This window comes from Schistocerca cancellata, chromosome 9 (genome assembly GCF_023864275.1).
Source record: "Schistocerca cancellata isolate TAMUIC-IGC-003103 chromosome 9, iqSchCanc2.1, whole genome shotgun sequence".
NCBI classification, from domain to species: Eukaryota; Metazoa; Arthropoda; class Insecta; order Orthoptera; family Acrididae; genus Schistocerca; species Schistocerca cancellata.
The window spans coordinates 80,010,065-80,298,422 of record NC_064634.1 but is presented as its reverse complement, the minus strand read 5'-3'; the positions used below and the strand labels follow the sequence as shown (position 1 = coordinate 80,298,422).

Genomic DNA, 288,358 nt, shown 5'->3' with positions numbered 1-288,358 from the left:
AACCCACTCCCTATTAGTTTGACCGTCCGTACGTTTTGTACGAAAGAAGGTATACCTTTTTGCAACGACATTGACTGATTCTTTGAAATAGGCATCTAAAGCAGACAAAATTTCTTCATAGGACAGAGTTGCTACGTCGCGTCAGGGAAACAATTTCACTATCACCCGGTAGGTGGACACACCTACACACGAAAGCAAAAACGGCTGCTGCTCATTACCTTGAATTCTGTAGGCGGCGAGATGAAATCCAAATTGGCGTGACCACTCTGTCCAGCTTTACAGTGCCGCATCGAACGGACGAAAAGGTGGTGCAACTGCGTGTTGTGGCTGCGGTAGCGGTGGAGCTGCGGCTGCCGCATCGTTTTGCAGTGCACGTTGACCCTGGACGAGCTGTCCAAGGGCATCCAATAAGGCCTGCGTTTGCTGATTCTGCAAGCGATAAAATTCGGACAGTACATATGGAGACTGTGGCGAAGCCATGACACAAGTCAATTAAGCAAGTATAAAGAAGACCGTTTGTAGACTCGTCGCCATGTGATGTGTTGGCAGAAGGGCCAACACTGTGTTGCTAGAGGAGGCCGAAATGCACGCGTTTAAGCTCACGCAGACTGGCGTGAGGTCTGGAACAGTTAAAGGAGTTGAGTCTAATAAATAAAGTACGAAGCTCTTGGAATACTTAACTTTAATCCATAATTGGAGAACATCGGTCTTGATGATACATAAGTGCAATCTCAATATACTGGTAATGGCGCCTTGCTAGGTCGTAGCAAAGGACGTAGCTGAAGGCTATGCTAACTATCGTCTCGGCAAATGAGAGCGTATTTGTCAGTGTAGCTTCGCTAGCAAAGTCGGCTGTACAACTGGGGCGAGTGCTAGGAAGTCTCTAGACCTGCCGTGTGGCGGCGCTCGGTCTGCAATCACTGACAGTGGCGACACGCGGGTCCGTCGTATACTAGCGGACCGCAGCCGATTTACAAGCTACCACATAGCAAGTGTGGTGTCTGGCGGTGACACCACAAAAACAGCTTTTCAGACTGCCTGTTCCATGGCTCATCCATTTCCTCTGCGAATACTTACTACTTGTTAAACAAAGAAAAAGGCTGCTGGATAGTTACATAAAAGAAGTCAGCTAGGATGTCAGTGGCTCGATTCTCGCAATCATATTCGTAACAAACGGATTTCTCTAAATTAGCTTAATCATCAAACTGATTTCCATAAGCTGGAGCAGCAAAGTTGAACTTGGAATGTTTCAGTCCAACCATAGTCAGACACTTTTCAGATTGCCTGCTTTTAGGCGTAAGTCATGATCTTTGTTGGGTCAAAAATACAATGTATGTTGCTGTAAACTGATAACGACGTTACCAATTCATTGTTCACAGGTTTTACCGTCCTTACAAAAGGAGGGGTCATCCATGGGGGACCTGACGCTGTTCAGTTTTTCAACAGCTCAGGGAAAGGGTACGGACAAACGGACGGACAGACGGACCACGTCAGAGAGCACTGCTACGTACCTTGTAAGCACACTACATGCACTACAATTGTATAGACGACTCTAACACTGTAAGTACCGTGAACCTGTCGTGAAGTATTTGAGACATTTTTCTTGTGATAACATTCCTATGGACGCTCTCAGCTAACTATCAGCTTCACCTAAATGACAGAACTAATGGGATACAGATATGCACATACACAGATGGCGGTAATATTAAGAACACAAGGCATAAAAGTGCAGTATGTTGGTAGACGTGTCATATGTATTAAGGTGATTCATGTGGAAAAGTTTCCGACGTGATTATGACCCTAAACGGGAATTAACGGCTGTTGAACACGGAATGGTAATTGGAGCTAGACGCATGGGACATTCGATTTCGGAAATCGTAAGGAAATTGAATACTCCGATGTCTACAGTGTCAAGAGAGTGCTGAGAATACCAAATTTCAGGCATTACCTCTCCCCACGGACAACGCAGTGGCAGACGGCCCCCACTCAATGGCCCAGAAGAGGCACATGTGTTGACAATCTGGCAGAGGATAGTACGAGAGCTCTACTTGACGTCGTTTGTACCGCTATTGCCGATTCTGCCACTCTGCTCTTAAATTCTAGGACATTTCTCGATTTTTTTTTTACGACAGGTTTCGACGTCAACATTAACAAACACTATATAATTGTAATTGTCTTCTCAAGATCTATCGAACGTAGTTATAAAACTTATACGATACTTCGTTTAATATCTGTGTTGATACCAGTTGAAGTAACAAACAAAAAATACGTGACACTCGACGCTCTAATATTTGGCGAAAACCGGGTTTCACTATGTGTAACCGTTCGCGAAAGAAAAGAGGGGATATAGTTTACTAAAAGACTATGTAAAAAATTGAAGTAAATCAGTAAATAAGTTTTTAGGACTTTTGGCAACAACTTTTCTCGGTTATTTATTTATGTATGTACTTATATATTATGTACTGTATATTGAAAAATAGGTAGCCTATGTCTGTCCGAATGTTCGTTAGACTATAGTCTAAAAGTGAAACAACACGAAATACCCTTCCTCCTTACCCTCATATCCAATTACAGCACTAGTACATACGTAATTAATCTAGTGGCCATTGAGCAGTTAACAACACACACTGAGGAAGGCGTCTTGCAATAGTTTCCGAATCGTCGGAACTTTATGCTTGTCAGTGCGTTCACAAACCCCGGAGAATTTTATTGACCAGTATTACATATATGTTTTTGTACTACATGTATTAAAAACTGTAGCCTGTATCTGTCCAAATGTTCTTAGAATATTGCGTAAAAATATATAGTAAATTAGTGACGTACATTTCGAGATTTTTTGGTAACAACGTTTCCCCTTTTTTACATTTTATATATATATATATATATATATATATATATACACTCCTGGAAATTGAAATAAGAACACCGTGAATTCATTGTCCCAGGAAGGGGAAACTTTATTGACACATTCCTGGGGTCAGATACATCACATGATCACACTGACAGAACCACAGGCACATAGCCACAGGCAACAGAGCATGCACAATGTCGGCACTAGTACAGTGTATATCCACCTTTCGCAGCAATGCAGGCTGCTATTCTCCCATGGAGACGATCGTAGAGATGCTGGATGTAGTCCTGTGGAACGGCTTGCCATGCCATTTCCACCTGGCGCCTCAGTTGGACCAGCGGTCGTGCTGGACGTGCAGACCGCGTGAGACGACGCTTCATCCAGTCCCAAACATGCTCAATGGGGGACAGATCCGGAGATCTTGCTGGCCAGGGTAGTTGACTTACACCTTCTAGAGCACGTTGGGTGGCACGGGATACATGCGGACGTGCATTGTCCTGTTGGAACAACAAGTTCCCTTGCCGGTCTAGGAATGGTAGAACAATAGGTTCGATGACGGTTTGGATGTACCGTGCACTATTCAGTGTCCCCTCGACGATCACCAGTAGTGTACGGCCAGTGTAGGAGATCGCTCCCCACACCATGATGCCGGGTGTTGGCCCTGTGTGCCTCGGTCATATGAAGTCCTGATTGTGGCGCTCACCTGCACGGCGCCAAACACGCATACGACCATCATTGGCACCAAGGCAGAAGCGACTCTCATCGCTAAAGACGACACGTCTCCATTCATCCCTCCATTCACGCCTGTCGCGACACCACTGGAGGCGGGCTGCAAGATGTTGGGGCGTGAGCGGAAGACGGCCTAACGGTGTGCGGGACCGTAGCCCAGCTTCATGGAGACGGTTGCGAATGGTCCTCGCCGATACCCCAGGAGCAACAGTGTCCCTAATTTGCTGGGAAGTGGCGGTGCGGTCCCCTACGGCACTGCGTAGGATCCTACGGTCTTGGCGTGCATCCGTGCGTCGCTGCGGTCCGGTCCCAGGTCGACGGGCACGTGCACCTTCCGCCGACCACTGGCGACAACATCGATGTACTGTGGAGACCTCACGCCCCACGTGTTGAGCAATTCGGCGGTACGTCCACCCGGCCTCCCGCATGCCCACTATACGCCCTTGCTCAAAGTCCGTCAACTGCACATACGGTTCACGTCCACGCTGTCGTGGCATGCTACCAGTGTTAAAGACTGCGATGGAGCTCCGTATGCCACGGCAAACTGGCTGACACTGACGGCGGCGGTGCACAAATGCTGCGCAGCTAGCGCCATTCGACGGCCAACACCGCGGTTCCTGGTGTGTCCGCTGTGCCGTGCGTGTGATCATTGCTTGTACAGCCCTCTCGCAGTGTCCGGAGCAAGTATGGTGGGTCAGACACACCGATGTCAATGTGTTCTTTTTTCCATTTCCAGGAGTGTATATATATCATTAGGCTGGACGTACACTGTATAATTTTTAATATAAATATACTCATATATATATATATATATATATATATATATATAAAATTAAACAGGATATGTACGGTACTGTACAGTACATCCGAATATTGATTATGGCATTGTGTAAAAGTCTGATGTATATGTGTCAAAGACTATCTGAGATATTCGATATCAAAGTACCCAATTTATATATTACATATATAATAATATTATATACTATATTATATAATTATATTATATGTTACATAAATAATTGTGTATCATGCTTATTACAAAATTTACATCCAAGTCTGTCCATGTGTTTATTAGAGATTTATCTGAAGTAAATTGGTCAACAACTTTTCACGATTTTGGCTAATTATTTTTCCTCTCTTACATTACATATATAATTATATAGGACACATACAATTATATATATATATATATATATATATATATATATATATATATATATATATATATATATATATATATATAGGGTGTTACATAAAAGGTACGGCCAAACTTTCAGGAAACATTCCTCAGACACAAAGAAAGAAAATATGTTACATGTGTCCGGAAACGTTTACTTTCCATGTTAGAGCTCATTTTATTAATCATGGAATGGAAACAGCAACAGAACGTACCAGCGTGACTTCAAACACTTTGTTACAGGAAATGTTCAAAATGTCCTCCGTTAGCGAGGATACATGCATCCACCCTCCGCCGCATGGAATCTCTGATGCACTGATGCAGCCCTGGAGAATGGCGTATTGTATCACAGCCGTCCACAATACGACCACGAAGAGTCTCTACATTTGGTACCGGGGTTGCGTGGACAAGAGCTTTCAAATGTCCCCATAAATGAAATCCAAGAGGGTTGAGGTCAGGAGAACGTGGAGGCCATGGAATTGGTCCGCCTCTACCAGTCCATCGGTCACCGAATCTGTTGTTGAGAAGCGTACGAACACTTCGGCTGAAATGTACAGGAGCTCCATCGTGCATGAACCACACGTTGTGTCGTACTTGTAAATGCACATGTTGTAGGAGCACAGGTAGAGTATCCCGTATGAAATCATGATAACGTGCTCCATTGAGCGTAGGTGGAAGAACATGGGGCCCAATCAAGACACCACCAACAATGCCTGCACAAACGTTCACAGAAAATCTGTGTTGATAACGCGATTGCACAATTGCGTGCGAATTCTCGTCAGCCCACACATGTTGATTGTGAAAATTTACAATTTGATCACGTTGGAATGAAGCCTCATCCGTAAAACGAAAATTTGCACTGAACTGAGGATTGACACATTGTTGGATGAACCATTCGCAGAAGAGTACCCGTCGAGGCCAATCAGCTGCTGATAGTGCCTGCACACGCTGTACATGATACGGAAACAACTGGTTCTCCCGTAGCACTCTCCATACAGTGACGTGGTCAACGTAACCTTGTACAGCAGCAACTTCTCTGACGCTGGCATTAGGGTTATCGTCAACTGCACGAAGAATTGCCTCGTCCATTGCAGGTGTCCTCGTCGTTCTAGGTCTTCCCCAGTCGCGAGTCATAGGCTGGAATGTTCCGTTCTCCCTAAGACGCCGATCAATTGCTTCGAACGTCTTACTGTAGGGACACCTTCGTTCTGGAAATCTGTCTCGATACAAACGTACCGCGCCACGGCTATTGCCCCGTGCTAATCCATACATCAAATGGGCATCTGCCAACCTCCGCATTTGTAAACATTGCACTGACTATAAAACCACGTTCATGATGAACACTAACCTGTTGATGCTACGTACTGATGTGCTTGATGCTAGTACTGTAGAGCAATGAGTCGCATGTCAAAACAAGCACCGAAGTCAACATTATCTTCCTTCAATTCGGCCAACTGGCGGTGAATCGAGGAAGTTCAGTACATACTGACGAAACTAAAATGAGCTCTAACACGGAAATTAAGCGGTTCCGGACATATGTCCACCTAACATATTTTCTTTATTTGTGTGTGAGGAATGTTTCCTGAAAGTTTGGCCGTACCTTTTTGTAACACCCTATATATATATATATATATATATATATATATATATATATATATATATATATATATACTGTCTCCATTCTAATGTTCTTTAGATTATCGTGTAAAAATTTGATATAAGTTGGTCAAGTACCTTCTGAGATTTTTAGTAACAATTTTGTACAACAATTTTTCTCTATATAGTAGTAGAGAAGTAGAGATAAATGCTACAACACACATTTTAAAAGTGTAAGCCCATGTCTATCCGAAAGTTTACTAAAGTATGGTCTAAAAATTTTGTAGTGAATTGGCCACGAACTTTTTGGGAATTTTGCTAACAACATTGAGTTTATTTTAATTATGCAGCCTGAGTCTCTCCAAAAATTTATTAGCTACCAAAAATTTATGGTAGTGTTGCGTAAAAAGTGGAAGTAAATCGGATGAGGACTTTCTGAGAGATCTGGAACAACGTTAAACGTTCTTATAACACTATAGAATTTAAATATATAGACATATACCACGCATATAAAAAAATATGTTCCCTATGTTTGTCAGAACGTTAATTAAAGTATCATCTAAAGATCTGAAGTTAATCACTCAAGAACACATCGAGATTTTTGATAATAACATTCCCTCTTTATAGAGTATGCGTGTACTTATAAACCATATGTATTAATAATATATAGCCTTTGTTCATCCGAATGTTTATTACAATCATCATCACCATCATTTAAGACTGATTATGCCTTTCAGCGTTCAGTCTGGAGCATAGTCCCCCTTATAAAATCCTCCATGATCCTCTATTCAGTGCTAACATTGGTGCCTCTTCTGATGTTAAGCCTATTACTTCACAATCATTCTTAACCGAATCCAGGTACCTTCTCCTTGGTCTGCCCCGACTCCTCCTACCCTCTACTGCTGAACCCATGAGTCCCTTGGGTAACCTTGCTTCTCCCATGTGTGTAACATTACCCCACCATCTAAGCCTGTTCGCCCTGACTGCTACATCTATAGAGTTCATTCCCAGTTTTTCTTTGATTTCCTCATTGTGGACACCCTCCTGCCATTGTTCCCATCTACTAGTACCTGCAATCATCCTAGCTACTTTCATATCCGTAACCTCAACCTTGTTGATAAGGTAACCTGAATCCACCCAGCTTTCGCTCCCATACAACAAAGTTGGTCGAAAGATTGAACAGTGCACGGATAACTTAGTCTTTGTACTGACTTCCTTCTTGCAGAAGAGAGTAGATCGTAGCTGAGCGCTCACTGCATTATCTTTGCTACACCCCTCTTCCAGTTCTTTCACTATGTTGTCATTCTGTGAGAATATGCATCTTAAGTACTTGACACCGTCCACCTGTTCTAACTTTGTTCCTCCTATTTGGCACTCAATCCGTTTATATCTCTTTCCCACTGACATTACTTTGGTTTTGGAGATGCTAATTCATACCATAGTCCTTACATTTCTGATCTAGCTCTGAAATATTACTTTGCAAACTTTCAATGGAATCTGCCATCACAACTAAGTCATCCGCATATGCAAGACTGCTTATTTTGTGTTCACATATCTTAATCTCGCCCAGCCAGTCTATTGTTTTCAACATATGATCCATAAATAATATGAACAACAGTGGAGACAGGTTGCAGCCTTGTCTTACCCCTGAAACTACTCTGAACCATGAACTCAATTTACCGTCAACTCTAACTTCTGCCTGACTATCTATGTAAAGACCTTTAATTGCTTGCAAAAGTTTGCCTCCTATTCCATAATCTAGTAGAACAGACAATAACTTCCTCCTAGGAACCCGGTCATATGCCTTTTCTAGATCTATAAATCATAGATACAATTCCCTGTTCCACTCATAACACTTCTCCATTATTTGCCGTAAGCTAAATATCTGGTCCTGACAACCTCTAAGAGGCCTAAACCCACACTGATTTTCATCCAATTGGTCCTCAACTAATACTCGCACTTTCCTTTCAACAATACCTGAGAAGATTTTACCCACAACGCTGATTAAAGAGATACCTCTGTAGTTGATACAATCTTTTCTGTTTCCATGTTTAAAGATTGGTGTGATTACTGCTTTTGTCCAGTATGATGGAACCTGTCCCGACTCCCAGGCCATTTCAATTATCCTGCGTAGCCATTTAAGACCTGACATTCCACTGTATTTGATGAGTTCCGACTTAATTTCATCCACCCCAGCTGCTTTACTGCACTGCAATCTATTGACCATTTTCTCCACTTCCTCAAATGTGATTCTATTTCCATCATCATTCCTATACCATTGTACCTCAAAATCTGAAACATTACTGATCGTATTTTCCCCTACATTGAGCAACTCTTCAAAATATTCCCTCCATCTGCCCAAGGCATCCACAGGATTCACCAGCAGTTTTCCTGACCTGTCCAAAATACTTGTCATTTCCTTCTTACCTCCCTTTCGAAGACTGCTAATTACACTCCTGAATGGTTTTCCAGCAGCTTGACCCAAAGTCTCCAACCTGTTTCCAAAGTCTTCCCAAGATTTCTTCTTGGATGCTGCAATTATCTGTTTGGCTTTGTTTCTTTCTTCAACATAACCTTCTCTGTCTACCTGAGTTCTAGTATGTAGCCATTTTTGATACGCCTCCTTTTTCCTTTTACAGGCTGCCTTGACTGTGTCATTCCATCAAGCTGTTTGCTTCATCCTACCTTTACACACTACTGTTCCAAGACATTCTTTAGCCACTTCTAGTACTGTGTCCCTGTACCTTGTCCATTCCTTTTCCAATGTAATTGACTACATTCAACTAACTGGTACCTTTCTGAGATCGCTGTTATGTACTTGTGCCTGATTTCCTTATCCTGAAGTTTCTCCACTCTTATCCTCCTACATATGGACCTGACCTCCTGCACTTTCGGCCTCACAATTCCAATTTCACTGCAGATTAAATAATGATCAGTGTCATCAAAGAATCCCCTGAATACACGTGTGTCCCTCACAGCCTTCCAGAATTCCTGATCGGTTATTATATAGTCAATGACAGATCTGGTTCCCCTGCCTTCCCAAGTATACCGGTGAATGTTCTTATGTTTAAAAAAGGAGTTTGTGATTACTAAGCCCATACTGGCATAGAAATCCAAGCGTTGTTTCCCGTTCCTGTTGGCCTCCATATCCTCTCCAAATTTACCCATAACCTTGTCATACCCTTCTGTTCGATTTCCAATCCTGGCGTTAAAATCACCCATGAGCAGAACACCGTTCTTGCCCTTTACTCTAACAACTACATCACTGAGTGCCTCATAAAAACTATCCATCTTATCTTGATCTGTCCCTTCACAATGCGAATATACTGACACAATCCTAATTTTCTTGCTAGACACTGTCAAATCTATCCACATCAGTCGTTCGTTTACATACCGTATTGCAACTACGCTGGGTTCCATTTCTTTCCTGGTGTAAAGCCCTACACCCCATTGTGCTATTCCTGCTTTGACTCCTGACAGGTAGACCTTGTATTCTCCCACTTCCTCTTCTTTCTCACCCCTTACCCGAATGTCACTAACACCTAAAACGTCCAGCCCCATCTTACTTGCAGCCTCTGCCAGCTCTACCTTCTTCCCAGAGTAGCCCCCATTGATATTAATAGCTCCCCATCTCATTACCATTTGTTTGCCAAGTCGTATCTTAGGAGTCCCTGGTTTGTCAGTTAGAGGTGGGACTCCGTCACCTCCAAAGGTCCGAGGCATTTTGCTCTGATTGTTGCCAACATCATATTTAAAGTAGCAGGAAGCAGGTTGCTAGCCTTACTTGCCCCGAGTCCCGTTGAGTTTTACCCCTAACGGTTGAGGGACTAACCGGTGGATTTGGTGGTCTTTGCCGTATGAGCACAAAGGTGACCACGACTCAGAATATGTCCGAGATGCCCAGCCTTATTCCAAAGTAACTGGTATCCCGACTGTCGGGACCACTTACTTGGCCACTCATACGTTGCCCGTGGTTCATGAACTAGGACATGACTACAGGAACCCACACCATGAACCACAAATATTAGAATATCATGAAAAAATCTGAAGTAATACGGCCAACTATTTTTATGAGATACTTTGTAACAACATTAATAAACGACTTGTCTCTATGTAGTTGCTGTCTGTTCTTAATGGGGCTTGTCAGGATGGCTGATTTCGGAATATGGCAGTCGAATGTCCTATGTCTGCCCAATACTTTCTTTATTCGGATATTTCTATGTAGCTTTCTACACTCCTGGAAATGGAAAAAAGAACACATTGAGACCGGTGTGTCAGACCCACCATACTTGCTCCGGACACTGCGAGAGGGCTGTACAAGCAATGATCACACGCACGGCACAGCGGACACACCAGGAAACGCGGTGTTGGCCGTCGAATGGCGCTAGCTGCACAGCATTTGTGCACCGCCGCCGTCAGTGTCAGCCAGTTTGCCGTGGCATACGGAGCTCCACCGCAGTCTTTAACACTGGTAGCATGCCACGACAGCGTGGACGTGAACCGTATGTGCAGTTGACGGACTTTGAGCGAGGGCGTATAGTGGGCATGCGGGGGGCCGGGTGGACGTACCGCCGAATTGCTCAACACGTGGGGCGTGAGGTCTCCACAGTACATCGATGTTGTCGCCAGTGGTCGGCGGAAGGTGCACGTGCCCGTCGACCTGGGACCGGACCGCAGCGACGCACGGATGCACGCCAAGACCGTAGGATCCTACGCAGTGCCGCAGGGGACCGCACTGCCACTTCCCAGCAAATTAGGGACACTGTTGCTCCTGGGGTATCGGCGAGGACCATTCGCAACCGTCTCCATGAAGCTGGGCTACGGTGCCGCACACCGTTAGGCCGTCTTCCGCTCACGCCCCAACATCGTGCAGCCCGCCTCCAGTGGTGTCGCGACAGGCGTGAATGGAGGGATGAATGGAGACGTGTCGTCTTCAGCGATGAGAGTCGCTTCTGCCTTGGTGCCAATGATGGTCGTATGCGTGTTTGGCGCCGTGCAGGTGAGCGCCACAATCAGGACTTCATACGACCGAGGCACACAGGGCCAACACCCGGCATCATGGTGTGGGGAGCGATTTCCTACACTGGCCGTACACCACTGGTGATCACCGAGGGGACACTGAATAGTGCACGGTACATCCAAACCGTCATCGAACCCATCGTTCTACCATTCCTAGACCGGCAAGTGAACTTGCTGTTCCAACAGGACAATGCACGTCCGCATGTATCCCGTGCCACCCAACGTGCTCTAGAAGGTGTAAGTCAACTACCCTGGCCAGCAAGATCTCCGGATCTGTCCCCCATTGAGCATGTTTGGGACTGGATGAAGCGTCGTCTAACGCGGTCTGCACGTCCAGCACGAACGCTGGTCCAACTGAGGCGCCAGGTGGAAATGGCATGGCAAGCCGTTCCACAGGACTACATCCAGCATCTCTACGATCGTCTCCATGGGAGAATAGCAGCCTGCATTGCTGCGAAAGGTGGATATACACTGTACTAGTGCCGACATTGTGCATGCTCTGTTGCCTGTGTCTATGTGCCTGTGGTTCTGTCAGTGTGATCATGTGATGTATCTGACCCCAGGAATGTGTCAATAAAGTTTCCCCTTCCTGGGACAATGAATTCACGGTGTTCTTATTTCAATTTCCAGGAGTGTATATATTACAATCTTGCATTTATGTTACGTATGTATTAAGTTCCATATGTTTGTATTATGTGTTACATTGTGTTAGTGTGCTTCAACTTCAGTTTCTGTATTACTATATGATGTTCCATTTTCTGTATTATTAATGCTGTTCTCTAACGTCATAGTTATGTGTAATCTGTGTACGAGCACCTCTCTTGCTTATTCCTCTTGTAACATTCTTGAAATAGTGTCCACTGCTCTTTCTAAATTTGCCCACTGACGAGGATTCCTAATGGCTTTGTATATGTTATCGTGTGGCGTCCTTTGTCGAGTGGCCTGTGTATGAGAGGTGAAGTATCACATGTCTGGGGAGACCACTGCACAACACGTGCAGGGTGACAATCGTTATAACCTCTCAATTGTTTGCGTTAAGACGTTAAAACTGCACAGTTAGCCGCAGGGCATGACGGGAAATAGTACGCGCATGTGCACGCAGCTTGTTGTTGGTGGCTATTTGCACGGTACAGCGTGCCTGAGCCTATAGCACTTGTGAAGGCCTACTGGGCGAACAATAACAGCATAACTGCAGCTCAAAGGAGGTTTGCGACTGAGTTCAAGCTGAAGACAACTGATCCAAATGTGCTATCATTCAAGAATTTGATTATCAAGCCAGAGAGGACGGGTAGTGTTCCTAATAACGCTGTTGACAATTTCGGTCTTCCAAAATGGATGAAAACGCCTGAGAACATAGACGACACACGCTCTGTGATTCAAACCAGACCCAGGAAATCGATCAAACGTGCTGCACAACAGATGGGAATCAATCGGGAGACACTGTGACAAACTGTTGTTGAAGACCTGCATCTCTTCCCATACAAAATATAACACATCAGCCATTAAGCCCCAGGGTCATGGAACAGCGGTTGTGTTTCGCCAACACTATTGTCGCAGAATTGACGAACAGGACTTTGATGTGAATACGGTTTGATTTAACGATGAATCCCATTTTCATTTGGATGGGTTCGTCAATAAGCAAATTGGAGCATTTGGGGGACTGAGAATCCCTCAGCGGGTGCCTGTGTGGTAAGCAATGTCTAATCACAGAATAATCTATGCGATATTCCTCTATGGCACGGTGACTAGCGAACAGTTCGTGAAGGTTTTGGAAGATGATTTCATCCCCGTTATGCAAAGTGACTCTGATTTCGACAAGATGTCGTTCATTGAATACGGAGCTCGACCCCACCAAAGCAGAAGAGTAGGTTATGTCCTGGAAGAGCACTTTGGAGACTGCGTTCTGGCTCTGGAGTACCCAGAGGCCACTGACATGGCACTCAATTGGCCGCCATATTCTCCGGATCTGGACACATCCGAGTGCTTTTTGTGGGACTACAATAAAGACAAGGTGTACAGCAATAACCCCAAAACCATTGCTGAGTTGGAAACAGCCATTCAGGAGGTCATCGACAGCATCGATGTTCCGACACTTCAGCAGGTCACGCAGAATTTCGCTATTCGTCTGTGCTACTTCATTGCCAATGACAGCAGGCATACCCAACATGTCGTAACCTAAAACCGAATATCTGCGGTGACATTTACATATTGAATAAAGTATGTGCAAGCCGCAGTTTGCATCTAATTTACGTTTTTTCATATAGTTCAATAATTGTCACCCAGTACATTCTCAGCTTTGCCTGAAGTTCATCCGATCTAAGTGTGTTAAATAAAGACCATCTCCGGTTTGGAATTGTATCATTCGCAGGCCTGGGGTAGCATATTTTGTTACTAATATATACCTTAAGTTCGGCGTGTTTTCTTCTTAATCTTTGCCGTATGTTCGGGAAGAAACCACACATGCTCGGCCCTTATAGCATAAAATGTGCCACACCCTTTTTCCATGCATCCAACCGCGTTTTGAGGCGGCATTTGTGGGTGGCGTCTTCTACTGTGATTGCTCCTATTTTATAGCTGAAGCCAATCTTTGTAATATAAAGGAAGCAAATTAATTACCTTTAAAATTCTGTTGCAGCAACAAGACCCTATGCAACATCTGCCGCTGCAACGCCCTTGGGACGAGTGTCTCCTGTTCATCTGTGAAGGTTAGGATTAGCGAGGTGTGTGCGGCTACCTTTGTGAAACTAACAGCAGCCATGCCTTCTGATTTATGCAGATGGTAAAAAGAAAAACCGTCAATCAAAGTATTCATTACAAACTTTCGTTAATATGATAAATTTGGTAACATTGTGCCTATAGGAATCAAGAAAATTGACCATTTATGAGATCCGACTGTAGTTTGATATGCATACGTACAAATCCGATTGCTTCAACTTTAAAAATACACTAATAACCAAGTTTTTATACAGCAAAACATATTATTTTCACTTGTTTTAGGCTGTAGATATTGGCGCTGACTTAAAACTGCAAAAAATCACATATCAAACATATTAAAATTTTGTAGGGTTTTCACTGTAAGAAGAATTTAAAACTATGATTGATATAAATCGGTAATTCATCATAAGTAGCGTACTTTAATTTCTTGACAACTTCAGCACAAATGCTATTCGCGAACTACTCACATAGGTCAGAAGAAAAGTAATGTCATTAATGCTACGTGTGAATGTCACAGACGCACTTAAACAGTTCACAATATGAACATCAGCCTCCTTGGTGAAATTTGTAGTCAATAACACGTTTAACTTTGGGCGCAATACGAATTTTCACACATAACATGGAAATGTCATTAGCGTAACTTCGTAAGCAATTTAAGTTTTTCTGGTAAAGACATAAGCTCCACAAGTATCCAAATAAATAGAATTCCTAACAGGCAGTACTAGTAGTAGGAGAACCAGTGTAAACAGCATAAATTCTTCTGTTACATGTATTGACGGAGGGCGGAGGAACAGACAGGGTGAGAAACTACCCCTAAAGGCGGAATAATCAGCAACGGTCAACGGCATGAGGATGCAGACGGAATGGAAACAATTGCATTTAAGACACATAACGTGTATCGACAGGATATGTGGCCTGTAACTAAAAAAGTGTCATGATGATATCCGTTAAGACGTTTCGGAATGATTTCCATTGTTCTTGAGGGAGCTGTAGAGGTCAAAAACTGTAAGGGAAGAATGAGATCGGAGTACGTCCAGAAAATAATTGAGGAGGTAGGTTGCAAGTTCTACTCTGCGATGAAGACATTGGCACAGGATAGGAATTCTTTGCGGGTCACATCAAACCAGTCAGAAGACGGAAGACTCAAAAAAAAATTATATTGCCGAACAAAAAAACTGAAGAACCCAGAAGGAGAAAAGGAAACACAATGAAACTTCATGGGTTGAGAGGGTATGTGATATTATTCCAGTGATTCCAATATCGAGTAAAATTTACGAAGAATTTGGCAATATGAGTCCAGTACGACGATGCACCCCTTCTGACCTGGATATGTGCACTGATTCGAGTGTGTCCTACAGCCGGCCGTAGAGGCCGAGCGGTTCTAGGCGCTACAGTCTGGAACCGCGCGTCCGCTGCGGTCACAGATTCGAATCCTGCCGTGGGCATGGATGTGTGTGATGTCCTTATGTTAGGTGTAACTAGTTCTAAGTTCTAGGGGACTGTTGACCTCAGAAGTTAAGTCACATAGTGCTCAGAGCCAATTGAACCATTTGAAAGGTGTCCTACAGGGGTTGAATCATCACTTGCGACAACCTCGCCCACAATGGTTGAAACTGGTCCTCGGTGTCATGAATACTGCTACTGGGACGGAGCTGACATTAGAGATGGTGTCACAAGTGTTCTGTCGGGGACAGGCATGGGAATCTTGCTAGTCTATCAAGCAGACAGTTGACAGAGACACTTGCTGTGTGTAAACGAGCAATGTCCTGTTGAAAAGTAGCACAACGATATTGTCGCATAGGAGGTAACACATGTGGATTCAGGATACCCGTGATGTACGGCTATGGTGTGCGAAGTCCCTCAGTCGATGCCAGCCGTGACTACAAGTTATACCCAACGGCTGCCCGCAACATAAAGCTGTGTCTCTCCAGAACACTGTAAGAATGGGACCTCTTCCCACGTTGCAGCCATACTCGATGACAATATGCATCTGGGGTTATGCAGAACCGCGATTCATCTGTGAAGACAGTGTGACGCCGCTCATCAGCAGTCCATGTTTCCCATTCAAGGCACCACTCCAGATGCAGTCGTTTGTGTTGTGGTGTCGACGGCCGTCTACGAATGATATGGTAATGCCATAGTGCGGCTGATGCTGGGCTCCGATCAGTGGTGTAGGATGACACAGAATATCACCGTCACTCCATTACTTGGTGTCGGACGGCAAGCCCAGATGCGAAAGGGTAACGATGCGCTTGGTGTACAATACGGTATTCCGCCCTTGTGGTGGTCAGACATGGTCGACCGGAACCTTGTAACGAATATGCCTACCAGCATGTTCCCGTGCAGCCCACCATGGGTTGTCGTGACATCTAAAAGTTCCGCAAATCTGGATAACGCACAATCCTACCAGACAACCAGATGGAGATCCACAATTACGCCCAATTTGAACTCAGTCACATACTGATTACGAAGACTCGCGCGATTACGTGGCTTCTGACGTTTTTGGTGTTGCTTATCCATCCTAACATACTTGGTGACAAAGCTGAAAACGAATGACACTAATTCATTCTCTTGGCCCTTCTACCAGTCGCTAATAGTGGCAACTCCAATCATTTACATATCCAGATGGTGTGTATACTTAATGCCAAGCGCCTCTCCTTTGTAAAAGAGGCAATTGTTGTAGAAGTCTGTAACACCACAGCTCTTATGCTGTATGGATTTAATTTTTTTTTTTTTTGCTTTTGCTTTATTTAATGTCACTTTGTTGATCTTCTGTAAATGTGTTTGAATCGATAACATAAAATTGTGTACTCTTTTCTTTGTCAAACCTTTGATGTCGTGATTTGATTCTATGCAAAGTAGTGTATCTGCAATTTATATTCTTTGTCCCATTTGGAGGGAACAAAACTTACTGTATATGATTGTAATTTTGTGTGAATAATTTTTTGTAGAGATGTCAATATGTGTAAATGTTCTGTTTTATTTAATGTATTTGGTTGCTGTTATGTAAATTGCTGATCCTCACTTAGGGCTCTTAGTTATTCTGTATGTAAAAGGTGTAGTGGTTCCCCTCGGGAACGGAACTGTGTAGCGCGCGCAAATTGTGGTTGGCCTAGGTTGAAAAGGTGGAACTGATAGTCAGTCGGGGACGAGCCAGCAGTCGGGGACGAGCTACGAGTCCGTGCACTGCCATGTAACAGACGCATATTGCGCTGGTTCCGAGAGAGGCTTTTCCTGCTACTTTCCAATGCCTCGGATGGATGGATAAATAGCTGGAACTATCCTGGAGTTTGTATCTATCATCGCCACCAAGAAATGACAGAGTCCAGCAATTCTGCCTACAATTCCACCTACCGACATGCAGTTGCCACCACATTGCGCAATCGTTGCAACATAATACTATAATGATGTACAGTAAAGGATCAGCTTAATGGACGTGCTAATGTGCTGAAATATAAGGTAATTTGTATCTGAATTTGTGTACCTACCTTGACTTTTTCTCCTCATCATAACACCTCTCAGGTTCCTTTCCGTTTGAACTGAAGTGATATCCGAGTGTCCTTCCTAAAAGAAATTATAGCCTAGAGTTTTGCTAATTAATGCCTCTTGAACTTATTAAAAAGAAAGTTAAAGTTAATGTGGCAATAGAGTGAGTTAAAGTCAATGATGCTTGCTGAAAATAATTTTCCTAGTAAAACTGCTTATTAAAGTGCTGTTGCTAACTTCAAAATTAAAAGTTCTTAAGACTGGGGCTTATAAAGTAAATGGACACATTGTTGCCTGTAGTAAATTCTAAAAGGTGAGTCAGTTTCTTGCAATTTTGTCAACATTGTTTTTCGCTGTAGTAAAAGTGAGAAAGCTGCAGTTGTCAAACGTTACATTCTCGTGCTTGCTAAGTGTTTGTCTCTCTTGCGTATTAGAAGTGCATGTTAATAGTAATGTTACAAAGACCATTCACTTTATGTAAGCCTGAAAGTAATAGGGTGTTTCGGTATCTCTTATAATTTTGCAAATAATTTGTGCTGCTCCAGTTGTTAGCTTCAATCTTAAAACATATGTGTGTCAGAGTTCATTGCACTCGCGTGTGGCTAAGTCTATGTTGTGTTTGTCCATTATAGTTACTTATACCTACTTTCATAAACGAGAACGTTAATCTTTCTCTTGCCTAATTAGGCTGGCGACCGTTTCCCTTATTCTATAAACAGTATAGCTAGGCAAAATTTTGTTTGTCACTATTCCAATATTAACGAAATTCTGACTTTCATTTCCGATAAGCCACCTCCGTTAGGAACAACACGGTCAACTTAACAAAATTCCTCTCAGAGGGTAACACTGCTCTGTTGCTTTGTGCCATAGTTGCTTTTACAAAATAGTTTTATGCCACAACCTGTTTCTAGCATTGAGGTTATGGTACAGTAGTAGCAGTTAGGGAGTGTTATAAGTCGAACCAACGACCCTCCTAATCTTCAGTTACATGAAGTGTTAGCTAAAAACGAAAAGTTTTATTTCCAGGCTGTCTTCCACATAGTGGCTGATGGGCTGTTCGTTCTCTTTGAAGCTACATTTGTGCCTGATGTTACATAATATGTGTTCAGCTGCAATTTTTTTCTTGATAATAATCCATCATCAGAGTCTCCCGCTATTGAAATTCATAAAAGCTGACGGTTTGAGGACTCTGCCTTTTCCTTTCTCTCCCTGAATCCCATCTCCCTTCAATACCTACGGAAGCAAATATTCAAAGTTTTTTAGTTATGCTCTGCCCTGTGATATGTTACAGCAAATTTGAGTCGACTACCGGTGCCAGATATGGAGCACTCTAGAAAATTACCTGTCCATCTCACTGGTCTGGAGAGCGGAAATTGGCTGCGCATTACGACGTTTCATTCAATTAATCAGATGTGAAACAGCTGGTTTTTGTTTTTCAATAAAAGGAATACATTTATTGAATGAAACTATGATCATTGTGAATACTCTGTGAATAAAAGCTCTTAAATCTCGCAACCTATTTCTTTATTTATAATGTCGCCCACCGCCTCCATTATACACTCCTGGAAATGGAAAAAAGAACACATTGACACCGGTGTGTCAGACCCACCATACTTGCTCCGGACACTGCGAGAGGGCTGTACAAGCAATGATCACACGCACGGCACAGCGGACACACCAGGAACCGCGGTGTTGGCCGTCGAATGGCGCTAGCTGCGCAGCATTTGTGCACCGCCGCCGTCAGTGTCAGCCAGTTTGCCGTGGCATACGGAGCTCCACCGCAGTCTTTAACACTGGTAGCATGCCGCGACAGCGTGGACGTGAACCGTATGTGCAGTTGACGGACTTTGAGCGAGGGCGTATAGTGGGCATGCGGGAGGCCGGGTGGACGTACCGCCGAATTGCTCAACACGTGGGGCGTGAGGTCTCCACAGTACATCGATGTTGTCGCCAGTGGTCGGCGGAAGGTGCACGTGTCCGTCGACCTGGGATCGGACCGCAGCGACGCACGGATGCACGCCAAGACCGTAGGATCCTACGCAGTGCCGTAGGGGACCGCACCGCCACTTCCCAGCAAATTAGGGACACTGTTGCTCCTGGGGTATCGGCGAGGACCATTCGCAACCGTCTCCATGAAGCTGGGCTACGGTCCCGCACACCGTTAGGCCGTCTTCCGCTCACGCCCCAACATCGTGCAGCCCGCCTCCAGTGGTGTCGCGACAGGCGTGAATGGAGGGACGAATGGAGACGTGTCGTCTTCAGCGATGAGAGTCGCTTCTGCCTTGGTGCCAATGATGGTCGTATGCGTGTTTGGCGCCGTGCAGGTGAGCACCACAATCAGGACTGCATACGACCGAGGCACACAGGGCCAACACCCGGCATCATGGTGTGGGGAGCGATCTCCTACACTGGCCGTACACCACTGGTGATCACCGAGGGGACACTGAATAGTGCACGGTACATCCAAACCGTCATCGAACCCATCGTTCTACCATTCCTAGACCGGCAAGGGAACTTGCTGTTCCAACAGGACAATGCACGTCCGCATGTATCCCGTGCCACCCAACGTGCTCTAGAAGGTGTAAGTCAACTACCCTGGCCAGCAAGATCTCCGGATCTGTCCCCCATTGAGCATGTCTGGGACTGGATGAAGCGTCGTCTCACGCGGTCTGCACGTCCAGCACGAACGCTGGTCCAACTGAGGCGCCAGGTGGAAATGGCATGGCAAGCCGTTCCACAGGACTACATCCAGCATCTCTACGATCGTCTCCATGGGAGAATAGCAGCCTCCATTGCTGCGAAAGGTGGATATACACTGTACTAGTGCCGACATTGTGCATGCTCTGTTGCCTGTGTCTATGTGCCTGTGGTTCTGTCAGTGTGATCATGTGATGTATCTGACCCCAGGAATGTGTCAATAAAGTTTCCCCTTCCTGGGACAATGAATTCACGGTGTTCTTATTTCAGTTTCCAAGAGTGTATATAAACTGAGAAAGTGTAAAACATCGTTCACTGTACTATGGCTAAGCAACAGGTTTTATCGAAACTGACGGTGAACAGACAAAACATATTCCACACTGGACTCGCATTCTGGAGGATGACTGTTCAAATCCGCGTCCGGCAACGCAGATTTACGTTTTCCATCATTTGCTGAAACACTTCCGAGGCAAATGCTTTCCCTTGAAAGAGCACCGCTGATTTTCTTTCCAATCCTTGAAACATTCCGATCTTGTGCTCCGTCTCTAACTTGACCTCGACGTCGTTAAACCCTCACCTTCCTTCTCTATCGCTGAGGAAAATCATTCGTACTGAAAGGTCATTATTTAGAAGAGAACTAGCACGATCTACCTCCTCCATAGCTACATCGCTGTCGTGTCTCACTGCTTTGAGGAGGACAACGGCCAAGAGAGAGCGGTGTGCTGCTCCTGAATCCCTCCATACCGCTTCCGAATGTGGCCACTGCGAGAGGACGACGCGGTTGCTGGTCGGTTCTGAAGGGCGAGTACCGGATCTTTAGCGTTTAACTAACATGATCATCTCATTCCATAGTTGCCACTTGATTTTCTGCGGTAATTATTTAAATTTTATAGCTGCCTCCGTCTGACATTCCTTCTGGAACCCAAACTACAACTTGTTGAAACTATCACTTTACTGAAGTGTAAGTTTACGATTAATTTCCCCACACAACTTTCGTAGTGTTTCCAGTAAAATAACGGACGGTAAGGCCTTTTTATGCTAATGATTAAGTTGTAGCTAAAGGCCTGTAAATTATCCTGTGAGTATCTCCATATGCATATCATAAGCCGAGGTAGAGGGTATACAGGGGACCTATATCATTCCTCTCTCCCTGCCACCTACCCCCCTCCACAACCCCCACATTACCTTAGCTTTGCTAACCTATCCAAAAAGTATACATGGAACGGAAAAATTTCTGAGGCCCCACCATTATCTTCTGGTAAACCATCCGGGATGTAAGGTCGTGGTCCATGAAACTCTTCAGCTCCTAACGTTTCGTCCAGAGCTGCGCTGGACATCTTCATAGGGGTGTTTCTCCTCCGGTGAGTCTTGCCGACTGACGGGTCGGACGTCTGAGAGCGACTTATATATCGTAGAAAGTGGGCGTGGCCAGAGTTACACGTGATATGCAGAGATAATCTTTGTCAGAGATAAAACTTAACTATCGATCATAATCTCGTCACGGAAGAGTTTCATGGACCACGACCTTACATCCCGGAAGGTTTACCAGAAGATATGTCATCCGGTCGTGAAAGCCTTCATGCCCCACCATAAACCTCAATTTCTCCAATTCTATCATTGTGGTCATTACGTCTTGGAGATTATAGTTTCTGCAGTCTTTTATTAGTACAAGAAGGCTCATAGACTGACGAACAATACTCAATAATTTGCCCAGCAAGGGTTTTGTATGAGTAATCTTTTGTGCGTGTATTACACTTTTTCGAAAAAAATCTGAATCTGTGTGATTACTCCAGATACACGTTTCAAACCCTGGACAATTGTCACTGATTCTAGTAGGTGATGACTGATCGCTTGATCAAACGAGACCTGATCATTTGTGTTTTTATGCCAGTCATATTGTACTTATTTTTGCCGAAGTTCTACTTTCGGCATTTACTAGGCGCTTCATTCTATCTGTAAAATGATATCATTTTAAATAAGGTTACCTCAAGAAGTTTTGCGTTTCGTGTAATGCCTATGCACTTCCACAAGCTGTTCTCGCAGTTTCTCATCTGTCTTAAAAATAATGGTAACCAGAGCTCTCCCATAAGATTGATCACTTCAGTGAAGGACTTTCTTTTCATGTACCATCTGTTTTCGAATTGCCTCACAAATCAGTGTCGTTGGATCGGTACCACAGCTCACCACCAGTTTAAGCTCGGTTAGAAGCAGCATGTGCTTAGAATGAGATTTTCACTCTGCAGCGGAGTGTCTGCTGATATGAAACTTCCTGGAAGATTAAAATTGTGTGCCGTACCGAGAGTCGAACTCGGGACCTTACCCTGTTTTTACCAATTTTTTTAAGTTTGAATGTGGGTTTGATATCCCAGCAGCCCTTTTTCCTTCTTTTTTTCTTTAAGGTCGCGGGGTGGCGTAGGCAGGGTGGGCAGGGGTCGCAACCCGAGGCCTGGCCACAATGTCTCCTCCCTGCCATTCCTGGGGATGTGTTACAAGGGATGCAACGGTTTTATTGTTTTGAATGTTTATTTCCATTTACTTTTATGTGGTTAGTTGTTTTTTTGTTATTTTATTTATTTAATTATTTTTCTTTTTAAGCAGTAAGTAACTAAAACTAGTAAGTACAATCATTGCATCGAATTGGGGACGCACATAACTGAAAATATTCGGATAGTTGCAGCAAAGGGCAAAAAGAAAGACAGCGAAGTGTGAGGCTAAGGAAGCAATTAAATGAAACCTAAGGGTGGAATCCGTACCGCCATTAACCGGTACTACATGTTGCACCGGATGGGAAACAAGAACAGCTGCGAAGAACCTTCTTTCGCCCTGGGGACAAAAAGAGGAAAGGGGCCAAAGGCTGCTACACTGGGCGAGGAGTCGCGACGAATCTCTCCATCTGCTTTATCGTCCAGTTACAATTTCTCCCAGTGACCAAGGTAGAACCCACGTTGTATTGTCTTATGTTCTATCATCGTCTTGTAATTTTAGCATCTCTTACCCGTGATGATCCAGCTGCGTGGAGGGTCGTAGAACGCACTCCACAAATAATTGGAAAAATATAGTCGATACTTTTGGTTACGGAGGATCTTGCAATGTCCTTCCTGCAAATAGTTCCAAAAGTCTAATGTGTCCTTAGTGCCTTCTTGAAACAAATAATGTACTGCTCATCCACGAAGCCAAGTCACGGCATTAGTTTTCGTGGGTGAGCAATACGTCTCAACCGGGAATAATAAAGTCTTGGGTTCGACGTGATTCGGCGTCACTCGAAGGAAGTAGGCTGACATTTTCATCACTAAGTGCCACACTGCCACAGACTTGCCACAGCTAAGACGGTGTTCATCTTTGGCTTGAACGCCACTTCTCGTGCACATGGGTGAGTCCACCATATGGATAGCATATAGCCTTGATCTGATCACCTTCTTACCGTCGACAGTGATATACCACGTCGCCGTGTCGGCAGTGTCCAGTGCTATGTGGTGAATTGCCTCCACGCTGCTCGCCAGTTGACGTTCGGGTGCTTCCTCTCCACGATGTTAGCGGGTCGTCCACGCTGCACGACACGATAAACCGCCCGTGCCGTCGCCAGTCGAGTCGCTGGTAAGTTAAGTCGAACGTACTGACTTCGATTTAAAAGACACTGATGTACAATAGAGACGTGGAGACGTGATGTATTGGCTCTGGTGGCGAGAGGGAGGGCGGCGCTAGTTCTTCTAATAACGACCTCGTCAGACCATCCGGACGGCGGTGCCATAGTTTGACTAACGTGCTCACAAATACTTAGCAATCATATACAACCGCTCGCTCCCGATAGCTCTGTAGCTACAGATTGGAAAATTGCGCAGGTCGCACCAGTGTTTAAGAAGGGTAGTAGGAGTAATCCATCGAACTACAGACCTATATCATTGACGTCGGTTTGCAGTAGGGTTTTGGAGCATATACTGTATTCAAACATTATGAATCACCTCGAAGGGAACGATCTATTGATACGTAATCAGCATGGTTTCAGAAACCATCGTTCTTGTGCAACGCAGCTAGCTCTTTATTCGCACCAAGTAATGGCCGCTATCGACAGGGGATCTCCAATTGATTCCGTATTTCTAGATTTCCGGAAAGCTTTTGACACCGTTCCTCACAAGCGACTTCTAATCGAGCTGAGGGCCTAAGGGGTATCGTCTCATTTATGCGACTGGATTCGTGATTTCCTGTCAGGAAGGTAGCAGTTCGTAGTAATAGACGGCGAATCATCGAGTAAAACTGAATTGATATCAGGTGTTCCCCAGGGAAGCATCCTGGGACCTCTGCTGTTCCTGATCTATATAAATGACATGGGTGACAATCTGAATAGTTCTCTTAGGTTGATCGCAGATGATGCTGTAATTTACCATCTAGTAAGGTCATCCGAAGACCAGTATCAGTTGCAAAGCTATTTAGAAAAGATTACTGTATGGTGTGGCAGGTGGCAGTTGACGCTAAATAACGAAAACTGTGAGGTGATCCACATGAGTTCCAAAATAAATCCGTTGGAATTCGATTACTCGATAAATAGTACAATTCTCAAGGCTGTCAATTCAACTAAGTAACTAGGTGTCAAATTACGAACAACTTCAGTTGGGAGGACCACATAGATAATATTGTGGGGAAGGCGAGCCAAAGGTTGCGTTTCATTGGCAGGACACTTAGAAGATGCAACAAGTCCACTAAAGAAACAGCTTACATTACACTCGTTCGTCCTCTGTTAGAATATTGCTGCGCGGTGTGGGATCCTTACCAGGTGGGATTGACGGAGGACATCGAAAGGGTGCAAAAAAGGGCAGCTCGTTTTGTATTATCACGTAATAGGGGAGAGAGTTTGGCGGATATGATATGCGAGTTGGGATGGAAGTCATTAAAGCAAAGACATTTTTCGTCGCGGCGAGATCTATTTACGAAATTTCAGTCACCAACTTTCTCTTCCGAATACGAAAATATTTTGTTGAGCCCAACCTACATAGGTAGGAATGAACATCAAAATAAAATAAGAGAAATCAGAGCTCGAACAGAAAGGTTTAGGTGTTCGTTTTTCCCGCGCGCTGTTCGGGAGTGGAATGGTAGAGAGATAGTATGATTGTGGTTCGATGAACCCTCTGCCAAGCACTTAAATTTGAATTGCAGAGTAATCATGTAGATGTAGATGTAGATGTAGGGCTCTCTCACGAACGTGATGAAGGCCAAGCCCTCCCGATCCAGGGGAAGGGTGAGAGTCTCATATTCGATCTTGAAAAGCATTCCTGAACTAACGAAGGACCCAAAAGCCGCCAGTATATGGCGAGCTAACGTCACCGGTATACGTAATAACTGGTCGATATGCGGAATGCATGACGCTAAATTTGTGTTCAGATACGGGGTCCGTTGGATGATGTCCAGTGCTCGTAGGCGGTTATTGGCATCCCAGTCCGAACATTTCGTAAAAGTCGTCGAAAGTTGTGAGCAACAACGATTCGTCGTATATCGTCTGTGAAATCAATGCCGAGGCATTTGACAGTATCTCTGAGATGTAAGGGGGTGACGCTGTCCTCAGGCAGTACGATCCCGATGTTCATCGCCACTGATTTCGCGATGTTGATACGACTAACAGTGTCCATTCTATATGTAGCTATCCAATTAGGTGCACTGGCGGTGTCGTCGCCGTTGCGGATGACAATCACCAGCATTTGAATTACATCGGAAAGTGTGGCCTTGTAACGTCATACCCGTTAGAAGTTGGCGCAGGCAGCATAGGAGTGGTTCCATGGCCACAGTGCAAAGTAAAGTGGACAGAGGGCAGCCTTAACGAATCTATCGAGAAATGGTGAGGGGCTGCGTAGGTCGGCCGTTGACGATCACCTTGGATGTCACTCCACGGAGTAGTCGCAGGACGACAGTGACAAATGGCTGTGGGTATCGCATATGTTGGAGGGTATCTTCAAAATAATCCTGGTCCACGAGATCGAAAGCTTGACAGCAATCGACTGCCGCCAGCGCACCCTTCAAACGACATGCCCTCGCCAGAGAGATCAAATCACGATATTCATTGAGGGGTGCTTGAATGTTGCTGTCACCTCCTAATGACATTTGATCGGGTGAGATGACGTGTTGTAAGGTATCGTGTATCCTCGCCGCCAACAGTCGAGAAAAGATCTTAAAGTCGCGATTCAATAGTGCGGGCTTTCAAATAGTAAATGATGAATGGATGGTGGTGGTGGCGGCCCTCGACTACATACCCGCAGACTCAAAGTTGAAATATTAAAAGATTTGGCTGGTTTCGTCGTCTAGGAGCTCGGATACGTAGTTGCCGCATTACAAGCCAAATACTGCTGAGTCTACAGTATACAATATTAATATACACATAGATCGAATGTTCAAAGGTTCCTATCACTCGGCAATTGCGAGTGTAAGGCAGAAATTTATAAATGAAAGATTGCAATTAAATAAAATATGCAAGTACTATCTTAACGACTTTAAATGATGAGTACGATAGTAGACGTACTTTTGATAATGTGGTATATTTCTGCAAAACACTTATTGGTATCTACGGTCCAGCAATTAAATTAAATATAAGTTGAACAACAGGGAAACAATAGATTCCTACTGCACGTAATTAGTTATGAACAACGACATAGCTCGCGAGATATTCAGTTCTAAACGCACACTACGTCTTCACTGTAGAAGCCACGGAAATCTCTCAAGTGCACAAGTCAGCACTACGAAATATTTCTATCTGCCGCGACCACGCGCAGACCGCTCCACACCCTCCAAGTCTCTCCCATGACTCTGCGTCCGTCGCGCCGCCACGTCCAGCACTCTCCACGTCCTGTGCCGTTCTCTCCAGAACTCCCCCGTGTCCTCTCCGGAAACGATGCTCCTCCCCAACCTCCATACTTCTCTCTTAGTAACAAGCGTTGTGATTGACTAGAGACGTCCCTCCATGTCTCCAAGAAAACGTGCACTCACAAACGTATTGAAACACATACGAAATACTGGATTTACATTTAAATAACTTCAAATTAAATAAATACTCCTACGGCTGGACCATAAACACACTCCAACACGCATTATTAAATATATAAAAAAATTATAAACACATATCAAAGCAATAGCAACAAAAGGTACGCCAGTAGTCTAATGTCTCTGTTCTTTCTAAAACACAGTAATCATTTAACCAATTTCTTCATGAATAGTATATATCGGATATAAACAAAGACATAGATGATTAAATATATTTATAAGCATGCTGCAACCATTTTTTGTGTAACTGTGGAGTACTTATGGCCTGACTAGATCGATAGTAATCCGCCACTTTGACCTCCAATAACTCACGTACTATTTAAGTTACATGCCTGTGATTCATACCAATTTAGGTTTACACTAATAGACACCATCAGAATGGTCGTCCAAATAATGGTAATGTACATGTTTCTTTTTCAGGTATCATGATTCATCTGGCTACTATTACACTACTGGGCATTAAAATTGCTACACCACGAAGATGACGTGCTACAGACGCGAAATGTAACTGACAGGAAGAAGATGCTGTGATATGCAAATGATTAGCTTTTCAGAGCATTCACACAAGGTTGGCGCCGGTGGCGACGCCTACAACGTGGTGACATGAGGAAAGTTTCCAACCGATTTCTCATACACAAACAGCAGTTGAGCGGCGTTGCCTGGTGAAACGTTGTTGTGATGTCTCGTGTAAGGAGGAGAAATACGTAGCATCACGTTTCCGACTTTGATAAAGGTCGGATTGTAGCCTATCACGATTGCGGTTTATCGTATCGCGACATTGCTGCTCTCGTTGATCGAGATCCAATGACTGTTAGCAGAATGTGGAATCGGTGGGTTCAGGAGGGTAATACGGAACGCCGTGCTGGATCCCAACGGCATCGCATCACTAGCAGTCGCGATGACAGGCATCTTATCCGCACGGCTGTAACGGATCGTGCTGCCACGTCTCGACCCCTGGACATGGAGACGTTTGCAAGACAACAACCACCTGCGCGAACAGTTCGACGACGGTTGCAGCAGCATGGACTATCAGCTCGGAGACCATGCCTGCGGTTACCGTTGACGCTGCATCACAGACAGAAGCGCCTGCGATGGTGTACTCAACGACGAACCTGGGTGCACGAATGGCAAAACGTCATTTTTTCGGATGAATCCAGGTTCTGTTTACAGCATCATGATGGTTGCATCCGTGTTTGGCGACATCGCGGTGAACGCACATTGGAAGCGTGTATTCGTCATCGCCATACTGGCGTATCACCCGGCGTGATGGTATGGAGTGCCGTTGGTTACACGTCTCAGTCACCTCTTGTTCGCATTGACGGCACTTTGAACAGTGGACGTTACATTTCAGATGTGTTACGACCCGTGGCTCTACCCTTCATTCGATCCCTGTGAAACCCTACATTTCAGCAGGATAATGCACGACTGCATGTTGCAGGTCCTGTACGGGCCTTTCTGGATACAAAAAATGTTAGACTGCCGCCCTGGCCAGCATATTCTCCAGACCTCTCACCAATTGGAAACGTCTGGTTAATAGTGGCCGAGCAACTGGCTCGTCACAATACTCCAGTCACTACTCTTGATGAACTGTGGTATAGTGTTGAAGCTGCATGGACAGCTGTAGCTGTACTCGCCACCCAAGCTCTGTTTGACTCAACTCCCAGGCGTATCAAGGCCGTTATTATGGCCAGAGGTGGTTGTTCTGGGTACTGATTTCTCAGGATCTATGCACCCAAATTGCGTGAAAATGTAATAACATGTCCGTTCTAGTATAATATATTTGTCCAATGAATACCCGTTTATCATCCGCATTTCTTCTTGGCGTAGTAATTTTCATGGCCAGTAGTGTAACTCCTCTACGAATTGTGAAATGTCTGCCATTAAGGTGTCACAAAGTCCGCCATCTTTAGCACTCCCAACGTGTCTCTATCGACACAGCGTCACAATGGAATTCCCAGCCACGTGGCTGGACCATATGCTGGGGCTACCCGTATTATCCGGCTAAGGTTCTGCACCACATGTTTGTTGCCGGGCCCTGGCTGGCCGAGCTGCCCATGCGGCCACGACAACTCCGAACTTAGAATATTTTCCGGGCGCCACAATTTTCCTGGTACCTCAACAATAGCGTCAGTGGGCGGTAGCCCTGCATCCTTGAGCCACCGGACGGTTTGTGAATAGGAATAATCATCTCCTCTACAAGGGCCGCAGGGTGTGGCAGAACTGGGGATAGCAATTCGCGATAGTTGTCCGTCCATCGGGTGGCCAATAAATATTGAAAAGTCCGGTAAAATTCCAAGGGGAAGCCATCAGGACCCGGAGACTTGTTTACAGTTCCTTTTCTAATTGCGTCAATCACTTCTTCTTCCGTAATTTCTTCCATCAAGGCCGCTTCCATTGGCGGGGTGACGGTGTCGTAAATCTTCTGAGAGACATTCTTCAGTGCTGTTGGATCAGTGGTCTGCGTTGAATAGAGCTGGGAATAATGATCGTAGAACGCTGTGCTTGTGTCTTGTTGCGCGTTGAGGCGACAACCGTCCTCTGTGTCGATGGAGCGTATCAGCGCTCTTTGACGTTGTTCGAGTTCACGAAGTACGTGGAACATAGACAGGTGTTCGCTCGCTATCCTATCCTGCGTCGTCGAGAGGATGACCACCCCCTCCACCCCCTCTAGGTGACGTCGCATATTAGCGATGACCTGAGCCTTAGCACGGTGGATCGCCGTTTGTCGTTCCGGAGACGTCGCCATAGCATCTCAATCTGAAGTAAAAATCGAGTGTCTGTCTACGCCAAGCAGCGTGGTCCCGACCGTAGGTTATCAATGTTCGCCTCAGTGCCGCTTTAGAGCAATCCAACCACAAGTGGATCGTTTTGGGATACGCGCAGAGGCTATTTTCACACGAATGCCAGGTATCCTCAACGGCTTGGCGGCAATCCGGGTACGACAGGTGATTCAAATGGTTCAAATGGCTCTGAGCACTATGGGACTCAACTGCTGAGGTCATTAGTCCAATTGAACTTAGAACTAGTTAAACCTAACTAACCTAAGGACATCACAAACATCCATGCCCGAGGCAGGATTCGAACCTGCGACCGTAGCGGTCTTGCGGTTCCAGACTGCAGCGCCTTTAACCGCACGGCCACTTCGGCCGGCTACGACAGGTGAGCGACGTTTAATTTCCATGGGATGCGGCTTCTCCATACTTGTTGTCACAGCAGGGCGATGGCACAGATATGAACTGACTGGTCCGAGAAAGCTGCAGGTCACAGTTCCGCATCCTGCGTCCCAGTGGAAAAAGAGAGCGTGAGACATAAACCCGGTCGATGCGACTGGAAGAGTGACTCGTGAAATGTGTGAATCTCGGTCGGTGGCCGTGAAGAAGTTCCCAAGTGTCCACCGCCTTCATGTCTCGGATTAGGGTCTCGAGTTCCAGGCACGGATTATGTCATGGGAGTAGGTCTCTGAGTGACAGTACGCAGTTGCAGTCATCTCCAAACACCAGATGGTCGTGACGTCTTTCGCAAAGAATAGTGAAAGTTGGCGACGTTTATCTGTCCCGGAGGGTGCGTAGTTATAGATACGGTGCGCACCCAATACTGTGATTGCCATTCCTCTTGCCCCAGGCAGAAAGATTATATCGTCCGCCACTATCCCTTCCCGAAGAATTACAGCGACGCCGCTGCCTATGGGGGTAGCTGGAGAGACGCATGCGTCATAACCGTACATGGCTGGGAAGTCGTCGACGTACACCTTCTTGAGAAGGGCTATATCGATGGAAGCAGAATTCAACATATCCTGAAGCAAGGATAACTTCATATAGTGTTAATGTTTAAAGTCGCAACACGGTAAGTTTGAGGTCTATCCATAGCACGCGTGTTGGCCATCAACACGCCCTTGTAAGGGGTGTGTGCACGTGACGTCAGACTGTCACATCGCTGTCACTGATGGTGGAAAAGGATCAACACTGGTGTGGTGAATTCCCCCGCCTGTCGTCCGACACGATGGGCAAGGAGTTTTCCTCACCGTCGTCCGCCCAGTCTCCACGATATAACATCGGATGTCGGTGGCTGGTGCGGCACTCGGCGCAGACTCCTTCGCCGCTACTGATTGGTAATTGACAGCGGCTGTCTGCATGTGATCCTGCTGTTCTGTGGGGTCGGAGGGACTGAAGCTGTCACCATGACGATCTGTTGGATGAGATGTTACTGCGGTCTCTGTACCGCCGGTTCCGTTGTCGGATTGTACACAGTCCATGTCAGACGTTCGCTGCAAGTATTCGTCCGATGGAGCACGCCGCCGTCTCTTGCGTTCCCGGGGAAACGCTGTTTACAGACGTGTGTTTCAGTATCCGAATGTGAGTGGATCTCTTCAGCTGTTCCGGTGTCTGGAAGAAAAGCCGCTGTCGGCACAACACGTGGGTCAATATCCATCCTGTCATCCGCGCTTTCTTGCAAGTTTGGTCGGTGATGGTCCTCAGAAGGGGGCGCCGTTGTAGTGGCTGGATCCGGTATTGCAGAATCCATCATGGCCTCGTTACTGGGGCCTCTGTCGGACGAATGTGGTCAGTATCGGAAAGGGTGGCCGTACGTGCAAGCCCGATATAATTGAGAGGTCGTCACCGTAGTAGAAGGAGTCATAGATTCACCTGTAGGGATTTGAGCAAGCCGTCATCGGAGACAATCAGACCTGACAGTCCTTCTTGGCCACAACCTGAGCACGTACGTGCCTGTCCGTCATATATAATAATCGCCCAACATCCACCGATGGCAAGATAGGATGGTACATGATTTTCAGTTCAATTTGGTCTATCGTACCCCGTTAAGAACTGGGCCATGCAGCTCGCCACTCTGCCGTAAGGCTGGAAAGCCGCTGTGACTACGTCCGGTGGTACTTCGAACGGGAGTTCGCAGAGTTGTATCGAACGGAGGCAGAGCCCCGCGAGATCGATGGGCACTGCCCCAATATGGCCTTCAGAATGTTTCAATTCGTTCGCTTCTGCGCGCAAGATTCTGTTGCACACCTCGGCGCTTACTAACTTGACGTCGACAACATTGCTCGTGATAGAGAGATGGATACCAATTATAGCCTGCGGATTAATGTTAACGTCTTCGCGTAGAAAACGTTCCACTTCAAAAGCTCGCGGCCGCGCATGATCGGACTGGAAACTGATCTTGATGGCGGTTTGCCTGTATGAATGTCCCATATTATGTCGGTAGTGATGGACACTAAACTAGCGGCCGGCCGAAGTGGCCGTGCGGTAAAAGGCGCTGCAGCCTGGAACCGCAAGACCGCTACGGTCGCAGGTTCGAATCCTGCCTCGGGCATGGATGTTTGTGATGTCCTTAGGTTAGTCAGGTTTAACTAGTTCTAAGTTCTAGGGGACTAATGACCTCAGCAGTTGAGTCCCATAGTGCTCAGAGCCATTTGAACCATCTAAACTAGAGATGGGCAAAACTGTTCTTTTCAGAGATTGGATCAGAACTGTTCACTCCCTGAAAAGAATTAGCTCTTTTACATGACTCACCACTCATTTACAATAGAAAATAAATGGAAGGCACATTTCCCTTTAAACTTGGTTTATTCCAGTACTGTACCTGTATTTTGATCTTATTTGATCTTATTTTGAAGTAACACAGATAATGAGTAAGAATTTTGTATTGTTTATTGAAATTTCCACGATATGACAAAGTTTTTGATTATTGATTTATTTTGCACTATCGTGGTTTTATGGGTGATCGGAAAATGTTGTAACTTGAGATTTACATTAACAATATATTTGGCTATAATGTATTAAAATTTCATTAACCTCATACAAATACATCGCAAGCCATATATTTTTAAAGTGAACGTTTCCTTCCGAAGACGCCTAAAATCGCAAAATCCGTACCAGAATAAGAAAAGAAAATATAAATCTGACTGTAAAACGAAAGTGCTGCATATAGCCTTACGCAGAATAAAACAAGGAAAATATTGGTGTATCACATTTTGCAATACGTTTATCGGTTCGCTCGTAATTAAAGCGTAAATTCGAGTGTCCATAATAAAAATCCTATAGTAAGAGGAGTCATCAGGAACCTAATCTAATCAGTTTAAACAAATAAAAATAAAATAGAAACAATTGATGTATACATAACATAATAATGTAATATACATAGCGGTATTACTACGAAGAACAATATCCAGTGGGGACGAACTCCGATGCAGAGGCACTGAGTCGAGCAGGTCGAGCCGCAAGCTGTATTACTGCGTGAGCTGAGACCGCAGAGACCAGAGTGACACCTGAGTCGCTTTGCTCAACGCTCTGGCTAGAGTCGAGACGGTGGGGCGAGCGTTGAGCGGGCGAGTTCCGAGGGTGGGGGGAGCGGTGAACTCACCCGCTCCGAGACAAATCGTCCGTTCCCTTGCGAGCAGGTTGTTGCAAGTAGTTCCTATGTTATCCGCTAGGTGGCTCTCTGTCCTGTTGCTCGCATCAACTGCCCAGAGGGCAGGACGTGCGACTGAAACGATCGCCGACAGAGTGCGATGCGAAGTTAAGCTGCGCCAGACACTGCAGGCGGCAGAAGACGCACAGAGACGGCACGGCATATGTGAAACACAAAATCCAATGGGGCACTGCACAATGCAAGCAGCCAAGGTAGAAGCAGGGCAGAGGCCGGCGCTGGCTGTGTTGTGTGGCGTGCACTGTGCTCTGACCAGCAGAGGCGCTACTGATATGCTCCGTCTCTCTCTCTCTCTCTCTCTCTCTCTCTGTCTGCCGTGGGAAACGTTTGGAGCTACCGTTCTTTTTTTCTGAATCACTGATTGTTCACTCCTTTGAAAGATTCAACTCTATGAATTAGTTCAAGAGCGGATCCCCAATCTCTAATCAAAACTAGCGGCGATGAAGTAGTAAACAACTACGGACACTCGCGATCACATGGAAGGGACGTAAACAGGAAGAGCTCAGAAGAGCTTCTGTGAAGTTTTCAAGCTAGGAGATGAGGTACTGCAGAACTGAAGCTGTGAGGATGGCTCATGAGTCGTGCTTGGGTAGCTCAGATACTTGTCGGAACGGTAGCTCAGCGTGTTCGGTCAGAGTGTTAGCTACGCTCTATAATAAAATAAAACTGAGTTAATGGATCAACGGTGAACTAGAACAAGCGTCACGGGACGTCTGCTCCCGCCGTGCGGGGTGGGCGCGTGGTCGTGGGCGTCTTGTCACGGTCGGAGGTTCGAGTCTTCCCTCGGACATGGGTCTGAGTGTTGTCCATAGTATAAGTTAGTTTAAGTTAGATTAAGTAGTGGGTAAGCTTAAGGACCGATGACCTAAGCAGTTTCGTCCCTTAAAACCTTACCACAAATTTACGTCCGCTCGGAACAAAAAGAACAGACATTAACGAACAAAATGAAATCAACAAAAAAAGATGTTAGAGCACTTGCCCGCGAAAGGCAATGAGGACCCGAGTTCGAGTCTCGGTCCGGCACACAGTTTTAATCTGCCAGGTAGTTTCAGCATGTTTTTATCAGAAATATCTTCTTCCTGAGAAACGAGTTAATTGCGATAACGAGCCCTCAGTCATTTGTTATATAGTGGAGAGACAGCGGTGCACAGTCGACTTTACGCTGACAGCTTACGATAAACTGTGGTAGACTCTTTGACTGTTGAATGATTGGAAGTCCTCCGAAAGCTTCCGCTACCGTACGGATGCCATATCATTTTGAGCTTTAAACGACATCGTTGCAGGAAAGGGAGTTACACACTGCTACAGATGATGCTGATACATAAGTGTAGGATTTTTTGTCAGATTAATGTACAATGATGTAACAGAGATACAGGACCCCAACATTTAGCCATAAACCTAAAGGAACTATCGTTACATGCCTCTGTTCACAAATCTCATAGTGTAGTACCAAAGAATTTCAGACCTGTTTCATTTAAACGTTTCCCTATCTTACCTCGCTACCTCAAGGCATTTTTCCAGGGAGACTGAAATCTGTCGTTGTCAAACACCTCTTCAAGGACGGTGATAGGAGACATATCAATTAGTAGCGACCTGTCTACTTCTGACATTTTTTCCGTAATATTTGACAAGGTGATGTACACTAGAATAGTATTCCACATGAGCAACAATGATATCCTCATCAAATCACAGACTGGATTTTTGTTGAGCTGCTCTACTGAGAATGCCATTCACGTGTTCACTCACTGAATATTACAAGCATTAAATAATAAAATAGCGCCGTTTGCGTAAGGGCCACTCAAAAAAGAAACGAGCCGGAGGCGTAATTACAGAAAACAGTACCTGTATTGACCCTGGATGTTGAGACACTTGTCCCACTGTGACCTAAGTTAGTGAATGGCTGTCTCACAAAATTCCCGGGGCTGCTATGTTAACCAGTTCCGCATGTACAGCTGGACATCGTCGTCAGAGGTGAATCGTTAGCACCTCAGAGCCTTTTTAAGGGGTCCAAAAATGGCCTCCTCCTGATGCAGTTCCTGCAGCATGGGACAACAGTGAATGCCCAGCGTTATTCGCAAACCTTGACCAGCCTTCGCCAAGCGATCAAATCAAACCGACCAGGTAATCATCTCACCCGTGGGGTCATTCTACTCCACGACAATGCAAAGCCTCACACGGCTAACACGGTCGCGGCACTCCTGCACAAATTCAAATGGGTGGTTCTTTGCCACCAGACGCCATTTTTGGTCCCCTTCAAAAGGCTCTGAGGGGCAAAGTATTCTACTCGGACGACGACGTCCAGCTGTACGTGTGGAACTGGTTAACATCGCAGCACTGGGAATCTTATGAGACAGCCATTCACCGCCTTATGTCACAGTGGGACAAGTGTCTCAACAGCCAGGGCCAATACTTCTAACATACAGGTACTGGTTTCTGTAATTATGTCTCCGGCTCGTTTCCTTTTGAACGCCCTTTACACCTGACTGTGTGAATCACCGTATTGTCCTAGATAAAGTGAAGTTTCATGGGTTTTATGGCATAGCCAACCAATGGATAATGTCATACTTTATAATGAATAATGTCGTACTTTGTAATTTGTGCTTTGTAGTCTGGGGACATCATCCTGACTAGGGGAAACGGTGTATGGGATCCCCCAAGGTTCAATCTTAGATCCATTATTGTACATCATGCATGAAAGTGATCATCCGTCTAATATACAACAAGCAGAATTAGTTCTTTTTGCAGATGATACTAGTATTTTAATCAGTCCAGGCATACACACAAAGTATATCATCGACTGGTTTCTGAGAATGGTCTCCTAGTTTTAAAAAGACACAATACATTCAGTTCTCCACTTCTAGCAGTACTGCTCTGATTATAAGTGTAACACATGTTGAGGAAATAATAAATAAGGGGTACACTTCAAAATTCATAGGCCCCCATATGATGAGAGTATAAACTGGAAAAAAGCACTTTTACGACTCCTTAAACAACTTAGTTGAACCATATTCGAACTTGGAAGCACTGCAAATCTTGGGGAGGGGCAAATTACTAAGTTGAAATATTTTGAATACTTTCATTCAGTAATGTCATATAGAATAATATTCTGCAGTAGCGCATCCTTAAAAAGTCTTCATTAATAAAAAATGTACTCTAAGGATAATTTGTCAACCACGATCATCTTTTACATATCTGTTTAAGGAGTTGGGTCTCCTGACTACTGCTCCTCATCAAGTGTGTTGTAAATAATCCACTGCAGTTTAAAAGAGACAATAATGTACATAATAAGGAAAAATGACATTAAGGCTTAAAACTTCCTGGCAGATTAAAAATGTGTGCCGGACCGAGACTCGAATTCGGGACCTTTGCCTAACGCGGGCAAGTGCTCTATCAACTGAGCTACCCAAGCACGACTCACGCCCCGTCCTCACAGCTTTACTTCTGCCAGTACCTCGTCTCCTACCTTCCAAACTTAACAGAAGCTCTCCTGCGAACTTTTCAGAACTATCACTCCTGAAAGAAAGGTTATTGCGGAGACATGGCTTAGCCACAGCGTGGAGGATCTTTCCAGAATGAGATTTTCACTCTTCAGTGGAGTGTGCGCTGATATGAAACTTCCTGGCAGATTAAAACTGTGTGCCGGACCAAGACTCGAACTCGGGACCTTTGCCTTTCACGGGCAATCTCATTCTGGAAACATCCCCCAGACTATAGCTAAGCCATGTCTCCGCAATATCCTTTCTTTCAGGAGTGCTAGTTCTGCAAGGTTCGCAGGAGAGCTTCTGTTCAGTTTGGAAGGTAGGAGACGAGGTACTGGCAGAAGTAAAGCTGTGAGGACGGGGCTTGAGTCGTGCTTGGGTAGCTCAGTTGGTAGAGCATTTGCCCGCGAAAGACAAAGGTCTCGAGTTCGAGTCTTGGTCCGGCATACAGTTTTAATCTGCCAGGAAGTTTCTTATCAGCGCACTCCGCTGCAGAGTGAAAATCTCATTCTGGAAACATCCCCCACGCTGTGGCTAAGCCATGTCTCCGCAATATCCTTTCTTTCAGGAGTGCTAGTTCTGCAAAGTTCGCAGGAGAGCTTCTGTTAAGTTTGGAAGGTAGGAGACGAGGTACTGGCAGAAGTAAAGCTGTGAGGACGGGGCGTGAGTCGTGCTTGGGTAGGTCTGTTGGTAGAGCACTTGCCCGCAAAAGGCAAAGGTCCCGAGTTCGAGTCTCGGTCCGGCCGACAGTTTTAATCTGCCAGGAAGTTTCATATCAGCGCACAATCCGCTGCAGAGTGAAAATCTCATTCTGGAAACATCCACCACGCTGTGGCTAAGCCATGTCTCCGCAATATCCTTTCTTTCAGGAGTGCTAGTTCCGCAAGGTTTGCAGGAGAGCTTCTGTTAAGTTTGGAAGGAAGGAGACGAGGTACTGGCGGAAGTAAAGCTGTGAGGACGGGGCGTGAGTCGTGCTTGGGTAGATCAGTTGGTAGAGCACTTGCCCGCGAAAGGCAAAGGTCCCGAGTTCGAGTCTCGGTCCGGCACACAGTTTTAATCTGCCAGGAAGTTTCATATCAGCGCACACTCCGCTGCAGAGTGAAAATTTCATTCTGGAGACATTAAGGCTGTCTTTAGCACAAAAAGAGGTGCAAAATGCTGTGGCTAAAATTTTTGACAACTCTCCCAGTGATATAAACTGTTTGAGAGACAGGAGAGTAAAATTCGAAAACAAACTGGAAACGTTTCTATTAGACAACACCTTCGATTCCATAAAAGAATTTCTATTACTGTGCTGCACAGAAGATGCTGGATTGGAATGCTAACTCACATCTGTATATTTTTTAAAAATAAAAAAATAAAATAAAAACGTTACAAGTGTCGAGCATGTAGCCATATTTACAAATTAATTTGTGATGTGATTCCACATCATTAAAGTTTATTGTGCAAATGATCCATCGACTATGAAACTAAGTATGTGGTCCAATACTTCACATTTTTATCTTGAATTATTCTTTCAAATTCGAATTTCCATATATGTGTTGTATATATCGTAATGAAACAATTACGATGCAAACTTCTACTTGACACAGTAAGGTATGGAATTTGATCATTTGAGTTGGACCCATGTGATTTTTAATTAAAATCTTAAAGAATGTTTCATGTGATCGAGTTTGTACCTAACTTTCCTCTACTTAGTACCAACTTATTCTCCTCACTTTAACTGCACAATTTAAGGCACCATACATAGCTGTTTTTACATCATTTTTAGCTCTTATTGAAAATGAAAGTTACTTAGCCTGCCTGAAGAGCTTTGCTGTCCCCTTTTGTCGACAAGGCAGCTGCCTGCGTTAAAGATTGGAGAGCCCTTTCAGGATACTGTTTAAACAGCATCTACCTTCGCATCTTAAATATGTTTGCGCAGTTCGTTCAGTCGTAAATAAATTGGAAAAACTGTTCCGTCATTATGTTGAGAAATCCAATCTAGTCTTCTTCACTTCATGTTTTGCCTTAAGCCTCTTTTTATTTTCCTTGGGACGAGACAACTCGTGAGTTTTTCTGAAAGCAACAAACAAAAGAAGAGACCATGATGGAAAAAAAGCATTAAGTTTCAAGACTTTGATTTGATAGGCTGGATATCTGACAAATTCTTTTAGAAGCCTATCTTCAAATGTTCCTTTTCAAAGGACAATCGAGGAATGTTGTCTTCACTTAGTACCCGCTCTAGTGCTTCACTTACAATGCCATTATCTACCTTTAAGCGACTATCGTGACAAAAGAGGCTACTGTACCGGTTATGAACACTGAAAAGACATCACACATGGAGAGCTACATGTAACATGTCAGCTTAGTTACATAATTGAAACTCTTTACTTTCTGTCACAGTTTCATGTGCAGATATGCGCTTGTGTGCGCGTTTCCGTGCGCACTTGTTCGTGTATCGAAAGGAAGAGGAAGAAAACACCTGACTCTAAATTTGTAAAAATTATAAGATACTACATAAATTGGAAGTTTATGTACGTTTTTATAACGAATGACACTCACTGGGAGATAAGAAGTACATGTGGTAAAATAACAAAAGAGCCGATACAAAAATTAAATGCATTTGTTTTTGTTTATACTACGGCGAAAACAAATACTTATGTACAACATTTGTGGACAAATGTGCACAGTCCAGGCTCGTAAGATCTTAAATCTCCAGATCTGATCCAGGCGATCTTTTCATCTGATGCGTGGTAATGTCCCGTTCCTTTGTATCCTCGTTGAAGACAGCAACGATATGGAGGATTGACTGTAGGAGGGCACTGTAGTCATATTTTGTAGAACTAGTCCATCCTCCTCCAGTATAGAAGAAAGTTATCCAGAAATCTAAACACCTGCATTATGAGAAGAAGATAAATACATTCAGCAATAAAATAAAAACCATATGGGATATAGTTAAGTCAGAGACAGGTAGGACCAGAAACGAGGAGGAACAAATAGCTCTAAAAATAAATGAAACCCTGGTAGCAAACGTATGTTGTTTTGCAACATATTTAAAGAAGTATTTTGTCTCTGTTAGTGATAGCATTGGGTTGTCAGGTTCAGTAAATAAAGCAATGGGAAAATCTGAGACCAATGCAGACAAGCAATCTCAGTAAAATGGAATTGACACTTACTTCACCCAAAGAAATAGAATCCTTCATTAGGTCCTTGATATCAAAGCATTCTAGTGATTATGGTAACATATCAACAAAGTTAATAAAAGAGTGTTCATATGAGCTTGTCATATCTTAAGTTATTTGTGTAATCAATCACTTATCATAGGAACATTACCAGACTGGCTTAAATATGCTCCACAAGAAAGGGGACAAAGAAATGCCATCAAATTACTGACCAATCTCACTTTTGCCAGCTTTTTCAAAAATCTTTGAAAAGGTTATGTTCAAGTGTCTACCTAAGCACCTTAGTGAAAATAATATACTGTCAAAGTCACAGTTTGGGTATCTTAAGGGTTCTGATATTGAGAAGGTTATTTACACTTACAGTAAAATGTCCTTAATTCTTTAGACTACAAATTAGAGGCAACTGGCATATTCTGTGACCTGTAAAAGGCTTTTGACTGCGTGAATCACAGCATTCTTTTAAGTAAATTAAGATATTATGGGATCACTGGTAGTGCTGCAAAGTGGTTTGAGGCCTGTCTTGCTAATAGGAAACAAAGGGTGTCATTACATAACACTTCAGCAGTAGGCAATCAGACCTCATCGGACTGCGAAGAAATTACATGTGGTGTTCCCCAAGGTTCCATACTAGGTCCACTAATTTTTCTTGTGTATATTAATGACCTGTCATCTGTTACATTACCAGATGCCAATTTTGTCTTATTTGCAGATGATACAAACATTGCAATAAACAGTAAATCAAATATAAATTTAGAAAGGGCAGCTAATCAGACTTTTACTGACATTAATAAGTGGTTCATTGCCAATTCACTGTCATTAAACTTTGAAAAGACCCATAGTATGCAGCTCAGAACTACCAAGAGATTTCCTTCTAGTGTGTGTATAAAATATTATGGCATGGAAATAGGAGAAGATGAGAGTGAAAAATTCTTCGGATTATTACTTGACAATAAATTCCGTTTGGAGCGACATGCTAACGAACTGCAAAAGTGCCTAAACAAGTCTGTGTTTGCAATGAGAATGATGTCAGACATAGGAGATATAAATATAAAAAAACTGGCATATTTTGCTAATTTTTCACTCCATTATGTCATATGGTATCATATTTTGTCGTAACTCCACAAACCAAGAAAAAGTTTTTAGAGTAATGTGTAGTGTAAATCCAAGACAACGATGTCGAAACCTATTCAAAGAATTGGCGTACTAACCACAGCTTCTCAGTATATTTATTCCTTAATGAAGTTTGTTGTAAATATTACATCTCTTTCTCCAACTAACTGCTTAGTACACAGTATCAATACTAGGAATAAGAAAAATACACATACAGATTTAAAATCACTTACTCTTGCCCAGAAAGGAGTCCAGTACCCAGCAATGCATATTTTCAATACGTTACCAGCAACCACTGAGAGTTTAGTTTCACACAAGGCACAATTTAAATATAATTTAAAAGAATTTTTGGTGGCCAACTCCTATTCCATCCAACAAGTGCAGTAGACCATTGTAATGAAAATTTATTATACTTTAATTTTTGACAATACTTGGTTGTGACAGCCACTGTGTGAATGATGGATGTATGGAAAGCAGATGTAAGTCTTAAGTCTGTAAATAGTTTAATTTTAATTCATGTACATAATTTTACTGTTCATTGACTGAGGATCATTAAAATTAATGAAACTGAAGTTTTTCTAATTACATTTTTGTAATGTGTTTATCTGACATGTTCCACATCCAGGAGGATCCTCTCTCTTGTAGGTCTATGGAATGAATAATTAATCTAATCTAATCTAATCACGTGTGCCTTAGATAACCAAGCCTTCCATGTCCGTTTAAATTCATGATCCTCTGCTGACGTCTGGGAGATCGAATATTTGTGTCCGCATGGAATGGTTCTCAAGTATAAGTGACTACTCCCACAGAATTTTCTATGAATCGTTTGACACTGAAAGAGGTCTCAACACGACCGAGCATCACGCATCTTCTTTGGTTTCAAGCATTGGTGTTCTACTCCTGTAATATCTCGATGAATGGGTAGCCAATGATTCTTCTGAATGTTGCATCAGATCTTCAGAGAGCTACTGATCTTAGAGATGGAGGTTGGATATTTCTGAGAACAGGAAGCTTTAGGGCGTTTGTACTCCGAATCCATAGCGTAATTATTCACATTGATTGATGCAGTTGGACGTCTTTCTTCACACCCTTAACACTGTTGATCAAGGTCGAGCAGGTATGACAGGTCTAAGGCTGTGGACCTTAACACAGGCGCCTTAGTTCCCCAGGAGGTCCCAGTAAGCTTTCGAAGAATGCTGTTCCTGATTTTGGCTTTACCAGCTACGTTCGAAAATGCTATATCCGTAGGTATAACCTAAAATTACCCTACAAGTGTTTCGCTAGTAGTGCTAAGAAAGATAAAGATGAGACCTAACTGTCTCAAAAGACCTCTCAGCCTAAGAAGACGGAAGGTCTTTTTTCAGAACCCACAAGTTCGTAAAATTTTAATTAAATTGCCAATTCCGATAAAATGAAATAAGTATAAGATATGAGTATTGTCGAATACCTTGTATATGTATTACATATAGATGATAATGTCGATACACAGTAAAAGATTTCACTGATAATTTTAAGTAATTGGAAATACAAAAGCTAAACTACTGATATACAGTTTATCAGTATGTATTTCCATACGAAGTATCGTCACTCCTTACAGAGACTTAGGCTTACCTGCCGTTATATTTGTAACAGTTTTGCCTCGGTTTTATCTTCCATCGTTTGTAGAGTGTACGTCAATAATGTCTGATTGTGTTTAATTAATTATATTAATGATTATTATACACACATCAACGAGTTTCATGGTACAACATATTGGGCTGCCTGAGAAAATTAAGAGCTGTAGGAAATAAACCTGTCCAACCGAGTCAGCCTTTGGATTTGAAAATGACATCATTTAAGTGGTATGCATGTTTCGTTTGCGCTCTTGAAGTTCCGCGCTCAAGCTGTCAAATATAGATTTGATAGCACACACATTTTCTGGCGATGGCCCCTATTTTTTCGGCCAATGTACTTGCTCCGTTTACCTACCCTATATACACAGGATGAATCACCTAAATCTTTCACCGTAAATATTGCGGAAATGGAAGATGCTATTGATGTTTGGTTTTCACAGAATGGGGCTCGTCGAGTTGTTAAGTGGAACAATGCCTATACATCGACAAGTAATACGTCGTTGCATATCATCGAGTGTAGTTGGCAGACAGCGGCTTTCAGCTTTCCCCAGTGAAAAATTCTACATCCGTCAAATCCGAGAAACGGGCAGGCCAAAGTACAGATCCTCTGGGTCCAGTCCAACGATTTGGAAACAATTCGTGAAGACATACTGTAGTACTTCGTGCACTGTGGGCTGCACAGCCATCGTGTTGGTACCACAGGTACATTCTAGTCTGCAGAAGAACGTCTTCCAGCATGCGTGGTAGATGTTCTGTTAGCAGGCTACGATACTTGTTCGCGTTCAGTGTTCCGTCAATGAAAAACGGGACTATGAGCTCATGGTTCACAATACCACACCACACGGTTACACCCCACGGACAATGACGTTCCATCTGACGAAAACAACTAGGAATGTCAACATACCAATAGTGCATATTTTGGCGGTTTATCTGGCCATGATTGGTAAATATGGCTTCATCGCTAAATAAGGTACATGATACATCTGTAGTATCCTGTCTTAATGCCAGAGTACAGAAGTTAACAAGATTCTCATAATCTCCATCCAGCCCTTGCAGGAGAGATGTGAGATAGGGATGGAACCTACGTCGGTGGAGAGTGCGTAGTATTCTTGCCTCACTCATGTCACTTCCTCGTGCGATTGCGTGGGAGCTAACGTGCGGATAACTGTAACAGCAGCAAGAACATTACTTGCTCCTTCTTCTGTCGTCATTTGTTTACTGTCCACCCCTGGTAGCTGAGTGGTCAGCAACAGAATGTCAATCTTAAGGGCCCGGGTTCGATCCACGACTGGATCGGAGATTTTCCCCGCTCAGGGAGTGGGTGTTGTGTTGTCCTAATCAACATCATTTCATCCACATCGACGCGCAAGTCTCCGAAGTGGCGTCATATGGAAAGACTTGCACCAGGCGAGCGGTCTAGCCGACGGGAGGCCCTAGTCACACGACATTTACATTTATTTTCCCTTGTTTCCTTCTGTTACGTTGTCTAGGTGTTACACTAACAGTTTCGCATAACGGGCTGAAGAAGTTGATAAACAATTGCCGAGATGATGGAAGTCTATTGGGATATCTTGCCGCACACGCCGTACAAGAACGAACTGCATTTTTCCATCACTCTAAACGCACCATGAGCATGTCGGCTTTTTGTGCTCTGGTAAATCCCATCCTCCACTGGCGACCTACTGCTTGGACAGTCACACAATCACTAGCTGTGGTAGCGTTCTCGCTTCCCGCGCCCGGGTTTCCGGGTTCGATTCCCGGCGGGGTCAGGGATTTTCTCTGCCTCGTGATGACTGGGTGTTGTGTGATGTCCTTAGGTTAGTTAGGTTTAAGTAGTTCTAAGTTCTAGGGGACTGATGACCATAGATGTTAAGTCCCATAGTGCTCAGAGCCATTTGAATTTGAACTAACTAGCTAGCAAGTCGTAATGCACTCAAGGAACACACAAGCACACTGTAGGCAAAAATACAACAACATCATACGTAACAGCTACGCACGCTGAATCGCACAAACAAGTGTCGAAGTGGAGACTTTTCAAATATGCGAAAACGACCCGCACTAGAACAACAAACGCCACTGACATTCTAAATAGGCATTATTCTATTTAAAAAATGTGTGTTTGCACAGGAAATACGCTCTCTAAGTATTATTACAATCTGTTTATTGGCTAACAATACGAGCCCTTGACTACCAGTCCATCCTGTAAAAACCGCACATCAATGGCACTTTCCGTTTCCGCAATATTTGCGGTGCAGGTTTTAATGATTTAACCTGTCTATATACGGAGCAAAGTGCACGCTAGTCGTTGTCACCATTACGAACAGGTAATTTAAAACTCAAAGAATTCATCATAATGTTAGCTGTGTAAGCATTTACCAGTGTTACTGGATCCACATTCGGTAATGATGGGGGGCATCTTCTTCTTAGCTCGGGTGCCAGGAAATTTTCAAGCACGAACAGGAAACGTTCAGGAGTGATGGCAGCTGTTAAGCCGTCAGTTCTCACAGACGAGTACGGTCCAGTTCTACATACCTCTTCATAAATTCACGCCACACTGTTACTTTGACATAGAGGTGGGGATGTTGGTGAAAGTCTTTATGGTTTTTATGTGGCCAAGTTCTGACTGTTAACATAATCAGGTAAATGGAAATTAGCTTCGTCGCTTACCATTAGACAGAGGTCTTCAATCATTGTGTAAGCTTGCGCAATTTATAACACGGTATCTGCTTTAGGCTGCCGTCAGACTGGTGTATAGTAGATGCGCTTGAGGAGCTATAAGTCGATCTCGCTCGATGGTTCCAAGTGTTCTGACGATGATCGGCTTGTTGACTTTCGTTTTCAATCTGAGCCTGTGTCTCTCAAGATATGGGTCCACAAATAATTGTGTAACTGGATGGAATATCTTCTCCCGGGCCTACGTTGAAGCACTGGCGGAGATCACGCTGAGTTGCAACGTAAGAATCACGACTTTTAAACAAACATTTCGACGATGTAGTACGCCGCTTGATCGACCACTAGTAAATGCTTACCGAAATTGCTTCGCACACGCAACTATGAAAATGTAATGTAACCAGTAAGATATTATCAATTAAGTTTGGATGTACACTTTTGCAACATCATTTACAATCTGTTTCAGAAGGAACAGTAAATATTTTAGGAGTTCGCAGTACAGACTAAGTCGAATAAGACTTTCCGTATAACTTGTGACCAATTTTGATCGATTAAATAGATACTGCTGTTATAATGTAAGCCAAACAGATACTAACAGAAAGTGTTCAGCAATGGCAATTGATGAACTTCAGAGCTGAAGTTCCTAAATCCTGACTTCAATGTACTTTCGAATTCTCTTGACGACGCCAAATCTATTTTTTCTGAGGTGGACCTGGCGGTCTTTTACGAAGGACCACTCTCATAATCCGAACGATCGTCTTTAGTGTTTATTTTTTCTTTGTAGACTTCGACTTTAATCATCCTCACAGGAAAAAAAATCTGAAAGGATAAGATAGGAGGTCTTTGGTGGTAAGACAACATGACAATTTACGGCTAAAGTGCACAGGGGCCCCATCACGCTTCAGGAACACACCGGTCCTTGAAGCCAAAGGAACTTCTTTCAATAATGCTGGGAGATCAAGAAAATCTAGACAACGGAGTCTTGCATGGCAATACAATAACGCAAGCGGCCCAGTCAGCTGATCGTAATACCAAGCCATAAATTTACAGAAGAGTTCCTCAAAATGTTTCTCAACAAAGGGATGTGGGTTTCCATTGGAACACCAATCCACCGATGTGATTTACTAGTTTTATTGATACCGTCATGAGTGAAAAATACTTCGTCACTAAACATCATTAACTGGATTACTCTGCAGTTAGCAAGTAGCCAATAACAAAATTCCAGTCATCTATCAGCATCTTCTGAGGATCCTATATCATCACATGTCGAGCTATTTGTTTCTATTTGTAACACTTGAAAATCAGTTTATCGAACTGCTTGATCGCAGTAACCGTGTTGCAGCTACCTCCCTGTGTTGCAGTTCCTGCCCACTGACAGCGTGAAAAAACTCATGAGGTACCTCCTAATATCTTCTCGGATCTCCATTTTGCTGGGGTAGTACAGCAAACTGACGTGACTTGGACTCCACACGTCCCCTACAGAAATGTTGAGCCGTGCTTCCTCTATAGCCGCTCATAATTGCGAAAGGGTTGACGGTACAGGATTTTGTGCACGAGCTGGCCTCTCCATTACGTCCCATAAATGTTCGAAGGGATTGATATCTGCGATCTGGGTGGCCAAATCATTCACTCGAACTGTCCAGAACGTTCTTTAAACCGATCGCGAACAGCTGTGGCTCGGTGTCGGGGCACGTTGTCATCCAAAAAAGTTCCATATTTCTTTGGGAACATGAAGTTCATGAACGGCTGAAAATGATCTCCAAGTTGCAGAACATCACCATTCCCAGTCGTAGGACGTCCATTCCATGTCAAGACAGCCCACACCATTATGGAGCCACCAGCTTGGACAGTATCCTGTTGGCAGCTTGGGACCATGGCTTCTTGGAGTCTGTTCCACACTCTAGCTCTCACCTGCTAAAATCGGTACGCATTTGACACGGCCAAGGTTTTCCAGTCGTCGGTGGTCCAAACGATGTGGTTACGAGCCCAGGAGAGGCTGCAAGCGACGTCATCCTCTTGGCAAAGGTACTCGCGTCGGTCGTCTGTTGCCATAGCTCATTAATGCCACATTTCGCCGAAGTGTCCTAATGGATACGTTCTTACTGTTGTGGGTTGGCAGGAGAGCCAACACCGGTATGAGAGGAAGCCGAAAGGCACGCGTTTTAGCTCACGCAGGCTGGCATGAGGTCTGGAACAGGACAAGGAAATTAGACTGTAGAAAAAACTGACGTAGCTGGTTGAATACTTCACTTTAATCCATAAATGGTGAACATCGCTCTTGAGGTTACATTATTCATAATCTCAATAGTAACTGGTAATGGCGCCTTGCTAGGTCGTAGCAAATGACGTAGCTGAAGGCTATGCTAACTATCGTCTCGGCAAATGAGATCGTATTTTGTCAGTGAACCATCGCTATCAAAGTCGGTTGTACCACTGGGGCGAGTGCTAGGAAGTCTCTCTAGACCTGCCGTGTGGCGGCGCTCGGTCTGCAATCACTGATAGTGGCGACACGCGGGTCCGACGTATACTAACGGACCGCGGCCGATTTAAAGGCTACCACATAGTAAGTGTGGTGTCTGGCGGTGACACAACACTTACTACGTCCCACATTGATTTCTGAGGTTACTTCATGCAGTTGTCTGTTAGCGCTGTCAGCTCTACGCAAAAGCCGCTGCTCTCGGTCGTTAAGTGAAGGCAGTCGACCACTGCCTAGTCTTTGGTGAGAGGTGATGCCTGAAATTGGTATTCTTGGCACACTCTTGACACTGTGTATCTCGAAATACTTAATTCCTAACGATTTCTCGAATGGGATGTCTCATGCGTCTAGACGCAACTGCCATTCCGTGTTCAAGTCTGTTAATTCTCGTCGTGCGGCCACAATCGCGTCGGAAATCTTTTCACGCGAATCACCTGAGTACAAAAGACTGCTCCGCCAGTGCACTGGCCTGTTGTACTTGTGCAGGTGATACTACCGCCACCTGCATGTGTGTGTGTGTGTGTTGCTAACACATGGCTTTTGTCACCTCAGTGTAAAGTCTGATTGTTGCTTAGTAACTGTTAGCAGTCGGTAGGCAGGGCTGTGTCGCGGGAACCACATAGTCGAGATAAGAATATGAGCCGGCCAACACTATTTGGATGAAATTGCTAATCTGTTTCTTTTTTTTTTTTTTAAAGATTATTCGAGCAACATTAATTCATTTGGAAGTTTCAGTGGGAACATTAATTAATTGTGCATATTTCACAGGGCTTGCTATGAGTCGTGCTTTAGACAGAAAAAGGTTCTGTTCTTGACCTGATAAACGTTACTGTTCTTCATAATACCCGTCACCATTCACTTCCTGAGATTATCAATCATTGGATTACAGCTGTGTCTTAACTACTGGAGTTGAGAGAGGCAGCAGAATGACTGTAATATAGCACGCACCAGACGCTCGTGTTATAATCTCCTTCTCGAAGGTGTCCGGATCTAATTCGCCGCAAATGGTAACAACAGAGGCCGAGCGTACGTATTGTGAGGTAACGGGCGAGTTGTGGCGCCTTGAAAATATTTTTAAGTTCAGAGTTGGCGGCCATTGCTCGGGCCGCTCGGCAAGCCGCGGTTTGTTAGCAACCGCATGATGCCGCACAACAGCCGGACCACGTGGTCTAGCTGACCGCATGGCTGGGAATTCCATGGTGACGCTGTGTCGATGAAGGAGACATGCAGGGAGGGCCAAAGATTTCGGACTTTGTGAAAACTTAATGGCAGACACTTCACAGTTCACATAGAAATTAATAGTAGCCAGAGGAATCATGTTATCTCAAAAATAAACATGTACATTACCATTACTTGCACGACAATTTTGATTGTGTAAACAGATTTTCAATATCTTTATTAGTTTAAATTGTAGTATCTGACTGTAAATTGTACGAGTAACATCCAGTAACGAATTTCCGAAATCTAAACGATTCATCCGATTTTGCCGATCGACATGTCTTTAGAAAGCTATTAGTGTAAACCTAAAGTGGTATAAATTACAGGCATGTAACTTGAATAGTACATGAGTTATTGGAGGTCAAAGTGGCCGATTACTATCGATCGCGTCAGGCCATGAGTACTCCACAGTTACACCAAAAAACGGTAGCAACATGCTTTTAAACATATTTATTCATCTATGTCTTTGTTTATATCAGATATATACTATTGATGAAGAAATTGGTCAATTATTTACTGTGTTTTAGAAAGCACAGAGACATTAAGCTACTGGCTTACTTCTGTTCCATTCCTTTGATATATGTTTATTTCATTTGTTTACGTATTTAATAATGTGTGTTACAGCGTGCTTATGGTATAGCCGTAGGAATATTTATTTAATTTCAAGTTATTTAAATGTAAATCCAGTATTTCATATCTGTTTCAATACGTTTGTGAGTGTGATTTGGCTTGAAGACATGGGGGAAGCCAATCACAGCGATCATTCCAAAAAGGACATATGTAGTGGCTGCATGGAAGTGAGGGAGGAGCATCGATTTGAGGATACGGCACACGACAGGAGAGTGCTGGACGGGAAGGCGCGACGGACAGTCGCGGGGTCGGCCAGAGTGGCCGAGAGGTTCTAGGAGCTTTAGTCTGGAACCGCGCGACCGCTACGGTCGCAGGTTCGAATACTGCCTCGGGCATGGATGTGTGTGATGTCCTTATGTTTTACATCTACATTTATACTCCGCGAGCCACTCAACGGTGTGTGGCGGAGGGCACTTTACGTGCCACTTTCATTACCTCCCTCTCCTGTACCAGTCGCGTATGGTTCGCGGGAAGAACGACTGCCGGAAAGCCTTCGTGCGCGCTCGAATCTCTCTAATTTTGCATTCGTGATCTCCTCGGGAGGTATAAGTAGGGGGAAACAATATATTCGATACCTCATCCAGAAACGCACCCTCTCGAAACCTGGAGAGCAAGCTACACCGCGATGCAGAGCGCCTCTCTTACAGAGTCTGCCACTTGAGTTTGCTAAACATCTCTGTAACGCTATCACGTTTACCAAATAACCCTGTGACGAAATGCGCCGCTCTTCTTTGGATCTTCTCTATCTCCTCCGTCAACCCGATTTGGTACGGATCCCACACTGATGAGCAATACTCAAGTATAGGTCGAACGAGTGTTTCGTAAGCCACCTCCTTTGTTGATGGACTACATTTCCTAAGGACTCTCCCAATGAATCTCAACCTGGCACCCGCCTTACCAACAATTAATTTTATATGATCATTCCACTTCAAATCGTTCCGCACGCATACTCCCAAATATTTTACAGAAGTAACTGCTACCAGTGTTTGTTCCACTATCATATAATCATACAATAAAGGATTCTTCTTTCTATGTATTCGCAATACATTACATTTGTCTATGTTAATGGTCAGTTGCCACTCCCTGCACCAAATGCCTATCCGCTGCAGATCTTCCTGCATTTAGCTGCAATTTTCTAATGCTGCAACTTCTCTGTATACTACAGCATCACCCGCGAAAAGCCGCATGGAACTTCCGACACTATCTACTAGGTCATTTATATATATTGTGAAAAGCAATGGTCCCATAACACTCCCCTGTGGCACGCCAGAGGTTACTTTAACGTCTGTAGACGTCTCTCCATTGATAACAACATGCTGTGTTCTGTTTGCTAAAAACTCTTCAATCCAGCCACACATCTGGTCTGATATTCCGTAGGCTCTTACTTTGTTTAACAGGCGACAGTGCGGAACTGCATCGAACGACTTCCGGAAGTCAAGGAAAATGGCAGCTACCTGGGAGCCTGTATCTAATATTTTCTGGGTCTCATGAACAAATAAAGCGAGTTGGGTCTCACACGATCGCTGTTTCCGGAATCCATGTTGATTCCTACAGAGTCTACATGAGACGCGAGCAAAAAACATGTTCTAAAATTCTACAACAGATCGATGTCAGAGATATAGGTCTATAGTTTTTCGCATCTGCTCGACGACCCTTCTTGAAGACTGGGACTACCTGTGCTCTTTTTCCAATCATTTGGAACCTTCCGTTCCTCTAGAGACTTGCGGTACACGGTTGTTAGAAGGGGGGGGGACAAGTTCTTTCGCGTACTCTGTGTAGAATCGAATTGGTATCCCGTCAGGTCCAGTGGACTTTCCTCTGTTGAGTGATTTCAGTTGCTTTTCTATTCCTTGGACACTTATTTCGATGTCAGCCATTTTTTCGTTTGTGCGAGGATTTAGAGAAGGAACTGCAGTGCGGTCTTACTCTGTGAAACAGCTTTGGAAAAAGGTGTTTAGTATTTCAGCTTTAAGCGTGTCATCCTTTGTTTCAATGCCATCATCATCCCAGAGTGTCTGGATATGCTGTTTCGAGCCACTTACTGATTTAACGTTAAGACCAGAACTTCCTAGGATTTTCTGTCAAGTCGGTTTGTTAGGTTTAATTAGTCCTAAGTTCTAGGGGACTGATGACCTCAGCTGTTCAGTCCCATAGTGCTCAGAGTCATTTTTTTTAACAGTCGCGGGAAAGACTTTGGAGCAGTTTGCGTGTGGTCGTGAGAGATAGATATATTTCGTAGTGCCGACTTATGCACTTCTGAGATTTCTGTGGCTTCTGCAGTGAAGACGCAGTATGCGTTTAGAAATGAATATCTCGCAAGCTATGTTGTTGATCATAACTAATTACATGCAGTAGGAATCTATTGTTTCCCTGTTATTCAACTTATATTTTATTTAATTGCTAGGCCATTGACACCAATAAGTGTTTTACAGTAATAAAGGGCATTCTTAAAGGTACTTCTGCTATCGTACTCATCATTTAAAGTCGTTAAAATAGTACCTGCAGAATGTATTTAATTGCAGTCTTTCATTTTTAAATGTCTATGTTACGTTCAAAATTCGCAATTGCCGAGTGATAGGAACCTTCGTTCATTTGGTTCATGTGTATATTCATCATGTATACTGTAAACTCAGCAGTATTTGGCTTGTAATGCGGCAACTACGTATCCCAGTCACTAGACAACTAATCCAGCCAAAACTTTTAATATTTCAATTCTGAGTCTAAGGTTACGTAGTTGAGGGCCATCTCATCACATCACATTTTCGATTGGAAAGCCCGCTGTATGAGTCCATATTCTTGTACGATACGTGTAGAAATCCTGTGTGTACTTCTTAATTGGATTACGTTCTATGAATTGAAAAATGTCTTATACATCATCCACCAACTGCTGATTTTTTGCACAGATCAGATACGACTGTTAGGCACTGCACCAGCCTCACGCAGTTTAACGAATACAAGTAAATATTCTGGAATCCGATACTCTCCTGCTAGTAGCCGGCCGGTGTGGCCGTGCGGTTCTAGGCGCTTCAGTCTGGAACCGCGTGACCGCTACGGTCGCAGGTTCGAATCCTGCCTCGGGCATGGATGTGTGTGATGTCCTTAGGTTAGTTAGGTTTAAGTAGTTCTAAGTTCTAGGGGACTGATGACCACAGCAGTTAAGTCCTATAGTGCTCAGAGCCATTTAATCCCATTTTCTCCTGCTAGTAAACAATCTACCGCACTCTCTACAAACACCATCAGCGTTTCAGTTACAAAAACACGTACACAAACACCATACTAACATTCTCAGTGTTTTTAAATAAGTGCAGCATGCTTCAACGCTACAGTGGTAGTGGCCAGCAAGTGCAGTCAGTTGAAAAATTCAATTATTATTTAAACTTAAGGGCAACTTCAAAACATGAACTTCGAGACGAAATGACAATAGACAAATAAACCCATATCAACTGAAGCATCAACATTCTAAATGAAACTTGTATCTGTTATCAGCTTTCTTCTGTAACTAATAAAAGCTGGGTGCATGTCCTTCCCTCTCCACCTTGGCCCACATGGTCGTGCGGGTTTGGTTTTCTACTTGCCGCAGCTTAACGACATCAGTTTTCTGCCCCACTCTGGACTGCAAGGATTAACCGAGTTTCTGGCTTCCGTTTGGAAACTGTTTTGTTTCATTTTGTGACCAGCGGAGCGCAACAGATCATTCAAACTTTAACGAGAAGACACAGGCATACGTCTGCAAGGTAAATATATTTTCCTAGATTTCTTTAGCTCAGGACAATTCCTATATAATTTTAGACTGGGAATGTTTCCTTTAACATACATAAGGTGCCTAAAAAAATGCATGAAATGCAGATTGTTTGTTATACATGTTTCTATTTTGAGTAGCACGATCATGCTACAGACTTTCTGAACAATCTGTCACAATGAGAAAGTTTTCTTATTTTTACCTCAGTCTACAGGTCATAAAGTATAAAAATCTGTACATTTCAGATAAAGGTATACAAAACTTTCTCTCAGGATTGAACAGGATGTGGAAATTTTATCCAAATTCGTCTATTTTACCACTTTCTGAAATATTTGCTATTGCACCAGAAACAACCAGTTTCGTCAATCAAAGAGAGGTTAGCAGCTTTATATTCTTGAACGGCAATACATGGAAGATTGTCAGGAACGACAAAGTATTAACCCGGGGAATTTTTAATATGTTGTTCCTCCACCATACAGCGTAATTTGTATTGCGCATCACATGCAGTTTCGGTAACGGAATAGTGAGGCATTTGTGCTCCTATTCCCTACAGAACTAGTGCACACGTGTTTTCTACTCATTAGGGGTGCGCGCCTACTCACCATCACCGATTTCGTCCAAATTTAAGGTATATCGAGGTATTGGCCAGAAATGAGAGTGGAAGAAATGGAAGCTACAGATGGCCAAGCGTTTAGAAAAAAATAGCAGTTTTAGCGCAGATAGGGTGAGGCATAAGCCGTTTATGTTAGGACAGTTTCCAGGCAGTAACTGGCGTAGTGGAACGAGTACTAAACGGTAATCCGACGCTTGTGGAACAGAGTACTTATGCGGATTTTTTTTTTCACTTTTCCCGTTACTTTAACTGTAAATAAACCCAATTATGCTCAGTATGTTGCATTTATTAATATTTTCGTAAACGGCATGAAAATGAAAGGCAAAGCAAAATTTGCGATTCCAAATAAATTTCGGGTAAGGATTACGACACGTGCACAAGAACTTGGCGTACAAAGTTAGACACTTTTATTATCATTCAGATGGTGATTTACACGTGCTGGGGTAATATTCAACGTAAAAACGTCTTGCCCACGTTATGGACGCCGCATTTTTTACATTTAGACAGTTGTTTTCAAGTCTCTCATCAAAAATAAACTTGATTTATATTCATGTAAGATTCTCTGTCGTCGTCCACGCAACGCATTATTTCGCCAAATATTGGTGAGATCGCTTGTGATATACAGTGAAATACATTTTGATGGTGTCTTCTCAGGCTATGATTTCTTTTTCTCCCTCGACGAGATAAGAGCAGTTTTGAAGCTTTCTGATGAAATCCTTTAGCTGACGATAAATGTAGACATCGCAGGGTTACACTGACGGTATGTATCTGGGAGTCGTTCTTCATCTTTACAACTCTCGTCGTATTGCTGTGGATTTGTTTCTCGTCCCTGCGACTCAATTAAAACAACAAATTTGTCCCCCTGCACATAGGGTTCAATCACATCAAATGCAATATACTTAAAATTCTTATGTTTATTTGTAATGTAAGTAACGCAAAAATTTTAGACAAAGAAAGGTTTCCCTTTAGGGATTCGATCCAAGGACCTTTCCCGCTGCCCAAGCAGCTCCTTGGAAACGACGCTATTCTCTCGACCCCCGCCAAAATGATATTTCTTCCAAACACTTTTCCGTCTGGAGCTTTTACTTCTGTCACTTTCATTCCTAGACAAGACCAGTATATACTATAAATTTGGATGAAATCGGCGATGACAAGTAGACGTGGTGCCCTTGTCAGAAACCATACCAGTATCGGCGATTTCTTTGAAGCGTCTCTACTCACCTAACGAAATAATTCAGTAAGCATTTTGGAGTTCTCGCGTACAACAGATATTCTACTCAAAGACGGGCTATACCTACTGCTCGCCGAAGAGTACATTTTAGCCCCACTCGCAGCCTATGACAACCCGCCCTCTTAGATCCAACAGCTTCGATTCAAAAACATATTTTTATATGGGCAACATGTAAATATTCTAAACAAATACAACGATTATGCCGTCCAATAACAAAATTTTGAGCGAAAAGTTTTCTGCGAACAGTACCGAAACCATTAATTGAGAAGAAAGTGATGCAGCGTTGTAGCCAATCCGGAATGTTATTCAGTGTGTACATTAAGGAGAAATTTGAAAATGGAATTAAAGTTTGGGAGTGAGAGGTTGGAAGTTTGGTGATGACGTTGCACTTCTGTCAGAGATAGCGAAGTACTTGGAAGATCAGGTTGGAATGTGATACCCTAGAAGTAGTAAATAAATTTTCCTACTTGGACAACGAGGTAGGAAAATAACTAATGATGACCGAAGCTGAGAGAATATAACTGCAGATATGCAATGGCCAGAAAAGCGTTTCTAAAAGAGATACTTTTCTAAAAATTATAAATTGAAAGTGCTAGGAAGTCTATTGTGATGGTATTTGGTGGTGTACAGCCTTGCACGGAAGTGAAACTTGGATGATAAGGTGCTTAGATAAGAAGAAAATAGAGACGTTTAAAATGTCGTGTTACAGAAGAATGCTAAAAATTAGATGGGTAGACTGGATAACTGAAGAAGAGGTGCTGAACTGAACTGAACTAGGAAGTAAAGAAATGAAAGGCACAACTTGAGTGAAAGAAGGAATCGGTTGATAGGACGCAGTCTGAGGCATCAAGGTTGAGCCGTGCCGGCTCGCATCGTTAATCGATCGGGGACACGATCTTTGGTGGTTCTCGCCTCCAGGACCGGCTTGAGCGGCACGAGAGTGACAGATGGAATTGGCCGGCCTAACTGGAAGAAGCACTTGTAGGGTGCGAGGCCGGTTTAACTTGGCTGTCTGGAGGCGACAGTAATAGGCTTCTGGGGACACAGACCTCATCCCGCGCAGTTATTGTTTCGGGTTGGCTGTGGTTGCGATGGGACTCTGGAAATTTGACTGTGCCCAGCGTGTGGAGATTTTGGGTGACACTTAGCCACCGATTGATCAGATATTTTTGGTGAGACTTTCTGTGGCTTCAACGCCTTGTTTTGTTAAGGTCCTAGTGCTGCGACTAGTTTCTCTTTCCCAAAAGGTCTGCTGTGTTTCCTGTTTATGGGGGCTCACTCCGAAAAGAACAGAAGTTTACCTTAGTGGAAGCGAGTCCGTTTCATCACAAATGTTAGTCGCAACTGTATGTGAAATGTGTGAAAGTTGCGTGGTCTGTGTTACAGAGCTAGTGTAGTTACGTTAATCAAAATTGCCTGTTTAAATTGGTCATATTTCGAGTGGCTTACCGTGGACCACGTTGAGGTGTGTACTGTGTGTTGTTCTTCCTTTTAAAAACAGTGCAATCTAATTAAATCAGAGTGCCTTTTCACTGAAATCATTTTAGTTAAGCATTTGCAAAACATTTAGCAGATAAATCAAGTCTGACATCTGAGAGTCTGTTGTTTAGCTATTTGAAATAGTGGTGTTTACGTTAGCAAGAGCTCCCCGATTCGTTCCTGTCCTACTGCAAAACATGTTAGAAACCAGAGACTTCTAATTCTCTTCCATTTCAAAATAGTGTTTAGTGACTGCTCCTGCTGCATAATTAGTACAAGTAACAGCCTGCAAATTAATTTTGTTGGCTCGTAAGTCGTATTGGTTTTCTCATTCCTTTAATCAGAATGCTACCAGTTCTTACGTGCTTTGTTGTTTATTCCCATATTCACTGATTGGCCAGATGTTTTTTATTCCTTTATGTTTGGCTCTTAAAAGGTAATAGAATGAAATATATGCCATCCTTTGTAAAGCTGTGCGCTGCTACTAGTTTTCTAAGGTTAGTTCTTAGTCTGTCGTAGTTCACGTTGTACGGACATGTCCTGTACACCGGCACAACAGCGGGTGAAGAATCAACTCTCCCCATCTTGTCCGTCGGGTTGTCCCACCTGTCGCGGGACTGAATATTACCTGCATAACTTTTTTTTGTTCTGAACTTACGTCACCAACGGACGTGATGCACTGCTTGTGATGCTACTGTTTACTGTATCAAATTTGCTGGAATCATCTAAGGCATTATATTCAAAAGCCAACTGAAAAATTTTGTAAGTGTCAGATTTTGATTACTAACAAGCAGACTGGCTGACTTCTGATACCTGTTGATATTTGGCAAATTGCTTAATTTCTTAATCGCTTAAAAGATCTTTTGCAAACATCAATTGCTAATCCCATTTTCTCATTAGTATTCGACAAGTTGTTTAAATACTTACTTGTGTCCCTTTTAAGCTATTTTACTGAAGACATAAGGTTATTGGCTTTTATTTAAATAAAAGATTATGTATGAATGTGAAAGCTACTCCCTTGCCCTCTGGCTCAGCCCTACCGGTGAACTGGGTGTTAAGCTGCTTTAGGGTAACAAACACCCAGTTAAAAAGTATCGTGAATTTGGTAATGTCAAGCAAGTGTGAGGGGTAAAAATTGTAGATGGGAGGCCTTGGTTAGGGTATAGTAAGCAGGTTGAAATGGATGTGGGCTGTAGCAGTTACAAAGAGGAGAACAGGCTCACATAGGTTAGACTTGCGAGAAGGGCAGCGTCGAATCAGTTTTTAAAATGAATACCACAAGAATAATGTAACGACAAACACACCTCGGACAAAAACAATCAAGTAGTGGGCATAGATCCAGACTGGTTGACGAGTCTGTCCTTGAGGCTGATAGAAAGTGAAGAAAATCAGTTTACAGGTTTCACACGCCGCTAAGCATATTTACTGGTGACTTATCTGCACAGTGGCAAAGAAGACAAACGCCTGTACCTTCGAGGGCAGTATCTGCCGCAACGTTCTGATGCTACAGCGCACTAGTTTCAGTGGAAGTTGCCAGAAGATAACACAGGATGTCTGCAACAGGCACAGCTGCGCCTTGTGTGGCAGAGGGCACAGCACAAGGTATCAGCGTTGGTCATCTGTGCCATCGGCAACGGCGGCGGAAATTGCTGCCAGTTGCAGGGGTGACCTCCAGCCATGAAGGCGGTATTATCTGCGGTGGCCGCGCTCTTGTTCATCGCCTTGGCGACCGGTAGCGCTGTAGGAGCCGACGAAGGTGAGTCCACGACAATATACTCTCCACTCACAGAACAATAGGCAGGTCTGTTCCAAATCATTTCGTCGTATTTTACTCTGTGAGACTAAGGATCGTGCAAACAATACAGTTCTGAGTTTGAAAACAAGCGATACGTTATATAATTAGTTGTACTGAGTGTGCTAAAAGCAAAAGAATATGTTTGTGTTAGTGGTGGTCGTGTTGGTGGTTGTCGTGGTGGTTACGGTGGGGGCAGAATGGTGGATTGTAGGAGGAGGGGGGAGAAAAGTGCGTTAATACATTCTGTTTGTAGCAGTTTGCGGTTATCCATACTGAAATATCCGTTATTTTCGAAACGCTCATGGTCCCATGATAGTGTTAAACACATAACATACAGTCAAGTTACAAAAGCCGTAGGACAACGATATGCACATATGCAGATAGCGATAGTACAGAAGGTACATATAAAAGGGCAGTGCATTGATATTTCGAAAATCGTTGGGGAATTCAGTATTCCTATATCCACAGCGTCGGGAGTGTGCCGAGAATACTACATTGCAGGCATTAACTCTCACCACAGACAAAGCAGTGGCCGACTGCCTTCACTTAACGACCGAGAGCAGCGGCGTTTACGTAGAGTTGTCAGTGCTAACAGACAAGTAACACTGCGTGAAATAACCGCAGAAATCAATGCGGGACGTGAGACGAATGTATCAGTTAAGACAGGCTGGCGAAATTTGATATTTGTGGGCTATGGCTGCAGACGACCGAGTCGAGGGACTCTGCTAACAACACAACATCGCCTGCAGCCAGTGCCTCTCCTGGGCTCCTGACCGTATCGGTTGGACGTCAGACGACTTCAAGACCATGACCTGGTCAGACGAGTCCCGATTTCAATTGGTAAGAGCTGATGGTAGTGTTCACGTGTGGCGCAGACTCCACGAAGCCATGGGCACACGTTGCTAATAAGGTAATATGCAAACTGTTGATGGATCCATACTGGTGTGGGCTGTGTTTACATGGAATGGACTGGGCCCTCTGGTTCAAAAGAACCTATCATCGACTGTAAATGGTTATGCTCGGCTATTTTCCCGTACATGTCACTGGGCCTCAGTTCTTCGTTATTAGTTTCAAGGACAATTCGAGCGAATGATTTGGCCACCCACATCGCCCGACATGAATCCCATCGACCATTTATGGCACATAATCAAGAGGTCAATTCGTGCAAAATATCCTTCTCCGTAAACACTTTCGCAGTAATGGACTACTGTAGAGGCAACATTGCTAAGTGTTTATGCGGGGGCTTCTGCACGTCACACAAAAGGAGGCGACAAGGAATTCAGAAGTAATCCATGACTTCTGTCACTTCAATGGAGATACGTATAGTACTCCATAAGTGATTCTATGTATTCCAATCGGCGTTTCGGCAACGCTGTGAGTTAAAAGAGAGATAATTTAGCTGTTTCATACTTACAGCAAATAAATTAACTACCTTTATTCATGGAACAATCTAATTTTAAAAAGCTGAAAGGACAGCAATATAATTATTGATGGTAAACTCTTGTGACTCATTAAGCCGCGCTTAAATCCTCTTCATCCTCCTTCATTGATCACCCCTACGATTGCTATGGCAGAATCTTCTTCACGATTACACTGATGTCCCTGGATAGTTGAACATGCCCGAAAGACCGTGTCACGTTCACTTATAAAGGGCTAGTTTTCACGCGCTTTGTGAAAGAAGTGGAGTTACTGGATAAAAGCACGCTGCCACTGGTTGACCGACATCAGTGGGCGAATACTCGATGCAGGCATTGTAAGAAAGGGGATCCAAAATATTGTAGCTTCTGTGCCGCCTCTGTTTCCTAGCCATAGCCGACCACGATATTACTGCACTCGGCCTCCCGTGGTCCTTAGGGGAAACACGCGGTGACTTTACAGTAAACAAGTACAATGGTGGCTAAGAAAAGAACATCACACAGTGAATGATATTAAGACAGTTGTGGCTATACTTTGAAGTGCTTCAGCGTGCTGTCAGATATCACGATGAAAACTCCCGATAAGCCGACCGAAGCTTTCTGACTCCCAGGTGAATAATATTGTGGCCGTCAAGTACTTGTTTACGTTCCTCGTTAGCCGTCGCTGGGTGTTTACTTCCTTGATAGTGGGTGCCCACCAAAACGAAAGCCTGTAGCCGTCATCTATATTCAAGCTCCACTCACTCTTTAACACAGCGTGACAATTATTGTACTCCATGAAAAAAATACCTTACATTAGTTACAGACTACGGCATGCAACACACTCTACTGAACATGTAACCCTCACTAAAGATATTCGGATGTAGGTTATATAATTTTCGATATCCCTCCTCTCGTTGGCGATGAATTGGTACAGCCGAGTAGCGAAATTCTGCATGAGCGATGAAGTGTCGGAACATCGATGCTGTCAATGACCTTCTTAATGGCTGTTTTCAGCTGAAAAACGGTTTTGTAGTTATTGCTGTACACCTTGTCTTTAATATAGCCCCACAAAAATAAGTTGCAAATGATCAGATGCAGAGAATATGGTGGCCAATCGAGGCCCATACCTGTGACCTCTGGGTACCCCAGAGTCAGAATGTAGGCCCCAAAATGTTCTTCCAGGACATCAAACACTCTCCTCCTTCGATGCGGTCGAGCTCCGTCTTGCATGAACAAGCAAATCTTGTCGAAATTATGGTTAATTTGCATAATGGAGATGAAATCATCTTCCAAAACCTTCACGCACCGGCCGGAAGTCACTGTGCCGTCCCGGAATATCGCACCGATTACTCTGTGATTTGACATTGCTCACCACACAGTCACCCGTTGAGGGTGAACATACTTCTAGATCGTGAAATGCGGATTCTCAGTCCCCCAAAAGCTCCAATTTCGCTTACTGACGAACCTATCCTAATGAAAGTGGGCTTCATCGTTAAATCAAACCATATTCACATCAAAGTCCTGTTCGTCAATTCTGTGGACAACAGTGTTGGCGAAACACAACCGCTGTTCCATGACCCTGCGACTTAATGACTGATGGGTTTGGAATTTTGTACGGGAAGAGATAAAGTTCTTCAACAACAATTTGTCGCAGTGTCTCCCGATCGATTCCCACCTGTTGAGCAGTTCGTCTGACCGATTGCCTGAGGATGGATTGAAACACAGAGCGTGTCTTCTCGATGTTTTCAGGCGTTTGCATCCTTTTTGGACGACTGACATTGCCAACACCGTCATTACGAACACTACCCGTTCTCTCAAACTTGAGAATAGAATTCTTGATTGTTAGCAGACATGCACCGGTTCTCTTCTGCTTGAACTCTGTCGCAAACTTGCTTTGAGACGCACTTGGATTGTTATTCTAGGCCTCCACAAGAGCTATATGCTCAGACTCGCTGTACTGTGACATTTTCACTTGGAAATTGCCAGCAACAACAAGGCGCGTGCGCTTAGCTTGCTAATTCCCGTCATGCCCCGCGGCCAACCGTGCAGTTTAAACGTCCTAAGGCAAACCGTTCAGAAGCCATGAGGATTGTGTTTGATACAGTTCAATAAGTGTCACCCTGTATTTCAAAAGCTTCACCGGCTTTCCTTCTGGAATTTTTACTTTCCCTTGCTAGTAAGCACATGTCCTTAAAAGCCATAACCTGATCTGGGTCGACAGAAGCGTCCGATCCCACGCGTCTGCTTTGACCCGTGACGTAAGAGTGTTGTCGTGTGTGACGTCATGACGGCGCGGAGTTTGGTTTGAGTGTGGCTGTCTCCAGTTCTATTTTACCTTATTTTGTTCACTTTTCTGATCTGTTCGTTCTATCTCGTGAGATGTTTTTTAAATTTAAAAACGCTTATTACTTATTTTAATTATCTGTTTCCTCCAATTTCTGTTTTAGTTTATTATATTTATCTTTCTGATCTGTTCGTTCTATCCCGTGAGATTTTTTTAAAAAAAGACAAAAAACACCACTCAGCTACTGAAGCAGCTTTATCTTCTATGGGTTGCAGGGGTTACGACCCCTGGGGAGGTGGGTGGGTATTCATGCATGGCTGTCTTCACTTACACGTTGTAGCTACGCAAGGCGTCTAAATTTGTTTATATTTAGTTTGCCCCCCACCCAAAACACCCCATTTCCCGCGCTTGTCCCGTTAGTGTCATTAGGCTTCTTGTGGAAAGTGTGTGTGTTTGTTTTTGTTTCCGCCATATTTGTGACGTCATGGGTCAAAGCAGACGGGCGGGATCGGACGCTTCCGTATTTCCCCTGATCTCATTCTTCTTTGTGTTCCATTGCCGCTGATTTTACATTTTGTCATAACTGCGTGGTAACGCTCTTTAATGCGTTCTTTTTATTTACCTTCCAGTTTCGCCTATGTATATCATTTACCATAGATTCCTGCAGTGTGGAAACGGTTGCGCACATCTATTCTACGTCGGAAGGAGTATTTTATCTCGTGTTAACTGAAAAAACGTAGTCCGTATACCATGCCTCCCAGGCATTCTGCTTATGCAGTCGGTTACTATAACGACAAACGGCGATCTTACAAAATGAGCTGGAAGTTCCTCGCCTTTCTCGCATGCACGCAAGGGTCATCATAGCCGGTGACCATAGGTGTTTTCCTAAGGATATCCATCTCTGATCCCAAGCTTAATTTGCAGTCAGCGAATAACTATGAATAATCTACACATATTTATTAAGCTGTCAGTACTGTTGAGAATCCTATGAGAAATGTTTATGGGGTTCCCACGTGCTATGTCCCCATTACTGATACGCAACACTATTGCTTTAAACTAAACAATAAGGAATGCGGAGTTGTCTGGATATAACACTGTATTTCCAGCGTTTACTGTATCGATTAGAAACTATGTGAGCTCCGTGCGTTTTCATGTTTTCGCGACGCAATCACTGCTCCACCAAATTTAATTTCCTTTTCTGATATTTCGGCTGTGAATCGTTCAGCCATCTTCAGAGTGAGCCGAAAGACTGACATTCGAGCACTCTCTCCGTCCTTTTCAAGACGCGGCATGCGCCGCTAAGCACCCGATCACAGGTACACAAGGTGCCAGAGACGTTCATCGGCGGCAAGGAGGTATAACATATGCATTAATAAGATCTGTGGCTGCGCGGTCGATCCACGCTGGTCTACCGATATATCACTGGTAGCTGTATTGTGCCTATATCTTTGTACGTTTATTACAGAATGTGCCGGATTCCATGATTCATTCAAGCTGAAGCCGCTATCTCCATAAATTAACTTCGCCGCCAACCGAATTTCAATTGCTTCTTTCACTGGTGACTTCCAGAAAGATGAAGTCGAGGCTAAAATTTGGACGTTTTCGTTCACTGGGTTCTATATAGTGAACAAAAACGTCGAAATTTTAGCCTCGACATCATCTTTGAGGGACTCAGAGTGAAAGAGGCAAGTGAAATTCTGTTGCTGACAAATTTAATAAATAGAGATAGCGACTTCAGCTTGAATAAAGCATGGAATCCGGCACTTTCGGTAGTAAGCTTACAAAGATGTCGCCTCAGTACAGCTCACAGCTACACATCGATATCCTAGCGTAAATCGACCGCGCAGCCACATATCTAATTAATGCATATGTAGTACCTCTTTGCTACCGATGAACGTCTCTGGTGCCTTGTGAATCTGTGGCCGCATGCACAGTGACGCGGTCCGGGACTTGAAAAAGACGGAGCGAGTGCTGGAATGTCAGTCTTTCAGCTCACTCTGAAGACGGCTGAACGATACTCAGTTGAAATATCAAAAGAAAAGGTGGAATTTATGTATTTGCACGCCAGAAATTGAGTCTAGTAAAGCAGGGGATACAATCCGTCGGATTTGACCAGTGACGTCAGAATTGGCCAGAGATAGTTTATTACACAGATGTGATAAGACTGTTCAGAAACAAAGGAATACGAGAGACGAAAAATATAGTTGACATATATCAAGGCATGTAGTATTTTCACGTTAAGGATATCGCGTGTTTGTATCGTATTATTTCTGTGGAAAATGAAGGGGAAAAAAATGGATGGAAATATTGGTAGCACAGAATACCTCACGTCACATATATATGGGTTGTATCTCGAACCTCATTCGAAATGTATTGGTTAACTACAGTACGGGATACAAGGTTAGCATACGTCGATTTCTTCGTTTTCGTTAGCATTAATATCCTGTTATTCAGTTGAATTATATAGGTCAACTGAAGCACGGGATACAAATTTTACATGTTTTGTTTCTTTCGCCTCCGCTACCACTAATAGTTCTTACGTAGAAAGTAGTACTACCGATGGCAGAAGGAGCTACGTACATAATATTTGTATCCCATACTTCGTTGACCTATATATATGTACACTGCTAACGAAAACGTGGAAATGAACGTATGTTACATTTGCAACCTGTACCTCAGTTGAACTACGCGAAGAGGCATTACGACGACACATATATAGTTTGTATCTCGTACATCACTATGAGGTACATATTTTTTTTCGCCTGCGATGCTAATAGTATCGACTGAAAGTTATAGTTTTGATCACAGCAGTGTCAATAATATCCCATTCTTTAGTTGAGCTATATAGCTATGCACAACATTTGTATCCTGCTCTCCAGTTGACATATATAGGTAAATCTAATAAATGTTACATATGTCGTTCTTTTCGAATAGGTAGTGTCAGTGTAAAGGTCAACTGAAGGACGGAATACAAATTTTAGTTGCGTCGGACGTTTCGCCGGTAACATTGCTAGTACAGATTCGAAAAAATCGTACTGATACTAGTGCTGGGAAACGAAAGAAGAACGACAGCTGCGAAATTTCTATTACGTATTGGAGCGCTCAAAAACATACGTAATGGTGTAACACAACAATGAAATACGTCAAAATAGTCAAATTAAGTAAAAGAAAAAAATGGAAAACTGAACTTACCACACAGGAACTTCTTAAAAGAACCGAAACTCGCCTAGAAAGACATCAACAAAAATCACATACCCACATACACAACAAACAAAACATTACGAAAACACCCACAGACACACACAGACACACACACACACACACACACACACACACACACACACACACAAACGGAGACACACACATACACACTGACACAGACACACATACACGCACAGACACACACATCATTCACTCCCCCCCCCCCCCGCTCCCCCTCCTAATGTGAAATTAGCTAACATATTTCGGACGGTACATTTGCCCAACACGTTTAACAAAACATTTAAACGGGCAATATGTTTGGGGAATACGACGCCTCCAAGAATATTCGTGTAAGTGACTTTGAAGTGTGGAAATCCGGCGTTTACCCTTCGCTAAAAGAGATTTCACAGCTGACCAATAAACCTCTACGCTATTTGTGCAAGCCCCTTAGGATAATGATCTGAACTCAATATTGTGATTAATTACGAGATGCTGGTAACCCCTTTCTCCTAAATCCCTATATGAAGAAAAACCATCTGAAATTACAATGGAACCCTCTGAAACGTGATCTTCAATGCAGCTGACCAAAGCTTCCTTCATAACACCCACTCCCCCTCCCCCCCAACGGCTCCCTATATTTCATGTATTCCCCGCAAATTTCCCTACAAAAAGAGTACCAATCCACAACTGTACGCTTACTCACACGACATTCATGGACACACAGCCACACAGGATACCTCAAACACCAACAGTACGTGATTTTCATAATGTCTCTCAAGGCGAGCTTAGATTTTTCGAACCACGTCCCTCGTCTAATGGACCGCCACAACCGACCTTTGCTGCAGCGCCATACGAATAAGTCGTGCGTACGGCGACGAGATACACTTGTGAGGCGCATATGTTCGGCGCACTCATAACATCGAACATACTCGGCAACGAGACCACACATTTGTAAAAAACAAATCGTGGCCAACATGTCTTCGCCCATAGCCTCTCTCAAATCATCCAGGTTCATCAGAACAGATAAATCCATACCTACAAACGGAAATGAGATACTAAAAATTGTCCTAAAGTAAGGAAGTAATAGTCCAAGTTAACTCAGCATCACTAAGAATGAAATTAAGTACCGAATTAATTGCAAACAACCAATTATTTAAATAAATTCACACCAAGAATATTTTGAGCAATATATAGGGATCTCTTTTAAAAATCAAATTCAATTATTTTAATGAACAATGATAGCGCTTATCCGGAACACAGATCTGTTTTATTATCTATGGCTGAAAGTGAAGACATTATTATCTATGAGTAATGTATTACGTCGTTGGTCAAAGCCGACGGGTTGTATCCCCTGCTTCACTAGACCCCAGAAATTTAATGGAGTATGTGACTGCACATTGTCATCGAAACAACAGACTTAAAAATTCCTCTTTCAACGAGACGTGTATCAGCTGATCTCAGGTCACGGACAGTTGTGTTATTGGTCCAATGATCTCGACACGAATGTGGCGATTGAACTGACAATACAACTGAAATACATGCTACACCCGTGCCTACACTGATCATAGACAATCCTCATTGGGAGAAAAATGTTCTTTCGCATAAACTGGTTTTCTGAATACTAGAAGTGGACACGATTAGAGAAAACAGAACAGAGTTGCGTGTAATGTTTATAAAATCGAGTAGAATCATAACGTAACGTAAAAGACATAAAGAGAAAATTGCACGAAAAACTCGAATTTTATTTTTTTAAATGTAGGTCACTTGTCTGTGGGTGCGTAAAAGAGTGCAAGATCGTCCAGAAATAAACTCGTAGATAAATTATGTTCCTGTTTCTCATTTGTAGTTGACTAATCTATCCTGCAATAAAATTCTTTTTTCAAGTACGTGTCCGCAGCTTTAGGTCAAATTTCGAATGAAGCGTTAAAACTATAGTGAGAGAACACTTTCTCGAACCAATGATAGTAACAAACAATCCTGTCGGAGGAACAATCGCAGCTGAGCATTATACCAGATGTTGAAAACACCGCTGCAGTTGTAAGGTTCTTCTATTTAACACACAACCAGTTTCGGGCTCTTATATGCCCATCTTCAGGTGTCGTAACTTGGTGCTGCAACCCCGAGCACCGCGGTGGACGTATACAAGACGCGGTGTGCCCTGCGCTCGTTGTAAGCACACCGCGTCTTGCGCACGTCCACCGCGGCGGTCGGGGTCACAGCATCAACTTACGACACCTGAAGATGGGAGTACAAGAGCCCGAAACTGGTCCTTTGTTACATAAAAGAACCTTAGAACTGTAGCGGTATTTTCAACCGCTGGTGCGATGATAGTAAATGGAAAGCCTAGCAAAAGAATTAATTTTCATCACTTTCAGGAATAAATGTATTCTAGTCTGATGGATAACTTATGGACTCATAGTTTAAATGAACTCAGTAATGGCTGTGTTATTTTTGAAGAAATTACACGCAATGAGCAACTAACGTGTTTTTCCCACTTTTGGAATATATTCCGCAATTTGAGATTGCAGTGTAAAAAAAAAAAAAGCTAATTTGTGTAATCTACAGAAAATTTTCACTCCATGATGAAGAGTAATGGTGTTAAGAATGTGGCCAAGTGGCTTAAATTTCGTTAGCTTCATGTCAGATAAAGTGATTTACGAATTTGTCAAACGTTGTAAAAATAAACGGAACACTTTTTACAACAAGAACTTGTTTCGTAATAGAATACGATAGAACTGAACGGCCCGATTCGAAGCTTCTAGAAGTATACATAAATCTCATAAGGAAAGACTGTTCGGGGAAAGTTTTGAATGGAGGTGGGTACTTTTTGCCTTATGAGATGTCGGACGATCCTGAAGCACTCTGTAACTTGGATCAACCTATTATGTGCAGGTGCGAAGAAGGTGCTCCGGATAAAACGTGAGGATCAATTCTGCGTCCCCAACTCGACCTTCCTGCTGGACTGCAACGAGTGTATCTGCGAAATCGACGGTTTGTCGGCGTCCTGTACAGCCATGGAGTGTCCCGACCGTCGCCGCAGGGGTACGTCAGCTACAAATAATACAGTGTATACATGGTGGCAATGTAGTCTCCTAGTGAGAGAAACTGAACACTTTTCAAGGAATGTGTAATACTCTTCACCATGCCGTATTATTCAATTGTTCGATAGCGTAGTCACTATTGTTACTATATGTTTTATTTTTTCGTCTTCAGTCCCTTTATGCACCATGAGTGGTAGCAACCGATCCCTTCCTTTAGTGAAGTTGTGACGCACATCTGTTTTCCCCCCGTTTCAGTTCCTTACTTCATAAGTCATCCGATGCACGCCTACTCTTCTAATCTTCAGCTGCACTCACAAATATCTTCATAAAACACTTCCTAATACTTAAGTTTATGCCGACCTCTGTGGCCGAGCGGTTCTAGGCGCTTCAGTCCAGAACCACACAACTGCTACGGTCGCAGGTTTGAATCCTGCCTCAGGCATGGATGCGTGTGGCGTCCTTAGGTTAGTTAGGTTTAAGTAGTTCTGAGTTCTAGGCGACTGATGACCTCAGATGTTAAGTCCCATAGTGCTCAGGGCAATTTGAACCATTTTTTGAACTTAAGTTCGTATTCGATGACAACCATTTTGTCTTTTTGTAAGGCTGTTCTTTCTATTGACGGTCTGTTTTTTGTATCCTCTTTGCTACGGCTATCGTCATTTGTTTTGCTGCGGAACTACGAGCCGCTACCTACGAGCTACTACTTTCAGTGTCTCATTTCTAGTATATTTCCCTAGTATCACCAGACTTAATTCAACTACTTTCCGTTACCTTTTTGTATTACTTTTGTTGATATTCATAGTATAACCTCTTTTCAAAACACTATTGGTTCAATTGCTCTTCGAATTCTTTATCGTCGCTGGCGGAATTGCGACGTCGGTAAAACGAAAAGTTGATTTTCTTCTCCCTGAACTTTAATTTTATTTTCCGATTTGTCCCCGGTTTCCTTCTCAGCTTGCTTAATGTACAGACAGAATAACATCCGGGAAGGTTAGAAGCCTTTTTCAATCCCTTTTCTGTCCGCGAAACTCTTACCTTTATTCAGATGAAACATTAAAATTCTTTTTATTTACTGCCAAGTAAAACCGCGTTCTCCTGATTTCAAAAGTCTCGTCAAAATTTATGGCGTAATGCTGTTATCGATACGATGAAGGGCGGAAATAATACAGTCTAAAACGACCTACATAAAATGTTCACATAAATCATGACAGCCGGCCGGGGTGACCGAGCGGTTCTAGGTGCTTCAGTTCGGAACCGCGCTGCTGCTACGGTCGCAGGTTCGAATCCTGCCTCAGGCATGGATATGTGTGATGTCCTTAGGTTAGTTAGGTTTAAGTAGTTCTAAGTTCTAGGGGACTGATGACCTCAGCAGTTAAGTCCCATAGTGCTCAGAGCCATTTGAACCATAAATCATGACAGGTAAACAAATGGACGCCACTCCAATTTGGACACACGATAGTGGCAGTCTGTTGGTTGTCTAGTGCTGCGTGGGTAATAAAAAACTGAAATACGAACCTATTAACTCTAAACAGAAATAACTGTGGATAAGTTCTAACGGACTATTTTGAAGTGACACTGTGAGTAGCGTAATGAATGCATTCTTTTAGCCAAGAAAGACAGGTATCCTATCTTCATCACAATAATACAAGTATTTATGCCAGCTCTGTACGCAGAAGATGTATAGTTTGAAAGAATGTATGATGAGATCTTGCCCTTTTTCTTCTTTCTGCATGTATTATGTATCTGCCTCATTGGTTGACTGTACTGATCTTTCCACCTTTTCCTCCATCTTCCTAAAAATCTTCTGCCCACTGTGTATTAATTCATCATTGATTTTAGTATTTCGTCGTCTTCTGTTTTGTTGACACGATCATTCTAGGTGTTTCTGTATTCCTTAATCTGTTTATTTAAGCTTTTCACTCCCACTTCCTACCTGATTCTGTATTTCTCCTACTGTCATATAGTGTGCACCCAACTACTGTTCTTAGAAACCACATCTCCACTGCTTATATTCTTTGTTCGTTTTTTTTTTTTTTGGGGGGGGGGGGGGGCACAACAGTCGACTCACTTCCATGAGTCATGGTTAACTGATAAAAAGAGTCATCTGTCATTAAATATGTTAGGGTGGGTGCGAGGAGACGTGAAACGCAGTCTTCCATAATGCGAGTCCAGTACCTTCTCAAATCATCTTCATTAATGTAGTTCCTATGCAGGAAAATGATTGAAATAACATGGAAGTTATGACGCGCGTTGTCTGGTCTGTGCTAACATCTTTGAATGCTCTATGAAACTTAAGACAGTATTGGATCTCTTAGTTTTTCGACAGTTATCTCTGTCTCCTCTTCTATTAAGTTGCTAGACGTCGTTTTCTACTAATCCAAGTTTACAGTGGATTCTCTCCACCTATCTTCTGGCTGTTAATGCTCTTTTTTCAGATGTTTCGTGTAAGCCGGGAACAACATTCAAACAAAACTGTAACACGTGCTTCTGCGGTGAGGATGGGAAGTCTGTGATCTGTGCCTCCATTGGTTGCTCTGAAGGGAACAGCTAGTATGGTGAGTAGAAGTAGCACAAGATTCACAATGACTATTGTAAGTGGAACTGAATGCTAACTTTAAACTATCAGAAGAAGTATAGGGAAACTAGTACAGGGAAACTACTTTAAACATTTTTACGTCTTCTCATAGAAGCAAATCGTTTTCCTACAAAAGTTTGCCTTTATGTCACACACTTTTCCATTTGAGCTTACGTCGCTGATTTCGACTGCTTGCTTGCTGCATGACCTTACTCCATAAGAGAAAGCACCCTGATAGAACATCCGTATTCCATTCTGCATTGCCGAAAATACTATTTGACCTATCTGTTCCCGGAGACTCCCGAATGCTTCTTGAAGGTTTTGGAAGATCCGTAAGTTAACCGGTGTCGAACAAATGCCACTACAAGTGGTGCTCTGAACTGTAAGGAGTGCACTCAAAAATATTTTGTCACTGTCCGTCATCCAGAAAATGAATACTTCCCTTAAGGAAATGTAGTTTTTTGTGTCACTTTAGCACACTTGTGTTTCTCATCGCTTGCACTGCACATTTCCAGTAGGCTGTTTTACAGCAGCTTTCCTCGCTATCCGCATGTCAGGCAATTCTTCATTTAGTACGAGCATATGCTCTGCAACACGGGAAGAGTAAGTGGATAGCCGCCTCTTGTACCACATACAGTGCTGCTTATTGATATCTACGTCTACATACGTACTCCACAAACCAGGGTGGTTCTTTAAACTTTACAAGTAGTCTTTCACGTGACAGTTCGCGTCTGTCTTCAAGCGTGTGCCTGTCCGCTTTGTTCAGCATGGCGCTCTCACAAGCGCCAAACAAACATGTGACAATTCGTAATGTCCTGTTAGTCGCATCTAGTAGACAACTCATATGCTGGATCCATATTCTGGGGTGGGTCGCACCAATGTTTTGTGATGTTTCGTTTATAGACGGACTGCAGCTGGTTTACCTACAACTGAGCTTATGTGATCGTTCCATTTCATATCCCTACAAATTATTGCACCCAGTATTTGTATGAGATGACCGGTTCCAGTTGTGACTCGTTGATACTGTAGTGAAAGGACACGACGCTTTTACGTTTTATGAAGTGTACAATTTTACATTTATGAATATTTAAAGCACTAATTTGAACCTTTTTAAGATGAGACTGAACATTTGTGTAGCTTTTTTCAGACAGTACTTCGTTGTGGGTGAATGTATAATCTGCAAAAAACTGAGGCTACTATTAATATTGTCTGCAACATCATTAATACACAACATGAACAGCAACGGGATCAACATACGTCTCTTGGACACATCTGCATTTTTTCAACACCTGTCGATCATTAATCACCCGCGATAACATCCTGCCTCCTCTCTACCAAGATACCTTCATTTCAGCCTTAATCTTCGCTTGATACACCATATTATCGTACTTTTGGAAGTAAGCATCCCATAGTATCACTTCTGTCCGCAGCTTACGATCTCGCGGTAGCGTTCTCGCTTCACGAGCACGGGGCCCCGGGTTCGATTCCGGGTGGGGTCAGGGATTTTCACCTGCCCGGAGATGACTGGGTGTTGTTGTGTCATCTTCATCACGATCATTCATCTTCATTACGGACGGAGGAAGGCAGTGGCAAACCACCTAAGCTAGGACCGTGCCTAGTACAGCGGTGCGGGTCTCCCGCATCGTCCCCTACGCTCTGTTGAAGAGTATGGGACTTCATCATCAGTACCACATCTAGAACAACTGACAGAATTTTTCTAAGAAAGTGTGCATACGTATTTTTATTCAACACGGCAGGAAATAAATAAGGTCTCTTAATGGAATTTCCTACGAAGCTGAACCTTACCCACTACGGTGGTTCCGACCGGTTCTAGGCGCTTCAGTTCGGAACCGCGCTGCTGCTACGGTCGCAGGTTCGAATCCTGCCTCGTGGATGGATGTGTGTGATGTCCTTAGGTTAGTTAGGTTTAAGTAGTTCTAAGCCTAGGGGACTGATGACCTCAGATGTTAAGTCCCATAGTGCTTAGAGCCATTTGAACCATTTGAACGGTCGTTCCTGTTGCATCTGAGGAAGTCACAAGGGCTGTCTCGTGACCATCAGCGCTGGGTGTGTTGCGTAAATTCATGATGCTGTGGTTAGTAAACGCTACACTGATCAAGAACAAGCATTTCTGTGTGGGGTTACAGATAAAAGTGTAGCGTGGCATTGTATTGGGGCCATGATCCAATTCCTTCCATTCCATTTCAATGGTTAGTAAGTCCAGTACTTCAGAAAATTATGTGTTGTTTTAAAGCTTGTCCATTGCTTATTTGCCATTTATTGTTTTCACGAGCAACTTATGCAAGAAAGCGTGCACGAGATGCCATAGTATGTAAAGGACATATGGCCGCTATTTCACCGTCTCTTGCTGGAGAGATGAACAAGGAGTGATCGCTGATTTACGCAATAGGCACTGGCGTGTAACCTTTGCTGTCCGTGGCGCTGGATGTAGTTTGGGTCTCTAAAATTCTAGAACACTGGTGCACTGATTCATCCGCTAAACTGTTGTGTTTCTGCGCAGTTTGTACACAAGGACATCCCCCTGGGTACGAGAATGGGAATGTACATTTTGCCGAATAGTGACAGTCACTAAATAGCACATCAGTTATAAGACCTTTCGAGTATGCTGTTCAGAGGCTGATAATGCTTGCACCAGTTTTAGAGATTTCTTTAATTTAAAAGCCATTGGCAGTAGCGTCTCAAGATGACGCACAGGAGGGCATAAACAGGGGTGCCAGTCATATTTCGAGACAGAAGACGTAGTGACAGTGCGTGTGTGTGAATGAAATGAATTTCTTGAACTCATGAAACTAACAGCATCAGAGAAGTTCTGTTATTGGTGTAAAAGTTATCTTGAGGTGAGAACAGTAAGTCATCATCTGGCACGCTGGTTTACTTCGAATGCTGCCTGAGCACAGTCGCATAGTTCAAGACAGTTCTGCCACTGACGTAATCGCTGTTCACGGACGTTAAAGACAGCTGCGTAAATAAGCGAATTTCTTCATCTTTCTAGTAAGTCTTCAGCGCGGCAAGTCATGTTGTCTATTTCGCCTCGAAGAAGGGTTCCTCTTCGTTAATAACCGAACGTCCACTATACACTAGACTGTGTAAAAAATTGGGACTTCGTACGGGAGCTGATGACCGCGCAGATGAGCGCCCCACAAACCAAACATCATCGTCATCATCCACTATGCAGATAAATTCTCGGCTTCCTAGTTTGGTTTTCCATGTCGTAATTTACAATGGTTTTTTGGACAGATGTGGAAAGTTGTTTTTTGTGCAGTTGATTTGTAAGTTCTCGTTTATATCGTCGCTCATTTTGTACGAGCGAGGATTTTACACCGCCGCAGTAAACTTGATAGAAGCACGTTCAACGAACCGCCTCTTTGGAATTATTTCCGTTGGTTTCGTTCACTCTGCTTTGTTGCTAGAAAAACCACATTTCGGGGAATTTTTTAATGTCTTTCTTCACGAAGCCACCATGTCTCTGTTTAAATTCACATCCATTTTAAATGGTAGTTCATTTCTTATTTGCATACCTTAAGAAATCCATAGCGGATTGAAAAACAGTTCGTATTACCGGTTCCTATGTGTAATGGGGAGTTTTTTTAAATCCTTGTGAATCTGTATTTATACCAGCCTGTTACCATTTTAGCAGCACGTGTCAATTCAGTCAACGTTATTAGTCAAGTCCAGTTGATAAAGCCCCCAAATACAGGAGCGGTGCTCTTTTTAATAAAGATAAAATCGTATCTATTGTAGACAAGTACATATGAGGCACCTGGGGAACACATTTCATGTTTTCTCTTTGTGGGAGGTGGCGAGAGGAAGGGTATCCGGGCGTTCTATACCACTAACATTCCAGAATCCAGATTATGATGCCGGTGGGTTGATAATCTGGATTTTCCAGCATAAGGCTAAGAAAGAGAGCAAGGCGCTATTCTCAACGGAGAATTGGGAGAAATGTTAAATGCAAAAGTAGCTTTGGGTGTATCCCCAGGAAGTGTTTTAGTAGGATTATTACCAAGAGAGAATAAGACTGCAACACCAACAACGAAGCGCTCGGTTTAAAAAATGGGTTATGCAGTGACGCAATCTTTCGACCCTCGCTGTTCAATCTACACATCGAAGAAACAATGTTAGAAATAAAGAAAGAAAGAGAGCAAGGCGCTATTCTCAACGGAGAATTGGGAGAAATGTTAAATGCAAAAGTAGCTTTGGGTGTATCCCCAGGAAGTGTTTTAGTAGGATTATTACCAAGAGAGAATAAGACTGCAACACCAACAACGAAGCGCTCGGTTTAAAAAATGGGCTATGCAGTGACGCAATCTTTCGACCCTCGCTGTTCAATCTACACATCGAAGAAACAATGTTAGAAATAAAGAAAAGATCCAGCAGTGGTGAAAGGATATCAATGATAAGATACCCTGATCAATCATAAGATACCCTGATGACGTTGCTATCCTCAGTGAAAGGGAAAAATTGCAAGGTCTGTTGAATGAACAATATAATCAGTAGTAAATATGGATAGAGAGTAAACCAAAGAAAGACGAAAGTAATGTGAAGTAGTAGAAATGAGAACAGAGAGAAATTAACATCATAATTGCTGATCAGAAAGTGGATGAAGTTAAGGAATTCTGCAAACTTGGAAGCAAAATAATCCATGACGGGAGAAGCAAGGAACACATAAAAAGCAGGCTAGCGCAGGCAAAGAAAAGATTACTGTCCAAAAGAAGTCTACTGGTATCAAACATGGACCTTAACTTTGGGAAGCACAGCATTATGTGATAATGGTGTGGAACAGAAGAGAATTGAAGCGTTTGAGATGCGGCGCTACAGAAGAAACTTGAAAAATAGGTGGACTGATTGGATAATGAATGAGAAGTTTCTCCTCAGAATCGTCGAAGGTCTGGAGAATACTGACAAGAAGAAGGAACCGGATGACAGTACATGCGTTAAGAGATCAGGGAATAGCTTCCAAGGTGTTAGCGAGAGCTGTAAAGGATAAAAACTGTAGAGGATGACAGAGATTGGAATACATCAAACAAACAATTGAGGACGTAGGCTACAAGTGCTACTCTGAGATGAAGAGGTTGGAACAGGAGATAAATTCGTGGCGGGTCGTATCAAACCATTCAGAAAACTGATGATTCTAAATAGAACCCTTCACTATATAAATGAGCCAGTGGATAACATCGGATGATATACGCGACAATTCGTGCATGACGCAGTACATGAAGAAGGTGCAGCACTATAAAACAGCAAAATGCAGGAACACCTACAAAGAATCGACGCTAGGTGCAGGATTGGCAGCTGACATGCATACACTAATGTAATCAATCATCGATGAAGCCTTAGGCTTCCGACTGCCCGACTGCTGCCTACAAGGCAGCAATATGAGCAATCTATTATCGTAAGACGTTTGATTAGCATGTCATCACTCCCTCCCACAGCCATTGCCAGTAGAGCATCCTGATGGTTCCGGTGCTTCTGCACCTCCTAATCTGGTCTCTCAAGGGCTGATTGGATCCCGTACCAGATTTCCCCGCCTCAAGAAACATCTGAGGACGTACCGAGAATCTAACCTGTGTCCTTCCGTAATAATTCGGCTACGGAGGCAGTCATTTCAAGCGGAACGACAACATAACATCAATCGTAGGAAATACCGATGCCATATACTTATTAGAAGAATCCTCAAAAAGTATAACCCATACACGAAGGCGATAGCTTGCGAACTCCCCTTACTGCAGACAATTGAGTGTGGCTGCTCAGTCTCGCACCCTCATCAGAGAGGACTGATTGGAAAAATGCAGATGCTCCACAGTAGATCACCGCAGAACGTCCCATGTTCATTTAGAAAGTGTCACAGACATGCTCCTCCAACTCCAGTGACGGACAGTAAGAGAGATCTGTTTACTGTAAGGGGCGATCGAAAATGTTCCCTTCGAAGGCCTTACAGTCCAGAATCGGTTGCGAATCAGGCAAAAAAGCCTAAGTATTGAGGTAATCGTCGTACCTACGTACCAGATCGAACACACCCGTTTCGTAAGGCACCGCTTCCTGCAGCTTGGAGAAGTCCTTAACTGCCTGCGGCACATCCTTGTCCGACAGGAACCGTCGACCTTTCAAGGCCTTTCTTAAGGAACCGAAGGCGTGATAATCGCATGGGGAGAGGTCAGGATTACAGGGCGGGTGCAAAAGTATTTCTCACTGGAGTTGACGTCGCTTCCGTGTTACAACATTTGCGATATAGGGATGTGCCTCATCATGAAACAGAATGCTCCCTTGACGTACTTGGCAGTTTTCATCAGACGTGTCGCCCCGTACAAATTCTTCGCCTTCCCATGAATGTCTACCAGTGTTTGTGCTTCGGCCTCCGAGAATAACAGCACGTTGGTCTTGTTTGGCCGCATCTGGTAATAACGTCGCCATAGTTCACGTTTCGGCATTTACTGCACACATTTCGGAAAGACATGAATGTCACACTACATTGCCTACATGTCGGTGTTTATATATCCAAATCGAAGTCTTCATCTATATTTCTGCAAATCACCATATGCACTACGTTGCATATACGCTGTAGCAACGCCCTCAAACAGAAACTTTTTGATCACCCCTTATATGTGAATTCCGGGAGCCCACGTTCTTGGAACAGTCAGGCAACGTATTTCTTTCGTCTGTGGAGACTTAGGAAGAGTCACTATACCCGCACATAATTCACGAACTGAACATCAAATATGAAAAGTGACAGTGGTACACAAGGCTACGTAGAGTAATGATTTCTCTCTGTGATAAATCATCAACAAGTGAAATCTAAATATTTCTTTCTTCATTGAGTTTCAAAATAGCTATCAGCAAGACGGTGGTTAATCTTTTGTGGTAGCTGCTTATTCAAGTACACGAAAATCACTGCTTTATTTGCTTCACATTCGTGGCTGCAATTCATCCCTAGAGAAAAGATGTATTCGTTTAAATAGGGATAATTGTGCTTGTATGTTGTTCAAATGTGTGTGAAATCTTATGGGACTGAACTGCTAAGATCATCAGTCCCTAAGCGTACACACTACTTAACCTAAATTATCCTAAGGATAAACACACACACACACACACACACACACACACACACCGAGGGAGGACTCGAACCTCCGCCGGGATCATCCGCACAGTCCATGACTGCTGTGCCCCAGACCTCTCGGCTAATCCCGCGCGGCAGTTGTGCTTGTAAGAAAGCTATGTTTTATGTCACTATTAACACCTGCATTCATGAGTATTTCTGTTATTTTTTACATGTAATGTACACTGACGAAATACAGTGACTCATAGAGATAATAAGACCAGAGAACAGTTTTAATAACAAAATACTGTATTCTTCGTTTGTGTGACCATATTGTCCTTAGTTGCTTTACCATTCCAAGGGGATTTTCGTTCCGTCGTTCTTGTAGTTGTAACGACAGAATCAAAATGCCCCAGGAAGATAAAATATTGTATTCACTCTAGAAAATAATGTCACTGTTTTCTTTTCTTTCAGGAACCTACGCTGTCTGACGCGCAACTTATTAAATGTTGTTTGTAGATATTTCTCAACGGACGCATAGAGGACATTACACACGTCCAGATGCAACAAGTATTCCCCAATCTGTGGCTTTCATTGTATATAACAGCTATTTTTATTGTAAATAGAAGAAATACATTAATCAAGAACATAACATGGAGTTACTTTACTTGCTTCGGCAGACATTTCCACTTACCGGCAGCTGTCTGCCACAAACTTAGATCCTGCCACTCCTCTTGCAACAGGTCTCTACTTTCTGTGGATATGGCTACAGCAGATTCCCGTTGGTTTGCCCTCGGCCTCCCTTGGCTCCTTCTACCTGGTGGAGATGAGTGGAGGAAAGACTGCGGCCATCGTTGTTTCTCCATCCTTCCGAGATGTCCACACCATCTCACAGCTCGAGCATCAGTCCCCACGCTACCCAGACGCACCACTCTCCACAAGACAGCCTGCCTCAGAAGTACGACTGGCTGCAAAATGAGGAGCTGAGGAGCTGCACGAGGAGCAACAGCGCCGCTTATTCACAACCTTGTAAACCAGACCAAACAAGTCATATTCATAACTTGTCACAAAATTACATTAAAATGACCATAATAGAAAATTCCTTGTTTCTTAACGATTAATATTTTGAAACAAGCGGAAAAATATTCCTATCTGACAACAAAAATGCAAATGTTTACCTATTTATTTAAAAGGCTCTGACTGAAATGTGGCGTACTAGCTGTCTCATTCTACCTTACCTTTAAAAATGCTCCCAAAAATTTTGGAAGAGCGAACATATTCGCTCTTTTTTAAACACCCAAATTACTTCAAACTCCCATGAGCTCCCCCTCACTGTAACTCTCTCACATCGTGGATGTGCATCTCTGCAAAGTCTCTCGTACCCATCAACTCCCAGTTGCCCTTTCTGACTCACTCAATCAGTCCAACTCACTGTCATTAACTCTATGTGCCTGCCTTCTCCTGTGCCACAGCCACCGTCCCTTTCGTCCTGTCCTACTACTACAGTCTCCTCTCACTGTCAGTTTCTCCCTCTTGCTTTCTCTTAGTGCTAATACCTCATTACTTCTCCCTACTGCTGCTGTCTCTCTCTATTCCCCACTGCCATTGTCGTATACTGAGTGTCTCATTATCACCGGCTCTCGCGCTCTTCCACTTTCTCCTTCTCTTTATTCCTCTCCCTTTGGTACTGTCTCTTTCACTCTTTTCCTAACACTGTTCAGTCACCGTCAACTATGTTCCAGTAGCACTGTGTCCGTCTCTTTCTCTCACAATGCAGTTGTCTCCTCCGCTCTTTCTATAATACAAGCACTGTCTACTATCTTAAAGTATTTATTACTTTTCCATCTCTTTGCCATTGCCACTGTCTTCTTCTCTTTCAACATAAAAAAGGGCGAATATGTTCGCATGCCGAAATTTTTGGGAAGATTTTTAAAGTTGCCGCGGAAGGTAAACTTAAACAGTTGTTACCCCACTTTTCAGTCAGTGCCTTTTAAATATACAGGAACGTATTCGCATTTTTTTTGCTCCGTAACTCATATGAAAAGAAGTGTATTGTTCCGTAAAATTTTGATTACTTACGCAAAAATCAACTAAAACAAAACTAATCTTACACCTCAGATCTGATGTTACGTGCAAAAAAATGTGCGTATGCTTCAGCACTACAACATGAAGTACTCATATGATAACGGATACACTTAACAGCATATTTCTCCGTGCTGTGCCACTTAATAAACTACGTTTTAGCTTCACACCAGATTTCACAGTCGTATTTTAAGTTTGCATGTACGGTAAATTTGAATCTTTGTATCTCGGAAACGGATAAAGGTATGATCAAAATTTTCGAGGCTGTTGGAGATTGGGATCTTAGGAACGCATCGTAAAAATTACAGCCGTATCCTGTGCACAGCCGTTTCGGAATCGGGGTAGGGTTGTAGTACTAATTTTTGTGGTGTTTCTTGATAACGGATACATATTTTTGAAAAACGAAGAGATGGCTCATCTAGCTAAATGTCCTTAAAATTTGAGGAATTTGATGCTCTTAGATATCATTTAGATTTCGCCTCATACCGGATTTTACGTATAGAAATAGGGTAACTCCGAACCACTGTATCTTGGAAATGAATAAAGACAACAAGAAGATTTTCAAAGTTGACGATTAGGATTATATCGTAAAATTTCAGCCATTTTCTGTACATAGTTGTAGGAAAAGGAAGAGAAGGAAACGTAGTAGGTGAATATGGAATGAGGGTAAGGAATGAAAGAGGAAGCCGCCTGGTAGAACTTTGCACAGAGCATAACTTAATCAAACGTAACACTTGGTTCAAGAATAATAAAAGAAGGTTGTTTACATGGAAGAAGCCTGGAGATACTGACAGGTTTCAGATAGATTATACAATGGCATGACAGAGATTTAGGAACCAGGTTTTAAATTGTAAGACATTTCCACGGGCAGATGTGGACTCTGACCAAAACTATAGGTTATGAACTGTAGATTAAAACTGCAAAAAGGTGGGAATTTAAGGAGATGGGACCTGGATAAACTGAAAGAACCAGAGGTTGTAGAGAGTTTCATGGAGAACTTTAGTGAAGGATTGACAAGAATGGAGGAAAGAAATACAGTAGAAGAAGAATGGGTAGCTTTGAGAGATGAAATAGTGACGGCAGCAGAGGATCAAGTAGGTAAAAAGACGAGGGCTAATAGAAATCCTGGGGTAACACGAGAGATACTGAATTTAATTGATGAAAGGAGAAAATACAGCCGGCAGATGTGGCGGAGCGGTTCTAGGCACTTCAGTCTGGAACCGCGCGACCGTTACGGTGGCAGGTTCGAATCCTGCCTCGGGCATGGATGTGTGTGTTGTCCTTACGTTAGTTAGGTTTAAGGAGTTCTAAGTTCTAGGGCACTGATGACCTCAGATGTTAAATCCCATAGTGCTCAGAGCCATTTGAACCATATGAGAAAATACAAAAATGCAGTAAATGAAGCAGGCAAAAAGGAGTACAAACGTCTCAAAAATGAGATCGACAGGCACTGCAAAAAGGCTAAGCAGGGATGGCTAGAGGACAAATGTACGGATGTAGACGCGTATATCACTAGGGGTAAGATAGATACTGCCTACAGGAAAATTAAAGAGACCTTTGGAGAACAAAGAACCACTAGTATGAATATCAAGAGCTCAGATGGAAACCCAGTTCTAAGCAAAGAAGGGAAAACAGAAAGGTGGAGGGAGTATATAGAGGGCCTATACAAGGGCAATATACTTGAGGACAATATTATGGAACTGGAAGAGGATGTAGATGAAGATGAAATGGGAGATACGATACTGCGTGAAGAGTATGACAGAGCACTGAAAGACCTAAGTCGAAACGAGGCCCCTGGAGTAGACAACATTCCATTGGAACTACTGACGGCCTTGAGAGAGCCAGTCCTGACAAAACTCTACCATCTGGTGAGCAAGATGTATGAGACAGGCGAAATACCCTCAGACTTCAAGAAGAATATAATAATCTCGATACCAAAGAAAGCAGGTGTTGACAGATGTGAAAATTACTGAACAATCAGTTTAATAAGTCACGGATGCAAAATACTAACGCGTATTCTCTAAAGACGAATGGAAAAACTGGTAGAAGCTGACCTGGGGGAAGATCAGTTTGGATTCCGTAGAATTGTTGGAACACGTGAGGCAATACTGACCCTACGACTTATCTTAGAAGCTAGATTAAGGAAAGTCAAACCTACGTTTCTAGCATTTGTAGACTTAGAGAAAGCCTTTGACAATGTTGACTGGAATACTCTCTTTCAAATTCTGAATGTGGCAAGGGTAAAATACCGGGAGCGAAAGGCTATTTACAATTTGTACAGAAACCAGATGGCAGTTATAAGAGTCGAGGGGTATGAAAGGGAAGCAGTGGTTGGGAGGGGAGTTAGACAGGGTTGTAGCCTATCCCCGATATTATTCAGTCTGTATATTGAGCAAGCTTGTGAAGGAAACAAAAGAAAAATTCGGAGTAGGTAGTAAAATCCATGGAGCAGAAATAAAAACTTTGAGGTTCGCCGATGACGTTGTACTTCTGTCAGAGACAGCAAAGGACTTGGAAGAGCAGTTGAACGGAATGGACAGTGTCATGAAAGGAGGGTATAAGCTGAACATCAACAAAAGCAAAACGAGGATAATGGGATGTAGTCGAATTAAGTCAGTTGATGCTGAGGGAATTGGATTAGGAAATGAGACACTTAAAGTAGTAAAGGAGTTTTGCTATTTGGGGAGCAAAATAACTGATGATGATCGAAGTAGAGAGGATATAAAATGTAGACTGGCATTGGCAAGGAAAGCGTTTCTGAAGAAGAGAAATTTGTTAACATCGAGTATAGATTTAAGTGCCAGGAAATCGTTTCTGAAAGTATTTGTATGGAGCGTAGCCATGTATGAAAGTGAAACATGGACGATAACTAGTTTGGACAAGAAGAGAATAGAAGTTTTCGAAATGTGGTGCTACAGAAGAATGCTGAAGATTAGATGGGTAGATCATATAACTAATGAGGTGGTATTGAATAGGATTGTGGAGAAGAGAAGTTTGTGGCACAACTTAACTAGAAGAAGGGATCGGTTGGTAGGACATGTTCTGAGGCATCAAGGGATCACCAATTTAGTAGTAGAGGGCAGCGTGGAGGGTAAAAATCGTAGAAGAAGACAAAGAGATGAATACACTAAGCAGATTCAGAAGGATGTAGGCTGCAGTAGGTACTGGGAGATGAAGATGCTTGCACAGGATAGAGTAGCATGGAGAGCTGCATCAAACCAGTCTCAGGACTGAAGATCACAACAACAACAACAACAACAAGTGCTTCTTTCGGATTTCACACTATATTCTTTACGTATGTTTTCCAAACCGCAAGCGGTAATAAAAAAAAGTCTGCTATGGACATTTAGTTTTGTCTAGAGGCATCCCAACTATACCAAAAACAATTGAACACAAAAACTCCATCCTTATCTAGTACGTCGACCCAACTGGTATTTCCTACGTAACCTCGGCGGCTTCGCCCTGTTATCAGATATCACGATTCAGTCGCATACACAAATTTCCAGTCTAAAAGAAAATAATGTTTCGCCAATCTCATTTCCCAGTACTGCACGTCTTAACCCGTCACATCATAACCCTAGATGACAGTTTGGTGTAAAGGCACGGAAGAGAATCTCTTCAGCTTGCGCGGCACATACCGTGAAGAGTGGGCGTTTCCATCCTTCCGGACAGACCACTTTAGATTCTGCAGTAGAAAACTAACTGACGCTGATACATCGCGGCAGAACAACTTGCTGCATGTCTTCAGCTTGAAGCCTATCTGTCCTCGCCATATAGCAGCTATTGGAGAATAAATAAAAACAGAAGAATGGACTGTACACTTAGGAACTTGAAAAAAGTAAGTTATGCTCTTCATTCCACACTAAGACCACTACTCAGCACGAGTGGTGGATTGTAAGAATTGAAAGTATGTTCTGGGTGTTCTTCTGCGATACGGATAACAGCTTCGTCACGGTTCGGGAGTAAAATGGAGCGGAAACGTACTCCACAGGTGAATTACGCGGAACCGTGCTATTCTTGAACTCAAGACGTCTAAACTGCAGACAGATGCACCGTGAAATTCTGGCATTATATCGACCATCCAGCTATGGCGAAATTGTGCCAGCAATTTGGCCAACGCCCCAAAGACGTGAACAATGCTGGTTAGGAAGGAATTCCATCGACTTCGACTACAGACAACAATCTCCAGAAATTCGAGGAACTAATAGGCAGCAGTCGCAGATTTTCTGACGTTGATGACATTCACACAGCTCGAACTGAACGATTGGTAGAAATCTCTGACCGTTGTTTACAGAAACCCTAAGGCTATGTTGAAAAATAGTGTCACAGATGTGTGTCACTTTGAAGTGTAGTGCAGCGTTCAGTGGGAATTACTTGGTTTACAGCAATAATGTAGATTTTCTTACTGTGTTTTCATATATAATAGTAAAATAAAGTTTTGTGGTACTTAAACAAAAACATTTATTTATTTCAATCTTCAGTTCATAAATAAAATTCACAAAAAATCGCTGAAAACATTTCTTTATAAGATAAAAGTACCTATTTGTGTCCTGGTGTAGCACGTATATTACACGCCCTAATATTTTGCTGAATCACATTTTTAAAATGTAATATTTTAGTCTCATTTTATTCCAGAACAGCGCATTGACCATCTTACAAACTTCTCATTCATAAAAAAATAAACTCAGAACTTAGGACGTTAAAGTTACAAAGAAAAATGCAGACTGTTTTGAGACTACATATAAGAATACAATAGAGTCAAAACATAGCTTAGTGTAACACTTTTTTATCTATTTTATTTTATTTTTTAATTAAAGAAAAGAAAATATTTTGCATCTCTTTTGGCTGCGAAAGTCAAAGGCTTCAGCTCCGAGTTCACTCCGTGACACAGTTTTAATCTGCCAGAAAGTTTCAAATTATATACGTCTGTTCTTGTTGAGTGGTGTAAAAGGACTCGGTTGTGTCTTGCCTTGTACTACTCTCCGTGGACAACAACTGCCAGAAATAAAATACAGTGACAATGTCTACCTCACCACCCGTTTCAAGCAAGCAAATGTAATATATTTACGAACACGTTGCGAATGTTTCATTTCGTAGTTATACACTGATGGATTTTCATAGTTTAACTAAATAAAACGAAGTATAAACAGTTACAGGAAATTATATATCGATTCATATCACAAAAACAGCTGTATCTAGTGCTGGGTTGTCTTCGCCTTGTCTTGACTGTAGATATTTTAATATGTGGTTCTCTTGGGCTGTGGCGTCGTCGTTTGTGCAGATCTCGATGTAAATCGTACGTAGTGCTGCCGGAGTATTCTAGCTCTTATTTTTTGCTTATTCGAATAACACGGCAGCGAAGCTTCAATTTACTTATTGTATTCTGGTTACTTATAAGAATACAGATTAAGAACCAACATCTCGCTTCAAGAAGGCACAGCTCGTTTAAATTTAACTGAAACAGTTTATAGTCACTGCGTGCGATACTAATGAACTGTATATTACAGCTACAGAACAGGATGTGTCGACTTAGTTATCTGTCCTGCACTATTGCTTCTGATTTTTAATTATAGGCTTGCGAAGTAGATTGTCTTCCTATTTTTTGTGCCTTAGATAGCCATAAATCTTCATTAAAAAGTTATCAAAACGTTCCACCTAGCTCAAAGTTTACGTCCGACCAGAGATTCTAACAGGACTTAAATTTTGGACTAACACTTAAAACTCGATATCGATACTGTTAACTTTTGCAAATATTCGCACTAAAATGCAGTTAGTTCATCCTTTACGATTCAGTTGATAATATCGGTTAACTCAAATATCATAAATCTTCACTTCTAATCAGTAAAGAATCTGTCTATCTCTCTTTTCAAATAAATTCAAGCCTCTAAAACTAGATCTTTGGATGATGAGAACTACGACGACTTTGTACAGGTAATACGTTGATAAAACGATCGGTTTACTTTCTAAAATAAGTTGGTATATTTTCAGTAGTTCACTCTATACAACACGCAGTATTAGCAATCGCAAAAACAGTAACAAAAGCAGTCACAGGACAGGAATCGGAATAGTAATATATAGGCAAATACAAGCTACGATATATAGCTTTCCTCACTTATAACTTCATGTTCTTAGTGATTGTACTTCCTTTTATTTAAATTTTTTACTTAAATATTTTAAATAATCCTAATTTAAATTATTATGAAGAATAACTGAAATACACTCCTGGAAATGGAAAAAAGAACACATTGACACCGGTGTGTCAGACACACCATACTTGCTCCGGACACTGCGAGAGGGCTGTACAAGCAATGATCACACGCACGGCACAGCGGACACACCAGGAACCGCGGTGTTGGCCGTCGAATGGCGCTAGCTGCGCAGCATTTGTGCACCGCCGCCGTCAGTGTCAGCCAGTTTGCCGTGGCATACGGAGCTCCATCGCAGTCTTTAACACTGGTAGCATGCCGCGACAGCGTGGACGTGAACCGTATGTGCAGTTGACGGACTTTGAGCGAGGGCGTATAGTGGGCATGCGGGAGGCCGGGTGGACGTACCGCCGAATTGCTCAACACGTGGGGCGTGAGGTCTCCACAGTACATCGATGTTGTCGCCAGTGGTCGGCGGAAGGTGCACGTGCCCGTCGACCTGGGACCGGACCGCAGCGACGCACGGATGCACGCCAAGACCGTAGGATCCTACGCAGTGCCGTAGGGGACCGCACCGCCACTTCCCAGCAAATTAGGGACACTGTTGCTCCTGGGGTATCGGCGAGGACCATTCGCAACCGTCTCCATGAAGCTGGGCTACGGTCCCGCACACCGTTAGGCCGTCTTCCGCTCACGCCCCAACATCGTGCAGCCCGCCTCCAGTGGTGTCGCGACAGGCGTGAATGGAGGGACGAATGGAGACGTGTCGTCTTCAGCGATGAGAGTCGCTTCTGCCTTGGTGCCAATGATGGTCGTATGCGTGTTTGGCGCCGTGCAGGTGAGCGCCGCAATCAGGACTGCATACGACCGAGGCACACAGGGCCAACACCCGGCATCATGGTGTGGGGAGCGATCTCCTACACTGGCCGTACACCACTGGTGATCGTCGAGGGGACACTGAATAGTGCACGGTACATCCAAACCGTCATCGAACCCATCGTTCTACCATTCCTAGACCGGCAAGGGAACTTGCTGTTCCAACAGGACAATGCACGTCCGCATGTATCCCGTGCCACCCAACGTGCTCTAGAAGGTGTAAGTCAACTACCCTGGCCAGCAAGATCTCCGGATCTGTCCCCCATTGAGCATGTTTGGGACTGGATGAAGCGTCGTCTCACGTGGTCTGCACGTCCAGCACGAACGCTGGTCCAACTGAGGCGCCAGGTGGAAATGGCATGGCAAGCCGTTCCACAGGACTACATACAGCATCTCTACGATCGTCTCCATGGGAGAATAGCAGCCTGCATTGCTGCGAAAGGTGGATATACACTGTACTAGTGCCGACATTGTGCATGCTCTGTTGCCTGTGTCTATGTGCCTGTGGTTCTGTCAGTGTGATCATGTGATGTATCTGACCCCAGGAATGTGTCAATAAAGTTTCCCCTTCCTGGGACAATGAATTCACGGTGTTCTTATTTCAATTTCCAGGAGTGTATTTCCCTGACACTGACTAAAATGTGAGAGTGGTTACACAGCGTATGTGTACCTGAATCGACTTGACTACTTATAAAATCGAAAAATATATTCATGAATAGAGCCAGGATATCTCAGTTTGTTTACACAGCCCAAAAAATCTATTGAAGGTGGCGGTGGAATTTTAGTTCATGAGTTGTAAAGATAAATTGACAATCAAATACAAAAAATAACGTTGGAGCTAATTCGTGTTCCTATTCATAACGTTTTGTGATTTATCAGTACGAAGCTGCCTAGAGAGACAGGATAGGAAAGCAACATCTGAGATCCAGAATGAAATTTGCACTCTGCAGATTCGACATGTCAGACATGTCCCTCACCTAATGCTGCAGGATGCCCGATGGTTGTCATCACTCACTTTACGACCGAACGGGAATAGGAGGGTGCAGATTTCGAGCGATACACTCAGGAATGGAATATTTCTACAAAGGAAGCTTTTATTTATGCTTTCTTTTTTGCACATGTTTTTCATCTATTATAGCATCTAAATTCATGCAACATATTATGGAAGCTGATACATATTTCGACATGCAGGTCAAAGTATCTAAACCGATAAATCAAATGTAAGTAAACGTTTGAGGTCGATTGTGCAGAACGCCACGGGAGGGAGTACTGATGCTCATACTGTGGAATACTTTGCACCTCAACATCTACTGGGAGGTCGCACAAAAGCTTTTATGTGTGGCCGAGCAGTAACCAGCAGTTAGAGCCATAGCTACTTGTGCGTGGTTCAGTGGATCCAGCTGGTCCAAACCAGCATACCATCCACATAGTGTCTGGTAACGAAATGAAGTAAGTAGTCTAATAAAAGCCCTCCTGACAATCTTCTCGTTTTCTCAGAATAAAAGGTAGTTTCCTGCAAACTACTGCTGAGGTAATTAATAATACAATGGGCTTGTCATTTTTTTCTTTTCCTAATCTTAGTTGATGATGAAAACAAGTCAGTTGCTTCAAAGTAACGTCTGTAAAGAGTAACTACAATCCATCTAGACATTTTTGTAACAATTATATTTTGTGGAAATAAAAGCAGTTACATTATATATTGCACATTATACATTACACGGGGTGATTTTCTTAATTAGAGACAAACTGCAGGAAACGTCTGTGAGACGATAAGGAGCAAAAACGTCACATGGACATAAGCCCCGAAATTCTTTCCAAGTGTGGTACATTGCTATCCTCAGCGAAGAATTACGGGACCTGTCAAATGGAATGAACAGTCTGAGGAGTAGAACATATGGATTGGGAGTAAATCGAAGGAAGACGAAAGTAATGAGAAATAGCAGTAATGACAACAGCGAGAAACTTAACACGAGGACTGATGGTCACGAAGCAGAGGAGTTAAAGAATTCTGCTGCCTAGGTAGTAAAATAACCCATGACGGACGGAGCAAGGAGGACCTAAAGAGCAGACTAGCAATGGCAAAGACCTTAAGAGCTACTGGTCTGTGCCGGCCGGTTTGGCCGAACGGTTCTAGGCGCTTCAGTCTGGAACCGCGCGACCGCTACGGTCGCAGGTTCGAATCCTGCCTCGGGCATGGATGTGTGTGATGTCCTTAGGTTAGTTAGGTGTAAGTAGTTCTAAGTTCTAGGGGACTTATGGCTTCAGATGTTCAATCCCTTGGTGCTCAGAGCCATTTGAACTGATCTGTGCAACTTTATCACTTGTTTCAGTTCATACATTCTCTACGTAGAAAGCAGTACAAAGTTCACGGCTTTCGCTCTCGGAAACTGTTCACCGAATTTGCTAACGTATATTTTAAAGAGATTCAGACACTTTTAATGAAAAGGTATATTTTTCCTTTGCGTGTGTTTCCAGGATATTTAACATGTAGAATCCGGTCAGTTTCTGGCGAAGATTTTAAGTCGTCAGTAACGCGATTACGCGACTGTCATCCAGTGGGCCTATCGGAATATGTAATGTGTAATCTGTATCAGAAGCATTTAAAAACGAAGTAATTAAATTTTATGTACACACCACAAAGGCATTACAGCCAATAATCCTTTTGTTTTTATTTTTTTATTATTTTCAGTGAATGATAACTGAAACCATTGCTTGTTACCAGGTCTACTTCTTGAGTGAGCGCAGGAGTCGTAAAACTGCAGCTTAAATGGTGGGTTTTACACGCAGATATAAAACTTAGAAGCATATCGAACACTAAAACTCAACTACGCATCCATAATACAGACGACGACTGTTATTACAGGATAATACCGTTCCTTCATAAAGCCTCCCAACCTTGTAATGTAAGAAAGGAGTTGAAACGCTACACATAGATCCCACACTGAATTATTTTCGTCTTTTTCATTGAAGCCGTTTACCCTACCCGTCCACGGGGCAACCATGCTTTCCCATTATTTTTCATCAAATCTGCTCTAGTTTATTTCTAGGTCTTGTTTCAGCAGTTCGTGTGCAGTTAGTGTGCCATGTAAGATATTCACGATAAATTCTGTTATGTGTATCACGTTAATCCAGTCAAAGTTCCTCACAGTTTTTAATAGCACGGATTTATATCGCGACATACAGATCAATACTTTGCCTCATTATCTACGGTGTGGTGTATCTCCTGCAGTATTATAGTTGAATTTACATACTGGTTTACGGCACGATGCTTGTTAATAGCTATGATTTGTTGTGTAACTGATTAATGGTATCACATTATACCTGAGGATCGTCCGTTTCTGACCGAAACTGGTTGTTCAATAATGTGACAATATTTCTGTGTGCAAACTACGACTTTTTATCATCTGCATATCATCGCATCCTCAAAACAAAATTAAAATAGTGTACAATGAACACGTCGAAAAAAATTGTACAAGTTGCAAAAGAAGTCACAGAAGGAACTTATGAGCTCTTGTAATTAGCGCTGTTGAAGACGACGACTGGATTTACAGGAAAAGAAACAAATGGAATAGTAAAAACTGTTTGAATTCCTTTTGGTCAAGTAACATTCGATGTTACTGAAAAAGAAAGTTTACAGTAAGCGTATGTTCCATTTCTGGCTTATGGGAATGAAACATGAAATTTACATTCGAATGGCATTCAAAAACTGCGTGTTGCTCATCGACCGACGGAGTTGCATGTTGGGAATCAGTACGGGAACACAAAAACAAACGAATGCCTCAGAGGACAGACTAAAGCGGAAGACATAATTACGGTCGTGATGAAAATGAAGTATTGGGGTCCAGGACATACTGTGGTTATGCAAGTAGGTTGTAGATGGGCCAAGGAAGTCCTTTGGCGGCCGGAAAGAGACAGACTGGGTAGACACTGAAATACGTGCACGAGCAACTAGGATTCCTATAACTGCAGACCGCAATGGAGGACAAAGTCTAGGGAAGGAATTGTAAATTTTGTGGTAAGGTCTTATGGGACCAAACTGCTGAGGTCATCGATCCCTAAGCTTACGCACTACTTAATCTAACTTACGCTAAGGACAACACACACACCCATACCCGAGGGAGGACTCTAACCTCCGACGGGGTCTATGGAAGGATTTTTTTCTATACAATGGTTGATGTTGGCAATAATGGTGGCGATGATTGTGGTTCAGTGGTTCCTGTGAATCAAAACTTATTAGGAAGCCTTAAACCAAATTAAAAATTGTGACAGTAAATACAGAAAGCTCTTCTATGACTTCAGCATCACTAAGTGTCGTCTACTAAGGCGGCTGTTGGCGGCATTTTATATAATAGGTAACACAATATACAGAGTTAAAGACATTGAAGGTAAAAGCTGTGGAGGCTAAAACGAAAATATTTTTTCCCAGTAGCTTTCACATTTCTTTTCCACTACAATTTACACAAAACTCTCTCCCTCTCCGTCTGAATAGCCTCGGAAGGCCCAACAGTACCGACCGGTCGCCGTGTCATCCTCAGCCGATAGGCATCATTGGAGGCGGATATGGTGGGCATGTGGTCAGCACACCGCTCTCCCGGCCGTATGTCAGTTTACGAGACCGGATCCGTGACTTCTCAACGAAGTAGCTCCTCAGTTTGCCTCACACGGGCTGAGTGCACTCCACTTGCCAACAGCTCTCGACAGACCCAGACGGTGAACTATCAAAGTGCTAGCCAAGCCAGACAACGCTTCGATGATGTGACTGGTGTTACCACTGAGGCAAGACTGTTGGCACAATTTACACAAACTATGTTATTACTCGTGTTCATTTATTTTAATAAGTTGAGCGACTGTGTAGTTTCTGTAGTAGAGCGAGAAATCCATGAACTGTGGAAACTGAATGGAAAAGGAATGGCAAGAATAAAGTACACCAAATATATCACAGATTTCTTATGTATTCCGTTACATTTTACACCACAGTTGATTCGTTGGCTGATTTGGGGGAGGGGACCAAATAACGAGATCATCGGTCCTATTGGATTATGGAAGGATGGGAAGGAGGTTGGCCGTGCCAAGGAACCTTTCCCTCATTTGCCTGAAGCGCTTTAGGGAAATGACGGAAAATTCTTATGGCCGGATGCGGTTTCGAACCGTTGTCCTCCCGAATGCGAGTCCAGTGTGCTAACCACTGCGCCACCTGGCTCGGTTGCACCACAGTATTTTTGTTGATTGAGTAGTGCGCCAGATCCATTCCAGCTTTCTTATTAATTCCGTTAATTTTTGCATCACTATATTTCCACTTCCTCGTTTTCGTAATGAAGAGAATATCGTGGGCCAAAATTTAGGCCGGATCTGTACATAAACACATCTGGTGTGCTCGAAATGATATGTGGTATGAACTTCAGACGTTTATGTGCTGTAGCTGACTTCTCAGTGTTTGAGAATAGCAATATTGACCTGGTGTTTTCTCCAATTGTTGTGTTATCCATTTCATTAATGCCCTGTTCTACCACACAATAAAAATTACACCATGCTATCGCGTTTATATGACTTCCGTAAAGCGTTTGACTCTGTGCCTCACCAACACTTCATTGAATTGATTTCAGATTTTTAGCTTCATTGAGGATCTTGATATGGAAGACTTAGTATGTTATCTCAGATGGACAGCCGTCAACAGATGAAGAAGTAACTTCACGCATGCCCCAGGGAAGTGTGCTGGGATCGCTACTGCTCATGTTGCACATTAATGATTCTGCCAACAATAAGAATAGTAACTGCACCCTTTTTGTACATGATACGGTGATCTGTAATGTACTGTGTTAAAAAAACAGCACAAAAATTCAATCGGCTTAAAAGTGAAAGCAGCAGATGTCCTGAAATAAAAAATTGGGCACATCAGAAATGGTGATAATATAGTATCACATGTCTGAAGTATAAATGAATAAGTTAAAATCACTCAATTCATACAAATATCAATCTGTAAGAATTTGTAGGGACATGAAATGGAATGATCACTTAGGCACAGTTGAAGGTAAAGCAGGTGGAAGACTTTGTGTCATTGGTACTGAGCCATGCACTCGTCAGAATCGATTTCTACCGCTCATTAAACCTCTCTGATAGTAGTATCCTAGCAACAGGTTGAAATGTTCCCTTAGAAAAATTATAAATGACTGTGCTTAAACTGACACACAATATTTTTAGCGTAACGCAATCTGACTTTCAAAAATCCCTACAAAAGAGTGGCCCTGACTAACAATAACCTATAATTTTCACAAATCACTTACCTCACAAAAATCTTCATTACTCGAACTACTGCAATACAGCGAGCGCCACTACTGCCAGCTAAATAAAAGATTGAAACTACTGAAGGGACTAACTACTGATAGGCATAGTTAGCAAATGAAAGATTTTGATAAAGAACAAACAATGTATTTACCTTAATAGTGTTCAAAAGCCATAATATATATATATATATATCAGTTCATGACATCCAGTCTTACAAATTTACTGTCTCTGATGAACACACGTCCAGATTATCCGCTCTCTCTCCCCACATCCACCACTGTTGGCGGCTCACCTCCAACTGTGCAACAGTACGAGCTGTTAACAGCCAACTGCCCAGCACTACAATAGCAAATTCTAACAGTGCAAACCAGCCACAGACTGCACACAGCACAGTCAGTGATTTTCATATAGAGCGCTACATGGCTTTACCAACATAAAAACCTAAACAGCCTACTTACAAGGTTGATCGGCTTCTCGCAAGAGGGAGCGTAGCCCTTAGCAGAGCTCATTGAACCACGTATCCGTTGTCTCCTGGCCTCAATGTCTGCCCGCCGTTCTGCTTAGTAACTGGGGTGGCTCTCCGAGGCCTCAGGTCCAGTTCGTCGCGTTAAGGATGGCTGTGGTAAGCATGCCTACCATATCTGAAGAATGATTCTCTCCACTGCCTTCATGGTCGCGTGTTTGCGCCTTTGTAATCGGCACCTTTGCCATTTCTGCAGCCTTGGGTGTGGATACTATGCTGTCAGTTTTTACTTATAGTCATAATTAGGCGTACCAAGAAAATGGCGAGCACCTTTTGTCACATGTAACTAAAGGGCTCGTTGTCATTCACGAATTCCATGATCGCGTATAACGGTACCTAACTTTGATCAGTGACATATTTGTCTTACGCGCTGCTTACCAAGTGGTAAGGCGTGCCGGACCCGAGCACGAATCTGCCCGGAGGATTAGTGTCTAGGTCCGGTGTGCCGGCCAGCCTGTGGATGGTTTTTAAGGCGGTTTTCCATCTACCCCAGCGAATGCGGGCTTGTTCGTCTTATTCGACCTCAGTTACTCTATGTCGTCGATTGCGGCGCAAACACTGTCTCCACGTATGCGTACACCATCATTACTCTACCATGCAAACAGTTGGGATTACACACGTCTGGTATGAGACATTCCTTGGGGAGGGGAGGGGGAGGGCGATTATGGGGGGGCCCACTGGTGGCCGAACTGCACAATAACCCCAGGGTTCGGTGTGGGGCGTTGGTGAGGTGGGTAGACCGCTATGGCCTCTTGTGGGGTTGTGAACCACGGCGGGACGAAGCCTCTCCGTCGTTTCTGGGTCCCCATTTTAAGACACACAATTCACACAATATTTGTCTTAGCCCTCTACGTGTATCAGCATTCCATATTCTGATACGCCTAAACGATTTTGGAGCCTCTTGTAAAAGGCAATAATATTCCAAACTGAAACTGTTGTTCCGTTTTAAAGGCCTTTGCGCTAAAACTGTCAATCGTTTTGAATTGTTTGTTTCCTTTTAAATTGGTACAATATTTTTTTTTTAATTCGAGATTAAATTGTAGACGGGCATGCAAACTTCGATTGTTTAGTTTGAGTCTGAAAGGACGTATTAAGGTTTTCTCGAATTAAATTTGTGGTTATCTGGCTTTAATATTTACTCCATGTGTATTTTAGATCTTTAAATTCAAAATTACTATGCCAAAGTGCACAAACGTGGATTGTCTGATTACAGAATGAAAAGACGTTATAAGATCTTCTAGCGTGCAATTTTTGGATACGTGTTTTTAATGATTACTCTGTGTGTGTCTTAGATCTGACGGAACAGAGCGATGCCCGAGCTAGGCTTACGCTAGTAGCCTTATTTCAACTCCACATTAACTATCAAATGCACTTTTTTCACCTATTCTGTGATTTATGGTTTTGAAACTTGCCATCATTGTCAACATTCATTTTATCACTGCTTATGGAATTCAAAAATGGCATCTCCAAAATCTTACATTTTTCCTTAAATGTTCTGAAGCGTCACTCGAATTGTTCAGGTCATTAAATGTCTTATAGTGGCCATTCTAACTACAGTTTTGCAAGTGGACAATTAATAGTTTTGTGATGGCCGCGGATGCAAATAAAGATTGTAAGAGAACAGCTTCATTTCTGGCTCAACACCATACCACTCCCAGCTCCATCTCCCAATGATTTCAGGTATGTTACTAGGGAAATTTTATCTTAAGTTACTGCTAAAATATGTGATCCCATCCTGAAAAGGACGAATGAGGGATATTGAACATATACAAAGGAAAAGACGAATGGTTACAGAAATGCTGAAAAACCTGAACTGGTGGACGCTTAAAGGTAGACGACGATAGAATCAGTCACTCCGGAAAATTTACTTACAAAGTATCCAGTAAAGAATCTACAAATATACTTCAGCTTCCTGCGTATCACTCAGGTACAGACAGCAAAGATGAGATTAGATCTATAACAGCACACACAAAGGAATTTAAGCATAAAGCTCCATAAGCTATGGGAACGAGAAGTAACCCTAGCATGTGGTAAGTTGGTAAGTACCGTCTGTTGTGGATTTCAAAGTGTTTTCGAGTGTGCAGATCTAGACGTAGAAGCAAAAATAGGCAACAGATTTTGTTGATCAAAACTCATTTCATTAGAACTCTTCAGAGTCTGCCACATTTGCTGAGGTTTCCTCATCTCGGTGAAGGCGCATGACAGTTACTTAATTTCGATGTAGAAACAGCCAAAGGTGGAATATTCACTCTTTAGTCAACTGACGACTATTTTCTTGTTACCTGAACCCAATTTCAAATCACCCAGTCGGACAAAACAGTATTTTCCAAAATAGCATATAAACAATGTCAAGATTATACACAATCTGGTCAAAAGTATCCGGACACCTCGCTGAAAATGACTTACAAGTTCATGATGCCCTTCAACGGAAATACTGGAATTCAATATGGTGAAGGCCCATCCTTAGCCTTGATGACAACTTCCACTCTCGCAAGCATATGTTCAGCCAGGTTCTGGAAGGCTTCTTGGGGAATGACAGCCCATTCTTCACGGAGTGCTGCACTGAGGAGAGGTATCGATGTCGGTCGGTGAGGCCTGGCACGAAGTCGGCGTTCAAAAACATCCCAACTGCGTTCTACAGGATTCAGGCTAAAACTCTGTGCAGGTCAGTCCATTACAGGGATGTTATTGTCGTGTAACCACTCCACCACAGCCGGTGCATTATGAACAGGTGCTCGATCATGTTGAAAGATGCAATCGCCATTCCCGAATTTCTCTTCAACAGTGGGAATCAAGAAGGTACTTAAAACATCATTATAGGCCTGTGCTGTGACAGTGATACGCAAAACAACAAGGAGTGCAATCCCCCTCCATGGAAAACACGACCACACAATAACACCACCGCTTCCGAATTTTACTCTTGGCACTACACACGCTGGCAGATGACGTTCACCGGGCATTCACCATACCCAAACCCTGCCATTGGATCGCCACATTGTGAACCATGATTCGTCACTCCACGCAACGTTCTCTCACTGTGCAATCGTCCAATGTTTACGCTCCTTAAACCAAGCGAGGCGTCTTTTGGCATTTACCGGTGTGATGTATGGCTTATGAGTAGCCACTCGACCATGAAACCCAAGTTTTCTCACCTACCGCCTAACCGTCATAGTACTTGCAGTGGATCCTAATGCAGTTTGGAATTCCTGTGTAATGGTCTAGACAGATGTCTGCCTATTGCACATTACGACCCTCTTCAACTGTCGGCGGTCTCTGTCAGTCAACAGAAGAGGTCGGCCTGTACGGTTTGTGCTGCACGTGTCACTTCACGTTTCCACTTCACTATCACATCGGAAACAGTGGATCTAGGGATGTTTAGGAGTGTGGAAATCTCGCCTTAAAGACGTATGACACAAATGACCCAAAATCACCTGACCACGTTCGAAGTCCACGAGTTCCGCGGAGCTCCCCGTTCTGCTCTCTCACAGTGTCTAATGCCTACTGAGGTCGCTGATATGGAGTACCTGGCAGTAGGTGGGAACACAATGCACCTAATATGAATAGCGGCCGGCGTTCCTGGTTAAACTAGCCTTTGTTGCACGTATATGTATAATCTTGACAAGGTTACATGGTTTATATGCTACTTCGGAAAACATTGTTTTGTCTGTCTAGATGATCTGAAAACGAATTCAGGTAAACTGAAACTAGTTATTAATTAACTAAAAGCCGGCCGGGGTGCTCTTCAAATTGTTCAAATGGCTCTGAGCACTATGGGACTCAACATCTTAGGTCATAAGTCCCCTAGAACTTAGAACTACTTAAACCTAACTAACCTAAGGACATCACACACACCCATGCCCGAGGCAGGATTCGAACCTGCGGCCGTAGCAGTCCCGCGGTTCCGGACTGCAGCGCCAGAACCGCTAGACCACCGCGGCCGGCGGCCGGGGTGCCCGAGCGGTTCTAGGCGCTACAGTCTGGAACCGCACGACCGTTACGGACGCAGGTTCGAATCCTGCCTCGGGCATGGATGTGTGTGATGTCCTTAGGTTAGTTAGGTTTAAGTAGTTCTACGTTCTAGGGGACTGATGACCTCAGAAGGTAAGTCCCATAGTGCTCAGAACCATTTGAACCATTTTTGAATTAACTAAAAAGTGAATCTAGTAACTTTGGCTGTTCCTATATCGAACTGGTCAACAGAAGTTGCTGTTCTACAGTGAATCCAGCAAGCTAGAAACCTGTAATGTTATCTGAGTTAACTGAGCGCAAAAAGTCGTACGATTTGAATGCTGGTCTCAGCGACTGGTTACATCATCGACCCTGAGGCTGACTTCACAGAAATAAACAAACGCTGCTCGTCTACACCACGACAATCATAATTTGGTTCCACGAACCTTCAATGAACAATTATAAGACTGTAAAATTTTGCTTCTTCCTTATCGTTACGTTTTAGCTTTCAAGCAACCTACCGAGTTTTTACACGTATATCGTGTCTGCGAAGCCCGCGAACTACGGTCGTTTAGGAACCTGCAGTGTACGTTCCTGCGCACAGACGTTTCATTCAACAGAGGATGATTGTTAGCAAATTCTGTGAAGCTGAATTTGGTTCATATTGAATTCCTTCTTAACCTTTTTTAAAATTACGTCCATTTGTGATGCAGCAGCTGAAATAATTATTGTACAGAGGAATGTGTAAGCAAACAGACTCACCAAATTTAGAGACTACACTTGAGTCCTACGTGGATCCCAATCCGAATCGATCGAAAAGTCTGAGAATTTGCCCAAACAACAAATTTAAACAAAATACGGACGCCAGCCCAATTAGGCAACGAATACATTGCAGAAAAGTAACAACGCAGAAGTACTGTTTAACTTACGGGTATTACGTAAACTGTACGATAAAGCTACTACAAACTATGAATAAATTCAGATTTATCTACGTATTAAGAGATATATGAACAAATTAATATGAAAGACACTCATGAGCTTCTTCTTCTTCAACCGACATAGTTTAGTGTGCGGACAGATACAACAATGCACGGTAGACAATACAGATATCAGATTTGCTCTCACAGCAATGCCTAACTCACTCCGTTCATCAAACTTGTACCTTTTATAAACCTCTGCTTACACTTCATGCCGTTGATCCCCATCACCTAAACATTTCACGCGCTAAACACGTATAGCTCAGTAATGCTGAATACACTAGAACAGCAACGTTGATAATTTTTCCGCCACCGCAGACGAACCACAACGTAGACTGCACACAATAAAACACAGAAATAAATTACATAACATAACGCAAGCAATAGTTATTTTATGTTAACTTTCCACGTTAGGGAAAACTTACTTTCGATTAACAGTAATCGTCAGCGGTTTCACGTAAACCATTACACTGTTTATTTTTATTTGTTTAGCATATCACATTATGGCCTTCAGGTCCTCTCTTATATCGGACCAGGGTTTTCTAGGTACAGGATTTTTAAACCATAGTTATTTAAGATATTAAAATAATTGTAATAGAACAAACAGAAATATAATGGCATTAATACGAGGGAGTGCTGAAAACTAATGCCTATACATCTTTCGCTCTGTTGTCATTATCGGTTGATATCTTACAGGTCATGTACAATACTCGATCGACTTTCCCGCTACGCTGACGCAAGTTCAGCACTTTGCCGCTAGACGACTCCGAAGTGTAACGCGTAACATGGCCGGTGTGTAACATAGTCGGCACGTGAAAAATAGTGCAGTGTAATCGAGTCTCAAGAGTTCTTACACACAAGGAGCGCCCTCTCCTTCAGTATGACGATACGAGACCACGCATGACCGCTGCGACACGTACAACAATTCAACGCCTTGGCTTCTCTGTCATCGATCGTCATCCATGCAGAGACGACATTGCCCCATTCGATTTTTAACTGTTTCCAGAACTTAAAAATCATCTTCACTTTGATAGTGATGAAGCGGTTCAAGCAGAGGTAAGGTTGTGGCTCCGCCAACGAAGTCAAAGATTTTGCAATGACGGTATCAACGAACTGGTCTCGTCGGAAGAAATGTGTTCGCCACCGAATGACTATAATGATAAAACAGATATGTCGACATGAAAAATAAAGCTGTAGCATGTTAATTGAGCCGTGGTAAAAAATTGCTGTTTTGAAGAGCGCGCCGCAGCGCGTTGTGTGAAGCAGCCGCCCTCCGTTTCTGGCGGTGGCGCCGCTGTGGCAGTCGCAGCTTTGGTGTCTCCCTCTGGTGGGAAAGCGGAAAGGTTGCCTGTTCACGTGCATTTAAGGGGCGCTATCAGCTCGGCAAGGGGTCAGTCGGAGTGAGGCTAGGTCATTCTCGCGTCACCAGTTGCTGGTCTGTCTCTCGTTTGCATTTATACAGCAGTTAGTGTCTGTCTGTCGCCGGACTGCTAGTATGTCTGTCGTTTGGATCAAACTTTAAAGCCAGAAAATGAGAGTCTTGCCACTCCGCCAGTAACAGAACTCAGCTAGTGGTCGCCCGGTCGGGGCTGAGTCCTGCATCTGAGTCTGCATGTTAGGCCGCCAGTCTGCTCGAGTTGCTCGGGCAACGGTCATTGGCGGTTGGATCGGTCGGTTGGTCGGTCGCGCACGGAGACACGAGATGACTTTGAAAATTTTATACAAGACTGTGCTTAAACTGACACACAATATTTTTAGCGCAACGCAATCTGACTTTCAAAAATCCCTACAAAAGAATGGCACTGATTAACATTAACCTAAACCTTTCACAAATCACTTACCTCACAAAAATCTTACTCGAACTACTGCAATACAGCGAGCGCCACTACTGCCAGCTAAATAAAAGTTTCAAACTACGGAAGTCACTAACTACTGATAGGAATGGTTAGCAAATGAAAGATTTTGATAGAGAACAAACAATGTATTTACCTTAATATCATAATATACAGGGTGTTTCAAAAATGACCGGTATATTTGAAACGGCAATAAAAACTAAACGAGCAGCGATAGAAATACACCGTTCGTTGCAATATGCTTGGGACAACAGTACATTTTCAGGCAGACAAACTTTCGAAATTACGGTAGTTACGATTTTCAACAACAGATGGCGCTGCGGTCTGGGAAACTCTATAGTACGATATTTTCCACATATCCACCATGCGTAGCAATAATATGGCGTAGTCTCTGAATGAAATTACCCGAAACCTTTGACAACGTGTCTGGCGGAATGGCTTCACATGCAGATGAGATGTACTGCTTCAGCTGTTCAATTGTTTCTGGATTCTGGCGGTACACCTGGTCTTTCAAGTGTCCCCACAGAAAGAAGTCACAGGGGTTCATGTCTGGCGAATAGGGAGGCCAATCCACGCCGCCTCCTGTATGTTTCGGATAGCCCAAAGCAATCACACGATCATCGAAATATTCATTCAGGAAATTAAAGACGTCGGCCGTGCGATGTGGCCGGGCACCATCTTGCATAAACCACGAGGTGTTCGCAGTGTCGTCTAAGGCAGTTTGTACCGCCACAAATTCACGAAGAATGTCCAGATAGCGTGATGCAGTAATCGTTTCGGATCTGAAAAATGGGCCAATGATTCCTTTGGAAGAAATGGCGGCCCATACCAGTACTTTTTGAGGATGCAGGGACGATGGGACTGCAACATGGGGCTTTTCGGTTCCCCATATGCGCCAGTTCTGTTTATTGACGAAGCCGTCCAGGTAAAAACAAGCTTCGTCAGTAAACCAAATGCTGCCCACATGCATATCACCGTCATCAATCCTGTGCACTATATCGTTAGCGAATGTCTCTCGTGCAGCAATGGTAGCGGCGCTGAGGGGTTGCCGCGTTTGAATTTTGTATGGATAGAGGTGTAAACTCTGGCGCATGAGACGATACGTGGACGTTGGCGTCATTTGGACCTCAGCTGCAACACAGCGAACGGAAACCCGAGGCCGCTGTTGGATCACCTGCTGCACTAGCTGCACGTTGCCCTCTGTGGTTGCCGTACACGGTCGCCCTACCTTTCCAGCACGTTCATCCGTCACGTTCCCAGTCCGTTGAAATTTTTCAAACAGATCCTTTATTGTATCGCTTTTCGGTCCTTTGGTTACATTAAACCTCCGTTGAAAACTTCGTCTTGTTGCAACAACACTGTGTTCTAGGCGGTGGAATTCCAACACCAGAAAAATCCTCTGTTCTAAGGAATAAACCATGTTGTCTACAGCACACTTGCACGTTGTGAACAGCACGCGCTTACAGCGGAAAGACGACGTACAGAATGGCGCACCCACAGACTGCGTTGCCTTCTATATCTTTCACATCACTTGCAGCGCCATCTGTTGTTGAAAATTGTAACTACTGTAATTTCGAAAGTTTGTCCGCCTGAAAATGTACTGTTGTCCCAAGCATATTGCAACAAACGGTGTATTTCTATCGCTGCTCGTTTAGTTTTTATTGCCGTTTCAAATATACCGGTCATTTTTTAAACACCCTGTATATAGCAGTTCATGCCATCCAGCATTACAAATTTCAAAACTCCGCCATCTCTCTCCCCACATCCACCACTGCTGGCAGCTCACCTCCAACTGCGCAACGCTACGCGCTGTTAACATCCAGCTGCCCAACACTACAATGGCAGACAACAATGCAAACTAACCACAGACTGCACACAGCACAGCCAGTGATTTTCATACAGAGCGCTACGTAACGTTGCCAATAAGAAAGCATAAACAGCCTATTTACAACTTGTCCGTCCTGAGCGTCGACACATGTGAGGTCCCCACGTGAGTCCAGTGGGCAGCTCCGTATAGAAAGGGGTAGTGGCTTCGCGATTCACACGAGAGCAACAGGAGCGAAACCACGACATCGGGCTGGCCGGGGCGAGCTGCGACGCCGTGAGACGGGAGATCGGTGCGCCTTCCTGCATCCGTTGAAGCGGCTGGCAGCGGACGGTTCGGGAGAGCGCTGAGGGTGCTGCGCCAGGTCTTCGCCAGACATCGCAGTTTATTAGAAGTTAAGTGACTGGAGATATATTGTTTCATTTACTTGTTAAATTCTACTTGTTTTCTTGGTGAGGTCACCATCCGCTTTGTTTTGGGGTCGTCCCACCATTCTTCTCCGTTTGCCCACCCGTGGGAAGGTGGTTATTTTGGATTGGGTGGTCCGTTTTTCCCTTGTGGAATTGGGGAGGTTTAGAGCAATCTGCGGTTTGGGTTGTTTAGTAAACCCCCCCCCACTCCCCCCCTGTCAATTTACCATACTTTAAAAGCTGCCTCTGTCATGTTTGTCGGATTCGGTGTTAACGAATTTATTGCTTAAAGGCCGAATTCTTGAAATATGTTTTTATCTTGCCTATCATCTTGCGAGGTCGTATATGTGTAATGTAGAGCATGTTGTACATTTTATGTAAGTCTGCATTTCATGGGTTTTATTTAAATAGTCATTTTAGGTTATAAGGTTGCCACCCTTCCACCGTAAGAGTCCTTTAAAAAAAATTGCACTTTCGGTGCAAATAATTTGAGTGTTGTAACATTTCCATCGCTCTTGCGGGGTGTATAGTTCACGTGTTTGTGTGAATTGTTAAAATCTTTTTTTAGTTTAAAGTAATCTGGTGTGTTGCAGATTTGCACCAGTGTACTCTTTCAGAGGTTGTTGTGAGCGGTGATGACTACGGCCGTGTTGAAAGGGAGCAGGCAAGCTTCTCAGCACAAAGGCTCATACTGTTAATATTGTTCTTCTGCCTCTAAATAAAATTCTAACTTGGCATTTCGAGGGTGCTTTTCTGCTTATAAATTTAAATCTGTTTTGAAAAAGCTTTTAGGAATAAAATTCACATTTGTTAAAAGTAGTTTAATTTTTCATCAGTAACTTCCTGGCAACTACTTCCACGCTCACCTAGTGTTAATGTTCTTGATGAATCGCTTGTAAATAAAGTAAATTCTGTAAGAAAAGATCTTGAAAGTAAATTTACGGTTCATTAATAAAACTTGTTATATTTAAAAGGCTCTGAGAGTTTTGACATAAAATTTTTGGAGGCATTAATTTTCAGCGCTTCCACACAGAAGTCTTGAATTTTTTTGACAGTGTGAATAATAGTACCAATTGAAAACTAACCATTTCAATGCTAGCGTTAGTACTGTTACGTCGTTGTATGCTGAGGGATACAGAATGTTTAAAATTCACCATCTGAATCTTCTATGGATCCCAATGGTCCATTGTGGGCTGTAATAATCGTATGGCAGCGGAACTTGGGAGGTACATTAATGCATTAATGCGGATCCTAATAACGCTGTAAGAAACTGGCTACTGTTTTGGACACTAGGTGCAAATCTCCCGATGTACAAAGTTTGTAAGATGGTATGACACCCACTCTGTTATTTGACAAGCCATAACGTGAGTGACCACTATGACTGTCGAGAGGAAAGACCACGCTCTGTTGGTGAAATATTTTTATGTGAGCGGCAGCAATTACTGTGCGGCGTTTAGAGAGTACCGCCGACTGGAAGGTCTGAGGAGATCCCGATGTCATTATATGGTTTAAAGAAGATGATACTGAAATCCTAAGACAAGGGTGAGACTGGAGTGGCACCTCGAAGAGTAAGGCGTCCTATCACGATGGAAATTAAATGACGAGGTTTCTGTTGCTGTAACTGACCATGCTGCACGTGTCCAAGGAAGTGCTAGTGCTCGTGCAGCGTCACGAGAATTGTTCGTCCCACGGTCAACAGTATGGAAAATTTTGTGGTCTGTATTACACTGGTACCCATAGAAGACTCAGATGGTGCAGAAACTGAAGCCTCATGATCCGCAGCAACAATGTTTTGAGTTTGCTCTTCGGTTTCTGGCATGGATCAAAGTTAATGACATGTGGCAGGGCAAATTCTATGGAGTTGTTTTGAGTTTGCTCTTCGGTTTCTGGCATGGATCAAAGTTAATGACGTGTGGCCGGGCAAATTATATGGAGTGACGAAGCACATTCTACAGCACAGAGTACAGTGAACACATAGAACTACCGAATTTGGGTTACTGTTAAATTGAGAGTTGTGCACGAAGAGCCATTGCACTCGCTGTGTGGAGTGGGTATGCAAGCACCTTTGTTCTCTGTCCGTTCTTCTCTGACGAGAATGCACCCAGAGGGCCTGTTAGGTGCACCGTGGCTGCTGCTTCTTATCGAAGATCTCTTTGTACAGTGGGTGATTTCTGCTTTGGAACAGCGCAACTCGGGCCGGCCGCGGTGGTCTAGCGGTTCTGGCGCTGCAGTCCGGAACCGCGGGACTGCTACGGTCGCAGGTTCGAATCCTGCCTCGGGCATGGGTGTGTGTGATGTCCTTAGGTTAGTTAGGTTTAAGTAGTTCTAAGTTCTAGGGGACTTATGACCTAAGATGTTGAGTCCCATAGTGCTCAGAGCCATTTGAACCATTTGAACAGCGCAACTTTGAAGAAACCGCTGTTTTCGTGGAATGTGGGGCAACACCTCATGTCGCTCGGCGAGTGAAAGATCTGTTTAATGCAGCTTTCCACGAATGTGCTATCTCCAGAGGTTTTACAGAAGCGTGGCCCGCAACAGCAGCTGATCTCAGTGTGACTTTTGGCTCTGGGAATACCTAGGGTTCGTTTGGTCTTGGTTCTGAAAGTCAGTATTCACGAACACGTTCAGATTCCACCGGAACTGGTGCGTGTCTGGCGCTCATACTGAACAGATTGTGTAAGCGACGGTTAATAATATAACCAACATCATGCCTTTCTCATTTGTTTGACCTTATCTGCTCACGCACGTTCCTAATGCATTGCACATGGAAACTTTTGTAAACCCTCGTCGACAGATTTGTAAAGGCCTCGTCGCTACTGCTGTGGAGGCCGAGTTGCCACTGCAGTTACGGTAGGCCGAGTTCGTGAATTCATGAAACGGATTCTGGTGCAGAACACCGCTAACACAGTTTCTCCCTGCACTGTTACACAGTACTGCCCAAGGGTCAGATAACAGGATAGAGAACGAAGGTTCTACAACACTGTAAGAAATCAGTAATAAAGTCACACAAATGAGTTAAAAGGTTTACTTACCTTTGTGACTTGTTGGCTACTGGAGTCTGCAACACTGCATGTAATATAACATAAAAAAGGCTCTCAAGGGCTAAGTGCGAATAATCGTAAGTAAACTTCACAGTACGTAGCAAATGCAATTTACAACAACTGTCTGTTCACACCTATGAGTTCACCCAACAACGTTCCCTGTCTAAGTCAGCCCTGGGCGATGACATATAACCAAGTGTGCAAGAGCTGCTCTTCTGAGTACGCTTCTGACCGTTGTCTTCCGGTCATTGGCGGATTTGTATTAGGTCGGCAACTGGCAGAGACGTCGATATCTTCATCCTCAGCGCCGCTCGTTGCGCTGGTGGATCTCGCGCGAGTGGCGAGTCTCTACGGCAGTGGCACCAGCTCGCATCTTTGCACCTGCGGTGCTTTTGCCCTGGCTATGTCTTGTTCGGACGACACAGTTGAAACATTTTTACGAGTATCTTCCTTCTTGCGTTCACAGCGCCACATTTGCACCTGGTGGCCAAAACTGCAACTTTTTTTTCCAGTGTCAATCGGTACACATTAACTTATTAGAGTATCTACGAAGTTTCTCTGTCGTATGATAATTTAATAATTACGGCCCACACTGGACCTTCGTGAGCAACTGCAGTTTGATTATAACCACCCAGTACGAAATGAAATCCAGTCTACTGTGTTTTTCTCTGCTCTGATATTCCCGTGTCATATATATATATATATATACGAGGTGCGACAATAAAGAAATAAGACTGATGGGAAAAAAAATGTTGCTTACCAGTTTAGTCAAGTTTAGTGTTGTCTCCTTCAAAGTAGTTCCCTTCTGATTGCACACACTTTTTCCAGCGCTTCTGCCACTGATGGTAACATTTACAGAATTCATCTTCTATAATATCCTCCAAGACCCTCGTCACTGCTTTTTGGACATCTTGTGTTGTTTGAAAATGGTGTCCTTTGACCGCCGTTTTGACTCTTGGAAAGATAAAAAAGTCGCATGGAGCGATATCTGGCGAATAAGGTGGCTGTGGTAGTACTGAAATTTGTTTTGAGATTAAAAATTGCTGTACTGACAGCAGTATGGGATGGCGCATTATCGTGATGCAGAATCCAATTATCAGCAATGTTGGCACGGACACGAAGAACTCTTTTACGAAGTCTTTCTAAAATTTCTCTGTAGTAATATTGGTTAATTGTTTGTCCAGGAGGCACCCACTCTTCATGAACAATTCCCTTGGAATCAAGGAAGCACACAAGCATGCATTTCACTTTTGACTTTGACATGCGAGCTTTTTTTGGTCTGGGTGATCCCTTTGAGAACCATTGCGAACTTTGGTGTTTTGTCTCTGGATCGTACTGAAAAAACCAACTTTCATCACCAGTGATAACTCTGCTCAACAGTTCTGGATTGATTTCCGTTTGCTCTAACAGATCGGCTGCCACATTTTTCCGAGTTTCTCGCTGTTGTGATGTGAGATTTTTGGAGACCGTTTTTGCACAAATCTTTCTCATAGCGAGATCTTCAGTTATTATTAGACGAGCCGTTTCTCAATTGATGTTCAGTTCTTCTGCAATCATTTTCACGGATGATCTTCAATCAGATCGTATGAGTTCACGCACCCTGGCCAAGTTGACATCCATCCGTGAGGTTGATGGTCGTCCACTGCGGTCTTCATCTTCAACATTCGTTCTGCCTTCACTAAACATTTTATGCCAACAGAAAACTTGAGCTCTTGACATAACCTCCTCTCCAAAAACCATCTGAAACTTACCGTAAATTGTCGTCGCGTTTTCACCCAATTTGACGCAAAAAGAAATGGCGTGCCGTTGCGCAATATAATGCGGTTTCATTTCCGTGACGACAGACACAAACACATGTGTAAGTTATTACAGCACAATTCACGACTGAGCAGTTGCATCGATGTGCTGCTTGGACAAGAAGCAGCTTATAGAACAAGGTCAAAGATATTGTGCCTACACAAGCCTGCAGGGTTGCCACATCTCATTACTTTATTGTTGCACCTCGTATATTGGCTAATTCTCCCCAGAAATGGAAGACGTTAAGCAAATAACTCGATAAGTTTTTCTTTGAGTTCTTCTTGTTCTTCCAGTAGGCTTTCATTCTTTCCGAAAAGGCTTGTTAACGCTCATCCGACCACTTTGGTCTGTACTGTTTTGCTCTGATATAAGTTCCCATTTGTCTACTTTGTGTCTGAAGGTGTCTCTTCCTAGAATGTAGGCTGGTCTTATGTTCGCATTATTTAGGTCCTTTCGAATTTCATCTAGCGAAGGTGTGGAATTCTTACGTGAGGTTACATAATCTATTGTTCCCTTCCTCCATCGATTTTTTGGTAGTCGGCTCAGATGACCAAAGAATGTCATTCGCCTTTTCCTAATATCAGCTTCGATATTTGAAAACTTTCCTGTTGCTTTAATTGATTGTAGCATATAACCGTCTTGGGTATGTCTTCCTCCTAGAATTTTCCTAATGATTTTCCTCTTTCCTTTTCTGATGTCTTCAAGTTGTTGTTTTCTGTTAAAGGTTGGTGTTTCATTTGCGTAGAGCATTGCTAGTTTTATGACAGTATTGTAGTGTTTAACACCAAATCTCTAATACTCTACTGATTTATTTTGCTTTTGTTTTATTTAATGTTACATCGTTGAGCTTCTGTAAATGTGTTTGTTTGAATCGATAACACAAAAATGTTTAGTCCTTTCTTTGTAAGAACTTTGATTTCATGATTTGATTCTATACAATGTAGTATATCTGTCATTTAAATTCTTTGTCCCATTTGGAGGGAACGAAACTTACTACATATAATTGTAAATGTTAATTGTAATGTTATAAAGACCATTCAGTCTGAACGAGCCCTGAAAGTAATAGTGTGTTCGGTATCTGTTATATTTTTGCAAATAGTTTGTGCTGCTCTAGCTGTTAGCTTCAATCTTACTGTAAACATATGTATGTGTCAGAGTTCGTTGCACTCGCGTGTGGCCAAGTATAGGTTGTGTTTGTCCGTTAAAGTTACTCATATCTACTTTCTTAAATGAGAACGTTAATCTTTCTCTTGCCTAATTAGGCTGGCGACCGTTTTCCTTAGTCTTTAAACAGTATAGCTAGGCAACAATCTTGTTTGTTACTGTTCGAATATTTACGTAATTCTGACTTTCATTTCCGATAAGCCATTTCCGTTATGTACAACACGGTCAACCTAGCAAAATTCCTCTTAGATGGTAACACTGTTCTGTTGCTTTATACCATAATTGCTTTAATAAGATTTTATTTCACAACCTGCCTCCAGCTTCGAGGTTATGGTATTGCTGTAGCAGAAAGGAGTGTTATAGTGTCTAATTTTTACCCCTCTTGACACTGATTTTTTGTTCTAGAGGTTTTGCGTTAACCCTAAACCTTTTTTTAATTTTTTGGAGGCGATGTTGCTGTGAGATTTTTTCAATACCTGTCGGTTCGAAGAATTCTCCATATATAAGTTAGGAAAGAAAACGGTCTCTGACTGGTATTAAATGCCATTTTAGTATAGTATTTTCGAGGCCTCATAATGAAGAGCATTTAATTGCAGTAGAGGCAATTTCTAGGATCAGAAGAGGGAAGGAAGGTTAGCGTTCAATGTCATGACGACATCAATTGAGACGGAGCACAAGCTCTGTCTAGACGAAACGAGACACAGTAAACTGACAATGGCCAAAAAACTGATAACCCATACCTAAGTGGCCGAAATACACTAATGGCAATTAAAATTGCTACACCACAAAGATGACGTGCTACAGACGCGAAATTTAACCGACAGGAAGAAGATGCTGTGATATGCAAATGATTAGCTTTTCAGAGCATTCACATAAGGTTGGCGCCGGTGGCGATACCTACAACGTGCTTACATGAGGAAAGTTTCCAACCGATTTCTCATACACAAACAGCAGTTGATCCGCGTTGCCTAGTGAAACGTTGTAGTGATGCCTCGCGTAAGGAGGAGAAATGCGTACCATCGCGTTTCCAACTTTGAGAAATGTCGGATTGTAGCCTATCGTGATTGCGGTTTATCGTATCGCGAGATTGCTGCTCGCGTTGGTCGAGATCCAATGACTGTTAGCAGAATATGGAATCGGTGGGTTCAGGAGGGTAATACGGAACGCCGTGCTGGATCCCAACGGCCTCGTATCTCTAGCAGTCGAGATGACAGGCATCTTATCCGCATGGCTGTAACGGATCGTGCAGCCACGTCTCGATCCCTGAGTCAACAGATGGGGACATTTGCAAGACAACAACCATCTGCACGAACTGTTCGACGACGTTTACAGCAGCATGGACTATCAGCTCGGAGACCATGACTGCGGTTACCCTTGACGCGGCATCACAGACAGGAGCGCCTGCGATGGTGTACTCAACGACGAACCTGGGTGCACGAACGGCAAAACGTCATTTCTTCGGATGAATTCAGGTTCTGTTTACAGCATCATGATGGTCGCATCCGTGTTCGACAACATCGCGGTGAACGCACATTGGAAGCGTGTATTCGTCATTGCCATACTGGCGTATCACCCGGCGTGATGGTATGGGGTGCCATTGGTTACACGTCTCGGTCACCTCTTGTTCGCATTGACGGTACTTTGAACAGTGGACGTTACATTTCAGATGTGTTACGACCCGTGGCTCTACCCTTCATTCGATCCCTGCGAAACCCTACATTTTAGCAGGATAATGCACGACCGCATGTTGGAGGTCCTGTACGGGCCTTACTGGATACAGAAAATGTTCGACTGTTGCCCTGGCCAGCACATTCCCCAGGTCTCCCACCAATTGAAAACGTCTGGTCAATACGCCAGTCACTACTCTTGATGAACTGTGGTATCGTGTTGAAGCTGCATGGGCAGCTGTACCTGTACACGCCATCCAAGCTCTGTTTGACTCAATGCCCAGGCGTATCAAGGCCGTTATTATGGCCAGAGGTGGCTGTTGCTGGGTACTGATTTCTCAGGATCTATGCACCCAAATTGCGTGAAAATGTAATCACACGTCAGTCCTGGTATAATATATTTGTGCAATGAATACCCGTATATCATCTGCATTTCTTCTTGGTGTAACAATTTTAATGGCCAGTAGTGTAGGATGTGAACCGTGCTCCTCGAGAACGCGACTGCAGTGGGTCAGCCGTTGCCCCGTGTCGGCCAGTAATTCACCAGCTAACGTAACAGCAGCAGGTGAACTCGTCGACCGTGCGAACGTAAACAGGTAGGCGGTGCGTGGGGGAAGACAGGCGCGTAAAAACTGGTAGCGTGCTGGTGGGCTGGAGCGACGCCCGGCAGCGGTGTGGGTCGCGGCAGCAGTAACAGAGGCGTCGCCAGCCATGAAGGCCGCGCTCGCATCGAGTGTCCTCCTGCTGCTGCTGGTACTGCAGGCGCCTGCGGAGGAGCCCGACAACTGGGAGCGCCGCGAAGGTGAGTCCCAGACAACAGATTTACGGTGGGAACTCTGTCCGGGCGTACTGTTTTGCAGACTGCTATCGAAAACGGAGCAGTGATCTTCACGCACAACACCCTAAGAGCCGTGGAAGGAGGTAAGGTGCCGGGTTTTACGTTTCACGACTTTCTTAAGGCTTTCGTTGAGTGACAAGCCTCTGCCTACCAAAAGAAATACATCAGTGCAGTTTGTCCAGCTACATTGGACTGGCAGTTTCTTCGCAGATCTGGTATTTTAGTCATCCTGTGGCATGCATACTTAAATATGCCATCTAAATTAACATCATAACGTCACATTTATACAGGGTGGCCCATTCATCGTGAACTGGCCAAATATATCACGAAATAAGCATCAAACGAAATAACTACAAAGAACAAAACTTGTCTAGCTTGAAGGGGGAAACCAGATGGCGCTATGGTTGGCCCGCTACATGGCGCCGCCATAGGCCAAAACGGATATCAACTGCGTTTTTTAAATAGGAACCCCCATTTTTATTACATATTCGTGTAGTACGTAATGAAATATTGTAAGTAGGCTGTTTAGGTTTTTATGTTGGTAACGTCACCTAGCGCTCTGTATGAAAATCACTGGCTATGCTGTGTGCATGGAGTGTAGCCATGTATGGAAGTGAAACATGGACGGTAAATAGTTTGGACAAGAAGAGAATAGAAGCTTTTGAAATGTGGTGCTACAGAAGAATGCTGAAGATTAGGTGGGTAGATCACATAACAAATGAGGAAGTATTGAATAGGATTGGGGAAGAGAAGTTTGTGGCACAACTTGACCAGAAGAAGGGATCGGTTGGTAGGACATGTTCTGAAGCATCAAGGGATCACCAATTTAGTATTGGAGGGCAGCGTGGAGGGTAAAAATCGTAGGGGGAGACCAAGAGATGAATACGCTAAGCAGATTCAGAAGGATGTAGGTTGCAGTAGGTACTGGGAGATGAAGAAGCTTGCACAGGATAGAGTAGCATGGAGAGCTGCATCAAACCAGTCTCAGGACTGAAGACCACAACAACAACAATGCTGTGTGCAGTCTGTGGCTGGTTGGCATTGTTGGAATATTCGGCATTGTAGTTTTGGGCAGTTGGATGTGAACAGCGCGTAGCGTTGCGCAGTTGGAGGTGAGCCGCCAGCAGTGGTGGATGTGGGGAGTGAGATGGCGGAGTTTTGAGAGCGGATAATCTGGACGGGAGAGAGTAAATTTGTAAGACTGGATGTCATGAACTGATATATATATGGTGACTTTGGCACATTATTAAGGTAAATACATTGTTTGTTCTCTATCAAAATCTTTCATTTGCTGACAATGCCTATCAGTAGTTAGTGCCTTTAGTAGTCAGAATCTTTTATTTAGCTGGCAGTAGTGGCGCTCGCTGTATTGCAGTAGTTCGAGTAACGAAGATTTTTGTGAGGTAAGTGATTCATGAAAGGTATAGGTTATTGTTAGTCAGGGCCATTCTTTCGTAGGGATTTTTGAAAGTCAGATTGTGTTGCGCTAAAATATTGTGTGTCAGTTTAGTGTTGATCAGAATAGGTAAAGAGCGAAATGTCTGAGTACGTTCAGCTCTGCTCAGCTGTTTGAAAATCAAATAATGTAAGAGGTTTATCAGCAGACTCATTGATAAATTTTTCTAAGAGGACGTTTCATAAGTACGTAATGAAATATGAATGTTTTAGTTGGACCACTTTTTTCGCTTTGTGATAGATGGCGCTGCAATAGTCACAAACATATGGCTCACTATTTGAGACTAACAGTTGGTAACAGGTAGGTTTTTTAAATTAAAATACAAAACGTAGGTACGTTTGAACATTTTATTTCGTTTGTTCCAATGTGATACATGTACCTTTGTGAACTAATCATTTCTGAGAACGCATGCTGTTACAACGTGATTATCTGTAAGAACCACATTAATGCAATAAATCTCAAAATGATGTCCGTCAACTTCAGTGCATTTGGCAATACGTGTAACGACATTGCTCTCAATAGCGAGTAGTTATCCTTCCGTAATGTTCGCACATGCATTGACAATGCGCTGACGCATGTTGTCAGGCGTTGTCGGTGGATCACGATAGCAAATATCCTTCAACTTTGCCCACAGAAAGAAATCCGGGGACGTCAGATCCTGTGAACGTGCGGGCCACGTTCGACGACCAATCCACCTGTCATGAAATACGCTATCCAATACCGCTTTAACCGCACTCGAGTTATGTACCGGACATCCATCATGTTGCAAGTACATCGCCATTCTGTCATGCAGTGAAACATCGGTAGAACATTACGTAGGAAATCAGCATACATTGCACCATTTAGATTGACATCGATAAAATAGGGGCAATTATCCTTCCTCCCATAATGCCGCATCATACATTAATCCGCCAAAATCGCTGATGTTCCACTTGTCGCAGCCATCGTGAATTTTTCGTTGTCCAATAGTGCATATTATGCCGGTTTAGTTACCGCTGTTGGTGAATGACGCTTAAAAATGCGGGTTCCTATTTTTAAAAAAACGCAGTTGATATCCGTTTGACCCATTGCAGGGCCATCTAGCGGGCCGACCATCTGGTTTCTCCCTTCAAGCTAGACGAGTTTCTTTCTTTGTAGTTTTTTCGTTTGATGCTTATTTCGTGAGATATTTGGCACGGTCACGATCAATGGACCACCCTGTAGACGTGTAAAACATAAAAAGTATATAACTGACAATCGTTAATAATAACGAAAATTACCAACAATTTAGCAGCTGGATATGCGAGTTGTTAATATGCACACTGATTACAATAACTGACGTATTTATGTGTGTATATGTTCCACATCTCCTAAGCCGCTGGACGGATTTCAACCAAACTTGGTACACATGTCCCTTACCGTCAGACAACAATCGCTGTGGAGGTAAGAACCACCTACTTATCACATTTAACGAGATATGACGTCATAAATAATTAGATGCGTGAAAAACTGAAACACCATGCACGACGTTTAAATATACCACTTCGGAGATATTTATTTGCAATAAATGTCGCAGACAGTATCCACATATGCCACTAAATGCACGTCATAAATAATTAGATGCGTGAAAAACTGAAACACCATGCACGACGTTTAAATATACCACTTCGGAGATATTTATTTGCAATAAATGTCGCAGACAGTATCCACATATGCCACTAAATGCACATACAAAATTATATCATGGTATCACACATGCTTCAGAAGATATCACGTGATAAAAACTGAGATGCGAGAAAAAGTACCGCAGTGTGCATGATGTTTAAATTTATTACTGCTTTGCTACTAACTCTCTTCAAAACATATTTCGCTGGCACTATCCACGTATCTCGCTGAATTTACCTACAGAAATATAACAGTGTATGACACATATTTGAAAAGATAAGACGTCGTAAAAACTGAGATACATGAAAAAATGCCGCATCAAGCACGATATTTTAAAACATTTGTTCTGTACTGCTATGTAAGACACTCCTAGAGCCGAGTCAACTTAAGGAAATCCCTGACACGTGGCAGCGCTTTTGACAACTTTCAACTGCGAAGCGCAAGCGGCAGTAGGCGAAAACGATAGCCGTCTACAATAGCTCTGAAGAGGTGTTGTCATAGGGACGTTTACAAAGTCACGTCGTAGACACATGGAGTAGCTGCGCTCAGCGTACGCTAACAGTAGGAGGTGATGTTTCTTAATTTGAATACTATGTTTGTATATTTGGACACTATGCTTATTTCTTTGTACGACTGTTTCATAATTTCAAAAGCGTTTTCAGGAATACATGAAGATGAAATTTTTTTGGTACTTCGCTACAAACACAGTCCATTTTTTGTTTTCTTTTAGGAAAATGAATATCCTGTCAGTGCCGGGTTTATCAGCTAGTAATTGAATATAACCAACTACGAGGGTGCACTGCTGTGTGATATGATGTCAGTGAAGATATTACGTTCCGCCTGTGAAGAGCATCAGCACACCTGCCATGGTTGACCAAACCTTACGTATTGGTTGAAAGCCGGCTGCGGAAGTTATGCACGGCATGTTGCGAAGTTCCAGTTGGGTTGCTTGAGTCCATTTCCGCCTCTATTCACTTACTGGGACGAGATCAAGGGATGTGAGAGCTTCCTCTCTTTTCACAGGTGGCACTCTCGATCGCAGCGTATTCCTTCGTATGTACTGCTTTTTCTATTTATTTTGGGTTGTGGCGTTTTGAACACTTGTACTCTGTGACAAGCGTAGTCGATCTCCGTACCACAGGAGGAGTGATACCGCTCACAGGTGACAACACTGGTATATTCTTCGTGCAGAATTTCGTACATTGGGTCTCAGCCCATCGTCCACTACGGGATGATTCTGTTAGGTCTCCCCGGATGGTCGCCCCATTTCTGTACAGGAACAGTACGGCTCTCCCTTCCCTGTCAACCTGCCACAGCCTCTATTTCCTCATTGGGTGAAGATGCGTCAAGTGAAACTTCCGGCCATATTGGCCCCTCCTGTTGCGACTGTAGCACAGAACTTCAATGCATTTTTCGAAGTTTCACTGAAACAATGCCACAGTCCTACTCTTTCAGCTGTCCTTTCCGAGTCCAAAGCGAGCGACGTGGCGCAGTGGTTAGCACACTGGACTCGCATTCGGGAGGACGACGGTTCCATACCGCGTCCGACCATCCTGATTTAGGTTTTCCGTGACTTCTCTTAATCGCTCCAGGCAAATGCCGGGATGGTTCCTTTGAAAGGGCACGGTCGACTTCCTTACCCGTCCTCCCCTAATCCGATGAGACAGATGACCTCGCTGTTTGGCCTCTTTCCTCAAACAACCCAACCCCCCCAACCCCGAGTCAAAAAGAGTGCGAAATTTATACAATTCCTATTGAAAGGAGAGATGCAGTAAACATTTATTTATTTTTTCATCAATCTAATCATCTTCAGATTTCAGATTCACCGACAAGTACCTTTATATCATGTAACTAGGATTACAGCGTTTTTTGATACACAAATTCGTGATCAAAGTTGTTGTATAAAGATGCGACATTCAATTCTTAACGTATCGATGCTTTTTATTTGTTTGCAAATGGTTGACATACTAAAGTCATTATAGCTTCTAAGGGAGGCACCAAATCTGATTAACGTTTCTTTTCGTTTCGTAGTTAATGTTAAATTGTTGAATAGTGCTGCATCCTTTTCTCACACGTTCACTTGCGTTTAGTGTGTCATTACATCTAACAAACAAATAAAAAAGTCATAAAAGACACACAAATGTAATAGGAACACTAGAGCGGATTCTTCTAATCCGAAGTGTTTTGCAACTCCCGCTATACTAGATTAATCAATTTCCATTGCAGGTACTAGGTACGATACTTTCTTCATACAATACTGTTGCATTTGTGCAAAAAGTTTAAAGCCTATCTACGTTGATCTGTACATGACTTATGGATCAATTGCACTGTAGTCGAAACCGAATGTGGGGGACGTTAGCTATCAATGGAGGACATTGTCAATCCTTCATGCTCGGTACATACGTATTGACGGAGGATACTGTTCGCTGTTACATCCTTTATCCACAGGGGATTCATGTTTTGCACAGCACTTTACTGCTGTAAAAAAATCCATCAGAAAAACATAGTATATAACATACTGTCAATCTCTCTCGGTAGGAAATAAGAGTTTAAGTAAGCTTTAGAATGAGAAACCCTCAGAGAGCTCTTTCAATCCGATCTTTTAAAGAAACCTTGCTGCTAGAAGAACATGGTTCCTGGACTAGTGAATTCTTATGTTTGTTAGCATAAATCATGTTTGTCGGCCTTACATTGGTTACCTCCTTCAGCTGCTTTTGCATAGCATTCGAGATGATCGATTCAAAGCTTGTTGTAAGGAGCAATCAAAAAGTTTCCATTTGATGACGTTGCTGCAGCGTATTTGCAACGCGGCGCGACACCGATGCGGGTATATAAGCACCGACATTTAGGCAAGGGTTTACTGTGGCATTCGCGTCTTTCCGACGTGCGTGCGGTAAGTTCGGAAACATGAATTATGGCGACGTTATTACCAAATGCGTCCAGACAGGACCAACGTGCTGTTAAACATTTCTTGGCTGCCGAAGGAAAACGCTGGTATACATGCACTACGGAGTGAAGAACATGTAACGGTCAGCATGTCTGTCGACAATCACTGTTGTGGAATGGTGCGCCACCTTCCTTGGTGGTCGCTATTCGACACATGACGCCGGTCGATCTGGAAGGCCAGCCTCATCCATTATACCAAATCAAGTGGAAGACACTTGAGCACTGTCCCTATAGTGCTGATCTCTCCCCACGCGATGATCGCGCTTCGGTCCCTTAATAAAGATCTTGAAGGGTCGACAGTTATTCTCGGAGGAGGATGTGCAGCAGGCAGCTACGGATTTAATCGTGCAACAGGATACGGTGTTTTACCAACGGCTATCTTCAACCTGGTGCGTCCATGGGATGATTGCGTCAATGCTTACGGCGATTTTTCCCTGATTGGGATACGGATTCCAGACCGTACGGTCTTTGAATGGAAATTTTTGGATCGCCCCTAGTATTTGAGCCCAATGCCACAAAGAGAACTACTAAATATAAGGCTGTCTTTGCTAATAAATGACAAAAACACTAAATCTAGGGTCAGCTCTCAAGATATTTTTCGATGCGTTATGTTTCATGTTTGGTTGCTGAGGATTAGACACATTCATTTTGAAGGTAGTGCTATACCACAGAAATATAAGAAGTTGTTCGTGATGAGTACAAAATGACTGCCGTCCAACTCCTGGCAAGCTGGCCGTAAGAGCTTCACCTACGGCATCTGTAATAGCCGCGTACCAGAGGTTGCTCTCTGTATTTCTCTCTCTCTCTCTCTCTCTCTCTCTCTCTGCGATGCCCACAACTGACATTGATACCCAACAACACAGAAAACAGAGTTCTAAACTTCCAAAAACTACTAAATAATCAAGAGTTTAGCTTTCATATACTATTTGTTTATCACAAATGGTGCTTAGGATCCCTAGGTGCGGCTTCAGTTCAATTGTCAAATGAAGCTGGCCGACAGACAGAAATTTCGCTTCTACACCGTTCTGGCGGTGATCTTTTGATTTCCTACAGTCTCAGCCCAACGTAGATACGAATTATCCCAGGCGGTGCACCCTGGGAAACACTTGCCCTTTGAGCAGCCAGAAACAAATTATTTTTCTCAGGCACTCACTCGACTGTGAAATACTAATTGATAAATGTGCACTGCATGTAAAACTAAGATTAATGTTTCATTCTATTATATACTATATCTCTCTCTCTCTAACACATTCGCATTATCTCTCGTTGAGAATTGTGTGAGTACTATATAACGTTTTAACGTTCAAAAGAAAAATATTTTGGCTGCATCAGTAACGTCCCCGTCATCCACGTACTGCTTTCCGCAGAGTGGATCCCGCACTGAGCCTGACAGATGGATGGTGCGAGTGCGGGCTGTAGGGTAGACAGGAAAGAACAGTCCAGTGAAGTTTTGTGAGCGCCTCTCGGCTGCGCAGACTTGTGTGAGAACTTGCGTTGTTGTGGAGAAGACGAAGCTCGTTTGCATTTATGTGATACCAAACAGACTGAAGTTGTTTCTTCAGTTTTCTGAGGATAGCACAATATACTTCTTAGCTGATCATTCAATGATTAGTGAGGAAATTAAGTAGAATAGCCCCTTCAGAGTCCCTCAAGACTGTCGCCATGACTTAACCGTCCATCACCTCGAATGAGAGTGTCCACACTTCCGAACGTTGCAAGAGTCACAGGTGTGTGCGGCAGGCCGGAACGAGAGAGATCGGAAAGGTTTGCCCAACGACTCACCGTGCTTTTGTTCACTACCAGGTCTGCGTAGACATTCTGCAAGCATCTATGAATATCTGCGACGCTCTGGTTTTCCACCAAAAGCAACTCAGTGACAGCTCTCTGCTTAGAACGCACTTCCGTTTCGTACGCCATTTTGAAGGCTACTTACAGCGCCGTCGGCTGTGGGAACTTCACGAAATTATAGGGGCAGAAAAACTATAGGGGTTGAAGTAGGAATATTCCACGAAGTTAAACAACAAATTCTTCATTTTTTTCAAACTACCCACATAATAAAGATTAATTCTTCAAAAAATTAAGATCTCTATATGCAATTAATTAAATCAGAATTGCACATGTAACATTTTGGTATCCAATGTAAGGCTGAATATAGAATTTGCAATCCAGATTTTACAAACTGATGTTCATAATGAGCTCCCTTTTCTCGTTGCTGTTTCAGTGTGTACTCCTGGCGATACGATGGCGGAAGACTGCAACGATTGTTTCTGCATCGACAGGGGACAATGGATGTGCACTCTCAGGAAATGCGGCAAGCAGAAAAGACGTAAGCGAATCTCCGTCATCAACTGACACAGCATCGTGCCTGGCTTAGAATTATCGCAGCATGACTTCTGAAGCTCCAGCACAATTTTCAGTATGAATCCTCACTCTGCAGGGGAGTGTGGGCTGATTCCAAACCTCCTGGCGCATTAAAACTGCATGCCACTCTACGAATCGAACACGGAACCTTTGAGATCCACAGAAAAGCGCTCCACCGGCTGAGCTATCCAAGTATGAATCTCCATCCGCCCTCACAAATTTACAAAATTCATTATGAAAACGATCCCCAAGGCTGTGGCTATGCCATACCTCCGCGATATCCTTTCTTCCACGACAGCTAGTGCCATAAGGTTGCAAGAGAACTTCTGTGATGTTTGGAAGGTAGGAGGTGAGGTACTGCCGGAAGCAAGACGGTGAAGGCTGGTCGCGAGTCGATTTTGGGTAGCTCACTGGTAGCACAGTAGCTCAACATGTTCTGTCGTGGGACTGGCCACCCCTTGTCGTAAAAAAGTTAAGTTCTCATCGACAGAACTTGACATATTTGATGCGACACCCGCAAAGAACCACTGACGATATAACGACGAGGAAACATATCGGAAAGAAACCACTGTAGAAAATTTGTCCACTGAAGGAGAAGGTTCCATGCTCGAGTCCTGGTTCTGCACAGTTTTAATGTGCCAGCAAGTTCCCAACAAAGTTTTCTTTGTTTGTATCACACAATACTACATAACTGAATAATAGATCATTCAACTCTAGATTGTTTATGATGTTAGTGACGTTATTGCACAACGGATATTATTTGTTTGTTCTATTCACCTTTCCAGGTAGACCTCTTGGTCACTCAGTTCATCTACTAATAATGCAGATTTGAAAATGTCCACTCGGCTGTCTTTACGATGATTTCTGAATTATATAGCTCTATTATCAGACCGACTCTATTAGAGAGGAGTCTCTGTGTCGACTGCAGTGTGAGTGTTACCACAATCTTCTTGAATCGTCTGTATTTAAAGATGGTTTCCAAGGTCATGCTACAATGTGAGATGCTGGATGTGTTCCACAGTTGATTTGGACAGCCATATGGACGTCCGAGGATGATGTTCTACGACTCCTACTACATTATGTAAATCTGAACATCTTAAATAAAAAAGACCGAGTAGAATATTCAAAATACATATAATACTCTTACAACAGACGTTCTTACATGAGACTTGTAACAATGTTCGTCTGACTACCTAGCTTATTTACCAAGAGATGAAATGTGTTGTACTAATCGAAAGTTCACGTCAGAATGAGAAGCATTATTATTTGCTACGTACTGAACTGATTAAACATCTTTGATGTAAGGTTTCACGTAGATGGCCTAAATCTTCTTTTTCCTGGAGTGAGACACTTTCACAAGCACTTAAAAGAGTTTCTGCTAGCGCTAGTATAATAATATTATTTGCTGATTTCAGCGATCGAAGAATATTTTGTTCACAAAATATTTCGAAATAATAGCACGCTGGTTGTATGATAGCAATTGTCCTAAACTTTCTACAGGCTAACTTCAGCAGCTTACGTGCGTTAATAATTTTAGAACCTTCATAAATTTTTGGATACTAACTGCTCCACTTGGGCAACTTTTGTATTACTGTTTTTGAAATTTACACGCTCTTTCCATCAAGTGACTTTATGTCTTATAAAAGTTATTTTTTTGGATTCACTGAATTTTTTACGTTGAGTTTAAATGTAGTCACTAATATAAAGCTATTTTCATTACCATATGTTCTAAAATATGGCATAAGCACAAATAAATTACTAGTTCTGCCTTGAACACATTGACTTATTTATGCTTTCATGTTATGCATTATATCAAAAACATGCAATCGATTTAGGAACACGAAAAATAAGAGTAACTCCAAAGTTGTGGATAATGAATCTAATTGTATCTGAAATATTCCCGTACAAATTTAAACTTTATTTACTAACATACATTTGAATATTTAATTAACTTGTTAACGATGGTCACCAGAATAAAAATTTTCTTTCTTCACAACAAATGTTTGTGAAGGTAACTAAATGTCATCTGTTTATGGTGTACGTATTTTTATTGATTGTACGTCATGAATATTCAGCTTACAGTACTGTACTACACAGCAGAGCACACAGACAAGTATTTATAACTAATGTGCAGTTGCAAATTCCTTCCCTTCTGCCGCTTAGCAGATAAAGATCGACATGCACCTTAAATGTTTTTGGGACGTAGAACATGACAACAGCCGTGTAATGACGTGCTCCTAACGTGTATAATCAGGTGTCCGTTCCTGATATTAATGTCAACTGTCTATTTTCAATATCGGTCCTAAATAACAGAAGCCACCGATTAAATATTTCACCAGTTAACTGCCATGAGCGTCGGATTTACCGAAAACGATAACAGAAAACCTGCATTTCATACTGTAACGTGATCCTACACCGTGCCACAATAAACCAGTAAGTTAGACTATTTTGCGTTTCGTTATGTCTAATTCTCTGTAGTCACGCAATAGTCTTTCTCCATGGATCTTATCAAAGGGTAAATTTGCAAGTATGCCCTGTTGTGTCTCTGTGAAATACCAGTAGCGTATAACCTTGGCCGAGGGGAACGGAAACTCGTTAACTCTGAATTCTCGTAAGTCATTTGAGCAATTGCGTCAAGTTCGTCATAGAACACCACACATGACGCTAAACACGCTCATAACACTGTCTAAACAATATTCGTGACGTAAGCACCTAGTCTTCAACGTATTTATTTATTGTCACTTTATCTATTTTCCATGGTACCTTAGTTTAACTGTATTCGTTTAGTTTCAGTAAAAGAAATGATCTTGTACATCAGCAGTATAAAATGTCTTGTACGTGTATGTGCTTTGGACGTAATACTTCTCCTGAGATGGCCCACAGACATATAAAAAAAGGTCATAGTGCATTTTTCATGTTATTTTAATCTACAAAAGAAACAAACGCCACAGCTTTGAAATCTACATTCCGTGAGCTACTTTGCACACATTATTGCTCGCCAGAGAAGATCCAGAGGCAAATTACTTTCAATTCTGGCTGTGTTTCGTTTACCAAATGTCCCGTAACGCTTAGCTGACGTGAAAGTGCTTTGTCTGTTGCAATTGCGTCATCTGCATTATTCGCTGGTCACTGCACGTTGCAAGTGGAATACGCTGTACTGAAATGAGTCGCATGGTAGTACTGTGTCCATTTCGCAGCTAAACTGGTGGCTTTCTTAAGCTTAGGGTCTGAGTTCCAAAGCAGCTTCCTGTTATATCTCCCAACTGGCGACCATCAGCCGTTTACACAGTTCCATGTTTGTGTCCCAAAGTTATGGGCCCTACATGTTCACCGTATAAATCGTGTGCATACAAAACTTCTGCATATGAAATACAGTCCCTTATAAAAATCCTCATTTTCTTGTAGTGGTTCTAGAACACAAACTTATCAGCAAATCAGTTCCTACACTCTACCGTAGTAGCTTTCTCGTACCTTACAATACATTATAGCTCCAGGGTCAAATCTTGCAGCGGTGTGAGTCTGTCAGCAGCTTCCCATCAAATTCTACCATACACCGATAAGGGTCAATTTTAGCGTGATCTTTAATGAAAATATCCATCCTCGAGATAGTGCAATAATCATCGCCTATGTAGGACAAATCCACAGACTTTGAAATTCTTCGGTCCAACCTAAAAACTCAGTACCACTCAATCCAATGTAAGCGCGTTACTTCCACTCCCTCCACTTAACCTACGTCGTGGTGGGCACAACCTCATTTTTCCCATGGGGACCTAACTTACCACAGACACCTGTAAACCTGTCCCCAACGAAATTTTGCGTTCCTTCCATCCCCTAAGTCATCCAGGCAAAATTCCGCCACTGCACACGTTTTGGCTACGAGCATCACACAGCATTTCCGAAGGTCCCATTGCGGAGTATTTCCACTCTTTGTCATCTTACAAGGTCCCTTCTTAAACCCTTGCCTGTAATTTCGTTCACTATACTCTGTTCATCTACATTTCTTACGTTTTGATTCATCGCGTTCCCATTGCATCTGACCTATTGCTACACACCCATAACACCTAACACCTGCAGTGAAAATTCTTTATCTATCCCAAACTCGGGTCACACTCTCTGTCCGTATGCCGTCGTAGTTTCTATGGCTTCAGCTAAGTTCCTTGGAACCGAGCGAGGTGGCGCAGTGCTAAGCATGCTGGGCACGCATTCTGTAGGGCAACGGTTCAAAAGCGCGTCAGGCCATCCAGGTTTAGATTTGCCATGATTCTGAAGAGGTTAAAAAAATCAGCCAACCAGTTGCAAAACAAAGGTTTATTAGCCCTTGACACAGGTTTAGATATTTCTAAAAATATCTTCTTCAGAAGGAGTCGGCCTTGTTACGTCACATGATGGTGCATTAGATTAGATGAGACCGGGCGGCTCTTGTCATATATAAAATTGAGAAAAAAAGAGTTATCTGAAGCCATGGTTTTACACAGCAGCCAGTTTAGTTATATCGTAATTCAGAGTGAATGCTCACTAGTAAATGCCCACAGGTAGAGGCTCTTGTCAACATAAAATTATAACAGGTGTTACAGGATAAAATATTTGCATAAGTTACGTGAACATCATACCATAAATTAGAAATCATATAAAAACCTAGACGTATGTTAAAAAGTTAAGGAGGGAGATATACACTAAAGAGCCAAAGAAAATGGTACACCTGCGTAATATCTTGTAGGGCCCCCGCGAGCACGCACAAGTGCCGCAACACGACGTGGTGCGGATTCGAATGATTTCTCAAGTAGTGATGGAGGAAACTGATACCACGAATCGTGCAGGACTGTCCATAAACCGGAAAGAGTACGAGGGTTGGAGATCTCTTCTGAACAGCACGTTTCAAGGCATCCCAGATATGCTTAATAATGTTCACGTCTGAGGGAGTTCGGTGCCCATCGGTAGTGTTTAATTTCAAAAGAGTGCTCCTGCAGCCACTCTATAGCAGTTCTGGACGTGTAGGGTGTCGCATTGTCCAGCTGAAATTTCTCCAAGTCCGTCAGAATGCACAATAGATATTAACAGATGCAGATGATCAGACAGGATGCTTACGTACGTGTCACCTGTCACAGTCGTATGTAGACGTATTAGGTGTCCCATATCACTCCAACTGCACACGCCTCACGCCATTATAGACTCTCCACCAGCTTCAACAGTCCCCACCTGCCATGCAGGGTCCATGGATTCATGGCGTTGTCTCCATACCCGTACACGTCCATCCGCTCGATACAATTTGAATCGAGACTCGTCCGACCAGGCAACATGTTTCCAGTCATCAACACTCCAATGTCGATGTTGACGGGCACAGTTGCGGAATAAAGCTTTGTGTCGTGCAGTCATCAAGGATACGCAAAATGAGCCACGTCAGGTTTAACTTGTTATAAGATAAGCGAATACACATCTACTCTACACCCATGCTCCATAAGTCGCGGCATGGCGTGTGGCGGACGGCACTTTGTCTACCACTGTCACTTCCTCCCTTCTCCAGTTCCAGTCGAGATGTGCATCAAGAACGACAGGTGGTAGTCTTCCTAGTTTCACCTCCATGGTCTCTCCGCGAAATATATGCATCGGGATAAGTAACGCCTCCTTTAACATTTGAATTGGATGACGTTTCGTAACTAGTAAACGAAATCGTAGCGCTGCTCTTGTGCATATCTTCTTTACATTCTCCGTGATGAATTCCTTCCAGAATACTGAGGTAATAAACTCCTGGAATAGCGATATGCACGTATACAGATACCGCGTACGCAGGGTATAAACGGACAGTGCATTGGCGGGGCTGAAATTTCATGTGAAGAGGTTTCCGACGTTAGTATGGCCGTACGACAGGTATTAACAGACTTTGAACGCGGAAGAGCGTTGCCGATCCAACATGCATGTCGGATCGGCAACTGCTGAGGTCACAAGAGAGACCCGTCTGTAATTTCAAAATTATTGTAGGCAGTAAAACTGCATATCTGTTGGAATTAAAAATCAAAGTACTTGTTACACCTCATAGAAAAATTTGTGTTATTATGATATGGGCCTGCAAGGTTCGAATAGTTTGCACTGACCTGACCGAAATATATCTGTAAAATAAGTGATTTCAATATTTACGACCGATGCTGCCATCTGTCCAAAATACACACATCAAAAAAAGTTTTACATCACCCCGGTTCCCAGAACGAAGATAGACGTTGACTGTGTATATTCTATCAGAGACTTAGTCCCTTTGATTGTCCTGAGATGTCACTACGCTCGCCCAAAGATGTAAACAACCATGCCCGAGAAGCGCCTATTAGACGGAAGGAGTCCGACAGCCGATCTGTTCTAGTCATTCCACCAGGAAGAAGGTACACGGATGGTGTTGTCGGTAGTTAAATCATGCCTAGACGATCAATCCGCTATTCGATAGCGTCCGCATTGTTACTTTGTGCCAAGATGGGCTCTCAACAAGGGAAGTGTCCAGGTGTCACGTATGGAACCAAAACGATGTTGTTCGGACATGGAGGAGATACAGAGAGACAGGAACTGTTGATGACATGCCTCGCTCAGGCCGCCCAAGGGCTACTACTGCAGTGGATGACCGCTACATACGGATTATGGCTCGGAGGAACCCGGTCAGCAACCCCACCATGTTGAATAATGCTTTTCGTGTAGCCACAGGACGTCGTGTTACGACTCAAACTGTGCGCTATAGGCTGCATGATTCTCAACTTCACTCCCGACGTCCGTGGCGAGGTCCATCTTTGCAGCCACGACACCATGCAGCGCGGTACAGATGAGCCCAACAACATGCCGGATGGACCGCTCAGGATTGGCGTCACGTTCTTTTCACCGGTGAGTGTCGCATATGCCTTCAACTAGACAACCGTCGGAGACGTGTTTGGAGGCAACCCAGTCAGGCTGGACGCCTTAGACACACTATCCAGCGAGTGCAGCAAGGTGGAGGTCCCCTGCTGTTTTGGGGTGGCATTATGTGGGGCCGACGTACGCTACTGGTGGTCATGGAAGGCGTCGTAATGGCTCTACGAAACGTGAATGCCATCCTCCCAACGATAGTGCAACCGTATGGGTGGCATACTGGCGAGGCATTCGTCTTCATGGACAATTCTCTCCCCCATCGTGCATATCTTGTGAATGACTTCCTTCAGGATAACGACATCGCTCTACTAGAGTGGCCAGCATGTTCTCCGGACATGAACCCTATCGAACATGCCTGGGATGGATTGAAAATGGCTGTTTATGGACGACGTGACCCAACAACCACTCTGAGGGATCTTCGCTGAACTGCCCTTGAGGAGTAGGGCAATGTGGACCTTTATGAACTTGTGGATGGCATGCCACGACGAATACAGGTATGCGTCAATGCAAGAGGACGTGCTACTGAGTATTAGAGGTGCCGGTGTGTACAGCGATCTGGACCACCACCTCTGAAGGTCTCGCTGTACGGTAGTACAACATGCAATGTGCGTTTTTCAAGAGCAATAAAAAGCGTGGAAATGATGTTTATTTTTATCTCTATTCCAATTTTCTGTACAGGTTTCTGAACTCTTGGAACCAAGGCGATGCAAAAGTTTTTTTGATGTGTGTACATTGACAAAAATATGGTCGTGGTGCACACGGTTCCCAACGGAATCCGACATGATGGTAGTTGGGGATAGTCGCTTGTGACATCCCGTTTCTGAAATCGTTGGGGAATTGAATATTTCGAAATCCACCGTGTCACGACTGTGTCGAGGAGGCCAAATTCCAGGCACTACCTCTCACCACGGACAACGCAATGGCCGACGGACTTCACTTAACGCTCGAGAGCAGCAGCGTTTACTTAGAGCTGTCAGTGCCAACAGACAAGCAACACTGCGTGAAATAACTGCGGAAATCAATGAGGGACGTTGGACAAAGTATCCGTTAGGACAACGCGGTGAAATTAGGCGTTAATGGGCCATGACTGCTGACGACCCACACCAGTACGTTTGCTAAAAGCTAGACATCGTCTGCAGCACCTCTCCTGGCCTCGTGACCATATCGGTTGGACTCTGGACTACTGAAAAACGAAGGCCCGGTCGGATGCGTCTCGATCTCAGTTAGCGGAAGCTTATCGTAGGGTTTGAGTGTGGAACAATGTAAGTAGGCTGTTTATGTTTTCTTATTGGCAACGTTACGTAGCGCTCTGTACGAAAATCACTGGCTGTGCTGTGTGCAGTCTGTGGCTAGTTTGCATTGTTGTCTGCCATTGTAGTGTTGTGCAGCTTGATGTGAACAGCGCGTAGCGTTGCGCAGTTGGAGGTGAGCCGCTAGCAGTGGTGGATGTGGGGAAAGAGATGGCGGAGTTTTGAAATTTGTAATACTGGATATTATGAACTGCTATGTATATTATGATTTTTCAACACTATTAAGGTAAATACATTGTTTGTTCTCTATTAAAATCTTTCATTTGCTAACTATGCCTACTAGTAGTTAGTGCCTTCCGTAGTTTGAATCTGTTATTTAGCTGGCAGTAGTGGCGCTCGATGTATTGCTGTAGCTTGAGTAACGAAGATTTTTGTGAGGTAAGTGATTTGTGAAAGGTATAGGTTAATGTTAGTCAGGGCCATTCTTTTGTAGGGATTTTTGAAAGTCAGATTGCGTTGCGCTAAAAATATTGTGTGTCACTTTAGTGAATGTTTGAGTACGTTCAGTTTTGCTCAGCTGTTTGAAAAGCAAATAATGTAAGAGGTTTATCAGCACAGTAATTCTAAAATTGTTCTAAGGGGACGTTTCATATGTCGACCCTTAGCCGAGGATACCTCACTGGAATCTTCTGATTTTTTCTTGTAGTTTGTGTAATTAGTGTAGCTTTTGTTTATTGCTAGCGCGTAATTGTAGAGAGAATCTCCTTTGTAGTTGCGATCTTTCATTGTTGTACAGTAAAACAAGTGTGGCACGCATGTAGATTTGCACCAAGTATTTCGCAGCTGCAATTAACTAGATATTATTTTCAGTGCTATGTTAATGTGTTCTCTTATTTTTGCTCTTCAAATTGTGCTTTTCTGTGTTGTCGTGTGAAATATTGTGACAATAATGGCGTGTGAAAAACGTAATACTAGGCTCCAAAGTAAACTGAGAAATGACAGTGAAGACGAAAGCAGTGTGTTAGCGCCACCATGTAATGAATTAACTAATATTCAAAGTAGTAATTTTGTAACTGTGCATAGGGAAATGGAGCGGGCGTCAAATAATGGAGTAGACAGTGAAACAGGTAGTGAACAGGGAAGCATTATCGATCGATCGGTCGGCAACAGCTCGCCTCAGGAATCGGGAATGACAGAACACAATATTGCAAATACTGTAGAGTCAGGTTTTGGGTTCTCACCGTTTTCTCAAATGAGTCGAGACACATTTTCCGCTTGTCAAAATATGAATGTTGCCGGTGCAAATTCACTGCCGAAAAGCACTGAGGAACATGTTTCAGACACCAGTGCATTGTTATTACAATTAATGCAACAAATGGGACAAAAGCTTCAAAAGTTAGACACAATGGAACAAAATCAGAGACAAACACAGCAACAGTTAGACACAATGGAACAAAAGCTTCAAAAGTTAGATTCAGTGGAACATACGCTTGAACAAACACGTGAAGATTTAACTACTGAGTTACATAAAATCGAATCGAAATGTCAAAAGGTCTGTAATGACGTAAAAACACAAATTTGTGAGAATTTCCAACCTATTTTTCCGCGGCATGAAAATACATTACAGAATCACGAAGCAGCCATAAAAGAACTGCAAACAAGCTGGTGATGGCTACATAATGATGTGGATTGTGTTTACATGGAATGGAGTGGGTTCGCTGTTCCAACTGAAGCGACCATTGACTGGAAATTGTTGTGTTCCCAAACAACTATGTAATTTTTTGGATGACAATGCGTCATGTCACTGGCCCACGCTTGTTCACATTCTCGACAATTTGAGTGAATGATTTGACCACCCACATCTCCCGACGTGAATCCCATCGAACATTTATGTGAGGTAATCGAGAGGTCAGTTTATGCACAAAATCCCTCACTGGAAGAGCTCAGTATTTCTGCAAGGGGTCTTCAGACGACTTGCGTCCACGACATGTCGACCCAGCACTACTCCGAGCAAAAGGAAGTCTGACACAATGTAAGGTGATATCCCACAACAGTGCGTCAGTATTAACTTCAGTTGCAGAATAAAAACTATAGCTGTCAGAACACGTACGTTTTACTTTTTTGTCACCTCACTGTAGTATTCTACCATAGTGATTTCTCCGGATACAAGAGCATCATCTGCGAAGAGCCACATGGAGCATTCGAAGTTGTCAACATAGTCATTTATGGAGAGTGTTATGGGTGTAAGTGCAGATATCTCTGTTAGCGGCTAAGGGCAGTGTACTGAGCAACACTGCATCACTATTTACTTCATTTGCAGACTAAAAACTATAGCTATTTAAACTCATATGTTTTTAGGTTGGTTAGTTTGTAACGTACATAGATCATGGTGTGACGCCAAAGATGGTAACGCGGAGTGATACCACAGATAGCGAGTGCTCGCTCCAATGCTCAACGACGGGGTATGGGAGGCGCTCCAGAAGACCACGCCTCCCTGGCAGTAGCGGCACCCTCGTACTGAGGTCAACATAGAGTCGAGCACGCAAGACCTCGCCCGGTTCGAGGCCTCAGCTACAACAGTCAACATCATAGAGTAGGACAGATACAGTTATAAAGTTTCAGATGAACTTGTAGAGCTGTTAATGTTGAACATTGTACCTTAAGACAACAGTTTGTTAATTAGTGCGTCAAGTGATACTTTGGTTGTCCATGACAATTGTAAATTATCCAGTACTCCTGTGGCGAAGAAGTGTGTGAAAGTTAAGTAAATATTTTATTCATTGATGTAATAAAGTGAACTAATATTTCGTATGTTCTAGTTTGATGAGTCTTCTCCCGGAGCAATCACAGAACCCACTGGTGTGGCTGGACGAAAGTAGTATCGACTGGTCGCAACAGATAGTACTCCCAAACACATGTTAATGCTTATTTTTCCCCTGGGCAGTAGGTCAGGTGTTAGAAGTGTTGACTTATGGACGCAAAACACTCTGTACTGACAGCCATAGTGCATTTAGTAGTGCTGTTAAAGCTCTGCAGAAAACATCGGGTAGTAAATTATTTGACGTGTTTGTGGGAAGACTGTTGATTGCAGAGAAAAAAAACAACTAACACACTGAATTGGGTATATATTAAGGTACCAATGATCACAATATCTGCACTTACGCCCCTAACACCGTTATACACTCCTGGAAATTGAAATAAGAACACCGTGAATTCATTGTCCCAGGAAGGGGAAACTTTATTGACACATTCCTGGGGTCAGATACATCACATGATCACACTGACAGAACCACAGGCACATAGACACAGGCAACAGAGCATGCACAATGTCGGCACTAGTACAGTGTATATCCACCTTTCGCAGCAATGCAGGCTGCTATTCTCCCATGGAGACGATCGTAGAGATGCTGGATGTAGTCCTGTGGAACGGCTTGCCATGCCATTTCCACCTGGCGCCTCAGCTGGACCAGCGTTCGTGCTGGACGTGCAGACCGCGTGAGACGACGCTTCATCCAGTCCCAAACATGCTCAATGGGGGACAGATCCGGAGATCTTGCTGGCCAGGGTAGTTGACTTACACCTTCTAGAGCATGTTGGGTGGCACGGGATACATGCGGACGTGCATTGTCCTGTTGGAACAGCAAGTTCCCTTGCCGGTCTAGGAATGGTAGAACGATGGCTTCGATGACGGTTTGGATGTACCGTGCACTATTCAGTGTCCCCTCGACGATCACCAGTGGTGTACGGCCAGTGTAGGAGATCGCACCCCACACCATGGTTCCGGGTGTTGGCCCTGTGTGCCTCGGTCGTATGCAGTCCTGATTGTGGCGCTCACCTGCACGGCGCCAAACACGCATACGACCATCATTGGCACCAAGGCAGAAGCGACTCTCATCGCTGAAGACGACACGTCTCCATTCGTCCCTCCATTCACACCTGTCGCGACACCACTGGAGGCGGGCTGCACGATGTTGGGGCGTGAGCGGAAGACGGCCTAACGGTGTGCGGGACCGTAGCCCAGCTTCATGGAGACGGTTGCGAATGGTCCTCGCCAATACCCCAGGAGCAACAGTGTCCCTAATTTGCTGGGAAGTGGCGGTGCGGTCCCCTATGGCACTGCGTAGCATCCAACGGTCTTGGCGTGCATTCGTGCGTCGCTGCGGTCCGGTCCCAGGTCGACGGGCACGTGCACCTTCCGCCGACCACTGGCGACAACATCGATGTACTGTGGAGACCTCACGCCCCATGTGTTGAGCAATTCGGCGGTACGTCCACCCGGCCTCCCGCATGCCCACTATACGCCTTCGCTCAAAGTCCGTCAACTGCACATACGGTTCACGTCCACGCTGTCGCGGCATGCTACCAGTGTTAAAGACTGCGATGGAGCTCCGTATGCCACGGCAAACTGGCTGACACTGACGGCGGCGGTGCACAAATGCTGCGCAGCTTGCGCCATTCGACGGCCAACACCGCGGTTCCTGGTGTGTCCGCTGTGCCGTGCGTGTGATCATTGCTTGTACAGCCCTCTCGCAGTGTCCGGAGAAAGTATGGTGGGTCTGACACACCAGTGTCAATGTGTTCTTTTTTCCATTTCCAGGAGTGTATAAACTGTAAGTACAAACGGTTTGCCGCGCGGGATTACCCGAGCGGTCTCGGGCGCTGCAGTCATGGACTGTGCGGCTGGTCCCGGCGGTGGTTCGAGTCCTCCCTCGGGCATGGGTGTGTGTGTTTGTCCTTAGGATAATTTAGGTTAAGTAGTTGTAAGCTTAGGGAGTGATGACCTTAGCAGTTAAGTCCCCACAAAATAAAAAATACTAAAGGTTTCTACCACTTCCTACAGGCGAGTCCTACTTTTATGTATGAAGATTTCTCTTCGTTAAAAACGACCTGCTGTGTTCTGTTTACATGATTATGAGTACAGCCGTCTTGCATGTTCGGCATATTAAATTTAGTAATTGTTGCTGTCACATTCGTGTTGTTGTTCTTCTTCTTCCACAGAGGCGAGATGCCCGCCTGGGACTACGTTCCTGAGGAAGTGCAGCAGGTGCGTCTGTGACGATGACGGAGAAACGGCCAAGTGCACCAGGACATGCCCTGGCAAGTAGAATGGTGAGTACGGGCCTTCGATGATCCTACTCTGGAACTTTATGGTAATTGGGCCACATTTTATTTTTCTGAAAGGTGGAAGTAACATATTGATGGACTACATAAGGGGAATGGAATTGTTATGACAATGAAAGAAGGATCAAGATAAGAGACTTCTACAGAGCACTGAAAGATCTAAGTCGAAACAGAGCCACTAGAATAAACGACACTGCCTCAGAATCATTGAGATTCATAGGAGAGCCAGCCATGACGTAACTGTTATCTGGGAAGCAAGTTACATAAGTCAGCTAAAATACCGCCAGACTTCTTGAAGACGGTAATAATTTCAGTTCTAAAAAAAAGGGAGCTGCTGATAAGTGTGAATTTACTTATTTACTAATAATCCATGGTTGCGAAGTACTAATGCGAATAACTTAAGACACTTTCACAACGGCCATATTTTACGGCAATGTGCGGAATCAATAGTGTTGCCAACAACACTGCTGCAATGTGGTTCCAGTACACGGCGGTATTGCGGTATATCTCTCTGATGGGGCAAACTGTCATAAATAGTTGCCAACGTATTGTCAAAGGGTTGCCGGTGTTGCCCACTGTGGTTGGAGAATATTTTGTACGACCGAGTCATGTCCATCTCCGTCTTCGTCTGTCAGTACTTCCCTCTCTCACTCTCGGCCTAATATCCTCTTCCCAGGCCGACTGAGCTGCAGTGCCGAATCACGAAATCTGAGTGGTGAAACAATATTATTCTTTGAAGGTAAAATCTTCTGGGTTACTGGGCCGCATTATGTTTCCTCTACACGGTCGACATTTCGATCCCTCTGCATGGCTCTTCAGAATCTTATGGTGTTCCATGTTAGCCTAACACTGTCAAAGAAGGGCGTCTAGTTGTCTTAGAAAAGGGAGTTTTCCCGCCTGCAGCCTGGAGACTTACGTAAATATATATATATATATATATATATATATATATATATATATATATATATATATATATATATATATATATTCCCTATTAGCGCCCGCTGCTTCGCTCGCGTTGTTTGTGTGTTTATTTTATTTTTCTTGAATCAAATTTTTATGTTGTTTACAAATTGCAACACCTTCTAAAATTTTCACGCTGATATAGGTGATAGATGCATGGTCTTTTCCGAATATATTTCTGACCGAAACGCGATTCTGATAGATGGAGTCCAAGATCTTTTTTAATTGTGTCTTTTGCGTTCTTATGACGATATTTCCATAGGAACTTTCATCCCCTAACACACATTTCTTTATATTTAACCTGAGAAGTGAAATACAATTTTTCATACATTTCGCTTTTAAATTTTTTGATGCAACGGAACAGTTTATTAATAATTTTCACCCCCCATTTCGCCCCCTAAGGGTTTAAATTTTCAAAAACAGTGAGACATATTTTTTAATTTTGAACAGAGAAGCCAAATCCAAATTTTCATAGATTTAGCTCTGAAAACGTTTTCCTGCAGAAATAACTTCATTAGACTTTTCATTCCCTATTTCACTTCTTCAGGGGATTGAATTTCCAAAGACACTGAGACATGTGTTTTTTTTTTTTAATTTTTAACCGAGAAGTCAAATACCAATTTTCCTAGATGTAGCTCCAAAAGTGCTTTAGTAGTTCTTTAATAATGAATTACTTCCATAAATTTTTCACCCACTATTTTACCCTGTTAATGGTCGACATTTTCTAACTGAAAAACCAGATTTCACCTCCCATGACACTCAATTAAGAGATGAATCTCCAAAAACAGTATTTTCTTTATTTCTAACATAGAAGCCAAATACAAATTTTTGTAAATGTAGCTTCAAAATGTTTGCATAATGAAATATTTCAAAAAAAAATTTCGTCCCTTGTTTCACCCCATAAGGGTTGAATTTCCGAAAAGAGTGAAAAGTGTATTTCTTATTTCTAACTGAGAAGCCAAATGCCAGTTATAGCTTTGAAAATGCGTTCACAATGAAATATTTCATAAAACATTTAATCAACGCTTAGAGGTTCAGTTTCCAGAAACACAAAATACAAATTTCTTTTTATTTGTAACCGAAAAGTCAAATAATATTTTTCATCGGTGTGAATGTGTGTGAAATCTTATAGGACTTAACTGCTAAGGTCATCAGTCCCTAAGCTTACACACTACTTAACCTAAATAATCCTAAGGACAAACACACACACCCATGCCCGAGGGAGGACTCGAACCTCCGCCGGGACCAGCCGCACAGTCCATGACTGCAGCGCCTAAGACCACTCGGCTAAACCCGCGCTTCATAGGTGTAGCTTTAAAAAGCCTTTAGTAGTTCTTTAATAATGATTTATTTACAAAAAATATTCACCCACTATTTGACCCCCATAGAGGTTAAATTTTCAAAAATACTGGATCGTATATTTCTTTGTTTATTACCGAGAAACAGAATACCAATTTTCGTAGATCTGACTCCAATGTTGCCTAAATGGTGACATATTTTCAAAAAACATTTCATCTCCTATTTCAATTCCTTAGGGATGGAATTTCGAAAAATTTCTTTCTTGAGCAACGCCTACATTGTAACATCAACATCCTCTCCACATATCAAATTTCTTTCCTTATCGGTTTGGTCTGGGCGATGAGCAGTCACTGGGTGAGTGAGTGAGTCACTCAGGACATAGCCTTTTTATGTGAGGATATTATTTTTAACATTATTATTTACGTTATGTTATTTATTATTTAACAATATTATTATTATTATTTATTTTTAATACTACTTATCTGCATTATTATTATTATTGACATTTATTATGGTGTGCCTATATGGAGTTCTGTATCCTATAATAATGAAGAAGTGGTCAAACGAGACAGAGGAAAGGAATACGGTAGAAGAGCATTGACAAATCAAGTAGTGAAAGCAGCAGGGGATCAAACAGGTAAAAGACATGGCCTAATAGAAATCCTTGTATAACACAGAAGATACTGAATTTAATTGATAAAAAAAAAGATTGATGTAAGGAGAAAATGTAACAATTCAGTAAATGAAGCAGGCGAAAGGGAATAAAAACGTTTAAAGAATGAGACTGAATGGAAGTGCAAAATGGCTAACAGGATTAATAGAGGACAAACGTAAAGATTTAAAAGTATATACCTAAAGGTGAAACAAAGGCACTGCCTATAGGAAAATTAAAGAAACCTTGGCAGAAAAGAAAAGGGGCTGTTTGACTATGAAGAGCTCAGATGGACAACCAGTGCTAATCAAAGAAGGAAAGCTAAAACGTGGAAGGAGTATATATAGGGTCTATACAAGGGAGTGTACTTAAGGGCAGTTTTATACAATGGAGGAGGACGTAGATGAAGATGAGACATGAGATACGATACTGTGAGAAGAATGTGACAGAGCACTGAGGCCCCAGAAGTAGACGACATTCCGTCCGAACTACTGAAAGCCTTAGGAGAGCCAGTCATGACACAACTCTTCCATATGGCGTGCAAGATGTGTGAGATATGCTAAATACCCTCAGACATCAAGAAGAATATAATAATTCTAGTTCCAATAAAAGCATGTGCTGACAAGCGTGAAAATTACCGAACTATCGTTGCAAAATACTAACACAAATTCTTTACAGAAGAATGGCAAACTGGTAGAAACCGACCTCGGGGAAGATCATTTTGGGCTCTTGAGACATACAGGAACACGCAAGGTGATACTGACCCTACAACATCTTTTAGAAGAAAGGTAAAGGAAAGGCAAACCTACGTTTATAGCATTTAGGGGCTTAGAGAAAGCTTTTGAGAATGTTGACTGGAATACCCTCTTTCAAATTCTGAAGGTAGCACGGGTAAAATGCAGCGAGCGGAAGGCTATTTACAGCCTGTGCAGAAGCCAGATGGCAGTTGTAAGAGTCGAGGGGCGTGAAAGGGGAGCAGTAGTTGAGAAGGGAGTGAGACGAGGTTGTAAAATATCGCTGATATTATTCAATCTGTACATTGAGCAAGCAATAAAGGAAACCAAAGAAAAATTTGGAGTAAGAATTAAAGCTCAGGGAGAAGAGATGGGAACTTTCAGGTTTGCTGATGAAATTATAATTCTCTGAGAGCAGCAAAGGACTTAGAGGACAAGATGAGTGGAATGTACGGGGTCTTGAAAGTGGGATATTAGATGACCATCAAAAAACAAAGAGAAGGATAATGGAATGTAATCGAATTAAATCACGTGATGCTAAACGAATTAGATAAGGAAACGAGACACTTAAAGCAGTACATGAGTTCTGCTATTTGGCATGAAAATGATTGATAATGGTCTGAAGAATAGAAGATTATTAGCAGCGAATATAGATTTAAGTTTAAGGAAGTCTTTTCTGAAAGTATTTGTACGGAGTGTAGCCATGAATGGAAGTGAGACTTAAACGATAAACAGTTTAGACAAAGAGAGAATACAAGCTTTTGAAATTTGGTGCCACAGAAGAATACTGAAGATTAGATGGGTAGGTCTTGTACCTAATGAAAAGTACTGAATATAATTGGGAAGAGAAATTTGTGGAACAACCTGACTCGGAGAAGGTATCAGTTAATAGGACACATTCCGAGACATCAAGGAATAACCAATTTGGTGCTGGAGGGAAGTGTGGGGGTATAAATTGTAGAGGGAGACCAAGAGATGACTATAGTAAGCCGATTCAAAAGGATGTATTTTGCAGTATTCATTCGAAGGCTTGCACAGGATAGAGTAGCATGGAGAGCTGCATCAAACCAGTCTTCAGACTGAAGACCACAAGAACAACAACATGGGATGTATAAGCTGTACAAGACAAGTTTTAACTGGAGCATTTGTCAATTGCTGGAATGATTAAATGAGTGGCTATTCGCTGCGGAATTTCTGTGTATAATTTTAAGTTCGCCTACGAGGAAATTGATTCGCCAGCTACTTTACTTGGGTTTGATACTCTATAAAGTCAAGACCGGGCAAAATGATGATATTTGGAAACATGTACATCATTTGCAATTACTAGGGGTGGAAAAAGCACCACCTTCCAGCGGTTTTCTTTGCTAGTGTTAAGAATAATGACAGAATCTAATAAGAGTCATTACCTCCATGACAGTAACTACGGGAATTCAAATAAAGATATACATATTGAAAGGAGTCAATGTGTTTAGAAGACTTAATGCATTACCTATCAAGAGTTTGTAAGCTGGTCATATGATCATGACATCGCTTTTCTGTGTATTAGCTTAGTGCTCTAATGCTACAACAGATAGCATTGTACGTATAAATGTGCTACAGTTCTACCACACTGTGCTAATATCATCATGTTCGACCCAGTCTATAATTATTTGTCACCTGCATATTACGATTCAAATTTTTGTGGTATGTCATAGGCAAAATACAAAATTTATATGTCAGCCTGGGACTCTTAGCAGGTTGGATTAATAGATGTGGGATGTAATTATCTCAGGAAAGTATGATGGAACCCTGTATTCCTGCGGAGATTGTAAACCAGTCCAGTGTTTACATATACATAGTCCGAACAACTGTCAAGGTCAAATGCTAGCTAATTTTGAACACATGTGGCAGATTCTTCATATTTCGTATGGATAGTGATGCAGCGCCATCACAACAGCAAACTATGAAATACTATTCTGCACATTTTCACGTTAACTAGTTGAATAGACAGTACGCAAGCGACTTCTCTGTGCATGGATTTGTGATGCCTCAGACATAGATCTGAATGAGCGACCACTGGCCGCGTGCTGTTTACAGTGGCGTACTATTAAAAGATGTTCACTGTTTGTTGACTACTAACCATGTGTAGGGCTCTGCGGGAAATGCATGATAGCCAGGCCGGTACATTGCACCTGCATAATGTCCTCAAGCGTTCCATGAGTGCATACATTGTAGCTATGGTTCAGGAGACAGCGTACCGAAACCCTTCGAATTCGAGCAACAGATCTGGTTCTCACATAAATGTCCCAATACTTACAATTTATACAATTTGCAAATCGCTGAATTAGAATGCGGGTGCACTGCGTCAGGATGCATGACAGCCCTGCGTGGTCTCTGACATGCATCATCAAGGCTAGTGACATCTTTTTGTGTGTGTGGCTCAGCTGACGAGGAGTGTAGCATCTAGTGAAATACACTCCGTATAGAACTGACCAAGCCGTCCGCAGTGGCAGAGCGGTTCTAGGCGCTTCAGTCCAGAACCAAGCGACCGCTACGGTCGCAGGTTCGAATCCTGCCTCGGGCATGGATGTGTGTGATGTCCTTAGGCTAGTTAGGTTTAAGTAATTCTAAGTTCTGGGGGACTGATGACCTCAGATGTTAAGTCCCATAGTGCTCAGAGCCATTTGAACCATTTAGAACTGACCAGCTGTGGGACATTCTGGTCCTGTACCGATTTCCCTCCCATTCAGATAATTACTTTATTGTGTGTCGGTTCTTTGTCTTAGAGACAGAGAGAGAGACAGAGAGGGGCAGATAGTGTATGTGTGTCAGAGAGAAAGAGTATGTGTGTATATTCAATTTGCAACTCACAAGCACAGTAATAACCATTCATTGTCATACTGTATTCCCCCTGGTTGCTTGGCAGTCGAAATAAACTGTCATGTCCTGAGGAGAAGGCTATTGCCGTGGCTCAACCAATAGTAGGCCGGTAGAACACTTCCGTGTCCTTGTCCAGTAGCTCTGACAACATTAGATTAGTGGATTTTTGGACTGCGGCTGTGCCACTGCATAGTCGAACGACACTAGGTCTGATCTATCGAGAAGGCTTCCTGTGGCCAGTGGCTGCTGATGCCGAGGCAACAGCGCATCGAGAATCACATCCGTGTCCTGGTCCAGCAGTTCGGCCAGCACCCCGGGGGCTGTAACAGTAACAGCACAACCCAAGTATAGACACATTAAATATATAGTGCATACAGAGAATGTCGTAACATTATTAATTTATCAAATTGGTTCAACACATCTGTAAAATTCAGTACAACAGTAGTACAACATTAGTTGCTGCCCTAGTGCCTCGTTGGAGTGCTGTGACACGTGTACAGAAATTTGTGGGTTTCGCTAAAAATACAAGGATGTAAACTGATGAGAGGAGGAATGGATAACAAACTGAACATCGTTTGTTTCTTCAAAATAACGTCTTCACAAACGTATTACTGCAATACATCAAACCAATATATCAAAATTTGGATAAGATACTTTCTTTTGACGATAACCATTTACTAGTTGCATGAATAAATTTTTTTCTATCAGTGCAATATTAGAAAAGATTAACCCACAGTGAGAACCCAAATTTGTTCCAAAAGTGTCACAAGAAGCAGTTTACTAATTTCAGGCACTAAATCCTTGTTACTAAAACAGTGCAGCTCTACAACAAGGTTCACTTACGTTAAGAAACTAAATCTGCATTATATATGAGGGTTGGAAATTTAATAGTGGCAACTATTTATTTACAGCTCGTACAAAATAGATACGTGTTTCAAAGTTTTACTGACCTTCAAAGTTTTACTGACCACCAGCTTTGTGTATAACCCGTTTCCAGCGATGTGGAAGTCGTAGGATACTCTTAGCAGTGCCAGTTGTATTGACAGTTCGAGCGGCGCGGTCTTTTGCCCGACGAATTTGTAGCAGTTCTGAAGCGAATGCCGTGTTTCTTCAGTTTAGAAATCGAGTTGAACTCACGAGGGCTTAAGTCAGAGGAGTGCAGTAGGTGGTATAGCACTTAGCAGCCCCATCAGTCAACCAAATCAGTAACGGCTTGCACTGTACGTGCTTGAGCATTGTCCTGCAAAATGGTGGTCAGGTGCTGCAGGAAGTGTCATCACTTCTGTCTCTAAGCTGGTCGTAGGCTGTGTTCCAAAAATGAACACCATAGAGATAGAAGTGATGACACTTTCTGCAGGACCTGACCATCATTTTGCAGGACAATGCTCAGGCACGTATAGTGCAAGCTGATTTCTTTGGTTGACGGGGCTGCTAAGTGCTGTACCACCTACTGCACTCCCCTAACTTAAGCCCTCCTGAGTTTAACTCGATTTCTAAACTGAAGGAAACACTTCACTTCATTCGCTTCAGAACTGCTACAAATTCGTCGGGCAATAGACCGCACCGTTCGAACTGTCAACACAACTGGCACTGCTAAGAGTATCCTACGACTTCCACATCGCAGGCAACGGGTTAGACACAATGCTGGTGACTACTTTTAAGGTCAGTAAAACTTTGAAACAAGTATCTATTTTGTAGGAACTGTAAATTAATAGTTGCCACTATTAAAGTCCAACGCTCGTACCAAAGCATTATGAAAGCGGTTTACTTTCTTCAGGCATTAAATCTTTTCTTATATATGTACTCTTCATGCTTCCAAAATTTCAAGCAAAACAATTTACTCAAAGAGGTTCCTTAGACCACAATATATTAAGAGGAACTGGGTCAGTACGAGTATAGGGTGCAACCCCGCGGACGGTACATTACAGTCCGGGCTAGACCTCGGGCACCCAATCCGTGGCAACAAGGTGCGAAGTTAACACTGGCTCAACTACAACATACATAATACCTCTTTTAACTAAAGGAGGTATAAAACAATAGTTCATTGGGCCATGTCAAGAAACACTGTACTCAAGGCTAGAGAAGGAGCCGGGATGAGAAATTTAACAGCATCAAAACATAAACACTAATCTTCAAAAAATTTCATGTTCAAGCTAATCAAGTGTGTCAAACAATCAAACAATGCAAGGCCTCTTATCAAGGTTCAACACACCTACCAGCAGTTAACTCAACTGAGGATAAAAGCTCGGCTAGAGAATTTGAGCTAAACACGCCAACAAGTAAGATGCACTTCCATTTGTACGAAGTATAAGGGGGCAGTTTGTGTTGTTGCCCCGGATGATGATTACACGAATATTTTGTCAGGATTTGTAAGCAGTGGGTCCTTGAGGTACGGCAATACGCGTACACGAGAAGTAAGTTTAAGCAGTTTTATTAACAAAGGCGGATTATAAAACACGCACGTTACACGCCTAACACCGGCTAATTACGGTCGTATCGAAAGGCTCCATGGTGAGCTAAGAAAAGAGACATATTCGCGCCCGAGGCCGTGCTAGTTAGTACTGCCCGCTGCGGACGGCGGCCAGTGGCGAACTCCCCGTCGCAGTGCGGCCGGACCCAGGTGTACTGACCGAGGCAGGTCGGCTGGCGAGCGCTTGTTTACGTACCGCACAGCTGCGTGCAACCCGCAGACCCTTCCTTAATCTGGCAACTATTACCTAAAATACCTAAAACCTGACAATAATTACAAGTCTTTAATTCTTCTGTGCAATGGCTGTCACTACTACCAAGGGTAACTCTCCTCTTGGTAAATAAAACAGTTAAAATTAAACAACAAATACAGGTCGCAAGACCCTTTAAAAGAATTAAACACAAATAATACTGAAAGACTTTACAGAAACTGATCTGCGGTGTTTGTCTTTTTAGTTTGAGAGAAATTAGCCACAGCAGATCCAGTAGTTTTTCCACGAGGGAAACAGCGATCGTGTGAGACCCAACTCGCTTTATTTGTTCATGAGACCCAGAAAATATTAGATACAGGCTCCCAGGTAGATGCTATTTTCCTTGACTTCCGGAAGGCGTTCGATACAGTTCCGCACTGTCGCCTGATAAACAAAGTAAGAGCCTACGGAATATCAGACCAGCTGTGTGGCTGGGTTGAAGAGTTTTTAGCAAACAGAACACAGCATGTTGTTATCAATGGCGAGACGTCTACAGACGTTAAAGTAACCTCTGGCGTGCCACAGGGGAGTGTTATGGGATCATTTCTTTTCACAATATATATAAACGACCTAGTAGATAGTGTCGGAAGTTCCATGCGGCTTTTCGCGGATGATGCTGTAATATACAGAGAAGTTGCAGTATTAGAAAATTGTAGCGAAATGCAGGAAGATCTGCAGCGGATAGGCACTTGGTGCAGGGAGTGGCAACTGACCCTTAACATAGACAAATGTAATGTATTGCGAATACATAGAAAGAAGGATCCTTTATTGTATGATTATATGATAGCAGAACAAACACTGGTAGCAGTTACTTCTGTAAAATATCTGGGAGTATGCGTGCGGAACGATTTGAAGTGGAATGACCATATAAAATTAATTGTTGCTAAGGCGGGTACCAGGTTGAGATTCATTGGGAGAGTCCTTAGAAAATGTAGTCCATCAACAAAGGAGGTGGCTTACAAAACACTCGTTCGACCTATACTTGAGTATTGCGCATCAGTGTGGGATCCGTACCAGATCGGGTTGACGGAGGAGATAGAGAAGATCCAAAGAAGAGCGGCGCGTTTCGTCACGGGGTTATTTGGTAACCGTGATAGCGTTACGGAGATGTTTAACAAACTCAAGTGGCACACTCTGCAAGAGAGGCGCTCTGCATCGCGGTGTAGCTTGCTCGCCAGGTTTCGAGAGGGTGCGTTTCTGGATGAGGTATCGAATATATTGCTTCCCCCAACTTATACCTCCCGAGGAGATCACGAATGTAAAATTAGAGAGATTAGAGCGCGCACGGAGGCTTTCAGACAGTCGTTCTTCCCGCGAACCATACGCGACTGGAACGGGAAAGGGAGGTAATGACAGTGGCACGTAGAGTGCCCTCCGCCACACACCGTTGGGTGGCTTGCGGAGTATAAATGTAGATGTAGATGTAGATGTAGGGAGAAGTTTGAGCACATGTGACAAAAGATCAAAAATAGATGTTACCAAATCAGGCTGAAAAACGGACGGCAGAGTGTTGAGCATCAAGCAAGCAATAATCACTAAACTAGGGCAGCGCACACAAGAGCCAGAAGCCAGAACCACTGTCACAGAAATGTCGAAGAACACTCACTATTAATAAATGGAGCAGCAGATCCCAAGCTCTATCTTCGACCAAGCATGGCAAGCAGGCTGGGCAAATATCGGCTCAAACTACTCATCAAACGGCTGGCAAGCCGCAATCCCTGCCACAGCTCTATAACATCAGCGCCAGCACGCGGTGTCCGCTGCTTCAGTTTGTGTACGCAGGGAAAGCCGGCCACACTCACCCAAAAAAAAGTACTCTCTGCCTCATGCGCTGTCCTCACCAAGACTCGACACCAGCCTTCGCCCGACTGTCACCTCCACCGTCCCTCCACCAGACAGCGCTAGCTTCCAGTACACCCGGAGATGCCAGGTACAAGGTACCGACCTCGGCACATAGCTCAGTTAACAAATAGTGCCAGGTACAAGATATCGACCTCGCCCATGGCTCAGTTAACAAATACTTACTGTGACACTTCGCCCCACTTGATCGCTGTTGCTGCTGGTAGTGCTTCATACTAGGCGAAGTACGGACAGCAAATGATAGTGCTCATGCAGTCGAATTATAACCATTAGAATTTCACAAGGTGTTTATCGCACTATTTACATGCCAGCGGCTGAAACATCATTGAGCTGACACCCACAGCAAATTGGCTGAGAGTAGAATGATGTCGACACACACACACACACGTAACGCCATTGGCAACAAAGGACGGTGAAGAATCCAGGAATTGGGGGAGACGGAAGGGAATTCTGAGAATGCTGACGTCGGTAATTCCAGAAATGCACACCGAGCACATTGATGCATCCACTGCCTAAGAAAAAGAGACAAAAGAGATCCTAACAATTACAGAGGAGTTTTTCAGTCACTTATAGAAAGCTTTGGTGAAACGATTCGAGCCATAACCTGCTCCACTCGTAGGCCAGTTTCAGAAGGGTTTCAGAAAAGGCAAAATCTGTACGGAACTGGACTGGTACCTCAAAACGATACTACAGATCAAATGATGCCACACACAATAGCCACATCAATGGATTTCAAAAAAAATATGATTCTCTCAAGAGACAACTCCTGTATAATCTTAGTGGGATTAGGGGTCCGTTGAAAGACCAGTAGCATCATGCAGGTCTCGTTATCGGAAACTACCTTAATTCACAGAAGGGTTCGTTATTCACACATGAGTCCGACAATAAGATAGCTTACCGCTACTCTTGTGCAACATGATACTGGAAAAGATAATCGGATAATTGGAAAAGCGGGTCAAAGGTGTCCATATTGGAAAGAAAAAAGGAACAAGAGTCCTTGTCGAGTGCTTCATCTTTGCAGATGACCTAGCTGTTTTAACAAAAAACGAAGATAAAGCCAAACTAATACTAGATAGACTGCATAAAATATCCTTGTAAAACTGGACTTTAAATACCCTGTGTAAAAGTCCAATATGTGGACACCAAACAACAGGAAAACTCCCACTGAAAACACAGATGGAAAAAAATCTCACAGGTCACTCACTCCATGAACTTAGGAGAAACCATCCAATGTACAGGGCTCAATACAATTTCCAGCACAGAAATAAAATTCAAACCGCAAAAAGCGTACAAACTGACATAGAATGATTACAACAAAAGAACAGTATTTCGTAATGTAAAACTGCGGCACTAGAATACGGTTCTTGTACCAGACGTCTTGTATGCGGTAGAAACCACAATAATTAGAGGGAAGACGGAAATTCATAACATCGCCAAATAAGAACGGAAAATTCTTCAAAAACATCCGGGCGTTGTTCTCCGAGACGCAACTTGGGTCAGTCGACCTTCAAAGGAACTTTCCAAAAACACGAACAATGTCACAGATAAATTTAGTAAAAGGCGTATAAAGTTCTACGGGCGTCTATGTGAGATGGGTGCAACCAGACTCACTAAGAAAATATGTAACATTACTAATGCAAGTTTGTTATAGACCAACTGAATGAAAGAAACACAAGAAGACATGGAATGATTGGAAATCTCAAAAGAAGACATTAAGAGCAGAAAACAGTTCAGGAAGAAAATCAGTAACTATAAAACTGAACAAGTCCCAAGGAAAAAAAAAAAAACAGGGAAAAGGTGGCCAAAGGAAAAGAAGAAAAAAAACAGTGTGTTAATGAGGACCTTTTCGGAAGAAAAGAGGAAAACGAAGTGGTGGTGTAGTTGGCTAAAGTTCGCACGTTCATCTAAATGGGCAATAACCGAAGACAATCCCCAGAATTTAAAAACTAATCAATATTAGGTGACTTATTCCCACTTCCCTAGTATGAATGACCCTGAAACGAAAGGATTTAGATGATTCTATAACTTAATAACACATTCTGAAAACTGAATCCAGAAAGCAAACAAGACACTCTAAAGCCGTCGGCGCATGAACCGTGTATGCGAAAGTTGAGCGTTTGGCGTGCCGTTTATGACGTCATAACCTGGAAAACGCAAGTTGTTGAGTCTTTCTCAACGTGCAGAGCAGTATCTAATATGTGAGATACTCTGACGGTTATTTTGAACTTGCGTTTGAACGTAGACCAGTGAAATGGAAGAACGCCAACTACGTCTGCTTTCAGTACAATCACCAGAAGCCATATCGGCTTTCATTTAAAACCCATATGCGTGTATGCCGTTTCTAATCACCAGCAAATTGAAGAGCTCTAGAAAACCCGTCGTTAATTGTATGATCTGTTGTAATAAAATGACGGGAAATGTCATATTGAAGATTAAAGAGTTAATATAACTTGCGTTTTATGAAAGTATGCCTTTCCAAGGCAACGGTACGTTGAGGCTCCACCAAAATGCATTGTTCTCTGTTCAGTTAGTTATAATTAAATATTAGTTGATAACATATCTACTATCACAGCTTTCAGGAGATGGGTAGACGCAAATTATGGGCGTAAATTATTCATGGTCGGTGTAGCGTAATGAGTAGAGCTTGAAGATTGTACGAAATTACTGGAGTGTTCACGTCTCGCTGCAGCTAACCATTGTTTTACTAACCTTCGCGTTTTCTTATTAGGTTAACAAAAGTATACGCTACAATATTCGATGTTATGTAAATATAAGTGTGCTCTTTCTGAGGGGTGGGTTAGTTCAGATGACTTAATCTGCAAGACAGCTTGCACTACTTGCAGTAAGATATTTTGCACTTTCTTGTTTTTGGTTTTGTATTTAGTATGTTGTAAGGATCCTTTTACTGCACAGAAATGGCGATCAGTTACGGGTGACCTTAGGATTTCACTAAAAAGCGAGAATGCTGAAATATTTTTTACTTTATGTGGAGAACAACAGCAATTTCTTTCCAACTGTTTGTAATGAAACTTTTATAAGCCGTCCTTATTGACTGGGCCTGATACTTTCCTTTTTGCTTTTAATATGTTCATGGATATTGAAGTTTTTATTTATGTATACCACAGACAGAGCAATGAGATCAGCTTACGAACAAGTAAGGAAATATGCGTTTTAATATAACTGACGTAGAAATCTTACGCCCGTCCATTTCGCGAATAGTGTGATTAACGAGCTAGATACAGCCGACAACTGCCGCTTCGATCGCGTATACCACATTGAAGCACACGTACCGTATGCACAAGTCGCATCATTCCTGTGCGTTCAGCAGAACGTTGAGTCAGACACCCTCATTATCGACGTTCGAAAGCATGGTCCGTCTGAAGTCGGTCGTTTCCCCTTATAGGTTATCTGACCAATTAAATACAAACAGGAAAGTCAGCGTTGTATGTAAGCAAGTTGCATCAAAATGATAATAATGAAACGGTGCATATGATCCCGTCTGAAGCCCCCTAACTGTTCCAGTGTAAGTTGTAGCCTTTCCTACAATTTTTGTCTTATCTTCATTAACCATGTCTGGTTAGGTACAGGCAGTATGTAAATTTCTAGCCTGGACAGGAAACTTCTGTAAAGACACAGATTATTAATTTCTATTTCGCAACTGCTGACCACTGTTCTCACTACATAATTACTTGCAATTTATTTCGCAGAAATCGTCTCATCACTCAGCTATGGAGCGTCCAGCCTATCTGACAGACCACAGGACACACTCGGGGCACACTGTCGACGGTTTTGTCCTTTTTCATGACGTAATCAGTGTATAGGACAAATTTAAAAATGACACTTTTGACAGTGCATCGAAAATTAAATTCTGTTCACTTTACTTCTCACATCTTATCCCATATGGAAATTGAATTATATATATCCAAACACTATATCTTTTAAAAATTGGCTGAGACATAAAATTTACAGCCGGCCGTGGTGGCCGAGCGGTTCTAGGCGCTACAGTCTGGAACCGCGCGATCGCTACGGTCGGAGGTTCAAATCCTGCCTTGGGAATGGCTGTGTGTGATGTCCTTAGGTTAGTTAGGTTTAAGTAGTTCTAAGTTCTAGAGGACTGATGACCTCAGAAGTTAAGTCCCATAGTGTTCAGAGCCATTTGAACCATTTTGCCATAAAATTTACAGCTGTGTAAATAATTCTTGCAGTTGGACATAAATGACGTGTGACTAGTTCTATTATACTGGAGGTATCAATTATTCGGATTTTTAGGTGGTACGTCCATAAACTTGCGAACAATCGTTCGATTCATCTATACGGACATACCTGTTTCATCAAAATGAACAGAAATTATAGAGTTAACTCTTAAACAATGCTGATGACACACAGTTATTTAATAATATCTTCTCTCTAATCCTAAATGCTACCAAAAGAACATTTTTTTTCCTCAGAAGATATTTTGGTGCTGATGCTCTCTGTAACAATGCGTAGCCGCCTGTCAACACACCATAGTAGTACGGACAAATTTTCACTTTGTAGCACAAAATGAGGATTGTTCAATAGCCGATTTCCGATGATGAATATCCATGGAAAGCTGACGTCGGCTGGTACTGTTGATGAAAGCGTGCACTCATCTGTTTGAACACAGCACTCCATTACACGTACACTTACGTAATGTGTGACCAAAAATTTCTGTTCGAAGACCGTACAGTCCAAAATCGGTATTACAATCAGGTAAAATCGCAGTGAGCAATAAGGCAATCGTCCCATCTGCGTACCAACTTGAAGACTGGTAAAACACCGTGTACTGTTGCATCAAGGAGACGTAACTGCTTGCTGCACGTTCCCGCATTCTCGTCCGACAGGAATCGTCGAACCTTCAGGGCCTTTTTTTAAAGGACCGAAAGATCGACCGTCATCTTGTGTCGAATCGCGACCAGAACAGAACCTGGTGCACCATTCCACAAAGGGTGGTTTTCAACGGAGGTGCTACCCCCTACACATTCCTCAGTCCCCAATGGGTGTCTACAGGTGTTTGTCCTTCGGCAGTCAAGAAAAGAATAATTGCACGTTGGTCCTGTTTGGAAGAAGCTAGTAAAAACGCCTCCGCATTTACGGCACGCACCTTCGGAAGGACGCTAATGCCACACTCATCCCTTGAATACACGTGGTGATTGTAGACTCGCATCGGAGTCGCTCAACGTTGCATATTAGCTGCAGATGCGCCCTCAAACGGAAACTATTTGATTGTCTCTTACATTTGGCACGTGGAAACATGAGTAGACACCATCTTGCTTTCTCCTTGCTGTATCTTCTGCTCAATACTTGCAGAGCTTGCGGTGTCTGTTCTTTCGGACATGTCCGAAAGAGCAAATACCACACACACATAATTACGACGATCTCAAGCCAAGGATCATTTTTGCGATTCATGGGCAGGGGTGTGTGGAGTAAGTTGAGAATGTGGAGTAAGTTGAGAATGTAGGTCTGCTGGGGAGCGTGCTTGGGATAAGTCAGCGCAGCCGCCGTAATTGTTTTGTCCTCTTTGGCTTAGGGGTTAGAGCACCTGCCTAGTAAGCTGGAGATCCGGAGTTTGAATCCCGGTGGGGCACACATTTTCCACTCATCCCGTTGATTTCTATCAACCTCCCGCACATAGGTGATGTTTTTAAATCATTGAAATTTCTTCTCATTTAAGTTTTTACCATTAAATCCCCCGCTGTCATTCGAAGGAAGAAAGAAAGATTAGCGTTTAACTTCCCGTCGACAACAGAGTCGTTAGAGATGGATTCTTTTGTTAAGAATCGGGAAGTAAATCGGCTGTGCCCTTTCAGAGGAATCGTACCGGTATTTGCCTGGAGTGTTTAGGGAAATCGCGGTAAACTTACATCTGGATGGCAGGAGGCGATTTGAACCGTCGTCCTCCAGGATGTGACCCAAAAGTGATAATCACTACACCATCCTCGCTCGGTGCAGACATTTGACTGAACTACATATATTTATATGTAAACGTTTCATGCGTATCTTCCGGAATTATGACAGAAACTGATGCCTCCATTTACGCAGAAAAACAAATATACCCAAACTGTTGACATCATCTCTGTCGTTCTTTCCAAATGTGTCAGTACCACTCCAACATTCCTCATGCACCTTATGCATGTGTATCTATCGGACGAAAAAGTTAGGTGAATTGATTTCATATACCTTTTCAACCGTTGTGCAAGTAGACAGCTCGAATGTTCTAATTCATTTGTTGGCTGTATGATTAATGCAGTATTGTGCCTTACGCCTTAAGCCATTCACACTGTGTAGTTAAAGTAAGTAACTATCTATTTATTTCCGAAGTACAATCGTGTTTACTCAGGGTTAAGGTCGCAGTCACAGTGGCACCGGCATCCGGGGACTCCGTTCTCAACGCCTGAACGTACGAGTACAGACTACGGGCAACGGTCAGCTCAGTTTGTTTTGTTCGGTCGAATCGCGTGACGTTCACACACAGAAAGCAAAGTTTAGTTTAGTAAAACGAAGAAGTAATCCGAGCATACTGAGGATGAAAAATGGAGTCAACAGGATATATCAAGGAATGTATGATCAAAAACTTCAGCCACAGTACTGTTTTTGAGGCTGACGTCCACAAAAGTCTAGAACCACACTTACAGTATACAAAGTGGACAATTCTCGTCCACGCGATACAAAACATCTGTTTCATTTGGTCGAATGTGCAATATCTTTTTCCTTCATTGTGTAATCACTTGTAAAACGTAATTCGATATTTTTGTGGTGTAATTATTTTAATTCCATAGGCAAATTAATTTTTTTTCGAAAATAATTAAATGATTAGATAAATTGAAGAATGGTGATCTACGAGGAAATTTAGTTAAAATGACTCCACCAGGATTAATGTGAAATGTTCTACTGGAAGAACTGATAATAGATAGAGCAGCCTCAATTTTTGGACTAATTGTCACCGTATTCCTATGGAACGTAACACACAGATTCTGGCATACACTTCCAACGATTCGGATAGTTTTATTAAGGAAGTTGCTGAGATTAAATTAGCAACTAACCTTGTAAATAGAGATGAAAGTTTTTACTTAAATTCTACATGTAATCCTCCTCTGTCTCCATTATCAAATGGTTCAAATGGCTCTGAGCACTATGAGACTCAACTTCTGAAGTCATCAGTCCCATAGAACTTAGAACTACTTAAACCTAACTAACCTAAGGACATCACACACATCCATGCCCGAGGCAGGATTCGAACCTGCGACCGCAGCGGTCTCGCGGTTCCAGACTGTAGCGCCTAGAACCGCACGGCCACTCCGGCCGGCTCCATTATCAAAAAGACAGGGGGACAGAGTTAATGCCACATCGCCTCTTGTTGAGTAATTTTCGGTATTGATAAGTTCTCGCGTCGGTCATCTTTAGTTGTGTGATGGCACTAGTGCTTACGGTGAGTGTGTGTGTGTATTATCCTCACCTCTTCTTTAGTAATTTTCGCTATCGGTAAGTTCTCGCTTCGCGCGTCAGGCATCTTTGCTTGTGTGATGGCACTAGTGTTTACAATGAATGTGTGTGTGTGTGTGTGTGTGTGTGTGTGTGTGTGTGTGTTTTATCTTCCCGGAATTGCTCTGAGAACTGAGCTTTTAAATTCGCTTGCTCAGTGCTTCCTTGCTGTTGTCGAAATATCGGCGGTTGTCGACGACGTCACCTAGCTGAATTCCCTAAATTATTTCAACACCGTATACGCCGGGGAAATTCAGGTCTCACAAGTTACATGTGCTTTCGAATGACTTCCTCTAGAATGCCAGAATGAGATTTTCACACTGCAGCGGAGTGTGCGCTGATATGAAACTTCCTGGCAGATTAAAACCGTGTGCCGGACCGAGACTCGAACTCGGGACTTTTGCCTTTCGCGGGCAAGTGCTCTGCAAAGCTCTCGAGTTCGAGTCTCGGTCCGGCACACAGTTTTAATCTGCCAAGAAGTTTCTTCCTCTAGAATGCATTTCCTGATGTTGAATTGCTTTTCAATGTCACCACGAATCACCCAGAGTACTTGACATAACGTTTCTCTCTTCACTCTCATCTCTTCGTAAAACTTGTCTGGTTGTTCTAATTACTGAGGGTAGAGTGTATGGTATTCGCCACGTTCTTCCCTATACACATACAATGCATGACTCGTCTGTAAGCACTGCAGCGTCCATCCCGCCAAAAACTGACGGAGCAGATCGGACGCAATGTGACCGACTTGTCAGCTTATGTTATTGGGAGGCCTCTGGCGACGACTTCTGGGGGTTGTCGTACGTGCCACTGTGACTTCAGTCTAAACAGCCACGCCCAATTAAGGCGGATACCACATGTTACAGCATGTCGTTTGTCATCCGCATAGGGCAAAGATGGTTTACTGATCACACTATCCGCTTCTCAGTATATGGCAACCAAACAAATTCTGTAATTTTCACCCCATCCACGGGACAAACCAGTTTTTGGAGCAACTAGTATCTGACAGCGCTCGTAGCGAAATTTGTTTCTTTCTTTTAAGAGGCACACATAAAAAAGTATTGAATTCAATGTAATAAATCTTGTGTCATCACCAGCTCTCCTCGATCTCCTGCCGCTCCACCCAACAATCATTCACACACACACACACACACACACACACACACACACACACACTAGATAAACACTGTAACTTTCTATGAATAATAGCTCACACGCCATGACACCAAAATTCTCTATACTGTCATGTACAGCGTCATTTGTGGCTTTCGAGTTTTCTACGAAACATCCACTGCAAGTTGGTGCTAATAACGACGATAATATACAAATTAAGTACAAACAATAAATGTTATTGGCAAGAAAGCATCTTCCAAGTTGCGCACCTGTGATAACACGAAATTAGAACCAAGTTACCAGTAGACGGTTAGTTGTTGACCGTAGCCACTTACCTGCAAAGCCAAAAAAAACCTGATCCCTTTATAGTTTCCCTGTATTTAGTACAGTTATTACTCGATCATCGAGTCTCGTTAAGCAGTGGTTTCACTTAGCAGTGGTTTTAAATGGCGATCAAGATTTTTTTTCCTTGTGAACAACCATCCACGGTCCGCTTCACAACTGAAGAACATGTCAGGTTCGCTACGCTCGACATCCAGAAATCAGCTTTGTGTGAAATTCAACAATAAAATTACGTACAGCTTCTTGTTTGATATTCCTTGTGACAATGATCTTATTGCTGGGTGGAAATTTGATTTATCGACATAGAAAAGATAAATCTACAGCTGTCATGAACTGCTCTCTGCACAGTCATGAATCATATGTCTTAAGCAAATACCCTTTCATTTCAAACAAAATAATGTGGTATTTTTTTAAACAATGCATTTGTTTCAATGATCGCAAATGTCTTCTATGCCCGAATGCTATTATCAGAAAATGCTTGAGGTATTGCATGTTTATCTTGTGTGCCAATTACTGTACCAACAGCAAGCTAGTACTTCCGCCGAAAACAGAAGTAACAAGTACAGAAAAGTCAAAATGAAAACCTACAAATACACACATCACGCGTTAGTGACTAGGAATATCGGTGACAGGAACGTTAAATTGCCTACACATACCTACACATAGCGAAGTACGCACACTGGCGCCAATGAGCAGAATATAATCCTTAAGACATTGTAGTGCAAGACTTTTTCATCACATCTGGTTTGAAGATGTGCCTAAACCTCCTTGCTGTTTGCTTTCCCCTTTCGAGTTTTTCCGTATTATACGAGAGTAACTAAACGTTCACGTCCATGTAATTCGTTTCCCATGTAATGTTATCTGTGTCGTGCCTTAGAACATTGGTGCTGATAGCTCACTAGAAAAATAGCTCCACAAGAGAGAGCTAGAATCATGCTCCTTTACTCGATGGTTTTGTGGTGATAGAGATGAAACTGCGCTGTGTAGCCTCCAAATACCCTCATAAGCAGAGAATTTCCCATAGAGCTTTGCGAAACAATTCACCTAACTTAAGCAAGCGTTGTTTCCGTGTTCTCTTATTTTCAAGACCTAATAATGCACAGAGAGTCATAGGTTCATCATTAACAAATAGAGCTCAGATTTGCAACTATATGACGATAGAAATTCTGTGTGCACTGTCAATAGCTGGAAATGTATAGACAGGCCCTATTTACGCACAGGTTATCTAGGCTTCAGCCACTAAGAGGCCAGCACCATAAAAATGTTAAATTTAAAAAGTCTTTCTTTCGACATTGTGGTGCAGGGTCTCTCATAATCATAAAAAATATAGACATACCGTAACTGTTTTGTACTGGCTCATGCTGTTGGGTTTCCTAGTGGAGAGCTAATATGAATTAACGGGATAGATGAAAACTGATCCCAGTGAAATTAACGTCCATACAAAAATCTGTGAAATTTGAGCCTCACAATCGTGGAAACTACATGTTCAGTAACTCACGGCGTACCTGTAATCTCCGTATGCAACCCTCTCTCAGCCACGTCGACGCCGTCATGCAGTTTCCCAGCAACGTAATCATCCTGTTGCGACAGCAGATGACGAAGAGTGACACCAGTGGTAGAGACAATGTTGTATGATACACTCTCTCCACATGCATTTTAGTTTGGTTCTATTTGTTTTACCATTTAACTCCTGGTTTTTCTTCTTTTACGAGGCTATGAAAAATGGTTTTGCGTTCTCACCTTACAAAATTATTTGTTACTATGTGCCTTCACACAGAGTGTTACAAAAAGGTACGGCCAAACTTTCAGGAAACATTCCTCACACACAAATAAAGAAAAGAAGTTATGTGGACATGTGTCCGGAAACGCTTAATTTCCATGTTAGAGCTCATTTTAGTTTCGTCAGTATGTACTGTACCTCCTCGATTCACCGCCAGTTGGCCCAATTGAAGGAAGGTAATGTTGACTTCGGTGCTTGTGTTGACATGCGACTCATTGCTCTACAGTACTAGCATCAAGCACATCAGTACGTAGCATCAACAGGTTAGTGTTCATCACGAACGTGGTTTTGCAGTCAGTGCAATGTTTACAAATGCGGAGTTGGCAGATGCCCATTTGATGTATGGATTAGCACAGGGCAATAGCCATGGCGCGGTACGTTTGTATCGAGACAGATTTCCACAACGAAGGTGTCCCGACAGGAAGACGTTCGAAGCAATTGATCGGCGTCTTAGGGAGCACGGAACATTCCAGCCTATGACTCGCGACTGGGGAAGACCTAGAACGACGAGGACACCTGTAATGGACGAGGCAATTCTTCGTGCAGTTCACGATAACCCTAATGTCAGCGTCAGAGAAGTTGCTGCTGTACAAGGTAGCGTTGACCACGTCACTGTATGGAGAGTGCTACGGGAGAACCAGTTGTTTCCGTACCATGTACCGCGTGTGCCGCGAATGGTTCATCCAACAATGTGTCAATCCTCATTTCAGTGCAATTGTTCTCTTTACGGATGAGGCTTCATTCCAACGTGATCAAATTGTAATTTTCACAATCAACATGTGTGGGCTGACGAGAATCCGCACGCAATTGCGCAATCACGTCATCAACACAGATTTTCTGTGAACGTTTGGGCAGGCATTGTTGGTGATGTTTTGATTGGGCCCCATGTTCTTCCACCTACACTCAATGGAGCACGTTATCATGATTTCATACGGGATACTCTACCTGTGCTGCTAGAACATGTACCTTTACAAGTACGACACAACATGTGGTTCATGCACGATGGAGCTCCTGCACATTTCAGTCGAAGTGTTCGTACGCTTCTCAACAACAGATTCGGTGACCGATGGATTGGTTGAGGCGGACCAGTTCCATGGCCTCCACGCTCTCCTGACCTCAACCCTCTTGACTTTCATTTATGGGGACATTTGAAAGCTCTTGTCTACGCAACCCCGGTACCAAATGTAGAGACTCTTCGTGCTCGTATTGTGGACGGCTGTGATACAATACGCCATTCTCCAAGGCTGCATCAGCGCATCAGGTATTCTATGCGACGGAGGGTGGATGCATGTATCCTCGCTAACGGAGGACATTTTGAACATTTCCTGTAACAAAGTGTTTGAAGTCACGCTGGTACATTCTGTTGCTGTGTGTTTCCATTCCATGATTAATGTGATTTGAAGAGAAGTAATAAAATGAGCTCTAACGTGGAAAGTAAGTGTTTCCGGACACATGTCCACATAACATATTTTCTTTATTTGTGTGTGAGGAATGTTTCCTGAAAGTTTGGCCGTACCTTTCTGTAACACCCTGTATACTCGATTCTTTTAAAGTGTATCTTAATTAATACACAGTTTTATAGTGCTCACATAGCCTCCACTTTGGAATACTGACAATGATATGCAGAATCCTGATTACAAAGAACATAAATAGCTTTTGCGTTTTGAAGTCATATACGGAGATAGCGTGCATATAGCGTTAGTAATGGTAGGAGAAATTATACAGGCTGTCTCAAGGGGAATGATCAGTATTCAGGAATATGACAGGAACGATAATTCGAGGCAAAAAAGTCCAGAAAACATGGCCTGTGCTTAGAGCACTTCTTCTGATCTCTTCTAATACAAGCGCTTTGGTTTCCATATTTGGGGAGGTGATGGCATGGACCTGTTGTGTACTCGCCAATGGACGCAGCTGGAGCTGCCACGTTGAAACAGTTACCGATTGGCGCCACGGGCGGCGCTTTGGAGTTCGCGGTCCAATAAGCAACCTCTGCGCCGCCGCCAATGAGAAGGACTTCCTTATTGTGATAAGCGGCGGCCACAGGCAGCAACGGACGGTTCATGTTCGGCGTTGGCGTACTACAGTTCTAGTGCGAAGTTCCAGAGGTGCAGTTCGTAGCCACAGTTTGTTGTGGCGATCAACCTGCGAGATTTAGTCTGCAAGTGGAGTCGCCTATAGCCTTCGCATAGGGTCAGGTGTCTACTGCAGTGATAGTGTAGCGCCCAGGTTGGGCATAGTCTTGTTGGCATAATATTCAGTACGGTACGCCTTGGCAGGCCACTGCTTACTTGTACCTGTCCGCAAGCGCATCCAGCGAGTTGCTGTACAACTTTAATTAAGTACTGCAGTGTGTCTATTTGTGTGTCACTAATTTGTTTGCTCTGTCACAATTCCTGCATTTGTAGACTTAGAGAAAGCTTTTGACAATGTTGACTGGAATACTCTCTTTCAAATTCTGAAGGTGGCATGGGTAAAATACAGGGAGCGAAAGGCTATTTACAATTTGTACAGAAACCAGATGAAAGTTATAAGAGTCGAGGGATATAAAAGGGAAGCATTGGTTGGGAAGGGAGTGGGACAGGCTTGTAGCCTATCCCCGATGTTATTCAATCTGTGTATTGAGCAAGCAGTGAAAAAAAACAAAAGAAAAATTCGGAGTAGGTATTAAAACCCAGGGAGAAGAAATAAAAACTTTGACGTTCGCCGATGACATTGTAATTCTGTCAGAGACAGCAAAGGACTTGGAAGAGCAGTTGACGGAATGGACAGTGTCTTGAAAGGAGGATATAAGATGAACATCAACAAAAGCAAAACGATGATAATGGAATGTAGTCGAATTGAGTCAGGGGATGCTGAGGGAATTAGATTAGGAAATGAGACACTTAAAGTAGTAAAGGAGTTTTGCTGTTTGGGGAGCAAAATAACTGATGATGGTCGAAGTAGAGAGGATATAAAATGTAGACTTGAAATGGCAAGGAAAGCCTTTCTGAAGAAGAGAAATTTGTTAACATCGAGTATAGATTTCAGTGTCAGGAAGTCGTTTCTGAAAGTATTTGTATGGAGTGTAGCCATGTATGGAAGTGAAACATGGACGATAAATAGTTTAGACAAGAAGAGAATAAAAAATTTCGAAATGTGGTGCTACAGAAGAATGCTGAAGATAAGGTGGGTAGATCACGTAACTAATGAGGAGGCATTGAATAGGATTGAGGAGAAGAGAAGTTTGTGGCACAACTTGACTAGAAGAAGGGATCGGTTGGTAGGACATGTTCTGAGGCATCAAGGGATCACAAATTTAGTACTGGAGGGCAGCGTGGAGGGCAAAAATCGTAGAGGGAGACCAAGAGATGAATACACCAAGCAGATTCAGAAGGATGTAGGTTGCAGTAGGTATTGGGAGATGAAGAAGCTTGCACAGGATAGAGTAACATGCTGAGCTGCATCAAACCAGTCTCAGGACTCAAGACCACAATAACAATAACGTCACAATTCCTCTGTCCACCTTGGAGCACCTAAACGTAATACGACATGTGCGAGCCGTTCCACCCAGGACGACCTGTACACACCACTGCCAACCAAAAAACCTCCAATAAACGTGGGCTCTAAAGAGCATAAGTTACAAGCTTTGAGCACTTGTTCATCTTCGCTTCTGTGAAACACATCTACTGAACAAGTGCTCATAGCTTCTAACGTACCCATTTGAGACCCCAAGTTTATTGGAGTTTTTTGCTTCGAATGATCGTTCCTGTTATATCCCTGAACATTGACCATTGCCACTGGGACACACAGTATACAATTTTTGTCACCCACCAGTATGCGCGTACATTTTTAGCCGTTTAGTTATTTTTACGTCGCATTACATTTACCATACGTCGAATCTTTAGGTAAAGACCATATTTTATTTTCAGTTAATTTAAAAAAAATGCTTTGTCACGTAGAAGAGACACCATTGTTAAGTTTATTTTCCATAATTTCGTGTTTATATTTTCCATTGTAATTTTTGACGGTTCGGTCATAAGCAAAACTTTTGTAAATGCGTCAAACAGTCGAGTTCTGGTCCGTACATCTGCAGTCCTCTTCATCAGTACCCAGCGTAAGGGGCCTCAGCTCGCCCAACTGCTGCGAAAGTTACTGATTTCAGACGGAGGGATTAGTCGACCTTTTCTGGGTGTATATTTCAATTGGCGCAAATTCCATTTGGCACAGCTTACAGGACATCAGTTTGAGTCAACAAACACCTGCCAAAGCAGGCGCTGCCCAACACCACTTCAGATCCCGAAATCACTGACGCATTTAAAAGAATGGTTAACGAAACTTTGGCAGTTTCAAGTGGGTTCGATTTAATGGTAGGTCGACTTGTTGCGTATCTCATTTGATCCAAACCTGACCTTTTCTGTCGTCATGTCACTTTATGCAGATTCTTGAACTGCTGAAGCTCGGAAAACCATTTTCAGATCTTCGTCAACGAGATATCGCAGCAGACGAACACGCTGTCTTAAGGTCCACAGTGTGTGACAGGCAGTGTACAGTATCACGTGAAGACCACGCGCGATATGTGTTTTTTCGAGATATGCAAAAGTCAAATAGAGCTATGAGTTTCTCAAATGGTTCAAATGGCTCTGAGCACTATGGGACTTAACATCTGTGGTCATCAGTCCCCTAGAACTTAGAACTACTTAAACCTAACTAACCTAAGGACATCACACACATCCATGCCCGAGGCAGGATTCGAACCTGCGACCGTAGCAGTCGCGCGGTTCCGGACTGCGCGCCTAGAACCGCTAGACCACCGCGGCCGGCTATGAGTTTCTCAAATACAAGTTTATTTTTATAAAAAACATAGTTTTGGTTATAACAGCTATACTACTGCCAACAGGAAACAAAAAATTCGTCAACATCACTTTAAAGCATTACAATGTCTGTACCCGTCGTTGTAGCGCAATAAACAGAACTCTCGTGGTAATTGCTACGGTCGTTGTAGGCAAACAACAACAACGTAAAAGCTAATGCTGTTATAAGATAATGCATTTTTCTGTGTAAGCTACTACCATGAAGCCAAAAACTGCAGCTTCCTTAGAAAGAGGAATTCAGAGACCGAAGTGTTAAAAGATCTTTCTTTTATTTTTTTATTTTATAGTTCAATAAATCGTAACTTTTGTAATAACATTTTATGCACTTAGATAATAAATCTAAAACGCTGCGTTATAGGCTTTCAATTCGAAAACTGCTCTAAAGTGTTATTTTTGTGGAATAGCTATCGCAGAACATTCCTTAGCAGAGACAACATAATACATTCAGCCTAGCGGTCTATGCATCCCATTCTATTCTTGACTACGGTCTTCGTCTAGATCCCAAATGTAACTTCCGTAACTTTAATTACGAAACATTAATCGCCATACAGCAGTCATCAGGCACCACATTTTTTGACACAGGTGGTACTGTTTTTGCATGAGACCATGTATCGAGCGCTGATTTCAGTTTGTATCTGACACCAGCAGTTCGCCGAATCACGTTTATCAATTGAAATTAATGAAGTTAAAGGAACGATTCAGATGGAAAGACAAGCAAAGAATGAAGGTTTTCACGACCGGATGACATAGCTGCTAGTAAACCTTTCGGAATGTAAGGCCGTGGTCCAAGAAACTCTGCTGTTCCCGCCCTCCTCTGTTGACATGTGGTGTATACAAAATTCCGTGTACGTGTGGTAAATTCTATATTAGAACTACCAACGGGAGCCTAAATACACCGCTAAAAGAGCACAAAAGTCATTGCCGACTAGGAAAAATAGAGAAATCAGCTGTAGCAGAGCATGCTCTTCAGTCAGGAAACCACGAAGTGAAGGTTTCTGAAACAGAAATTTTATCTACAACGTGAAATTATTATCCACGACTATGTAGAGAAGCCATTGATATTTATGAGCATCAGGACAATTTTAATAGGGAAGAGGAGGCAATGAAACTTAGCGACATATGGTCAGTAGCTCTACAGAGTCGCTAGGCTATTTTGTATTTGACAAGACGACAATCGATAGTTAAGTTTTATCTTTGACAAGGATTATCTCTGCTCATCACGTATTACTTCGTCCACGCCCCTTTTCCTGCAGTATATATATCGCTCTCGGACGTCCGACCGGTCAGTCGGCAAGATTCAGCACAGGAGCGCCTCTGAGGATGTCCAGCGGAGTCCTGGTCGAAACGTCAGGAGCAGAAGAGTTTCTTGGACAACCACCTCACATCCCGAAAGGTTTACTAGCAGCTAATGCAAGCAAAATTTTGAATATTAATGGCGAAGAAATACACTCACTCATTTTGGGTATTCTAATTAGACGGGAACCTTGTTTCGGTGGCTCGAACGATTTACAAATCACGTTTGTGTTGCATTTAGAGCCTTGTGATAACGTCATTGGCCAAAATCGACAGATGGTACCGAATACTCTGGTATACCTGACCACTATACACCGGATATCTTGCATGATGTACTTGTAGCTAGTCGTCTTTGAGCGTAAATAGACTTATGAATTCTGGTAAACCTCTGTGTAATTTTAATGTGTTTGCTATGCATAATGTTATACTGTGGGTTGCCTGTTTGAGTCGGTGATTCATTTCAGTCTCTCCACAGCAGTTTTATTAATGTTGCAAGGCAATGAAACGGGTGTTCTGGTTGTCGTACTGACAGAATTGTTATCACCATGTTCTCGCAACTTTTCAAGGACTCGTCTGCAATCCTTCAAGCTGTCGGTCTAAATGACGCTTCTAACACAAAAAGCTGTACTGCCAACTAACGTGAGCGTCGAAATTCTCACTGCTCCAGCCGCCCATTGTGTTGTGTGCTCGAGGTGAAACGCCGTGAGAACAAGTGCAGTTGATTTATGTCGACTCACGTGAAGGCTACCCACGATGCTTTCCAAGAACATCCTGCTAATTACTGCGTCTGCTCAAGGACATATACGTCCTCCCCGACGGCAAAACTCAATAGCTGAAATCTCAGTCGACATCGCTTCAAATTCCCCAAAGTATATCTACTTAGTTACTTGCTTACAGATCATGCAGCGACCTTACAGAATGCCTAGATCAGATCGCGTCCTGTGCAGCTTCAATCTCGTTTCCTGTGGACCCTAACTGTTGGCCGACCGGAGTGGCCGTGCGGTTCTAGGCGCTACAGTCTGGAACCGAGCGACCGCTACGGTCGCAGATTCGAATCCTGCCTCGGGCATGGATGTGTGTGATGTCCTTAGGTTAGTTAGCTTTAATTAGTTCTAAGTTCTAGGCGAATGATGACCTCAGAAGTTAAGTCGCATAGTGGTCGTAGCCATTTGAACCATTTTTGAACCCTAAATGTTGCACGTCTTTCCGTACTCCATCCTTCCATCTTGATCTAGGTCGTGGTCTTCCTATCAACACTACATTTGGAATACCATCTACATGCTCGCAACATGTGAAGACCATTGCACTCGCATGGCCTTTGCTTCTTGTACAATATTGTGGTGATTCATCATAGCGCGTATCTCTTAGGATGTTTCTTTCATACACAATCAGTTTTTGTCTCTAGCTGTTGGTGACACTCATTCTGTGCCACATAACTGTATTGGGCAATTACTGTACCACGTGCGTCCGTTTTAACTTTCGTAAGGCAACCCACGATCCACGGACCTTGCCCCGTCGGAGAGGTGGCTTGCGTGCCTCAGTGATGCAGATAGTCTTACTGTAGGTGCAACCACAACGGAGGGTTATCTGTTGAGAGGCCAGACAAACGTGTGGTTCCTGAAGAGGAGCAGCAGCCTTTTCAGTAGTTGCAGGGGCAACAGACTGGATGATATTGACAGATCTGGCCTTGTAACATCAATCAAAACAGCCCTGCTGTGCTGGTACTGCGAACGGCTGAAAGCAAGAGGAAACTACGTGCCGTAATTTTTCAAAAATGGTTCAAATGGCTCTGAGCACCGTGGGACTTAACATCTGAGGTCATCAGTCCCCTAGAACTTAGAACTACTTAAACCTAACTTACCTAAGGACATCACATACATGCATGCCCGAGGCAGGATTCGAACCTGCCACCGTAGCGGTCGCGCGGTTCCAGACTGAAGCGCCTAGAACCGCTCGGCCACACCGGCCGGCCCGTAATTTTTCTCGAGGACGTGCTGCTCTACTGTAAGTGCACGGAGAACTCCATCAACTCCATCAAATTACACTTCGCACTTAAGACCACAGCAACAGCAGAGATAACCCATGATTTCATGATTGATGTTAGGTTGTTATATGATTTGGAAGCATTAACGTTTCGTTCCTTTACTCCTAGCTAGACATTATTTCTCCACTTGAATCATGATTCCAAGCATTTATAGTTCTCAAGTACCTACAACCTCATCTCTCCCACCTGTAGATCCCCAGGCACGTAATTGTTCACCCTTCTATCATTTGCAACTTTTCTATGTTGATTCACAAGCCCATCTTCCTTGCACTACTTCACTCTTTTCATCACTTCTCCTCTTGACTGTACTATACAGCGCATGGATAAAAGTATGCAAACACCGCGGGAAATGCGAGCTTGACCAAAAATGTAGACGCTAGCCAAGCCTACAGGCTGTGCTGTTGTATTTGACCATGTACGGCACCTGTGCAACGTCCTCAGTTCGTTGGAAGTGTCAGTCGCAATCAGAGCAATGTTCTGTGTAGTTGTGAGTGCATTATGTCGGAGCTAAGTGAATTCGAACGTAGGTACATTGTTGGTGCTCGCATGGTGCGCACTTCTAAACCAAGGGAGCCGAAGTGTCGTGTCTGGTCTTTCAAGAGACGCTGGATCGTAGTTATTAAACTGCATACAGGAAAAGCGGGAAACCATCATCCGCTAAGTCTCAACGCGGTCAAAGTGTGTATTGAGTGATCGCAGTGGACGGTCATGACTGTGACGAAAAATAAGAAGACGATAGCTGCAAAAGTCACTGCAGAACTGAATGTTGCTCTCGAGAACACTGTCGGCGTCAAAATATGAGAAAGGGATCTCCATAAGCAGGGAACTGCAGGGTGAGTTTGAATTCAAAGACCACTCATCAGAGATGCAAATGCGCTTGACAGGAAAACGCGGTGCCCAAGCCGTAAGACCTGGACTGGGGAGCAATGGAAGAATGTCGCACTAGTCTTGTTTACCACTGTTTCCAACTTCTGGCCGAGTTTAGGTCCCAAGAGTGGAACATGACTTGGGTTCCACCGATGATTTGGGCAGCCATAGCGTGGTATTTCATAGGAGCTTTGGTTACCCTTCAAGGTGGCACTACTGCCAAGGGTTGGGCGACCAGTTTGGCTGATAGGACCATCCCATGGTGCAATGTTTGTTCCTAAACGGTGTTCCAAGATGACAGGGACCCTGATAACAGCGCTCACATCGTCCAGCATTGGTTATGTGTGCACGAGAATGCTTTTTCAGACATCTCCTGGCTGTCACAGTCACCAGATCTCAATGGGACTGAGGTCTTGTGGTCTACTTTAGAGAGAGAGGTACGTGATCGCTATCCACCTCCATCATCGTTACCTAAACTTGCCGCCGGCCGGAGTGGCCGAGCGGTTCTAGGCGCTACAGCCTGGAACCGCGCGATCGCTACGGTCGCAGGTTCGAATCCTGCCTCGGGCATGGATGTGTGTGATGTCCTTAGGTTAGTTAGGTTTAAATAGTTCTAAGTTCTAGGGGACTGATCTACATCTACATTTATACTCCGCAAGCCACCCAACGGTGTGTGGCGGAGGGCACTTTACATGCCACTGTCATTACCTCCCTTTCCTGTTCCAGTCGCGTATGGTTCGCGGGAAGAACGACTGTCTGAAAGCCTCCGTGCGCGCTCTAATCTCTCTAATTTTACATTCGTGATCTCCTCGGGAGGTATAAGTAGGGGGAAGCAATATATTCGATACCTCATCCAGAAACGCACCCTCTCGAAACCTGGCGAGCAAGCTACACCGCGATGCAGAGCGCCTCTCTTCCAAAGTCTGCCACTTGAGTTTGCTAAACATCTCCGTAACGCTATCACGGTTACCAAATAACCCTGTGACGAAACGCGCCGCTCTTCTTTGGATCTTCTCTATCTCCTCCGTCAACCCGATCTGGTACGGATCCCACACTGATGCGCAATACTCAAGTATAGGTCGAAAGAGTGTTTTGTAAGCCACCTCCTTTGTTGATGGACTACATTTTCTAAGGACTCTTCCAATGAATCTCAACCGGTACCCGCCTTACCAACAATTAATTTTATATGATCTTTCCAATTCAAATCGTTCCGCACGCATACTCCCAGATATTTTACAGAAGTAACTGCTACCAGTGTTTGTTCTGTTATCATATAATCATACAATAAAGGATCCTTCTTTCTATGTATTCGCAATACATTACATTTGTCTATGTTAAGGGTCAGTTGCCTCTCCCTGCACCAATTGCCTATCCGCTGCAGATCTTCCTGCATTTCGCTACAATTTTCTAATGCTGTAACTTCTCTGTATATTACAGCATCAATGGTTCAAATGGCTCTGAGCACTATGGGACTTAACTTCTAAGGTCATCAGTCCCATAGAACTTAGAACTACTTAAACCTAACTAACCTAAGGACATCACACACATCCATGCCCGAGGCAGGATTCGAACCTGCGACCGTAGCGGTCACGCGGTTCCAGACTGAAGCGCCTAGAACCGCACGGCCACATCGGCCGGCTATTACAGCATCATCCGCGAAAAGCCGCATGGAACTTCCGACACTATCTACTAGGTCATTTATATATATTGTGAAAAGGAATGGTCCCATAACACTCCCCTGTGGCACGCCAGAGGTTACTTTAACGTCTGTAGACGTCTCTCCATTGATAACAACATGCTGTGCTCTGTTTGCTAAAAACTCTTCAATCCAGCCACACAGCTGGTCTGATATTCCGTAGGCTCTTACTTTGTTTATCAGGCGACAGTGCGGAACTGTATCGAACGCCTTCCGGAAGTCAAGGAAAATAGCATCCACCTGGGAACCTGTATCTAATATTTTCTGGGTCTCACGAACAAATAAAGCGAGTTGGGTCTCACACGATCGCTGTTTCCGGAATCCATGTTGATACCTACATAGTACACTCCTGGAAATGGAAAAAAGAACACATTGACACCGGTGTGTCAGACCCACCATACTTTCTCCAGACACTGCGAGAGGGCTGTACAAGCAATTATCACACGCACGGCACAGCGGACACACCAGGAACCGCGGTGTTGGCCGTCGAATGGTGCTAGCTGCGCAGCATTTGTGCACCGCCGCCGTCAGTGTCAGCCAGTTTGCCGTGGCATACGGAGCTCCATCGCAGTCTTTAACACTGGTAGCATGCCGCGACAGCGTGGACGTGAACCGTATGTGCAGTTGACAGACTTTGAGCGAGGGCGTATAGTGGGCATGCGGGAGGCCGGGTGGACGTACCGCCGAATTGCTCAACACGTGGGGCGTGAGGTCTCCACAGTACATCGATGTTGTCGTCAGTGGTCGGCGGAAGGTGCACGTGCCCGTCGACCTGGGACCGGACCGCAGCGACGCACGGATGCACGCCAAGACCGTAGGATCCTACGCAGTGCCGTAGGGGACCGCACCGCCACTTCCCAGCAAATTAGGGACACTGTTGCTCCTGGTGTATCGGCGAGGACCATTCGCAACCGTCTCCATGAAGCTGGGCTACGGTCCCGCACACCGTTAGGCCGTCTTCCGCTCACGCCCCAACATCGTGCAGCCCGCCTCCAGTGGTGTCGCGACAGGCGTGAATGGAGGGACGAATGGAGACGTGTCGTCTTCAGCGATGAGAGTCGCTTCTGCCTTGGTGCCAATGATGGTCGTATGCGTGTTTGGCGCCGTGCAGGTGAGCACCACAATCAGGACTGCATACGACCGAGGCACACAGGGCCAACACCCGGCATCATGGTGTGGGGAGCGATCTCCTACACTGGCCGTACACCACTGGTGATCGTCGAGGGGACACTGAATAGTGCACGGTACATCCAAACCGTCATCGAACCCATCGTTCTACCATTCCTAGACCGGCAAGGGAACTTGCTGTTCCAACAGGACAATGCACGTCCGCATGTATCCCGTGCCACCCAACGTGCTCTAGAAGGTGTAAGTCAACTACCCTGGCCAGCAAGATCTCCGGATCTGTCCCCCATTGAGCATGTTTGGGACTGGATGAAGCGTCGTCTCACGCGGTCTGCACGTCCAGCACGAACGCTGGTCCAACTGAGGCGCCAGGTGGAAATGGCATGGCAAGCCGTTCCACAGGACTACATCCAGCATCTCTACGATCGTCTCCATGGGAGAATAGCAGCCTGCATTGCTGCGAAAGGTGGATATACACTGTACTAGTGCCGACATTGTGCATGCTCTGTTGCCTGTGTCTATGTGCCTGTGGTTCTGTCAGTGTGATCATGTGATGTATCTGACCCCAGGAATGTGTCAATAAAGTTTCCCCTTCCTGGGACAATGAATTCACGGTGTTCTTATTTCAATTTCCAGGAGTGTAGATTCCGGGTTTCCAAAAACGACTTGATACTCGAGCAAAAAACATGTTCTAAAATTCTACAACAGTCGACGTCAGAGATATAGGTCTATAGTTTTGCGCATCTGCTCGACGACCCTTCTTGAAGACTGGGACTACCTGTGCTCTTTTCCAATCTTTTGGAACCTTCCGTTCCTCTAGAGACTTGCGGTACACGGCTGTTAGAAAGGGGGCAAGTTCTTTCGCGTACTCTGTGTAGAATCGAATTGGTATCCCGTCAGGTCCAGTGGACTTTCCTCTGTTGAGTGATTCCAGCTGCTTTTCTATTCCTTGGACACTTATTTCGATGTCAGCCATTTTTTCGTTTGTGCGAGGATTTAGAGAAGGAACTGCAGTGCGGTCTTCCTCTGTGAAACAGCTTTAGAAAAAGGTGTTTAGTATTTCAGCTTTACGCGTGTCATCCTCTGTTTCAATGCCTGATGACCCCAGAAGTTGAGTCCCATAGTGCTCAGAGCCATTTGAACCATTTTGAACCTAAACTTGCCACTATTCTCCAGGTAGAATGGTAGAAGACTCCCTTTAAAGCCATACAGCACCTGCATTTATCAATTCCGAGATGACTGGAAGGTGTTTTTGAATGCCAATGGCTTCACTACACCGTGTTAGGCATAGTAATGTGTGTTGGTTTCTTTGGTGCACCTATACTTTTTGTCCACCTCCTGTAGCTGTAATGTCATCTGCCTATGCTTGTATTTCCAGATTTTCACCCAGACCGATGACCTTCCTACAAACTTCGTAATTTATTGTACGAGGTGTTTCAAAAAGATTCGTCAGTTTTTGCAAGACTTTTAATAAAGATGAAACGTAGCTGGTATTTTAACTTCAGCGTCGAATATAGAAGTTCACCTGCCATATGTTGCCTATACTAGCAGTTGCAGATAGGTGTCTCCCAGACTGAGATAGCTCGCTTGTTCATCACGCAGCCGCGCGGGTTTAGCCGAGCGGTCTGGGGCGCTGCAGTCATGGACTGTGCGGCTGGTCCCGGCGGAGGTTCGAGTCCTCCCTCGGGCATGGGTGTGTGTGTGTGTGTTTGTACTTAGGATAACTTAGCTTAATTAGTGTGTAAGCTTATGGACTGATGACCTTAGCAGTTAAGTCCCATAAGAATTCACACACATTATTAAAACATATATTCATCACACAATGCGTGGAGAATCAGGACAGAGGCAACACAACAGCTACACACGTCTTGTGTTATCCGTTTCAGCAGGTGCAGCTCAGCTGCACCTTCGTGTAAGAGGATTTCTTAACAGTGAGCTGCCTCAGAGTCTGCGTCTTTGCGCGTCCGCTTTCAACAACTTTGAGGGTACTGCGTCGCCACTTAGAAACATCATTGAATGTAGTGACTCAAACGTGCTCTCAAAACTGTGGCACGAGTCTCACTGTCAAGCGAAGGTTTGTCGTGCACCTTTTATCTGGAAGGTAATTTAAGAAGTACGCCACCTTATATTTGCATGCATGTAAAATATAAACTCTTGTAATATCAGGCAGTTGTTTTCAAAATAATAACTTCGTACTCCTGTGCGTAACTTATGGCGAACCCCAATATTCTATCTGCATCCATGTAGGGGGTATACAGGGTGAGTCACCTAACATTACCGCTGGATATATTTCGTAAACCACATCAAATACTGACGAATCGATTCCACAGACCGAACGTGAGGAGAGGGGCTAGTGTAATTGGTTAATACAAACCATAAAAAAATGCACGGAAGTATGTTTTTTAACACAAACCTACGTTTTTTTAAATGGAACCCCGTTAGATTTGTTAGCACATCCGAACATGTAAACAAATACGTAATCAGTGCCGTTTGTTGCATTGTAAAATGTTAATTACATCCGGAGATATTGTAACCTAAAGTTGACGCTTGAGTACCACTCCTCCGCTGTTCGATCGTGTGTGTCGGAGATCACCGAATTACGTAGTCATTCCAAAGGGAACGGTGCTGGACCTTAGGTACAGAATAGACTGGAACAGCACATTACGTCCACATGCTAACACCTTTTTATTGGTCTTTTTCACTGACGCACATGTACATTACCGTGAGGGGTGATGTACACGTTCGACGGGCGTTTCATAGGACGTGGAGGACGCATAAATTGGCCAGCCCGTTCTCCTGATCTTACACCTCTGGACTTCTTTTTGTCGGGTACGTTAAAGGAGAATGTGTACCGTGATGTGCCTACAATCCCAGAGGATATGAAACAACGTATTGTGGCAGCCTGCGGCGACATTACACCAGATGTACTGCGGCGTATACGACATTCATTACGCCAGAGATTGCAATTGTGTGCAGCAAATGATGGCCACCACATTGAACATCTATTGGCCTGACATGTCGGGACACACTCTATTCCACCCCGTAATTAAAAACGGAAACCACGTGTGTACGTGCACTTCACCCCTCATGGTAACGTACATGTGCGTCAGTGAAAAAGACCAATAAAAAGGTGTTAGCATGTGGACGTAATGTGCTGTTCCAGTCTCTTCTGTACCTAAGGTCCATCACCGTTCCCTTTGGATCCCTAAGTAATTCGGTGCTCTCCGATACACACGATCGAACAGCGGAGGAGTGGTACTCAAGCGTCAACTTTAGGTTACAATATTCCGGATGTAATTAACATTTTACAATGCAACAAGCGGCACTGATTACGTATTCGTTTATATGTTCAGATGTGCTAACAAAACTACCTGGGTTCCATTTAAAAAAACGTAGGTTTGTGTTAAAAAACATACTTCCGTGCATTTTTGTATGGTTTGTAGTAAACAATTATACTAGCCCCTCTCCTCACGTTCGGTCTGTGGAGTCGATTTGTCAATATTTGATGTGGTTTACGAAATATATCCAGCGGTAACGTTAGGTGACTCACCCTGTATAGCCTAGTGAAATCGCGTCAGTCCTTTGGAAACACCCTGTAATTCCCTCTGATCACTTGCAATAACTTACATCCTTTTTTACTAAAGCATTGAACACAGTGCCCTACAAATTTAAATTAAAAAATTATACTAGCAATAGTATTGCGCGCATTCTGTTCAACACTAAAGACAAGATTCTACCTTTAAAACAGAGTGTAATTTATAGGATTTCCGCAGTCTGTGTGCAAATTATATATCAGTCAATCATGTAGGTGTACAACCAATCTGACTGAGAATGAAAAGAACTGGAGACTGAAAGAAAGTAAGATTGCACCCTTGCTGAATACCCTTTGAATGTCATTCTTGTTAAATTAAATGTGACGTTCTCCATAGATGAATTAGAGACAAAAACTAAGGCTACTTGAAATTTTGAGCCGGCCGTGGTGGCCGTGCGGTTCTAGGCGCTACAGTCTGGAACCGAGCGACCGCTACGGTCGCAGGTTCGAATCCTGCCTCGGGCATGGATGTGTGCAATGTCTTTAGTTTAGTTAGGTTTAATTAGTTCTAAGTTCTAGGCGACTGATGACCTCAGAAGTTAAGTCGCATAGTGCTCAGAGCCATTTGAACCATTTTTTTGGAATCCTGACTATTAATAAACACCAATAAAAATACTCTGACACCGTCCTTAATGAGCAAACTTATGAAGGCAGCATCCAATTAATATTTTTCTCACCATTAGGTAATATGGTTATTATGTAATATGGTTATTATAAGTGTTCCACATCCACACTTCAATAGACTCCTTTCCCCAGTCCCCTCCCTCCCCACTACGCTTTTTCACGAGCTTTCCATCACATTCACCGGTTCGTCCATGTCAGATAATAGTCTGTCCCATTGTTCACTTGTTCGACGTTTTTCGCTTATACATTCCTTCACTTTTGCCCTTTGAGTTTGAAGTAATATAAGACTCATTTGTTCAGACCTTCTGCGTCTGTTTCAATACGCTTCTACATTTTTATCGACAGATGGTAGTAAAATGTCATATATCTTTGAAAAACAATCCTTATCCGCCTATGAACTCACGCTGATGTCGTGTGGACTGTTCAGTTTTAAATTATCTGAGGATGACCTAGAAACCCGGAAGCCGGTTCATATCGAACTATACCGAGCGAGGTGGCGCAGTGGTTAGCACACAGGACTCGCATTCGGGAGGACGACGGTTCAATCCCGTCTCCGGCCATCCTGATTTAGATTTGCCGTGATTTCCCTAAATCGCTTCAGGCTAATGCCGGGATGGTTCCTTTGAAAGGGCACGGCCGAATTTCTTCCCCATCCTTCCCTCACCCGAGCTTGCGCTCCGTCTCTAATGACCTCGTTGTCGAGGGGACGTTAAACGCTAATCTCCTCCTCCTCCTCATATCGAACTATTAAATAAAAGTTATTGTGCAACATTAATACTGTATTTTTAAGCGCACATAGGCGTAAATGCAACCAATCTCTCACGTTCCATCCGTGAATCGAACGGGATGAAACCTTAATAAGAGTTGCGATGAAAATTATCCTTTGCCTCACACTTCAAAGCGATTCGCATTAGAACCCAGACCTCGCTTTCGCGGCCGCATTCCTTACTGGGTTACATATGCAAGACTCATGTCCATCCATCACAACTGCAGTTCTAACCAAACAGAAAGTTCCACAAAGTCGTGCAGCTGACTGCGGAGTGAAGCAGACCACAGGCTGCGCTTAAAACACGCTCCATCAATTCATTTTTCTCGGAGGTGCTTATCCAAAAAGATACCGAGGTGAGCAGAGTTTATACAATATAAGAAAGCTCCTGCAGAAGTCAAGCTGAGAGGGCAGTCGTGTCTGGGTAGCTCAGCAACATAAAGTATGAGCAGTGACTGGTGATACGTACTCTTATGGTATTCGTGTACATGACACAGCGTTGGAGGTAAAACTGTAGAGGGAAGACTTGAATACGGTAATCAGGTTGAAATGGATGTAGATTTCGGTAGTTATTCGGGATGAAGAGGCCTGAACAGGATAGACTAGCGTGGTGTTATGTACCAAACCAGTCTTCGGAGTGAAGACAACAACAATACATTCAGTGCAACACGCATCATCCTCTTACCTGGCTTTTCAATCTCATACGTGTATATACTCACTGAAAATATTAGCGCTGATTGCTACTCATTAGAATGTAAGCATTCTTCGGTATTTTTTAACTTCATTGCCTGTCTTATTACACATTTTACAGGTGAACTGAAAGACAATAAATAAAAAAATGTAAGAGCGTTATCATTCGATAGGAAATGTCCAGATTTGCACATATTTAATCTACAATTTTCCCAACCATCTGCTCCTATTAATGAAATGGCTCTTAACTTCTCTGATGAAACCACGGAACGAATTAAGAAGGCTAAAGTAAGTTCATCGTCACTTTCACCCGTATTCGGATGTGTAGTCCCATTGCAGGTTACTGATACAGCAGTGTTCCTGAGGACGCCAAGCGCGTCCGATGTTTCTCCCGTCCTATCTTTCCAAACTCTGGCTGGTGTTGTGGTGTCTGGATTTGTTTCTGTATGAAGCATTTTTGTTTATATTCATCAGTGTGCTTCAGAGTTACTTTTATTTTCAGTTCTTTGCATGTATCTTCAGTGTCAATTGTGTCTCCTTTTCTGCTACCTTTTACGTTTCCCCAGCTTGTTCTTCACTTCCTGCTCTCGCCACAAGTATTCGGATGCAGTTTCTTATGTTAATGTGCGGTGAGAAACAATTTGTCGTAGTTCCAATTTTTTATTCTTTATTGCCTTGTGATGTACGATTCTACAATCACTTTACAATTTATTTAATTTCTATACGTCCCCGGTAGTGGATAACAACGAGTATCATTATCTTCGTCGTTATTCTTAAGCTAGGATAGTCTACAACATAAGTTACGAAATACGAATGCTTGTTCTAGACGAGGCCATTGCGCATTATTATTAATTACTCCAGACTCTTTTAATTTATGATTTGATATTTATATACAACCTAAGTGAGGTTCTCAGCTTTCCACGCATATCTGCAGAAAACTCGGTCTAGGTATCACTTGCACTGGCTATCCATGTACTCCCCAGAAAAGCAACACGCAAATTTTTCCGTCAATTTTGATTGGAAAGACCGGAATTTGTTGTGGGACATCTTTGAATATTTCCACTTCAGCCCCTACAATTTCATGAAGTTCGGATAGGTGACGGCGCTGTCTAGCCTTGAAAATGGCGGCTGTATCGGTGATGCCATTGAGTTTCTTTTGGCGGAAAACTAGAATATCGCAGATATTCATAGGCGCTTGCAGAATGTAAAGGGAGACCTGGCCGTTAACAAAAGCACGGTGAGCCGTCGGGCGAGGTGTCTTTCACCTACAAGGTCGGCCGGCCCCACACACCTGCGACTCCTGCAAACTGGGAACGTGCGGGCACTCTCACTCGAGGTGATCGACGGGTTACAGTCGAAGACCTCGCTGCTCAACTCGACGTCCCTGTTGGTAGTGCTAACACACTCGTCCAACAGCTGGGATACTCAGTGTGTGTACCCTATGCATTCCTCGCCGCCTACAGAAGAGCAACGAAGGACCACCTGTGCAAAATGAAGGAAGGGAAGCAGTAAGTGGTTTATGGGTAGATTATTTATGCAGCAATACTTTGGCTCCGACGTTAACGTGTAGAGTCGTACCACACGAGCATACAGGTCTTGAGGAAATAATAGGGTTTTGTAGCCAAAAGAATGGGGAATCCTGTGGTGTATTAGAATCCTGAATAAAACCAACTTGCTTTATTGAATTCCCCTTGTACACAAACAAAGTGTACAGCAGAGAGCGGACACCATTGTCACCCCCTTCGTAACTGATGTGTATGGGCACAGAATTAACATAATTGTAATAATCGCCAACTAACGGATGGGCTATTGTCCATCACAAGCGGAAGGATAAATGTTGGATAAAAAGAAAAATTATTTTGTTTGACATGTCTTCTATTCAGTGTTAAAGACGAATATGTGCTTTTGACAACTTGTCGATGTGAAGTTAAACTACTATTATGCCAATGACGACATGATTTTCGCAGCACAAAAAGCTCTAACCCTCCCTCCAAATCTTCGAACATTTTGCACTTCGTCTTCTGTATCTGTGTCCTCCGCCACATCATACTCCTGCATAATCTTCTTAATCCTTCCGCCCCTAACCCTATTCCCCTCTCTCAGAGAGAACACCTTGAGATTCCAATACCTGCCTCAGACTTTACACTAACCACCCTATTGTTTCATTTCTGTTTATCTCTACTACTATTCACCGCTGGTATTAGCATAGCCCACCTTACATCTACTTTCATCCACCACATCCCGCTCCAATGAAACTTACAGCACCACCTCCTAACTAAACACGAAATCCGCCCAGTGATTTAACCATCCTCCCAGCCTTAACAGTACACTCCTCCTCCCCCCCCCCCCATATGAAAGAGTCCCTCATATCCCCGTTTTTTCTCTTACTTTCGAACAGCTCTGTTCCTGGGCCACCTCCGTCAGTTACACATTCTTTGTAAACACTCAACGCCTATTACTGACCTCTCAATTAGCAAAAAAGCATTTACAGAAAGCGGCATCTCTTATTTAAGAACATCTCAGAAAAGTCATCACAAATGCAATGTATAAAATTTAGTAATTCAGAACTACTCAGCTCTTAAAACCACTTTCATATATGTTTCTTGATAGTGAATCAGAACAGCCCCGTCCCTATTCCCCCCCCCCTCCTCTCAACCACCGCCCACCTACTTCTTTCGTGAGGGAGGGATGAAATAACAATAAAGGGAAAAACATATTATTTCGTCCCTTCTTCCACCTTGGTAGCTTGTTTCTTTGGTTGTATATCAGAGGCTCTAGACCTGCTGTATCAGGTCTTTGCCCGAAAAAAATATCACAACGAAAATTTTTATGTCGAATTGATTGTGAAACATGATCTGAAAACTCTCGATTATTTTACTTCGATGTGGGTTTCCCCACTAAACAAAGTCGTGTAGACAATATAGAAACTCAAACGTCTGAAGAATATGAATTAAATAGCACTCTACCTGATTCACTGCTATGCAGAGGCTAAAATATTGCTAAACTTCTCACGAACTAAAGAGTAGTAGCTGACACTGGAAACCACACAAATAATAACCAACACTTAATATCACCGAAGTAGAAAACTAATGCTTGTAAGAAATAATATGAGATGGTTGCAGTGTAGCGATTACCACAGTTGCCACATTGTTTCCTCTGTGTTTAATAAAGTAGAAGTACGACTCTTGAGAGAGTAGGGAAACTGTCAGTGAATGGCGAAGATACACAACCCTGACATTTTATTAACAGAAAATATATTGGTTTTTGTTTGAAACAGAAACAAAAGGTGCGAAACAGGAGGACAGAGTTGATGAGATACGTGCATCACAGGCTGTTGCTCCAACGCCCAGGAAAGTTTCCAGCGGAACCCACATGGCTGTTGAGTCAGGGCAGCTCCAAAATCCTTCGTTGATTGGTAACTGCAAAGAGAGAGTCCATTATTAGAAATCTGACAATACGGTCACGGGCTCCACAAAGACATCATCAGTTCATGGTATCCTGTATCATAACAGCACAACAATTGACCACTAGATATCATGGGAGACAAACCCACCAGTGTAAATGGAGGTTGCGAATACTTTCTTCTAAACAAAGACGCAGAAAGAGGAGATTGGGCCGGCTAGGAGACCTGAGTGACTTACACTGTGGACTATTCATTGGCTGTCACCTGAGTAATAAATCCGTCAGCAACTTTTCAATACTTCTAAAGCTCCCCGACTGGTGGTGACGAGTAGTGGAAACGCTAAGGAACAGCCATGACCAAACCAAGACCAGGCAGGCCCCACACGCTGATGGACTGGGACCATCGACCACTATGAAGAGTAGTTATAAGAAATCGCATGAAATAAGCGTAAAAAATCACTTGTGTGTTCCAAACTGCTATCAGCAGGTAGCTAGCACAACGGCTGTGTTACTGGAAACGAGTGATTGGGAAAGATGAATCACACTGCATCCTATAGCAGTTCAATGGAAGGGTTTGGATTAGGCGAATGGCTGGAGAACATTACCTGCCATCATGTGTAGTGCCAGCAGTGAAGTACGGAGGAGGCAGTGTTATGGTGTGGCGTTTAAAATATGTAAATACTAAATGTGGAAGGACACAAACACATTTCCCAGCATTGTGTACTGTGCACAGTAGAGGAACAGTTGGTTTATCAGCATACATTGCTCCCTGTCATAACATTATTTTATAATAAAAACAGTTTTTATATGCAAATTTTTAATAATTTTATTTTTCAAATAATAATTTGGGTATCAATCAAGATTTTGTAAGAAACTACTGAGATCTGACTCATTTGTGAAAAAATTGAAGTGCAGCACAGTAGTGTGTAAGAGTAATAAAATTAAAAAATCTCAGTTAAAATAAAAATTCCAAATCATGAAACTCAGTATTATTATAATTCGTTGTCTTTAATCCATTGTATCTAATTTAATCTGTCCATCTTCAAAAAATGAAAGCCACAATTAGTTATTAATTTCAAATATCTACTTCTTAAACTCATTATTAAACCCCATACAAATTTTTCTCCATCTACTATTAAAATATTCGCATCCAGTAATATAATATAAAACATTTACTTGTAGCTCACTATTTTTTTAAAAAATTTGGGTTGCTTGCATTATTGAGCTTCTTGAGTAGAGGCTCCACTTATATAGAAAAAATGTTATTAAGCATTTTTTTTGTTTTTCTTATTAAATTGTATGTATCATACACTTCTGAAGAGAGAGCAGAAACCATATGCAATACACTGGAATTGAAGTATTTGATTATAAATGTAATAATAATGAATCATTTTTTGAAAGATTTCTTGAAACCTTCAGCTGCCATTCTTTTTATTTCATGTAGAATTGTGCAATTCTGACCTTAGGATATTTTCAAGTATTTTATGGATGATTTTTTAGTAGTAGGTTATGTCATATACATAGTTTCTCCTAATATAGTGTGAGCATATTGGATTTATTTTATGAGCATAACATGGTGCCTAGGAGCAATGACATACATGACGTAATCTACTACTAAAAAATCATCCATAAAATACTTGAAAAGGGCCTAAAGCCGAAATTATACAATCATACATGAAATAAAGAGAATGGTGGCTGAAGACTTCCAGAAATCTTTCAAAAAAATTCAGCACAATTGTTAACCCTATCACATTGAGAATTACAGAATAATGAATAACATCCATATGGCAATACATCTATTTTATTTTCCAGAATATATATTTTGTAATCAAAGGCACTCATTGGGTTTTTGTGTACCTCAATTGAAGAAATTTGATGTTTCATGCTTCATTTTAAATTTATAGTTCTGTACTGTTCTATGCTGTTGAACAAATAATCTATATAATCTTCTTAGCTTATTTTATTTTAAACAACATGTTTCTTAATACCATTCGATTTTTTTCTATCTGGTCACCAACTTTATAAGCATACATTTTCGCTCTCAGACCACAAAATTCTTCCTTTACTTTTCTGTTACATTCATTTCTTCTACAACATCCAATTTTTTACAACTTTCTTGTTTTCTTGTGAAATATATATCTGCTGGATGGTCGCTAAAACCAAATTTATCATATTTTAATTGTATTTTAATTTCATAACTGTATAGTCAAAATCATACATCAGCTCTGTAGATGAATCAAATACTCTCATACCAATGCAGACAAGTTTATTAAACAAAATTTTAGTTTTATTCATATGAATTGCACCAACATTTTCAAAAAATATTGACCTTCCTTTGAAGTTTGGCTTTGCCACAAATTTCTCACGTTTATCTCCATCTGAAATTCGTTTTATATCTACTCTTTTCCTAATATTTTACATCGTTTTCCCATATACTGAAATATCCATCAGTTTGCTGAAATCTTTTTCACACAGAGGTGACTGTAGTGTCAATTTGTAGGGAAATACATCACGTTTTCTCTCGGATAGTTCGCTAGTGCCGAATCGCATCGTATGGAGCGCTATCAGCACTTGCGTTAAAACCGAGCGAGGTGGCGCAGTGGTTAGCACACTGGACTCGCATTCGGGAGGACGATGGTTCAATCCCATCTCCGGCCATCCTGATTTAGGTTTTCCGTGATTTCCCTAAATCGTTTCAGGCAAATGCCGGGATGGTTCCTTTGAAAGGGCACGGCCGATTTCCTTCCCAATCCTTCCCTAACCTGAGCTTGCGCTCCGTCTCTAATGACCTCGTTGTCGACGGGACGTTAAACACTAACCACCACCACCACTTGCGTTAAAGATGGCTGCAGTCACTGGACCCGAACATGCTAGCTGTTTGTTTTGTTTTTAAGAATCGAAGTCAGCGACAACAGCCCAGCAAAATTTTTGTACCAAGTGCGCTAAAGATCCTCTAAGCAGGCCTACAATTTATGAGGGCATAAATGTATTGTAGAAATAGGGTGCTCAGTAAGTTTCTCCATGACAGACCCATCAATGGAATAGTGTACGTCGATACGTTACAACAATTTTTGATACCACAGATCGATGAAGATGACCAAGAACGAAATGTGTACTTCATGCACGTTGGTGCACCACCCCTCACTACCTGGCTCACGTCTGGGATTTTCTCAGTGACCGCTTTTCAGGTCAACGGATTGGTTGTGATGCTCCAATTGCATGGCCCTCACTTCCCAAGACCTGACACCACTCGATTTTTTTAAGCGGATTCATCAAAGATATCGTGTTTGTACCTCCTGTGCCAGCTTCTCTACCTGAACGTAGAGCAAGAATTTACACCATCACTGAGCAAGTTACACCTTCTATGATACAGTGAGTTTGGGAAGAAACTGCCGGCCAGTGTGGCCGTGTTGTTCTAGGTGCTTCAGTTTGGAACCGCATGACCGTTAAGGTCGCAGGTTCGAATCCTGCCTCGGGCATGGATGTGTGTGATGTCCTTAGGTTGGTTAGGTTTAAGTAGTTCTAAGTTCTAGGGGACTAATGACCTCAGAAGTTAAGTCCCATAGTGCTCACCATTTTTGGGAGGAACTTCTGATGGGATGGATGCAGGATAACCAATGGAAGACACATACAACATCTTTAGTTTAAGGGAAAAAATCGTTTGTTTCCCTACAAAATAACACTAAACTCTGCTCTATATCTTCTTTCAATACATTTATATGAATTTTTAAAGTTGTAAAGTCCTTTTTCAAACACTTTATACTGTTTAAGGTTTGTATAGTGAACTTCATAATTATTTTCATCGTCCAGAGAAGCCAACTTACTTTCTTTAGGTACAGGCACAATTTTAGTTTCAGGAACTAATGGTATGTCTTAATGTAAATCAGGCAGTTCTTTAGGATATTTTAGATCTGCTTGAAACACATACCCAGTTCAGTGTCTTATTTTTTTAGAATCCTAAGATTCTGGACCATCCCATTCAAATCCCACATAGTGTGAATAAAAATCTCTCGGTGTACATGCCGCGTCAATTCAGGATAAAACTCCAAGCTTTCGACCACTACTTCCATGGTCGTCATCAGGGCTAAAACTGACTGTCGTGAAGTAGCGAGGCAATCACTTTTATATGCAAGGGATGGCTTATGATTGGCTGGAATACGTCATAGCAACAGCGATATAACGCGTAGTGAAGTGGTGCCCTCTACTTCCACAGATGTAGTTTCTATCCCGCGTTGCTTGCAGCGCCATCCCTTGAATCCGGAGGTAAAGTGCAGGAAGTTTTTCTCTGTGTAACTGTACAGATTGTTTTCATCTAGATATGCCAAGTAATTTGACAACTTTCTTACATCATAATCTTTCACAACACTGGGATGTACCACCTCTTATTCCTCATGTAATAATCGTAGTGGTTGTCCAGTCATTTTTAGCATTTCATTTCAATTTAACCCAGGTGCAGGAAAATTCCAAGATGGAACATGTCATACTCATTTATACAAGTTTTTCTAAAATTTTCATACGATCAACCAATAACAAAACATCAGTTTAAGGTTACAAATCATGATAGTCACAAAAAATTATATTAAATTTTTCCCAAACTAATTTTGCATGTTTATAATCTTCATCATTTATTTCACAGTCATTTAGGTTTTTGTAAAATTCTTCTTTTGCTGGAACTGTGTTCCTTCAAATTTCTTCTAAGAATCCTTATAATAATATGGATAGACACCTTTTCTTATCACTAGATTGAATAAATCATCTGGGAAAAATTTCCTAACGTTTCTCATCTTATTCTTCCATAAATTCGATGACACTTTGTCAAGACATAAAGCCATGAATGTAAATATGTCAGTAAATCTCATCTTCAAATTTTCTGTTGTCTTGCCAAAACTAATATGTCTTCATTATTGGGTATCAAATCTATTGTTTTTTATCGTAAACAAGTTCTTTTATGAACTAATGAGAATCTTGTTCTGTGAGATCATGTACAGAAATTGCTACAAAATTAGAATTCTTCAGTTGTATTGCTACAAAATTAGATTTCTTCAGTTGTAAATTACATATATTAAATAATAGATTTATATATTTACCTCTTAAATAACCATGATGATGAACTATCTTATTATTTTTTGTGTAATACTGTCTACATAATGAGAATATTTTAGATCATATATGTCTTGACTGTTCTGCAAGCATTAATGGTCTCATTTCTTCAATTTCAGGATATCCTTCCAATTTCTTCAAACCCTTTTTCCATGTGTTCACTGTATTTTTTAAGATAACTTAGTCCTTGATATAAGACTTGATCCTTGTCTTTATCAGTGTAATTGATATAGCAATAAAAAATACTTGGTTCACATTTTTTATATTTCATAGTATACAACTTGTGCACATTTATTCTTATAATAATAAATAAAAAGTATAAAATCAGTTATTTAAGTTTAATTTTGTTAAATTTATCTTTTTGTTGCTAAGTTTATACTTATTTTTTAATATATCCTTGTAATATCCTCTGTTAAAATCATACTCTGATAGTACAGGATAATTTTGAATAAACTTAAAAGTTTTTTTTTCATTTTTGGATTTGGTGACAATTAGGCACTTTTAATATCAAAATCTCAAAATCTGCATAAATAACAAATGAAACATTCTGTGTATGTTGATAATTTTTAAAAGTTATTGAGTTACAGATGAAGTGGAGAATCAACACATCACAAATACATTTTACTTTTTTTCAATTTGCCTCAAAACAAGCATGGAAATAATTTTTGAACTAATCATGTGAATTTTCACCATTTTTGTAATAAAACAAATTTATATGTTTCTTTTTCTTATGTTTTGTTATTTTTAATCGATACACTTGATATTTTTCATCAAATAAATAAACATCAAAAGGTTTATTAACTTTAGCCTCAATTTTTGAAATGTTATCAACCACTATGGCAAATTCAAAATTTTCAAGTTTCTGATCAATATCAGCCCTAACATTTTAATGTTTCATGACTCTATCCATATTTTCATTTGCATATACACTGTAATTTTATAGCCCACAGAAAACATTTTTGATTTTTATATTCCACAGTAACAGATGCTTTTTATTTTTATTTTTTTTTTTTTGGCTTTTCGATGTAAGATGTGCCTCTTAGTGGAACATATCTATAAATTCCTAGTTTCCCACCAATAATTATATTTAATGTCCAGCAACAACCATGAGCCTGAAAATTAGACATTTGTGTTAAAATATTTTGTTTCCCTTCCTTAAATTTTTTTAGACATATCTTTTTCTGTAGTAATCCTATAATCTTGAGTTTGATGCCTAACTCTCATAATTTTATTAATGGCCTTATTTTCTACTCCCAAAAAATAAAGAAAAAATTGAAAATTTCGCTTTTTTTATGGATAATTTTGATAAGGTGAGCTAGAAATAAAGGTTGGGATCGTAGATGTAATCTGTAGGTTCTGAGTCACCTACTCAAATTATATATATAAATTATATACAAAGTTATCTCAACTTTCAATTTCGTTAAGAGGAAAAACGAAAATTTAGCTATCTTTACATATGATTCATATATACAATGTAAATAAGTGACTCAGAAGCAACAAATTCTATCTACTAGTCTGTATAAGACCAAATACCTCACTGTGAGCACAGAGAAAGATGACAGAGCTTTAGATATAGATGGTAAAATCTTTCAAAGAGTTTAAAAAATTCAAATGTCTAGAGGCAAAACTCAGTGAAAGGATTGAGATGGAGCAGGAAATAATGAAAAGAATCCAGGCAGGGAACAGGACAAGGTTTGCACTTGGAAAGCTACTGAAGTCCAAGTTTCCACAGAGATCCACAAAGATAAGTATCTACTGGACAGTAATACAACTCATCGTCCTATACAGAGTAGAGACCTGCACTATAACACTCCTAACATTTCAGAATGCTGTTATGAGGCAGATTTTTGGAGCAATAAAAGATGGAAACAAACTTAAGATAAAATGTAAAACCGCCAATTTCAGGAATTTTATAAATCGTTGCACATTGGGGCTCTGATTAGAGAGAGGAGACAGGTGGTACAAGCACATAGTGCATCCAGAAGGCCAGATCACCAGTCAGGTGCTGGGAGAAGACATGAGAAGCAACAGACCGATGGGAAGACTGCAGCAGAGATAAACTGATGGGATCAGAGAAGATGTGTTTACGATGGGACTAACTGGAGAAGAGTGCATGGACAGACCTAGATGGAGGAGGCTGATTGGCGAGGCCAAAAACCGACTGCAGTTTGTGGGGCCAAATTAGTAACTAACTAGGTAGCCAACTAAGTAAGTATGTATGTGTATCGTACAGAATACAGTGGAAGAGCGACACAACGACCATATGCTGAGCTGCTCCACAGTGACTGCAACTATATCACAGTAATTTTCCTTCTGTGTTTTGTGTTGCGCATTTTTGTTATTGTATATTACAGGTTTTCCACTATTTTCAAGGTATTTTCACAGGAACAATGGTATCTTGCCTAACGAATTGAATGAGTCATAGTTACATTATTACTTTGTAACTATCCACTGCAAACCATAGGCACCTTATACCAAAATACTAGAAAAGTATCCCTGAAGAATTGTTGATGGAGTTTGGGTTTACCCTGTCTATATCTCAATTTGTATAAAGGTGGGATAATAGTATGTATTTGTGATACACTGTTTCAGTTTCTGAAGCACAGAATTCTCCCAGATAAATTGAAGTTTTATGGAATTGCTGGTACAGCTGACCAATGGACAATGTCACATCTAATCAAAACAATGCAGAAACCTGTACATAGTAATTCAAACAATATAGTCCCAGGACATTGTTCTGCATGGAGAGAAATCATGAATGGGGTTCCACAAGGATCAATCTTAGGTGTACTATTGTACTGATATATGTAAACGATCTTCTGCCAAATGTACATCAAGAAGGAATAGTTCTTTTTGCAGGTGACACTAGTTTTGTAATCAGTCCAAATATAAATAAACAGAAGAAATAACAAGCAATGTTCCTATAGCAGTTTCACCCTCAATTTTAAAAAGCTACCACATATTCAGCTCTACACATTTAGGGATACCAGAGCTGATTTTATGTTTCTCATAAATTGCGTTTTCTCAGGAGAGAGAGATGCCACAGAAGTTGCTTACATTTGTTCTGTCCCCTTCCATATGTAGAGGATGAATTATGAGCGTGGTCGCCCACCTGGAGGTCTTTCGCTTTCCCAAAGCTGTTTAATAATTGCAACAAGTTTATCGATTGCCTGTCCTGCATACTTTCATAGCTCAAGAGCCATCTGTCGTATATGTAGATGGTTCCTTGTCCCTGAGTATGTTGATGATCTTACTGATTTCCCCCTACGTTGGTAGAGATGAACGAGGATTGATACTGGAATTGCTTTCGCAAATGATGGGATCCCTGGAGACCCGCAGTTGGTGAGACATTCAAAATAACTTCCTACAATCTGACAATTACCTTCGTCACTGTGAACTAGTTTCCCTTTGGAATCTTTGAAATGTAGGTTTAGGGGTTTGTATTTGATCACATTGTGCTGTATGTATTTATGGATGTTATGTGATATTTTTTAATGTCTTTCTCAATCAGTACCTATTGATTCTTATCAAAAGCAAGCTTCACCCCGCTGGTGATTTCTGATCCAGATTTTCTCGCGTTTAGGAAGCTGATCCTATTCGCTTCATTTTTCTCCCAATTCCATTTCTGCTAGGCATCCTGTCTTAGCTTTACTGGCGCATCTCAGCCATTGTCCCATTAAGCATGATTTCTTGATTTCGTGCATCAGACAGTGCCCTTAAGTCCTGTGGCTGTACCCTATTGTGGTTGTTCTCACAGACCTCCAGATTTATAGTTTGCAGCTTGTAGGTGAATCCTTGGACGCTGCTTAGCTTGTCTCTGTCAAATTTATAATTTTTTCTGGGGCTAATCTTCTTGGTATATCTTAGAATTAGTCTAACTTTGTTATTGGAAAAGTAATTATCCGAATCTACACTGGTATTTCTAACAACCATTGTGTTCTGGATCCTTAGTTGCGCTTTCTGTTTAATAGCAAAATGGTCAACTTGGAATTCGCCGAGGTTGGAGATTGGAGGTGTTCAGTTCTTGTCTTTTATGGCAGGTGTTTCAAAGCAGGTGACTTCAGAACCAGACTGAATGCTCTGAATTGTTATTATTGCTATTATTATTATTATTATTATTATTATTGTAACGATCACATATTATTCACATTTGTTTTATTTTTACATGTGTTTGTCCAATAAACGCGACAGCAACCAGGAGAGCCATGTGCTGACCACGTACCCCTCTACACAGCATCCAGTAACGCCATTGGTGGACGATGAGATGGGGGTCGGTCGAATCCTACCCGTCCGGGGCCAGAACGCAGAACTTTCCTTTTTACCTCCCATTCACTCTGCTGTTTATTTTTATTATTGTACATTTTTCTGTTCAGGAATTTTTGTTTTTATGTAATGTCGTATTCAATGACGTTGTGCCAATAAAAAATATATTCAGTACATTACAGATTCTCGACATACTGCCGGTTGCAACAGCAATCAGCACAGGAAAGGTATTTGTTTTAGTCTATAACCGCATTTTTTTTTATTTTGCCGATTGGTAAACAATATACAACAATAAATACAAGCATGTAGGTACTCACAGCAGTACTAATTCTCTCGTGGGCAGTCTATGCGAGTGCACACTGTGGAACGGCCGTCGAGCATACACTGGCACAGGTTGCAGCCCCTCTTGAAAACCGACCCCGGAGTGCACGCGATAGCTGCAACAGGTGAACACGCTCGCTAGATACTCATACAGCTGGTACGCGACAAATATGCAGGCTGTTTTCCACAAATTAGGGAAAGATCACAAAAAAAACTGTATCAATTCGGCAAACGTAAAGTAAGAGGGCCGGAAGTAATGCTGTTACTAAATTACGGCTACACGATAAATACCGCATGCAAACCAGTGAAATCGCAGTTATCTGTACGTACGAGGTGCATTCAAGTTCTAAGGCCTCCGATTTTTTTTCTCCGGACTGGAAAAAGATAGAAACATGCGCATTGTTTTAAAATGAGGCCACGTTCATTGTCAATACGTCCCAGAGATGGCAGCACCGTACGGCAGATGGAATTTTACCGCCAGCGGCGAGAAAGAGAACTGTTTTAAATACTTCAAATGGCGACGTTTTCCTTACTTGAACAGTGTGCAATCATTCGTTTTCTGAATTTGCGTGGTGTGAAACCAATTGAAATTCATCGACAGTTGAAGGAGACATGTGGTGATGGCGTAATGGATGTGTCGAAAGTGCGTTTGTGGGTGCGACAGTTTAATGACGGCAGAACATTGTGTGACAACAAACCGAAACAACCACGGGCTCGCACAAGCCGGTCTGACGACATGATCGAGAAAGTGGAGAGAATTGTTTTGGGGGATCGCCGAATGACTGTTGATCAGATCGCCTCCAGAGTTGGCATTTCTGTGGGTTCTGTGCACACAATCCTGCATGACGACCTGAAAATGCGAAAAGTGTCATCCAGGTGGGTGCCACGAATGCTGACGGACGACCACATGGCTGCCCGTGTGGCATGTTGCCAAGCAATGTTGACGCGCAACGACAGCATGAATGGGACTTTCTTTTCGTCGGTTGTGACAATGGATGAGACGTGGATGCCATTTTTCAATCCAGAAACAAAGCTCCAGTCAGCTCAATGGAAGCACACAGATTCACCGCCACCAAAAGAACTTCGGGTAACCGCCAGTGCTGAAAAAATGATGGTGTCCATGTTCTGGGGCAGCGAGGGCGTAATCCTTACCCATTGCGTTCCAAAGGGCACTACGGTAACAGGTGCATCCTAGGAAAATGTGTTGAAGAACAAATTCCTTCCAGCACTGCAACAAAAACGTCCGGGAAGGGCTGCGCGTGTGCTGTTTCACCAAGACAATGCACCCGCACATCGAGCTAACGCTACGCAACAGTTTCTTCGTGATAACAACTCTGAAGTGATTCCTCATGCTCCCTATTCACCTGACCTGGCTCCTAGTGACTTTTGGCTTTTTCCAACAATGAAAGACACTCTCCGTGGCCGCACATTCACCAGCCGTGCTGCTATTGCCTCAGTGATTTTCCAGTGGTCAAAACAGACTCCTAAAGAAGCCTTCGCCGCTGCCATGGAATCATGGCGTCAGCGTTGTGAAAAATGTGTACGTCTTCAGGGCGATTACGTCGAGAAGTAACGCCAGTTTCATCGATTTCGGGTGAGTAGTTAATTAGAAAAAAAATCGGAGGCCTTATAACATGAATGCGCCTCGTACAGTACCCAAGCATCGCTAATTCTTACTCCGAAGACCAACAAGTTCAGCGCATGGAGTGCCTGCTCCATTTTCCAACCTGGGCCGTGTCGCCATTTGCAGTGTTCTTCTGCAGTACCTGACGGTGCTGAGAGCAGCTTTCACAAGACTGTTAGCTTTCAGTTCCTACATGAATCATTAGACGCCATCATCTAACTAAAGCACGTCGCTGTATTGCTGTTCGCCGGAGCTACAATCAACATTGAAATTATTTGTATTATACAAAACTATATTTTCGATTGCTCTAATTTTTTGGTCCACATGGCTATGGCAGAAGTACTCGTAGTAATATTAGTTCAAATTTCATCAGGAAGGAGAGCATTCATGAGTTTCAAATGAGTAAAGCTATACATTAACAGGCGTAAGCTGCCACTACAGGCCACTTGTATAGAGAAAGCGTTGTACCTAGAAAGCAGAGTACCTTGCAACACATGGTGTTTTCTGGTCAGTACTTCAGTTTAGCGATCGATTTTAGAATCACCATTTCCTACAGGTCCTCTAGTCGTTAGACATGAGGTCGTGTTTTGCGCAGCATTTGTAAATATTTCGCGTTCTACATATTTAAGTGCTGTATAATATATTTCAGCTATTTGGAATGTATTGTTAATCCTTGAGGTACAGTGAATCACTTTAATATTCGGACATTATGATATGTTAACCTTGTAGCATCATAATTTTATTCGTAATAAAACAAGCAAAAGATATAACCAAGTATTATATACCGTGATGTGTCTTGTAAATAATAACATAAACTTTATTAACATAACGAACATAAGTTCTTTTATAATACTACTTAAATACAAATTGGTCCTATATTCACGTTACTTTAATATTCGGACACTTTGCAGAACTAATCATTTCAAGACAAGGTTTTGTGGAACATTAGATGTTTCAGTAACTTGTCGGGTAGCCATTCTGTTTTATCACTTCTTTCAAACGCTGCGGCACATTGCAAATGATCTTTTTTCAAATAGTCCGCGTGTACACTGTCCCATTCTTCTTTTAATCGCTTCATTGTTTCCTTGGACGATACTGGTGTTTCTCTAATACGTCGCTCCAGTCCTCCCCACACATTATCAATGTGATTGAGATCTGCTGATTGAGGTGGTGGCTGTAACACGTTGGGGCAATTGTACAACAAATATTCCTGCACAATGCGAGCCTTATGTTTTGGGTCATTGTTCTGGTAAAACTTCAACGTGTTTAATATCCCCATGGTTTCAGCACATTTTCGTAAATTGTTCTTTAATATGTTCAATCAGACATATTTGTCCACAATACTGTCGATGAACACCAGTTCGCCTGGTCCAAAAATCGATAAACAGCCCCAGACAAGAACGCTGCCACCTCCTTGCTTTACAGTCTGTTTAACATTTGTGACTGTAAATTCTTCGTTGTTCTTTCACCACACCATACTTCGTCTACCCGACCCAAAAACGTTAAATCTACTTTCTTCGGCAAAAATGATGTCGTTCCACCATATTTCATCCTTCGTAATAAACTCCCTGGCAAAAGCACAATCTCTTCTTTCGATTATGTTCATTCACATACGGTTTCTTCCTGGCCACTCTTCCGCTGTAGGCAGTTCCATTCACTGCTCTGCGAATCGTTTGAGGGTGTATCGCCGCGCGGAGTGGCTGCACGGTTAGATGCGCCATGTCAGTGACTGCGCGGTCCCTCCCGCCGGAGGTTCGAGTCCTCCCTCGGGCGTGGGTGTGTGTGTTGTTCTTAGCGTACATTAGTTTAAGTAGTGTGTAAGTCTGGGGACCCATGGCCTAAGCAGTTTGGTCCCTTAGAAATTCAGACGCACTTGAACATTTGAGGCTGTACCTTCTTGCCAGTCTCGTTTAGCAGCTCTCGTGCTAATCTGGGTGCACTGAGTGCAGGATCCCGGGTTCCCGGGTTCGATTCCCGGCGGGGTCAGGGATTTTCTCTGCCTCGTGATGGCTGGGTTGTTGTGTGCTGTCCTTAGGTTAGTTAGGTTTAAGTAGTTCTAAGTTCTAGGGGGCTGATGACCATAGATGTTAAGTCCCATAGTGCTCAGGGCCCTTTGAGCCATTTTTGAGTGCAGGATCCCTCTTTATTTTCCGTGTTAGCTGCCTCTTGTCTCGTGCATCCAGCTTGGGTGGCTGGCCCTTCTGCGGTATAGAGTCGACACAGTCCTCATTTTTGAATCGTCTGACGATATCTGCCACAGTACTCTTACTTATCTTGAGTGTGGCAGCAATTTGTCTATGTGATTTACCTTTCGCGTTGTGGAAAAATTACAAGCTGTCGTATCTCAAAACTAGTATTAGCTTTGCGTGGCATCGTACCGTCTGGACCAGGCTGTTCCAACCGAGCTCCAGGGAGCCGGAGCGCTCCGGAGCGCTCACTGCGGCAGCTCAGAGCCCTCGTGGAGGGGGAAAGCGAACTCACTGCCCCCTGGCCGCATGCAGCCGCAACTGACGCAATAATCCGTGTTCAATGACAGCTATGATTAGCCGCGGGAGCCCTGTACCTCTATTGGAGGATACCTTTCTATTCATTGAGAGGGATGGTCGTCCGCAGTGTCTTGTGTGTCATAAAGTAATTAATTCTGCGAAGAGGTACAATATACAACGACATTATACACGTCTTCACGCAGCGCACTACGATCAGGTAGAAGGCGTTGCATGCAGAGAACTGGTGGCCAGGCTTAAGAACGACATACCAGGAGACGTTAAGTTTAAAAACGGTTTCGTAATACGGAGGGTATCAAAACATGCAACATAGTTCGTGATCTGTAATGCGTTTATAATTTTCAGGTGAATGAGAGCGGAGAGAACACTACTGAGTCTGCAAATCGAGCAAGCTGCAGGGTGGCTCACATCATTGCGACGAGTGCCAAGCCGTTTTCGGTGGGACCACTCTTAAAATCGTGCATGGTAGCCGTTGCAGAATGTTTGTTTCCAAGGGAGGTGCTGGCAATTGAAGGGGTTTGCCTGTCGAAGCAAACAATGTCTCGTCAAATCCTAGACATGGCAGCGGATTTAGAGACACAGCTCAGGAAAAAAACGGAGAGCTTTGTTGCATTTTCGCTAGTGCTTGACGAAAGCACCGACATATCGGACTGTGCTCAGCTTGCAGTTTTTGTGCGTGGAGCTGCAAGTAACTGAAGAACTCTTGGATGTGGTACCACTCGATTACACCGCAACAGGACGTGAAATTTTTGAAGCTGTTTGTGAATCAGTGGACAATATGAATTTGCCGTGGGATAAGCTCCATTCTGTAGCGACAGACGGTGCACCACAAACGATCGGGTGTCACCAAGGTTATGCTTCTCGTTTGAAAAATAAACTCAGGGACGAATTCGGGAAAGACATGTTGACTCTTCATTGTTTTATTCACCAAGAGGCACTGTGGGCTGAAACAATAGAGCTAGGTGGCGTAATGAAAGATGTCGTGAAGTGTGTGAATTTTGTGCGGCGTCACGGTATGAATCATCGCCAATTCAAAGGATTCCTGAAAGATATGGAAGCGGAGTATGGGGATATACCTTACCACAGTACTGTTCGTTGGCTGAGTCGGGGAAAATTTCTTGATGTTTTCTTTCCCATTCATGAGGAAATAACCCTTTTTCTCGAAATGAAAGGGGAAGAAATGCGTTTTCTGAAAGATATCAAATGGATATCAGAGCTGGCGTTCCTAGCTGATATAACTATGTATCTAAATAATGTAAATCTGTCATTGCAGGGCAAAGGGCAGCTAATAGTTGACATGCACGACCAGATCAAAGCGTTCCTGCAAAAGTTACGTTTATTTGAGAGGCATATGAATAATGGACATTTAACGTTCTTCAATCGTCTTGCTTCTTTAAAACTACCTGAAGGTACTACTTTCGGCGATTACCAAGCAAAGTTAAAGTAGCTTATCACGTCGTTTGAAACACGATTCCGAGACCTCACTAGTTTGGAAATGGAACTTAAGGTGTTCAGCATTCCTTTTTCAGTTTCCCCCGATGACTTGTCATCATCACTTCATTTGGAGATTATTGATTAGCAAAATTCAACTTTGTTGAAAGACAGGTGCTACAACACGTTGGATTTGTCATGATGGTATCGTTCATTACAGCAAAAAACATTTCCCAAGCTTCACAACAATGCTGCTCAGATCATGGGCATGTTTGGATCTACGTATTGTTGTGAGCAGCTTTTCTCAGCAATGAAAAGAGTAAAAAGTAAGGAACGATCGTTTCTTCAGGATGCAACAATGAAGGCCATCCTCCGCATTACCGCTGTGAACACTTTGACGCCTGATATTTTCGATCTTTTAATGAAAAGAGAAGTCAAGCTACAGAGGCCCAATAAATTTAGTATGCAATTTCTTATAAAACAGTTGTTTCTTATTTATTTCCTGAACATCATATTTCCTGGTGTAGCATGTCACCACGTCTTAGGAGCTAAAAGTATGAGGTTGTCGATCTTGTAAGATGCAACTGGCACATCAAAACGCTTGCCTTGCCGCCTGCCTCAGCCTGCCGTGCCACCTGCCGGCGTGCGGGCCCACTTGAATGGTCACAGCGAGCGACACGGCTCCCTGGAGCAGGGAGCGCTCCGCGGCTCACAACGGAGCCGACGAGCTGGAACAGCCTGGTCTGGACACTCGACCGCGCTTGTAAACACACACTTGCCTTCTGACTCGAAATATTTACCCCGGAGTGAACGGTGAAAACAAGTGCGGTACAGTCATCTGTCAGGATATTAAAGTAACGTGACCACCGAAGAGTGCTTTATTTCAATCCTATTATTTAACAAGTGGTATACGTTGTGTAAACATCATTCATACTATTATTTACAAGACAGCTACCTTCATATAATACGTGGATATATTATATTTTACTTTTATTCACAATACAGTTATAACGCAGCAAAGTAAAAATCTCTTAGTTCCGAATATTAAGGTTATTCACTGTGTAGAATTCCATGGTGCCATGGTGAGTAAAATGCTACATCAACCTTCCCATCCCCCCCCCCCCCCCCCCCCCCCGAGACTGTTTTGAGACTACTTAATATCTCGGACACGACGCATCATACGAAAAAGGTGTTCTCGTTGAAAAGTTAGTATTAATAAATGGGACGTCTGTCTGTGCTACAATTGGCCACCTTCTAACTATCTTTCCTGCGTGGGCGGGGTCAACTTTGTGTTTTCAAATGCGAAGCTCTCGTTTCTATTGTACATTAGGATCCTACGCTAAAAAACTCTAACCATTGTTTTCCATTCGTGGTATACGGCGCTGTAATTGACATGTATCACGGGTCCCTCTTTTTGCAATTAAGATACGACACATTTGATTCTTTGTTTCATTTAGTATGCAAATGTTAATGGTTGTGTTCTAACAACCGATACTGACGTTCAAACGTTACTTGAATGTTGCAGATGTGCTTGTACAGTACCAATAATGTACTACACGTTGACATTTCTGACTAATAAGCTACTTGAGTGGTACCGTAGTTCTCTGTTCCCTATGGGGTTGATTGAGTCGAATCCCCAAACCATGCTTGATTTCGGTAGCCCCTCTCGAACCCCGCTATCAGGGCGACTGATTTCGGTGTGTGTTTCCATCCAACTGTCGTAATTCTTGCGCTGGCCGCTAGGTGGTTACCGGCAGAATACAAGCCACAACCATTGTAAAAAGGTAAACTGTCCATGAAGTGATGGTGACAGGGGCACCTGCCATGGATACTCAACGAATTCAAGCATTCCACTGGTGACAGACAACGGGACTCACCGAAATCAAGCCTCCCGATTGGAACTGAAAACTATTACTCGTACTTCCACGTCGTTGTTCCTGGATCACGTTAAACGTGGTTTCTCACCAGACACTAAAAAGGCTAACAATAATGCACTGTGCAGACAAATTTAAAACACTAAAGTAAATCTGTAACACAAATATCAACCGTTATAACACAGAGATTCACATATACGTCGTAAATGAGACGTAGAATCAGATGCGTCGGTTCTTAATTGCAAAAACAGGCACACACGATGTTTGTAGATTACAGTGCCGCCTACCATGAATGGAACACAATCGTATGATTAAATCGTACGTAATTTTTTAGCGTAGAATCCGAATATATAATAAAAATGACGGGTTCGCATCTGAAAATACAAAGTTTCCGCCGGCCACACAGGAGGGATGGTTAGGAGGTGGCCAGTTATAATACAGACAGGTACCGCCTTTACTAATAATATCTTTTCACCTAGAACACATTTTTCGTACGATGCAACATTTTCCAGTCATCGAGTTTTCTCCTGTTAAAACAAACACCCTGCGTATTTAGAACTATTTATATAACATGTGGACACTTTAAGTCGTAATTCATCGGTCGTACACCACCTTGCAGGTCCACCTTAAAACAGAAGATGGTTTCCTACCAAGGAACACGTGTTACTGTCAAATGAACTGAATTTCTTTAATATCTTAACTATTTTACCTGTTTTGAAAATGGGAATTTGTTTTAGTTTACAGTATCTTCTATTTACAAACGTACTAGTGACTGATTAATTTCATTTCTGCTGCTTGTCATTGCATTCGGCTTTCTTTGTTGTATTACACTGGTCAACACTCATTTTCTTGCCAAGGATATTTGAGTGGCTTTAGGATGGGTTAGTGGTGCTGATGACGAATATAGCAACCATTTATGCAGTTTGGCTCTAGTTTTTGAGATAATGCATGATTTATTCAAAAAATTAGAAAAAATTGCTAATACTGAACTCGAGCGCTACAAACTACAATGAAAAAAGAAAACAATCTTTATAAATAGCTTCTATGAAAACCTGATAGGCATTTGTCCACGTATAAAACATAATTGAAAAGTTTCTCTATAAGAACATCATTTTCCGTCCATGACGAACCGCTTCCTGCACGCTTTCCTTTTATAGGTCTCTTCAGAACAGTCACGTTGCAGATTCCAGCAATAATCTGCCATCATATGCCTGTCCCATCTTCCTTTATATATTTCCTCTATTCCTTTCATATCTTGATGGAACCGCTCTCCTTGTTCCTCACTGAAATCACCTAGATTACGAGGAAATCGATCCAAGTGGCTGTGAAGGAAGTCCAATTTTATGCTCATGTTAGCTCCTAAGTTTTGAAAGTTAGTGAGCATGTTTTTGACCAGTTCCTCGTAATTGGGAGCTTTATGATTGCCCAAAAAACATTTTACAACAGCGACAAAACTGTTCCAGGCCGATGCTTCAGTGACAGTCATGACACTTGTAAAATTGGTATCGTTGATGAGCCTGCGAATTTGAGGACCATCAAATATTCCTGCCTTAAGTTTTTCACTACTGAGTCCAGGGAACGTATTGCAGATGTATGTGAAGCAATTACCATTTCTGTCTAAAGCTTTGGTGAATTGCTTCATTAGTCCTAACTTAATATGTAATGGTGGAAGAACAATCTTGTCCCTACTAACGAGAGGTTCATTAATGATGTTTGCTTCCCTTGGAGGCCATGTTTTGTGCTTCCAATGTTCGTGCTTTGCCCTACTATCCCACATGCAGATAAAACATGGGTGCTTTGTGTATCCACTTTGTTGTCCAAGCAAGAAGTTCACCATTTTCAAATCAACACAAATCAACCACTGGTGCTGCATATACTGAATTTTCTGCAGAACCATCTTGATGTTAGCATATGCTTCACAAAGTTTTGTTGAGTGGGCAATTGGAATAGATGCGTAACGATTGCCATTGTGTAGGAGAACACATTTTAAACTGCTAGTGGAACTGTCTATGAAGAGACGCCAGTCCTCTGGTCTATATTCCGGCAGCCCCAATTCAAGTAAAAGTCCAGGTATATTGCTGCAATACACTATAACCTCTTCTTGGTTGAAGTATGGAAGAAGGTTTTCTTCTCTCGTCCGGTAAGCTGTTATTTTAACACTTGGATGAAGACAGTTCTTTTCCTTAAGCCTGGATGCTAAGAGCTCTGATGCTTGCTTTGAAAGATTGAGTTCTCGTATCAAGTCACTGAGCTCCTTCTGGTCGAACTGCTGGGGTTGTGTCTCACGTCCTTCGTATTCCGAACCACTACTTGTACATTCCTCGCCGTGCACCTCGTCATCTGATGATGTTAGCGTGGGTAATGTTGTGAAGGTTGGTACAGGAACATCGTTGCTGTGCACCACCGGTCTTCTTGCTGACTCCAAATCGGGATATTCCCACTTTCGTTTTTTGAACCTATTAAAACCTTTCACATTAACAATGCAAAAATAGCAATCATCTGTATGGTTCTTCTGCTCTCGCCATACCATAGGCACTCCGAAGTTTAAGCTTTTCCTTTTTCGTTTTGTCCACTGCCGTAAGCACTCCACACAGCATTTACAAACTTTATGGGGTGCCCACGCCTTGTCTTGATCTCCAAGTTTAATTCCGAAATATGCCAGATACGCTTCCTTCACAAAAGGAGTGATATTCTTCCTGTTCTTTTGAAGAACGTATTCACCACAAATGTAGCAGAACTCATCTGGATGGTTCACGCAAAGACGGCGTGAAGAACTCATGTTTTCCTAAAACAAAATTGCACAAATACTAAATATTATGCAGAACTTTCTTGTATTTGCATGTCAATCACATCCAACAAACATCATTAATTGTTTTGTGTGAAATGAATACTCACCTCTTATTTGCTACGTCACGATGAAAAGGTTCTATCTCCTTGAAGCTGCACTGCACATGTGTGTGACTTTCGACTATCGCCATTTTGCTTGTTTACACTGAACGCTACCTATCGGCTGTTGCGGGGATTACCTCGGCCAACAAATGAATGTCGAGTACCGCCGAATTCAAATCTGCACAACCCTCAATATCTTCAACACACGCACCGCACAACAGGACTGAACACATGCTGACAGTGTGATGTTTGCATGATGTAATCCTCAACCACACAGATGCACTCCCTGAGCACAATTGTTTAATAAAGATAGTACAATATCACTAATTAAAAAACAGGTAGCAAATACATTACACCATATATGGACCCTGCAGTCGATATTATCCACATGAAACTCTCATTTCCACAAATAACATATATCTCAAAAACCAGAGCCAATTTGGAAAAAGTACAAATATACTCGGAATGAGTATCATAACAATATCCCATTTTCGTTCAAACTTCCCTGGCAACGAAAAAAAAATTTATTTTGTAGAGCTGTGTTATCAGCCCATATTTTGTCTTCATTAGACTGTTTACTCCTTTCAACAGGTCATCTAGATCTCACTTACACAGAGGATAGCAATTTCATCATGGAGTGTTAATCCTTGGTATCCTTTTACACTGAATTTCACTCCCGACATTTTATTGTTTTCCGTCAGTGGTTCTCCGACGTACAGGTTATGCAGCACTGGGAGAAGACTGTGCCTATGCGATACATCCTTTCCAATTCGAGCACGTTTCATTTGGTCTTCCAATCTTATTGACCCTCCTTGGTTTTTGTACATACTTTACATATGTTTTTTATAAAATAACTTTTGCGGCTGACAATTACTGTTTTTCTCCTTTTTTTGGAAGATTCGTTTCTGATACCCGAAAAACTGAAACATTATTTTCAACAAGTATTGTGCCCTGTAAATTATCTGAGTTCTGTTTACGATGTGTGAGTTGCCGCATAGGCGGACTACTAGAATACAAGAGGTCAACAGAATAATGCAGCTATTCACACATCGAAAACGTCACGCGTAAATAAACGAAAAGCTCAGTTGAGAATGAAAATTGCTAACCCGAAGCGAGTCGTACAAGAAATAAATGAAAGAAAATCGTCGCTGGCAGCAGGAAAAGTACTTAACAATGAAAATGGGCATTGCTATACCGCAGCAGACTTTCACCAATAATTTCTAATTAACAAAGGTTAAAGTACTGCGTGTTTTCGAAAACATTTTGAAAAAAACAGTGACAGACTTTCACAGTTGTAGTTAGAAAACCGTCTGGATCCCATAAATCACGTTGATTGATGACCGGTTTAAATCCAAAGGTAGACCATCAGAGGGACATACGGATAAAATGTAACGATGCAATAACAATAAAACGAAGTTACATGCAGAGTTGATGTGCTGAGGTGAATCCATGGAACAGCAACTGTAGAAGCATCCAGATGTTGTCAGCTGCTGGAGAAGCAACCATGTGCTGTGGTTAAACAGCAGAAGCTCTGCCCCTAGTCGTCTCCACACATCAGCATGTCCAGTATAATGAGTTGAATACATGATAAAAAACTTTAGTTACTAACTTAAAAATGCTATGTATTTATACTATTCGTTGTAAGATTAGTCACTATTATATTTGCGATCCAAAGAATGAAAACATAATATAGCATACAATAAAAAACCGATGACTTAGACTGCCCTCCATGGAACAGTATATACATACAAGAAGTCACTGGTTATTTTGGTTAATGTGCCTACAAAATGTTAGGTTACCATCTTGCTTATCATACCAATTATTTTTTTTAATGTATGCTATTTTATTTTTGTACAGAGTTTCAGGGAGAGCAAAAGGGAACAATTGACAGGAATTGGGGAAAGAAGTACAGTAGAAGACGAATGGGTAGCTCTGAGGGATGAAGAAGTGAACGCAGCAGAGGATCAAGTAGGTAAAAAGACTACGGCTAGTTGAAATCCTTGGGTAACAGAAGAAATATTAAATTTAATTGATGAAATGAGAAAATATAAAAATGCAGTAAATGAAGCAGGCAAAAAGGAATACAAACGTCTCAAAAATTAGATCGAGAGGAAGTGCAAAATGGCTTATCAGGCTTGGCTAGAGGACAAATGTAAGGATGTAGAGGCTTATCTCACTAGGGGTAAGATAGATACTGCCTACAGGAAAATTAAAGAGACCTTTGGAGAAAAGAAAGCCACTTGTATGAATATCAAGAGCTCAGATGGAAACCCAGTTCTAAGCAAAGAGGGGAAAGCAGAAAGGTGGAAGGAGTATATAGAGGGTCTATACAAGGGCGATGTACTTGAGGACAATATTATGGAAATGGAAGAGGGTGTAGATGAAGATGAAATGGGAGATACGATACTGCGTGAAGAGTTTGACAGAGCACTGGAAGACCTGAGTTGAATCAAGGCCCCGGGAGTAGACAACATTCCATTAGAACTACTGGCGGCCTTGGGAGAGCCAGTCCTGACAAAACTCTACCATCTGGTGAGCAAGATGTACGAGACAGGCGAAATACCCTCAGACTTCAAGAAGAATATAATAATTCCAATCCCAAAGAAAGCAGGTGTTGACAGATGTGAAAATTACCGAACTATCAGTTTAATAGGTCACAGCTGCAAAATACCAACGCGAATTATTTACAGACGAATGGAAAAACTGGTAGAAGCCGACCTCGGGGAAGATCAGTTTGAATTCCGTAGAAATGTTGGAACACGTGAGGCAATACTGACCTTACGACTTATCTTAGAAGAAAGATTAAGGAAATGCAAACCTACGCTTCTAGCATTTGTAGACTTAGAGAAAGCTTTTGACAATGTTGACTGGGAGCGAAAGGCTATTTACAATTTGTACAGAAACCAGATGGCAGTTATAAGAATCTAGGGGCATGAAAGGGAAGCAGTGGTTGGGAAGGGAGTGAGACAGGGTTGTAGCCTCTCCCCGATGTTATTCAATCTGTATGTTGAGCAAGCAGTAAAGGAAACAAAAGAAAAATTCGGAGTAGGTATCAAAACCCATGGAGAAGAAATAAAAACTTTGAGGTTCGCCGATGACATTGTAATTCTGTCAGAGACAGCAAAGGACTTGGAAGAGCTGTTGAACGGAATGGACAGTGTCTTGAAAGGAGGATATAAGATGAACATCAACAAAAGCAAAACGATGATAATGGAATGTAGTCGAATTGAGTCAGGGAATGCTGAGGGAATTAGATTATGAAATGAGACACTTAAAGTAGTAAAGGAGTTTTGCCGTTTGGGGAGCAAAATAACTGATGATGGTCGAAGTAGAGAAGATATAAAATTTAGACTGGCAATGGCAAGCAAAGCGTTTCCGAAAAAGAGAAATTTGTTAACATCGAGTATAGATTTAAGTGTCAGGAAGTCATTTCTGAAAGTATTTGTATGGAGTGTAGCCATGTATGGAAGTGAAACATGGACGATAAATAGTTTGAACAAGCAGAGAATAGAAGATTTCGAAATGTGGTGCTACAGAAGAGTGCTGAAGATTAGATGGGTAGATCACATAACTAATGAGGAGGTATTGAATAGAATTGGGGAGAAGAGAAGTTTGTGGCACAACTTGACTATTAGAAGGGATCGGTTGGTAGGACATGTTCTGAGGCATCAAGGGATCACAAATTTAGCATTTGAGGGCAGAGTGGAGGGTAAATATCGTAGAGGGAGACCAAGCGATGAATACACTAAGTAGATTCAGAAGGATGTAGGATGCAGTAAGTACTGGGAAATGAAGAAGCTTGCACAGGATAGGGTAGCGTGGAGAGCTGCATCAAACCAGTCTCAGGACTGAAGACCACAACAACAACAACATTTTATGTTCTAACTCTTTGCGTCAAAAATATAATAGTGGTCAATCTTACAGCCAATATTACTAGGGGCTTTAAGTAAGTAATGCTACGCATTTCTTTTTTGTCAGCCGGTTTCCGTTGAAAAGATGCGGAATCTGAAGTGGGACATCGCAGATTACTCAGGCTTTGGCCACTATACTTTGATGAAATTCCAGTAGAGGGTGGCGCTTTCTGTAGCCTTCAAAATGGCGCCTGTAAAGGAGGTCCGTTCCAAGCAGAGAGCTCTCATTGAGTTTCTTTGGGCGGAAAACCAGAGAATCACACTTACTCATATTCGCTTGCAGAATGTCTACGGAGTACAGAAGCACGGTGAATTGTTGGGCGAGGCGTCGGTCACTACGGCAACAAGGTCGTGCACACCTGTGCGATTTCCCGCGTGCCAGCCGGCTGCACTCAGCTGTGACTCCTACATTGTTGGAACGTGCGGACACTCTCATTCGAGGTGATCGACGGATCACAGTCAAACACCTCGCTGCGCAACTGAACGTCTCTATTGGTACGGCTGACATACGTGTCCACCAGTTGAGGTACTCAAAGGTGTGTGCCGGGTGGGTTCGTCACTGTCTAACAGACGTCCATAAAGAGGAACACAGGACCATCTGTGCGGAATTGGTTCCACATTACAACGCTGAGAGTGAGAATTTTTTCTTGAACATCGTCGCACGTGATGAAACATGGCTTCACCACTTCGAACCACAAACAAAACGGCAGTCCTTGTAGTGGCGCCAGACCACCTCTCCTCAGAAGAGAAATTTCAGAGTCGCACGCTCTGCCGGTAATGTCATGGCGACAGTGTTGTGGGATATTGAACAGATTATTCTGTTTGATGTCCTCCCTCATGGAGCAACGATCAACTCTGAAGGAAATTGGAGAAACGACATCAACGTATTCGTCGCCACAAAAACGCAAACGAAATTCTCGTTCTCCATGACAACACAAGGCCTCACACAAGTCTGCGGACACGAGAGGGGCTCACAAAACATCACTGGATTGCAGAATGAGATTTTAAATCTGCAGCGGAGTGTGAGCTGATATGAAACTTCCTGGGAGATTAAAACTGTGTGCCGGACCGAGACTCGAACTCGGGACCTTTGCCTTTCGCTGGCAAGTGCTCTACCAACTGAGCTATCCAAGCATGACTCACGTCCTCTCCTCACAGCTTTATTTCTGCCAGTATCTCGTCTCCTACCTTCCAAACTTTACAGAAGCTCTCCTGCGTGTTCGAGTCTCGGTCCGCCACACAGTTTTCATCTGCCAGGAAGTTTCATATCAGCGCACACTCCGCTGCAGAGTGAAAATCTCATTCTGGAAACATCCTCCAGGCTGTGGCTAAGCCATGTCTCCGCAATATCCTTTCTTTCATGAGTGCTAGTTCTGCAAGGTTCGCAGGAGAGCTTCTGTAAAGTTTGGAAGGTGGGCGACGAGATACTGGCAGAAGTAAAGCTGTGAGGACGGGGCGAGAGTCGTGCTTGGGTATCTCAGTTGGTAGAGCACTTGCCCGCGAAAGGCAAGGGTCCCGAGTTCGAGTCTCAGTCCGGCACACGGTTTTAATCTTCCAGGAAATTTCATCACTGAACTGTTCTTCCTCATCCACCCTACAGCAACTTCCGACTTCCACCTGGGCCAATAAAGGATGCGCTTCGCAGCAAGCGGTACGTTGATGATGGGGAGGATATTGATGCAGCAAGACGTTAACTCAGACGTCAATCAGTAGAGTGCTACCACGCAGCCATACAGGCCCTCCCAATGAGGTGGCATAAGCCCGTCTTATTGAACGGAGATTATGTTCAAAAATAGAATTTTGTAGTCCAAAGCGTGGAGAGTAACATGGTTTATTGGAATCCTAAATAAAACCAACCTGATTTCAGAAAAAGAAGTGTTCCCAGAATGAGATTTCCACTCTGCAGCGGAGTGTGCGCTGATATGAAACTTCCTGACAAACTGCATGCCGGACCGAGACTCCAATTCGGGACCTTTGCCTTTCGCGGGCAAGTGCTCTACCAACTGAGCTACCCAAGCACGACTCACGACCCGTCCTCACAGCTTCAATTCTGCCAGTACCTCGTCTCTTACCTTCCAAACATCACAGAAGCTCTTCTGCGAACCTTGCAGAACTAGCACTCCTAGAAGAAAGGATATTTTGGTGACATGGCAGAGCCACAATCTGGGGGATGTTTCCAGAACGAGATTTCCACTCTGCAGCGGAGTGTGCGCTGATGGTAGAGCACTTGCCTGCGAAAGGCAAAGGTCCCGAGTTCGAATATTGGTCCGGCACACAGTTTTAATCTGTCTGGAAGTTTCAAAAAAAGTGTTGCAAAACTTATCGAATAGTCCTCGTATAAATAGATACCATTTTTAAGTTAGTAACTAAATTTTATCGTCACTTATTCAATATGCATTCATTCTGTTGCTTACAGATGACTTGTGGTGACGGCTAGGGGCGGAGCTTATGTTCGAGTATAATGACTTTTCAGGAGACAAGAAATCTACTCTGTAGGAATCAGCATGGGTTTCGAAAAAGACGATCGTGTGAAACCCAGCTCGCGCTATTCGTCCACGAGACTCAGAGGGCCATAGACACGGGTTGCCAAGCAGATGGCGTGTTTCTTGACTTCCGCAAGGCGTTCGATACAGTTCCCCACAGTCGTTTAATGAACAAAGTAAGAGCATATAGACTATCACACCAATTGTGTGATTGGATTGAAGAGTTCCTAGCTAACAGAACGCAACGTGTCATTCTCAATGGAGAGAAGTGTTCCGAAGTAAGAGTAATTTCAGGTGTGCCGCAGGGGAGTGTCATAGGACCGTTGCTGTTCACAATATACATAAATGACCTTGTGGATGACATCGGAAGTTCACTGAGGCTTTTTGCGGATGATGCTGTGGTATATCGAGAGGTTGTAACAGTGGAAAATTGTACTGAAATGCAGGAGGATCTGCAGCGAATTGACGCATGGTGCAGGGAATGGCAATTGAATCTCAATGTAGACAAGTGTAATGTGCTGCGAATACATAGAAAGAAAGATCCCTTATCATTTAGCTACAATACAGCAGGTCAGCAACTGGAAGCAGTTAATTCCATAAATTATCTGGGAGTACGCATTAGGAGTGATTTAAAATGGAATGATCATATAAAGTTGATCGTCGGTAAATCAGATGCCAGACTGAGATTCATTGGAAGAATCCTAAGGAAATGCAATCCGAAAACAAAGGAAGTAGATTGCAGTACGCTTGTTCGCCCAATGCTTGAATACTGCTCAGCTGTGTGGGATCCGTACCAGATAGGGTTGATAGAAGAGATAGAGAAGATCCAACGGAGAGCAGCGCGCTTCGTTACAGGATCATTTAGTAATCGCGAAAGCGTTACGGAGATGATAGATAACTTCCAGTGGAAGACTCTGCCGGAGAGACGCTCAGTAGCACGGTACTGGCTTTTGTTGAAGTTTCGAGAACATACCTTCACCGAGGAGTCAAGCAGTATATTGCTCCCTCCTACGCATATCTCGTGAAGAGACCATGAGGATAAAATCAGAGAAATTAGAGCCCACACAGAGGCATACCGCCAATCCTTCTTTCCACGAACAATAAGAGACTGGAATAGAAGGGAGAAGTGATAGAGGTACTCAAGGTACCCTCCGCTACACGCCGTCAGGTGGCTTGCGGAGTATGGATGTAGATTTATTTAACCACAGTACATCGTTGCTCCTCCAGCAGTTGACAGCTCCTCCAGAGGCTTTAGCAGTTCCTGCTCCGTGGATCAGTCTACACACGATTTTGGGTATAATTTCGTTTTGTTTTCATTACATTGTTTACATTTTATCAGTAGCTCCCTCTGTGTTTATAGTACTCTACATTTCGGAGTACAGTCTGAAGATGGTCCGCCTTTGGACTGAAACCGGCCACCGATAAACTTAACTTGCGCGATTTAGACCGTATTTCTAATTAAAAATATTGCGTAACATTCGTCTTGTATAGCATAATAGTATTTTACTGACGATTTCAAACATCGTGCAACACTTTATATTACCGTACGTAATTTTCAGGTCGAGAAATCTTATGACACCTTCGTATTTCGTAAGTTATCAAGAGCAGTTTCAGAATTGCCTATTCTCATGGCCTTACTTCTCCTAAAGCTACGATGTTCCTCACGTAACTCATTCTCAGTTTGATACCAGTACTAATCTCCAAGCATACAGATATCGTGACAGTGGTGCACCGCTCGCCTGTTGCGTGTTGCCGCCATCACGTACCTCTGCGGCTGCGCTTCGGACAGCCCTTCAGGGTGCAGAGTGCTCCGGTGCCGGCGCTGTTACAAGTGCACGTGTTGCAGTCCAGCTTGAACGTCGTGTTGGGGACGCAGTTCTGCGCGTTCCGCTTCACAGCCACCTTCACGCTCTCATCTGTGGACATTCGTCAACTTTCAGATTTGCATCACCATAAATCAGCAGTCAAGATGCTTAAATTTGACTGTATTATATGGCTCTGTATGAGGTCTTAACCGACTGTGCACTGGGGTGACATAAGTCATGGGATAGTGATATGCACATGTACAGATGGCGGTAGTACTTCGTACACAAGGTATAGATGGGCAGTACAATGGCGGAGTTGTCATTTCTAGTCAGGTTGACTCGTGTGAAAAGGTTTCCGACTGGATTACAGCCGCACGACGAGAATTAACAGATTTTGAACGCGGAATGGTAGTTGGAGCTAGACGGACGGAACATTATATTACGGAAATCGTTAGGGAATTTATCGTTTGGAGAGCCACAGTGTCAATATTGTGCCGAGAACAGCAAATTTTAGGCATTACCTCTAACAAGAGACAACTCAGTGGCCGACGGCCTTCACTTAATGACCGAGGGCTGTGGCGTCAGCGTAGAGTTTTCAGTGCCACCAGACAGCCAACATTGCGTGAAATAACCGCATAAAACAATGTGGACGTATGACACATATACCCATCAAATAGTACAAGCCCTAAATAACAAATTATCGCCAGTTGGTATTTTTTGTGGTCTCTCCAAGGCATTTGACTGTGTGGACCATGTCACACTCTTAGAAAAACTCAGGTTTTATGGAACTGAAAGCAATACACACAGCCCGTTTGACTCATACTTAATGAACAGAAAGCAAAACGTTGTGCTGAATAGAACAAGTAATGTTGGGAGGGTGGTAAATTCTAGTGAATGGGGAGTTATCACAAATGGAGTCCCACAGGGTTCAATTTTATGTCCTCTGCTGTTCCTTATGACACGAGTTTTATAATAAATCCCATTCCAGAAAAAGCAGCTGAAGATATTGTTAAAGATGTCTTTCAAAGAATTTTTAGCTGGTTCTCAGATAATGGACTCTCCCTTAATTTTGAAAAAACTCACTATATCCAGTTCTGTACACCGAATAGAGTCATACTGCCAATTGATGTAGCATATGAACATTACTCAGTTAACAGCGTATATTTCTCCAAATTTTGGGGTGTTCACATTGATGACAGCTTCAACTGGAAGAAGCATATTACTGAGCATCTTAAACAACTAAGTTCAGCTTCTTTCACTCTTCGTATAATAGCTAGCCTTGGTAATAAACAGATCAGCCTCCTAACACACTTTGCATATTTCCACTCAATAATGTCTTATGGGGTAACTCACCACTTAGACATAAAGCATTGACTGCACAAAAGAGAGCAGTGAGAATAATTAGTGGTGTTCACCCCTAGGACGTCATGTAGGCACCTTTGCAAGGAGTTAGGTATTTTAACTGCACCATCAGAGTACATATATTAGCTAATGAAATTCGCTACAAATAATCCATCTCAGTTGGCGAAGAACAGTGATGTTCATACATACAACACTAGGGGGAAAAATGACCTTTCCTATCCGTTATTGAAGCTTTCAGTTGCTCAAAAAGAAGTATATTATTCAGCAACAAAAATCTTTGATCATTTTCCAACAACATAAAGTGTCTGGCAGGTAGTAGACCAAGTTTTAAATCTAGCTTAAAATCATTTCTTTTGGACAACTCCTTCGACTCCATAGACGAGTTTCTGTTTCAGAAATGGTAAAAAAAGAATTGTACCTCTAAATCCTCTAAATGTAGTTGCATGTGTAGAACTAAAAATTTCTGTGATATTAATATTAGCACTATATATATATATATATATATATATATTTTGTAATCTGACCTGTTGCACATCATAGCGATAACATAATCGGAAAAAATGATCTACGGAACATGACATAACTAAACTAAACTAAACTAAACTATGTTAGTAGAGTGGGCTACGGCAGCACACGAACGACGTGATTGTGTTTACTGTTCAGCACGACATTACCTGCAGCGCCTCCCCTGGGCTCGTAACCATGTCGGTTGGACACTAGACGACCGGAAAATCGTGCCCTCGTCAGACGAGTCCCGATTTCAGTTGGTAAGAGCTGATGGTAGGGTACGAGTGTGAAGCAGACCCCACTAAACCGTGGACCCAAACTGTCAAAAAGACAGTGAGCAAGCTGCAGGTTGCTCCACAATGGTGTGGGCTGCGTTTGCACGGAATGGTCCAACTGAATCGATCACTGACTGGAAATGGTTATGTTCGGCTGCTTGGAGACCGCTTGCAGACATTCGTGAAGTTCATGATCCCAAACAAAAATGTCATATACAAGGCCACAACCGTTCACGATTGGTTTGAAGGATAGGCTGGACAGTTCGAGTGAATAATTTGGCCACCCAGATCGCCCGACATAAATCCTGTCGAACATTTATGGGAGATAATCGAGAGGTCACTTTGCGCACAGCGTCCTGCATCGGCAACTCTTTCGCAGTTATGGACGGCACTACAGTCAGCATGGCTTAGTATTTCTGCAGGGGACTTCTGACAACTTGTTGAGTCCATGCCACGTCGAGCCGCTGCACTACTCCGGGCAAAAAACCGTCTGACACGACATATGAAGGTATCCAAATGGGTCTGAGCACTATGGGACTTAACATCTGAGGTCACCAGTCCCCTAGAACTTAGAACTACTTAAACCTAACTAACCTAAGGACATCACACACATCCATGCCCGAGGCAGGATTCGAACCTGCGACCGTAGCGGTCACGCGGTTCCAGACTGAAGTGCCTAGAACCGCACGGCCACCCCGGCCGGCTGAAGGTATCCCATGACATTTGTCACCTCAGCGTATAAACAACACACTTGCCTGCTTCAGTAACGTTTCGATCTCAATATCGTTCGAGGAATAACGCGGTTCTGCCATTATCCGGTGCTCATCTCCTGAGTATAAATCATTTTATCTGTTAGTATTTGACATAAGTGAGGTGCATTTGTTGGATCCAACCCCTCCAAGAAAGGTCTGAATAAATTCGATGTTAATTATGTTCAGAGCGCTACATCTCCGAAATGGACTGCATTTTCTCTCAGATATCCGACAGAATTTCCCCATCTAACCTCACTGACACTTCCAACAATAAAAAAACATCGCACTGTGGTAAATGTAATAAAACAAATTAATGCACAGTCAGTATATGAGCATCCGACGATGGGACAATATTGCCAAACCACGTCCGCCCATTAAATATTGATATTAAAATGCTACTGAATCATAAAATTATGTTGTTTATTGAAATCAACATACGTACACTGCTTGCTAAATGCTAGTAGCCAGTCACATGTTAAATTTTCTTGATGTACTTACTGGCCATATCTGTGTAACAAGATGACATTAATAGAAGTGAAACAATTTGCTGCCCAACTCAATATAATATGTCAGCACAACGTCTTTTGGCAGCGCATTGCCATCCTGAAGAGCTTAATGGTTGCCTTACTTTGATGTTTCACATTTTCACAATAGCTCATGTAAATTAATAAAGGAACTCTCATTGTAGCACATTGCGACTAACACTGCTTGCGAGCTATGTAAATGACCTTCCCAAAAGTGTTAGTAAGGGGAAAAATATCATTATTTTTGGAGTTGACAGCAATATTATAGCAAGTGGAAAACAAGAGAACTCTTTGCACAGAAAGAAAGTGAAAACCACAAGCAAATTTACAGCTGTTCAGAATACAATAAGGGTACAGTACACTCAAATGGTTCAAATGGCTCTGAGGACTATGGGACTTAACTTCTAAGGTCATCAGTCCCCTAGAACTTTGAACTACTTAAACCTAGCTAACCTAAGGACATCACACACATCCATGCCCGAGGCAGGATTCGAACCTGCGACCGTAGCGGCCGCGCGGTTCCAGACTGTACCGCCTTTAACCGCTTGGCCACCACGGCCGGCTACAGTACACTCAATATACAGAAAACATATGCCAGGAATTTCGGTGTGGAGACAGAAAATTACACATGAGATGTATTCGCAGTTGCGCGTATGGACAACCATCAGCTATATAATGGAATAACGACAGTGAAAATCTGGGCCAGACGGGGTCTCGAACCCAGATTGCACGTTTATCGCGAGCGGTACCACTAGGCTATTCTAGCGCGACTCACGACTACAGTCAAACGTCCATATGTCGTCAACCATGCGTCCACGTCTAAGGGAACGCTGAATCGTAATTCGGAATTACATAGGCACTGCAATATCGTGTTTATCCGCCGACACCGAGTAAGCGCCTTTCCGGTAAAATGACTCGCCTGCACGGGAGTACACACAATGGATGTACGAGTACGGGTGTAGACATATGGTTGGCGGCATATGGAAGTTTGGATCGGACCGGGAGTCGTGACGCGAAAGCCTGATGGTAACGCGACCGCTCCTAACAAAAGCGAAATCTGTGTTCGACTGCGGGTCCGGCACAAATTTTCACATATCCATAGGAACATTGCATCGTAGTTCGGAATAAAGCAGGCACTGCAGTATCGTAGAAAATTACACTGTTACTTTAAATGTAGATGGTAACTGTATGGAATGTGTAACGGGCACAAAATTTCTAGGAATGATTATTGACTCTCAGTGGTAATGGTGTGAGCATATAAAGGTACTTCCAAACACAGTGTCATCTTAAGGTAATGCTATCAGACTCCTGTCGTCATTATGAAACAGCCAATGTGTTTTAGTAACTTACAGTTCATACATTCTGACCAATGGAGTTCTTTTTTCGGGGACAGGTAAACAAAACATGAATGTAAATTTCAAACTACAGTAAATGGCCATATGAATAATAAGAAAAAAGGGTATTGAGGCTCACTTCAAAATCTGTTAAATCATTTGTGATTTTAAATGTACAACGTGAGTGTATTTCCCAGTCAGTTATTAACATGAAAATACCTTTGATAATTAATGCACATACAGCTCTGTGTATTACCCAGAACTAGATACAGACTGATCTTACGTTTATCAAGAATGAATAGAGATAAAACTCAAAAAGCGATTTTCTACTGAGAAAGAAAATTGCATAATAAAGGGCCAAATATTGAAAAAATATTAAAACGTTAAACTGCTAAAAAGTGTATAAAGTATACAATGAAGGATACTTAGATAATATAGAGGCTTGTAAAAAAGTAATACGTGTAGTAATAAAAGAATATTTCATTTTACAACGCACTGTTGCACCACAATACTTTTTTTTCAGTTTTATGGGAAGCCTTATACTAAAGTTCTGCAGTGAATATCAAGAACAATTTATCCTCTTGAGCTCAACAACTTTTCATGCAAGAAAAACAGAAGCTACGGTACATCAGATAGAAATCAGACATCATCGTGATGACTCTGTTGTCAAACGATACAGTGCGTGTTGTAAACACAGCGATTGGTGTTGAGAAATGAATTAATGGCGCAGCATCAGCTTTTTACATTAAGAAATAATGCGTGTGGTGTGTAGTATTAACACTTGTTAGTGTTGAGAAATGAATGAGCAGTGGAGCACAATCTTTTTACGTCATAAAATAACTTCTTTTGCGAAAATGTACCAGAATGAAATTGTTGTACCGGAAGAATAAGTCGAATGAGTTTAAGATGTTTTAAACACACCGGCGCCATCGTGAGTTAGGTTTATAGTGGTTTCCTTCATTTACTTCAAGTAAAATACCAGCAGGTTGTTTCCTACCATATGGCCAGAGGATCTACCTGTTCCATCCCTGTCAAACTAGACCTGTAAGTAAGTACATGCCAGCAAATATGAAATAGGGTTTTTTTTGCCTGAAGCTTTAACAGGCTATAATGTCGTATCCAAAATCCTTGTAAGACTGATGGTTCAAATGGTTCAAATGGCTCTGAGAACTATGGGACTCAACTTCTGAGGTCATCAGTCCCCTAGAACTTAGAACTACTTAAACCTAACTAACCTAAGGACATCACACACATCCATGCCCGAGGCAGGATTCGAACCTGCGACCGTAGCAGTCGCGCGGTTCCGGACTGAGCGCCTAGAACCGCATGGCCTGTAAGACTGATCCATGGAAGAATAGAGCTACAGCTACTACTACTACTACTACTACTACTACTACTATTAGTGCTACTTCTACGAGGACTTCAAAAAGTAGGTCGCAAATGTCGTCCCGCATTAGGAACTCTGCGTAACAAGGGTTGCGCATTGTCAGAAGGGAGTACATGTACGGGGTTTTCCCGCAAACACAATTTTGTTGCGGTACAGACAACAGCTGCATCACAGTGTGGGAGTGAAAAGACCCATCAAGTGGAAAAAGTTGAAGTACGTGGGACACTACGATTCTTGTGGGCAAAATATCTAAATAGTGCACACATTAACCGTGAAATTCTGGCGGTATATGAACCAAATGGAACGTCACGGCCAGCCATAATTAAACGGTGCCAACAATTTGACCAAGGCCTCACAGATGTGGGCAATGATGATAGTGAAGGAAGCCCATTGGACACCGCCTACAGACGGAAATGTCCAAGCAGTCGAAGAACTAATTCGGAGCACTCGCAGATTTTCCGACGATAAGTACTGAAGAAACTGCAAAAAGGTGGGAATTTAAGGAGATGGGACCTGGATAAACTGAAAGAACCAGAGGTTGTACAGAGTTTCAGGGAGAGCATAAGGGAACAATTGACAGGAATAGGGGAAAGAAATACAGTAGAAGAGGAATGGGTAGCTTTGAGGGATGAAGTATTGAAGGCAGCAGAGGATCAAGTAGGTAAAAAGACGAGGGCTAGTAGAAATCCTTGGGTAACAGAAGAAATATTGAATTTAATTGATGAAAGGAGAAAATATAAAAATGCAGTAAATGAAGCAGGCAAAAAGCAATACAAACGTCTCAAAAATGAGATCGACAGGAAGTGCAAAATGGCTAAGCAGGGATGGCTAGAGGACAAATGTAAGGATGTAGAGGCTTATCTCACTAGGGGTAAGATAGATACAGCCTACAGGAAAATTAGAGAGACCTTTGGAGATAAGAGAACCACTTGTATGAACATCAAAAGCTCAGATCGAAACCCAGTTCTAAGCAAAGAAGGGAAAGCAGAAAGGTGGAAAGAGTATATAGAGGGTCTATACAAGGGCGATGTACTTGAGGACAATGGAAATGGAAGAGGATGTAGATGAAGATGAAATGGGAGATACGATACTGCGTGAAGAGTTTGACAGAGCACTGAAAGACCTGAGTTGAAACAAGGCCCCCGGAGTAGACAACATTCCATTGGAACTACTGACAGCCTCGGGAGAGCCAGTCCTGACAAAACTCTACCATCTGGTGAGCAAGATGTATGAAACAGGTGAAATACCCTCGGACTTCAAGAAGAATATAATAATTCCAATCCCAAAGAAAGCAGGTGTTGACAGATGTGAAAATTACCGAACAATCAGTTTAATAAGCCACAGCTGCAAAATACTAACACGAATTCTTTACAGATGAATGGAAAAACTAGTAGAAGCCGACCTCGGGGAAGATCAGTTTGGATTTCGTAGAAATACTGGAACACGTGAGGCAATACTGACCCTACGACTTATCTTAGAAAATAGATTAAGGAAAGGCAAACCTACATTTCTAGCATTTGTAGACTTAGAGAAAGCTTTTGACAATGATGACTGGAATACTCTCTTTCAAATTCTAAAGGTGGCAGGGGTAAAATACAGGGAGCGAAAGGCTATTTTCAATTTGTACAGAAACCAGATGGCAGTTATAAGAGTCGAGGGACATGAAAGGGAAGCAGCGGTTGGGAAGGGAGTAAGACAGGGTTGTAGCCTCTCCCCGATGTTATTCAATCTGTATATTGAGCAAGCAGTAAAGGAAACAAAAGAAAAATTCGGAGTAGGTATTAAAATCCATGGAGAAGAAATAAAAACTTTGAGGTTCAAAAAAAATGGTTCAAATGGCTCTGAGCACTATGGGACTCAACTTCTGAGGTCATTAGTCCCCTAGAACTTAGAACTAGTTAAACCTAACTAACCTAAGGACATCACAAACATCCATGCCCGAGGCAGGATTCGAACCTGCGACCGTAGCGGTCTTGCGGTTCCAGACTGCAGCGCCTTTAACCGCACGGCCACATCGGCCGGCTTTGAGGTTCGCCGATGACATTGTAATTCTGTGAGAGACAGCAAAGGACTTGGAAGAGCACTTGAACGGAATGGATGGCATCTTGAAGGGAGGATATAAGATGAACATCAACAAAAGCAAAACGAGGATAATGGAATGTAGTCGAATTAAGTCGGGTGATGCTGAGGGACTTGGATTAGGAAATGAGACACTTAAAGTAGTAAAGGAGTTTTGGTATTTGGGGAGCAAAATAACTGATGATGGTCGAAATAGAGAGGATATAAAATGTAGACTGGCAATGGCAAGGAAAGCGTTTCTGAAGAAGAGAAATTTGTTAACATCGGGTATAGATTTAAGTGTCAGGAAGTCGTTTCTGAAAGTATTTGTATGGAGTGTAGCCATGTATGGAAGTGAATTACTGTCGTCGAGGAACTGAAACAGTTGGTAGAACGGTGCGACAGTTGTTTTCAGAGACTTGGTGGCTATGTTGAAAAATAGTGTCATGTACGTCAATTTGAAGTGCAGTGCAGCGTTCAGTAAAAGTTAGTTGACCTTGTGAGTTAACGAGCATTGTACTCTCATTTAAATATATGGCCGAAAGAGTCAGCCTACAGGAATTGTGAAACGAACCCTGTCGTCCAGGACCGTGTGCCACAAAGGGCGCAGATTCACCACGAGATGGGGAATCTCACAGGCGTCTATTGTCTATGTTGTCTATTGAGGCCTAAGCGCTGTAGTGTGCGAGTGAGACAGACGAGAACCTACGTCACAGGGAAATCCAGTAGAGGCGTTTGTGGCCAGGGAGACGTAGCAGTGTTAAATATGGCGGACCTAAGATCGACCATAAGGGGAAACATTTATGGAAACTATTTAATTCTGTAGTAATGCAGGGAATGAAGCCACAGTAATTTTAATCTGCCATCCTCCATAAATTTTCGTGGTGACCCCAATAAAACTTGCATGTTGATCATAATTATAATATTTTAGGATTGACTGTTAAAGGGAAATTAACAAGAATTGTAAGAAAGACCTGAATGCTAAAATCTGAACGCTTTGATCGATCTTACCGATCAACATTTCATATAGAAGAGCACCATTAAAATGACAAACGTTGTAAATATCAACTCTGTAACTTTCTTTGTTTAAAAGATATAGTAAATTTAAATTATCAGTATTTTCAGTTAAACATCGGACCATCATTTCCTCCACACAAAACACATTGAACGATGACAGCATGACACCTTATTGAATCATTAGGTAATAGAATATTTGTTGTAAATGTAAAAAAACTTTGAGTTCTGCCTTACGGCAGGTCTTGTCATGGGGGAAGCCCTGTCAGAGAGGTCCACTGCATGAGCATCTAGGGAAGTGATTCCAGTGGCGGTTTCCCGTTGCCTTCCACTGATGATGATGATGAAGACAACACAACACCCAGACCCTGAGAGGAGAAAATCTCCGACCCACCCAGGAATCGAACCCAGACCCCTTGGCGTGACAGACCACTGCGCTGACTACTCAGCTATCGGGGCGGACAATTTAGTTCATAATAGTTACTTCTTTTCTTTCTTTATCAGAATGGACATTCGTGCAAGGCTACTGGCCGTGACACTCAAAGCTAACAAGGAAACTGTATTGGTTTTATGTAAAAGAATTTAAGTTAATTATGTAATGGATATTATTGTTTCTTTATTTAGAACATGAAAGTTGTCAAGCTTTGATTATTCAAATATCGTAAAATAATGTATAATAAGCTGTAGCCAATCAGATGGACGGCTTCAGGAAAGGGAACTGCCCTAGTCAGTTGAGCGAGGATATTCGGCGCGCGGGAACACAGCCGCGGACTGGCAGAGGGACAGTGCTGGTGCAGACGCGAAAGCGGACAGTTCGCCTGGAGACACCAAAGGGTACAGTTCGGATTGAGAAGCGAAAGCGGACAGTCGGTCTGTTTAGGCAGCTAGGAAGTGGAACGACTTAGAAAACTTCGCGTTGTGTGGTATCGCGGGACTTAGTCTCTGAGTGGTGAGCAGCCGCGCGCGTAATGTGTACTGTAACTTCTAGTGTAAATATCGAGGTGGAGTATTGGACTTGTGTTTTGCGATGAGATTGTGAGTGATCGAACTGTGTCAAATGGATTTGCGCTCGATTGTAATAGTAATTCTAAATACGACACTTTCACGATTAGTTTTCTTTCTGAATAAACATTATCCTAACCAAATCGCAACTGTGTGGCCTAGTTTGTCCAGAAATGGAACTTTACCCCATTTATGGGTCGTTAATTCAGCTCCCTATATTATTATTACTGTTATCATATGTTATGTTAACTTTCGCAAGCTTGCCATCAGCCAGACAATTTAACCAAAGTGTCACAAGTGTCTAATTTAGGGCGTGTAATGCGACACGTGGGGTTCAACCTCTAGATGAGTTTGAGCCAAGACATTTCGACGAAGAGGAACCAAATGGTTCAAATCGCTCTGAGCACTATGGGACTTAACATCTATGGTCATCAGTCCCCTAGAACTTAGAACTACTTAAACCTAACTAACCTAACGACAGCACACAACACCCAGCCATCACGAGACAGAGAAAATCCCTGACCCCGCCGGCAATCGAACCCGGGAACCCGGGCGTGGGAAGCGAGAACGCTACCGCACGACCACGAGCTGCGGACGAAGAGGAACCGCATGTGCGCCCGAACATCTTTGGGATGTTAGCTTGCAGCCTGACAAACAGTGTGTAATTACTATTACCACTACTATTACTACTTTTAATGTTTAGGACAACCGAAGACAATCATTGGATGGTCAATAAAAGGGTAAAAGACAAGATGACCGTCCTAGTTTGTCCAGAAATGGAACTTTACCCCAATCGCTCTAATACTATTAGCATCGACTTCTGGCAGACATGATGGACTTACGAAGTGAATGCCGCTCAGCTTCGGTGGGCTGCTTAATGGACAATGGAGAGGTGTATGATGGGAATTACTGGGAGACACAGAAAACAAACAATAATAACTCGGGAAACAGACTGGAGTGGAACACATCATTATGACTAAACAAAATGAAATGCCATGTGCGTGACTGGTCCATACACCAAGGAAGTACGAGGGCCACTCCAAAAGAAATGCACACTATTTTTTTTTAAATCCATCTTTTATTCTACATGTTTGAAAGTTTTACAGTGTGTAGATACATCCTTTAGGAACAAAATTTTCATTTCTCCACATAATTTCCATCCCTCCCAACTGCCTTACGCCATCTTGGAACCAGAGCCTGCATACCCCACAGTAAAATTCTGGAGCAACTTGTTGGAGTCACTGTTAGGCAGCGTGCACAAGGGAGTTATCATCTTCAAACCTCGCTCCACGAAGAGAGTCTTTCAGTTTCCCAAAGAGATTATAGTCACATGGAGCCAGGTCAGGACTGTAAGGCAGGTGTTTCACTGTTGTCCATCCGAGTTTTGTGATCGCTTCCATGGTTTTTTGACTGACATGTGGGCGTGCATTGTCGTGCAACAGCAAAACATCCTGCTTTTGGCGATGTGATCAGACATGACTCAGTCGAGCTTGAGGTTTCTTCATTGTCATCACATATGCATCAGAATTTATGGTGGTTCCACTCGGCATGATGTCCACAAGCAAGAGTCCTTCGAAATCGAAAAAGTCCGTAGCCATAACTTTTCCAGCAGAAGGTGTGGTTTTGAATTTTTTTTCTAGGGTGAATTTTCATGATGCCACTCCATTGATTGCCTCTTCATCTCTGGTGAAAAATGATGGAGCCATGTTTCATCACCTGTTACAGTTCTTCCAAGAAATACATCTCCACCATTCTCATACTGTTCCAAAAGTTCACTGCATACCGTTTTTCTTGTTTCTTTGTGGGCCACTGTCAGCATCCTGGGAATGCACCTGGCACAACCCTCTTTTAGCGCCAACACTTTCAGTATTCTTCAAACACTTCCTTCCCCCATCCCAATGTAGCGTGACAATTCGTTCACTGTGATGCGTCAGTCAGCAGTCACCAATTCGTTAACTCCCTGCACATTGTCTGGAGAGTGTGCAGTACGAGGCCTGCCGCTGCGAGGACAATCCTCAACATTGCCGTGCCCGCTTTCATCACGTAACCTGCTTGCCCACCGACTAACTGTACTGCGATCGATGGCAGCATCTCCTTACACCTTTTTCAACCTCTTGTGGATGTTTCCCACTGTCTCGTTTTCACAGCACAGAAATTCTATGACAGCACGTTGCTTCTGACGAACGTCAAGTCTAGCAGCCATCTTGAAGACATGTGTGATGGCGCCACTCGCGGGAACAGGTTGAATTAAGTTTGGAAACAAGCGGGAAGGATGTATCTACACACTGTAAAACTTTCCCACATGCAGAATGAAAACTGTATTTTTACAAAAATAGTGTGCGTTTCTTTTGGAGTGACCCTCGTACTTTCCTAGACTCTAGGAGATAAATCTAGAACTGGAAAATAATCAAACAGGAAGCAAGTGTACGACGCCGGAAAACATGCAGCAGGAATGTGTACGTGTATTGATGAGGACCGTAATGCATTGAGAAACGGTGATTATGTAAATTTATTTATTTCAGTACCAACTGCAGTGAACGTGTTATTCTCTGACTCTCGAAAGACGTACACTTTCCTAAAAGTTCTGTGTTTTTATTTACATCTTTTAAAAGTATGTATTGTGATCTTCGAAGTTTTCCAGCTGGATGGAAAATTCCATCACGGTTTAAATGTCACAAGCGGAAGCTTCAGTTTTAGATTTCTTTTAATACGCCATGCAATTTCATTCACCGTGTTTGCTTTACTCTTGTTTTCATATAAGCCAACTTTTTATCTTTTAAGTCTTTATTCATTCTGTTGGTATTATTGTTAATTTTTAAATTGCGATTATTAATCTCACTGTGAATGTTTTGCCTTGGTTGCTTCTTAGACTTGATAATACATTTGCGTCAACGCAATTTTTTTCTATTTCAGTGTTTTCGATATCTCTTTCCTTGTTCAAAATTAGGTTTTCCCGCTATTTATATACATTCTATTTTAATGATGGAATTTTAATGTTCCTTCTTTCTGTGTTTGCAAATTTTCTTTCTTTATTTGAAGATTTTATGAGTGAGACGATAATTTTTCTTTTCAGTTACATTTCTCTAATTATGTCATTAAGAAACTTAAATTCTGCGACTGACTTGATTGTTCAATATGTTACCTGTATCTTTATGATTGCATTAAAATTCCGTCTGGACCCTGTAAATCTATTTTTTCCATTTTTCAAAGAGCTCAGACTGTTTGTTGTCTGCTGAGATGTTACATTTCAAACTGCTTTCTCGAGCATAAATCTAAAGAAAAATGGAAATACTCGTTCTTCTTGCCTCACCTCAGTTTTAACTAAGAGATGTAATCCCATTATATCACTTTTGATTCTTCTTTGTTACTTCTGTCTTATGATTGCAATGATTTCTGGGTTAAAACTTCCGTTCATTCAAAATTTAGAATAATTAACAATTGAAGAGTAAGTTGGTTTTCTTTTTAAGTCAAAAGTTTACACGCGAGAGTTAAATGTTTGAAGCCTTAAAATTTTTTTGGTCGAAAATTTCCTCCGGACGAGCTCTATCTGATCTAAATCTTTTTGAATGTTTTCCGCCTTTTTGGCGTATCGTGATAAAATTTTGTATGTAACTTGTTAGTGGGCCAGTCTGGTCATCCCTAGGGCTTTTTATCTGCCAGTTATTTATTAAACCACTGTTATGGTCAAGCCAGTCTTGGGTTCGTGACAGCGTTGTTTGATTTTCCTTGTTACTGATAGTAATGAATATCATTTATAGTTATTTGCATTAGTTCTGAACATTTTTTGTGTAAGGGGAGGGTTAAATTTATTTTCCTGTCTTCGCCAATGTGTTCTGTTTGCCAAAAGAATTTCATAATTTCCGTGATATTCACTGCAGCAGAACCGGACATGGCGTGCCAAGCTTCACTCGGGTTTGATTATAACCCCTGCTAAATCATGACTTCAAATAATGTATGTTATTCTACAGATCTCAGTGTCCACTTCCTTGGCTTGAGATGAGTAACGAACTGGCACGCCTATTCCGAAACAGCGAAATAAAAAGCAGAGGCGTCAACATTAAGAATTTAATAGGAATTCCACTGTTAACGCAAAAGAGAGCGGGTAGGTGGGAAGAGTGCACTAAAATTCTCTTTGAGGAACTTATCTGATGACGTGATAGAAGAAGAATTGGCAGTTGATATGGAGGATAGAGCTCTGGAAGATTGAGGTCAAATAAGGTAGAGAGCATAAATAACATTCCTTCGGAATTTCTAAACTCTTTGTGGGAAGTGGCAACCAAATCAATATTCAAGTTGGTTCGTAGAATCTATGAGACTGGCGACGTACCGTCAGACTTACGGATAAACATCATTCACACTATTCCAAATATAGGAAGGGCAGATATGTGAGTAAAATATCGCACATTCAGCTTAACAGATTACGCATCCAAGTTGCTGACAAGAAAAATCTATAAAAGAATAGCAAAGAGAGTTAAGAATCTGTTACATGACGATGAGTTCTGCCTCTGAGGAGGTAAAGATACAAGCGAGGAAATTCTGATGTAGCGACTGACAACGGAAGTAAGACGCAAGAAAAACGAAGACACATTCTTTGGGTATGTCGTAGAAGAAATAGCGTTTGACAGTGTAAAATGGTGGAAAATATTCAAAATTCTGAGAAAAATAGAAGTAAGACACAGGGAAAAACAGATAACATACAACTACTAAAGACAGACCAATAAGAGTGGAAGACCAAGAACTAAGAGCTCGTATTAAAAAGGACCTGTGTAACGCAGGGATGGAGTCTCTCATCCATACTGTTCAATCTATACAATGAAGAAGCAATGACGGAAGTAAAATAAATGTTGACCAGCGAGACTAAAATTCATTGTGAAAGGATATCAGTGATAAGGTACTGGTATCCTCAGTGGAAGTAAAGAAGAATTACAGGACTTGTTGAATGGAATGGACGATCTAATGAATACGGAATAATGGTTAAGAGTAAACCAAAGAAAGGCGAAAGTAATGAAAAGCAGCAGAAATGAGAACAGCGACCAAATTAACTTCAAAATTGGTGACAACGAAGTTTATGAAGTTCAGGTTTTCACAGGACGGACGAAGCAGGGACGACTAAGTAGCAGACTACCACAGGCAAAGAGGATGTTCCTGGCCAAAAGAAAATCGCTACTATTAGATATCGACCTTAATTGGAGGAAGAAATTTCTGAGAATATACATCTGCTGAACACCACTATATGGAAGCGAATCATTAACTGTGGGAAAACCGGGAAAGAAGAGAATAAAAGCGTCTGAAATGTGCTGCTAAAGAAGGACACTTAATGCTTGGTTGACTGACAAGATAAGGAATGAGGAGATTCTCCACAGAATCGGAGAAGACAGAAACATATGGAAAACACTGACAAGAAAGGGGGGGAGGGGGCGTAATTAGAGTACATGTGTTAAGACACCAATAGATGGCTTCCGACACTGGCAGAGAACGCATCTTGTTCCTGTTGTGTTGTGCAAGATTTCCTCTCGACCGAGCAACACGTGGTGTAAATGCTGCCTGAGAGATAAGAGGTTGTCGTGCTGGAATTCGCCAGTGCTAACGATGTAAGCTTCCTCGACTTTCACGGTACATAATGGAGATGCAGAGGGAGGCACCTGTAGTGGAAGACAGATATTGGGACGCATCTAACAATCAATTGCTGACGTAGGCTGCAAGTGCTATTGTGAGATGAAAAGGTTGGCACAGGAGAGCAATTTGAGGCGAGCAGCATCAAACCATCCAGAAGACTGATGACTAAACAAAAGCAATGGACCGTTGCTGATATGCAGATTCTGTTAAATAAGAGGCGCCGCCACCGCAATAATGATGCGCGAAAACACCATATCTGATGCAACCACCACAATAACCAATAATAACGGGACAGCCTCACCTCACATCGTTAGTTCGCAATTTAAACCGGAATATTCAGCTCCTTCGAACAATCTGTCAGACGCAGGAAATGAGCATTTTGCAAAACATTCCTAATAGCATGAAATTAAGAATATTTCTGGAAAAACTGACTGTACAAAACACATGTAATTTGTTTCAAATCGGAAATTTCGTGCGGAAAGTAAAACAATGAAGAACACACAGAAAAAACGAGCTAAGTCCATTTCATTAGGAAATGAGTTTATGACATATTCTGATGGCCAATCTTCGGTACTGCAAGGTAGTTGAAATGTCTTTCTAATAACATGGCAAGTCACCGATATACAAAGGTTTGTACATTTAGTGGTTAGGGAAAGAACATTGTAAGTTGACCTTCTCAGAGAAAAAATGACGCAAGTCGTAGGTTTGCTTCCACTGTTTGCATTATACCTGTTAGGTCAGTTGGGTTGCGAGTTGAAACTTGATCGGTTAGTCTGTGTTATTTCCTTAAAGTAATCGCGTTTAGCTGGAGGTGTGATAGTAGTGCTGTTCTCTTCGGATCTTTAAAATGTGTGGATGCTCCCAAGTTGAAGTTGAAAAGCTGTCTATTAATCAGTCTTCGTACGGGAGCGACTGCAAATGCTCATGTTTGAGTATTTCAAACAAATCAGACCTCACAGAGGAGAACAGCTTATCAAGAATTTTGTTCGGTAGTTGGAATTATCAATCTTCTTATGTAATTACGGTGATTTCTGTGACATTAATTTCTCGTAGAAGGCTTAGGCATGATGAGCCCAATACCAGAGGCTGCTCTTTCCCAGACACTGTACGAATCAAACGAAATACCGTAAGTGCAATTCCTATTTGTCAAAAGGTCTTCATTGCTTTGGACGGATTTGTTGTGTTGCAGTTCCAATACTTGTCAAATATCCAACACTGATGCAATATTTCATACTTACACTGAAGACAGAGGAAAAAGGAAAAAATGGAGTTATTAGTTTTTTGCACACTAATGTGAGTGAAATCCTTGATCCAAAAGTAATAGTTCTTGCAATATTTGTGATTCGTGTTCAGGACAGAATAAGAACTACATAGTGTTTTACCCTTAAGTATCTCGTTCGTACCATTAAGAGATTAGGTAGTGCCAAAATAGTATTTTCAATAAGTTATAAAAACTTTGGTTTCATAAAAAAGAAAGTTATTGCATTGTTACCAAAAGACTGGTTTAAAGCTTTGCAAACTGGAAGAGTGAATCCAAAGCCTTAAAAAGTCATTGCAGTTCAACAAGAAATTGTACGATACTGGACGACGTTTCTTAAAAACATGTTAGAAACCAAAGTGTTATTTCAAGACACGACGTCTCAGAGAAGCTCAGGTTGTGAAGGAAGGTAAGCTGTTCAAATATGTGGCTACTTACAGTGACGCCTGAAGACCAGTAGATTTGGAACGTTCTGGTGGTCGACAGGCATCAACCGTAAGGGTCTGACAAAGTCTTAAGGCCTCACTGAGCATTACATGGTAAGTGATTCGTAATATGAAACTTTTTATAAGGTAAACTCGACAGTTTTGCAAATAACGAAATCCGGGGGTATATTTTCAGAGCTCCTGTCTATACCTTATGAAAAATATGTTGGCGTTCATGAACCTAAACAGTTGTGTGGTCAAGTCGCAAGAAAATTCTGTTTCAGTCTACCACATAACGTACCAAAATCCAAGACTAACGAAAACAAAGAACACAAAGAAGGACGAAAGAATACAAAAAAATGATAGACTTACCATGTTCTCTTCGTGGTAAAGATGTACTTATCACATAATTTAAATTGTTATTTATATTGGTTGCATTCGACTGGAGCGCTTTATATGTTTTTTTGTACTCTTGAAAGATTAAATTGACTATCCTCAGACACGTGCAAAATATGACTTTCCCCGTTTTTGCTGTGTGCTTTTCAATTGTTGCAGTGTGTGCACAACAAGGTAATGTAGAACGAAATAAAGAGAGGAAGAACTTGCATAAACGATTCGTTATATAGAACGGTAAATTAGATAAACTACGAGAATTTTAGCTCATACATCAGTTCTGGGACATACTGGATTCAAGTATTCCATTTTGAAAAGTATACAGAAGGTGAGAACTAGTTCAGAGGTTTCAAATTGCTCTGAGCATTATGGGACTTAACTGCTGTGGTCATCAGTCACGTAGAACGTAGAACTACTTAAACCTAAGTAACGTGAGGACATCACACACATCCATGCCTGAGGCAGAATTCGAACCTGCGACCGTAGCAGTCGCGCAGTTCCAGACTTTAGCGCCTAGAACCGCTCGGCCACTCCGGCCGGCTGTTCAGAGGTTTCAAATACACAGTATTACATATGTTGACTTGTCAGGAAGAACATTTCTACTGGAATTACAACATACTGCAATTTAATCTTGTATACACTAAACACATGACGTGACAGGGCAGTCAGTGTCACGAACTTAATGTTGTCAAGTAACGTATTTCCTCTACGACGTATATATGTCAAACAGATTTTCGTTATAGCAAATTGCTTACAGATGTTGTATATTGATTTTGATTATACAGACCATGTTGACAGACGTCAGACCTACCTTCAGGCTGTGGACAAGCCATGCGAGTACATCCCCATATGCCAGTACCACTACATCTGCAGGTGTTGCAGTCTTTCATCTTCACCTCACCGGGACTGCACGCTGAAACACAAACATTATGCATATGCACACATTCCCCGTTCGCACTAATGTAAACAGAGTAGGTTTTACACCTTCCGTCCAGAAAGGTCCGCGACTGATTTTATTCCTAGCGTACAAGCGACGTCAAAGCGGCAACTACGGTGTCAGTTTGAACTAGCAGTTGTAAACAACAGATGTGCTATCGCGCTGTCGTTCTGAGCAGGCAGTGTTGAGTAGGGGGCGTGCGCACCCAGTGTGTCAAGTACCGTCAACGTCGTTACGTCGCAAATCGCAGTGGAGCAACGATCTGAACATTTCTTAATCAGGTAGTCAAGACACTCTTCAGAATGGTTTGAAGAAGACAAAAGTGTGTACAAAGTTTGTCTCGGCGCCTTGACTGCCGAATGAAAACACGACGAGTGTATGCCTGTCGCTTTTTGATTGAAATTCAAAACGAGGACAACTCTTTTATGGAAAAAATCATGACGGGTGGTGAGGCTTGGTGTTATCAATAAGACCCACCACAAAACAACATAGTGCAGAATGGTTCGCCAAGCCCAAAGAAGCTGTGAATGTGACGCAAGAGTTGAACAGCCTCCCAAAGAAGGAATTTTCTGACAATTTCCCACAGGTGTACGAACGTTCTGTGCGTTGCACTCAGCTAAGGGAAGACTATGTATCATACGCGAAGCATTAAAACAACCACCTTCACTTTTCTCTGTTACGCTCCAGTACCGGAACCTTTTGGGAAGACGGGGTAAATACGAAAGATTGGAATAGCTTTACATTTGGATTAGTTTCATGGATACATTTTTCTGATATTAATCACTACCCGACATATTCGTATTGCTCTGTTTTGATGGCCTTCCCATCTTAATCGATTTCTACGAAAAATTTGCAGTTTTTACTGTATCGATATTCGTTTTTGTACAATATAACAGGAATAAGAACAGGATGATGATTGTTTCACTGCCGAAAGTTGAAAACTAGTAGATTTTCATACCTAAATTGCTGCCGGCCGAAGTGGCCGCGCGGTTCTGGCGCTGCAGTCTGGAACCGCGAGACCGCTACGGTCGCAGGTTCGAATCCTGCCTCGGGCATGGATGTGTGTGATGTCCTTAGGTTAGTTAGGTTTAACTAGTTCTAAGTTCTAGGAGACTAATGACCTCAGCAGTTGAGTCCCATAGTGCTCAGAGCCATTTGAACCATTTGAACCTAAATTGCTAATAATTATTAGTTAGGTTCAAAATGAATCGCAGCTACGTAAGCACTCAGAAAAAGATAGCGAAAACTTGTGCGCTTCAATAGGTAAGATTTAAAAAATACCTGTGTAAGACGGGCTGAATTATAACTTAACTGATATGTAGGCATGTGTTGACAGTTGCGAACAAGCCATGGTAGCAAAACACTAACACGACTTATTTACGTGGAGAATGGAAAGACTTGTAGAAGCCGAAATCACAGGAAAGAAGGGTAGGAAAACGCAAGGCCACGCACCGCTGACCCTGCGACTTACTAGTGTCTCAGAAGATATGCTGAAAAAAGACAACACTCCGTAACAGCATTTGTAGATGTAAAGAAAGTTTTTGAGACTGTTGACTTGAACACATTTCCGAAATTCTGAGGGTAGTAGGGATAAGATGCACAGAGCAAAAGATTATCTGTAAGTTGCACAGAAACCAGATTGTAGCTGTAATAATTGAAATGCATGAAATGGAAACAGCAGTTGTAAAGGAAGTGAGACAGGATAATAATCTGTCCCCAAAGTTATTCTATCTGCGTACCGAACAAACAGTAAAGGAAAACGATTTCGAAACGTCTATTTAGCTGACTAAAAGCACTCTTCTTTAGCTGACTAAAAGCGCTCTTCAATTTCTTTTTACTCTCTTCTAGACGTTGTTCTCAGCCGCCCTAATTACGAAACTTGTAAACTCTTTTACGTGCCATTATTATTAATGTGTAATATTTTCTTCCCTATACTATACATTTGATTTTCATACACACTTTTAAAGATTCCCTACGTTGTTCCTTCATTTGCTACTGAAGATAATCTCAACTAGAGGCTAACAGTACAGTGTCAGCTAGACGATAGGGATTTACAGGCGTTCGATTAATACGTAGGGGAGAATATTGTTACATGGAGAATAGTGTACTTAGGGAGACATAATATTTCCTGGTCGGTGTTTCAGTCTAGTGACGGATTTTAGAATTACATGAAGGAATCACCACTAGAAACCAGCGCAACCAGTTCCTGCCATTTTCTACTGTTTTTCTTGTTGTGAAACGTTTGTAAATATTACGAGTTATAGATATTTTAGTGTTGTATAATACTGTATATAAAATCTATGGGGAGGGTATTGCTAAATCTTCCGTTACAGAAATTTATGATGAGTCAAATTCTGCATTTTAAAACAACACTGAAGAGCCAAAGAAACTGGTACACCTGCCTAATATCGTGTACGGTCCCAACGCAGAAGTGCCGCAACAAAACGTGGTATGGACTTGACTAATGTCTGAAGTAGTGCTGGAGGTTGAAATGGCTCTGGGCACTATGGGACTTAACTTCTGAGATCATCAGTCACCTAGAACTACTTAAACCTAACTAACCTAAGGACATCACACACATCCATGCCCGAGGCAGTATTCGAACCTGCGACCGTAGCGGTCACGCGGCTCCAGACTGTAGTGCCTAGAACCGCTCGGCCGCTCCGGCCGGCAGTGCTGGAGGGCTGTCCATAAATCCATAAGAGTACGAGGGGTTGGATATCTCTTCTGAACAGGTCGTTGCATGGCACCCCAGATACGCTCAATAATGTTCATGTCCAGGGAGTTTGGTGGGCAGCGGAAGTGTTTAAACTCAGAAGAATGTTCCTGGAGCTACTCTGTAGCAATTCTGGACGTGTGGAGTGTCGCATTGTCCTGCTGGAATTGCCCAAGTACGTCAGAATGCACAATGGACATGAATGGATGCAGGTGATCAGGCCAGATGCTTACGTGCCTGTCACCTGTCAGCGTCGTGTCTAGACACACCAAGGGTCCCATATCACTCCAGTTGCACCAGCTTGAACAGTCCCCTGCTGACATGCAGGGCCCTTGGATTCGTACACGTCCATCCGGTCAATACAATTCGAAACGAGACTCGTCCGACCAGGCAACATGTTTCCAGTCATCAACAGTCCAACGTCGATGTTCACACTGGCCCAGGCGAAGCGTAAAGCTTGGGGTCGTGCACTCATCATAGGTACGCGGGTGGGCCTTCGACTCCGAAAGCCCATATCTATGATGTTTTGTTGAACAGTTCGCACTCTCTCACTTTTTTGGTGGCCTAGCACTGAAACATGCAGCAATTTGCGGAAGGATTGCACTTCTGTCACATTGAACGGTCCTCTACAGTCGTCGTTCGTCCCGTTCTTGCAGTATCTTTTTCCGGCAGCAGCGATGTCAGATATTTGGTTTTTGGTTGGGTTGTTTGGGGGAAGAGACCAAACAGCGAGGGCATCGGTCTCATCGGATTAGGGAAGGATGGAGAAGGAAGTCGGCCGTGCCCTTTCAAAGGAACCATCCCAGCATTTGCCTGGAGCGATTTAGGGAAATCACGGAAAACCTAAATCAGGATGGCCGGACGCGGGATTGAACCGTCGTCCTCCCGAATGCGAGTCCAGTGTGCTACCACTGCGCCACCTTTTTTTTTTATCTCATTTTGTTCGCTGTTGTTCGTTGCATCTGCTCGGTGCGGACGTCGTAAGACATCCGTTTTTTTTCGTTGTTGATCCATTAACTCAGTTTCTTTATTTTTATTTTATTTTTTTTTTCCCAGAGGGCAGCTATCCCTCTGACCGAACACGCTGAGCTACCGTGCCGGCTTCACCTCGCTCGGTGTCAGATATTTGGTGTTTTACCGGATTCCTTATATCCACGATACACTCGTAAAATGGTGGTACGAGAAATTACCCACTTCATCGCTACATGAGAGATGCCGTGTCGCATCACTCGTGCGCCGACAATAACACCATGTTCAAACTCACTTAAATCTTGATAACTTTCCATTGTAGCAGTAACTGATCTAACAGCTGCGCCAGACACTTGTCTTATATAGGCGTTTGCCGACCGCAGCGGCGTGTTCTACCTGTTTACATATCGCTGTATTTGGCTATGCATGACTGTACCAGTTTCTTTGGCCCGTCAGGTAGTTACATCACGCGTGAACGGTTGAGATATACTTCGTCGGTCGTGTACCATCCTGTACTTCCAAACGGAAGAATGTTGTCTATCATGCAACATTTTCAAGTCAGCTGTGTCTTCCTTTGATGTCTTAAAATTTTTCCCCATCTTGAAAATAGAAATTTGTGTCAGTTGCAAATAGCTTATACACTCTAAGATTAAAAAACGCACCACGAAGGAATTATCCAAACAGGATAGAAATCAGTGGATGTGATGTATACATACAAACAAATACACTATTACAATTTCATAAAAATTGGATGATTTGTTCAAAAGAAAGAGATTCACTAAGGAAGTGAATAATGCATGGTCTACCTCTGACCCATATGCAAGAAGTTATTCGGCTTGGCACTGAATGATAGAGTTGTTGGACTTCTTCAGGTATATCGTGCCAAATTCTGTCCAATTGGCGCGTTAGATCGTCAAAATTCCGAGATGGTTGGAGGAGCCTGTCCGTAATGCTCTGGAGACCCTCTGGACAGCGGTGAGATAACAACCTGATTGTCGCCCGCATTACGGCCCGACATCCAGGACTGATGGTCTTGCGTGGCATTTCATTTCATAGCAGGGCGCCATTGACTGTCATCGGCAGCACCCTTACAGTACTGCGGTGCGTCCACCATATTCTATGCCCCGTTTTGTTGCATTCCATGGGAAGCCTCCCTTCGCATAGATCTCAGCAGGATGATGCCCGCTCGCACACGGCGAAGTTCCTACTGCTTTTCTTCGTGCTTCCCAAACCCTACCTTGCCCAGCAAGGTCGCCGGATCTCTCCCCAATTGTTCAACTACCCAGATGAGAACATGTGGAGAATTGTTGGCAGGGTCATGCAAACAGCTCGTGATTTTGACACGTGAGGCAATACTGACCCTACGACTTACCTTAGAAAATAGATTAAGGAATGGCAAACCTACGTTACTAGCATTTGCAGACTTAAAGAAAGCTTTTGACAACGTTGACTGGAATACTCTCTTTCAAATTCTGAAGGTGGCAGGGGTAAAATACAGGGAGCGAAAGGCTACATACAATTTGTACAGAAACCAGATGGCAGTTATAAGAGTCGAGGGGCATGAAAGGGAAGCAGTGGTTGGGAAGGGAGTGAGACAGGGTTGTAGCCTATCCCCGATGTTTCCAGAATGAGATTTTCTCTCTGCAGCGGAGTGTGCGCTGATATGAAACTTCCTGGCAGATTAAAACTGTGTGCCCGACCGAGACTCGAACTCGGAACCTTTGCCTTTCGCGGGCATGTGCTCTACCATAGAGCACTTGCCCGCGAAAGGCAAAGGTCCCGAGTTCGAGTCTCGGTCGGGCACACAGTTTTAATCTGCCAGGAAATTTCATATCCCTGATGTTATTCAATCTGTATGTTGAGCAAGCAATAAAGGAAACAAAAGAAAAGTTCAGAGTAGGAATTAAAATCCATGGAGAAGAAATTAAAACTTTGAGGTTCGCCGATGACATTGTAATTCTGTCAGAGACAGCAAAGGACTTGGGAGAGCAGTTGAACGGAATAGACAGGGTCTTTAAAGGAGGATATAAGATGAACATCAACAAAAGCAAAACGAGGATAATGGAATGTAGTCGAATGAAGTCTGGTGATTCTGAGGGAATTAGATTAGGAAATGAGACACTTAAAGTAGTAAAGGAGTTTTGCTATCTGGGGAACAAAATAACTGATGATGGTCGAAGCAGAGAGGGTATATAATGTAGACTGGCAATGGCAATGAAAGCGTTTCTGAACAAGAGAAATTTGTTAACATCGAGTATTGATTTAAGTGTCAGGAAGTCGTTTCTAAAAGTATTTGTATGGAGTGTAGCCATGTATGGAAGTGAAACGTGGACGATAAATAGTTTAGACAAAAAGAGAACAGAAGCTTTCGAAATGTGGTGCTACAGAAGAATGCTGAAGATTAGATGCGTAGATCACATTGAAACGTCCCCTTAGAAAAATTATACAAGACTGTGCTTAAACTGACACAATATTTTTAGCGCAACGCAATCTGACTTTCAAAAATCCCTAAAAAATAATGGCCCTGACTAACATTAACCTATACATTTCACAAGTCACTTACCTCAAAAAAAATCTTCGTTACTCGAACTTCTGCAATACAGCGAGCGCCACTACTGCCAGCTAAATAAAAGATTCAAACTACTGAAGGCGCTAACTACTGATAAGCACAGTTAGCAAAAGAAAGATTTTGATAGAGAACAAACAATGTATTTACCTTAATAGTGTTCAAAAGTCATATTGTATATAGATCAGTTTATGACATCCAGTCTTACAAATGTACTGTCTCTGATGGACACACGTCCAGATCATCCGCTCTCAAAAATCCGCCCTCTCACTTCCCCACATCCACCACTGCTGGCGGCTCACCTCCAACTGCGCAACGCTACGCGCTGTTAACAGCCAAATGCCCAACACTACAATGGCGAATATTACAACAATGCTAACCAGCCACAGACTGCACAGAGCACAGCCAGTGATTTTCATACAGAGCGCTACGTGGCGTTACCAATAAGTAAACATAAACAGCTTACTTACAACATAACTATCGAGGAGGTATTGAATAGAACTGGGAAGAAGAGAAATTTGTGGCACAACTTGACTAGAAGAAGGGATCGGTTGGTAGGACATATTCTGAGGCATCAAGGGATCACCAATTTAGTATTGGAGGGCAGCGCGGAGGGTAAAAGTCGTAGAGGGAGACCAAGAGATGAATACACTAAACAGATTCAGAAGGATGTAGGTTGCAGTGGGTACGGGGAGATGAAGAAGCTTGCACAGGATAGAGTAGCATGGAGAGCTGCATCAAACCAGTCTCTGGACTGAAGACCACAACAACAACAACAATAACAACGTGCTAATTGGACAGAATTTGGCACGATATCCCTGAGGACATCCAAAAACTCTATCATTCAATGCCAAGCCGAATAACTGCTTGCATAAGGTCCAGAACCGAATAAATGTTTGCGTAAGGGACAGAAGTGGACCAACGCATTATTGGAGCTCAATTTGTGAAGCTCTTTCGCTTGAATAAATCATCCACTTTTTGTATGTTTTTACATGTAAATGATGTATCCAATTTCCGTTCCATTCGGATAATTCCATCGTGATGCGTCGCTTTTTTTCATCTTTTCTTTTTGTCTTAGAGTATTTTTCAAAACCTTTTCAAGTTTTAACTGGTTTTGGTAATATTTTTTCTTCCGTGGACTTTACTTACTGATTATTGTAATTAGCAGAGTAGCAACGAACTGCATAGACTGTTACAAACAGTACTGTCAGACGTATCTCGATTGCAACACCTTTAAATTCGAACAGAATATTTTTTCCTAGGCACATGTCCATGTGGAACTTTGGAAAAGTTTTTCACATTTGGGAAAACCTTAAGTTTTCGTAGCTTTTTTGTGATTTCAGAAAAAGGCTGTAGCACTCATAAATTCACAACGGAATAAGGACAGATACTGAAATTCTATTACAGAATGTGTGAAAAGTGTTCCAGTGTCTACATTCTCCGTTACTTCTACATCCGCAACACATACACAGACACAAACACACAGAAAACAGAGCAGACGCTCTGCAAATGTGGAATATGTGTGGTGTGGAGGCGACTGGCTACAATCGAGTACAGTGGTACACTATGCCTCCCGATCAGTGCATTTGCGCTAGGTGTTGGCAGCTGCGCTACATTTACAAGCAATTTTAGAACACTGAACGAGACTTTATGTCATGATCACATGGGTAGAACTGACACAAAATCGATAGAATTGCGAAAAATACCTATAAATTGTAAAAAAGTACCCCAAAATGTGTGGAATTGAAGAACTACTTGCGTGTCTTCTGGTTGACGCCGAACAATTTGTATATGGGAACAAGTATGCTAGAGCAAGAGGACTCGGAGAAAACGTCGACATGGAAGCGAAGGGAACCAGGGAAACAGTCACTTTTTCCGTCGAGGCAGCTTTCTCCTGTATGCCTATTGATGAGGTAACAGTGATACACGAGAGTTGACTACTGTATTTGACGCTTTTCAGGACGACAGAGAACCATTTGCCTCTAAACTTACTTGCATCTGCGTTAAAGGATGACATAGAGTGGATGGAGTGGTCGGTTGAGGTGGAGATGTAACGAGGTACGATTTAATGGTAGACTGATGATGCATACTAGAGAGATACTTGGAGAAGTTGTTGCAGGTCATTTGGTCATTTTTCCTGATGTTCTGTCAGGAAGCATCAGTTGTTTGACATAGCCTGCGTTCGACCCGTATACAACCGCGTATTCTGTGTGCGTCTTAGAGCAGGATCTACTTGCGATCGTTAATAGTAAACCTCTCGGTCATCAGAGGACTTCCATCTCATGTGTGATGGAATATGACACATTCCTCTAAACGAACGAAGATTTTTGCGATGTACTCCATTCCTCTGTCGCATCTTGGGTGTAAAATCGATAGTTCAGTTTCATAACTAAGCTAGCGATAGGTTTTTGTGAGACACTGCAATCCCCGTGTACACATCTGCGTGACAGATGTGCTGTTTACAGAGTTAGTGGCAGCATAACTTGTAATTTCACATGTCGGACGCTGCTGCTATGCGTTTATCTGTTTCCTTGTAAGAGGTATTCTCCGTTACTAACGATCATTTTATATAGGACTGATGTGGGCGTAGTATAATATCTGAACCGTGATCGGATGTGAACAGTGGACGCTACACATCTCTGGAAAGGTATAATGTGCATGTATCACACAAAGCCACTGTTTTAAAGAAGTAGTTGTTTTCTTTTACAGTTTGTTACCATAGTTTATCGTAGAGAAACCTGCAAGAAGGATCTATGCCACGCGCTGGAAATATATTTCTTACACTGGAATATTAACACGACTGATGGGTTGGAAACTCAAGCTATCTAACATTATAGACTGTTTTAAGTGCAGAACCTTGTAGGCCTAGGAGTGCGTGTGTTTATGATCTCTCTTACCGTTACCCTCCTGCTACTGATCCCAGACACTAGAACAATACTTTAAAATTGATAGCGTACTTGATTTACGCAAATTGCTTCGAATTCCATCCATCTGGATCTCCATCATGCATAAAAATCACACATTTCTTGTTCTTCTTAACTGTCTGCTATTACATCACAACACATTCAAATCCGTTACTATACATCCATAAGGAGTGCTAACCTCCTCGACATGGATGCATCTGGAGAAATCTTGTGCACTTGGATGGGCGAGGACTCGGCAAGCTCCATTCATTCACGAGACGTGGAATGTAGCGGTCTGCTCCTGGTCAGCTGCAGATTAAATCGGTAACGGTGCTGCAGGACGGGCTAGTCAAAGGCAGTGCAAAGGGGTCTTTCAGCCTCTAAGTTTATCCAAAGACTGCGAGAATGCTCTGTGACTCCCATCCGCATAGAGATAGATTGTAAATTATGCACTATGCTCAAGGCATTAGAAATATGTAGTGCGCTGTGTGGTATATTTTGATGATGAATGTGTTCGAGAATTAACAATGAATGGACGTACTGCACAGTCATTTATCTACTACATTGGCGATGATACTCGCAAAATAGAGAAGGGGCAGTTTAGCTATGATATTGAAATTGGGGAAACATGCTGTCGGATCATTGGTCGGTGTTGAAATTACTGTAAAATTGCTAAAACTGTTTACGCTATCAACTGTGATGCTTATTATTACAGTACATCGACGGTGTCTTTTCCATCCCATCCGTCCACTGGTACGCTGTTGGCTACCACATAATGATTGACTGACATCGCTTGTTTGAGTTGGAGAAAGAGTTTTGGTCAAGGTGCAACACCTTCTGGGGATGGATAGCACCGAAACAGTGATCGCGTACATGACTGCAATGTGAGGAATCAGTCGAAACAGAATGCAGAGCCATCAGCTGTTCCATCACTGTCACAGATGAGATTAAATGTAAAGGTCGTCAATCACCTTTGGACTGCAGTTTGGAAACTCTCCACAATGCCGCCAAACTCTTCCAGTTTCTTTAAGTTGTAACTTTCTTTTATTTAAAATCATTAAGTGTGTGTGTGTGTGTGTGTGTGTGTGTGTGTGTGTGTGTGTGTGTGTGTGTGGAGTGTTATGGTAGCAGCAGTAACAACATTACTTATACCATGTGACGTCTAGTTTTCTGTGAGTAGCAGTGGATCAGAAAGTTTAGAACTTGACACAGACCTCGAAGTCGTGGTGGAAGAAACAAAATGTCTGGCAGTGTAACAAGCGTGTTACAGCAGAAAAAAAGACAGTAAACAGTTTCAGACAACGATACAGAGTCACAGGGAGGGTCTCTTGGACTTATAGTACAGTTTGTGGGGTACAGTCATGCTCCTACAGTATAGGTGATGAAACTTTAAACTGGTCTGTGCAGTGGATCAAGACCTGTATATTTAATAGGATCGTCACATGTGCTCGAAGCCGGCATGAAGATGGTATTTGTTTTCGATATATGGGAGGGGAGAGATGAGGTAAAAATCTTATCGAGTTCTATATCAGATGAAGTTAGTGGAGCTTTTATAGTTCTTAATTTTTCTCTGTTGGATGGTATAGAATAACGAAGATAACATGTTGGGCTGACAGATGTGAATGGGCCCTGAGGGACGCGGATCTGTAGTACCTGTTTGTAGTTTGAGGACGCACTACAAGGCAGCAGCAAATTCCTCATCCTCCTCCCAGATGCTGTACTGTCTTTTACACTACCTTGTGATGCAGGAGCAGGCTTCGTTTCCATCGAATGGTCAGAACACAGTTCTCTTGCAGTATCTCAACTTAGCCTGGTTCTACATGGGTTGCAGAAGGTGGTAGATATAGCTTTCTCTGTCTTCTACTGTATACCGACTTAACATTGGAACGATCACATGCGCAAAGCTGCAGAAATGGCAGCAGTTGCAAGATGTGTAGGGACTACCTAAAACCACGTTTGAATTTTACTGCAGCAGACAGGTTCGAGGAAGGTGACTCGTTTCGATATATGAGAGTACCAGAAATATGATTCACTAGTGGCTGTAGTCATTAAACGACTTCTCCATAGAATCCAACACAGGTATATGGTTGAATGGAAACACTTGATTAAAAATCCCAGATAGCATATCTACAGAAAGCGTAGCACTAGAGATCTGGAAACCTAGCGTACATTTCATACGACCTCAATCAGCACACCATCTACTACTGTTTGTGATCCTTCTCAATCAATCATCGCCTATCAAAATGGTTCAAATGGCTCTGAGCACTATGAGACTTAACATCTGTGGTCATTAGTCCCCTACAACTTAGAACTACTTAAACCTAACTAACCTAAGGACATCACACACATCCATGCCCGAGGCAGGATTCGAACCTGCGACCGTAGCAGTCGCGCGGTTCCGGACTGAGCGCCTAGAACCGCTAGACCACCGCGGCCGGCAATCATCGAATATAATTCAGTGTGTCTACATCAAAACCTCTGACATGGCATAGAGACAGACTACATTACAAATACTGGAGAAATATCTAGCGGTGGCAGCGTGAGGGAGTTGCAAATCCCGGTTTGATACCACGCTCCTTAGCCAAATCACTTTCAAAATTCGGTAATTTTATTACGAGGGTGCAGCGTCAGCCAAGTTTAAACACACTGTTGGTCTGATAATATACACTCCTACGATCACCGTCTACATTCAGTGTCACAGTAATTGTCTTGAAAAAACCACTTCATTCAGAGATAATGCCATACCTCGATTTATACAGCCAGTATAGCTTTTAACATGAATACTTGTATGCACCTGTAGAATCAAGACCACATGTGACGGTAAGATTCAGTAGTTGTTGTGATCGGGTTTTTTAACATCTGGCGGTTTGTAAGACGTTTACACCTCTCTTTCTAAGCCCCAGTGGTACCACTCTCAAGACAAACTTATGAGACATGTCCACGCATCGTTGATTCTCTGTCAGTAGTATTTCGCATCGCCGACAATCGTTTATTGGTGAAGTATTATACTTACAAGGAGACGGCACGACCGTGGAGTCCGGGATTTGTCCGAAAATTTGTGTGGTGAAAGAGGACCCCTAACACCTCACGTGGTTAAAATATTAGGACGCACTACTGGGAAAATCCCGGGAAAAATCGATCCAAAGTTTCTTAGGTGCCTTATGTGTATAAAACGTTAGTCCATTGTCGTGCCGCCGTCTAGCGTACATGGTTAGCGGTCGGACCCTTACGCTAGAGCTCTCGGGTTCGATTCCTCCTCCAGCAATTTTTTTTCTTCTGTTGCTTGCAAAATTGCAGCGCATTGTTACAGGAGAATCGTGAAATTAATTCCCGGGAAGACTGTATAAAAATTCATTCTATAATTCACCATCAGTCACCAATATTCCGAGACATGATTCAATATGCCTCGTTTGCCTCAAAATTATGAGAAACTCAAAACATTTTCGTAAATGTTAATGGGGCATATTTTTGTACAGATTTATTGCAAAAGCCCTGTGATTGTAAAAAATCCGCTTTTATATGTTGCGGAAGATGTCGCAAAAATTATTGCTTTGTTTGTTTTTACGATAATTACCACTCGGTTCTTGTTTATAATTATTATATGTATAAAAATTGAATGTTTCCCAATCGAATTCGTTATTCTGATTAAAACCCCAATGATTCTCCTTATATACTTTACAATGAAAAATGGAAAACCCACCGTCATGAATTGTGTTGTTGGACAAAAAGAAAATAATTTTTATTCGATACTGTAACTAATTCGTTAAAGATAATGTAGGTTTGGGAAACTTTGTGAATAATTGGTGGAATAACAAAAGAAAATGAAACAGAAGAAAAAAAGGTGCCAGAGGAGGAATAGAAACCGAGACCTCTGGCGTGAGAGTCCGAGCCCTAAACATCAAGGCCAGACGGCGGCTTTTTTTTTTTTTTAATCTCATTTTGTTCGTTTTCCTTCGTTGTATCTGCTCGGGGCGGACGTCGCAAGACACCCTTTTAAGTTCGTCGTTGATCTATTAACTCAGTTTTTTTATTACTGACCGAACACGCGGAGCTACCGTGCTGGCGTGCCTCGCCAATGGACTAACATTTTATAGTCATAAGGCAACTAAGAAACTTTGTATCGATTTTTCCCGGGATTTTCCGGGTAGTGCGTCCTAATATTTTAACCACGTGAGGTGTTAAGGGTCCTCTTTCACCACATAAAATTTCGGACAAATCCCCGACCCCACGCTCGTGCCGTCTCCTTGTTAGTAGTAGGGGATGCATGATAAGCTCGCCTTGAGCATAAGGCTTGTAAAGTATGTGTGTGTGTTCCGACATGTGCAAAGGAAATGACTAAGTCCAGACGTAAGGAAGGTATGGATTAGAGGTGGAATACTGTGGCAGCAAAGGGAAGAGTATGTCAGGTCATAAGAAAGGTACTGATATTTCTATTTCCAGAGCCACGGCCGTCAGCAGGGTGTATTTCCGATACGTCGCTCATTGTCGAATGTAATCCAATTGAGACCTTGATCGCAATATTTAGTTGTAAGTAGAGTGCTAAAACATATATGTGACCGATTTTCAGGGATGATTCTGCCTATGCGTGCTTGGAGTGCAGCGCCGGTGACCTGTGGCAGGAATGATTCACGTTTCCAGCTAACGGTAGGAGGTGGCCGAAGGGAGAGGCTGGTTGGGGTGCTGGAACGTAGCTGACTTAACCATGTCGTCCTCTAGACGGCCGAGTAGCGAACTAATACTTACTATGTGTTGGTCAGCTTTCGTGACCACGTGGAAATTTGAGAAGATTCAATATGGATGTGTGTTTGCGCTGGACCATTATTTCCTCCCATGTAAATTGTCCACTTGACTGCTTCTGCACATTTCGCACCTTTACTTCTTCATACTTCGGATGGCATTATGCCTCTCATCTCGTATTACTTCCAGCATGTCATTTTCATTGTCAGCTATTTATGTATCTGATCCACCTCTTGAACTATACAACCGTAACTGCAATACGCGATCGGTTATGTCCAGAGTCCTGGCTGGCTGTCTTGTTGTCCATTTCAGCCATACGACTGCGGAGGAAACTTACCTGTAACCTGCGTCTCATTCAACTCTGCATTCAAGGGGAGATTAAATCTTTGTTATGATCCGCGTCGTTTCCTTCTCGGCGAATCCCAACTGTTTCTTTTCTGTCCAACAGTGATCCGTATCTCTGTCATATTATACAGGGCTATCACAAATGATTGAAGCGATTCTATAAATTCACTGTAGCTCCATTCATTGAAATATCGTCACGACACACTACAGATACGTAGAAAAACTCATAAAGTTTTGTTCGGCTGAAGCCGCACTTCAGGTTTCTGCCGCCAGAGTGCTCGAGAGCGCAGTGAGACAAAATGGCGACAGGAGCCGAGAAAGCGTACATCGTGCTTGAAATGCACTCACATCAGTCAGTCATAACAGTGCAACGACACTTACGGACGAAGTTCAACAAAGATCCACCAACTGCTAACTCCATTCGGCGATGGTGTGCGCAGTTTAAAGCTTCTAGATGCCTCTGTAAAGGGAAATCAACGGGTCGACCTGCAGTGAGCGAAGAAACGGTTGAACGCTTGCGGGCAAGTTTCACGCGTAGCCCGCGGAAGTCGACGAATAAAGCAAGCAGGGAGCTAAACGTACCACAGCCGACGGTTTGGAAAATCTTACGGAAAAGGCTAAAGCAGAAGCCTTACCGTTTACAATTGCTACAATCCCTGACACCCGATGACAAAGTCAAACGCTTTGAATTTTGGGTGCAGTTGCAACAGCTCATGGAAGAGGATGCGTTCAGTGCGAAACTTGTTTTCAGTGATGAAGCAACAGTTTTTCTTAATGGGGAAGTGAACAGACACAATGTGTGAATCTGGGCGGTAGAGAATCCTCACGCATTCATGCAGTAAATTCGCAATTCACCAAAAGTTGGCGTGTTTTGTGCAATCCCACGGTTTAAAGTTTACGGCCCCTTTTTCTTCTGCGAAAGAAACGTTACAGGACACGTGTATCTGGACATGCTGGAAAATTGGCTCATGCCACAACTGGAGACCGACAGCGCTGACTTCATCTTTCAACAGGATGCTGCTCCACCGCACTTCCATCATGATGTTCGGCATTTCTTAAACAGGAGATTGGAAAACCGATGGATCGGTCGTGGTGGAGATCATGATCAGCAATTCATGTCATGGTCTCCACGCTCTCCCGACTTAACCCAATGCGATTTCTTTCTGTGGGGTTATGTGAAAGATTCAGTGTTTAAACCTCCTCTACCAAGAAACGTGCCAGAACTGCGAGCTCGCATCAACGATGCTTTCGAACTCATTGATGGGGACATGCTGCGCCGAGTGTGGGAGGAACTTCATTATCGGCTTGATGTCTGCCGAATCACTAAAGGGGCACATATCGAACATTTGTGAATGCCTAAAAAAACTTTTTGAGTTTTTGTATGTGTGTGCAAAGCATTGTGAAAATATCTCAAATAATAAAGTTATTGTAGAGCTGTGAAATCGCTTCAATCATTTGTAATAACCCTGTAAGGTATTTATATTTTTTGGCCGGCCGGAGTGGCCGTGCGGTTCTATGCGCTCCAGTTTGGAGCCGAGCAACCGCTACGGTCGCAGGTTCGAATCCTACATCGGGCATGGATGTGTGTGATGTCCTTAGGTTAGTTAGGTTTAATTAGTTCTAAGTTCTAGGCGACTGATGACCTCAGAAGTTAAGTCGCATAGTGCTCAGAGCCATTTGAACCATTATTTATATTTTTATCATCGTTTGCTGTTTCTGTTTTCTTGCTTCCATCTCTTCTGCTAATATTATTCCACTATTTCTCGCTCGCGCTCTTACTAATCAGTTTCTTCTCCAGATTAATTCCTTCTATACAGTTCTCAGACGTTGCTGTCAGATGTCACGACTCACATTCAACAAAAACGCAATGAAGAAAGGGACAGGACTGACATTTCTTAAATTCCATATATGCATTACTATACATATATATATTGTATTCTGTATTGCTTACATACTATTCATAATCAAATGTTAACTCACTGAGGTTGTCTAATTGGTTGTAAGGGGGGCCTGAAGGCTTTAATTTTGCCAGATGAAATAGAATGCACAAATAAGTTGGGGTTGGGGGGGGGTTGTTTTGGGGAAGGAGACCAGACAGCGAGGTCATCGGTCTCATCAGATTAGGGAAGGACGGGGAAGGAAGTCGGCCGTACCCTTTGAAAGGAACCATCCCGGCATTTGCCTGGAGCGATTTAGGGAAATCACGGAAAACCTAAATCAGGATGGCTGGACGCGGGATTGAACCGAATGCGAGTCCAGTGTCTAACCACTGCGCTACCTCGCTCGGTCACAAATAAGTAAACACGTCTCGGAATGCTTGTACAAACCTCTTTCTTCTGTTAGTTGCCATCTTAATTTATGAAATATATCTTGTACACAGCTTACGTTTCGGTCTTGGTAGCTTCATACTTATACTGTTTTCAGTTGTCTCTCTTATCTGATTTATACTGCATCTTCTCACATCCACTCGATGACATTTTCAAATGGTTTTAATCAAGTTTCTATTATCTTTTCTTCGAAACTCCCATTTTCTTTCACTAATAACTCTATTTTTTTTATATTTGCTGTGCCGCTTTTTTTACGCACAATTCAGCAGTTTAAGGAACAAATTTTGCTACCACGCGTTTAACACCACCCGGCCGCAGGTGGCCGAGCTGTTCTAGGCGCTTCAGTCTGGAACCGCGCGACCGCTACGGTCGCAGGTTCGAATCCTGCCTCGGGCATGGGTGAGTGTGATGTCCTTAGGTTAGTTAAGTTTAAGTAGTTCTAAGTTCTAGGGGACTGATGACCTGAGATGTTAAGTCCCATAGTGCTCAGAGCCATTTGTTTAACACCAAAAATACGTGAAACCTTTATGGCATGAGCCATCCAGTATGGCGACATCACCAGAAACTTGTCTACTTGTGAATCGGCGAGAGTTCATAACCATTCCACGATTCCATCGTCTGATGAGGTGCTGGGAAGTCCAAGCTGCTCCTCACATAGTACAACGTCTTCACAGCCTTCATCAAAATGCTCATATCACTCGTTAATCATTTTTTTGCTCATGGCAGACTCATCAAAAGCAACATGCAACAGATTGACTTTTATACAAAATAAATAATCGCCGATACTACCAAAAAATTTTGTGACTATTTGACGGTTGTTAACAGACTTAATGTCTGATATGGCTGACATTGAACAGATACGTTCCACTCATGTTTACCAACACAACAACGGAAAATATCGAACCGGAATAATGCAGTACGCGACCTTACCAAATTCCCGTTACCTTTTGAATACACCTCGTGCGTCATCTTGCGCTGAATACGATCAGTGTAACACTGTTATCCGTGTAATGCAGGAATGACCGTCAGGCGATACAGCGATCGTCGTAATTAATGTACAGGTCGCTCGCTTGTTAACTGAATTATTGACGAGTTTCGTTCGTCAGACGTCAGCATTCTCAGATGATTAAAAATTGACGTATATGTCAATAGCATCAAGCAAAGTTAAACAGCGCAATTGACTTAGAACCTGGTAACTTACATTCATTGGCATGGTGTCAATGCGTTAGAGACTTGAAGACCACTCGGCACCATTCTACCTGATGCTAATGTTTTTTGTAATTTTCAGCCATATGACGACGCTCCGGTCTGACGAGCAACATAATACGTGACCTGAGGCGGTTTCATCTGTACGTTAATTCTGTCATTTGGCTACTTTGTTGACGAAGACGAGGTTGTTTATTTCAAGCCAAGGTTTCTGTCTCAGAGATAAAAACTACGGCGTGTTGGGCGTGCGTTCTGACCCTTGCTCGGGCTGGAAGAACACTAGGGCTAACAAACGGGTAACTTATCACTTAGGAAAATATTTGTGACAGAGACGGTCTATTTTCGGGTATCTGTGTCCGTCATACAAGAAATAGATTGTTTCGTAGCGTTTCGTCTAGCACTGCGGCCGACTTTATCAATGCGTTCCTCCAGAAGTGCATCTTTAAACCGACCATGTCTGCTGTCAAACGTAGCGGCTTATCGAAGAGGTCACTGTTTATCTTCACTGCTGACTCTGGCCAGCTGTCGATATCCAGGCGTGCGTGCGTGAGTAGAATCATTGCGGTCTCATGTGGGTCTCTGGCCGATGCGCCGAGTGAGGTAGTTCAGTGGTTCACGTCCTGGAAGTGTGAAATTCTAATTTCCCTATGGCTATCCAACTTTAGGTCTTCCGTGGTTTCCCTTGACTGTTAGTGTCCGATGGGAGGAGTTCTGTGTTCAAATGGCTCTGAGCACTATAGGACTTAACATCTGTGGTCATCAGTCCCCTAGAACTTAGAACTACTTAAACCTAACTAACCTAAGGACATCACACACATCCATGCCCGATGTAGGATTCGAACCTGCGACCGTAGTGGTCGGGCGGTTCCAGACTGAAGCGCCTAGAACCGCACGGCCACACCGGCCGGCAGTTCTGTGTTCGATTCCCACTACAACACCAAAAAAAAAATCCTTACCGTTCGTCTGTCAACTTCAGCCTCGATGTCCAAGCCGGGCAACAGTAATGGTAATATAATATTGTTTCAGCATAGCGAGCTGAAAATCTGTTAATACTGTTGCCATTTTCGAAATTTTCTTACAGGGCACAAGGAAAAAAGTATCAGTCAACCAGGAGGGTCAACTATTCGCAGCAAACATGATATTTTTAAGACAATGAGTTGAAATCAATTGAAAACTGAAAAGGCAAAACTTTATAAATGTTAAAACTTCACATTGATCGGCGACTCGACGCCATTATCCATTGCTCGTCGCGTTATTGAGAACGCTGTCAAATCTGTTAATTTTAGTGTCCTGACGTTTTCCAAGCAAGTGGTAACATGTTTTGCATTGAAACACACAAAACCGCCCTACCATGAAGAGATTTGTGAGATGAGTCATAATGAAGGCTGATAATCATGATTACGTGTGGAATAAATCTTAGGTTGACAAAAATAAAAGACCAACAATTATGCATACAATACTTTGTGTTAGAGGAAACCAACGTGATAGTTATATTATGATCAAGTATCACTCTATCGGATGCAAGTTCATTTTTGTGACAGATCGATCTATCGATTATTATCAGAGCTCTTACATCTACTTTTTCTGGAAAGGCATTGCAAACCAATTTTGGAAGGTATTCTGTTGTCATCCATACATCTGAATTTGCACCAACATACATACACGATGTGATCAAAAGTATCCGTACACCTCCAAAAACATACGTCTTTCATATTAAGTGCGTTGTGCTGCCACCTGCTGCCAGGTACTCCATATCATCGACCTCAGTAGTCATTAGATTTATTTATTTATTTAGCGTATGGCTCATAACATCACAGTAAAAATTACAGAAACAACACGATTTAAAAAAATCACATATGTATAAACAGAGCAATAAATAACAGTTTGTATATAAGGACACCGCCAATTGTAAATTTACACTCACAGAAGAGCAGTCACAAGCAGACGTCCAGCTTAGATAGTAAATAGTCGATTGCCTCTTGGGTCGCCATTAGGAAATCTTGTGGGTCACCCTCGTATGCCCTTAGTGGGCATTCCTGCACGATGTGTTTGACCGTCTGTCTCTCAGCGCCACAGTCGCAAGCGGCCGAAGGAAGTTTACCCCACCTGTGTAAGGAGTCGGCACATCTCCCACAGTTGGTTCTGATGCGATGAAGAGTTGACCAAACTTTGCGAGGGCAATCAAATCCTTTTGGTTTACTAAAGATGCATGGCATACTGTGGCAGTTTACTGCTGTTCTGTTCTCCCATTCCTCTTTCCATCGGTCATTTATTTTAAAGTTGGTGCAGAGCCTGTGCGGTCTTTAGTGGAGGATGCCTAGACCGGAGTCGGTTTCCTTGGATGTCGTGAGTATCTTCATGGATTTGTAATTGAGGGTTGGTCATGATTTTTTGAAATTCTCTAACCAGAGCGTGTTCACGGCGCAGGTTAGGAGGGGCTATGTTACTGAGAACGGGCAGCCACACTGTAGGAGTTGGCCTGATTGTGCCTGATATAATACGCATTGTTGCATTAAGTTGGCTATCTACCATGTGTGTGTGTTTGCTGTTGAGCCACACTGGGGCACAGTATTCTGCCACTGGATACACCAAGCCAAGTGCGGATGTTCTTAAGGTAGATGCTGTGGATCCCCAAGTGGTGCCACAGAGCTTCTGCAATATGTTGTTGCGTGTTTTAAGTTTCGCTGCAGTTTTCGTCAGGTGTTCTTTGAATGTTAGTGTCCTATCTAGGGTAACTCCGAGGTACTTTGGGTGTTTGTTGTGATTTTAGTCATTAGAAATCGTGAGAGAGCAGAACGGGACCCTCCACAGAGCTGACGGACATCGAACGTGGTCAGCTGATTGGGTGTCACTTGTGCCATACGTCTGTACGCGAGATTTCCACACTCCTAAACATCCATAGATCCATTGTTTCCAATGTGATAGTGAAGTGGAACGTGAAGGGACACATACAGCACAAAAGCGTACAGGCCGACCTCGTTTGTTGACTGACAGAGACCGCCGACATTTGAAGACGGTAGTAATGTGTAATGGCAGACACCTATCCAGACCATCACGCAGGAATTCCAAACTGCATCAGGATCCACTGCAAGCACTATGACAGTTAGGCGGAAGGTGAGAAAACTTGGATTTCATGGTCGAGCGGTTGCTCATAAGCCACACATCACGCCGGTAAATGCCAAACGACGCCTCGCTAGGTGAAAGGTGCATAAACATTGGACGACTGAACAGTGGAAAAACGTTGTGTGGAGTGATGAATCGCGGTACACAATGTGGCGATCCGATGGCAGGGTTTGGGTGTGGCGAATGCCCGGTCAACGTCATCTGCCAGTGTGTGTAGTGCCAAGAGTAAAATTCGGAGGCGGCGGTGTTATGGTGTGGTCGTGGTTTTCATGGAGGAGGTTGTACCCCTTGCTGTTTTGCGTGGCACTATCGCAGCACAGGCCTACATTGATGTTTGAAGCACCTTCTTGGTTCCCACTATTGAAGAGCAATTCGGGGATGGCAATTGCATCTTTCAAGGCGATCGAGCAACTGTTCTTAATGAACGGTCTATGGCGGGGTGTTACACATCAATAACATACCTGAAATGGACTGGCCTGCCCAGAGTTCTGACCTGAATCCTATAAAACACCTTCGGGATGTTTAAGAACGCCAACTTCGTACCAGGCCTCACCAACCGACATCGATACCTCTTCTCAGTGCAGCACTCCGTGAAGAATGGGCTGCCATTCCCTAAGAAATCTTCCAGCATCTGATTGAACGTATGCCTGCGAGAGTGGAAGCTGTCATCAAGGCTAAGGCTGGCCAACACCATACTGAATTCCCACATCACGGAAGGAGGGCGCCACGAACTTGTGAGTCATTTCAGCCAGGTGTCCGGATACTTTTGATTACATAGTGTATTTGGATGCCGATTATGTTACGGTGATGCCGGTGAAAGCACTTTCCATGTTGGTTTGTGGATAATTACACCATTCCACAGTGGCGTCGTATATGAGTTCATGAATAACTAAAAACATTTATGTATTTTGTAGTTAAAAGATAGAAGGATTTTTTGTGCATTATTTGTGCAATGTGGTCTTTGCCACATAGCACTCTGAACTCCACTGAATGAGCATTATCTGGGTCTGAATATTTGATTTAGACAAAAACGGTCTCTTGTAAGGAGCAAATTCCTCAATACATAGAATAACAAAAACAGGCAATTGGGATAGCAGAAAATATTTATTCGTTCTGGTCATCGGTTGGAGGCAAAAACGACAACCTCCTTTGTGACGCGTGGAGCCGCTTTATGTACCAAAAGGCACCAATCAGCAATTGCAGTTTCCTGGGAGTTAGTGGTGTGTAGATCGCCATTTTTGACTGCAACCTATTTCCAGAACGAATAAGTATTTGTTGGTGTCGAAACTGATTGTTTTTGTTATGCTGGTTAAGAAGCTCGCTGTTACTCCGTCACTTCAAAATTGATTACCATAAAAAGTCTTTTTGATTAATTTATTGCACGCAAATGACAGCTGGAGACTGAAAAACAGGAATGATTCTGAAATGTAATACGGTGAAACGCAGGAAATGAACTGCACAAAGACAAATGTAACACTATGGCGCTGATTATAATTAGCGAGGAAAAAAGTATGTGAAACAGATGTGCTAGAATAATGGTCACGTCAATGGGACATGTGTTGAGTCGATGTGAAGCGTTTAATTTGTCGCTGAAAGGATGAAATGAGGACCAGATGGCACTGACAGCGAACGTTTTGAATATGTTTGAGAGATTTCTCAGGGTTGGTTGAGATACCAGTATAATAACTGGTCCGTTGCAGCCCGCCACGAATTTCTCTCCTGTAATAATTTCATCTCAGAGTAGCATTTTCACCCTACGTCCTCAATTGTTTGCTGCCAATATTCCACTTTCTGCCTTCTTCTACACTATTTCCCGCTGCAGCTCCCTCACGTACCGTGTGTGGTGTCACCGCCAGACACCACACTTGCTAGGTGGTAGCTTTAAATCGGCCGCGGTCCATTAGTACATGTCGGACCCGCGTGTCGCCACTGTCAGTAATTGCAGACCGAGCGCCACCACACGGCAGGTCTAGAGAGACGGACTAGCACTCACCCAGTTGTACGGACGACTTTGCTAGCGACTACACTGACGAAGCCTTTCTCTCATTTGCCGAGAGACAGTAGAATAGCCTTCAGCTAAGTCCATGGCTACGACCTAGCAAGGCGCCATTAACCATTTCTGGAGAGAGTCTCACTTGTATAACCAAGAGCGATGTACCACAATGATGGAATAAAGTTAAGTATTAACGCAGCTACGTACTTTTCTTATAGCATTCATCACGTATCCTGTTTCAGACCTCACGCCAGCCGGCGTGTGTGTACGCGTGCATTTCGGTTACCCGTCACTACGGACTGGCTGTCTTGTCAGTCCACAACACCGTGGAAGGCGCAGCAGTTCGTATTATCTTAACCTACAGCTCGAATGTTTGGAAGACTTGGAGATGGACGAATTCTAGGGCAATTTGGACAATCTTTCGTCTGATCATCAGACATCCTGCACGTCAGTTCTGAACTGCTTACCACATTCATCGGTTTCCAGTATTCAACTATGGAAAACATATAACAAATAAGTAAAATATGGAAACACACGTATTAAAGGTAACACAATCCACCGAATCACGATTCACGCCAATGTCTGCTACCTGGATAGATGACAAAGAAAGGAAATAAAAATAGCTTACAAGTTATGTACGGGCGATAACCTATAATCAGCGGACTCTAACGCAGATGTAACAAACGATGGCCAAAATAGAAAGAGACAGTCAAGAAATATGAATGTAGGAAGTACGTGGACAGAAAGTGGTCGATACAAAATATAATGAAGTGGACAATGGTACCAGAAAATGAAAATGATGCTTTAGAAGAGTATTTAAGCTTGAATAACAAGCACACTGTTTATGTTCCACCGATTTTTGTTTATTTCAAACTAGTTCTCTGCTTATTGCGCTATCTCCAGGAAGCAGCTGACTAATGTCCAGAAGGGACATTAGCTCTTATGTAACCAGGCATTATAAGCAAAGATACAATCCACTTGCATCGAGTGTTGTGCATCAGATTTCTTTCTTGACACTGAAATTAGACTTTACCCAATGGACAATATTACCCACAATTAAACTAAAAAATATTACAGGTTAAATGGCTATAATGGTAATGTTTGTGAGGGCTTGACATTGGCTGGGAATGTGGTAAACTGAGTATTCTTCATTGATGTTATGGAACAAATATGATTTTTAATACTGTAAATTAAACTTTACTCAATGGACAATATTATATACAACGAATGAAGTACTGCCCGATAAAAAGTCAGTGATTATAACGGTCATGCGTTGGAAAAATATTTTATCGGTAATTTTGCCGTCTTAGTTGCACATTTATGTCATGGTATGGCTGGCACGGGTTTCGATCAAAGTTGTTCATCTTCGGATCTAAGTAACTACGTAAGAAATTTAATGTTTTGTCAGTTGTGAAACTTAGAATAAAGAAGAGTCTCCTAGCGGAAAGAAATAAAACAGTAAAGTAAGTATCTGTCGCTGGAATAAAATAGATGAGGCCGTCGTGCCGTAACACACTAAAATCTCAGGCCTAAAAGCTTAGGCTTAAGTCCAGGCACAACACAAAACTTTGAAATTCTTTGCACTTGTCTCATTAATCGCTAAAACAAAGGGCAGATACAATTTAAATTAGCTTCTCCACTCTCCCCACAGTATACCGCAGATATGGGGTTTGGGGGGAGGGGGAAGGGGGGGGGGATGAGAGGAGAGAGCCTCTCACCACGGACTATCAACACACGTGGTCATGTGTTAGTAGACAATGCCCCATTCCAAGGTGGAGTACGGTGACGTATGCCAAGACTACAAACGGAATTTTCCATAATTTTGGAAAAGCTCTGCATTTTCATCTCTGTTCAACAAACACAATAACATCAATAATTAATGTAGCACATGGACAATAGTCAGGGAATAGGTAAGAATGGCACAAATTTTTTGACAAATATATTGACGAAAATTAGAACTGTAGGAAAGATGTTATTGACCTTCTCGAGAAGCTAAGTTCATCAGCTTTTGCTCTTCGCATAATTGTTGCTGTCGTAAACAAATAGATCAATATATTAAACATATTTTGCAAATTTCAGGTCATTCACGTTTTACACTTTACTTAGGGTGTCGCTTACGGGAAGGTAGTGACTGCACTAATGAGAGCAATTGGGATAGTAAGTGGTGTTCAGCCACTTTCATCTTGTAGCTGCCTCTTCAAATAATTGAGCGTTCTGCCTGCACCGTCACAGTACATGTATTCACTAATGAAACTCGTAGTAAACGATACAACACAACTTAAATAGCAATGTCTACAGCTACAACAGCAGAGGGAAAATTAACATCTTTATTCATTACTAAGGCTGTGAGGGGCCCAGGAAGGATTTCAACAATAGCTATCTATAGCTAGCATAACTGCACTCAGGGGTAAAGGTCTCATAAAGGTTGGTATCCAGTGTTATACAGTTTGCAGACATTCGAGTGACACGAGGAATATTTGATTAATAGAATCCAGTACGTTATAGGCCTACTGGATGGTGACTGTTCGACAGAAACGAAAGTAATTTTGCATGTTCGGTAAGGAAGCGTAAGAAGACCTCTGATATTTTCAATTTACATAAAACAATTGTCAGAATAAGTTGCTATGTCAGAATCTTCGCTAAAGATGCTGTTGTCTGTCGGAAATAATCCTCATCGTACTATCGTGAATCAACGCAGAAAGACATACACAAAATTTCCGTTTTCTGTCATGGATGTGAGGTACTTCAGAAGTGAAGAAATGCATGATAACGCCCGTAACAAAGAAGGAGCTGACGGTATCCGAGTGCAATTTAGCGCTGGTCGCCTGAGGATGACAGATGACATAAATATTTAGACATAATATTAAGAATCGATATTAAACAGGACAATCGCGTAAAATTAGTATTAGGGAAAGCAAATAGCAAACCTTGGGTGTGTTGGAAGAGTTTTGGGAAAGTACAACGCGTGTGCGACGGAAACCGCACACAAGACACTACTGCGACCCATTCTAGAGCGTCGTTGCTGTGTTAGGGACTCTTTGTCGGTAGCTTAGAGACGCGTTGCTAGGCTTATAAGAGGTCACTAAAGTCCGTAGGGAAGTATTTCAGAAATACCCTGGCAGTTGAAGTGGGAATCCTTGTACCAAAGATTGCTCTGTTCTTGCTAATCTTTTTTGGGTAATTCTGAAAAATACTGTGACTTCTACGCTGCCATCATTGTATATCTCCCTTCGGGATCATGAAAATAAGATAAAAGAGATTAGGGTTGTACAGAGCCCTGCAGAAATATTTCCCTCGGTCAGTACACGAATGGAAAATAGGTACCCCCCGTGCTGCAGTATACATTGGCTTGCGTGCTACATGTGTAGATGTACTTGTTTCGCTGTTATTGAAACATTCGTGGCGAGAGACTTTTAAAATTATTCTTCTATTTTGTCATCTGAGCTGTACATTGTTTTCATGATAAAGGAAGTTTCGATCAAAATTATCATCTTCAGTTTTTATCTTGAAGGGACTACCTTCTTCCCTTCCTCGCGTGAATTTAAACAGTCACCATCATTTCATAGATATGCACCATTTCAAAGAAGACTGCTGCGAAACAGAGACTATCTATGAAATATCAATGGCTATTTAAATTCCAGTGGTAGCATGGAAGAAAATATTCTTGTCAAGTGTGAAGATGATCAACTTTAATCGTTTTAAAATAGTGCATCCCAGACGGCAAAATAAACGGTATATTTTAAATGTGGGTATATTTGAAGAGGGGCATGAAGGAGAATAACAACATAAAATCAAACTTGGGAACGAGACATGGTGGAAAAAGTAGAAGCACTTTTTTACCTCGAAAGCAAGATTATATCAGATGGCTGACGCAAAGAATATATCAGATGTAGACTAGCGGAAGTGAAGAATTCATTATTCAGTGTAAGAGCTCTTCTTGCATTGGATGTTGCTACAGAAACGAGGAAGCAGATGTTCAGAGCTTTCGGCTGAAGCAGAGCAGCACTTTGACGTGGAACGTGACCCTTCGGAAATCCGGAGGGGAAGAAACTGTGTCACATGGATGTCCCTTAGGAGAAGAAAGAACAGATCAGTAGCAAGTCTACTACTGCATTCAGGAAAAGTTAACTCAACGGTGAAAAGAGAAAGTATAAGAGAAGAACAGTTAGGGCAGACAATGAGTAGAATATACAGAAAGGATTACAGAGTATATTGCGTGTAGCAAGTACGTAGAAATACGGAAATATCTACATCTGCATCTACATGGATACTCTGTAAATCACATTTAAGGGCCTGGCAGAAGGTTCACCGAAACACCTTCACAATTCTCGTATAGCGCGCGGAAGGAATGAACACCTATATCTTTCCGTACGACCTCTTATTTCCCTTATTTTAACGTGGTGATCGTTCCGCCCTGTTTAGGTCGGTGACAACAAAATATTTTCGCATTCGGAGGAGAAAGTTGGTGATTGGAATTTCGAGAGAAGGTCGCAACGAAAAACGCCTTTCTTTTAAGGATTTCCAGCCCAAATCCTGTATCATTTCTGTAACACTCTCTCCCATATTTCGCGATAATACAAAACGTGCTGCCTTTGTTTGAACTTTTTCGATGTACTCCGTCAGTCCTACGTAGTAAGGATCCCACACCTCGCAGCAGTATTCTAAAAGAGGACGGACAAGCGTAGTGTAGGCAGTCTCCTTAGTAGGTCTGTTACATTTTCTAAGTGTCCTGCCAATAAAACGCAGCCTTTGGTTAGCCTTCCCCACAACATTTTTTATGTGTTCTTGCCAATTTAAATTGTTCGTAATTGTAATACCTAGGTATTTAGTTGAATTTACGGCTTTTAGATTAGACTGATTTATCGTGTAACCAAAGTTTAAGGAGTTCCTTTTAGCACTCATGTGGATGACCTCACACTTTTCGCTATTTAGGGTCAACTGCCACTTTTCGCACCGTTCAGATATTTTTTCTAAATCGTTTTGCAGTTTGTTTTGATCTTCTGATGACTTTATTAGTTGATAAACGACAACGTCATCTGCAAACAACCGAAAACGGCTGCTCAGATTGTCTCCCAAAGCCGGTCGGGGTGGCCGAGCGGTTCTAGGCGCTACAGTCTGGAACCGCGCGACCGCTACGATCTCAGGTTCGAATCATGCCTCGGGCATGGATGTCTGTGATGTCCTTAGGTTGGTTAGGTTTAAGTAGCTCTAAGTTCTAGGGGACTGATGACCTCAGAAGTTAAGTCCCATAGTGCTCAGAGCACTATGGGACTCAACTGCTGTGGTCATAAGTCCCCTAGAACTTAGAACTACTTAAACCTAACTAACCTAAGGAGAGCACACAACACCCAGCCATCACGAGGCAGAGAAAATCCCTGACCCCGCCGGGAATCGAACCCGGGAACCCGGGCGTGGGAAGCGAGAACGCTACCGCACGACCACGAGATGCGGGCTTTGAACCATTTGTCTCCCAAATCGTTTATATAGACAAGGAACAGCAAAGGGCCTATAACACTACCTTGGGGAACGCCTGAAATCACTTCCGTTTTACTCGATGACTTTCCGTCAGTTACTACGAACCGTGACCTCTCTGACAGGAAATCGCAAATCCAGTCACATAACTGAGATGATATTCCATAAGCACGCAATTTTACTACGAGCCGCTTGTGTGGTACAGTGTCAAAAGCCTTCCGGAAATCCAGGAATACGGAATCGATCTGAAATCCCTTGTCAATAGCACAAGATGCGAAAATGTGGGGAAGCAGCTTCAACCATTTGCTCAAAAAGTATAAAAATAATCGTAACATCGAGATAATTTCTACTTAGATATTTAAAGTCTCGGTTCTGTCACCGATGTGATCCATAAGTGCAGCCTCGTAATCATTTCAGATGGACAGTCTTTAAATGAACCACGAATTTTAATACATTAGTGATTCCGACGAGTTGTGCGTCTCGCACAAGTAAAATGAAAATGGCTCTGAGCACTATGGGACTTAACAGCTGAGGTCATCAGTCCCCTAGAACTTAGAACTACTTAAACCTAACTAACCTAAGGACATGACGCACATTCATGCCCGAGGCAGGATTTGAACCTGCGACCGTAGCGGGCGCGCGGTTCCAGACTGTAGCGCCTAGAACCGCACGGCCACTCCGGCCGGCTAAGTAATGTGAACTTTATCGCAGCGCGTTACTGTGGTCCCCATGAACAGGTGTTGCTCGTGCTCCACCTGAAAGAACACTCCTTTTTTCAACTCACGTACGTAATAGGCCAGAGAAGCGTCGAACGACTTATAGCACGCAGCTGCAGACTCACGTTCGTCCAAGCCTGCGGCGACGCCCACGCAGAGGAAGACCACGAGGGCGGCGGCAGTTAGCGCGGAGCGAGTCCTCATTGTCTGCCGCTAACTACGCTGCTGTTGCTGTCGCTGTCGGGTGCGGTATTGGTCACTACCGAGCCAGCGCGCCGGCCTATATACGCAGCCTCTGCCACCGACCCTGTGCGCGCACCGCCCGTAATCTTCTGGGAAATCGTAATGCAAACAACGCACCATTGTTCAGGTACACATCTTTTCGTTGCGTTGCTTCCTCTGTTGAAAACCTCGGCTGGAAATAGTGGTAAGGGACACTCGATGAGAAACTGAGTTATTGCATGCAAAATATGGTAATTGAAGAGCTTTATTAATATTAATTGACAGTTGTACGAGAATCTGAGAAAGGCAGTTCTGTCTTTAATTTCTAAGAGTTATAAAACTACCGTAGGCCGCCGTAGACTTTCATAAGTAGCTTTGGTCAGTTAAAGTCGTACCCACGTTACCTCTACATTAGGTGTGTTGCTTACCTATCAGGCATTACGCCAAAACTATCGCTTTCTTCTTGATGCGATCAGAATCTTGCTAGATTCCACTTGAGACCGAGCGAGGTGGCACAGTGGCTAGCACACTGGACTCGCATTCGGGAGGACGACAGTTCAATCCCGCGTCCGGCCATCCTGATTTAGGTTTTCCGTGATTTCCCTAAATCGCCCCAGGCAAATGCCGGGATGGTTCCTTTGAAAAGGGCACGGCCGACTTCCTTCCCTAATCCGATGAGACCGATGACCTCGCTGTTTGGTCTCCCGCCCCAAAATAACCGAACCGAAACCTATATTCCACTTGAAACTGGAAGCGCTCAACTGCCTAGAAACTGTGAAGATATATGCGGGGCCACATAACCTACGGAACATCTCTGTTCTACATACTTATCCTCCTGTCCGTTACTTAAAAATAAACAGTATTTACAGCAAAACTGAAGTTCACAATATTTAATCCAGGTTATATGAGAAAATTGATCTGTAACGTGAAACAGAGACTTTGCAGTAAAGAGAAAGAGAAAAATACAGCTGTATCATTTAGCGCTATCAAATGAAATTTCTTTTACGACAGATAAAATTTTAAAAACACTAAACAAAAATATGCCAAACATCACTTCAAAAATGGTTCAAATGGCTCTGAGCACTATAGGACTTAACAGCTGAGGTCTTAGAACTACTTAAACCTAACTAACCTGACATCCCGAGGCGGGATTCGAACCTGCGACCGTAGCGGTCGCGCGGTTCCAGACTGAAGCGCCTAGAACCGCTCGGCCACATCGGCCGGCAACATCACTTCAGTACTTCGTCAAACTTGTATGAAACTACTATACTAATTTCAGATTCTCGCTAATTGCACCATCGTCAGGACGTGTGCAAGAAAACCGTGCCGAAACATTGCTGGCAGTAGTGCTCCTAAGTAGTGCAGTGCTCGTGCCAGGTTCAAATGGCTCTGAGCTCTGTGGGACTTAACATTTGAGGTCATCAGTCCCCTAGAACTTAGAACTACTTAAACCTAACTAACCTAAGGACATCACACACATCCATGCCCGAGGCAGGATTCGAACCTGCGACCGTAGCGGTCGCGCGGTTCCAGACTGAAGCGTCTAGAACCGCTCGGCCACAACGGCCGGCCCGCTGGTGCCAGGAAAATGCTTTTCAGGGGTGATTTTTACGAATATGAGGATGCTATACAAGTAGATAACTACGACTCAGATAGAGAACCTGAATATCTTCATGAACGCAAACGCACTTCTTAAGTTGTTGCTATTAAGCTAAAAGTGAATATTTATTTTAGCAAGTAACCAGTGTTAAGTAGTATAATTTACCATACTTTACACAATTTTAAGTGACGTGTTGTAGTAAAATTAATTTTATATTGTGCTGAGACATAGGCTAATTTTTGAGGTGGTTATACTTTATCACTACGCAGATTGTTAATGCAGATCTTAATACCAAAAACTGAACTCCTTTAAAACCTGCGAATTTGTATTTTTTGAATATTACTCAGTATCTTTCGTTCATTCTCCCAGCAAGTGAACAGTAATAATTTAACGCTAACTCATTTTATGTGCAGTTTCCAAGTTAAAAATTTGAAGTACCAATTGGTGAATTTTAAGAATAAAGTTTTCGGTAAATTTTACCACTTCAAAGGTATTATTTGCTGTAAATATATCTAAAAACAATCACCTATCTGAATGAAAAAAATCACATTGCATTAATTTGGGAATATCTTCTCTACGAGATTTTATTGAAATTTGACTGAGCAATTGCTCAAAATAAGTAACTTGTCCATTGTTTGCAGCCGAGGACTTCGAGTGGAATTCCTACCATCGTTTTACTCTTGATCATTCTCTTCCAAATCTTTATCATCTTTACTTTTGACCCTCCAGAAAGACACTACATATTACAGGCAATGTATCTGCTGCCAGATTCCATGCTACACTAATCTAATTCAGAAAAGAATTTTTGTATTCTTCTTGTAACTGAAGCTCATTTTTAATCCGCGTAGGTCGCTGGAGCAGCCGAAGGTAATTAGTGACGAAAAAAGCGCAGGTCATCCCCATTTTCAAGAAGCATCACAGAATAGATGTACATAATCATAGCCCTATACCACTGATGTCAATCTGTTGTTTATGCTCATGTATTATGAAGTGTTTCGAGAAGCAAAATCTCCTGTATAAAATTAATATGAATTTATACCATCCAGCGCAGTTTGACCTTTCCACTATGGATGACTACACTCAGGAGCAAACCAAAAGACCTTGTACACATGGCGTCACCAAGCCAAACGCATTCCCCTTTCCTCCCTCTTCTCTTCCTACACCCCAACATTTCCCTCTCCACCTTCTCATCCTTCTCCCATCTCCAGTTGCCTCCAACCTGTCCTCATCCTGTCATAGCGCAATATTAAAAAAGGAACAACGCACGCAAAATCCAGTGTGGTGGAAATAGTCCAATTGTGTCACTGCAAACAGTTTAAAAATTGCACCCCTCCCACTATCTCCAACCATTCACGCTATGCAGTACTCTACTGCTCAACTCAAGTTAAAAATCCAGAGTGATGGAGACAGACCAGTTGTGTACTTTACACCCAAATCTCCTCCTCTTTCCAACGATTCAGAGCATTGTCTGAAAAATAGTATAAAATAAGCAGTAAAAAAATAAGTAACCCTCAGATTAAAGTCAAAGATATCTACATCTACATCTACATGAATATTCCGCAAGCCACCCGACGGTGTGTGGCGGAGGGTACCTTGAGTACCTCTATCGGTCCTCCATTCTATTCCAGTCTCGTTTTGTTCGCGGAAAGAAAGATTGTCGGTATGCCTCTGTGTGGGCTCTAATCTCTCTGATTTTATCCTCATGGTCTCTTCGCGAGATATACGTAGGAGGGAGCAATATACTGCTTGACTCCTCGGTGTGTGGCGGAGGGTACTTTTGAGTACCTCTATCGGTTCTCCCTTCTGTTCCAGTCTCGTATTGTTCGTGGAAAGAAAGATTGTCGGTATGTGTGTGGATTCTAATCTCTCTGATTTTATCCTCATGAAGTCTTCGCGAGATATACATAGGTGGGACAACATACTGCTTGAATCCTCAGTGAAGGTATGTTCTCGAAACTTCAACAAAAGCCTGTACCGAGCTACTGAGCGTCTCTCCTGCAGAGTCTTCCACTGGAGTTTATCTATCATCTCCGTAACGCTTTCGCGATTACTAAATGATCCTGTAACGAAGCGCGCTGCTCTCCGTTGGATCTTCTCTGTCTCTTCTATCAACCCTGTCTGGTATGGATCCCACACTGGTGAGCAATATTCAAGCAGTGGCCGAACAACTGTACTGTAACCTACCTCCTTTGTTTTCGGATTGCATTTCCTTAGGATTCTTCCAATGAATCTCAGTCTGGCATCTGCTTTACCGACGATCAACTTTATATGATCATTCCATTTTAAATCACTCCTAGTGCCTACTCCCAGGTAATTTATGGAATTAACTGCTTCCAGTTGCTGACCTGCTATATTGTAGCTAAATGATCTTTCTTTCTATGTGTTCGCAGCACATTACAATTGTCTACATTGAGATTCAATTGCCATTCCCTGCACCATGCGTCAATTCGTTGCAGATCCTCCTGCATTTCAGTACAATTTTCCATTGTTACAACCTCTCGATATACTAATGCATCATCCGCAAAAAGCCTCAGTGAACTTCCGATGTTATCCACAAGGTCATTTACGTATAGCGTGAATAGCAACGGTCGTACGACACTCCCCTGCGGCACACCTGAAATCACTCTTACTTCGGAAGACTTCTCTCCACTGAGAATGACATGCTGCGTTCTGTTATCTAGGAACTCTTCAATTCAATCACACAATTGGTCTGATAGTCCATATGCTCTTACTTTGTTCATTAATCTCCTGTGGGGAACTGTGTAACGCCGGCAATGCATATCCTCCTATTTCCATCTATTGTACTATAAATTTGTTTTCCTTATTTTTGTTACCTGGATATGTGACATTTCTGTGTCTTTACATACTGTAATTGTTTTACTATTTGTATATATATATATATATATATATATATATATATATATATATATATATATTTATGCATTTATGTCCATGTATAATTGGTTTGTTTCGTAAATATTATTTGTATTTTTACGCTGGGTCTTGCCTAGGGAAAACTGCTATCGAACGATTACATCGATAGGTCGTGTGAAGAATCAAAGTGTGTAGGATCTTTGGTAGTGTTAACTCTGTCGCGTGGAGCGCGGGCAGAGAGGGAGTCTGGCTGGAGTAGCGAGTGGAGCAGGTGTGTTGTGTGACGCTCCCGCGAGTTGCCGCGCTTTCGGGGTTTGGCAGCATGTAATTGCGCTCGACTTGCGATGATAGTTTCTGACATGGTGTCGCGGACGGGAAGCATTAGCTGGCGCACATAAAGAGCCCGTTTCGTCTGGTGACCGTGTCGAGAAGAAGGCGCGCCAACATCCAGCTTCTGCAACAGCGACGGCCGACAATGAGTGACTGTCGCAACCTCCTCGATCGACGGCTTCAAACCTTCAATCAACCAACAAGGAAGACTGGAAGCACGTAAAGTTTTAGAACTGTATGGCAGACCTCAGCTTTTCAAACTTTTAAAATGGTTGCATCACAAAATTACAGCAACTTAGCATGAACCTTTGTTGCTCATTGTCCCAATTGCATTGCCAAGCAGGGTCCCTTCCTTTTCCGAAGTGAACCCGAGTGTCGTTGAAATTCAGACGCCAGCATTAAAGTACAATCATTCCATTTCACTACTTTAATTTCAAAGTTCAGTTAAAGTATTCATAGCTGGCTACAATATTTAGATTACACAAGCACAAATTAAGAGTGCGAGTTTTGTTACCGTATTTTAGCTTACCTGTGACTGCAGCTCAGGTTGGTACGTACTAAATTTTACTATTGTTAATTGTTCAGAATCATTTAATTCAGGTTCAAAGTTAAATCTCTTATTTCTAAATGGCGTAGATTCAAGTAGCTTTTGAAATGATTGTTGAGGTAGTCCAAGACTAACCGTATTTTACTGAATTTCGATGTGCTTCAGAAAGAAAGCTCACTATTAACTTCAGTCACTAAATTAACTTTCGATTTTCCGGTTTTATTAATTCTATTGCTAAATTAAGTCAGAGTGTAGCGAAATTTATTACTTCTGACAAACTTTCAGTTTTCACACTACACGTGTCAACCTTCAGTTGCCACGCTTCTAGTGCTAATTATATGTGTAATAACCTTTCTTTTTCAGTTACTATAGTAATTGTCCTTAGGACTGGCGACCGTAATTTCCCCCAAATCTCAAATATCTAATTACCGCTAGTTAATTGTTAACGTAACGGCCGCACATTTACTTTCTTTATTAACTTTACCCCTTTTCAAAATTAATTTCCACCAGTTTCATTTGCATTTTTCCTTTCATTTAGAGGTAACCCTTTCCTCCCTCTTTACCGACAAATTAACTTCGGTGACGATTGCTTTTCCCAAATTTCCATTAGGTACACGCGGTTTAATTTTTCACTGTCATTAAGGTCGGTAAGTGAGGGGGAGGTTACAACTGTATCGAACGCCTTGCGGAAGTCAAGAAACACGGCATCCACCTGTGAACCCGTGTCTATGGCCCTCTGAGTCTCGTGAACGAATAGCGCGAGCTGGGTTTCGCACGATCGTCTTTTTCGAAACCCATGCTGATTCCTACAGAGTAGATTTCTAGTCTCCAGAAAAGTCATTATACTCGAACATAATACGTGTTCCAAAATTCTACAACTGATCGACGTTAGAGATATAGGTTCTGCACATCTGTTCGACGTTCCTTCTTGAAAACGGGGATGACCTGTTCCCTTTTCCAACCCTTTGGAACGCTACGCTCTTCTAGAGACGTACGTTACACCGCTGCAAGACGGGGGGCAAGTTCCTTGGCGTACTCTGTGTAAAATCGAACTGGTATCCCATCAGGTCCAGCGGCCTTTCCTCTTTTGAGCGTTTTTAATTGTTTTTCTATCCCTCTGTCATCTATTTCGATATCTACCATTTTGTCATCTGTGTGACAATCTAAGGAAGGAACTACAGTGCAGTCTCCCTCTGTGAAACAGCTTTGGAAAAAGACATTTAGTATTTCGGCCTTTAGTCTGTCATCCTCTGTTTCAGTATCATTTTGGTCACAAAGTGTCTGGACATTTTGTTTTGATCCACCTACCGCTTTGACATAAGACCAAAATTTCTTAGGATTTTCTGCCAAGTCAGTACATAGAACTTTACTTTCGAATTCATTGAACGCCTCTCGCACAGCCCACCTCACACTACATTTCGCTTCGCGTAATTTTTGTTTGTCTGCAAGGCTTTGGCTATGTTTATGTTTGCTGTGAAGTTCCCTTTGCTTCGGCAGCAGTTTTCTAACTCGGTTGTTTTACCACGGTGGCTCTTTTCCATCTCTTACGATCTTGCTTGGCCACAACAGCTGCAGAGCCAGGGGGCCTATAAAAACATCCAATTACCATGTCTGAGCCTGCTTTAACCGTGACCTTCACCCAAATCATTTCACATTTCGGATCTCCGTCAATTTCCTTCGATTCTATTGCACTTCTTATCGCTATAAACACGCCTCCCCCTGCACTGTCCAGCCTGTCTCTGCGGTATACATCCCAATCTGAGATTAGAATGTCATTACTATTTACATCCGGTTTCAGCCAACTTTCTGTCCCTAGTATTATGTGGGCATTGTGACCGTTTATTAATCAGAGCAGTTCTGGGACCTTTCTATAGACGCTCCTGCAGTTTACTATTATCACATTAATATTGTTATTCCCTGTTGCGTTTTGCCTAATACTACCTTGTCGCGCCCCAGGAGGCGTCTTGTCGGGCCTAGGGAGGGAATTCTCTAATCTAAAAAATCCACATGTGCACTCCACACGTACTCCGCTACCCTTGTAGCCGCTTCCAGCGTGTAGTGCGTGTATTCAGGGGGACCATACGTTTCTCCACCCGATAGAGCAGGTCGAGAAATTTGCACCCTTGATCTCCGCAGAATCGTCTGAGCCTCTGGTTTAAGCCTTCCACTCGTCTCCAAACCAGAGGACCGCGATCGGTTTTGGGAACGATACTACAAATAGTTAGCTCAGAAACCAACCCACGAGCGAGGCTTTCCGCCTTCACCAACTCCGCCAGCCGCCTGTATGAACTGAGGATGACCTCTGAACCCAGACGCCAGGAGTCATTGGTGCCGACACGAGCAACAATTTGCAGTCGGGTGCACCCAGTGCTCTCTATCGCCGCCGGCAGGCCCTCCTCCACTTCTCGGATGAGACCAGTAAGCAGACAGAGTGAACACTGGCCTTCTTCCCCGACCTTTCCGCTATTTCCCTAAGGGGCTCCATCACCCGCCTAACGTTGGAGCTCCCAATTACTAATAAACCCCTCCCCCCGTGTGCCTGCTCGGGCCTTGCTGAAGGAGCGGCCACATGTCCACTCACCGGCCGAGCGGGCGATGCCACACGGCCAGCGTCCACATTGACCCTCCGCCTCGTGCGCCGCGAACGCCGCTGAACCCGCCACTCCCCTTGGGGGGAGTGGCCCAACCACACCCGGTACCCGCGAAGATGTCTCGACAGCAAGGACAGTGGGCAAAGCATGCAACACCTGGGGTGTACCATGCGACGCACCAGACTCCCCACTGCCGCTACACTCCGAGGCAGCAGCCTGAAGACGGCTGACCACGGCCATCAGCACGCTCAGCTGTTCGCGAACAGTGGCCAGCTCCTCCTGCGTCCGTACACAGCAGTCACACATCCTGTCCATCCTAATAAATCAACAACTTACTGTAGAGAGCTAATCAACTTTTAACTAGACTGCTGATTCTCTAAAGGCGGCTGATAGCTGACTAAACTGTGGTTACTAGACCCTTCGTGTTGGAAACAATGAAAATAAGCACTACCTGTCTCTGGACTGTATTCAAAACAAACACTAGCACTACTGGCACTACAGCTGAATAAAGGGACTCTCTGACAGTATTCAGAACAAACACGAAATCTATAGAATACTATTACTAGTATTCCAAAATTAAAGCTTCCTAAAAGCAAAAACACACGAAATAAGAAGTGACAAGTAAGAAAAATACAGTTAATACTTAAATTAACGTAGCTCGCTGCACAGCAGATGCAAATCAGACAGCAGTTTCCCTCTGGCACGAAAATAGTGACAAATTTAAATTATTTATATTACACACACACACACACACACACACACCGCAGAAGTAATGGTAAAATGACTACAAGGTCAAATATATGCATCATATATGTAAAATGGTGCATACACATTGCTCAGTCTTTTACCCCCCTCTCCTCTCCTCTTCTCTCCTCTCCTCCAATCAGAGCATAATACCGATAGGACAATGTAGCCCTGTCTGGGACGCACTAAAATTTATGCAAAATATTTAACAAAAAATATGTCTAAGTATATGAATTGAGTGGTTCATGGTGTGGGTTCCTGTAGTCATGTCCTAGTTCATGAACCACGGGCAACGTATGAGTGGCCAAGTAAGTGGTCCCGACAGTCGGGATACCAGTTACTTTGGAATAAGGCTGGGCATCTCGGACATATTCTGAGGCGTGGTCACCTTTGTGCTCATACGGCAAAGACTACCAAATCCACCGGTTAGTCCCTCAGCCGTTAGGGGTAAAACCCAATGGGACTCGGGGCAAGTAAGGCTAGCAACCTGCTTCCCTGGTACTTTAAATATGATGCTGGCAACAATCAGAGCAAAATGCCTCGGACCTTTGGAGGTGACGGAGTCCCACCTCTAACCGACAAACCAGGGACTCCTAAGATACGACTTGGCAAACAAATGGTAATGAGATGGGGTGCTATTAATATCAATGTGGGCTACTCTGGGAAGAAGGTAGAGCTGGCAGAGGCTGCAAGTAAGATGGGGCTGGACGTTTTAGCTGTTAGTGACATTCGGGTAAGGGGTGAGAAAGAAGAGGAAGTGGGAGAATACAAGGTCTACCTGTCAGGAGTCAAAGCAGGAATAGCACAATGGGGTGTAGGGCTTTACATCAGGAAAGAAATGGAACCCAGTGTAGTTGCAATAAGGTATGTAAACGAACGACTGATGTGGATAGATTTGACAGTGTCTAGCAAGAAAATTAGGATTGTGTCAGTATATTCGCATTGTGAAGGGACAGATCAAGATAAGATGGATAGTTTTTATGAGGCAGTCAGTGATGTAGTTGTTAGAGTAAAGGACAAGGACAGTGTTTGCTCATGGGTGATTTTAACGCCAGGATTGGAAATCGAACAGAAGGGTATGAAAAGGTTATGGGTAAATTTAGAGAGGATATGGAGGCCAACAGGAACGGGAAACAACTCTTGGATTTCTGTGCCAGTATGGGCTTAGTAATCACAAACTCCTTTTTTAAACATAAGAACATTCACCGGTATACTTGGGAAGGCAGGGGAACCAGATCTGTCATTGACTATATAATAACAGATCAGGAATTCAGGAAGGCTGTGAGGGACACACGTGTATTCAGGGGATTCTTTGACGACACTGATCATTATTTAATCTGCAGTGAAATTGGGATTGTGAGGCCGAAAGTGTAGGAGGTCAGGTCCATATGTAGGAGGATAAGAGTGGAGAAACTTCAGGATAAGGAAATCAGGCACAAGTACATAACAGCGATCTCAGAAAGGTACCAGTTAGTTGAATGTAGTCAATTACAGTCATTGGAAAAGGAATGGACAAGGTACAGGGACACAGTACTAGAAGTGGCTAAAGAATGTCTTGGAACAGTAGTGTGTAAAAGTAGGAGGAAGCAAACAGCTTGGTGGAATGATACAGTCAAGGCAGCCTGTAAAAGGAAAAAGAAGGCGTATCAAAAATGGCTACATACCAGAACCCAGGTAGACAGAGAAAGTTATGTTGAAGAAAGAAACAAAGCCAAACAGATAATTGCAGCATCCAAGAAGAAATCGTGGGAAGACTTTGGAAACAGATTGGAGACTTTGGGTCAAGCTGCTGGAAAACCATTCTGGAGTGTAATTAGCAGTCTTCGAAAGGGAGGTAAGAAGGAAATGACAAGTATTTTGGACGGGTCAGGAAAACTGCTGGTGAATCCTGTGGATGCCTTGGGCAGATGGAGGGAATATTTTGAAGAGTTGCTCAATGTAGGTGAAAATGCGGTCAGTAATGTTTCAGATTTCGAGGTAGAATGGGATAGGAATGATGATGGAAATAGGATCACATTTGAGGCAGTGGAGAAAATGGTCAATAGATTGCAGTGCAATAAAGCGGCTGGGGTGGATGAAATTAAGTAGGAACTCATCAAATACAGTGGAATGTCAGGTCTTAAATGGCTGCACAGGATAATTGAAATGGCCTGGGAGTCGGGACAGGTTCCATCAGACTGGACAAAAGCAGTAATCACACCAATCTTTAAACATAGAAACAGAAAAGATTGTAACAACTACAGAGGTATCTCTTTAATCAGCGTTGTGGGTAAAATCTTCGCAGGTATTGTTGAAAGGAAAGTGCGAGTATTAGTTGAGGACCAATTGGATGAAAATCAGTGTGGGTTTAGGCCTCTTAGAGGTTGTCAGGACCAGATCTTTAGCTTACGGCAAATAATGGAGAAGTGTTATGAGTGGAACAGGGAATTGTATATATGCTTTATAGATCTAGAAAAGGCATATGACCGGGTTCCTAGGAGGGAGTTATTGTCTGTTCTACAAGATTATGGAATAGGAGGCAAACTTTTGCAAGCAATTAAAGGTCTTTACATGGATAGTCAGGCAGCAGTTAGAGTTGACGGTAAATTGAGTTCATGGTTCAGAGTAGTTTCAGGGGTAAGACAAGGCTGCAACCTTTCTCCACTGTTGTTCATATTAATTATGGATCATCTGTTGAAAACAATAGACTGGCTGGGTGAGATTAAGATATGTGAACACAAAATAAGCAGTCTTGCATATGCGGATGACTTAGTTGTGATGGCAGATTCGATTGAAAGTTTGCAAAGTAATATTTCAGAGCTAGATCAGAAATGTAAGGACTATGGTATGAAGATTAGCATCGCCAAAACGAAAGTAATGTCAGTGGGAAAGAAATATAAACGGATTGAGTGCCAAATAGGAGGAACAAAGAACAGTTGGACGGTTTCAAGTACTTAGGATGCATATTCTCACAGGATGGCAACATAGTGAAAGAACTGGAAGCGAGGTGGAGCAAAGCTAATGCAGTGAGCGCTCAGCTACGATCTACTCTCTTCTGCAAGAAGGAAGTCAGTACCAAGACTAAGTTACCTGTGCACCGTTCAATCTTTCGACCAACTTTGTTGTATGGGAGCGAAAGCTGGGTGGATTCAGGTTACCTTATCAACAAGGTTGAGGTTACGGATATGAAAGTAGCTAGGATGATTGCAGGTACTAGTAGATGGGAACAATGGCAGGAGGGTGTGCACAATGAGGAAATCAAAGAAAAACTGGGTATGAACTCTATAGATGTAGCAGTCAGGGCGAACAGGCTTAGATGGTGGGGTCATGTTACACGCATGGGAGAAGCAAGGTTACCCAAGAGACTCATGGATTCAGCAGTAGAGGGTAGGAGGAGTCGGGGCAGACCGAGGAGAAGGTACCTGGATTCGGTTAAGAATGATTTTGAATTAATAGGTTTAATATCAGAAGAGGCACCAATGTTAGCACTGAATAGGGGATCATGGAGGAACTGTATAAGGAGGGCTATGCTCCAGACTGAAAGCTGAAAGGCATAATCAGTCTTAAATGATGATGATGATGATGATGATGATGATGTTGATGATGATGATGTATATGAATTGACTAAATTACCAAAACGTTGTCAAATATGTTTGCATTACTTGCTTCCAAATAGTTGTTTATGGACTTGGTCACTAGCCACATAAATGAATTTCATTCGAAGCTATATATCATTCGCAGTGAAGTATTGGAATGAGTATATATCATATTCTCTATAAATAATAAAAACCAACATTTCTTCATTCAATATAAAAAATAAATTATGAATACGTAATTGTTGACTACAAGTTTTACCTGTAATATCATTCCTCGTAAAACCTGACAACGCAAAATAAAATCAAGTACCGTTCAACATCCCAGCTGTTTACTGTGACCAACAGATGACTCCATTGCTAAAGAACGATCTCAGTTTCATCTCTCTACCACGAGTTGTTCTTCCACCATCCAGTGTATACACTGGGTAAAAGCAGTCAGCGTTCCAGCTATACACCACACTTGGTTTAAGAAACAAAAGGGCCTTAAACTAAATGTTTTCCACATCTGCATCATTACAATTCTCTAAAATTCCTGCAGAATACTTTGGCAACGCAAAAATTGCAATTTTATGTCAATTATCTGGGACCTAGTTGAGGTTAAGTACAAGAAAAACTTTATAAGAATAAAATTAATTGCTTTATCTCATTAATGATGCTTGTCAGAAACATCACAATGTCCTAAAATGCATCAGAAAATGTGATTTTTACGTTTAAGCAATAAATATGTGAAGTTTATACAATCTGTGCAAAAAGTAAGATTTTATATGGTTTATTATAGTGTGATTACATCAAGTTATTTTTGACACATTTACATTTCAAGATTGTATGTTAAGTATGTGTGATGGGAGATGGGCGAGTGAAGATAATGTATCACTAGAAAAATACAATCGATAAGAATTATTGCAAAAATGATTGGGACCCAGTTGAAGTTTAAGTACAAAAGAAACGTTGTAAGGCTGAAATTAATTATTTTGCCTTATCTTTTATGTCACAATATTCTAAAATCTGCCAGCAAATATAACGTTTATGTTGCAACAGTATCTAAATACGTAAAGTATATTCTGTCTGATAATGTGTGTACTGTCAACACTTGACTTTTTTCTTATGTCAACAGTTTCGGAGGAGAGTGAAGATATACATCACAAGAGAAAAAAAAACTCGATGACAAGTAGTACAAACAAACTGATGCTGCGTTTGGAACTATGGCTCGCTAAAAAAAAAGTCTGTAATCAACTACACCGACATGTAATAAAATTACCAATTACCACCACACGCAGATCACGATTTTTTTTGTTAGCGAAGGAAGGTATAATGTGTTCGATTTTAAGAGGCAATAAGGAGTTTTAGTACTATACACAATTTAAACTGCAGAAGTAAAGAGATTGTTTATAAACACACACTCATGAGAGACCACCAAAGATGGTAACAGTAAAAGATGTAATATTTCGAAAATAAATAAAATTATTTATCAATAATTGTGAGATTCCGTATACTATGGAAATTTCAAATTAAATATTTCAGCCTCTAAATTGTCTGTATTACTTATTAAAAGTGCACAAAGCTTGAATACTTATCGTAATATGCAAGAGAAAAATTCGACCAAGAGTGAAGTCGTACAGTATGTAAGAATTCGCATACTTTGCAAGCACAGGGAGGCATCAAATACAGCTGACAACTAGCGTCTAATGGCAACATCTAAAGGCTAATGGCTAACGCATAGCACCTAACGCACAATGCAAAACACCTAACGCTGTGATAAGTGGTTTAACTTGACTTGCGACCTTGCTTTCAATTGGTTAAGTTGTGATTATGTTACCAATATGTCTGCAATTACACTGGACGGAATATTAGTCAGGTTTTGATAAATAATACAGAGAAAGTCCTAAGAGCAAAGGACGGGGAGGGGGGGAGGAAGGTCCCCTCGACTAACATCTTGCCACATATGCTATAAGGTCATTATTTTATACTGTCGAAGTAATTCATCTCGCCATATTTTTAACTCTGTTAAACACAGACCTCGAAGGGAGAGCATTAAATTAATTATGGGTCTCAGCAGCACAGTATGACCTTCATGTAATGCAACTCGGTGTGATGCTAGCGTACCGTCGGTGTTATGCCGGCGTAACACCATGTATACGCCGGTGCGACGCTTTCAGAACATTCGGATACATTTGGGTACAAGTCTTCTGGTGTATTTCGTGCCACTCGACTAACATTTTGCGGACTATTGTATGAGGTCATTATTTTATAATGAGTGCTTCTCACTACAAAATGGCATAAATGGAGTAATAATTTAAAAAATTAATTTGTTATAGGAAATACCAACATCCTAATCCTCCCATTACGGAGCACTGAGCTGGAATGGAGACCACTGGGATACTTTTGTAACGAAATAAATAGCTAAAAATTGTGATAAATGACTGAAGAAATAGATAAACACTGAACAACAGAGGGAGACACACATCTGTGTCTCTCTTCTGTTGCACTATATGCTCATCGTGAAGTGCATGCTAGTAGGCGCTACAGACTCGAATGGTATGGTTCATATGGCTCTGAGCACTATGCGACTTAACTTCTGAGGTCATCAGTCGCCTAGAACTTAGAACTAATTAAACCTAACTAACCTAAGGACATCACACACATCCATGCCCGAGGCAGGATTCGAACCTGCGACCGTAGCGGTCACGCGGTTCCAGACTGAAACGCCTTTAACCGCACGGCCACACCGGCCGGCGACTCGAATGTTTTTAAGAGCAGCACATTGCGGAATAACGTCCATTTCGACAGACACAGGCTTGTTCTGCCAAGTCAACGTTTTTAACATTAAAATTATAACTAATTAATATGTTACCAGTTTTACGGCTGGCAAAGCTTCGTGTGTTCCCTCTAAAGCCGTAATTTTTATGTAAAACCTACCATGGAGAGGAACAGCAGAATATTATTTGTTATCTAGTAGTTATAAGAGTCGAGGGGCATGAAATAAAAGCAGTTGTTGGGAGGAGAGTGAGACAGGGTTTTAGCCTCTCCCCGATGTTATTCAATCTGTATATTGAGCAAGCAGTAAAGGAAACAAAAGAAAAATTCGGAGTAGGTATCAAAACCCATGGAGAAGAAATAAAAACTTTGAGGTTCGCCGATGACATCGTAATTCTGTCAGAGACAGCAAAGGAGTTGGAATAGCAGTTTAACGGAATGGACAGTGTCTTGAAAGGAGGATATAAGATGACCATCAACAAAAGCAAAACGAGGTTAATGGAATGTAGTCGAATTAAGTCGGGTGATGCTGAGGGGATTAGATTAGGAAATGAGACACTTAAAGTAGTAAAGGAGTTTTGCTATTTGGGAAGCAAAATAACTGATGATGGTCGAAGTAGAGAGGATATAAAATGTAGACTGGCAATTGGAAGGAAAGCGTTTCTGAAGAAGAGGAATTTGTTAACATCGAGTATAGATTTAAGTGTCAGGAAGTCGTTTCTGAAAGTATTTATATGGATTGTAGCCATGTATGGAAGTGAAACATGGAGGATAAATAGTTTGGAAAAGAAGAGAATAGAAGCTTTCGAAATTTGGTGCTACAGAAGAATGCTGAAGATTAGATGGGTAGATAACGTAACTAATGAGGAGGTATTTAATATAACAGGGGAGGCGTTTGTGGCAAAACTTGACAAGAAGAAGGGGCCGGTTGGTAGGGCATGTTCTGAGGCATCAAGGGATCACAAATTTAGCATTGGAGGGCAGCGTGGAGGGTAAAAATCGTAGAGTGAGACCAATAGACGAATACACTAAGCAGATTCAGAAGGATGTAGGTTGTAGTAAGTACTGGGAGATGAATAAGCTCGCACAGGATAGAGAGGCATGGAGAGCTGCATCAAACCAGTCTCAGGACTGAAGACCACAACAACAACTACAGTTTATACATAATATCAACTTCTGGTGATGGTACAATATAGTTGTAAGATTCAGTATCCTTCACCTAATATCATTCTATGGCATATCCTCTATCTAATTAAAAGCACCTATTGTACGAACACACCCATAGCTTTTTCACGTTATTCCGACTGCAAATTGTGACACTAAGACATCGTCTGTGAGCACGTTTTTGTATGAACACCTTCTATTGCTATAAATGCTAAACAAATACCGCAACGCTTATTAATGTGATGTTATTATCTTCTTAATTATTTCATTTCATGTATGCACCCAGGCAAATTGTCGAAGAGGATCGTTTTCGTGGTCCACGTGTTATGGTATGAGGAAGAACATTGTTGCTTGAGTGTGCTCATCTTCAAATCTTTGAACATGATCCACTCACCGGTCAACGTGACTGTGGCACTGTACAACTTGCCTTTGTGGGTCCTCTCAGAGGTGCACTCGGCGCCGACTTCTTAATTATGACGTGGCGCGACCTCATTCGACAGCGCAGGTGAAGGAGCTGCTCTTGGAACAGGACGATATTCGGCGAATAGACTGGCCTGCCCCTTACCCCGACTTCAATCCCACCGAGTGCACCTCTGTTCGAGAGACAGCTGCTACACATGCACATGCCTCAGTTATCAGCCACATTTGTGGAGAAATTAACGACCTACTACAAGAGCTCGTTATTGATGATGATGATGATGATGTTTGGTTTGTGGGGCGCTCAACTGCGTGGTTATCAGCGCCCGCACAATTACCCAATCTTTGCTCAGTCCAATTTCGCCACTTTCCTGGATGATGATGAAATGATGAGGACAACACAAACACCCAGTCATCTCGAGGCAGGTGAAAATCCCTGACCCCGCCGGGAATCGAACCCGGGACCCCGTGCTCGGGAAGCGAGAACGCTACCGCGAGACCACGAAGCTCGTTATTACAATAACTATGTGGCCATCATGGAAGCAAGCTACAGAGCATGCCTTAATGTCTGTGATGATCAAACTCCCTATTAGTACCCATGTCCCACCTTTTGTAATGTCCACGGAACCATCAAAAATTGCGGTGACTTCACTGTCTTTGAATAAATTGTGGTTAAAGTACACTGTGCATGGGAAAATAGCGCTATCCAAATCTGGCTCCGGGACACCCGTGATACACTATGGGCCACAGATGATTGGAGTGAACGACAGCTGTGGAGATATGTATAGCGAATAGACGTGCAGTTGCTGAGCTACTGACCGCCCAGAAGAACCAAAGAGGTACCAACACTGTCTCCTCAGTCACCGTTCAGTTGCTGCGTATGGGCCTCTGCATCAGGTGCCTGGCTCATGCACCCACGCCGACCGCTGTTCATCGACGAAGAAGGCCGAAATATGCACGCCAGTACCGCAAATGGAAATTCACTGGATGTCGACAGGTAGCCTTTTCAAATGACTCACGTGTTATGCTTCATCAGACAGATAGCCTTTGATATGACAACGAAGTCTTTCGCGACGGAGTCCTTGCATAAAAAGTTCTCGGTTTACTTGCCGCGTCAAATTTGGATAAAATCCCAAGCTTTCGATGACTACCTCCGTCATCTTCGTCAGGGGTAAAACTGACTGTCGTGGACCGGTGAGGCTTCCGCTTTTATAAGCAGTGGACGGCTTCTCATTGGCTGGATGACGTGACGGTGAAACCGGCACGTACTGACGTGGCGGCCTCTATATCCATAGAGTTTGTTTGCGCGCTTTATCCAGCGTTGCTTGCAGCGCCATCCGTCGCAACAGGCGGAGAACTGCGAGGAATGTAAGAAGAAGTCTCCCTTTGCGCTCTTTCTTTATCAATTGCGCGCTTCCATGCATTGCTGAGTGCATAAACGGAGTCCCTTTTGCATATATTTTCACAGAGTCTAATTTCAACTGCTACCCTGATGACAGAGTCCCAATAGTTTGAAGCGTGAGCAAGTAGTCTTGTTTCATCGAATAAAATCTTATGTTTGTTTAACAAACTGTGCTCAGCCACCGCTGAACAAGGTCTTAGGTGGAGATTTCAATTTACCAGATATAGACTGGGACACTCAGATGTTTAGGACGGGTGGTAGGGACAGAGCATCGAGTGACATTATACTGAGTGCACTATCCGAAAATTACCTCGAGCAATTAAACAGAGAACCGACTCGTGGAGATAACATCTTGGACCTACTGATAACAAACAGACCCGAACTTTTCGACTCTGTAAGTGCAGAACAGGGAATCAGTGATCATAAAGCCGTTGCAGCATCCCTGAATATGGAAGTTAATAGGAATATAAAAAAAGGGAGGAAGGTTTATCTGTTTAGCAAGAGTAATAGGAGGCAGATTTCAGGCTACCTAACAGATCAAAACGAACATTTCTGTTCCGACACTGACAATGTTGAGTGTTTATGGAAAAAGTTCAAGGCAATCGTAAAATGCGTTTTAGACAGGTACGTGCCGAGTAAAACTGTGAGGGACGGTAAAAACCCACCGTGGTACAACAACAAAGTTAGGAAACTACTGCAAAAGCAAAGAGAGCTTCACTCCAAGTTTAAACGCAGCCAAAACCTCTCAGACAAACAGAAGCTAAACGATGTCAAAGTTAGCGTAAGGAGGGCTATGCGTGAAGCGTTCAGTGAATTCGAAAGTAAAATACTAGGTACCGACTTGACAGAAAATCCTAGGAAGTTCTGGTCTTACGTTAAATCAGTAAGTGGCTCGAAACATCATGTCCAGACACTCCGGGATGATGATGGCATTGAAACAGAGGATGACAAGCGTAAAGCTGAAATACTAAACACCTTTTTCCAAAGCTGTTTCACAGAGGAAGACCGCACTGCAGTTCCTTCTCTAAATCCTCGCACCAACGAAATAATGGCAGACATCGAAATAAGTGTCCAAGGAATAGAAAAGCAACTGAAATCACTCAACACAGGAAAGTCCACTGGACCTGACGGGATACCAATTCGATTCTACACAGAGTACGCGAAAGAACTTGCCCCCCTTCTAACAGCCGTGTACCGCAAGTCTCTAGAGGAACAGAAGGTTCCAAATGATTGGAAAAGAGCACAGGTAGTCCCAGTCTTCAAGAAGGGTCGTCGAGCAGATGCGCAAAACTATAGGCCTATATCTCTGACGTCGATCTGTTGTAGAATTTTAGAACATGTGTTTTGCTCGAGTATCATGTCGTTTTTGGAAACTCAGAATCTGCTATGTAGGAATCAACATGGATTCCGGAAACAGCGATCGTGTGAGACCCAACTCGCTTTATTTGTTCATGAGACCCAGAAAATATTAGATACAGGCTCCCAGGTAGATGCTATTTTTCTTGACTTCCGGAAGGCGTTCGATACAGTTCCGCACTGTCGCCTGATAAACAAAGTAAGAGCCTACGGAATATCAGACCAGCTGTGTGGCTGGATTGAAGAGTTTTTAGCAAACAGAACACAGCATGTTGTTATCAACGGAGAGACGTCTACAGACGTTAAAGTAACCTCTGGCGTGCCACAGGGGAGTGTTATGGGACCATTGCTTTTCACAATATATATAAATGACCTAGTAGATAGTGTCGGAAGTTCCATGCGGCTTTTCGCGGATGATGCTGTAGTATACAGAGAAGTTGCAGCATTAGAAAATTGTAGCGAAATGCAGGAAGATCTGCAGCGGATAGGCACTTGGTGCAGGGAGTGGCAACTGACCCTTAACATAGACAAATGTAATGTATTGCGAATACATAGAAAGAAGGATCCTTTATTGTATGATTATATGATAGCGGAACAAACACTGGTAGCAGTTACTTCTGTAAAATATCTGGGAGTATGCGTGCGGAACGATTTGAAGTGGAATGATCATATAAAATTAATTGTTGGTAAGGCGGGTACCAGGTTGAGATTCATTGGGAGAGTCCTTAGAAAATGTAGTCCATCAACAAAGGAGGTGGCTTACAAAACACTCGTTCGACCTATACTTGAGTATTGCTCATCAGTGTGGGATCCGTACCAGATCGGGTTGACGGAGGAGATAGAGAAGATCCAAAGAAGAGCGGCGCGTTTCGTCACGGGGTTGTTTGGTAACCGTGATAGCGTTACGGAGATGTTTAACAAACTCAAGTGGCAGACTCTGCAAGAGAGGCGCTCTGCATCGCGGTGTAGCTTGCTCGCCAGGTTTCGAGAGGGTGCGTTTCTGGATGAGGTATCGAATATATTGCTTCCCCCTACTTATACCTCCCGAGGAGATCACGAATGTAAAATTAGAGAGATTAGAGCGCGCACAGAGGCTTTCAGACAGTCGTTCTTCCCGCGAACCATACGCGACTGGAACAGGAAAGGGAGGTAATGACAGTGGCACGTAAAGTGCCCTCCGCCAAACACCGTTGGGTGGCTTGCGGAGTATAAATGTAGATGTAGATGTAGAACCTCTTCCTGCACACACTTGCCACCCACCGCGTGGATGCCTTCCTCCTCAATGAAACCTTCCTCCAACCCCACCACACCGTCCACACTTCGCCCTACCTCCTTCACCGCTCCGATAATCCCCTCCCGATTGCGCGTGGCCGAGTTGCCATTGGTCACCACCAGATCTCCGTTCGGCTCCAACCTCTCCTTCCCGACCCCACCGAACACCTGATCCTTAGTCTCTTCTTCCCTGGCCTTACCTTCACCTGCGCCACCATCTATGTCCGCCCTAACGCCCCTATTCCCTTCGACTTCCTCTCCCACATTGACCATACCTTCTCCTCCTACGTGATCGCTGCCGACCTCAACATCCATAGTCGTTCCGCCGCCCAGTTACGGCGGTGGCATCGGTTCCTCTCCTCCCTTCAAGGCGACCTCCTCCCCATCCCCCAGCACACCCATCCCGAATCCAACTCCACTCCCGATGTTATCCTTTCCTCCCCTAACCTCCTTGGTAGCATAACGGTGGATGTCCTGGAATCTATTGGTAGCGACCATCTCCCTGTCCTCCTCACCGTTTCGACGGTCGTCGCCCCCGCCCCGACCCTCGTAATGACCCTCCCCCAAAGTACGTCCATGACTATTCCTGTGCCAACTGGAATGCCTACCAGGATACCCTCTCCAAACAGGTCGATAGCCACCCCTTTACCTACCGCCACCCTGACGATGTAACCCATGCCGCCTCCTTTCTCCAGCAGACCTTGTCTTAGGCCGTGGAGGCCCACGTCCCTATTGTCGCCATCCACCCCCACTGTCCTACCTTACTCCCACAGGCCGTCCTCCTCCTCCGTGAATCCCTCCGTCTCTACCGTGCCTTCCTCCACATGCGTGACCCGGACACACTCTGACGCCACCGGCAACTCCAGCGACACATTCGAAATTTGCTCGCGGCTGGCCTATCCTACCTATAAACTCATCCAAGTTCTGGTCAGCCTTCCGTCACCTTACCGGAACTAAACCCTCCCCCTACTATCCTCTTCTCCATGATTATCACCCCTTCCCTGACACCCTTAGTAAGGCCAATCACTTTGCCTCTTACCTCTCTGATATCTTTTCCATCCCCGATGATCCCCAGTTCGATTACTCCCTCTTCCCTGATGTCCACGATCGAACTGACACCTCTGTCCCTCCCCTCGCTCCTGGCTTCCAGTACTTGGACAACATTGCACACACGGAACACAGTGCCCCTATCACTACACAGGATCTCATTGCTACACTCCGCACGAAACGCAACACCGCTTCTGGTCACGATCGTGTCACCTACCATCACCTTCGTGAAGCTCCTGTCTCTTTCCTCTCCACCCTGGCCAGGCTCTATAATGTAGTCCTGTCCACCGGTTACTACCTCGACCTGTGGAAAACCTCCTGTATCCTGATGTTCCTTAAACCTGGTAAACCGCCGCCCGCCGTCTCCTCCTACCGTCCCATCAGCCTTACCTCGGTCTTCAGCAAGGTCCTGGAATCTATCCTCACCCGCTGCATCCACCAGCATCTCCGCAAGCACCGCCTCCTTCCCATTACGCAGTGTGGCTTTCAGCCGTCCATCTCTTCCGACGACCTTCTCCTTCACCTCACTCGTCTCCTTTCCGAACAGCTTAATTCCCGTTGCTCCGCAATCTTCCTCTCCCTGGACCTCGAACGTGCTTACGACCGCGGATGACATTCCAGTCTCCTCTTCAAGCTCCAAACCTTCGCCCTTTCCATTAACTACGTCCGTCTGATCGGCTCCTTTCTCTCCCACCGTCCTTCCTATGTCACCATCCATAACACGGATTCCTACACCTTTCTTCCCTCTGCCAGTGTGCCCCAAGGCTCCATCCTCTCTCCCCTTCTGTACCTTTTATATACGGCGGACATGCCGCCGCCGTCACCCCCCATCCACCTTCTCCAGTTTGCCGATGACACCGCTTTCCTTGCCCTTGCCCCACCCTGCAGCGCTCCCAACACCTTCTTCACTGCTTGGTGCAACCAGTGGTTGCTCAAGGTCAATCCCTCCAAAACCCAGGTGATCATTGTAGGCAAAACCTCCCCTTCTGTCCGCCTCCTTGATTTCTATCTCACCATCTATGGCCGTCCTATCGCCCTCACCCCCACCCTTAAGTACCTTGGCGTCACCCTCGACCGTCGACTCTCCTGGACCCCCCATCTCCGGACAATCCAAGCCAAGGCACGCTCCCAACTCTGTCTCCTCAAGCTCCTTTCCGGCCATACGTGGGGTCTGGACCCCCCCACAATACTCCACACCTATAAATCCCTCATCCGCCCTATCCTTTGTTATGCCCATCTGCCCTGGATCTCTACCCCCCCCCCCCTACCTTTTATAAATCCCTTCAAATCCTTGAACGCCATGCTCTCTGCCTCGCCTATCACATCCGTCTCCCCTCCCCCAAGCGGATCCTGTACGATCTCATTCCGTTCCCCCACCTCCTCCTTTTCCTTGAAAGGATATGGATCCTGTACACCTCCTGCAAACTCGATCCTCCTCACCAGCTTGTCTCGCCCATCCTCTCCCGCCCCCGCCCGCTGCCGCACCTGTATTCTCACGTCCCACCCGGTCTCCATCTCTCCGCCCTCCTTACCCTCTCCCAAGGTGGCTTCCGCCAGCTCCCCCTCCCTGATGATGTCCTCCTCCCCTCCATCTACCTCTCCTATCAACTTTGATCTCCCCCCCACTTGAACGCCATGCTCTCTGCCTCGCCTATCGCATCCGTCTCCCCTCCCCCAAGCGGATCCTGTACGATCTCATTCCGTTCCCCCACCTCCTCCTTTTCCTTGAAAGGATATGGATACTGTACACCTCCCGCAAACTCGATCCTACTCACCCGCTTGTCTCGCCCATCCTCTCCCGCCCCCGCCCGCTGCCGCACCTGTATTCCCACGTCCCACCCGGTCTCCATCTCTCCGCCCTCCTTACCCTCTCCCAAGGTGGCTTCCGCCAGCTCCCCCTCCCTGATGATGTCCTCCTCCCCTCCATCTACCTCTCCTATCAACTTTGATCTCCCCTCCACTTCCTGTGTCCTTTCCTTTAGGCACCCTCCCTCCCTTCCCCTCCCTTCTCTTTCATTTTCTCCCCATCCCCCTTCTTCCACCCCTCTTCCCCTGGGCTTCCCCTCCCCCTTCCTCCCTTCCCCCTATCTCCTCTGCCCATGGCATCTCTGCTCTCCCCTCTCCCTCTCCCTCTCCCACCCCCCCCTCCTCCTCTCATGGCAGGTCCCCTGACTCGTACACGCTCAGTAGACTTTCGCGCACCGGAGATCATCGCCATCAGTGTCTCGTGTGTGTGCCTTCGTTTTGTGGTTTAGTGTTCTTTCGCCGTCACGCCTCCACTGTTCACGTGTGCCATCGCAGTCCTCCGTGTTATGCGCGCCGTGTCAACAAGTGTTAGTGTTTTTCTCGTCCAGCGTGAAAGGCTTCATGTTTATTGTTTTTTGTATCTACTTTTTTTTGCCCGCCGTTTTTACTGTATTGTCTGTATCACCTATATGTTATATTCTTGTACCACTTAAGGCTGAAGAGCGGCGTAATATGCTGCTGCCAGCCCGCCTGTATGAGGTGCTTAAAATTACAATAAAGAAAAAAAAAAAGGTCCACGACAGTCAGCTTTACCCCTGACGAAGATGACAGAGGTAGTCATCGAAAGCATGGGATTTTATCCAAATTTGACGCGGCAAGTAAACCGAGCTTTTTATGCAAGCCTTTGATATGTATGGCATGAAACATCTGGAAACAAGGAGGTCCAGGCACCACTAGTGGTCCAGGCAAAGGGGGGATGGTAATGATACGGGATATTCTTCAGCTGCATTCCCTGGATGGCACAATGGGTCAACACAAGTATGCATCTATTCTTCGAGATCATACCCATCCCCACATGCAGTTTGTTTTTCCTCAGCATGATGACATCTACCAGCAGGACAATTCAATGTATCACACACCTCCATGCTCAGTCCTGCATGCAGTTTGTTTTTCCTGGAAAGATGACATCTACCAGCAGGACAATGCAATGTATCACACGCCTCCATGCTCAGCCCTACATGCAGTTTGTTTTTCGTAGCAAAATGACATCTACCAGGAGGACAATGCAATGTATCACACACCTCCATGCTCACCCCTACATGCATTTGTTTTTCCTGGCAAGATGACATCTACCAGCAGGACAATGCAATGTATTACACACCTCCACACTCAAGCCTACGTGCAGTTTGTTTTTCCTGGCAAGATGGCATCTACCAGCAGGACAATTCAATGCATCACACACCTCCATGCTCACCCCTACATACAGTTTGTTTTTCCTGGCTATATGACATCTACCAGCAGGACAATTCAATGTATCACACACCTCCATGCTCAGCCCTACATGCAGTTTGTTTTTCCTGGCAAGATGACATCTAGCAGCAGGACAATGCAACGCCTCAAAGTGTGTTTGCGTGGTTGGAAGGGCACATGAATGAGTTTACCATACTCCCCTGGTCACCAGACTCCAAGGATTTAAATCCACTTTGTGGGATCACTTCAATTGCGTTTTTCGCGCCATGGATCCACAGCTCAGAAACCTAGCGCAGGTGGCCACAGTACGTGAATCGGCATGTCTCCACTTCCCTGTCGGTACCTTCCAGAACTTCACTGGCTCTCTTCCTGCACGTCTCAAAGTGGTTCGCATTGCAAAAGGTGGTTGTTCCTGCTTTTGTCAGCTGTTCACATTAATATGAGTAGACACTGTAAATAAAAACACTTTCCTGGAATAGACGCCGATAGAAGTAAGGAAGTATGGAGTGTTCACTGCTCCCTCATACGAAATGCCGCAAGACAGATCTCTGCATAGTGCTCGCAATGCTTCAGAATTCCAAAAGTTTGGACTATTTGAATGCAATACTGATTTTCCTTCAAAATTTATGTCATATGTTTGATTTAGTCGGTAAATTCCATTTGCTAATGCTAGGAACTACTCTTTTACACGTGTCGTAATTGCGACGCCTTATCTGCGAAATAAAACCGAACAGTGCTTTTCTGCTATTTTACTGACAGTAGATTTGTGCTTAGTTGAGGTACGTACAAATTATCCAGTCGTCCATAGTGACACGTGTATAACACTCCGGTCGGAATTGTGTCACGTACACAATGTTCTACAACAGAACAATGAGAAAGCGAAGGTCAACGCGACTATCTGGCGGAGAGAGACCACGCCACATGTGTCCACACTTCACATGCTGTCTAAAGCTTGGATGGGAACTGCCCGCTGTCAGACTCTTCACTTGCTTCTTCACCCAAGCCGGTTTCTGAAGCACAGTAAGAAAAGACGTAGATAGAGACGGTTTCTGTCGTATTCTACTATCTGGCCAAGAGCTGCTGATTTATGTGCTCTAGATTTCGTGGTTATATACTGGGACACTGCTGCTGCCCACTACCCACTACTCAAAACTCGATGACCTGTCGTCCACTAACGAACAACTGAAATATACTTCGTAGAGACGAAGACAGAGGTGTAAAGCTAATGTACATTCACAGAGAAGGCAAAGAAATGGAATACATTTTCAAGTCCAGTTATGTAAGTCCTGTTGTGTACATTCGACGACTTTGGTCAGCGCCACGATTGCAGAGCAAACAATATTTTCATCAGAGATACGACGTTCAACTTATTTCACGATCGATTTTTTCAAAGTCATTTCTTGGCACTTGTCATAATCTAATATAGAACGGATATGGGCTAAAATATTTGACGTCCTCTGACACTCCACTCGTTTCCACGTTCGTCAGACATCAGAAAAAACACCCTATGAGTGCGTTATCGTCACTAGAATAACTTTTTGGGGTTAGGAGTGGATCCTTATTCTATGACAGAGCACAACAGTGTTTAGCTGTACTATTGTTTTATTCCTATTTTATCGTTAAAGAAGCACACTTGTTTACATAGACAGTGACAAGACAACTTCAGAACAGTTGTCCAGATAACGCATTACGTCCTGTTTAGCAGAAATGACACAACTCAACAATATCAAACGTAAATAGAAGGTTCTCTACAAGATTTTTGTTACTTCTAGACAGTGAAGTTGGCCGATATTACGACAAATCATCCGATTCCGGTTCTATTTAGGATGACAATCAATTCTACGGAGGATAGTTAGTTTTTGTGCCAAGATGAGCAAAAGATTACTCAAGATTGTTCGACTTCACACTGGACGCAAGCTGGAGAACCGACAAGTTTACGCCTCTGCCAGGGACATTACCTTTAGCTGCGATGTTCCTTCGACTGCATGGGTGCTCTCGCCCTCTGAAAATCGTATAAAAAACTAATGAAAATCTTTACTGATTTTATCAGCTGAAACTGTCCTATGTTTTACGTTAGGCGAGAAAACATGCATTCATCCCTAGTCTGGAAAATATGGCGATATACACGTGCATAGATGGAGCGGCGTGTATACTTCAATGCCCTCTCAGTTCTCACAAGACCAATTAACTATGTGGCTGTTAAATTTCTCTGCTGTCTGAGCTCAACGACTCTTCAGCTAATTCCTAGCTGAATGTCAGCCAAAGTAAACGCAGTGTTCACACAAAATTCCTCTTTTGGCGTCGTACAGAGCGTGATGCGCCCTGTTCTACACTTGACGCTGGTTCAGAGGAGAGTCCTGGAAGTTTTTGGTACTGTGTCTTTCGAGGCAAACTGTCCCCCACCTGTGTCCTTTCGTGCTTCACCTCACAGCTTTTTCTGACCAATGGGAGCGTTGCATTCATCTCGTGGAAACTACCACTGCCAATCGCACAGGGCCTACCTTTAAACTGCGTCGAAATATCGCCCCTTTTTCTCCTTCCGAGTTTATTTCAGCCAATCGGACATTTAGTACTTGCTCCTGACGCCTAAAACTTACATGCTTACATCACGAATGTACCACGAGCCTTTCACGTGATCAACTGCATCGCTGGTCTGTTTCTATCCATCTGGAAACGCCCCAAGAATTTCTCCGTCGCAAGCAGCGCTGTGCCGCTACCTGCTCCCCTCGAAGTATCACCCAGCGCGTTCGTTGTCCCTTTTGCCGTGGGTCACCAACCCCCTGTTACAAGCCTTTAGTTGTATGACGGCCGTGACGACGCAACTCGCGTCTGCCCCCAGACTAAAACGTTTCTTCCAGCAGCTTTTTTCACCTTTTGCTCACTGACATGCAGGATTTGGGTTCAGTGTGACAATACTGTCGAATCGAGTGGCATCCCTTTGTATTACAAACTGTACATTTTGATAGGCAAATCTTCTCACAATCGCCGAAGTATGTCAGGTGACATATCCATCTACTTGTTATGACGTATAAAATCTCATGTAAGGTGCGACATTGACATTCATTCAAGCTGCCACCTTACAGTCCTAATAGTTCATCAGGCTTGTCAAATGGAGCACATGGTGTCTTCTCGCAAGTACATAGCCAAAGTTGGAGTCTGGGGGACTCTGGACCTGCTATCACGTAAATGAAATTACACACGCCATAGTTTCCATGTAGTGAAACTAAAACACATATTGATTTTCAATAATATAACAAAAAAAAGATACGCACTATCGATAGTCAACAAGAACAATTAATAGATTTAAACTATCTCTGCAGCCATAGCACTATTGGCTATCGCCCATCCTTTTAGTCAAGGCCAATCGTTGGCCTTGCATGAGCTGAGTTGTTGTTTTGTTTATCAGTTCAGGTCTTATTTGCACTTGAATTTAATGTAAGTGCTTCCACTTATAAGCGAATAGTTTCTAATCATCGATAAGCTTGTAAAAAGAATAAAGAGTGAAACTGATTATGACCTGTCTGCTACTCGTATAAGAGCCTAATTACCAGTCTATAGCAATTTAATACTAGCACTGGAGTCGTTATTTGGAGCCTGGTAGAACTTTTGGCTTGCACTGTTTCATTATTTCACGAGGCATTGGAGCGATAAATATCTTTACAGAACGCACTGAATCGGTGCATAAAACTACACTTGGAATTGTCCGTGTCGCCCAAAAATCGCGTTGATCTACAAAAACGTCGCCCAAATGACGATGGTTGCATTTGTTTAAAAAATTTGCTAGATATTCTATCATTAGTAGCCCAGATGGTAACTCCAGCAGTACTCAGTTATAAAATCAGTTCCAATACGGAACAATAGGAAGGGATTTGTGGAGAGCGGGAGGGGATGTGATGACAGCACTTTGTATAGTTCATTCGTTTCTAAATGGTCTTTTCAGCAGGCTACCTCAATTCTTCCGAATCGACTGTGCTCTGGATCCTTCCCACCCAGTTTCATCTAAAATCTGTTTACGCTCTTGTAATACTATAATAACTGAAGGTAGCAATTCCATGCACAATTAAATTTTAAACTATACATGCATTCATGCACTATCAAATGACTAAACGAGCACAAGTAAAGAAAAAACATGCAGTCTCAGAAATCAGTCTTTTGGTGTGATTCATTTTATTTTAATTTAACACAATATACATTAACTAAATTCTCCACCAACTTGGGACAGCTCTGTGTGTTGAGCCGCTGAGCCAACAATCCTTAGATTCGCTGCGCGAGGTGGTTTAAGTCCATCTGCCGCCAACCTTGGAATGGTTTTCTGTTGTTTCCCATTTTCAATTTAGGCAAATCCAGGATTTGTCTCTTACTACAGGCCACAGACAACTCCTTTCGAATATCTTTCTTTCCAGACAGATTCGAGTTTCCTTAAAGATGCAGCCCTTCCGCTCAAATGAAAAGAGCTGCATCGAAGGCGAGCTGAGCATTTCTTCGCAGACTCCCGGCACTAAAATCCATTTGATAAATAAATACTAATCCAAATGAGGGAGATTGGAGAGTGACAGCTTCTTAGTTGTTTGTCAAAATGAAGCACTCCGAAGTAACGAGATTATATCACCGTTTAGCGAAAACTCTGAGATAAATGTGGACTAAAATGGTTTATCGGAAATTTTTAGAATAAATGAAAAAACAGAGTCTTTTTATGTCCTGTTTAATAAATCGGATCCCCGTCCTCACTTTGACAAAATTCTAGCTACGTCCTTGCTCCTCTCTTACAAAATGGTATAACTATCGTCGAACGATCTGTACGTCACATCTCTTAGAGTCATCTAGCGAAAGTGTAATTTCTAAACAAAATCCGCCCGAACAGGTCGCGGAAGACCCTAAATGTGCTGACCGATCGCCGTATCATCTTCCACCTATAGGCGTCACTGGATGCTGCAATGGTTCTTTATTTGCGTGATCCTTACGGCACTCCAACCACAGTTCTCGATACCAGTAATATCCTATTACTTTTCTGCGAAGTAACAGACATATTTTTGTGACAATATTCACATTTGGTTTTATTAATGTATTGGTACTCCGATGTATCGATATATTACAGTGATATGGTTCTTGTGTGTATTCATTTCTGTGAGACTGTGATAATCTTTGACTTACTTGTAACCGTTTTGGCGCAGAGAGCAGTCTTTGTTTCACTTTGCAGAAGTTAAGTTGTTATTTCGCTTTGTAAAAGAACAGTCAAGTCTTGTGTTTGGTTAAATTGGAAATTAAATATATGAAGATTGATACAAAACTGTTTTCTTGATGATGTGTCAATTAAGAAGAAGTATATGTGGATTTACAGGAAGTTTAATAAAAATGTGGATCGTGAACATCAAGTCAAAAATTATTTCTACCATACCATTGTTCTGATCTCTGATTGTTCGATCATTAAGAATTTCCTGAAAAACGCGTTTTTTAGGTCTTCAAATATTGCTAAAATACAGATCTGGACCTTCTAGCAGACAAAGCGGAATCACCCTAGAATCAACAAGATGAGCGATAACAACTTCAACGAAATCTACGTGGGAATCCATTCAAGATAAGCGCCAAAATTAATAACTTTTTTACAGTGACTTCATTATTTCCATTCTGACGATGCCATCCACAGTCAATAACTTTGTTGTTGCCCGATAAAGCGAACAAATGCTGCGTGAGCAACATTATTAATCTGATTTCTAACCTATTTTGTAAGTGGTCTTATTGTTAGAATGCGGATATGGAAGAGCGTGTGGTCAGCACACCGCTCTCCCGGCCATTATTTTCGTGAGCGAAGCCGCTACTCACAAGGGCTGAGTGCACCCTCCCTTGCCAACGGTGCTCTGCAGACCGGACGGTCACCCATCCAAGTGCTAGCCAAGCCCGAGAGCGCGTAACTGCGGTTATCTGATGGGAACCGATGTTACCACAGCGGCAAGGCCGTTGGCAATTTCGTATATACACGTACTTATTTTTGTTTTATGCTTAATGTGAAAGCGAAAGTATTGCACCTCTAACATCAGCTCATGGCACTTGTTTAAACGATTTCATTACTCTAACACTTGTGATGCAAGTCCTCATTTGCACATTCCTTTTAGCCTGCAGCAAAGTCAGCTGAATGGCGCATACTGTCTAGACTCGTTAATTCCGGCCTGATGTTGCATGTTGCACCGAACCGACATCAAGACTGTTTCCCAGCGCTAAAGCTCTCACGATGATATACGAATGTTGCCGGTAGAAACCGAAGCGTTCATCCACAGTGCTGTGCTTTCAAGAAGGAAAGAATTCGGCGGCTGTGTACTTCACAGCTGTCGCGGTGTGCTGGTACAGTGATTCTGAGAATAATAAGGATGAATGTTGTAACCCGGTACAAATAACACGAGAGTTTTTTTAATGGAGCAACATGATCTGAAGCCGTGTCTTTTGCACATCAGAAATGTTATCAAAATATGGGCGAACGTAATGCAGCATTAAACGAAATACACTGTACGTTAAGAGAGTATAGGCCGAATGTAATAGTGGAGGTAATTAAAAAGAAAATAAAAACTCTCCGTTCACAGAATTGCCAAAAAAGACATGCCATTTAGACCTCTAAGAGAAGTGGTGCTGGCATTGAGGATGTTTACGTACCAAAAGTACTGTCTTTTTGGCAGACTTCGATTCGCCAGAGCCATAAAATCTTAGAGTAGCCGATAACTTCTCGAAAGAAGTAATTTATTGATTTTCTCAACAGTGTCCTGCTAGGTTAATTTCTGTTCCGCATGGTCAAGTAGTTGTTGAAAATTATTATCAAACATGGGTAATTAATTTCAGAGAAGGATTAGTGCCTTAAAATAAGTGTTTTCGAATAAATGTCAAACTTCCCCTCTTCCCCATCTTCTCATCTGCTTTTCCACTCACTATAATTGCTTTCTTATTTTCATGTTGTTCACTGCTAAGGTATACAACAGAGTGGTCGCAAAGAAAGCTTGATCTTTGTCCATGCAGCAGAGTCTACTGCCATGCGTTTTGTCAAGTCGAACCACATGCGACCTTCCCAGCTCGCTTTAGCCCGCGGCTTGTTGTGCTGTTTAACGAACGTTGCACTAAGGCAACTGCTGGTAGTGTAAGTTCATGTATATCTACAAATGTTAATGTTGGTGACAGTTGAGCATAGTGCCTTCATCACATTTTTATTGATTTATTAATTCATTCATTTACTTAATTATTTTTGTAACAGTGTTCCCTCGGTCATAAATGACAGCTCTTTAGTGGAAAGTAATATAAAAGAACTTGTAATAACATAACGGTTGTCGTTTTAGTGTTGGAGGGAAGTGTGGGGGGAGGGGTAAAAACTGTGGCGGGAGACCAAGAGACAACAACAGTAAGCAGCTTGAAATGGATGTGGGTTGCACTAGTTACTGAGAGATGAAGAGGCTTGCACAGGATATAATTAGTATGGAGAGTGGCGTCAAACCAGTCTGCGGACTAAAGACCACAACAAAAACAACAATAAAAACAATGGGCTCGTATTACGCTCCTGGAAATTGAAATAAGAACACCGTGAATTCATTGTCCCAGGAAGGGGAAACTTTATTGACACATTCCTGGGGTCAGATACATCACATGATCACACTGACAGAACCACAGGCACATAGACACAGGCAACAGAGCATGCACAATGTCGGCACTAGTACAGTGTATATCCACCTTTCGCAGCAATGCAGGCTGCTATTCTCCCATGGAGACGATCGTAGAGATGCTGGATGTAGTCCTGTGGAACGGCTTGCCATGCCATTTCCACCTGGCGCCTCAGTTGGACCAGCGTTCGTGCTGGACGTGCAGACCGCGTGAGACGACGCTTCATCCAGTCCCAAACATGCTCAATGGGGGACAGATCCGGAGATCTTGCTGGCCAGGGTAGTTGACTTACACCTTCTAGAGCACGTTGGGTGGCACGGGATACATGCGGACGTGCATTGTCCTGTTGGAACAGCAAGTTCCCTTGCCGGTCTAGGAATGGTAGAACGATGGGTTCGATGACGGTTTGGATGTACCGTGCACTATTCAGTGTCCCCTCGACGATCACCAGTGGTGTACGGCCAGTGTAGGAGATCGCTCCCCACACCATGATGCCGGGTGTTGGCCCTGTGTGCCTCGGTCGTATGCAGTCCTGATTGTGGCGCTCACCTGCACGGCGCCAAACACGCATACGACCATCATTGGCACCAAGGCAGAAGCGACTCTCATCGCTGAAGACGACACGTCTCCATTCGTCCCTCCATCACGCCTGTCGCGACACCACTGGAGGCGGGCTGCACGATGTTGGGGCGTGAGCGGAAGACGGCCTAACGGTGTGCGGGACCGTAGCCCAGCTTCATGGAGACGGTTGCGAATGGTCCTCGCCGATACCCCAGGAGCAACAGTGTCCCTAATTTGCTGGGAAGTGGCGGTGCGGTCCCCTACGGCACTGCGTAGGATCCTACGGTCTTGGCGTGCATCCGTGCGTCGCTGCGGTCGGGTCCCAGGTCGACGGGCACGTGCACCTTCCGCCGACCACTGGCGACAACATCGATGTACTGTGGAGACCTCACGCCCCACGTGTTGAGCAATTCGGCGGTACGTCCACCCGGCCTCTCGCATGCTCACTATACGCCCTCGCTCAAAGTCCGTCAACTGCACATACGGTTCACGTCCACGCTGTCGCGGCATGCTACCAGTGTTAAAGATTGCGATGGAGCTCCGTATGCCACGGCAAACTGGCTGACACTGACGGCGGCGGTGCACAAATGCTGCGCAGCTAGCGCCATTCGACGGCCAACACCGCGGTTCCTGGTGTGTCCGCTGTGCCGTGCGTGTGATCATTGCTTGTACAGCCCTCTCGCAGTGTCCGGAGCAAGTATGGTGGGTCTGACACACCGGTGTCAATGTGTTCTTTTTTCCATTTCCAGGAGTGTATTTATTCTTGGACAGGCTGATATTAATGCTGCCAAAGTATTTTCCTGGTTTTTTTTTTATTTACATGCGTTTGGTATACTCATCAAGCAGCCGTCTCCTCGTAATATAGATCATGACAACATCTCCTGCAGTACTGTGTGTATTATAGGTGCCAACAGCGTGTACCGTGAATGATTGGAAGACGTTTCTTTCCAGACAAACCCACAGCAAACGCACTATCCTCATTTGCAATGTTGTGCGAAAACACTGCAGGGAAAAAAATTAGTGCACCTGGAAAGACGATCCGATGACGGCATTTGCCAAATGGGAGATAATAGATGCACTGATAGTGGTTTCAACGCCGTCAGCCAACAGATACCGTAGCGGCGTGTGCCAAAGCGCCATCTCTGTCTACCATTTAATAGTGAATATTCAGAATCAGAAGACTCAGTGTGGTCAAACTCGTGAAGCCAGCAGGCAACCATACCACACAGATGTATCCACGCTTCCTACAGCCAACTGTGCAAGTGGTCAAATTGTGGCCTTCCGAGTGGTGGAATGGTCCTTTCGTAGAACTGCCACACAAGTTGGGCATGCTCCGTCAGTTGTGCAACGATTCTGGTATCAGTGGTCATGTTAACATTCTCACACCCGTAGACGAGGTTCTGGAAGTCCTCGCAGCGCAGAAACCGCCACGACCGTCGTACTGTAAAGGCAGAAAGGCCAGATCGTACAGCTATCACAACACATTAGAGAATCCAGACGTGTCACCACGAACTGTTACGAACCGGTTATTAGCAGTGGGACTCCGGCCACGCACACCTCTAGTACAGCATCGATGTGCACTGCCCAACAGGTGCCACCTGAGGATCACTTGGAATGGCGCGCCGTTGTCTTCAGCTATGAAAGCAGATTCTGCCTGCACGCAAGTGATGATCACCTGTGCATACGACGCAGACCCGGTGGGCGCTGTCTTGTAGAGTGCGTTCGTCCAAGACACACTCGTCCCAAAAATGGCTGTGAGCACTACGGGACTTAACATCTGAGGTCATCAGTTGAAAGGTGGCTACACTGAGCCACAGCGCCAAAAATCGCGCCAGAGAGTATTGTTCCGCCGCCTCCACTGGCAGTGATTATTGAGACGCAGCGACAGGCAGTTCTTGCCGAGAAGTTGTGGTGGACACTGCTTGTAGCTGAAGTTGGAATGAGATGGGGTAGTAGTGAGTGTTTGTTCGATGTTTTATGCAGCTATGTGATGGGAGAGATAGCAGATGTTATTCCAATGGAGATATTGTAATGGTCAGAGTGCTTTTCGTCAATATATATGAAGGTAATAAATATTATGTTGTCTATTTATTTGTGTGTCCTGAATAATGTGTCATTACAGGTTCAGTCAACAAAGCATCTGGCTTGTGTTCTTGTATTAGAGTGTAATTCTGGGTTTCTTGCACAATTATAGTATTTCTAATTTTCTTTTATCACGTCAGTATAATTGGTATTTAAAAATTCTTGTCTTGTTGAAGAAGAACCGTGCCAGATGTGCGTTGAGTCATACTACCACATACAGAACAGCTACACTTGTGCTTTGTTGGATTCGTAGATTTTATAGTTGCTGGGGACTTAATTAATTAATTGTATTAACTGAAATTTTCATTTCATTCTTTGTGGTTGTTACATGCAGTCAGATTGCGTAATAATACTAGTCAGGGCCAGCCGTTTACGAGACTTGCGTAATCGGACATACAGCGACAGAAAATTAAAAAGTATTTGCATTGCATTCATATATCTTTATTATAATTAAGCCCCCATGCACAGTCCCCTAGAACTTAGAATTACTTAAACCTAACGG

General features: G+C 43.0%; 3 protein-coding genes across 5 annotated transcripts; 2 read left to right on the top strand and 1 right to left on the bottom strand.

Annotated features, from left to right (window-relative positions):
* The first annotated feature begins 58,754 nt into the window (after positions 1-58,754).
* On the top strand, positions 58,755-79,149 carry LOC126100439 (serine protease inhibitor I/II-like). Its single transcript, XM_049911045.1, has 4 exons — positions 58,755-58,906; positions 68,720-68,869; positions 71,304-71,423; positions 78,972-79,149. Exons 1-3 carry the CDS (start codon positions 58,828-58,830, stop codon positions 71,417-71,419), a joined length of 345 nt encoding a protein of 114 aa, XP_049767002.1. The 5' UTR covers positions 58,755-58,827; the 3' UTR covers positions 71,420-71,423; positions 78,972-79,149.
* A 32,617-nt stretch (positions 79,150-111,766) lies between these two features.
* LOC126100519 (serine protease inhibitor I/II-like) lies at positions 111,767-266,183 on the top strand. Of its 3 annotated transcripts, none has more exons than XM_049911131.1 (4): positions 111,767-111,890; positions 120,194-120,298; positions 133,461-133,571; positions 266,068-266,183. In XM_049911131.1, exons 1-3 carry the CDS (start codon positions 111,800-111,802, stop codon positions 133,565-133,567), a joined length of 303 nt encoding a protein of 100 aa, XP_049767088.1. In that variant the 5' UTR covers positions 111,767-111,799; the 3' UTR covers positions 133,568-133,571; positions 266,068-266,183. The 3 variants fall into 3 exon arrangements, with proteins under 3 accessions (XP_049767088.1, XP_049767087.1, XP_049767086.1); XM_049911130.1 differs by lacking the exon at positions 266,068-266,183 and adding an exon at positions 181,568-182,132; XM_049911129.1 differs by lacking the exon at positions 266,068-266,183 and having other exon boundaries at positions 133,461-133,615.
* LOC126101191 (protease inhibitors-like) lies at positions 176,246-252,674 on the bottom strand. Its single transcript, XM_049911887.1, has 5 exons — positions 252,596-252,674; positions 223,272-223,373; positions 204,515-204,664; positions 186,029-186,148; positions 176,246-176,365 (listed from the first exon to the last, which is right to left on the bottom strand). Exons 1-4 carry the CDS (start codon positions 252,672-252,674, stop codon positions 186,036-186,038), a joined length of 444 nt encoding a protein of 147 aa, XP_049767844.1. The 3' UTR covers positions 176,246-176,365; positions 186,029-186,035.
* Positions 266,184-288,358: the final 22,175 nt, after the last annotated feature.

Coding starts and splice junctions, on each gene's coding strand:
- LOC126100519 (XM_049911131.1), top strand. CDS start 111,800: ATGAAGGCCGCGCTCGCATCGAGTGTCCTCCTGCTGCTGCTGGTACTG. Junction 111,891..120,193: donor CAACTGGGAGCGCCGCGAAG/GTGAGTCCCAGA, acceptor TTGCTGTTTCAG/TGTGTACTCCTGGCGATACG. Junction 120,299..133,460: donor ATGCGGCAAGCAGAAAAGAC/GTAAGCGAATCT, acceptor CTTCTTCCACAG/AGGCGAGATGCCCGCCTGGG.
- LOC126100439 (XM_049911045.1), top strand. CDS start 58,828: ATGAAGGCGGTATTATCTGCGGTGGCCGCGCTCTTGTTCATCGCCTTG. Junction 58,907..68,719: donor CGCTGTAGGAGCCGACGAAG/GTGAGTCCACGA, acceptor TATTATGTGCAG/GTGCGAAGAAGGTGCTCCGG. Junction 68,870..71,303: donor TCCCGACCGTCGCCGCAGGG/GTACGTCAGCTA, acceptor CTCTTTTTTCAG/ATGTTTCGTGTAAGCCGGGA.
- LOC126101191 (XM_049911887.1), bottom strand. CDS start 252,674: ATGAGGACTCGCTCCGCGCTAACTGCCGCCGCCCTCGTGGTCTTCCTC. Junction 223,374..252,595: donor CGCCGCAGGCTTGGACGAAC/GTGAGTCTGCAG, acceptor TTTGTGTTTCAG/CGTGCAGTCCCGGTGAGGTG. Junction 186,149..204,514: donor TCCGAAGCGCAGCCGCAGAG/GTACGTGATGGC, acceptor CACCTGTTGCAG/CTATCGCGTGCACTCCGGGG.